Below are 212,658 nucleotides of genomic sequence, written 5' to 3'. Positions count from 1 at the left end.
ATGTTGGCCTATATTCTCTGAGGGAGAAATTCTTGTACTTGTTTAAACTTCTAAAATTATTTGATTCGATAAATTCGTTTGGTTTAAAATTGTATTAAAAAAATCGTAAACGATTTTAAAGAAAATATAAACAAAATTTTGAATAAAATCAAACAACAACTTTACACTTAAACTTAGCTGCTTTCAACAAAAACAATTACAGGTACTTACAGATATACATGCATATATATATATATATATACATAGAAATATATAATAAAATCAAGAAAAAACAAAACATAAATAAAAACACAAGGAAAAGAAAAACAAATATAAATAGGGCTACTGAAAGAATGGAAAACATAACAAACATTTTGCTATGAAAGTATTACTATTAAAATATATACAAATAGATATACAGAACAGCAGAAAACTGAAAGTTTTGGCCACTTATTTTCACAACCAGCTCCGAGAAAGATACCGATACAGATAATGAATCAGATTCCGATCAAGTTGACCATAGCGCGCCCTAGCCAGACTAAGCAAAACTATTTAACGCTAAGCATATATTAATTATTATTGATTGTTATTATAAACAAAAAATTACCATTAGAATTTTTATCACAGTCAAAAAAGAAAGCAAGTATTTTTTAGCAAAACTAGAGAATTTATCACGGCCTATTAAATTAATTCAATATCCTTTGTTTTGTTTAACACTCTGACATAGGACGACAAAACACCCCCGCACACCCACACTGAAATCTAACTAAATATTATTGTCAATAAAGAACCATTAACGATGAGATCTTTATCCGACATTTACTCAACTGTCTGTTGAATCGAATCTTTAACAATTTAGCAGCAAAATCTGTACAAATGCAAGAATACGAAGAGGAGAAGGACCGAAGAGTCAAATCTACAGCTAAATATGCCAAAAAATAAGATTATGAATAGTGAAAGGATAAAGGATAAAGGAAAGAGGGTGGAGAAAATTAACAATTATTTAGAGTTTGTATAGTGAAAATGATAAGTTTAGAGTCGCCTAGTCTGTGGGTTCTGCAGAGGAATCTTCATCTGCGGAACGTATTTGATACTAAAGATATAAAATTTAAATATTAACAAATATAAATATAAAAAATATAAGAAATATTTAAATATGAAAAGAAAAAATTGTTATCAGAGTTAAAGTTAATTTTGTTACCAGTGCAATAAATACTTTGGTGCAGATACTTATGGGTTCCCTCTCAACCAATATCAATTTCAAACATTTAGTTACAGTTTACATTTCCGTTGTGAGTATTGCCAGTCGGATCACTGAGACAGTATTAGAAATCTGGGCAAAAAGGGATGGGCCAGAGTAAGGGGAAATATTATATTCAAGGTCAAATCAATCTGTTCAATTTTTTCCTCTTTTTAATCACAAAATGTTAAGCCTCGAAAGGAGTAATATTGTAAATATAGAAAATGAAACCTAAAGGCGGATGAAAGTCCCACACTGAGAATAAAGGAATGAACATGAGAACGACACATGCATACAAGTATAATTATATACCTACAAACATACAAGTACATAACATATATGAAAATTATCAAACTGATTTTAGCGCCTATTCAAAAGTAGTTCAGCCAGACACACCCGACAATTTTGACAGCTTTGAATTAAAATGCTAAACTAGAATTTTACTTCGAAAAAACTCATCCAAATACACGAACACTCTACATGTATTTACGATCTTGTATGAATCGATCTAGTCAAATTCAAGTTAATTATTGCATAAAGAAAATTAAACCTTAATGAAGAATAAGAAGTATAAAAACCAAGTCAAACTATTGAGATAATAATAATTTACTATTATTATGTACTATGATTATGATTAACGAATTATGATTTATCTATGTATTGAAAATACGAACACAAGTATTTAAATTAATATATAAAAAAAGAATTATTATAATTATTATTATTATATGCTATTATACAAACATTTTTAGATCATATACACTATACTATGAAACATACGGAATCAAGCAAAATAATACATTTTGTGCTAAACTGATTTTGGCAAAATTATGCAAATTATATACCAAGAGGAAGGATACTAAAACCCTAAATTATCGTAACTATTATTTCTAAAGCATAACACACAATAAACTAAACTAAACCAAGAGAAGCAGAACAAATAAAAGAGAAAACAAATTGAAAAACAAAAATACAAAGCAACCAAACTTGTTTTATTTTCTCATTATTTTCCGCGTCTGTAACATCCGGCTTTTGATTAATTTCAATTGGCAGATACCAGGACAGACTAGGTCACATACCCCCAAAAAACACACCATCCCAACCCGAAACAGAGGACTGAGAATTTGGCATAATCCACTTCCCTCCGATTTAAATATCGCTTACCCATGTTCTCCCTTAAGAATCTTTTGATATAACTAAAAACACAAAAACCAAAACACGAAAAGGGCTGTGACACGAACGTTTAACAAAAAGTGTGAACAAAATCAAATTTATTTATCATTTGCGCTTAGTTTGTTTTTAATGATAATTTTAAAGAGCGGTGATAACAAGCAACCACTAAAGCCAAATCAAAATTAAATCGATAAACGAATAAAAATACAATATTAACGAACAATTAAGTCGCTTAATTCAAATTCGAAATGAAATGTGATGAAAGCAAAAGAAAAAAACAAGAAAACTAAATAAATAATTAACGAAAAAACATGTCGAATTCATATTAAACATTAACGAATAGAAAAAGACAATTGTACCTTGAGCATAAAGTGTAAAAATTGGAACTCGTAAAAATTAAAGTATTCCTAGACATAAACCATAGATAACAACCACATTAACTGAAAATGGACAGGTTTCGCCCATCTCTCTTGAGGGGATATGAAAATTGGCACATTTCTTTGCACGTTTTGCCAAAATCCAGTTTAGTGCCAGAAAACTTCCTTTTAAGCTACAATCTGCATTTAGCGTCGTCATACTCCGCGTTTTCACAGTCTCTCAATTAAAACGCACACACACAACGAACTCACCACCATATACACATCCATCATATCAAATACGCGGATATGCGAACCGTAGTCTATAAATTGGCAGACTTCTCGGCGATTCTCAAAATGCTTAGCTGCCGGCGAAGAGATTTGAAATCGAAGGGACCCCCATTGGCATTGCATTTCCTCCTGATTTGTTCGGTTCTTATGAATTTCCCTTTTTATGTTTAGTAGCCAGCTAAGGATAGCGCTAAACTATGAATAAGCATTGTACATTACTAATGAAAATGAAGTCTCTTATCGATGATCGTTCCTTAAACTTAATCTATATGCGAATAGATTTTGTCCTACGCATAAAGTATTTTTATTATACAAAATGCGAAATGTGGCATTCTTATAGAATGTTTATTACTCTATACAAAGCATTACTAATAAAAACTAACTTCTTTATTTATTATATATACTATACACAAATATATTATATACTAGTTAATGACAAGGTTAGACAAAGTAGTGAATGAAGCTTACAACACTGACACGGAGACAAAATAACATGAACAAACAAGAAGAACAACCAAAAACACTGGAGTCCAAGTTTAGAACTTACTAATCAAAAATATATTTAGATACACTTTTCTGCAGGTATTTAAAAGAAAGTAAAACTAAACTAAAGCTAACGATAACGATAAATAATAAATAGAGACAAGCACTTAACCCCACCATAACCAAGGACTTACCAAAATTGCATACACTAGTTTTCTAACTACACCTACACACGGAACCCACACCCAATCAACACTCGAAAAAACAACACACTGACACCGTTACAAGGGCCCAAAAAGGCAGAAGGACGTAGGGTAGGATTGATAGGAACGGAGGAATGGATAGGGGTGCATATCTTTTTTGCCAAGCCTAAAACATTTTGCCTTTAATATAGCGCATTTTTGGTTTGGTTTTAATAGGAACACAAGAATGACATATTGGATACAGGGTAATACATGCAGTTAAATCTAAATAGTAAACTAATCTTATCAAATAACTATGATAATTTGTAATGATACAAAAACAATTCAATTCATTTTGTATATTATTATTTCCCCCAAAGCTTTCGCACTTTTTTCGATACGATACTTTTAAGCTCGAGTCACACTTTTTCGAAGCTTTGCTTACCAACTAGATTTCGCTTGGATAGGCATAGGGTTAGGATCTTTAGAGTATCATCAACCATGGGCATAGTTGGGACAAGGAAAGGCAGTAGTAGCCGTAGGAATATAACAAAACCAGCAACAATAATTGGCGGCGCTTGTAAGAAAGCTCAGAAAGTGCATTTAAAATACAACAAAAAAATATGAAAACAAAATGAGAAAAGGAGAAATTTAAACATTTTTAAAAGCAGAAACTAGTCGTACTTATATAGACGATATATTATAATACTATTATTATGACAATTATTACTATTACTATAAACAAAGAAAGATTTATTAGCGAGCTAAGGTCAACCAAGCATTATAAACCAATTTTGCAATTATACAAACCGAATCGGATGGAATGATATGAGAGGAATAAGTGTACGGCTGGAGATATTGGCGTTGAAAAGGCCCAAAGTTATTTTTTGTAGATAAAACTGTTATCTTTTAGTACTTAGCCAAATGTTAGATCGAGGTACGAGATACAGAGATATAACTTATGCAGTTGGCAGCAGGCTAATCGAATAAAACCAAATGGTCAAAGCGAATTTATATTGTATATAGAATAAAACCCCTCAAACAGAAACCCGAACCAGAGGGTTGAATTATTGCATATTATTGAAAAAGAAAACTAGTTGCTAGTCTAGATTTTAGCATAAACACACATCAGAGGACACACACACTTACACTTGCAATTTTTTTGAGTGTAGCTTGAGATGCGTTTCAGAAACTATTTCTCAAATGCGTCGAACGATAGCTACAGCTTCTTTGTACACTCTATATACTTTCCGTTTAGAAATCCGTCCGTATTTAGCATTATGCAAACACACACAAACACTCAACACACTCGTAAGCAACGGCTTGTGGTTTTATTTTGATAACTTAGCCTCACTTTTAATTGATTTGCTATTGTCCAAAAATTTGTGTAATTACATTCGTATTTTCCGCTCCCAAGAACAATTCCACACAAATAAAGTTACTTAGCAATGATTACATCAATCCATTATTTGAGATTTTTGAAGAGCACCTTTAACGAAAACAATAAGAAATTAGCAGCAAAATGTGAATGAGAAACACAAACGAAAACTAAAACAAAAACCTAACATTAAAATTCAGCAAATGACATATAAAAATAAGAGAACTTGCACTTAATATTAGTATCATAAATGTAAAGACAGAAAATGCAGATAGAGAATTCGTATCAATTTAATTTAAAGCAAAACCAATTCCAAGAAAGGCAAATACAAAGCATGCTTTTACACCCAACACGATTCGTGATCAGTTCCTTTAAAATCTGTCAAGAGGCATTTCGAAAGTGAAAACAAAAGCAAACGAGACGAAATCAAGAATAACAACACATGAATTAAATGTTAAATGTAAAATGGTTTCAGAATCAAAAAGAATAAAATATAAATAGAGCATAAACAGGATCACTGGCACTATGAGCCCGGAACAGTTCAAGAGTTTTTCTCTAGTCTTTCATTGACCTTGATTTGAATTCTAACATCGAATGCACTTTCTACACAAATCGAGCATTTCTCAATTTACACATTTTTTCAATACATCACAAATGAAACGGAAATATGGGCAGAAACATGCACACAGCTATAACATGCATACTTACGTATATTAAATATGACAAAATTTATATTTACACACATAAATTGCCGAACTAACGAGGAAGATGGTAAAGATGTAATAGTCAAAAGTAGTTGATCGATACTGAAGGAGAACAGACGTGAAGAACAATTAAGTAAATCATTTATAATAGCAACAAAAAGGTCTTTATATAACTATTTATAGAAATATACGCTATATACTATACATATGTGTACATTAAATACAATCTATGAATAATGAAACCAAAATGGCGAAGTGTGTAAAATTGTGCATTCGTTCATTAAAACAAAAGGATGAAAGTAAACACCGAAAAAACAATACAGATATATATCTATATATACTCAATCAGCCTTTTCCGCGATGTTTTGCCACGCGGAAATCGGCTGGAAGCCCACAACACAAGTAAATGCTATCGAACAAGAAAACTATTAATTAATTATGGACAAAACTATAAATATTTTAATACTTAAAGCATTATTAACAGAAGTATATTTTAAACATTATTTATGCGACTTACTGCAGGATACAACATAAATAAACCCAGCATAATAATAGATGAGTACATACTACAGTAACAATAACTACCGATCGATTGAAGAAGCCGCCATTATACTAAAAACCCCCGACACTTATTAATTGTTTTAATCCATTTGTTTCCTTCTTAAGAGCTGCTTTATTCCGGAACACACTGAACCACTAAACCACCATGATAACAACAGAAGCAGTAGGAGCAAAAGCAGATTAGTTAGATATCCAGATAGCGGCGAAGGGCTAACAATAAGGAGAGATGGAGGCATAAATCGTAATAACAGAAATATCAAACACCCTAGTATTAATTATGGCCAGTTTCAAAATATGGGCGAGCAGTGTACATTTTGTTTCGTTTGCCAAAAACTGGGCGTCGCTGGTGGGCGACATAAGCGCATTGATGATAAGCAGATGGGGTGCAGGAAATTGGATATAGAGAACTGGAGGAGATTATAAACCAAGTTATAATTACAACAATTAAATTATTATTAATAATAATTATTATACACAAAAACTTATGCAAATGTGTAATAGGTATATAAACAAAGAACAACTGGCAAGTTAAATAAAACAAAACAAAGCAAAAAAAAACCAAACCAAAAAATTATGAAAAATATAAAAAAAAAATAAACAAAAAAACACAAACCACAAAAAATGCAGAAATATATATATTATATATACTTTATAGACATTTAAACATGAAAACAAAACACAAAGGAGAAACTAAAAAATAAAGTTGCAAATAATAAACTTTTACCATAAAAATATCATTTAGCCGCGTCTTTTTGTATTCTTATTCTTATTCCATCGATATGGCAGGCCTGTCTTAAAAAAATATTGGCCAGCTGGCGAAACTGGCAGAACGAATCGGATTTGAATGGAAGTCGGATTAAACGGCAGTTCGCTTTTTGAAGTCAAGCATTTGCATATACGTTCGCATGCTCAGTTACGAGTTCTAGCCGGCTGATGATGGCTAAAATCGCGCTTTGACGGGAAAATGTTAAGACTTGTGATATACTGAGATAGTCCCAAGGGAATACTATAACCCATATCGGGGGGAGAAGAGTGAACTTGACGCAAGGCCAGACTTAAATCATAGAATTCGCAACTGAAATGCGGGCCAACAAATCGAGCGTGGGCGTTTGAAGTGGCAGTTATGGCCATAAATACAAATATGTACGTTCGCGTAAGCAGGTATTGACTGTGAGTGTCGCTCAATAAACATGCTGGCAGTAGATAGCAGCAGCAGTCGCACAATCGCAGCTGCCGAATAGATGTGCAATATTCAAGAGCTCCGGATCCGTAGGTTGGACGCCGCTGGCCGGTGATGTAAGCTCCGGTTCTGGCTTGCCAATTTACCAACTGCCGATTACCGCCGTCTAACCGCCGTCTGACCGACCGCCCGTAGAATGTAAAGCTTCTGCAGGTCGCGAAAAACTCGCCCACCCACTGCCAGCGGCAAAAGCGTCATCGCTGCACAGTGATCTCTGCGAAGTTCGATCTTGCACGCGATGCGAAACAGTCGAAAGGCGATCGATGGGGAATGCCGTTCCCTCCAGCTGAAAACGGGTAGGTATTGGGTGATCAATAAGGGGTCCCTATCGACTCTGGAAACCCAAATCAGTAGCTTGAAGAACGCCGCCCTAAAAGGCATGTTTTCGCTTTTGGATAGTGGCTAACGTCATTTGTGCTTTGCATTCTGATATTCCGAGTATTAGATTGCGCAGCGGAGAAAGTGATTACAAGTGACTTATTGTTATAACTCTTGAGTCCATGACCTACTGTAACAAGCAGCTAATTTAAAAAGACAATATCATTATCATATTATTTGCGTAAAATAACGATAACAGACTATGGAATACGATGCAACTCAAAAATTAACCAAATCCAATAGCAAATGTATCAGAATTCTTGGCAAATAAGTTGATTTATTTATTTCTTAAAATTAGAACCAAGAAATCTTAACACCAAAAACCGTTTAAGAAATGACCGATCTTCTATCCCGAAAAAAGATACAAATTACCGCACTTCTTTGTACTCTTATTTACCCAAATTAAAATAATTGAGATATTCTGTAGAGGATATCTAATATTTTTTTCTACCTTTGTTATGCCCCAAATAATAATTTCGTTTGGTCAAAATTCAGGAGAAGGTAAAATCCCGATTATTTATAATATTGCAAAAATATCTGAATGACGTACGCTTAAAGTATTAACGGTAAATAAATAAGCTGATATTACAAAAAAAAGGGTTAAGTTAAAATTTTTTTCGATATATTAGTTGATCTATTCTTTCTGTGTACCCACTCCAGGTAGAACCGGAGATGACCTATATTGCCACGTGAGCCGCCCGAAATAGAGGACCCGCCTCGATCCGTTTGTCTATTTCGGGAGGTGTATTTCTTTTCCTTTCCTTTCCCGAAAAATCATAATCCGAAAGAGGCACAGGCGATTCTTAGTTGCCCTAACCCGAAGTAGCAAGGTGCTATAAATAAAATGCCATCAAACTGAGCGATCGCATATACGCGAAGCCACTGAGAATGGGAGACGGAACGAAGGAGGGGGCGGTGATCGAACAGGGGATACCCTCTAGTTTTTGGGAGTGGGACTGTTCCCATTGCAGCCAAGAACTTAAACGAAACCAATTTGTTTTCACCCTGATCTGTTGATACAATAAACAAGCCGACGACGAAGGGCAGGGGAATCGCGAGGCGCACAAACAACAGCCCATGAATGAAAAACTGCTAAAGCAAAAAACATTTTCGAAATTTTTCTTTCATTTTTTTTTTGACTGCCGCGTTCTGCGTAATGTGTGGATTGGATGTTTGTCCGATCGGCCAGAAGGGGTCCGTCTATATGGCCGGCAACAAGTTGGATTTTTCTAAAAATGAACACACACGAAATAGCTTCGTCTTTGGCGTTAAATACAGACCACGACATCCATCGGTGTCGAGCAGCGACAACGCATCTCCGTCGAGGAAAGAGCGGCGGAATTTGATTTGATTTTCACTTGGCCCGCTGCTCACCGTCCGCGCTATTTTCCTCTATTGTGTGTGGGGCGTGCTCTCCGCGGCGGTCCATCTAAGGAGCATATTCCGAAGAAGCGATGCTTTCCGCGACTCGGCTTTCCCGCAACTAGTTGCGTTTTGGATGTCAACACGATGTACACGCGCACAGCGGCGATTCTGGTCAACTGTGGACTGCCAATGGCAGCGTGAAGTGAACTGTGGACTGCGGACTGTGACTTCCAAAAGCAGGTGATTCAGCCTGGGATTACCCGAACATCTTGAGCCAAGACTGAACCGAAGACGGACCCGAAACCGATCCATAGAATTCTACGGGGCACCTTAACCGTACAAAGTTTTAAAAAAAACCGAGGTAATAGCAATTCTCCAGGCCACTCATTGTAATTCTTTGACAGGGAAATTTAGATGCCCTTCGCATCCATTCAGGCCGGGCACTTAGACCTTTTATGGGCATGCTTTTCGGCCCAAGGAATCGAATTTCATGCACAAAAACAACATTTCGGTCTCGGAGCGTATATGTGTTGGCTGAGAGAGCGCCACTTGCCAGTTCCTCTTAGACATTTAAATAGAATTCCCGTGCTGGCCACCGATCGAGAGAGTGAGCAGGCCTCCTCCTCCTCATCCGTGTTTTTCTTCCCCTGCCGGCTATCATCAAAATAACAACACAAACCGAGGGAAAAACGTGTGTTTCTCACGTCGCGTATACGCAATGTATTGCCTTGATTCATATTCACCTAACTCCTCTCTGTTTTCAATACTTTTTATGCAGGATCATTGTTGGTACCACTATGCACTACCTTCTACTTCTCTTTTATCAGAAACTCCTTACCCTTCTTCTACTTTACACATCAGAACCAACATTGCGTATACGCAATATGATTTTTTGATTTCACCAACTAACTATTGAGTCCTTTATTATTTTTCCAGCCAGGATCAGAATGCAGGAGCTGACGAGGGTTTGCGACTTAAACGGCAATACTGGCAAAGGAGATCTAATGCCAGTAGCTCCAGCCACCAATAATTTGGACCAGCTCCTGCCCAACATTAAGCTGGAGCATGATCCTGATCTGGAGTGCTGGCTGCCCACGCCGGAGCATCCACAACTTCGCTTGGACCTTAACAGCACCCGTCTGCTGCTGCAGGGCTCGGACGACCCCCTGATCTCGCATGGCTCCACCAATGATGCCCATGACGAGGACCATCCCTTCAAGACGCTGCTGGCGCGCAAAAGTGCCGGCCATGAAACACCGCATAATGGAACCTGCAGTCCGCTGACCAAGCAGCAACTAAAAGCCAATTTGTTGATGGGAAGCCGGAAAGCAAATAGGCAACTGCAGGAGGAACCCTCAACTCCGTCCCCTCAAAAGACAGTCAAACCAGTTCAAAGCCAAGGGCAAAACCGATCCAGAAAGCGAGGCAACGATGCGGGGGCCATGAAGCTGCGATTCCACCACCAAGCATTGCCGGCGGAGTACGCCGCCCACTACGAGGCAACCCAGGGTCGTCAGCCACCAAGGCAGGTGCTCCCTCCCCCACCACCCCCTCCGAGTCAAGCCCACGAGAACGTGCGCAGCTGGCTGCGGAAGATTGCCGAGATCCAGCGAAGTGCCGAGCGCCAGCAGCAGAAGCCGTCATCCACTCCTCGGACTAATCCTTCAGTCTCGCGATCTTCACCCGTTGCAGCAACGTCGGTGGTGCCAGCTAAGAGCTCCGAGGTAGCCACCGCCTCAAAGAGAAGCTCCTTAAAGTATGCCGATCTTCCCTACATGGGAGAAATCACGCTGGATAACTACAAGCCACGACGTGGTCGGAAACCCAAGAAGGCGGACATCTGCCACCTGATCTACAAAAACTACGGAACCATTGTTCCCGCAGCGGTGGCGGCGATGCCGGTGAGTGCTGCTCCACCGGCGTCAACCTCCACGATCGCTGTGCCACTAGAGGAGCCACTGAATCTCTGCCTGAGAGACCAGAGCGGCGATCGCTTCTCGATCTCCAGCGGCGACAGTGAGAAGCCCACGACGAGGACTACTCCCACAACAACCACGGCAACGACGGATTGTGGCAGCTCCTCTCACCGCACCACACCACTCGGTGCGGTGAAACCCCTGACTTTGGAGCTGGCCGGAAGCGACGATCACCCCATGTCAGCCGCCAAGTTGCTACTGCAACCAGTGGGCCTGTACTACCAGCAGCTGGTGGAGTCCTGCCACCTTGGCGGGATGCCCGTTCCCTTGGAGACCATCGAGAAGGACAACCAGCTCTCCCTTAAGATACCCATACCAAGTGGATTCTTTGCCAACGAGACTGCGCCGCTGGCTATGCGCAAACGCAAGCGGTCGGCCATCTTCATCCCGCCCATGCCCGCGGAGCACTCATCGAGTCCCTCTAACGAGGTGAGCATCTGCAAGTTCAAGTTCACCGGCGGGGCCAAGCCCACGCTGCAGGAGAAGAAGATGCTCTCGGTGGACGCCGAGGGCAACTACCGGTATTACAACGGCACCGGGGACAAGACAATGCGGGGCTATGAGTTCATCTCGCGGGATCAGCAGCAACAACTGCACCAGCAGCAGCAGCAGCAACAGCAGGGTCAAGAGAAGCTCTATGTGGATATACCACCACCCTCGACTGATCTCAGTCCGGAGCTGCTGCACATATCGCCGGAGTCGCCCACGTCAACGCTGCTCCTGCCCAGCAGTAACCACTTGGTGGCCGCCGTGGCGCCACACAGTCCGGTCTCCCAGTGCTCCAGCTCCCAGAGTCCAATGCCAGGAGCAGTGTGTCCGGGCCAGACGCAGGGCAAGTCCTCTTCGGAGAGCGAGCGCAAACGGCGATCCTCGAGGCGATCAAAACAGCGCGAGAAGCTGGAGAAAACCTTCAAGGAAAAGGGCTTTCTCATCCAAACCCAACAGCTGCAGTCCGCCGAAGGTGCCACTTACTGCAAATTCAGACAGCTGAAGAAGTTCACGCGCTACCTTTTTCGCAACTGGAAGGATCACATTCCGGAGAGCGATCTGGCCAAGCACCAGAGCGGTGGACGGGAGGACAACCTGTCCAGTCAGGAGAGCCAGACCGCCAGCCAGGGCACTTAAGCCTTCCCGAAGGAGATCCAGATACCAGCAAACCACAAAGCACTGCCAAAGATTTAGTTTAAGACGAGATGATGGGCGGTCCACCACCGGTGGGCGTTGCCAGTTGAGGGTGAAGCACACCATCCCATGCCGATTCCGTCCATGCGGGCTGCCCAACAACGCGATCAATGATCCTCAGCCACGCTTCCTAGTCGTTCATCAGTTTTTCTAGTGCCTAATGAAATGTTATCGTTAACAAATAAACTCAATGTTTAACCATAAAATGAATTGGTCAATAGATATGTCAAAAATGGGTTAAATTTTAACTTAAAATAACTATCATGAGCTAATTCTTTGCTACCTTTGTATTTGTAAGATCGTAGTATACATAGATAAACAACACCACCATATTTGGTTGTAAAAGGCATCGTAGTTTGTATTTTACAAAATATCCGTCAATACAGTTACGTGTTAGTACAAAAGATAAACTCCAAAATGGGTGATAAGTCTATGGGGGTTATGCTCGCTCTCAAGGTCGTTTCAATGCCATTGCGAATACTTATCGTTATCATGCTTATTCAGAAGATGTCATTGCATCCCGGTTCCAAATTAGACTAAATGTTAGTTACAGTTAATATAAAGATTTACAAAATGTTTGCTGGTATGCTTGGGTTGACGAAAGAATTTTGACTCGAATTCCATCGAAAGATGTGTGGAAGATTGGGCGTGCCCGGATAAATTCTTTCTAATATTGTCGCTTGACTTGTTGATTTGGTTGCTTAATTGGTTCAGGTGGCAGTTCATTCATATGGGGATCCTGGGTTAGACTTGGGCTTACAACTAGAAAACATTATGTTGCATGCAATCGATTTGTGCGTCTTCTGAATTTGTCATTAATTGGAGCTCATTGAGCTCTCATGGTCCTTGGACGTCTCCATCCGAGAGCACTCCGGCACCCTCGCATTCATGGGGCACACGTACTCCGTCCAATCAACTTCGCTTTGGCCCTTTGCGCTCTTGCGACGCTTCAGCGAGAACTGGGTGCGTTTCACTGGCTTTAGCTTAGCAGTTATGCTCAGTGGTTGATAGCCGGGTACCGATTCGGCAGCCCGATTTCTCAAGATCACCGGTCGACCCACCAGCTCCTTAAAGTGCATGGCCAGATGGCGGCGCAGCAGGGACTTGCTTGGCGGTATCGACAGCAAGTCGGCCAGCAGATCCGCATTGAAGCGCGGCTCGTACAGCATTAGAGCTCCGTGGATGCCGGCACCACGCAGATTGGGCGTATACTCGGACAGGTCGATGGTCTGCAACCAGCCCATTATGCGGTGCGCTGTCCACAGCTCCACGTTGTCCCTGTCCGGACTGCCAGAGGGCTCATCCTCGCTGGCCACCTTAATGGAGCGCCGAATTAAACCCTCTGCGTTCCAGGACAAACGGCGCATGCACAAGATTCCCGCTCGTAAAGAGGCTATATGCAGACAGGAGCTAACGTGCAGCTGGGACAGATCCTCCAGCGTAATGCGGTGCAGCATTCGACCATCGACCTTCGCCTGCATAAAATAATCCTTGTACTGTGGCAAGCCAATGTCATCCAGCCAGCGTAAAACCCAGGCCACGTCCAGGTTAGACGCCTTCAATGTTAGGTCGTCGAATTCTTTGCCGGTGATTTCGTCGATAGCCAACTGAATCTTCTTTCGGTGAAGAGGCAGCTTAAGATTGAGTTCTCGTTCAATGTCCACTGGCGATGCGTTGAAGATTGACACAGATGGATTGGCCCTCAGCCATTTTCTGGTGGCGGAAAGCTGATATTGTAATTTTTTTATTGTCATATTTGATGACTCACTCACCGGCAATTGTCCTCGTAGCAACCGAGGCCCATGAAGCCCAGCCAATTGCACACTTCCTGTACATCCCAAGTGGTCCAGTGCTTTTCGTTTTCGCCGAACAACGGCGTCTGGGCACTCCACTCGATACGTCCACCAGCAGTGGCTCTGGAACCGCCTCGCCGAAACTCGGGCTCCGCCTGTTCCAAGGCAGTCAGCTCGCAGTTGCTGCTATTGCTGCGCCTCAGCTTGCCCAGAATGTTTCGCAAGCCACGGGCAGATCGTTCTCGCAGCTTTGGTGAGGGCGTAAACTGCGACATGAAGCTAGAAGTCATGGCATCATCCGCTTGATGAGGACTGTCTTCAATCAGAATTTGTTCATTTGAGGCGAAGGCCACGTTCCGCTGTTTGCCACTGCTGTTCGCATTCACGTCCAAGGCACGGTTGTTATTATTGTTCGCCAGCTTGCCATGGGATCTTGGCAGGCTGTGGAACTGCGGCTTAATCTGATGGCGCAGCGCAGAGGGCGGCGTCTTGGGCGAACCCAAGAAGGCCTTCTGGTTTATGTTGCTCAAGCTGCCGTAGGGAAAGCTCGCGGAAATCACGCATCCATCATTGGCCTCCAAGGCCGTGCGATGCAGCTTCAGTTCACTTAAGGCACTCATCAGCTCTAGCTTCTGTGTCTCGAGAGCGGATCGCGAAATCATTTGGCGCTGCAGTTGCTCCTCCTTGGTGCACAATTGCTGGCTCTTTTCCGTGATAAGGCCCTCCAGCTCGATGATCTTGTCCGCTTGTTCGGACACCCGCTCCGCCAGCATTTGGTACTGCAATGCCAGGCCCTCCTTGTCCCGCTGCAAGCGACGCATACGCTCGTCGGAGTCCTGGCGCGGTATGTGCGTCTCCAGCCAGTCGCTTATGATGGCCGCGGTGACGGGATCGGGGGCTGGAGCAGCCAGGCCGACCTATAATAATAAGCATGTAAGCCCTGGGTTTCTTGGTCTTATCTTATATTGAGAGTGACTCACCTGTTGCAGGGCGAGAGCCAAAGTCTTGGCCGTTGATAGAACATTTGTGGCCGAAATCAAGTTGCGCTCGTTGAGGGTCAGGGAGGCTCCTGCTCCCGACACGGATCCCGCCTGAGTGGCCGTGCTCGATATGAGGCCGTCCATTTGCTGGAGCGCTGCCTCGAGCATTTTGCTGCCCTCCGCCACAGTCGCCATGTAGTCCAAATGTAAGCCTCGCTAATCCCGGGTGATCGATGTTGTGTGACCCTATTGCGCGACTAGTGCATGGTTATGTAAGCAGCTCAGGCAAGGCACGTCATTTCGCATATATTTGTGGCAAAATGGCATCTATGGTTATTAATTTTAGCACTAATTGGGAAAAACTATCACGAAAATAGAAGAGCTGCTGCACCGTTGTGCTTCTTCTTGCATCTACTCTAGCCCATCGATATATCGATAGTCCGCGCCCACACGATACTTCATTGCAGCAACAGTTTCCTAGGGAAGAACATGCCTTGCGATTAATATCGGGAAAAATCGAACAAATCTTTATCAAACAAATACAGAGAATTGTTATTAATCTAAAAGTACTTTAAATACTGTTTTAAGCATACACAATTTTTTAATTTTTAGGAGGTTTCAATATTCTTAATCGGCATTTAATAAATTTAAAGAATTTTATATATAAATTGTTTGCTTTAGGAATTTGTGTAATATGTTTTACTGCTTCTCTCTTTTAAATAATAATATTGGTGCCACACAAATAAAATATTTTAAATATCACTTCACCTTTATGAGATTTTCCAACTTTTGGAAAATTTAAAAATTATCTTCAATATGTGCATAGCTATAAATTTGGACTACCTAGCTGGTATGTACTGTACAAATTTTATACCATCTCTGAGGAACCTATGAGCTGGTGGAGGAGTCACGCAAGATAGGTCATCCCCAACGAATGTCACAACAAAACTAAAATAACGATAAAATAACAAACACACGAAATGAATCGCTTCGCCTATGTGGAGGCACGTCTGAGTTCCCAACGAATCCTTCGTGAGCCGCGACAACAAGGTGAAGATATACGATGGGGACCAAAAGGTAAAGTAGTGAATCCCCCAAACGAAAATCCTGCTTTAACTATAAGTTACAATGATTTCTAGACGGAGTTCGAAGAAGGTGAAATTGTACTTACCACCCACCGACTATTTTGGGGTCGTCCTGGGGAAATAGCCCGGGCCGCCATAACACTTTGCCTGCCACTCAGCTATGTGATATCACTCAGCGAAGAGACGACTGCCTCCAACTTCTTTGGTCGTAAAACACGCATAATTATGCACCTTCGTCCGCCGGCACCGGACAAAGGACCCGGTCCGCTGGACACCAGTCGTGCGACGCACATCAAGTTGTCTGGAAAGAATGGACTTAGCTTAGAGTTTCATAGTGCCCTGCGGGAAACTCTGAATGCCCGCGTTTGGGAGATCCTTCTGACCAGCGAGACCATCATCAACAACGGGGCCAGCAGCCCGACCTCGGAACCCGCCAACGATAGACTGGCTCGCATTCAGAAGAGAACAGGAATCGGTGGCATTGAGCGTCACCTGGAGGCGAAGGCCAAGGCCACGGATGAGAACATAGCCATGGCCTTTCAGGATCTCAGTGTCCTGATGGCCATGGCCAAGGACATGGTGGGAGTGTCCAAGACCATTAGCAATAAGATACGCGAACAAAAAGGCGAGATATCTGACGATGAGACTGTGCGTTTCAAATCCTACCTCATGAGCTTGGGAATCGACGATCCCGTGACACGGGACAACTTTACCAGCAATTCGGCTTACTTTAGCAGCTTGGCCAGACAGATTTGCGAGATGCTCCTAGACCCTATCGAGGTAAGAGTTTAGTTAGTAGGTTATCTGTTATACTCATCCATTTTTTCACCACTTAGGACCAAGGAGGCATGATGTCCTTGGCCGACGTCTACTGCCGTGTGAATCGAGCACGTGGACTGGAGCTGTTGTCACCTGAGGATTTGTTGCACGCCTGCGAGCAGCTTAGTGGTCCCATCCGCCTGCGCAGCTTTCCTAGCGGCGCTAGAGTTCTGCAGCTGGAGTCCCACGATGATGCTCTGATTGCCGTTGACACTTTAGAGAAGGTGGAGGTAGCCGAATCTCTGGCTGTGGAGGAACTGGCCAAGAAGCTCGGAATATCCCTTCTGCTGGCCAAGGAGCGTTTACTGGTTGCCGAGCGTCTGGGTAAGGTGTGCCGAGACGAGTCCGTGGAGGGACTCCGTTTCTATCCTAATCTGCTGCTAAACCGGGACTAATTTAACTGTGAATGTGCTTGTTACTAGATATGCTTAATAAAAAATTATTATATTTTACAATGGTGGCTAAATACTTCACATTGGAATCAACCGAATCTTTATTGTCGCGTTTTGGAAAACTCACAATGAACTCAAATCCTTATTTTTCTCTTAAAAAAATAAAAATAAGGAAACTATAAACTCTAGAAATTCAACTTTGGGTCACCTTTTTACAAGACTAACATGAAAATGGGTCAAACTTTTAATCAACGTTAAAAAGAAAAAATTTGAATGCAGATTTTTAAAGAATCAAACCACAAGTCTAACTCCAAAGACCTCCTTTAAAATCGGCTTAAATATGAAAAAGAAATAGACTATAGGAGTCCAATTGTGGGACACCTTTTTACAAATTAGAAATAACTAACACGAAAATGGTTCAAAATTTTTATCAACGTTAAAAAGAACAAAGAAAGCAACTTTTGATATACCCTTGCAGAATGGTATGTACATTATATTCTCCAAAATTATTCATATGATGCATTCTTAATACCATAAAAACCCAACTTCCTAACTAAAAAACACCAAAGTTATGGCATTTGCAATCGGCAGCTATAGGATATAGTCGGCCGATCCTTATAAATGGATAGGTCGGATTGATTGTCCAAAAATAAAACCCATAGAAAATCCCAACTTCCTAACTTAACAAACACCAAAGTTAGGCATTACCGACAAATCAGTTATATGGCAGCTATAGGATATAGTCGGCCGATCCTAATTTGGTACGTCGGATTGATTAACCAAATATAAAACCCATAGAAAATCCCAGCTTCCTAACTTTAAGAACATCAAAGTTATGGCATTTCCGATCAATCAGTTATATGGCAGCTATAGGATATAGCCGATCCCGGCCGTTCCGACATATATACTGCGCAAAAAATAAGGGTGTGCAAAGTTTCAGTTCGATATCTTTAAAACTGAGAGACTAGTTTGCGTAGAAACAGACAGACGGACAGACAGACGGACAGACAGACGGACAGACAGACGGACAGACAGACGGACATGGCTATATCAACTCGGGAAGTGATCCTGATCAAGAATATATATACTTTATAGGGTCGGAGATGTCTCCTTTGCACACTTTTGACCAAAATTATAATACCCTCTGCAAGGGTATAAAAATTTGAATGCAGATTTTTAAAGAATCAACCCACAAGTCTTTAAAGGGTAAGCCACATTGAAATCTGTTTAAATTTGATAAAGTTATGGACTCTAGAAGTCCAATTGTGGGAAAGCTTTTTAGAAGACATCGGAAACTTACAGACATCGGATAACTAACATGAAAATGGGTCAACGTTAAAATGAACAAGAAAGAAAGCAACTGGCGGAGCCGAAGTTGATATACCCTTCAGAATATTATGTTCATTATATTCTCAAAAATTATTCATATGATGCATTCTTAATACCATAAAAACCCAACTTCCTAACTTTAAAAACACCAAGTTATGGCATTTCCAATCGTTCAGTTATATGGCAGCTATAGGATATAGTCGGCCGATCCTTATGAAATTTGGTAGGTCGGATTGATTGGCCAAATATAACACCCATATAAAATCCTAACTTCCTAACTTTACAAACACCAAAGTTATGGCATTTCCGATCAATCAGTTATATGGCAGCTATAGGATATAGTCGGCCGATCCCGGCCGTTCCGACTTATATACTACGTCAAAGGAAAGAAGGGTGTGCAAAGTTTCAATTCGATAGCTTTAAAACTGAGAGACTAGTTTGCGTAGAAACAGACAGACGGACAGACAGACGGACATGGCTATATCAACTCGGGAGGTGATCCTGATCAAGAATATATATACTTTATAGGGTCGGAGATGTCTCCTTCACTGCGTTGCACACTTTTGACCGAAATTATAATACCCTCTGCAAGGGTATAAAAATTTGAATGCAGATTTTCAGAGAATCGAACCACAAGTCTTCAGTGGTATGCCACTTTGAAATCGTCTTAAGTTTGGTATAGTTATAGACTCTGGAAGTCCAATTGTAGGTGACCTTTTTACAAGTTGTCATAATCATTGAAATAATTAGTATAAAAACGGGTCAAAATTTAGATCATCGTTAAAATGAAAAATTTTAATTCAGATTTTCAGAGAATCGAACCACAAGTCTTTAGATGTATGCCACTTTAAAATCGTCTTAAGTTTGGTAAAGTTATGGACTCTGGAAGTCCACTTGTGGGTGACCTTCTTACAAGTTGTCATAATCATTGAAATAATTAACATAAAAATGAGTCAACATTTTGATCAACGTTAAAAGGAAAATTTTGAATGCAGATTTTCAGAGATTCAAACCACAAGTCTTTAAAGGTATGCCACTTTGAAATCGTTTTAAGTTTGGTAAAGTTATGGACTCTGGAAGTTCAGTTGTGGGTGACACTTTTACAAGTCAACAGAATCTTGAAACTAACAAGAAAATGGGCCAAAAAATTTTTCAACGATAAAAAGACAAATTTGAATGCAGATTTTTAAAGAATTAAACCACGAGTCTTAAGAGGTATGCCACTTTGATATCGGATTAATTTTGGTAAAGTTATGGACTCTCGTAGTCCAATTCAGGGTCCCCTTTTTACAAGTCAACGGAAACTTGAAATAAGTAAAAAAATTGATCAACGATAAAAAGACAAATTTGAATGCAGATTTTTAGAGAATCGAATTTTTAGAGTCTTAATAGGTGTCTCTATCTGAAATCGGCTTAAATTTTTTAAGGCTTGCCCTCTCGAAGTTCGATTGGGTCAAAAACAGGAAATTTAACAAATTGGACGCGATCGTTCCGATGGCAGCTATGTAAACTACACTGCGTTACGAACTTCTGACAAATAACACCTTTTTTCAAGAGCTTATAAATTAAACTCTATTCGGCAAAGATTTTCAAGATCCTGCGAAGCTTTAACCGTTTCGGAATGACAAGAATGATTGGATTTTATAATTCATTTCACACTTTATTGATTAACGCATTTGCTTTGACTTTGTCGGCGCTTCATTATTTTATTTTGGTTTTGTCATAATTTTTACTTTTGCTTAGTATTTCTCAAGAGTTTTCTTCGTAATCAGTTTAATGAAAAGTTTCTACAGTCAGGTATTTTGATAAGCAGTTATTGAATTGAAATTACACATTTATATTAATAGTTGTTTTCGTGTTTACATATATAAATATCTTATGCCGCTGCTTAGATTGCTCCGCATTACATTAATAAATCTTTGAATTACGTTTCAATAACCATTTGATCAGACCACACGTATATCATTATCATGTATATAACTTTCGTACTCAGGTTTTTGGCCAGATCTTTGCGTCGCTTTGCTTGAGTAACATTTTCCCACTTCGTTATGCTTTCAATCATTCATTCGGTTTACGTAGTACCATGTTTTCTTTTTCGTTTATTCTTCTTAAATCACATTTATTATTTAATATTAACATTGAGTAATTTATGCTTGAGTGTGTTGGGTACGGTAGGAAATACGGGTAATGGTGAGGTTAATTTGTGTTTTATTTTCTTGTTCCTTCATGAAGAGGTTTAGTTTTTAGTGTTGTACAGCTGAATCAAACAATGCTAAACAATTACAGCAGAGTAGTAACATAAATAAAATCGTTACTTAAATAAATAAATTCCATCTACAAAAACTGGCTTAGTTGAGAAACAAATTTGTTTAGTCAAAGCGTTACTTTTTACACATTACTCGACTCGCATTCGCAACTTCCTTCGCCCACATTCCTTCAGCTGCTCCTGTCTCTAGTTTCATTGTACATTGCGCTATTACAAATAAATTGTTTAAATAAGTGTTGACTTTTTTGTGTATTTTGTTTTGCTTTTCGTTTTTAATGTTTCTGCAATTGGAAGTACTAAATTGGTTGAGGCTACGAATTGTACATTACAAACTAAAATGTGTTTTTCTCTTCTTTTGTGAACTTAAGCTAAGCAATCGATTAAATAATTAGCAATAATAATTTTAATAGTACAATATGAATATTTGTAATTGCTAAAATGAACCCTTATACTCCGGTCCATATGCTCTCGTAGCTAAACGTAATCGTAATAATTAGAATTTCTTTACAATTAATTTACTTTTTTTCTTGATTTTTCCTCCTCATATTATTGCTTTCCTTTTGTTTTCGGCGACTCCCCTGATTTACAGCTTAAAATTAGCACGCTTATAGAGCTAGTCTTAGGACTTAACGAATTGGAGTTGGGAGCCAAATTGATAGGTGTTCTCGTGTGTAGTTTAAATGGCGATTGGGCGCAGGACATATTGAAACAATTTCCATATATATATATGTAATATATATGCGTATATACAACTAGATAAATATTATTAAGATCTCTACACCTAATTCGTTTTTGCAAAGGGGACACGATTAACACAAGCACAGTCGGTAGAGCCGTGTCCAGGCCCATTCTGGTTCCTGATCCATCTCCTAACTAGGTTGCACAACTATGAGCTGCCATGCTATTGCCCATGCAATTTACACTTACGATTACACATCAAAACATATATAGTTATATGGGTATACAATGTACGATAGTAATGATAGTTAGGAGGTAACCATAAACTATAATATCAAGCAATACACAACGCGTAGCCTTTTACTTGTTCGCTCTAATGCTTCATATCTCAGTTCTCTCGATCATCCACATGCTCTACTTGGTGGCATCGGTGGTGGAGCGCCGTCGATTGACCGCAGCCTGCTGCTGTTGTTGTTGCTGCTGCTGCTGCTGTTTGGCCGCCGCCAGAGCCGTCAGTGTCCTTTGACTGATGGCCCCCGAGGCGGTGGTGGCCCTTCCAGCGATCTGAATGTGCTGCAGCTGTTGCTGTTGCTGCGGCACTTGAACCTGCACTTGGCTTGGACTGGGCAGTGTCTGCGACGAGACCGTGGCGGTGCTCTGCTGGTTGAGTATTCGGTGTTGTTGCTGCAGCTGTTGTTGCTGCTGCTGCTGCACGGGAGCCTTCACCGTCTTTAGTTGTAGCTTCTGCGCAGACATCACAATGGGAGTGGTGTTTAGGCTAGCACTGCTGGTCACCACATTAGCGGCTAGATGTGGAGCAAACAAGTGGGTTTATAAATGGTCGATAAAAACGAATCCAATTCCAACTCACCGTTCACAGGAGTGGTGGCTATCTTGAGCGTGGAGCCCCCGATCTGGCGCTGGGTGGTGATGAGCTGTCGGCTGGCCAATTGCTTGGTGCCCACCACCTGGACGTTGCGGGACCGCGGCTGAATGGTGCCCAACAGCTGGATGGCCGCCGTGCTGCTCCCGCCCGACTGCGCCTGGATCGTCTGCTGCTGCTGCTGGACCGTCTGCTGGGCGATACCTATACCACCACCAACACTTGAGGTACGTATTGTTTGAGGATTTAGTTTCTGTACACCGGCACCGACTATTTGAGCTGTAAGCAGAGAGAGAGCAGAACGTGGGTGTGCGGGGAGATTTTTTTGGTTGTTGTTTTAGGTTGCAATGAGAAATGTCGAAGGTCAGAGGTCGGGGAGCCGCCAACTTGGCGTTAAACCAGTACGAGCAGTATGGTTACACGGCTATGGTTATACATAATGGACTCTCTAATCTCAAACTGATGGCATTTCGGGTTAGGACACACAAGACACATAAATCGGATTGGATTAGTTTAGTTGTATGAGGGATCGAAACGAGTTGTTACAGGGTTTGTGTTGTATGATATGTATGTTGTAAACGAGAAACGAAACAGAAAACAGAAGAGAACAAAATTAAGCATGTTCAATCAAAAGAAAAGAGTTACGTAAAATTAAATATGGTCCGAGTATAAATAAATATTGCATAAAAAAGCCAGATCCAGAGTCACATATATCTCTTCGGCCTGGCCGAAAAGGATGGGCAGCATCCTAAGGAGCGGCCACTGCACTAGATTCGCGTTTTTCTTCTACTCACCAATGGGAAGGGTCAGCATGGCCGTTGTGGCGCCTGTTCCTCCACCGCCGCCGGCATTGCCACTATTGGTGCTTCCCGCCGAGACTCCTCCGCCGGCGTTGTTCGTAATGACCACTGTCTGAGTGCCAGGTCCTGTCGAGGGCAGGCTAACAATGGTGCCCGTTGGTGGGGCGTGTTGCTGCTGGGCCTGCTGATGTTGCTGTTGATGATGAGGCGCCGACTGAGTTTGCAGTGTTATGGTGTGTGGCAGTTGTTGTTGCTGGCTGGAGACGGGCACCGAAACCAGGACACTCCGCTGCTGGCCCTGCGCCGTGCCCGCGCCTGTGGCCGCATTCCCCGCCTGCTGCTGCTGCAAACTGTTCCCGGAGAATTGCAATGAAATGGGCTGCGTAAATCCGGGAATCTGCACCTGGACATTCTGCAGACCGGCAAAGTTAGCCATGGCGCCCTGCAGCTGCGACAGATTGATGCCCTGCAGATTTAGGGTGGCGGTGGTCTGTTGCTGCTGTTGTTGTTGCTGCTGAGGCGAGGCAGACGGCTGCGGATGCGGACTAGACATAGGCGAGTGTATCGAGGAGGTGGCGGGAGAGTGAACGATGGTTTTGGTAATGAACTGCTGCGTTTGCGGTTGCTGCGGCGACATGTGTGGCATGGACACGGCGGACACGTTGGAGGTGACATTGCTAAGGCGCTCCAGCAGCGCTTGGTTTTGGTGCGTCTGCGACGACTGCGAATGATCCGAGCCCGATGGCGAGGGCGTAGCCGCGTTGGTCAGCAAGGCGGACAGTGCTCCGCCACCACCGCCTCCACTCGAGGTGGACGCCAGATTATTGGGCACCGCAAAGCCACTGGCATTCGAGGCGTTCGAATCACTGCCCGGCGATGGGGCCGCCATGCCCACCACAATCGCGTTGGGCGGCGCCGTGGTGCTGTCCCTCCTCAGCGAGCTCAGGATGCGCTGCTGGACTGGACCCGTTGGGCTCTGGATCCAGGCTGCAGCAGCCGCAGCACTGTTCCCCGACGAGATCACTGTGTAACTGGTGGTGGGGTTCGTCATCACCGCCGGCGGCGAGGCCAACTGTGAGGCGAGCGCCGACATGGACACTCTCACTGTTTGACTTCCGTCGCCCGCCTGTTGGTGGTGCGATTGTCCCGCTTGGTTGAGGTTGACCGCTATCAAATTGCCTGCGGAGTTTGTTCGAAACGTTGTCGTGGTGGTACCTCCACCGCCGATCTTTCGATTGGCGTTCAACAAGTTTTGCAGCACCTCGCTGGACTGCTGTTTCCGCTGGGTACTGACCAGCGTGGGCGTGCCACGGGTGGTCTGCACGTAGGTAGCTGTGGCCGCATCCGCGGTGGTCGGAGTCGACGGTTGCTGGTGCTGCACAAGCGTAAGCGTCTGCGGTTGCTGTTGGCCGGTGGAGGTGGTGAACGTTCCACTTGCCACTGGGGTGCTAGTCATGGCAGCTGGAGCACTGTTGAGCAGGTTAAGAATTGATGCGTTGCTTGAGTTTTTGAGTGTTGCAGCATTGTTTCCGTTGTTGTTGTTGCTGCCGCCGGGCACTGCAGCATTGTTGTTATTTGGCGTGTTCCCAGCTGTAAAACACAATTTAAAAACATTTTGTAGACGATCCCCAAGTCAAGAATATGAGCAGAACTTACGTTGATGTTGTTGATGCTGCTGTTGTTGTTGTTGCTGCTGTTGGTATTGGTTGGCAGAGTTCATAATGCTGTTGACTATGGCGTTTATTGCAGGATTCGGATGTATGGCCGTATTGTTGTTCATATTGTTATTGTTGTTGTTGTTGTTACTAGTGGCAGTTGTCTGTTGTTGCTGTTGATGTTGCTTCTGCATAATCTGTTGCTGCTGAAGTTTCAGTTGCGTTTGCTGAGGAAGAAAATACTTTTTAATACAAAACCTTGAAAGCTAAATTAATTATGTTTATATCCTTGTCCTTATTATCTTCCTAGTAGTGGGCATAATTTAATGAATTTACATTTATAATTATTAATTCTCTACTTTTATTTTGAAGGGTGTATCTAACAAGTCCAAGAATACGATATCAAATAATAACACCTCTTAACGAGTGACGATTACACTTGTGTGACAAAAAAATGATTCGACTAATGTAGTCAAGGAGTGTTAAACAAGTTTGTTCACTGTCATCTTTTTTTTTTATATCCTACTTCTGCTTTAGATTTGCAGTCGTAAAGCTGTTCACACGGATTGTTTGGTATCTAATAAACCGCTTATCTCAAATGTTAATTTGGCATTCCCAATCTTTAGTATTTGGATAATTGTTTAACCATTCCAGTTATCTGGGAATGATATGTGGTTATGGGTGTGTATTTATTATATGAGTAATATGTTTTAATATTTTTTGAAGGACTGTCACAAATGTTGGGTTTAGATTGTTCATGCCGAATTGCATTAGACTTTATATCACAGATTGATTTGAGGACATCACTGGTTACCATAAACTTACCAGAATTGGCACATTAGAGTTGAGCTGGGCACGCAACGCGGAATTGGCCCCCACCACCGAAGTGCCCTTCACCTGCTGCTGCTGAATAGTGGCGGGCTGAATGGTTATCCCCGAGTGTTGCAGGGCCTGGGCTAGTTGTTGCGACTGTTGCTGCGGCTGCTGCTGTTGCACCAGGACCAGGGAGCCATTGCTCAGACTAACTTGGTGAGTTGTTGTGGAGGAATTGCTACCGCCGGTGGCCAATTGCTGAAGATGAATGTGTTGCTGCGGCTGCTGTTGTTGCTGCTGTTGCGTTACAATCTGTGTTGGGGCTTGCTGCTGCGGTGCCTCGATTGTGTAGGTTTGCTGCTGCTGCTGCTGTTGCGCCGGTTGCTGCCGAAAGTTTTGCTGTATATTAATAACATTACTTCCGGCCAAATTGAGAGTCTTTTGAGTTATTTGTTGTCGCGGCAATGCCACATGATGCACAGTGGCGGATAACTGCTGTTGCGCTTGTTGTTGTGGCTGCTGTTGCTGTTGTTGCTGCTGCGGTTGTTGTTGTTGTTGTGGCTGCTGCTGTTGCTGTTGCTGCGGATTGGCGACAACCACAACATGCTGCGGCTGCTGCTGTTGTTGTTGCTGCAATTGAGTTTGCCGCTGCTGCTGTTGTTGTTGCTGCTGCTGTTGCTGCAAAAGGATCCGCTGCTCGTTCGTCAATCCCGTGTGGGTTACGATCGGAACATGCCCAGGTATCAAATGCGTGATTTTGACCGCCTTACGCCCCTCCTCGGTGAAGATCTCGCGGAACTGTTGAATGTATCGATTGGCATGCACCCGAGTGCCCAGCGCAAAGCGGCACGACTCGCCGTTCCGCTCGCCCTCGCGATAGTCGCGGTCCACGTACAGCTCGCCGAGATACTCGGCATCGGAGGGGCGCTGGAAGATGGACAGTTTGATGTGGTACAGCGCCCGCCGACCTTCGCTGGCCTCCCGCTCCGTCTCCAGCACGTACTCCTCAATGAGCTGCGGCTGGAAGTTGTGCCGACAGTTGGGCTGGCAGCCTTCCTTGCAGGCCTCGCTGAACTCGTTGAGGGGCTCGAAGGCCTTGGCATACTTCTCCACGCTGATCACGTGTTCGGGCACCTTCAGATTGGCGGGATACTCCAAAGTGGGCGGACGAATGGGCCGGATGACCTCGTGGGGTCGCCGGGGAACCTTGGAGGTGAACGAGGAGAGCATGGCCCCCACCAGCGGATTATTGGTGGGCGCCGTGGCCGGTGTCGCATTACCACCGCCACTGTTGCTCCCCGTTCGAGGTCGCTGGCGCAGACGAGCCAGGTAATCGCACAATTCCAGGCCATGATGGTGGGTAAACTGGTCCAGCTTGCGCTTCCGATTGATGGCCGTCTGTGTGAACTTCTTCATCTGGCGCCGCAGCTCGTGGGAGTTGAAGAGCTGGCGCTGGTGCTGGGCGTTGATGGCCTGCCTCCCTATGCTGGGATCCGGCTCCAGGCACAGCGGCTCCGCCGTGGCCAACACCAGCTGGCTCTCCAGGGCGAGCTTGTCCTCCGCCGGCATCTGGCTGCCCATTTGCTGCACTTCCGCGAAGAGGGTGGCGTTCGTCGGCCTGAGCAGGATGTGCTTCATATCACAGATATTCGTTGAGGTGGCAAACGTCTGGCGGAAGTCGCGGATCTGGGCGATCACGCAGCCCGCGTAGAAGACGCTTGGCTTGGCGTACACCCGTGTCCCCTCACCGTCCGACAAACTGACCGTCTCGGCTCCGAGCAGATCCATTAGAAACTCCGGTAGCATCTCTCGATCGATGCACTGCAGCAGGAGATCGTTTTCGTAGGGCCACCGCAGCACCTCCACTAAGCCAAAGTCGTGCTTGGCCTGTCCCGTCTCCGCCTTGGAGTGGCTCTCATCCAATGTGGGTTTAGAGCGGTTCCGATGATTTCCGGGGCCTGCTCCCAATCCCGCAGCCTCGCTTGTGGCATCGTCTTTGTCGGTGGCGGACCATTCGTTAGTTTGCGGGTTAAGCACCAAATGCTCGTCATAGTGCAGGGCCAGCGAGTATCCCTTGTTGCCGGGATACAGGTTGACCACAATCGTGTTGAGCTTCTCTCGCTCCACCAGCCGCTCCAGGGTGAAGGAACGGGTGCGTTGCTTTAGCTGAAATGTTGAGTAGTTGTAGGTATGATATCTTCTCTTTCATAAATTTTCACTTACCCCTGTCTCGGCAAAATAGTTCAGGTCGTTGCTTAACAATTGTAGATAAAGGTCCTTTATTTTCTCGTGCAGATTGAAGAACTTACTGCTGCCTGACTGGCAGACGGAGGAGGATGAGGAGGGTGGCTTGCTGTTGTTGGAGGAGGCAGCGCCGGCGCCAGCGCGCGCTGATTGCGACGACGATGTGGCCGTGGAGACTGAGGCGGCGGGTAAAGCTGAGCTGCGACTAGAGGAGCTGCACTCCTTGCTACTGCTATTGTTGTTGGACTTTTGGCGCTTGTTTGGCGACGACGTGGGCGAGGCCAGGACATGGTGATTGTGCGTCTGGTGGAGGTGATGATGGTGCAGGTGGTGGCCGCCGCCGCCGCCACTCGCTGTTGAGTTGGCGGAAGGTGGCCGCTTCTCGGACTTCTTGCCGGACGACACACTGACCGCTCCCGTCGAGCTGTTGCTCAGGCTGGAGTTGACGCCCGGCGGCGTGGACAGCAGCAGATCGGGCACCACCGGCGAGGGCGACGTGATGGAGTTAAAGTTCGACAGCGTGGTGGTGGAGGATGAGCACGAGGAGGGCGACGGAGCAATGGCCGTGGGCAGGCCGCTGGGCGTGGCCGAGGTGGGCTCTGTGAGCAGGCCGCCCAGCGAGCCGCCAGTGCCCTCGGTGGGGGACTCGTCGTCATCGAAGATGCAGATTGGCGGCTGGGCAGGAATCTGTGGTATGGCCTGCAGCAGGCTGGTCTCCAAATACGACTTGCTGCTCGAGGAGGCGAACTGCTGCTGCTGCTGGAGGGCAGAATGCAGCTGGTACGTCTGCTGGGGCTGCAGTTGCGGCGAGGACCCGGCCTGGTACTGGACGAACTGCGTCTGGTGGACGCCCGATCCGTGGGCGTGGACCGCTAGTCCCTGGACATGGTCCGAGTTGCTGGAGCCCTTTAACTTCTTGAGCGTGTCATTTATAATAAACTATTGGGGGCGATTAAAATATATTAAAGGGTTAATCAGTTAAATTCCAAAGAGAACAGAGATCTTACGTCGGCTTCTTGGCATGAGGAGTCCAGGCTTTGCATGGTGCCAGCGGATTGCTAGGGGAGTCCCGACGGAGGATGGCGCACCCAATTACCGACGACATCCAAGCGTCAGTTTGTTAGCAATCCTGGTCAGGATCGGCGGCATTCGCATTGCGCTGTGGCAGGTGTGTTTGTTATTGTGTGCCTGTGAGTGTTTTCAGGACTGCAGACGCAGGGCTCCGTAGTTGTTGTCTCCTACTTTCGCTGGCTGCTGCTGCTGCCCATCGGTTACTTTCGCAACACTCACTCGGCCGTGCCGCATCGGGATACGGGTATCCTTGCCCCGGATGGATGCACTGCTTCCAAGGACCGCGAGCACCGAATGGAAACTCTTCTCGTTTCTTCACTCTTTTTCCACTTCCACTGCTGCTGCTGCTTTGCGTGACATTTTCTCTCTCTGCGCCCCTCTGCCGTCGACCCTCTTTTTTGGCGCTGCTATTCCGTAAAAACGCAAGGCTGCTTCTTCTGCTGCGATTACGGGGCGAACGCTGGGCTGCTTCTTTAATAATACGCCGAGGATTGCTCGCTTTTAATTGTTTTAAAACTTTGTTTTATGCTTTTTTGCAATGTAAATGTACTGTACGATTCGTGCCGTGCGAATGCCAACAATCGTTATCGTTCGCTGTGAATGGGACAATCGCCGTTCCGATACTAGTTCATTGGGTTGTTGGCGGTGTGGTCACACTGTCTTCGATACAAAGCGTGCTGTTAGGCGCGCTGTTATCGAACTGTTAACGGTCCAAGCGCCAACTGAAAATTCAAAATTATATAGAACGTAACTTTTTATTTTCCTGTTAATAAAAATAAAACACATTTCGTAGGATTGTTCACTTATGTTTAATAGGTATATTATTAAGGATTAGTCTCTACCAACTAAGCATTAAGAATACAAAATTTTGTCACTTGTACGTATACACTTTGCCATACACATATATCCATATATATATCATAGATCATATATCATATATATCCGCGCTAACCGTTATCAATATTCAATAAAATCATTATATCAGAAACTTGTAATACACTCGCAGTTGAAGAATTTCCGTTCACATCAGCATGAGATCTTTAAACGTTAATTGTGTAGTTTGAAATATTTATAATAAAAACAGCTCTTGAGTTGGATCGTTGAGGATCGGGTGTGTGGATTTGGGTTGGGGGGATCTGTGCGGGTGGGTCTCCTCGAGCGGCGCTCCATCCTACTCCTTGTGCCCGCCCTGCAGCTTCTTCCAGGTGTCGCCCAGCGCCTTGGCAAAGTGGTCGTCCACCGAGGCTTCAGTCTTGGTGAATATCGAGATATTCGTGGACGAGGTGGGCGAGGCGGGCGGCGTCTGCGCCGAGGAGGCGGCCGCAGCCGCCAATCCCGGTTCAGCCTTCACCCGAATGATGGCCGGCATGCTGGGCGTCGGCGTGGGAATCTGCGTGGGCATCGGATTCGAATTCGAATTCGGTGTTGGAGTCGTCGGTGTCGGAGTCGGTGTCAAAGTCGGCGTCGTCACAGCAGCAGTTCCTGGTGTCCCATAAGCCGGTGGCGGCGGCGGCGTATTGTATCGGGGCGGCGTGTGATGGGGCGTGTCCAGGATCCGCTTGGCGGCCACCGCTGCCTCCATCACTTGGCTGACGGCCGCGGGTAGCGCCGGTCCCGATCCTGTGGCCGAGGGCGGCGGCGATGGCGGCGTTTGGGTGCGATGCAGTGCCAGCGAGAGTGGCAGAGGTTCCTCCTGCGGCGGCGGCAGTTCCGGCTGTTCGGATTCCAGCTCCAGAATGACCAATCCCGGCTTGGCCAGCGGCGAACGGTGCTGCTGGTAGAGTTGTGCTGTGGCTGCTGCTGCTGTGCTGGTTGACGATGCAGGCGGTCCATAGGCCAGCGGCGAGACCTGCTGCTTGGGCGTGCCACATGGCGAGGGCGTGGGTGTGGGCGTGGGCGTCGGCGACTTCTTGACGAACAGGGCCGCATAGTCCTCGCCCAGCGAGCGCCGGAAGTGCTCGTCAATGTCGCACATAGCTACGTCTGAAAGGAGGCAATAAAAGCAGGTGGTTAGTGGGATAGTTAGCACGACTGCATGCATAGCTTCTCACCTGAGGAGTGGGCCTGCTCGGGAGGTTCCCGCTTTGGGGGCGCCTGGGTGATGACGCTGGGTCGGCTGTTGGCCGCGTAGTTGGTCCCAGGCAAGGGTTCGCGATAAGGCGGCGGCGGCGAGGCACGCAGCTTGAGCGCTCCCGATGTCACCGACATGTCAATGGGGCTGTCCATGTCGCGGTCCTCCCGCTCCCGCTCCCTATCGCTGCTCCCTGCCTCGTGCACCTGGTACTCGGCGGTCCGCTGGCGACGCTCGCGTCTCCACTTGGTGGTGGGCAGCTCTTTGGCCGTCACACGCATCTCTGCAAGGAAAAACGAAACGTTGGGGGTCAGAAACCGATTGCTGGGAAACGAGTTAACCTTTTGGCCATCTCCCTGAGTACACTAATAAAAAAGACTTGGTAAATCCAAGTATTTCATACTATAATTTATATTTTGCTTTGATTTTCATCATTAGCTGTTTTTAGTTGTTTAAAATATGAATATATATAAATATGTTTAATATTTCTTTTGATTATTTTCCAAATAGATTTAAAGATCTAAAATTTAAAATTTTAATTTAAACCAAATTATTGTAAGTAAAATTATAATATTAAATAAAATGCATTTTAAATTGCATTAAATCATGCATTTTAAATTACATTAAATCATGCAATTTAAAATGCATTTTCAACTGGTATTATAAGTAAGAATAAAACAAATTGATTAAAATCCTGAAATTTAATATGCATTTTGTTTAATATTGTGCATTTTATTTAATATTAAGATTTTATATAGTTTAAATATGAAATTCTGGATTCAATTAAATTTCTTGATCAGTGTAGCACTAGTCAATCTAATATTATACCAAAATCGCATTTCAATTAAAAGTCATAAATTTGATTTGGCTTTGTGGTTGATTTGGATTTTTGTCTGGCTAGCGATCCACTCCTCGGTGCGGTTTACGTGTCTGTCGTCGTGGTTTCGATTATGCGGTCGCTGAGTGGGCGTAATGAATCACATGGAGTTGTGGCGAGGCGACTTGAGGCGAGGCTGACTCTACAAAGGTTCTCCTCCGCCCCATCCCCTCGTGGATCCAAGTCTCCACCTCCCCCGTTGCCTGCGAGTTTGTTGCCTAAGTCTTTCGCTTTTTTGAATGAACTTCTGCCAAAAGCTTTAAAGAGTGGTGGTCATGAGGGGGACGGGGGAGGAAGGGTGGAGGAGCAGCTCAGGCAGCACAGAAATTATGCACAAGAAGACGTAGCCGTCACCAGCAAAAACAGAAAAAATAAAAATAAAAAACGGCACACACACAATCGAGCAAATAAATAATAACAACAGAAAGCACACAATCGAAACTCCAAGGCACAAACAAAATTGGTTACGAAAACTCGTTTGCTCTACGCTTTTTTCAGACAGTGTGTGTGCGTGTGTTAAAGTCTGGGCCTGGCCTACACTGAGCGAATTGCAGGACAGGAACGTGCCCGGCCTGCCAATGGGCGATTGCTGGCGTGGGAAGCGGCCAAAACGAGCGTGGGCATCCCGTCGGGATGAAAGATCTCCGATCCGCTCGAGGTGCTGCTCAGTGTAGCCAAGAGAGCTGGCCAGGAAACGGGGTTTATAAATAAAGCAAGAGGCAGCGGGAAGCCAGGTCCCAGAACCCAGTTTCGCGGCCGATATCGAAGGGGCAGCAGGCAAACCAGTCGGGCGACTTCTGCACATTTCGAGCAGCGCAGAGAGCCTGATCGGAGCAGGAGGAGGAGTACGTCCACCGATCCAGGCATGAATGAATGAATGAATGGCTGGGATGGTTGGAGGCGTTTGGCGTTGGCGGAGCAGGCGGAGGCGGGAGCGTTGTCCTGTTTTTGGCAACGTCACTGCGGGCCTGCCATTTATTACTTCTTCTGCGTCCGGACTCCTCGGGCAACCACAAACCGCGAGGCAGAGGAACTCGAGCCCCAGCCGAGTGAGTGGTACCCAGCCGAAGAAGCCGAAACTGGTCTGGTTGGAGTGGAGTGGAGTGGAGTGGAGCAAGAGGAGGAGTTGCAGCAGGCGGAGAGATACTAAACAAAAAAAACCAACAAACACGGAGGCTGGGAGCGAACTTCGGCTGGGGCTCAAGCGGATGATGATGGGGATGATGATAATAATAAAGAAACATTCAAATTTTATTGCACATTTCCGGTCGTCGGACGTCGCCGTTGCCGTCTGTTGGGGGATCGGCAAATCGACAGGGTAAAACAACAACAACAACGACGACGGTGAAGCTTTCTTTTTGAGGCTCAAGCTCCCCCTCTTTCGCGGATTGTGGTCTGTGTTTCTCCCTATCTCACCTTCGCCGCCGCCACCGCTTTTTTCAGCATCCTCTTCTGCATTGTTTATTTGTTCTGCTGCCTTTTTTCTTTTTGCTGCGAGCGTTTTAATCATTTCTGTATCGGCTAATTGGCGATAAAGGGGAGCCCGGCCTAATGGGAATCCGATTCCGAATTGGGGGAGTTCGTAACGGAGCTTGTGAAGGGAAAAATCCATGATTTAGGCAAGGGAACTTCAAGGGGCTCTCGAACGTTTTAAAAAAGTTGTGAAAATCAACAGCAATGATATCGTCTATATCTATCTATATATCAATTAAACCACTGCTCCATAAAGAGGGAGCCTAGCTAGGACTCTTAAAAATCAATTAAAGCAATCAGGAACGATTCAGTTCCGGTGGCAAACTAAATAAAATATTGGAGAATCCCTTCAAAATAGGCTTTGTGGTTGTTTAATCTGTTCGAAAAAAACAAAAGTGGTTAGGTTATAAATATAAAAACCAAAGGTTAAGTCATTAAGTATCTAATCTTTATAAATAATGCTACAGAATTTAGCGTTTGCGGTGTATTTTCTTGGGAATAAAAAAAGGTTCCATCTTGTTTATTTTACTTCAAAAATCCCCATACCTAAATTTATATAAGTACAAAACATTGCATTAGATAGCGAATCTTGTAAACTGTTTAATAAAACAAGTTTATTGAAATAATTTAACGCAAAAGAATCATGTTGCTATTAAAAAGGAATAATCTCTGATGAACCATTAAGAAATATAACAATATTGAAAATCGTATTAATTCTTTGATTACATTTCTCAAGAGGTTTCCTTACTTGACTTTTTTTAAGGAAAACTATTTATAAGAAAACTTTCCGATTGCCTAATAAAAAGAGGGCTTAAAATGCTTGTCTAGATAGTAGAACACGTTATTTCGATTAAAATGCTGTATAATAATTGTGAGCCACACATTTCACAATTTCCGGTCGCGGGAAGCAATCTTAAACGTCTTCTGAGGTGATATATCAGCTGAGGAGCGATTCGAAAGCCGGCCCAGTCAGATCCCAAAAAATCTGGTTCGGGTTCAAAACAACATAGGGAACTTCAGAAAGAGAGGGGCGGAGGCGGAAGGAAAGAGACGGGGCGAGAGTGACAAAACTGAAGCCGCCGACTTGCATGCTTATATGGCTTGGATTGTACTACAAATAGCAATGGGAACAGCAACAACACATCGCATTTGTGGCTTATGCAAACAAGTTGTTGCTGCTCTGGTTGTTGTTGCTGTTGTTGTTGTTGCTGCTGTTGCCTTTGTAGCTTTGTATACATATTTATTTATCCATCATAGTCGTCGTCGCCGCCGTCGCAGGCGTTTTTCATTATTTATATTTTTTCTCGCGCCGGCTCGTGAGTCATGCCCGTAACCACGGATCCCCAAACCCCAATCCCCAAATCCCCCATCTCCGATCGCCGATCTCCGACTGGCCGAGTTTCCGCTATACCCGCATTACCCGCTGGCCGAGTTGATTGCAAATCTGGTTTTAATATGTCAACAAATTAACAAAAGCAAAATAAAACCGAGTCGAGCCAAGCACAGCAGCTACAAACCCCCAGTCAGACCCCCACCTCATCATCATCCATTTATTTTTTTTTTTTATGGAGGTTTAATGTTTAAACAGGCGCTCATTTTTTGCTCTTTTCTCGGACTGTTTTTCCTCTGCTTTTTTCTTTTTTCTTTTTAATTTTTTGTGTTTGCCTGGCGTCGCCATGTAATTGAAAGCATTTGTGTGATTTGTGCAATGTCGCCAATTAACGCCGGCAAACTGGTGTGAGTTTTTGTTTGCCAATCCGAAGCCAATCGAATGCGACGCCGGCGGTGCGGAGCGCAGTAAAAGTGTTGCCAATTTCATTACCAATTTTCCAGTTGGCACAAGCACACAACCAGCCGAATGGAGACGCCATCGATATGGTCTCGCAGCCGGCGTGACCGATTGTCGCCGTGTTGCCAATCTCAATTCCAACACCGATCCCAATAGCAATCCCCCCAATCCAACCCAATGCCGTCGTCATCACGTCCACGTCCTGGCCACACGCTGCCCGCCAAGATAAAGCGAGGCGAATCGGACTGGAGCGAGCCGCTTCCGATACCCGATCCCATTCATCGGGGGAGTGAGTGAGTGGGTGAGTGCTTATCATGGCCAGAGGAAAGGGCACGTTCGCCGATCCATTGAACTTCAGCACGGATCGGGGCACTGAGTGTGGACTTCACGTGGGCAGCAGGTGCATAAACGTGGTCTCAGCTATCCCCACAAATCACTTTCAACTGAACTTTGCCTGCACCCCCATAGATAATACATAATTTATTATGTTGTGACCTAGAACTTCGGTCAACCATTTCAGCTTTTAGTTTGCTTCATAAGCTAAACATCACACGAAAGTGAGAGGAATTATTCCTTCATAACTACTTAAACATCCGAATTGTTTGTAATATTTTAAGGTTTTTGAAAAGCATCACATGTGCCTGAAGTTTACTTAATAAGTAATAATAATCTATTAACATACAGCCTCAATATTTGCCTTTTGTAAGCACATAGATTAATGTTTGAAAACCGGATGCAATAAACGACTATATCCTGTACTTGTTATAGGAATATTCGTGCAAATTAACATATCCGTGGTTTTTAATATTTTGAAGCTTAAAATGAGTTTTATAGGATCTCTTGCTAGCATAAGAAATAATTAACGGCATTTTAGTTTTTAGAGGCAATTGCATCATAGCATTTGTATTAACGTCTATAGCTGATATATGAGTATTTTTATGCCCCAATCAAAATATGTAGACTATATCCTATATGTGGATTATGTAAAGACGATAGGACGCAATGACTTGTTATTATTTCAAGAATCTGAGTATTGGCACTTGAGAAGGTAGTGACTAAAGTTTGTGTTTTATATACATAAATCAAAGATTTCATTTCCGATCATTGGCCAGTTTAAGACATGTACCCTATTTAACTGGTTCTTAAAGTAAACAAAGGAATGGGTATACGTAATTTAATAAGAAGCGGTATTATAATACTCCTAGATTTATCTGCCCCAAACAAAGTTAGTACTATATAGATCATACGAACATAACAGTTGGGCTGGTTATACCCGTTACTCGTAGAGTAAAAGGGTATATTGTATTCGTGCAAAAGTATGTAACAGCTAGAAGGAAGCGTTTCCGACCCTATAAAGTATATATATTCTTGATCAGGATCACTAGCCGAGTCGATCTAGCCATGTCCGTCTGTCCGTCTGTCCGTCTGTCCGTCTGTCCGTCTGTCTGTCCGTCTGTCTGTAGCTGTCTGTCTGTCCGTATGAACGCGAGATCTCGGAAACTATAAAAGCTAGAAGATTGGCATTTGCATGTAGATTTTAGAAGTTCCTACGCAGCGCAAGTTTGTTTCAAAATGGTGCCACGCCCCCTTTAACGCCCACAATCGCTTATATACGATTTTAAAAATTTAAATATTTCGGAAAAGTAAAAATGCAGTTTTATTGTGTTTATCAATACCTATCGAAATGTAGAAGAAATTTTTCAAATCGGACCATTAGTTAAAAAGTTATTCGTGATCAAAGTTTCTATCTCCATCTCCCTCGCACTCCCTTTACCTGAGTAACGGGTATCTGATAGTCGGGGCACCCGACTATAGCGTTCTCTCTTGTTTTTGATTGAAGTTCCTACCAATGAATCTGTTTTATTTATTTATTTTACTTTACTTTTAAGCGTTGCATTTCCCAAAGGTGTCACTATTTATAATAGTGAAACAAATAAAGTTATGTAATATAACTATGAACTTTAAAACAGACGTCAACGCGATCAAAGCGGAACTGATATATTGACACGATGACGTTATGCTAAATTAGATCGACAAATATTAAACTAGGGCTATTCCTATGCCACTGTGGCCTTCTTATATTCAATCAACCTAATGAATTGTTTGCAAATGTCGCAGGTAAGATCACCAGTATGTGAGACTTTCGCCCTTTTTTCAGAGGTCAGTCTGTCAGGGGGGGTCTTTGCTCTTTCGCAAGTCATTTCTTTTGAAGTTTCCCTCACAAAACGAACCTTTGTGCAACTGCTGCTGCTGCTGCCTGTACAGCTGATGATGCATGGCTGCCGCCTGCTGGAGATCCCGCCAGGGCTGCCATAGCAAACTATTGGCCATCGAGGAGGCGTTGGGATCGGCGGCTGTCGGCGGATGCTGCTGCTGATGGCCGGACTCCGCCTGCAACGATTGCTGCAATTGCAGCTGCTCCAGCTGCTGGCGGTGGAGGTGGTGATGATGATGATGCTGCTGCTGTTGCTGCTGCTGGTGATGGTAGAACATGGCCCCCTGGCCCTGGGATCCTACCCCTGGTCCATGGCCCCCCTGATAAGCGGCCAACCGTTGAGTGGCCGCCAGGGCAGCGGCTGCCTGGGCCACTTCCCTGGCCGACGAACTGGGCGGCGAACTGGCCGTGGACGAGGCGGACGAGGATGTGGACGGCCCACTCAAGCAGGATGCCGAGGATGTGGAGGCCGTGGAGCAGGCTGATGATGCAGATGAGGCGGGGGATGCAGCTGCTGCGGCGGCGGCGGCCAAACGCTCTATTTCCTTAATCCGGTTGTAGTAATTCTGCTCGAAGGCATTCAGTATGCAAAGATATTCCATGGTTCTGCTAGATTCTCAATTTGATTCTCGGCGATCGGTGGTCGGTTATTGGTGATTGGTGATCGGTGCTCGGGTGCTTCCTGCTCAATCCAGATCTGCGGGATCTCTGATCCTCTCACATCGCTGCCGCCCAAAAGCCGACTCAGCTGATTCGCGGCGAATCACAAATCACTACCTATTTTTTTGTTTTCGGGGGGAGGGCGCGTATCTGTCTATCAGTAGTTGTGCTCCACGGAGGCTGGGGAGCGGCAGTCTTTTTATTTATTTGTCTTTCTTTCCCTTCCAGTTTATGATTACTTTTTTTTGCGCTCGGCCGCAGATACAGATACACGAATGTGCGCACACAAAACGAGCCGCAAGTCGCGACTATAGATACAGATACAATCTGTTTCTGTTTGTCTGTTTTTTCTGGGCTTTTTTCTTTTCTTTTTATTTTATTTTGTTTTTTTTTTTTTTGCAGCAGCAGCTCGCAAAACGGCGGGCGACTCGGGTTACAGTCTCTCGCAAGTTGAAACGGAGACTTTGGCTGTGCTCCGGCGACGTGAGCCGCAAGTCGACATTTAGCGAAATAAAAATAGCACGCTCTTTTTTCTGGCTGTGTCTTTTGTTGTTACGGCGGCTCTGTCTCCAACTCTGACTCTGACTCTGTGTTTCTTTTCCGAGTAATGATTTGCATAGAAATCGACAAATCGCCGACTGAACTTGAGCGCCAGTTTTCGCTTTCAGACTGGGGGGCAATCACACACACACGAACCGATCTGGACGCACGTACCACAACAGCGGTGGCAAACTATAGCTTCTCGAGCAAAAAAATATATCAGTAGCAAAAGCTGCTATAGCAATAGCAATAGCAAAAGGAACTGAAACTGAAACTAAAACCAAAACCGAAACTGAAACAGCAACGCGACACCGAACTGGCGGCTTCCACGGACAAACTCGAACTGATCGCGTCGGCGAACGGCGACTTGAAGATTGCGACTGGGGCTTGTTATTATATGGGGGCTTTCGAAGCTCCGACTTCGACCGACTTCGACCGAGTCTTCCAGTCTTCGGTTTCTGCGCGGGCCCTCGTCTTTTGCTCGCTCAAAGTCTCCACATGGGTCGTTCGGTTTTGGGGGTACTCAAGTCTGTAGACTTGGGGCCTTTCCGAGCCATTTGCACTTGCGCCAGTTGACGTCCCTTGTTGTTTTTCTTTCATTTCTCCTCTTACCAATTTCCGTTTCGACTCTTGTTTGGCGGCCCTCTTTCTCTCCAGCGGTTCGGTTCGCTTCGTTCTCGACGGATTTCGGATCTGCGCTTGCTTTTGGTGATTTGGTAATTGAAAAAGTACAACTGCAAGCTAACTGGGGACAGGGAAAGAGGGGACTGTTTGTCTGTCTATCTGCCCCGTCCGTAGGATGTGGCTGCCACGCCCCGTTGCCCCATTGATGCTTGGCAAATTGGGCAAAAGGGTAACGAAATGGCAGCAATTGGGAATTGGCCACAGTCCGGAGGAAACCCGCAGTTTGGTAGGAAACTGGGACTTGGGTAGGGCACATGGTGTGGGCGTTCTTTCATGTTTTCCTCAACGCTCTTTTGTTTTGGGGGCCGGTCACTGCATTGGGCTCATTATAATGTTTACTCAGAGTTTTGTTCGTTTGTAGCTGCGTGCAAAAACTACCTACGTTTGGGTGATTGCCGTGTGTGTTTGTGTGTGTGGACTGCAAGCGGGCTTGCGAAAATGACAACCAACCAGGAAAACGAGGGTTAGGCTGGCACACACCGACAATAGAATACCTAGAAGTCCTTAGTGTCAACCAAAAACTGCAGTGACATTCAAAACAATTCATTAGACCTCCAAGAGCTCACAGGTAATTTTTACTCCTATAATCTCTTTTCGGAAAATATCGGGGGTAGTAAAAACTAAGGGTTTATTTAGCATATGAAAAATATGCGCCTTTTTGTTTAACAACTGGCTTTCAATGCCTCTATCATAGAAATTAAAAGTGCTCCAACCAATTCCCTTTGATCAATAGAATATCTTTAATATTCTAAATATTTAAGATGCAATTATTGCAATTATTATTTAAGATGTTTTATTGCCCTTATAGGATCTTTTGGATAGTCCAAAAAATATAATTCTACAACATTACAAAACTAAACTTCGTTAAATTCTCAATTTTTTGCTCGGAATATTTTGCCAAATGTAATCTCGAATAAAAAGATTATCATTTCCGTCAAATCTTGAAAACATAATTAGCATAGAATGGGAAACAAATAAGTAAGAGGTTAAAAATGTACTATCGCTTATTTTTTCCAAAAATAAAAACAAACCCAGTCCTGATTATACATATTTATAAAGATTTGCTAAGAACTACATACATAAATTCAGTAATTCAACGAAAACGATTTACATTTTTGTGCGCCCGATTGCGGAAACTCTGAGCACGTATTCTAAAAAGTTTTTCTAGAGCTAAAAATTATTTCTTTAGGTAAGGTCAGCACACAATAAAGTTTGAAATAATATTCATATAATAATATCGCTTAATGATTTCTTTTAAAATTAAATGAAATTACTTTTGTGTGGATCTTTCTTGATAATTCCTCTGAGTTTTCTCAAGATTTTTGGAATATATAAGAGACTCTTGATCAATGGGATCCTGATGCGAATATCCCTAAATTCAATGGCTGTATCCTATTTGTTTTGACAAAAAAAAATATATATGTTTCCCTTAAGTATAGTTAATAGAACCGATTTATTAGCAATATCCAGCAATCAATCCGCTCCAATTAGGCCAAATTCGATAAACTCAAAAACAGTTGATTCCACAAATCAATGCAAATAGCTGTGGGACAAAGCTCATCACATAGCCAAAATGTTCGCTGCCGCGTTTGCGTTTGTTATTGGAAGCAAACAACAATAGGTCGACGGTGCTACACGTTTGCGGCTGCTTTGGGGCTTGGCTCTGTTTGGCTTAGTTCAGGCTATGGCAATCGGTCGGACCGTCCGTCTTTCAGTCCGTCGGAACAGCAGCAACAGCAACAGCAACAGCAGTTACCATTGCTGCAACTGCAACTTGGCGGCAAGAAAAACGGCACAGAAGCAGCGGCAGAAAGCAGAAAAGCAATAGCAACACGGTGGAAACTCGTTTCTAATTCAATAGCAGGCCCATGAAATTTTACGCCCGATTTGTAGTACAACCACTACTGTTGTCGGTTGCCCCATGAATATTGCTACTGCAACTGCAGGAGGCGAGTGGCGAGTGGACTGGAGTCGATGGCTCCACATCGCCGTTGTGCTGATCATATGGCCCGACTTGGCCTGCCCCGAACCGACTTGCACAAGCTCAGCTGTTGATCTCGCGCCATCCGATCGATCGATCGATCGATGTTTCTCCGCCTATGGTTTTCCTTTCCACCATCTTTCACCATCATCGCTATCGCTCGTTTGCTAATCCCAGTCACAAAATGGGTAATTTCAACCCAACAAAATCGAAAAATGTAACAAAATCCAGCTGAAACTATTGACTGACTGGGTAATGGATTGATTGAGTGCTCCTAGGCTTTGGCGCTTACTCATCATCCGGCGAACGAGCGCGGCTCCGAGCTGTTTGTTGTGCGCGAAAATTTGTATTGTAGCGTGAAACATGCGCACGCATGCGCAACGAGGTCAATCGAATGGCAATCATGGCAAAAAACACAGCAATACGAGTAAAAAAACAATGACAACAACGGAATCAACAGACTTTGGGGCAGAAGACTCCACTGGCTGGGCCAAAACAATGGCAACAAATTACCGAAATCCAAACACAGTAGACCAAAGTAATGTAAGAAGGCGCAAAAACGAAACAAGCCGAGTGGGTAAACTTGACTTGGGGATAAAAGGTAGAGCCCAAATGATGCGGGCATGCTTACAGAAGTCAAATAGAAATCCCCTCACTAATGAAGGGTACAGCTGCTGCTAATGAAGTTCTACATTTAATGATAAGTCCCTTAGCAAAAATATGTTTTTCCAGGAAAACCAAGTAATCATACTTCATTACGTATTTTTTTCCACATTATCTTCCGTAAATAATGAAAGTCCCCTGACTGTTTTTAAATACTTGCATTTAGGGCTAGTGAACTTTTACGGACAATAACAACTTCCTTAACCACAACATTGCGATTGTAATACGAATTATTTATAAAATATATGTTTAATCGAAGTTACACATTCAATGATGAATCCCGCAATTACAGAATTATTGTGGTAATATATATTATGTTTTAATGACAAATTTTTATTTTGTCTTCTTTACAAAAATGACTTCTTTATCTCATTCTTTAGGGACAGGTTACTCAAACACAGATTTACCAAAAATCTTTTCCATTCTGTGACACTGGCTGAATGACAAGCTAAGCAGCAATTTAATATTGCTCCATTGATTCGACGATTTGAAGAAAACAGAACACAAACAGAAACAAAACTCCGGAAAATGCTTTGCTAATTGAAATTTGTTGAGTTGTTTGGAAATCGGCACAGAAACATGAGATCCCTTGCCGGGCAATTTGGGTCAGTATAGTGGCAGTGCGGAAGTCACCGAAATCTAACTTCTTTATGGGAGATCTGCTGCTTTATAGATCGCACAGATGATGATGACACATACACTGATGAGGCGAGGTGGCCGGCAATTTCCAGAACTTGTCGATACCAACAAGACAAATTATGTTATATCTTAACCGCAGTCCCAGTTTGTGAAATCTAACAATCTAATATATGTATATATCTAGTGGGTACATAATATATACGCAGCGGAGACAACACAAATCAGCGGCAAACCAGTTCAAAATTTAAATAAAACTCGAGCGTGCGCGCGATTTGAAGAGAAACTGGTTTTCGATTGCCCAGAACAGCAACAAAAACAATACGAGACAACGGCAGCAGCGATGGCAAATAGCAAAACTAACAATAACATAAATATAGTTGTCATTATAAAATATCATCCGGTGCTAAATCAAGCGTGAGAAAAATCCCAATACATTTTTGCCGAATTTCGTATCGTATCGTATCGGAATCTATGGTTCGCTCTAGCGAATCCCAGTAGATTTCGTAAATATAGATGGCCAGAACTTGCCGTGTTTGTGAGACAACTTTCATTTCGATATTGTCCGCAACAAGTTGATTCTGCCGCTGCATCTCTGGCACCTCTTCCTGTCCAGAGTTTACTGGCAAAAGTCGCGCAGAGTGAAAATTTATGGCAAATAGGCAAATGTTATGTTTAAATAAATAAATAGCAGTCGCTCGGCGGCAGCAGCAAGCAGCATCAGCATCAGCACTAGTAAAAAGAAAGGTAATGCTCTAGTCCCAATCTGTGTCCCATCCACATCCACATCCACATCCCCATTCCCATCCGAGCCGATCCAACCCAATACCAACCCATCCCATCCCATCCAATCCCAGTGCCAGGCCATCGCAATAACAAACCCAAACTGGTTTTCCTGCTGGATTTAACTCCTCTGGTCGAGATTTGCGGCAATTATGCGCACCGTTTGGCCATTGCCAGTAAAAGGAAGAGAGTGTTGGCCCACAGAGTTGGCACTGGCACTGGCACTTGGCTAAAACGGAGAATTGAAAGGCCATGTAAATTACCTGATGAGCCGTCCCGTTCCGTCCTCCGCCCCCCTCCCCCCACCAAACTATGACCAACCAAACGGTTGGTGTCCGTCTCCAGCTGCGCTTGGCCAAGCTCGAAATTGCCACAATTTTTCTTTTGTGCCCAGCTAGGCAGGCCTCAATTTGTGTAACTATTTGTTTATTAATTATGGCCTGGCCATACAGTTTGCTCCTCGGCAAACAATGGAAGGGCCGCTTAATTAACGGCCGCTCCGATCGATCGACCCGCTTTTCTACGTGTGATTTATGAAGATCCAGAATCCGAGTGCCTCGTTCGATTATGACAAATTCATTAATCATGCGCAGGTTAACGACATTTTGCATTTTGCCTGCTGCCGATCAATCATCAAATCGCTCATCTTCGCTAACTCGCAAAAGCGAAACAAGAGTCTACCTTTGAGGCCGCTGCATTGAGAACTCAATTGTTGGCCAATTGTCCATTTCCATGGCCAAAAAGAAAAAAAAAAGCGAACAAACCGCCAGCGAATCGCGTGCGCTGTTCAAATATTTATTCGAGCATCGGAACCATTTCTCTTTCTGTGTCGGCGTGGGCTATCTCATAAATTCTCCTCGGTGTGTTGACAGCTGGTACGCATATATATCGGCCGAGGAATTTGTCAAATATTCAGAATTATAGCTGATAATGCCGTTTCCCAATGGGTAAATAAACAGAAAGAGAAACAAGCGTAAACATAAATTGGGGCTATTATCGGAATTCCATGGCTGGCCACATGATTTGCATGTTATCAGAGCATTTCGGGGGGTTGCTTGGAGCGAAATCAAAATCAAAGCCCAAACAGGCCGCCGAGGGTCGTGTGCTTATCGCTTATCGTTTATAATAATGTGCAATTACCCGCTCGCTTGCCCACTCAGAACATGCCTAATCAAAAAGTGTGTTGTTTTTTTTTTGTTTAACAATTATACCCATATTTGCGACCCAGAGAATACGAATTCTATATGGTGAGAGCTCTACGCCGGCCATTTCTTTGGCATGTCACGCGGTCGAGTCGCTTGTTTGTCGCTCTGGGTGGCGGTGGGCAGAGAATGCAAATTGCAAATGGCAAATGTATAAAAGATATGTCGCCAGAACACAAATATGCAATGCCCGTACGAATGCAAACGCCCATCCACAGCAACAGCAACAGCAACAGCCACATTCACAACCACAATTCGTGCTCGTCAGTCGCAGTGGCACTACGACGACCATTATTGATAAGGGGTCGTCCCCAGAACTCAGTGCCCAGTGCCCCGTACCCACTCCCCACTTTCCACTTCCCAATCCCCAAGTCCGGTGCCCCGACAATACCTCACATATGCGAACCGCTCGCTCGCCACATTGCCATCGAAAATGCGGCATTTGACACATTTATGAAAATCGGAATCGGAATGCGCCGCAAACTCATTTTGTTGGAATGTTTTGTTGTCGTTTTTTTGTACGAAAATAAAACATTTCTCGGATTCGTCGAGTGTTTATGCGTTCTCGCACAGTGCTCGCAGTAAGGAATCCGCTGCGTCCATTGTCGAGTTCATCGATGGCCCCGAATGAATAGAATTTCGGGAGACACTGTCTGTCTGAGTGGGGGATCGCTCTTACAAAGAAGATGTCAGGCTGGAAAGGAGGCAAGGGGCACCGATGCAATCGTGAATCATGACTGGAGCATGCGAAGGGTCTGCGACTGGCTACACAAAAAGAAATAAGCACTATATCAACCGAAAGGTGCAGTTTAAATATATAATTACTCATTATTGGGTAATAAGTGAGTAATGTTTAATGAAGGTGAATTCTTAATTTAACTATTAACTACGAAAGGCAGAAAGGTAACATAAGCCTGGGTTTACAACGAAAACATTGTTAATTAGTTTTAACTATTGTTTATCTCAATAAATACCATTTTTATGCATCAATAAAAAAACGTTATTTCAAAGAAAAAATAATGCTTACATTTGTTTATTGTTCTTTCTCTTGTATCTGAATAATTTAAACTCCTTAGCTATTTAGGTAAAATTAATTAGTAACATTTTTAACGTTTTTTCTGAGTATAGAAATTAATTTTTATGTATTTTCAGAATAAAAATGATCAGAATTTTTTGTTTAGGTATACATATAGATGTGAAATTTTTTACCAATGCAATTAAAATGCTGCGATCTGTTCCAAAATGATATGAAAACCATTTCATTTAACTTTTAGTGTATGTATGTGAATAGAGTTAAAACGAGATTTCTGCAGTGTAGTTACTCGTGATTACAAAAGCGTGGGATTTGGTTCCACCACTGAATATAATAACAAAATGTTTGGAAAGAGCGATATGTCGTTTCATACAACTTTTATTATATCACATTCTGGCCAAACAAAAAATACAAATTTCGCATTTGCGTCGGAAATCTCATTTATTTTATCAAAACTTCGTAGATATCGTAGTTATTTAAATATGTACAAGTTTGTTTTCCAAATAAAATTCAGAAATTTTCTTTAGTTCATTAAAAACAAGAGAGAACGCTATAGTCGGGTGCCCCGACTATCAGATACCCGTTACTCAGGTAAAGGGAGTGCGAGGGAGATGGAGATAGAAACTTGATCACGCAAACTTTTTAACGAATGGTCCGATTTGAAAAATTTCTTCACATTCGATAGGTATTGATAAACACAATAAAACTGCATTTTACTTTTCCGAAATATTTAAATTTTTAAAATCGTATATATGCGATTGTGGGCGTTAAAGGGGCGTGGCACCATTTTGAAACAAACTGCGCTGCGTAGGAACTCCTAAAATCTACATGCCAAATGCCAATCTTCTAGCTTTATAGTTTCCGAGATCTCAGCGTCATACGGACAGACAGACGGACAGACGGACAGACGGACAGACGGACAGACAGACGGACAGACGGACATGGCTAGATCGACTCGGCTAGTGATCCTGATCAAGAATATATATACTTTATAGGGTCGGAAACGCTTCCTTCTAGCTGTTACATACTTTTGCACGAATACAATATACCCTTTTACTCTACGAGTAACGGGTATAAAAAGGGCTCCTAACGAGATTTCGTCTCTCTATTAAAATAAGTTTCGGAGCTAATCAAAGCCTAACTCCAAAAGTATTCTTGTTAAATGTTAAGCTTCTGCCATTTACATCCCCATTGCTCTTTATATCGCATACACTTTTCTCTCTGTGTATGACACATTGTTGAAATACTTTCCGAGTCTTCTCGGCTCAAAGGTGAAAGCCATAAAAGAGCCGTGTGTGTAACCCCCACCCCCACTGCCCCGTCGGGTTGAGTGTGAGTACATCAAGCCATGATGTTGCTGGTCAAGTTAAAATCATAAAAATTGTCCACTCTTTTTTAAGCGGAATTGGTTAATGGCTCATGTTGGGTCGCCCGTTCATTCACTTACCGCTGGGATTGTTTTGCACCATGGTCGCCGCTCTCGAGAGCACATCCAGCGCCGATTCCATGATGGTTTCTACGTGGGATTGGACGTGGACTTCGACTCGGATTCGGGCTTGGATCTGGACTTGGTTTCGCTGCTCCTGCACCGACTCGATCTGCACCGCATGAGTTTCACACTGAAAATGCAAAGAAATTGACCATGAACACAGGCGAACACACACTAGCGATCGTACATATATATATGTATGTTCATATACATATATCCACACAGATATCCGAGTGAAAAACTGGATATATCGGCCGAGCCTGGCATTGGCATATATGTAAATGGAACAAAACCAAACCAAAGCGAACAAAGACTGACTGGCTGACTTGAAACAAGTAAGACGAAGGCGAAATCCTGCTGCCAAACAGTTGTTGCCATCTGATCGGGAATTTGGTGGATGGGGATGAGGGGGATAAGCAGGAGGACGGGGAGGAGTTTGCGGGGGCACGATGCACTTGGGACTGGTTTTCGGAACAGACCAGACCTCGCTGCTGGATTTTTCGGCTATGACCAAACCGAGTACAGCAGCCAAAGCAGCGAAATCACCGACAAATGCCATACGTATTGTTGCTAGCCAAGCAGCGTCAAACAGCCAACACCATTCCAATATACAAGTAATATGCCCAAATAGCAGCCAACAACAACGGCGAGTTTACCTTTCGCCTGGGGACACGCCTCCGAATCCTCGCTGCAGTCCTGCGTCTCAGCTGTTTGCGACTCCTCGCGTTTAATCCTTACGAGTTCAAAGCGTTTCCTTACGATTTTCGCTGGGAAAAGCGAGATTTCGACGGTTTTTGGTATAATTGCAATCACAATAGTTCAGTTTGCGTTTAGTTCAGTGTGACCGCGACGCGACCAACGGAAAATGCTCCACTGCTATAAAATATACCCTAAATATACCACACGAAATAAACACAAATCAGTCAGTGGCGACTCCAACCCGATAATTGACTCTACCGCGGACTTAATCCAATATGCTGTTTCCACTATTTTTGCATTCACATGAATCCCATTGCTATCTACATTAAAACATTCTTCTAAACAAACGACTTTCTGACTACTTTTTATTTACCCATTTGTAATGTTAATGTTGGAAGGCAAAAATATTGTAAGCTTTAAAACTTTTAAGTTGTTAGTCCCTTTTCGATTATTCTTCCAACTAAAAACCTTTATATCCTTTAGCATAAGGATATAGATACCTTAACCATAAACTATTTTTTGTCTTACATATTTATAATAAGAAAATTTAACTAAGTTCAATATAGGCTGCATGTTATTGACGGTAAGCTTAAAAGTATTTTATAAGCTGGAAAAACATATGAAATTTTTCATTTAAGACCTACATTTATCTTACAACTTTAAAATTTAAGGGGGAATTCCAAAGTACTCACTTTCCTCAGTTTTCTACATGGGTAGAGTCCGTGCTTAAATATAGTATTAAAATATGTTTTCAAGACCACCTTACTCTGGTCTCACTGGCCACCCAGCCTGCGGTTTGTTGTTGCAAAAAAGTGTGTAGGTCGCCGCCAGCGATCGAATAATTTAAAATTCCAATCAAATTGGATAATTGGGGAGTTGCAAAAACCTTAAGCTTTTCTTCGGGCACCTGGTGAACACTTCCCGCTGAGAATACAGGCCACAAACTGGGTTTACAAGAGCCACTAGAAATTCGCACAGACTGGAAAATCAATCACCCGCTACATCTGTGTGTGTGTGTGTCTTTGTGAGGCGGCTGCACTTAATTAAAATTTAAGTCAAGACTAGACAACCCATTCAAATTCGGAGTCTTCGCGGGGCGTTGGCTTTCACTCGACGACGAGGGCACCTCGATAAGGCGACCCAGTGAAAGCTGGCTAAGATCTCTTTGTTCAAGGTCGTTGGCAGCAGGAGGAGCGGTGCATCATCATAATGGCCATCAGCTTTGAGAAGAATCGGTCGCAAATAGTGGCCGCCTGGAAGGATGTGTTGAACGACAAGAGCGACACGAATTGGTCACTTTTTGGATACGAGGGTCAGACCAACGAACTCAAGGTAGTGGGCACCGGCGATGGCGGCGTTGAGGAGTTGAATGAGGACCTAAACAGCGGCAAGATTATGTATGCCTTCCTCCGCATCGAAGACCCCAAAACTGGCCTCAACAAGTACTTACTCATCAACTGGCAGGTGAGTCAGTCAGATTGGTTTATCTTATCGCAGTACGCACAATCTAACTATTGCCCCCCTTTTTTTTAGGGCGAGGGAGCACCTGTGCTTCGCAAGGGCACCTGTGCCAACCATATCCGCGACGTGTCTAATCTGCTGTCCGGCGCCCACCTTACCATCAATGCACGCAACGAGGATGACATTGATCTGGAGCGGCTGCTTAAAAAACTGAGCACCGTCAGCTCTGCCTACAGCTTTAAGGAGCCGCGCGGCGCCATGGAGGAACAGAAGGCGCCGGTGGGAACCAACTACACACGGGTCATCCCCACGAAGGAGCTCAACGCCAGTGTTATGCAGGACTTCTGGAAAAAGGAGGAGGCCGAGGAGAAACTGCGCCAGGAAGCAGAAAAGGAGTCCAAGCGGTTGGAGGTACAGAAGTTGGAGCAAGAGCAACGCAGTCGGGAGGAAAAGGAGCATAAGGAACGGGAGAAGCTGGTCATAAGCACCACTAAGCTCCAGCCGGCGCATGTTCCAATTAAAACGTAATCACAAACTTCAGAAAGTCACTTAAAATGGATAGTAAATACTTTGTTATTTCAAACAGTTCCCCACAACCACTTAGTCCTGAGAAAACAGCACCGGGATTTGCCAACAATCTAACCGATGCGGAGCGCATGCGTCAGGCGAGGAATCAGGAGGCCCGCGAATTGATTGGCTCGCGTGTGGGAGCTGCCAAGGCCATGTTCACCAAGCACACCAGCGAGGGCCAACTTCAGTCCAAGTGAGTGTTTACCTTTCTCCTAATCGAATTAAAATAAAACTACCACTTTTGCTCCACAGACTCAACACGCAACCGCCGGCAAAACCGGCTCGCAATTCTATTGCCCAGCGCATTAATGTCTTTAACCAGAATCAGCCTCAAGATGCATCTGTGCCTTCACCACCACGCGCTGTGTCCCCTGCCAAACCGCTGCCCGTTGAGGCTTCTGTAGCAGTAGCCCCTGCTCCTATTCCTGCTCCTGCTGCTGCAGTTTTAGTAGCTGCTCCAGTGGCTGCCGAAGTTGTCTCCACAATAGCCGAAGTGGAAGAGACTCAGCCAATAGACGACCTACCACTGGCCCACGAAAGCGAGCAGTTCTCGACCATCAAGAGGTCGCCTCACAGTAAAACCAACTCACTGCAGTCGCAGTCTCCTGACGAGACCACTTCCTCCAATGAGACAGACACCGCTGTGTACCAGGATCAGGAGGAAGAAGTCCGCACCAAGGTGTCGGTCACCGTGCAGCAATCACAGTCGGCCAAGACGGGGGGCCTCAGCACTTTGGAAAGGAATGCCTGTAATTAACGCATAATATGACACTAATCCGACAATTTTTTAACGCTTTTATTTTTCAGTGACGGATTTGGTAAACGAGGATGATTTTATTTGCCAGGAGACCCTTGGCGACCTGGGACTGCGAGCCCGAGCCCTGTATGATTACCAAGCAGCCGACGAGTCGGAGATCACCTTTGATCCGGGCGATGTCATTACGCATATCGATCAAATCGATGAGGGATGGTGGCAGGGCCTGGGCCCTGATGGAACCTATGGACTGTTTCCGGCAAACTATGTCGAGATCATCAACTAGGGATCGCCCCAAGTGCCAAGCAGCTGGGACACCCTTTTGCTAGATATCTTCACCAACGCAGCTAGCCTCTATACTTTGGATCCGGACTATTGCTACTTAAACACTTTAACCCTACTCTTGAACAATAATGCGATACACCTAAAGGAGACTCAACGATGACTAAATGCGACTATAAGATTTTTATCGTACATCACGCGTCTGTTTTTTATCTACATACATATTATATAACGTATATTCCATGCCACATATGCGACCCATTCATACGTTGTTCCCATCTGTAAACATATATTATATCATTGTTTGGCCTCGATAGCCGAGGCCGTGTTGCGTCCTTTTAAAATGTTTCGTAAGATACATACAGAGTAACCACTTAGTCAGTATTTAAGGCCCGCTCCACTCCCTATCCAGGGTTCTTTTGTATATGTATTATTGATTGAGATTTGTAACCTTTTCGATAATAAACTTTGATATTTGTGCAACAGAAAGAAAAATATGTGTTTTATGGTCAACAATATCTACATTTATTTTCGCATTAATTAGTAGCATAAATAGTTATCATAGTTCTTCTAGACCTTTGTTTAACAATTCACCTGCAGCAAAGCCGTGTGTTTGGATGCGGTGGCTGTGGCAAGCAAGCGCGATTGCTGTAGATTTGTATGAGATCATACGGCGGCTTGCTGCCCATTGCTGCTGCCCCTCGGTACAATTTACGTATAAAAACTGGACTCAGGTTCAAAAATATCCTCATGGTGATCTCTATTCGCTTAAACATAATCAGCTCTTTTAAGTTAGGGACAACTATCGTTGCCAAATCGTTTTCGTTCTGTTAACTTCCGAATTCTATGCAGGCACTTTTTTTCAAAATTAATTTCCTTACTAGCCTATAATCTATGCTGTGTGTGTGTGGTTTGATGAGTGGGTGATGAGATTTGCGTGTTTTTTAAGTGGGTGTGCTTCTACGAAATACTAGAAAAGATTCGTCGCCAGCTCCTCTTATTCACATTCACATCCACATCCAATTCACTTTCACTTTGAATTCAGTAAAACAAAGTCTCTCGCTGTCCTTTGATGAGTCGCGGGATATCGGCACTCGCCTCTTTTTCCGCCTGTTGTCACTTAAATTTGGTTAATTTGCGTAGCTGCTTCGAAACGGTCGCCTTGTAAAGGCGCTGTGTTCATCATTCCGACGTCGTGGTGGTTGTCTCGGTCTGCGCGGTGATCTGAGCTGATTCTCCCGGGGCAGCGGGCTCCTCTGCGATGGCTTCGGGAGCAGCTCCTCCTTCCACTACAGCACTTGGTGGCGGCGGCAGAGGGATGGGCTCCTGGATTTTCGTAGCATCCTGTGGCTGTGGAGTCACTGGCTCCGCAGAGGCTTCTGGGGCAGGAAGTGCACCCGTATCCACGGCTTCGACTGGGGTGGCAGTGGTAGCTGCTGCTCCTGACGCCGCCCTAGCGTTCTCCTCGGCCTTGGCCTCCAGCACATTTATGGAAGCCTGAATGCATCTGCAAGAGGAAATCATTGGATTAGGCATATATAATGGAAAATTTGAACAGGCTGGACATACTTGATAGCTTCCTTTCGGGCCAGGCGAATGCTGTCCTTGCCGTTTGTATCGATGGTGTCCAGCTTGAGCAGGTTGCGGGTCAGCATCTCATCCAGGTAGGCGTACTCCTTCTCCTGGCGCGTTCCCTTGAATTGCTCCACCTTGCCCATCAGCTCGAGCACGTCGCGTTGAATGTCCTGGATTTTGTTGATCGAGTTAAGGGTGTGAGGTGTCTGTGGCGGTAATCCAGCGGCTCCCTCAACTGGCGCCCCTTGGTCAGGATGTGCTTGCTGGGTATTCAGTGGCGTGGGCCTCTGCTGTTGTGGTGCAAAATGAGCCTGTGCCTGCGCCTGAGCCTGAGCGGCCTGGGCTTGGGCTTGGGCACTGGGCGGAGCGTTCTGGTTGGGTATCTCCTTGTGGGCATTGATGATCGGCTCGGTGCGACCCTCCACGAAGATGGGTATGGTGCGGACATAGGTGCCACCCGGTGTCTGTGGGGCTGGCGGCGGGGTCGGCTGCTTCTGTTGGGGATGCGTCTGCTGCTGGGGCGCATAGTAGCTCTTGAACTGCTGGCCTTGCACGGGCGGACTGGTCTGGGTGCCGAACTGTTGGTGATGTGCTCCTGGTTGCTGCGGCTGCTGCTGTTGCTGCTGGTAGAGTAGATTCTGCTGCTGCTGCTCTGGCGGAGGGGCGGAGTGGGAGCGCAATCCCTGATCCTGCTCGGCGGCACTCTTGACGCCCATGTCCACGGTGTTGCGTAGTCCGTGCTGGTTCAAATTGGCCGATGGGGCGCAGTCCACCTCCGATCGGCCGGCCGGATCCTCCGTCTGGATGGCAGCATCACAAAGACGCTTCGAAGGCGACTGCGGCACCTGTGGCTGAGGGGATCCCACGTAGACTGGCTGCTGCTGGGGCGGCACAGCGTACTGGTAGTGCTGCTGAGGATGCTGCTGGGTAAACTGCGCCTGCGGTTGCTGTGGGGTATACTGCTGCTGCGGCTGCTGCTGCTGCTGGGGAACTTGTCCCGGACCAGAAGCAACTCCCGGGCCACGTCTTACTCCAAAACCATCAGGGATATATTGGCGGAACTCCGAGGGAAGCCGATTGAAGAAGTCATCATCGTGATCCATGTGATTGTTGGCTCCACTGGCCATTCGTCCTCGCCGGCCCATCGTCGAGAACCGGGGGAATCCAAAGTCTGCGTCGTCAAAATAGGATGAAAAGTCATCGTCAGCATTGGATTGGGCACTGGGACCGTGCAAACTGCTCCGCTTACGTGACTCGCCGAAGCCGGCGAAGGGATCATGCATCCTGCTCAGGTGCGAGCGCGGGAACATGTTGTCCATGTCCATGTTCGGTTCGAATCCAAAGGTCGGCTGCAATCGGAAGAGGAAAAACCAATTAGAATTAATGGTATATGCACAATAAAAAATATCAAGTCGATATCATATCAACAATTTTATTCTATAGAGATAAATTAAAAAGGCATAATAGAGCATCCGATTACGTGACCAAAAAACATACTTGGAAGCCCAGCACTGCACTATGAATTTGAATATTTTAAATAAATATCATATAATAAGAAAATAATAAGAACTTTTTTTCCGTGCAGGAGTAGTGCAAATTGTTCGGCTCGGTGGGCGAATTGTTTATAAATAACAGGGTGAGTCAGAACCCCATAGACTGGGTGTGAGTGTGGGCAAACAAGTGATGTCAATTGGCAGTGAATGAACAGCTGTTGGGGAGCGGAACAGTCCGATCTCCGAACCTTACCTTTTGCCTGCTCAATTTGTTTACTTTTTCAATGAGCACTGGTCGGCAATTATTTTCGCTACAAGTGTAATTCTACGAGAATTCCGAGTCTGTCCGTCTGTCTTTTCGTTTTTCAGCGATTGTTTGCTTTTCCGCTCGGTGACGTGATGCACTGCGTCCGATTGTTTGAATGCGAATGAGGCGAGTCGTCGGCGAAGAAGGCCTTTTAAAGCGAATGTCGCCCACTCTCGAACCCGCTGGCTCATTCTGGCCACTTCTCGCAGTTTCTACGACTCTCGAGAAGTCTCTGCCTTTGAGTCTCTCCTAAAAGGACGCTCTCTTTGGTCTCAATTGACTGAGTGGACTTGTGGAAGTACTGTGAATTAAGCCTATCGAGAACTTTAAATATGATAACTTAGTACAGAGCACACTCATAATAGTGAACTAACCAAATCCTCTGCATTGAATTCGATATACAAATAGGGATAACAAATGATGTTCACTTTAAAAATAACTAACGATTGTGTTAATTGTTTTACAATAGCCTTCAATTAGTAATATCAATTTATTTGTTTGGTTACATATATGCACACTAAAAAAAAAAGGTATTCTCGTACATTTTCATGATCCAAGTTTTGGTGAGACTGTTACAGTGTGTTTAAGAACTATATTTCTTGAAATAACATTTTTTGAGGCTGAGTTATATTTAATTTACATAAAAAGGTTTGAATAATATTTAATAATATTTTATAATATTTTTATTTTATTTTTAAGGTAAATAAACGAGTAATAGTTTTTTTAATTAAATTAGAAAACTTTTAAATATTTCATTCCACCCTTAAAACCATTGTCCATTTAAAGAATTTCGCTAAAATGTATTACACTTAATATCTTAAGTCAAACTTAACCTGTATCTACTGTACACTAACTCTGTGATGACGTTTTTATATAGTCAACGTCACCAACGCATAGAAATGTGGCCCCCGCGTTGGTTAAGAGGTTGAGCAACCAAAAGACACCCACGCTTCCCATTAGACAACTGGCTTGCTTCCACCGATATGCGCACATATGGAGTGTCATTATGTATTACTGTGCGGTGCTCACCTACAGCGGAAAACACGTATACGCACAGACTTCGGTCGAGAGTCAAGAGCGGCAATAGAGCGATATTTCTACTGGGAATCGGCGCCAAAATAGAAAAAACGAGAGCACTGGCAGAGCTACGCGTCCATTAGCTTGTGTGTTTTCTTCTAGAAATTTTCAAATATTTTCTGCTGTTCGTTCGTGATAGATTTGAATTGCTGGTCATTAGATTAGGCCACAACAAAACAGCTGTACTTTACTTGTCTCTGGTAAAATTCCGCACGCGTTGCGGCATTAATCATACGTAGCGTTGGCCAGCTGAAGAGAGCTTGACACGACATCAGCCCCAGAAACTTAGCCATCCTCCCAGGCAGATTTTAGTAGTTTATGCCCAGTAGGTCAACAGAGTGTGCACACACACTTGACACACTGCACCCACCCCTTTCGCACAAAACCCCCTTTTTTGAGATAGAGGCATTTATGCAACCACACTGACTTTGTTCCATTGTTTTGTACTCATACTGCGATTTAGAGAGTTTACAAAATGCCCAAAGCCAATGCGAAATTTAATTTGAGAAAAGTAAAACAAAAATGGGAAATATGCTGTGTCATAGCACAGTGAATAAATAAAACTTAATCACGTTTTCAAGGAATAAAAATTTTTGTACATTAATGTTAATGTTCTGAAAATGTAAGCTTTTAAAGCCTCATCCAACTAAAATCTAGCCTAATAAAACACTTGGTATGGTCGGTTTCTTATTGTGAAATATTAAGTTGATTGTTCTCGAAGTGCTAATCCAACTAGTGCTTTACTAGATGATAGGAATTAATTGACATGGAGGAAGTTAGCCTAAGATTTGTCGTTTACTTAAATAGTAGATTGTAGGCGCTTAACCCTCAAAAACAACTAGCAGAAGGGTTGCTCTTTGCAGTTATTTCATTAGTTTATTTTCAATGTGTTTGTTTATTATTTATTTGACGTTCCGGCAATATTCATTGATCAATACAAACTTTAGTAATAATATGTTTTGAATATTCAGTCCAAAATAAATCAATACAATTATTGCACACAAAATACAAGGGTATAGAAACTACTGTTGGACCAGTTAATTAAAAACAAGAAAGGCAAGCTAACTTCGGGCGGAGCCGAAGTTGATATACCCTTGCAGAATACTCTGTAAATTATATTCTCCAAAATTATTCATATGATGCATTCTTAATACTCATAAAAAATCCCAACATCCTAACTTTAAAAACACCAAAGTTATGGCATTTTCAATCCTTCAGTTATATGGAATCTATAAGATATAGTCGGCCGATCTTTATGAAATTTGGTAGGTCGGATTGATTGGCGAAAAATTAAACCCATAGATAATCCCAACTTTCTAACTTTACAAACACCAAAGTTATGGCATTTCCGATCGTTCAGTTATATGACAGCTATATGATATAGTAGCCTGATATGGCTCGTTCCGACTTATATACTACCTGCAATGGAAAGACAACTTTTTAAAAGTTTCAAGCAGATAGCTTCAAAACTGAGGGACTAGTTTGCGTAGAAACGGACGGACGGACAGACGGACATGGCTAGATCGACTCTCCTGGTGATGCTGATCAAGAATATATATACTTTATAGGGTCGGAAATGTCTCCTTCACTGCGTTGCAAACTTTTGACTGAAATTATAATACCCTCTGCAAGGGTATAAAAATAAATGTTAAACAACACTTTATAATGCTTAACCTTTTTTATTAAATTTAGAGGTTATAGGTCTTTTTTTTTAATTCCATCTCCGAATAGACATTTTCTTTTTAAGAAATTTAATTTCTGTCATGTTCCAATTGACACCCTGTTTCGATTTCCATTCAACTGCTTCCCGTATGAGAATCTCCCCTGTACTTGAATTGCCACACAGCTAGCGAACAACAAAAACCATGACACTCATACAAATATGTCCCAGCTATGCGATCGAGGTTGGATCGAGGGGACCTGGAGGGGGCGACCTTGCCAGGCGCCAACCTTGGGATCTCTCGTCGCTCGTCTGCCACCCCCTCCCGCTGCACCTACTGCGCCGTACAACCGCTGGCGGCCACTCACCTGAAAGTGTTGCTGCTGCGGCTGCTGATTCGGGGGAACCTGCTGGTGCTGCTGGAAGTGCTGCTGCTGCTGCCTGGGCGATCCGTAAGCGTTCTGGTGGGGGCTGCTGTGGAACTGTGGATTCTGTGCCGCCTGCTGCGGTGATCCATAGCCACCTCCGACGACGTACTCCCGGTTAACGGGTATATTGACTCCGGGTCCTGCGGGCGAACCATTGCCACCGCCGGCGGGATTGCTTTGCGCCTGATTGGCTGCCATCACAGTGGGCTTCATTGCTGATTCCCTGGGCAAAAAACCGTATCCGTAACCGTACCGCTGGCCACTATAACCGCTATAACCGCTATCGAATCGAATCCGCCGTCGTCGTCTCGCTGCGTAGCGACAATTTTTAATTTATTTCCTTTTGTTGATACTTGGCTGTGACTTTTCGTCGGCGACTACTTGTCGTGCCAGTTGTTGAGATTAATTTTTGGACGCGGTGGGGGTAGGGGGTTTCCGTGGGGTTTTTGGGGGCTTGGGGGGGTGGCGCGGGCTCACCTTGAGCGACGACGACGCGTGCGAATAATACCGCTTTCTCGTATGTTCCTGGCAATTTAGCTCCTGCTGCGGTCCGGAGTGTGATGTCACTTTTGGCCACACTTTCTAGCTGCCACTTTTTTACTTCCACTTTGCTTTTTAGCTTTTTAGTATTTCCGCTTGCTCGCTCGCGCTCTCTTTTGGCCCTGCGCGTGTGTCAGTGTGTGTGTGAGTGAGTGTGGGTTTTCGGATTTCTATATTCAATTTAAAATATATATAGATTTTTTATTTTTGCACATTGCCACTCGGATTTGTTGTTGTGTTTTTGGGCCACGCATATGCACACGGGCGTCCTCACGCTGCCAAAGTTTCTCGTCGACTGAGCGGCATCGCCAGTTTCTGCTGGCCATTAGCTCTCTCTATTCGCCCCACTGTGGCGCTCTCAGACAGCGCTCTCTATTCACTCTCCCCGCCGCACTCTCTCCCCCACTCTCTTGCTGTAGGCTTTGCTTGGCTTCTACCTGCATTTCAGCCGTTCTCCTCTCTCTCTCCGTCAATTTGAAGCCTTAATTGGTAAATATTTAATACTGTCTTACGGATACGGATACAGCTCTCCCGGTCACTCTCTTACCAACGCTCTCTCTTTGTGCACTGATCACGGCCCAAGATACACACACATCAGACTTATAAATAGACGTCCGCTAGAAAGTTGGCCGAAAGAGAGAGAGCGGCTCTCTCTGAGACGAATTCCTCGGCAGTCGCATGGCTTCTAGAATCTGAATCTGTAAGCCACACTGCAAAAAAAAAAATGAGATAATGAGGAATGTAAAGGCATTACATATTACTTTTAGGCAGTTTGAAATGTGAAAAGATCAAAATCTTAGTTAATAAGCTAAACTATTAAATTAAATAAGAGCTAATATGATTCATTTTTATAGAAACTTTGCGCAACGCCTAAAACGAAAATAAAATGTGTTCTTTCTCGAATAATTTTAATGACACCTATTACATAAAGTGTCGAGAGTAAGGAATAGAATTTAACATATGTATATATTATATGATAATCAATTTAATAACACCAGCCTTTAAGCTTTAAATGTTTCATATGTTATATCGTAATTTGTTAATCTAAACTTATTTATGAACAAATGTTAAAACTAATTTAAAAATTTAATAGTCATAGGATAACAGGCTTTTGTTAATGTATAACACATTGTTTATATTAAAATATCCAAATGCGTACGGATTTGAACCCAGACTTTTGTCTCTCTCATTATTTGACCATTTTGATGTAATATCGACTCGATATTATCGCTCTTCTTTTTTCCTGTGCACTGGGACCGCCTACATACAACCACTGCGTCACTAACGTCCAATAGCAACAACAACCAAAAAAAGAATCAAAAACAAAGGCAACGGCAAAATCAGCAGCGTAAACAGTTGTCATCGCCCACTGACGAGTCTTGTTGAGCGGCAATCAATCGATCAATGACTAACGATCTGTTGCCACAGCTCCCCCGCACTGAATACCTTTTCGTGTTTTTCGCAATATATAAAAGTACAATGTGCAGTAGCGACAGAAAGTCTTCTGCAGTCAACTGTTATCGCTTAATGATCAGCTGATTGCCGCCAGTTGTTTGGGCCAACTGTTTACTCCACATTATAATGGACTATTAGTCACTCACGCCACAAGCATTTTCATCAGAATGCCAAAATTACCCATACGCACTGTTGCGGCCAAACAAATAAGAGCAAGATCGAATTCGTTTTTCTAATTTGTGAAATTTTATAGATAGCTCTGGTTATTTTATCATCTTTTAAAGGGCTTTCGGTCTGAACAATTTTATTTCATTGATTAACACATATTAATGGAGAATTGAATTCTTGTACATTGTAAAAACTTAACTTTTAAAGTAAAGTATGATTTTCACCATTATAAGTGCCTTAAATTTTAAAATCGAATTATTTTGATATTACTATTTTTACCTCAGCTGTGACTATAGATCCGAGTTCATATGCATGCTCTTGTGTATAATCGGACTGCCGGCGGCGACACGCCCACCCATCTTTATCCGATAGATGTATTTTCCAAATATTTTCTCGGTGTTTGGTCGAACAACTGCGTCGCTAGAGCATATAAAGCCGAAATAATTCATAATTAAATATTGCACATCTCTTAATACATACAAGGTATACATATTTCATTATATACAAACGCTTTTTATTGTTATAAATGCCTAAAAGATACAAAAGCGAAAAGCAATGCGGGGAAATTAAACTCATGTTGCAGTTCTGCGTTTTTCTCAGAAATTGCATTTCAAAAACATTCAGCACATTAACCACCACTGCTAAAGAAATTTTATTACAATTTAAAGATAATTTAATCAAATCACCCCTTTGTTGCAATTTACTTTGCGATGTAGGATAATGTAGGGTATCCCACACAGTCTTCACTAGTATTTCAATCCGATCCATTTATGGCTCTACAAATGAAATGTAAGCCGTCAAAACAAATCGCATTGAATGAGTCAGTCAAAAGCAAGTGTTTATTCTGGCTAAATATGCTGACATCCCCGATTCCCATATCAAAGTGAAACAAATATGAGTTTCACGTTTGGAATTTGAATTTAATACTTCCCAAGAAATGTCTAATCTAAAAGTAAAGCGTCCTCTTAAGCGTTTTATATGATTTTTTTTAGGAAATTAATTATTCTTGGTAACATAGATATGTGGGATAAATTTTAATATCTGATCTACTTTAGAATTTAATGTTATTATAGGTTTTTAATGCCTCTAAAAATTCTGATATTTTGAAGTTGTCTTTTTCTATTTATTTTCTAAGTTGTTAATGACTTTTCATCCCATTGTGCTACTACCATATAGTACTCCATTACCGTTAATATCGAACCTTGGCTCAATTAACCGTTTGAAGAGGGTAGCTTTGAATTTGCGGGCAGTTTGACGATTATTGCTGGCTAGGCCGTTAATTGCCCGCAGCCGACAGGTGAGGACTCACAAAAAATATAAAAAAAATCAACCCACCGAAAAACCTGGCCCCCTCAATTATATAACTGAATCAAAGGTTTTTACGCACTCCTTGGCAAGGAGCACCTTCACTCTCTCACTCTCTCTTGCCGAGCTCCAAATTGAGTGAGTTTTTATTTTGGCGCGCTATGTAATGGCGCAGACTCGGCTTGTTCCCATTCATGCCCGCGGGTATCGGGTGCCTCAGTGCCTCGGCTCAGCCACTACCACTCCGTTTGAGCCAAGTTCCAGTGGCTGACTGGTCTGCTCAGCTGCTCAGTCTGTGACCAGCGCTCGAGCCGATTCGTTTGGCGCAATCCTTCTTCTGCAAAGCGAAACTCACGCGGCGGCTGCAGCTCGTTTTTTTTTTGTTTTCACTATCCACACATTTCACGGCTGCGTTTCTTGCGGTCTGGCTTTCATTGTTTCGGCCCTCAAACGCTTTTTCACGTTTACCTTTACTCGGCTCCCTTCTACAAAACGCTACTTGGCGAAACGACACGGAAAAATGGTCAGGACACCGTTGACCAAGCATTAACTGTCACACAGTTTAGTTTTGTGTTCACACTGAGAGAAAAGCAGTAAAAAGTTAGAGAAGCGAATCAAAATTTCGGCATTTGCAACCGCCGTCAAGAGGGGCTCTGAGGCACCGTGATATAACAGGAGTTGCCGCTCGACTTTCTCCGCCTTTCTCTCTCTCTCTTTGCGAGGCGAAGTCGAAGTCGAGGTCCCCATGTGGCAGTTCCATTGACCAGGAGGCAAGCAACCGGAGCGCTGAAGTTAACGTAAGTCCTGCGATTCCCTTAACGGCCACATTAATGCCACATTCCGTTGGGTGACTGACCCGCGTCCGATTCTCCTTAAACGCAAATGTCCCGAAAATTATACTCCAATTCTCTTATACGAAACAATTTACGGCTCTTACGAATAATTATTTTTCTGTTTTTGGGCACGCAACTGGGGAATTAGCGGCAGTCCTCCGCCTTTGTCCCTCCCGTGTCAAGCGCGCATAAGTGTTTTCCATGTAAATCTCGTCCCACGGGTCGTATGGGTAATGGTAATGTGTGGCCCGGGCGGGTCGTGATCTGGTCTGGACTGTCAGCCGGCCGTCAATGCCGAATTGGTGTGAAAATGCCCCGAAACGTGACTGTGAAAACCTCTGGCCAACCCAGACTTGCAGGCCTCCGTGTCTGCTCATAGATGTCTCGAATTGAAAAGGGTATGCAGTCATATTTGGTTAGTTTTTAGTCAGATCTTGTACTTTGAAACACAAAGTCTTACATTTTTTAATGCTTGCAAAATAATCTTTTTTATTTAAAAGGGAAATCAAAAATTTATATTTCCGTCTTAGCCACTATTTTTTCTTTACGGGAATTACACATAATGACTTGTTTTGTTTGCTCGTAAATCAAGCTGCAAAGTTTATGCTTAGCACTACTATAGATTTTTTTTCTGAAATAGAGCGGATTATCTAGGCTTAAGTAAAGACCATACGGATTAAGAAAAGCTTTTAAGAATGTTAGGTGGTACACAGTTGTCTTTTCATGATATACCGTCCAGGATTCTTAAGACATGCCTGACCCGTATTTTATGTTGTATCAAAAGTCATCAAAACTTAAAAAAATTACGTCAGTGAATATCATAAAAAAACGGTATGTAAACAAAATCGCGTATACGCCTAGTTAACTACTAATTAGTTGGGAAAAGTCACTTAAGATGTACAGTACATAAAATTGTTTGGGGCCCACATTCCATAAACTTCTTATTATCCTCCTATTTATTCCCCTTTTTTTAATCCCCCAACCACAAGCCCTCAATTTGAATGCTTCATTTCGCTTAATTTCCCTTGTTGCACACTAAAAAGCATGGCCAAACTTTTTACGCCACTCTCATTGCATATGTAAAACGAAATTAATATTTTCAGTCATGCAATTCGACCGCTCCGCTTCGCCCACCTGCCTAATTATTTATTTAAATTGCGTTCTGTCAGCAGCGGAAACTTTCGGAGTCGAGTGTATGGTTCATTAGGTTCGGATTGTCACATTTCGAGGCTTTCATTCCGCAGGACTCTCTCCTGAATGCAGTTAATTAGCTGTGACCCCTACAGAAATTGCAAATGTAGATGTAGCGGGAGGGAGTGGCAGGGAAACGGATGCAATCCAAAATCAAGGTTGATGTCCCCAGATTGGCTCAGATTATGTGTGCCAACATGGGGTAGGTGATGCCAGGCGATCAGTTTTCAGTTTTATTACCACGGCGATGGCAACACTTTGTCTCTGTCAAATCGTGGGGTGCAAAAGGGGAATTATTTGGGGGACCATATAGCCGGTGCCCAGTGAAAATAGTTTCTGCTGGCACTAGAATTTGTTCAGGACCCGGTACAATGTTTGCTTCGAGCAATGAAATCCTCGAAGCTCATGAAATCAACAACCATCGGCAATCCCATCCCCACTGAGCTGTTGTATGTTAATAAAGCATTTTATGGCAGCACGTGCCCTCTGGAGAGAAAGTTTTGCTTAGTCGGCTCCTAGCTCCTGACTACTGACCCTTCTCCTCGGAGGATTGCTGCCGGTCCATTGACATATCCGTAGACAAAGCGGCGCTATTTGGCTGCCGGCTTGGCTGCCCCTATCCTGTGAAGAGGGGCAAACTTGACTGCCCCTAACCCTCTACCCTTTTCCGAGTCCCTTCCCCATGTGTGTGAGGGTGTAGCCTTCGAATTTATTTAAAACTGCCTGCCTGGCAGCAACGAAAGCAAAACATAATCGCCTATTTCGATATATTTATAGTACAGTAGCTATTGGGCTTGGGGAACTATGTAATAAAATCTAAAGTTTACAAGACCACCCATGCTATTTACAAAACTAAAATGTTTATACAAAAAATACAATTTGAAATTGCTGTTAAATCTAATTTTTGTTGAGATTTTAGTTTGTGTGATTTAGGCGAGTTTAAAAACTTAAAACTAAAAACAAATTTTTGCTGCTAGTACTGAGTTCTGCAACTAACTCTTTTAGCAGAAGTTCACTTTAGATGGGTTCAACTGTTCCCTTTATAGGCATCAGCGTGTTTGTCTCCTTTCATGCCTGAAACATTTATTACAAACAAAGCACGACGGAAAAAAACTCATATTTTTCACAGTCAGTGAGCAATTGGGACCCATGGTGTCCCAGTCCCAGTCCCTGTCCCTTCCACGGGGTTCCCCCAACCGCCATATCACTCCGCCATTGACTCACCAAGTAAGCCCAGCGATGGAGTCATAAAGCGTCACCCGGCCCTGTCGGTCCCAATCCCAATCCCATCCTGTCCTGTTAGGTGCGGCTACTGGTGCCGCTGGCATGTATTTTATTGCTCATGTAGAATGTCTAAACGATATAATTGACTGCCAACCGTAGGGGGCGGTGCACGAGATGGGCGATGGGACAAGGCCGACTCCGGCTAATTTATATGCATACGATATACATACAAAACTATCACCCCACCCCCTCCTCTTTTAAATGACATTGGGTACAAAAAAACAACCGAATTATAAGTCGATTGAAGGCAAACGATAATGAAAACACATTCGTGGAAAAACTCGCGCCATTTCGGGGAAAACCCAAAGTGAAAAAGTTGGCAGCAACTCCTGGTCAGGAGGAGCAGAAGTGGGGAACGATTTAATTTGATTAAAGCTTTCCATAAATTTCGCTTTACTGTCTGCGCCTCGGGACATGCAACACTTTTTTCCTGTCAGACCTGGGAAAAAATCGCCTTGGCAAACGGCCCGGAAATGCACGGTCGTAGGGGCGGAAGAACAGGCCACCACAATGCGATTTCATTAGAAGTTTGTTGATGAATTCAATGCAAAACTGTTTTTCAATCATGGCCCCTAAAATATTTGGCCACCGGCTAAACCAACACATTCGTACACGGACACACAGACACGAGGACACAAGGACGTCACAGGCGCACAAGCGAGGCTGTTCCAGCTTCCACTTTCCCCTTACACAAATAATATCAATTTGAACTGCTTCTCCCCTTTTTAAATTCCCATTTATTATATATATTATTTTACTCTGTCGTTTCGAATGCTAACAGTTTTGCATATAACAAAATCCCGTTAAAATTTTTGTATATATCAATATATCAAGATAGTTTTTGATCCTGTGGGGAGTGCATATTTCTTTATTCCTATAACCAATTGAATAAAAAGGATCTTTGAGAAATATATGCAAGCTTTAATCAAGACGATTTTTTTAACAAAGGTTTTTAAATTGATTCATATCAAATTTGTTTAAATGGTTATCTATAGCGGTCTCATTTTACAAGATAGGGACTTCATTTATCCTTCTGAAAGTTTCGTTGAATTAAATTTTTACATTCTTGCCTAAATATTAGCACAGCAAAGTGGAAATAGAGTCGCAGTCGGGAAAAATCATACAATATTCAAGGTTCAAAATTGGAATAAAACAAAATAAGAGCCCCAATAGGTTTCTTAAATATCAGTATCCCAAGTCAGTTATCTGGTTATAACTTTTGATCTCGCTTACACATAAATTAATCCCGAATCCATCATAAGGTAATACATAATTGTTTTGAGTGCACCAGTGCTCCTTTAATCCCGATCCCAGTTCATCTCCCCTGAGCTCCATCTCCATCTGTGCGGAATCGTAGGGCGGAACACGGATGTTGGGGCGAACGAAGTGTCACATCAATTGAATTGAATGGCTGGGGCCGACTCTTCCTACTCGACCTCGCAGTGGGCGAAGACTATTTATAGGCACTGTGATGCTGATTGGATGCACTTGAAGTCCATGTCGCCGCTGTCCAAATGCTGCTAAGCAGCAATTTTGGCTGATCAATTGCCTCCGATACCTTCGAGAGGATGAAGAGGCTAGATTGACTGCTCTAATTTCGTAATTTCCCCGGTACGGAAGTGGGTGACCACCCTGGTCTAGCTGACTGGTAAATGACAGCACACGTGCCTTATCTGCTCCTGCTCCTGCTGCTTCTCGTGCAGGTCCTCCTCCGAGAGTATGTCAGTCAATTTAATGCCCGTGGCTGCGACGACAACGTGCCGGGAATGAAATTACAACAAAGCGACACTTTGCCGAGACAACTTATGCAAATGTGGCGGATTCAAAGTGCACCCAAAGGATGGGGTTGGTGTTTCAGCTCCAAGTGTGTTATACAACACACAAGGTGGTCTGCCCACGTCTTGACTTTGTGATGAGGCAAAGGCCTTTGCTTTGCCATTATCCTGAAAAGGAAGGATGGGCAGGAAAGGCGGGCAACCAACTGTTGCAAGGACCCGTCTGCTAACCTTGACCACTTTTGGGGGCCAGGCCAGGTATGCCAGGTGCTGGTGGTTAGCCCCTGGCATTTCGGCCTCAATACGAATCCGAAATCCTAGTCCCAATACCAAAACAATCCTATCTGTCTGTCTGTCTGTCCCACTAATGAGATGCAGGCGAGCCAACGTCAAGGCCTGTTTACTTCCGCGACGAAGGCGGCGACAAAGACATCCATTATGTCCCGGCCATGGCAGTGGTGGCAACAGCTTGCCACATTCGCCACTTGCACTTTCATCCACAACAACAAACAGCATTTAGCTGCCCCACCCACCACCACCACTCACATTGCCATTTCCTCTTGGCCTTCGCCGGGAATTTTGCGCCCTGAACTTGTCAAATAAAGGATTCTCTTCCTCTGCTTCTTATCCTTTCAGCACTGTGCTTTTGGGCCAATTCATTTCACAATTGAGGAAGTGAGCCGCAACTTTTAAATGAAGAAACATGGGGAATGGCATGAACAAGGTAAGAGAATGAGGACGAGATTTATGGCTGACAAAAAAACACCGGAAACCGATGACAACAGTTCCAAGGTCTGCACAAAACTTAAACAGCCATAATTGCAGTATTTTCAGAACTGTAATAGCGAGGCCTAGCTAATAACAATACATTTCACTTAAACTGACTAATGCTAGAATTAGGATCAAAGCATTAATTTAATTGAAATTTTAAATCAATCACTAAATACGATTCGATCACAATAATGAAATTCACCAAAAATGCTCTAATTTTTTTGCACAGTATCCTTCTGTGTGTTATATTATTTTTGAGATATCAATTTTGTTCTACCAACGAATTATACTTTTAGCTCTGGTTATAAGTTCAAGGGTATATAAATATTCGGCTTAGCAAAGCCTGATTTCTTATGCGATTACCATTTTTGACTGCACTGGCAGTATGGCAGTATAGATCGGTGGTTAAATATCGATAAACAAACTAGTTCCGCAAGCACGGGTAATTGGTATTATGGTACCAACTTCGCAGTGAGAATCTATGATTGTTGTCACGGAAACATGTCAATGGCAACAAGAACTAAACAACATGCAAGGAAACCAATACATTACATGTACATTTTCACATCTCCATGAACAGCACTCAGATTCGTAAGCACACCACACACAACCGGAATTTATTGGTATCTGATCGGCACACAATGAACTGGCACATGGGAAAGGTAAACTCTGAGCGGGCATGGTTTAATCCTTCAACAATTTCCCATCTTCCTAATTATTCAGGTCTTGCCGGGACTTTATGTGGGCAACTACCGCGACTCCAAGGATCATGCACAGCTGGAGAGGTTCAAGATCTCGCACATCATCGCAATACATGACAGTCCGCGGCGCCTGCTGCCCGTAAGTTGATTCTTGGAAGAGACTCTGGGATACTCTCTGATGTTCCCTTTAACCCTCCACAGGACAAGCACTACCTGTGCGTGATGGCCTCGGACACGCCGGACCAGAATCTCTCCCAGTACTTCTCCGTCTGCAACGACTTCATCCACGCCGCCCGTCTGCGCGAAGGCAACGTGCTCATCCACTGCCTGGCGGGGATGTCCCGTTCGGTGACCGTGGCCGTGGCCTACATCATGACGGCCACCCACCTGAACTGGAAGGAGGCCCTCAAGGTGGTTCGTGCCGGTCGCGCCGTGGCCAATCCCAATACGGGTTTCCAGAACCAACTGCAGGAGTTCGAGCAGTTTAAGCTGCCCGAGGAGCGTCGCCGGCTAAGGGAACGCTTCCCATCCTCGGCTCTGGAGCAACTGGATCGCACAAAGGTGGCCACGGCGCTGGACAACTACCAGGAGCTCCTCCAGAATCGCGACATCTGCGAGGGTAACTGCTCCCGCGGCGAGAAATGTCCTACAGGTGCGAGCCAGGACTTAGATGGGGATGGGCAGGTTAAAGAGGAGGAGGAGGAGGGTGAAGGTCTTCGTGGGGTCAGGAAAAGCTTGGCCTACACACTGAACTTTGCGGTGGACAAGTGGAAGAGCAACACCTTTGATAAGCCCAGAGAGGAACTCCAGGATGAAGTCCCATTGGACTTCATTTGCGGCGAGGATCTGATGCCCAATGTGCGTTACTACGATGCGGATGACAACAAAGGTCGGTTCGTTAAGAACTGTGATTCGGACGATGATGAGGCCCGGTACAGTGCTTCCAGGGCTTCCACGAAGCAAGAAGATCACATCAAGCCCACAAAAAAACTCAGAAATCGCCGTCAGCCAAAGTCCGGCTCAAAGTCCCAAAGCACTCTTAACAAATCTTAATTACCACCAATAAAATCATCATTCGGTGCCAGTGTCTCATACTTTCTCTTTGATTTGTCTTTCGGCTCGGTATTAAAATATTAACATTTTTTAAAGATTCATATTTCATTCATATTTTGGTATTTATATGGGTAGAGTTAAAAAATATCCATTAAAAAGTTAGGGCATGTTATAATGTTCATGTACGCATTTTTCTTTCTGTGTAGGCGTCTGCAACATGGACCCCACCAAGGGCTTGTTCCGACGTCGTCCCTCCAACGCCTCCACCCACTCGCGCCTGCGTGCCCAGTCCTCCAATGCCAACGCCTCGTCCAGTTCTCTCAGTGTGACCAGTGCCGCCGCCCAGTCCTGCCCCACGTCGCCCAAGAGCTCTCCGCTGCCCATTGCCCGTCGCTCGGTGGGCAACGAGCGCATCCCCGAGGACGAGATCGTCCTGGAGCAGCCGCCCACCACGTCTCGGGAGGCAGCCGAATATGCCGCAGCCTTCGAGGACGCACGCCGGGAGACAGAGCAGCGCCAGCAGCAGCTGGGCAAGAGTCAGCGCTCCCCCGGCCGGGCAACTCCTCCAGAGAAACACCCCGGGTAAGCAGCGCCGGCAGTCGGAGGGAGTCCGCCGCCAGGGAGGGGAACGGCTCCGCCCAGCTGCAGCGGAGTGCCAGCACGGTCAGCGGCTTCGGAGTGCGTCCGCGGAGTAGTCCGGCTGGACTGCACGCCTACACGGGTGAGTAAGATCCTTAAGCTGGTTGTAAGCAACACTACAAACATTATAAGGGAGATTACCTGGTCTCGTTAATTGCAATTTCTGTAATACTTGTTCTTTAATATTTGTGGAACAAAATGGCCTTAGCAAATATTATTAAAAGTCCAAGTATCTCAAGAAATGCACAACTAAAATAAAAACTTCTAAGTCTGTTTTTTTATTAATCTAATTTAATAAAAAAAACTTAAGTACCTTCCAATCTTTTAGAAAATCGTCTCCCGATCTATATTTATTTGTAGCTTTTCTAGAACATTTAACCATTAACTATAAATTGTGCTTATACAAAAAAAAATAGATATTGAACCAAACACTAGTTTACAATTATAATATATATATTATATAATATATTAAGATTATAATTAATGTATTTAGATTGTTAATATCACATGATCTACTAAACTAAAATATTGTTTACCGTTACTGTTTGCGCTTATAACAAAATTATGCAATATTTTTCGATTAAATGATGATGACTTATTCACCGAATAAAAAAGTTTAGTAGTTTACTTGAAAGTAAATTCAAGTTTTTTTTAGATATGTCTAACGTACAGAAATAGGATATTTATTTATTTTCCTTTGACAGGCTCGGTTCCTTCCTCCGTCCACGGGTCTCGAGTGGATTTGCGGGATGCCGACAAGGGATCGGCTATCTACTTAGGCTGCTCGGCGCCCAGGGCCTCCACCCTGTCTATATCCTCGTCGAGGGGCTCGTCGGGTGGCTCTGCCCCGCCCTCGCCCTGCCACACGCCCCCCGCCAGTCCACGTCATGGCGTGAAAAGGTTAGTCCCTGCATCACTTAATCTATTTGGTAACTCATAAACCCTCGTCCGCAGGTCCACCAGCCTGGTGAAGAAGCCGAGATGAAGGCCTGAGCCAGTCCTCACACGGCGAGGAGTTTGTTTTTAAAAGGCGAGTTGCATTGGCAACCAACCACTGCATCTTAATCTGTAATCCTTAAGCAACTGGCACACACTTTGGCAAAATGCGCGCGTGACCTGCAGACTTGTTTGGAAGAGGACTACGGATCTCTGGAATTGGGATTCATAGGATCCTCGAGTAGCTTACTGTTGTTAGACGCTAGAGCTGAGACATCCTTCGTTTCCGGCTTTGGCTACCAAAAGTTGTTGATCAATTTTTAGAAACGGCATTCGAGGCACTCGCCTTCGAGTGCAGCCTGAATCAAAAAAAAATCAAATGTTGAGAGATTATTTTTCAGAGACGCATTTAAGAAATACCGACATATACATATACACACATATTTACTGTATATTATATAGCGTATTTATTTATACGAGCAGATTTGTTGTCGGTCCACTTGGAAGGACTGATCCCCACTGATCCCCAAGGCAAATGGCCATTTGTTAGTTTTGTACCGAAAGTTGGCCGGCGAGCGATTGCGGAGACAGTCGAACAATAATAATTGAGAATTGTACAATTGCGTATTTTTGATTATATCCATTGTTGTTGCAAATATTTTGATAGCGAAAAAAAAAAAAAAAAAAAAAAAAAATGGGGACAACCCAAGAGAATCGTTATATACATTCATACCTAGTTGATATAGTATTGACATATGAGATTTGAGATTGTTATTTAGAATTGTTGCATTGTGTAGCATTGAATATATAAACAAAGTTTATTAGCTCACCCCACCCTCTTTCTTCCACACACACAAGCTAAAGAAAAAACTAAAAAAACCTCGGACCCCCAAACGAGATGAAAAGCAATATTGAGCGGACTTTTTCACATTAAACCACAAACAAAATTTAATCTAATCTCAACAAATCGCATTAAAGTGTGCTTTAAAGCTTGTGGCTTATCATAATGAAACCAAAAACACAATTAAAATTATAATCGAATAAGAATGTAAAATTATTTACAACCTTTCCTAGAATATCGAAAACAATCTAATGGACATTTGAGACGTTTTTGCAAGCTGGCTTTGACAAAATAAAAATGGTTCAGAGATACACAAAAATACATACATATGGCGATGAACGGCAAATCAAATACTGTATTTATAATGCCTAGAGAAAAATGCACAAATCGGTTTTAAACTAAAGTTATAAAGAAATCGTTAAGTTTGTCAAATGCATACAATTATTATACAATAATAAAAGCAACTGTCTCCAAGACATAACAATTAAAATGAAATCTAATTGCAACAAATAACATAATAAAAATGCCCTTGGATACTCCTAGACAATACCATGCGATAAGCATTTGATTTATTACTCTTTATTCATATCGTTTAGTTTAGATTATTGACTATTTTAATTTGATTTAGATTAGCGCATGAATGTGTTTAAACAACGACTAGATTTATAATCACTCTCACAATATGCTGATGCTACAGTTACCACAATTACATTACAGACCTCATGGATAGTGGATCTGCGTCCGACACTAAAAGCGATACAAATACTTGGCTAAACATACTGAACACAAATTCCACTAAGATCCCTGTAGTCGGGTTGAAATAAGTACTGGGCCTGCGCCTTTAAACCTCCACATGGTTCATTAGCAGCGGCGTATTGGCAGTGGGATATGAGGAGGGTCGCCTTTTGCCATGTTGGCCACCCAGAACTTCAATACTTTGGCAGGAGAGGGTCAGCGAAAGGGTCGTCTCCTCGTAACGCGATTGAGTGGAGCCCCCTGATGAACGACGTAATCCCGTGTAGGAGTCCACCTCGAGCAGAGCTTCATCACTGAAAGAAAGGTGGATTAGGTACTACATCTAGCTATTCAGTATCAGAATTCCAACCTGTGATACCGATGATGCTCCAGGAGACTACCAGCGGCAAATCGCAGTTTCTTGGGCGATTCTAGACTGGAGGAGCGGGTGAGCGAGTTGCGTGGCAGATTTTTTTGCTTGAGCGAGGAGCGTATCCCATACTCATTGGCCTGCTCCTGGGCCTGCTTGATGGTGCCCTGGATGAACTTGTTGAGCGCCCTCGATCCCCTTCTCTGGGATCTCTCATAGGTGCGTCGGGTGCGTGCCTCCTCATCTTCTCCCAGCAGCCAGTAGGTGCGCTGGTCGCCCTTGCCCTTCATGGAGATGACTCCTCGCTCCTGGAAGTGATAGCCACCCAGTCGCTCCAGCAGCTGTCGGCACTGCCAGCTGCAGTGGATCTTCAGGGGCACGCCACTAGACTCCATGCGGGAAGCCGTATTAACGGTGTCCCCGAAGAGACAATACCGGGGCATCTTTAGTCCCACGACTCCGGCACAAACGGGTCCCGAATGGATTCCTATTCGCAGGAGCAGGCGGTTGGTGGGGCGATGGCGAATCTTGAACTCGGAAACGGCGCTGAGGAGATGCAGCGACATGGTGGCTATTTCCGCCGCATGAAGATCGCCATTGCGCAATGGAAGTCCCGATACCACCATATACGCATCTCCAATTGTCTCCACTTTGTAAACATCGTAGTGTCCGATAATTGAGTCAAAGCAGGTGTACAATTCATTAAGGAAATCCACCACCTGCAACGGAGTGCACTCGGCGGACATGGCCGTGAATCCCACGATGTCACTGAAGTAGATGCTGACCTGTTCATAGTGCTCGGGATCTACTTTATGACCCTTTTTCAACTGATCCGCCACACAACGTGGCAACATCTCGTGCAGCAGGGCATCCGTCTTTTTCTTCTCCTCCTGCAACTGATCCGTGCGATCGTCTACAAGGGCCTCCAGGTTGTTGGCATACTTCTCCATCATGGCCATCATGTTGTCGAAAATGTTAGGCCGCATTCCCTTGCGCAGTGGTCTCAGTTTGGTCCGAATGGTTTTGAAGTCCGGTCGATCCTCAGGTCGCTCCGCCCAGCATTCCCTTAAGCACTCGCTGACACAGTCGAAGGCGGTTTCCAGGGGTTGCAGAGAGGGTCTGTACGGGTTCAGTTGGTCCTGGGGCTGGAGAACCTTCTGCAGGCACTGCATGGGTGTCAGACCTGTCTCCCCAAAGGGTCCTCGACGCACATGCATTTCGTAGAGCAGGATGCCGAAGGAGTAGGCATCTCCACGCTGGGTGCCCATGACCAGAGAGGATGGACCCTGCCTCAGCAACTCCGGAGCTCGGTAAAGCAGTTCTGGAATAGATTGCGTATCGCAGGAGTCTTAAACGTCAATTTTGGAAGAAGCACTTACTCAGGCACTTGGCCGACATGTGCTGCATATCCGTGGTGCTGTCTTCGATGCCCTGTTTGAAGGCGAACAGGCCAAAGTCCGTCAGCTTGACCACCCATCGCGAGTCCACCAGGCAGTTGGAAGTGCACAGAGCGCCGTGGAAGCGAATGGGCGAGTCGTGCAAATAGATGACGCCCTAAACGGCGGCGGCGACGGGGGTGGAAATGGAAATGGAGGTCAGTGGGTGGGCCAACCATTAGTATAATGTTACAGCACTCACGCGTATAATGTCCGCCACCATGGAGGCAATGAACATGTTGTCCAGCTTGACGTCCTCGTTTTCCAGAATGTCCTGCAATGGGAAGGAAGTGGGAATGGGCGTGGAAGGGTCGCTTTGGGTCTTTCAGGCTGACCGACTGACCTTAAGGCTGCCCCGGGTGCAGTACTCGCTTATGATGCAGATGTTGGGCGGATCCGTGCAGGCGCCGATAAAGGCGCATATGTTGTCGTGTCGGGCATCTCGCAGCTTGGGAAGATTCAGGGATGTTAAAGGGATGTTACCAAAGCCTATCGCCTACTCACCAGCTTGAGTTCCTTCTTCATCTCCCGCGTAATGTCGACACTCTTCTTGCGCACCTTCTTGATGGCATAAAGCTGACCCTTGTAAAGTCCAATCGGCGTGAAAATGGTCGTGTAGCGAAAGTCTGCATCGGGATTGGAGCTCAGGCTCACCTGGCTGGTGCGGATCAGCGGATGGGTGGACTGCGGAGGAAGACGACGCGGCAAGTAATTTAGCAAGTGCTGTTGTCAGACATGCAATGGCGGAAGAAAATGCTTAAACGGAAGGACTTTTGACAGTTTCCGTAATATAATAAACTCATGCTGTTGACATGGGCTCTATTATCCTGCATCGCACATGATGTTTGCTTTTCTACACAATTTAAAAAATAGTAGACTTGACTATGGACCTCTAAATTTGTAATGTATTATTGGTCAATCGATCCTTTCTATATTTCGTTTTGCCGTGAATGACTGTTACTATTTATTGACTTTGTAAAAAACTAAAGGTAACAAAAATTACAAATATAAAGATTTTGTTTTAAACAAAACAATTTTGTTACCTAAATCATGTGTATATGACAATTTCTTTCAACCTATTACTATAAACTGCTGAAATTTATCTTAAAACTTATGACCGTTATCGTAATGGCCAATTGGGCTTGATGTTTACTTTAAGTGCAGAAAAAGGATGCTATTTGCTATCTGGCCCATTGGGAAACTGTTCTTTTAAGGCCATAAGACTGACTGTGTGCTTGGAGCCACCATTAGGCCAGATGTCACTGCCATCGTTGTAAGATGACAGGGACCGGGACTTACGCGCGTCTGCTTCTGACTTTGCTGCTCCCGCTCGTTCTCGTGAATTTGCACCTCGCGAAAGTCAATCTTCCAGAGGAGGCTATCCAGTTCCTGTTCATACCGCCAGTTCCGATAGAGGACCAGGGAAACCAAGCTCAGCAGGAGCAGAACACCTCCAGCAATGGCAGCGGAAATTTCGCCAGTGTAATCTGTGGTTTTAGAGCTTGGGTTGTTAGTCCATACGGTTGGTCGGTCAAATTCCATACTTACTGACGCACTTCTCGCCACCAAAGCCGCAACGAGGAGCAGCTGCTGGTCGCGAACCACCCACCCAGTCAATGGGGCTGAATAGTTTGAGATCCTGCGGGAAAGCAAAGCAGAAACGGGATTAAAAGAAAATACCGGGGGCAAACGGAGCAAGGTGTGTGATTAGTTGGACCGGGCAAAAGCGCTTACCTGGTGCTGGACGGGCCAAGCGATTTTGGAGGATTGGCAGAGAGCTAGTTACAAGAGCAGTATGTGAAAAGCGGGGATTTACTTACGGGCAGTGCCTTGCTGATGCTACTGAAGCTGCTGTTCCGGTGAATGAAGGTTCCCACGGGTCGCAGTCCCAATACGGTCTGATTGCGACCATTCCGCACAGTTCCCCTGGCTAATACTGTATAATTTCCAGCGGCATCGCCATTCTCATCGATATAGACGTGATAGCTGAAAAAAAGACAAGTGCTAGAGCAATAACCGGATTAGCTGTCAAATGGGCCAACACACTCACCCCATGGCGCTGCGATATCGCGAGCCCTTGATGGCCGCCACAATGGCGCTGCCGTTCCTGGGCCTCCCACCCGAATCCTGGACTTCCATCAGGGCTTTGGCATACAGATGCACGGCATCATAGAGATAGGCAGCCTCGGCGCTTATCTAGTGCGAGATGGGAAGAGGTTCGAGGTCAGTCAATGGTTATGGTTTCGGTTTCGGTTTCATGCAAGTGTTTTTTGTCCAAACCTGCTTGGCCCCACCGAAACGACCCACTGGATTGGGGAAATTGAATGGCGGTCGCTCCATATATTTGTTGACCTGAAAGCAAACCGAAATGAGGGTCAGAATGTGTGGTCAATGTGGCGAAAGGACCGACAATTATGAGACGGGCTGATGGCGGATGCAGCGCATCAATCACATCACTGTCAGGACTGTCAGGACCGTCAGCGAACAAACCTCATTGGCGAACGTGGCAAAGGAGACGGAGGCAGTGGGCACAATGGCCAGATAGGACTGAAAGGCCTGCACGGCCAGCGGTTCCACATCCTCCAGAAGCAGTCCACGTAGATACTTTTCCGGTTTCGCCGGATCATACTGCTCGATATCGATGCCTACTACGAAATAGTCGCCTTTGGATAATAGCCCCCTTTTTTGGAGGCTAACCAGCAGACCAACGTGCTCATAGTAGTGACCCAGGATGAGGTAGACTATTGGAAGCATAAAATATAATTAGCATATTAGAATGGAGTTTTTGATTCCACACTCACTCCTCGTGTTGGCATAGGTCTGCTCCACCAGCGCCTCGAAGGGATTGTCCATGAATCCGTGATGGTAGATGGTGTTCCAGGTGCGAATGTCCCGAATGCTCACTCCGGCCTCACTCAGCGTGCTCAGGATGGTCTCCGCCACGGGCTGGTACTGCCCACTCAAATCGTCCAAGTACAAAAAGCTAACTTGCGTCCAGTTGAATGCCAGAAGAAGGGCCACCACGGACTTGGAGATCTGTGTATCCGGCGGTCGCGTCCTGGCAAAGGTGGGGAAATCAGCCTTGTTCGAGGGATCCCGATGGGTGCAGTACTGATGGGGGTTTAGTTATATAACGGAGGTATAAACACAAAGTGGATGAGTAACTTACATAGGATATCATGGGCAGGTTGAAGGCGGCCGCCATGCGACCTTCGTGAACGCAAGTTTCCTGGGGGCCAATGTAGGCGGCCACCTGCTGCGTCCACAGTGCCGCCGTTTGCCGAATGCTGACCACCTCCTCGCCATACGTTTCGGCCACGACGAACTCCAGCGAGTGGCCGCGATCCCGGAGTCGTCCCGCATTCACCTCCTCCACCGCCAGCGAAATGGCGCCGGAGATGGTGAGACCGGGTCGGTTGTAGTCCAGATTTCCCGGGCTCCGTTGCGAGGCCGTGAGGTAGCCCAGCGTGAAGACCTCTCCATGAGTCGGCCGGAAATGGCTAAAAGCGAGCAGGATGTGGAGCAGGAGGAGGAGCAGTGGGTGATGCAGCAGTCCTGAGTGGTTGATTCCAGCTGGAGCAGGACAGGGATGCGCAAACATTACGCGGGGAGAGGAAGGGAGTCGTCTAAGATTGCGCTGCTCCTTTTGGTGGCGCTTAATTCAAACGGAATTGGTTCGCGAAACTGATGAGGAGGGTGCCCCTTTGTGTGACAGTGTCCTTGGCAGCAGATGTTGATCCTTCGAGGAGATGCAACATTTTTGTTGAGTTTGCATTGCCCCCTCTACAGTATCCTCTGCCTTGTTGTGTTGTGTTCTGTTCGTGCCCTCTCCAGTCTGGTTAATTACGTTCTCTTACGTCCTGGGTTACGTCCTCGTATCCTGACGGTGTTGTTCTGCAAGTAAGAGGTCTTTAATCACAAAGTCGTTTTGCCGGAGCCTTGTAACAACACTGGGACGAGATACGGTCATGCAGGACTGCCTCTGATTTATGCGGGGCCACACACATATATCCTGCCTTCCCCCAAAAGCCAAAACACCCATATGGGTGGCAAATAACACATAAACTAATGCAGGATACTTTAACGGAGGCTTCATAAAAGATGGCTGCCGTAATGACGCAAAAGATTTCATTTATGTACACTTACACACATGCGCCATAATGCGACTTACTTAAGACAATTAATTCAGTCAATCTCACACGTGTCTTCATTTTTTCCAAGATTATTTGGGAGTTCTGGGAATTTTAGATGAACATCATCATCGAAATTCCCCGCAAATTTGGTGTGAACTCAAAATGGAAATCTAAATTTAAGGGAATCTAATTTTGGATTTTAGAATTACATTTATTATTACATTACATACTTTAATATTATTGTCAGCAAATATACCGCCGTCATCAAGTTCGTATTAAATTTTTTGTCATTCTCTTTCCTAACCTTAATAAAGATCTTCAGAGTTCAGTCAAAATATCACGAATAAATAATACGTTTACATGCAATACAAAAGAAATGTTTAAATTGCTAAACCTTTTAGCTGTTATAAAAAGGTTGTTTAAAACCTTAAAATTTCGCAGACTAATCTGCCCAAATTGACTAGACAATGTTGGTAATAACAAGGATATAAAAAGTTTAGCTTGCCGAAGCTGGTTTCTTTTATTTTGGGTAATAAAGAGATTTGGCTTGCGGCCCCCATTCTCGTTGAAAAGAAATGTGTGGCAATAAAGAAGTTCACCTTGCTGAATAGACGAACAGCTTAAGTGGAAGCTGGACCCGTTTATCACAGTTCTAATTGTTTTCGGGGCGTGCCATGTTGATAAAGTACGTTAAGCTTGAGTCGCTCTTTATGTGTCCAACCTTAAAAATGTGTGGAAATTCCCAGATATTAAACTGGCCACACATTTCGGTGAATGTAATGAAATTTTTATGAGAAATGGCGACGCATCATGTGTGATTTTCACTCGGATGCTGCATGGGAAGTTGCTGATAGACTCGGCACCCCACATCCCCACCTCTATTTGGAATGTCTTTGTTTGCCTTTTGTCTGGCACATCTCCCACTGCCCCCACAGAAAAAACCCCACTCTGCTCGCCTGATTGCTTCTTTCACACGACCTTTGGAGGGGTATTGAATATTGGCAGAACCTTTGCAACTTCTTGAAGCTATCACAGTAATTTATTATATTGACTCGAGCAGCAGCCACCCCCTCTTTTCCTCATCCACTGCACTCCCGAAACCACTTGAAAGTTAGCCTGGCATATTGACTTTCCCTTTTAACCCCAAAGCCGAGTTTCTCGGGAGCTGTATTGGATGCGCTCCCTTATAGAGTTTGTAAAGCGTTGCGTGCGTTCTATTTATGCTAATACAAGTTGCTAGCCCCAGTTACCATCCCCCCAATTTATTGCCCCGGTTACAATGTTACAACAATGTTATAAATGGCCGTCATCGGCGCTGGCATCGTTTAATAACGCTTCTTTGGTTATAAATCTAGCGAAAGCCCGTGACGTGCCCATTGAGCCGGCAAGAAGAGTTCCCAGATCTCCGGTTAATTGTTGTGGCCCCAGAATCCTGGGGGAAAGGGAGAAGCACGGAAATTGGACACACCGCCTGCACTTGACACAACAATTTCGCAAGCGATTTATCCGCAAAATGTTTTTGGGGAACCCCAAGCCGAAGCCCACAAAAGTACGTAAAGTTCTTGTTTCCGCTCCAGTTTGTCTGAATACCTAAGCTGCTCAAGGATACTGTGTCAGTTTGCCGTGAATGCAAGGTCTACTGCTGCATCCTTCAGATTATGACTTCCTTTACATACACAGGCCTAATCAAACACGTGAGTAGGTCCTGCTTTATTTACAACACTGAAGGAAAACTAAAAGGTTTTCTGACTTCAAGACAAGATTGAAAAGATTGATGTTGAAAAGATGTCTTAATCCATGAAAAGTTTTCAACTTTAAGACTTAATTAAAAGTGAAAATATACATTCAGTATGAGTCATAATTAAAATACAAGTTTTGGAAATTCTGCATATTTTTAAGGAGCATTTAAAACCATGAGATAAAGCACTTTTTGTATGCCTCTTGTAAAAAAAAAAACTGTTCATATGATTCAAAGATGTTGGACCACCACTCCCATTTGGGGTGTCACTGAAAATGGCTTGTGTTTTCTGAAAAGTTTTGTTATATGATTCCAAAACGATTTGACATTAAAGTTTTCACAGAAATAACTTTTGTTAAAAGAATTTGGTTATAATTTATATTATTACTCAAAAACTTGAAACTTCGATCCAAGCCTGAGGAATTCTGCGATTTTTCTTCTCAGTGAAGCAATAACATTGCACTTCCAGTTTAATTTGCCACTTTCATTGTTTGCCTTCTGACATTGATGGGGGAGGGATGACAATTTCGGGGGAGCGGGAGAATTGGGGGATTGGCGTGAAGTTTGCTACACATTTTCCGAGCCGAACCCACTCCAAGTGCCGGCGGCCCTCGACTCTTGAGGCTGCCAGGCAATTAAATGCAATTTGTCTGCCATGCAAATGCAGCTGCAAGTCGAGCCGGATGAAGTGGAGGGCAGGGGAGTGCCGACACTTGCTATGCAGCAGTGCTGCTGCTGCTGCTGCCGATTAATTTGACAATCTACAAGACCCATAAACAACAATTTTTGGCGTGAGAGAAATACAAACGAAATCCGAGGAACGTGTGAAAATCAGTGGCCAAGTGGTTTGTATTTCACTGCTTCTTCAGCCGTCCAATCCATCAACGATCGTGGATGACCAACGATAAGGGATCTCTTATCGAATCCAATAAAACGCGAACATTAATCGCAATCTAATCGAGCTTTTTAGGAATGCCTGCGGCGAAGTCATTCCCACCCAGCTCAGTTACATTAAGAATGCAGACGGGAGAACTTATTGCTTTAATTTTGACCCTCACAATAGCTGTGGGTGAGTAAGTCAGACTAATAAATGCCCAACTCTTAAGTAACCTTTAATACAACTTTAGTGACTGGGGAACCTGGATTCCTGCTGCACACACGTCGCATCCAGGACAATCCGCAGCAGATCGAGCCGGAGGTGGAGGCTCTGGTGCGCAGCTCTTTCTACGCAGCAGATCCAGTAGTGTGAGTCATTAGTGAATCATATACTGTCTGCCTAGACCCTCAAATATGTGTACTTTGCCCCATTAGCTTATCCATTCCCCGCTGGCAAGGAAACAGTTCCTCTCCGGAGATTCCAGCCGTGGCTTCCGCGAGACTTCAGCAACAGGATAGCAATGTGATCAGCGTGGATCTTTCCGAAGCCAACAATGAAACTGAGATTGTTGATAGCGTGGCCAACCTGGTGATCCTTTTGAACAAGAACTTCGATGTGCCACTCGACCGGATAGTGATCGTTGGTTTCGCGGAGGGTGCTCACCTGGCAGGTGGAGTTGCTGCCCAGGTGCAGCGGGAATTGGGTCAACAAATCCCGCATCTTACAGTTCTTGATCCTTCTTCCGGAGAAGAACTCGAGCACAAGCTGTCCAAATCCGATGCTGAGTTCGTAGAGGTTGTGCACACAAATGCTGAAGGAGCGGGCACCTGGAAGCAACTGGGTCATGTGGACTACTACCCTAATGGCGGGCAAACTCAGCCGGGATGCTCCACGGACTCCTGTTCGCATGAGAGATCCTTCCAGCTGCTTGCGGAGATGTGGTCGCCGGAGAATGACTTTGTGAGCGCTCTTTGTGGCTCCGTGGAAACTCTAGGTGCCTCAAGCTGTCGCTGGTCCTCCCACAAAATGGGCCAGAAGGAGGAGGAACAGCCTGCATCCGGTATATATTTCCTGGAGACAACCCAATCCTCACCCTTTGCCAGGGGAGCCTACTACATCAGCTTCTTGTGAAGAGCAGATCCAATAAATGCCAAGCGAATAAGGAAAACAAAGGAGCAACTTTGTCATTAGTCATTGCAACGATGATGGGTGAAAAGGGGGCCAAAAGGAGATGAGCAAGTGCCAAAATTGATGTGCGTCAGGCGTTGGGCTCATTCATTATTTTAAAATCAATTTAAGAGGCCTCGCCCCCCAAAGTTTTGACGCACGTTCTCCAGCTGGCAAGGATGGGAAGCTATCCTTGTCCTCGCCCTTATCTCATTTCCCTTGACGGATGGAGCAGCAAGGATAGGCGAAGTTCCCAAGTTTCCCTTTTTCCATATGCCAGCTGTTGTCTGAAGTGACGATCCAGCGAACCAATGAAAAAAGAAAAGTTTATCGAGAATCGGCTCCTTTGAGTGTGCTTCAAGGATTTGCGTATATTTCTGGATTGAGGCAGATTTATGTCATAAGAGCATTCGATGCTGAGTGCGTGAGCTTCGTGATAGCTTCGGAAAATTTAATATTAAAGTACATACTGGTATGAAAATAACCATAGAGAAGCTGTGAGATTTTTCTTTTAAATATTTATCTGGCTACAAACTTGTATTGTAAGCAACTAGTTCATTCGTGGAATTTGTTATTAGCATGAGATTCTGGTCAAATATAAATATTCGATGCAAGTTAAAATTGCTATAAAGTAAAGAATTACTTGATACATTTACAATATACTTTATGGTTTTTTAAACTAGTAATTAACAAAAGCTCGGTATCTAAGCATAAAGAACCATTAATATTTTATTTTCAGGGTACTATTTTTTTTAATAAAAGGAAAGTTAATCAATTTGGCTGCTTAGCATTTTTGAACAAAGTTAGTGACCACCATTATAGCGTGTCGTGACCCGTGGCTCATCTCCAGGACTGTAGTTGTTGCGCATATTTCAGTGCAATATTATAGGAAAATTCCTTTGTGCCAGACATGCCTTAACTTTTTTCCCCCTGCTGCCACTGCCAACTGCACTGGCTACCCCTAACCCTACACCATACACCCTACACCCACCATTCACAATCCAGTAAAGTCGACCCTGCTGTGTGCGTGTCACTTGAAAGTCGCGCAAAAGGAAAACTGTCACAAATTGCATTTAAATGCGCCATACTTAAGTTTATCTTTCGGGGAATGTGTAAACGAATGTCAAGCTACCCCCGACCCGGATCCGGAACTCCTCCCTTGAACCGGAACCGAAGTTTGTGGCGAAACCAATTTGGAGCGTGCCCGGGACAAGTTACTCGGCCAATCCTCTCACGTATCCTCCGAACGGATTTCATTCCACTGAAACTCCGAAGAAAGATCCAACACGTGGTCACTTCATTACGAAACACTGCGCCCATCTTACCACCTCTTTTTTTATAGCCCATCACTTGTGGATATCAGACAATTAGCCAATTACGTTTGATGATGATCAATTGGCGGCTGATAAGGGGGCTTTATACTTTGCGATAGCGAGCGCCTAAAACCATGCAACCTCGTTCCCGGAAAAAGTTTTCGCAGCGCTAATTGAGGCTTCATTAGCGTCAGATTCTCGGACGGGGATGAGCAGTTGACTCCTCTGGCCCGTGATTTATACTCAAGCGTTTTGAGCAGAAGATTTAAAGTTGCACATTTGTCAGGCGAAGTGGGTTAAGCGGGCATTAAGCCCACGACACGACTTTGGCTCAGCTTCTTCATTTGCCTGCACTTGGCCTCAACGGCTGGCTTGAATCTCAGTTTCGGTTTCGGATTCGGTGGCTGAACATTAAATGTCAGGCCATAAAATAGAAGCACCCACCCTGCTCCACAGGACCCAATAATGGGCCTGGAGGTGGGCCATTCGAACAACCTCAGCACACCACAAACCGAGCAAATGTCCATTGTTTTTCACTTGGTGTTTATCGACAGCAGGGGTATATGGAATGTTCTAAATCGGTTTCAAATAATAGCCACTATTACCAATATCTACCACCAAATTGCCTAATCAAAATATGATTGTACAACAAAAAAAATATGGATTTTTCATGAATATAATAAACAATATTTTTGAGCTTTGCGACTTTAATAAACTAGACGTCTTTATAAAAATATATTATTTTGGCTCCACTCTCTGAAACTAATTTGAAACTATATATTCCAAACTTTGTTATTTGAAACTTGGTAAAATAATGAATTTACTTTAGTTTATTTTCTTACTAATATTCACACTGTTCACAGGGTATGCTTTAGTCGTCGCCCATCTATATCGCTTCATTTTCTGTTTTTGTGTTTTTACCACATCTCCCCCCTTAGAACATTGCAAGCATAAAATATAGCTATTACAGAACGTGTAAGAGAAATTAAGTCGCAACAATTTCATTTTCATTTCACTTTGTTTCGCTTTCAGTTGCCATGAAATTCTGTTTTTTCCTTGTTCGCTTTCCTTTCTAATGTTAATGTTAATGAGGCCAGGAATGCGTTTGAATTCGGAAGTTGGAATTGATAAGGAATCTTTCGTCTCCCCAGCTGCCCTCACTTTATCAATTAAAGTTCTTTTTTTTTGGGACCCACAGGCTTGGTTTTCACCTTCTTCCACCCCCACTGGTGAATTTGCTTTTATGGCTATGTTAATTTCTGTACAACGTTTTTATGGGATGCCATTTGAACGGCTCACCAACTGGGACCCAGTGAAACCCTCCACCTCTTATTTCGCCCCCTTACTTTTCCCACATGAGTTGGTAGCCCCCCGAAAAAGTGTGCCAACTTTGGGTGAGGCTCTTTGTCGCCAGCTCAACCATTGTTGTTGATAAGCGACAAGCTGAGTGTAACATATGTCGAGCGCCCACCTGCTGCCACGCCCCCAGGTGTTTTACATTTGGAGCTAGCTTGCCTTTAAATGATAAGCGGGCGTTTGTCCAACATTTTCCCCCGGGGGAAGTACACGGTGAAGTTGGTTCAACCGATTGAAAAGCCATCTGCATAAAGGTTTAATTAAATTTCCATGACACCGTCAAAGGTGCGAATGACATGCAGGTGAGGAGTGGCGGTACCACATAGTCCAAATATAAATGGAAGAGTATTTTGCGGGTAATTTGCGTTTTACCGAGGGACATCCTCAACGCGACGCATAATCTCTTGGCCCCGTTTCGCGGCTAATCAGCAGTATTAGTTTTATATATTGTGGGTACTTAACTATTTAAATTTAGGTGCGTGAGCGTCGGTGACGTGGCTGATAACGATGACCGGAGTGCGGGCCAAAAATTTAAAAATCCACCAACTCTGGGCGCCGCCTAAAGGCCGGCTAATGCCCGACTAATGCGTATTCTGGCCACGAGCATCAATCATTTATCATTTTGCGTTTGCCGAATGCAATTCCAAACAGCCACACGCAAAGAACTCAAGCCAGCATAGAGACAAGAAAACCATAGGGGGTGAAATAATAGAACCACTTAAATACTCGATTGATATTTAAAGACTTTGGTAGACTTTAACTTTAAGGTACATTTTTAATCACCTATCCTTTTATGTTTTATATGTGTAAAAATAGGTAAGCTTTTAATTACAAGATAACAAAGCTAAAATCACCTACAATCAAATAGGAAACTACCGTTCCTAAATTTACAGGTAATTAATTTTAACTTTTTTAAGCGCTTTTCCTATAAAAAGTGTCGGTTTTTAATTTTATTCGCATTATAATTGTATTTACAATTTGACAAATACATCTTTAATATAGTATTTTTAGCACACTGTGTAAATGATTGAATCATACTGTGTAAGATGTTTAGAATCATTTGAATCATCCTGTGAAATTGTTTGAACAATGTTCATTCAAGCAGGGATTTATTGGCTTTTTAAATTTAACATACTCGAAATGTTATTGTATTTACATTATTATCGTATTAAGTAAGAATCATATTGTGTAAGATGTTTCCAATCATTTGAAATGTTTCAAGATCGGATATGATTTGAGCACTAAGGTTTTTTAGGGGTCTGTATTTGCTATTGAATAGATAAGGTTTCATAGAATTCGACCAATTGAATGATGGGTCTCGAGTGCTATATTTGCGACCTCAGCTGTGGCCAGTTGCGGCTGTCGATATGGCGTTGAGTGTGGTCAGTGATGGAGGGGCAGCGACATGCAAGAAAAAAGCGCGCCTAGCAGCAGTGGGCCAATGACGGCCTCCACACCCCCTCCAACATCACCCCTCGTCCCACCCACTCGGGGCGATCGCAATTTGACAGTGTTTATGACAGCGCAGCCTCTGTCGCCACAGAAGTACGCGCTGGCATGCAGCGACTGCAACGGCGACTGCGACAGCGACTGCAACAGCGACTGCAGCTGACTCATTTTGGGGCTTGCACTGCGGCAGCAACAACTACGCGAAATTTAAATAAATTGTGGAAAAATTGCATTGCTCTGTGAGCATTGCATTGTTTGCAACTGACTTATTGCCTTTCGGTTTTTTTCGGTTCACACAGCAACTGTTGCTGCTGCTGTTTTTTTTGTTTTTTTTGACGCTTATCAAGTTTGCAGGCCGAATTTATGTAAATCTTACAGCGTGCGATGGTATTGTAATTGCGTAAGAACTGTCATACGCACTGTTGGCGTTTGTTGATTTGTATACTCTTGCAGAGAGTATTCTGATTTTAATTATAGTTTTGAAAAGGAATTCATGGGATATTTGCAATAGAGACGACTGACAAAAATGTATATATTTCGAACTTTCGTTCTTTCATTACGTTTTTAACTGATATACTTCGCCAAATTAGAAGCTGTTTGTCGTTTCTTTTATTACATTTTAGAAATTCAAAAATAAAATTAAAATAATAAAATTTTTCATCACAAACATAACAACGCCATAATTGTTTTTTTTTTAAAGACGTTTTATTTGTATTAAGACCAATTAGGGTTAGAGGTAATTACCTATAAATCGAGTTATGGACTTTTTAGAACGGGTTTCCGATCTGTAATTAAACAAAACTAATAAATTTGATAGTTTATGAAACCAGAATTCTAAATACCGGACCATTAAAAATATTTGAGTATAGATCGGCATATGGTCGTTTTTTGAAATTTAGGAACAGAAATGTAGGTCAAATAAAAAATGATAAAACTATTTTCGGAAGTTGTCATTTGAATGATATAGCAGATAAGAATGTGTTACTTCTTTATAGGGTATATAAACTTCGGCGGTTCAAAATTGTGAGAAAAAAGCGTCGTACTTACTCTTTCACTGGCGCTTTATTGGCGCTCCACTGCTAATTGGACTGCAATTGGATTTAGTTGTTTGGAAGACGGATATTTATAGGCCACGGAGTTGGCGTTCTTTTTGTTTGTGTGCTGCGCCGTGAAGCGTGGCTCCCTGTTGTTTACCGCGATATATAACTTACTATTCCGGCTGATCCACGCGGCACTTGGAAATTTGGTCACGTTCCTGGCAAAATTAAACAAACGCAGCCGCTGCAAAACTAGATATTCTCCTTCATTTGCGATTTCTGAATTAATGAAGCACTCGCGAGTGCTGCCCGCGAATGTGCGATAATTTATTAGTGCCACATTTGCGACACAGATTTCGATTTCGAATTTGATTTTGGATTCGGACCGGCGGTGGCCAAATTCAATTCAATTTCCTCACGCGCACAATTGTCTGACCCCTTTTTGGCCAAATAACAATAATGGGCCTATGTCAGTCTATCAACACAATTTCGCCAAATCCCGCCCATCGACACGATCCATTTGCCCCCGTCGCCACCTGTTGCCCAAATCGCACCAGTTCTTTTTCGCATCCGTGGTGCAGATGTCGGGCATGCAAAAGAGGTGACCCCGATCGTCCCTCTGGTCCACTGATGAAATCAAATGTAATTTGAAAAAACCACCGTTTGTTTTCGAAAACAACGTTTGTGTTATTAACACTCAACACGCGCCGCCTTATTTGCTTTTCCGTTCGCTCCACTTCCGATCCGACAGTCCGCAGCTTCGCGCGCGTCTTGAAACTCCCGCACTCGCATTCACACTCGCGTCGCACCAACCGTCAACTAGCGGCGGCCAAGTGCCGATACGCCCATCGATACCTTCTTGTCAACGTCAACGCATTCGCCTATCGTTATCGTTAATTCATTAAACAGTACTAGAAAAGGTACTACATTTTAAACCAAACAAAGATGAACTTTCCAACATAAAAAAATTGTCTCCCAAGAAAAATGTAACATTTAAATTTAACGATTTTGTTATTAAGTTAATAGCAAAGAAGAATGTTTAAAATAAACATTTTAATCAGGATGCTGCTACCTCAAACTTAATGTACATGTAGATAAAATAATATTTTGAATAAATTATCTTTAACATTAAAATATATCTAACATATATTAGTATAAGCAGTTGAGCATTGATTACCCAAATCATTATCTGACATCAGAGAATATTGATTGCATTTATAGAAATATATTGTAAACATAATCAGTTGGACTATATCTACAAAGAAGAAACATTTTTGATATTTTCAATTCTTTTACAATTTATATTTTTCTGTACACTTACTAGCTCTATTGAATTTATAAACTAGGAAAGAAATAATAATCTTATATGGTTAAATTAAATAATTTTATTTAAACAAATGTAATAAATAAAAAATATAACATTTTAGACGGCCACCTACAACTTCTTTAAATCAAACAATTCGTATAATTTTACTCAAAACCGGAACACCCATTTTCATACCTATGACAAGGTTCACCCTAATGAAAAACGCGTTAGGAACGCGCTGTAGTTGCCGGCATGACCCGAGTCGAGAAGGCGTTAAATGTACTGCTCCAGGAGGCGGAGGAGCTGTGTATCGGGAGCAGCGTGGTAGAGCTCGACAGGATTCCAACGGCCCTGGAGTTCTGCCGCGATTACTACTCCAAAAACCAGCCGGTGGTCATTCGCCAGGCGCTCTCGTGGCCTGCAATCGGGAAATGGACGCCGGAGTACCTGATCCAGGCTCTCGGGGACAAGATTGTGGACGTGGCCATCACGCCGAATGGCTATGCCGATGGCCTGGCCACGCAGAAGGGACAGGAGTACTTCGTCCTGCCGCTGGAGACGACAATGAAGCTGTCCGAACTGGTCCGCCGTCTGGATGATCCCACAGGAGCCGTCCATTACATCCAGAAGCAGAACTCCAATCTTAGCGTGGATCTGCCGGAACTGGCCACCGATCTGCGGATTGGTGATCTGAATTTTGCAGAGCAATCTTTCAATAAACCTCCCGATGCCGTCAACTTTTGGCTAGGCGACGAGCGCGCCGTGACCTCCATGCACAAGGATCCCTACGAGAACCTGTACTGCGTGATATCTGGTCACAAGGACTTCATCCTCATCCCGCCGCACCAGCTGAGTTGTGTGCCCCGGGGGCTTTATCCCACGGGCGTTTACAGGACCTCGGATAGTGGTCAGTTCCACATAGAACCCATACGGGATGAGGAGGGCACCGAGCAGCTGACAGAATGGGTAAGCATCGATCCCCTGGCCCCCGACCTAGCCGCATATCCGGAGTACGCCCGCGCCAAGCCGCTCAAGGTGCGCGTTCATCCCGGAGACATCCTGTACCTGCCCAACTACTGGTTCCATCACGTGTCCCAGAGCCACAAGTGCATCGCAGTGAACTTCTGGTACGACCTGGACTACGACAGTCGCTACTGCTACTACCGCATGCTGGAGCAGATGACAACTGGCAGGGGCAACTAGACCAGTAGCATCCTAGTTGCATGTTTCCTCAGGAATAGTTATCAAAATGAAAGTCTTGTTGTCTTCAGTGTATATATATATAATTGTTACATAATTTAATGTTAAATAAAAAACTATATGCCAAATGAAATGGGAACTAAGAAGGACGCGGACAAAACAGAATTAACGCTTGCAAAAGCTGTAAATGAGTTGTGAAATATCCGTACTGATGGTGTATTGTGAGATTAGGAATGTGTGCTTGTTTGGGTTCTATCCTATATAGCCTATTCGAGACTTATATCCTGCTTTTCTCCACCGGAAGACTCTGCTGCAGCCTGGCCGTCCGCCTCCTCGCCGGGATTCTCGTTGTTCTCGCATTCCAGGTCTCCATTTCCCGAAGAGGAGACATTCTTCTGGTCCGCCTCAGCCAAATCGGCGTCGTTATTGGAGTCCTGCGACTGTGATTGGGACTGCTCGCGCACCCGCTTGTTTGTCTGCTTGGCCGGACTTCCCGCATTGGGTGGCGTCTTCAACTTGGCCTTGCAGGTCTCCTGCGGCTGCTCCACCACAAACAGCTGCTCCAGGTAGGAGCGGTACCAAAGCAAAAACTCATCACGTTGCCGTGGCATATCCATTTTCTTGATCTTGGCGTAAATGCGTTTGGGCGAGATGAGCGGCGAACTGGCGGCCGAATTCTGGGCAGCGGTGGCCGTAAGCTTGGAAACCTCTGCCAATAAGGAATCATTGATTACCGTGTTGTTGTGCGTTTGGTTGCGAATGCGTTTGATAATGTATTCGATTAGTTCGTGGTCCGGGGTCAGTTCCACGCTGATCCCTGCTCCTGCTCCAGATCCTGCGACATGTTCTACTTTTCCCTCGAGCATTTGCTGGGTAAGAAGACGGAAAGGATGAGCAAATCATACCCCTGTGCTAGGATGCAAAGCCCTTTCTTACCTCCTCGTTTTCCGATCTTACAGCCGAGGGAATAGCTGAAGCGCTAGCCTCCATCTCTTCCAGGACATGGCCATTCTGGGGAATGACCACAGTCAGTTTCTTCACTGGCGATCCTATTTCATCCTCAGGCCGATCGTTGTCCAGCTGCAGTCGCATCACTTCCAGTGGCGTCTCACTGCGACTCTCGGTGGCCTCTGCGTCGACCGAAGAAGGCTCATTCTCCTCCTGGTTGAGAGCTTTTCGCAGACCATGCGGCTCCTGCGACTGCTGTAGTTGCTGGTTTTGTTGCTTGTTGCTGCTGCTGCTGCTGCTCAAAGAGCGTCTCCAGCCGGCGGTAGACATCCTCCTTGATGGATTCGTAGAACTTTGTGGTGAACTTGTCGTTCTTCAACGCATTGACCAGCAGATTGCGATTCAGCTCCTCGGAGGCCGTTTCCTCGGACTGCTCCATGGCATTGGATTCGTCCGCGGGGGAGGCCTCCTGACCAAGAAGGGGAGTGGTGTCCACTGGTGTTATCTGGGGCAGCTCGATGTAGTCCATATAGTGAGCTGGAAGCTCGAAGTCGAAGCGAAGGTGTCGCTGCTGAAGTGGAGTCAGCGAAACCGTGGAAGTGGTAGGCTTCGCTGGTACCTTGTTCCGCTGATACAGCGGACTATTGCCATAATTTACGTTCATATTGAGATTGGAGGAACTCGCCTGCTCCGGCTCCTCATCGCGCAGTGTGGAAAGTTGGGGACGGCGGCGATTGCGACGTCGCCCAGAGCCGAATATGATGTTATCATGGTTCTCCTCCACCTCGTCCACGTCCTCATCGTCGTGGTCGCGATTGTGCGCGGGATCGTCGCGCCAGTCGCGTTTTCTGCCCGCACTGCCGCTGTTGTTGAGGTTATTACTGCCATTGCTGCTGCCATGCAAAGCGGTTAGTGGCGACTCGAAGAAGTGGCGACGCTGCTGCTGCGGCTGCGTGGCTCAAACCGCCGCGGGTCGTGGGCGGTGCCAGCAGCTGTGGCGGCTGAAAGTAGCTGGGACGCGCCCGCTGACGACGATACTGCTGGAGGTCCACGTTCAGCTCCTCATTGCTTTTGTTCGACAGGAGATTCTGGCGCGAGTGGCTGGAAAAGCGCACGGATATTAATGGGTTAATGCAAGCGGGAAGCAAATATTTAATATTTATGTTAGTCAATGTTGCCAATTAGTTAAATTAGGCTTTGAAATCTAAACAACATACAATTTGGAGTCTCCATGGCTCTTTGGAATTTTTTAGTTCTATGCTATTTCAAAAATAGAATTAGAGAAGAATATACAAAGACAAAAGTTTGTTATTTGCCAATTAATTTAGTTCTGCCAGGGCTTTAGTCAGACTTTCTAATATGACAACACTGTTGTTAATACTTGTTATTGATCTGGGGTTAGTCACTTTCAACTCTGTTAATATAATTTTCTTGCAACGCGTGGTTGCACTTACCGAAGCACAGAATTGAAAATGAACTCTACACAAAGGTTTTATTTAATTTTTATTGCTTTTGACCCACTTCCAACAAAGACCCATTTCGAAAACCATCACCAAAGTTAAAGTTTTACCTGCGGAAGTTGTCCCAGTAGTTGTTGGCCCTATTTCCGGGTGGCACCTGGTTGTTCAGGGTGATACCGCCACTGGGTGCTCCGCCACCAGCTGCGCCTTCGGGCAACGAGTGCAAGTTGTTGGCGTGCTGGTTCTGTGTTCGCAGATTCGAGTTGTTCTGATGGATCGTGTTGTTATGGTGGTTCATAAAAATTGGACCCGGACTTGAGCGGTACGTGGGCGGCGACAGAGGCGTCTCATTGTTAAAATGGGTCGGTGGTGGCGGCGGAGCGGCGTTATTGAGGAACGGCTGCGGCTGATGTTGCTGCTGCTGATGATGATGCGAGTCGCTTCCAGTACGGTGGCAGCTACGCTGGTAGTTACTGAAGGCGCTCTGGTGGGCGCCGAAGTTGAATAGCTGCTCCGACTGAGCTCGGCTGTTGCCCAGACACAGATTGTTGGGCATTTGGGCCATGCCCGGGAGATTCGGAGGCGGCACTGATTCCGAGCGCAGACCGAAGCTATGATCCTGACAAGCAACCACATTAAAGCGATCCTGGAGCTATGTGATCAAAAGACTAGATTAGCCACAAGTGAATAAACTTTTAATCTCGAGGAATGACTTACCGTATGCAGTTGGTTGTTGAGGTTGTCGATCTCCCGCTGCTGGTGCCACAGTGTCTGGTTGCACTGGCACACCGAGTTGATGAGCATTTGTTGCGTCTGCATGAATTGCTGCAGCAGCACGGCGTCGGTCGAGGCATTCGATCCGGAGGCGTTCGAGGAGCCCACCTGCGGGGCTGCTGGCGGGGGCTTGAACTCGGTTCCGGTGCTGGAGCTGGCTTGGCCGTAGATCGGCTGCTGGCCGTGCCATGAATTACCAGCGTTGTGCGATGCTAATGGATTTGAAGAATATTCGTTTTATTAAAGACATTGGTATTTACCTTTAATACCCATTTTTAAGTAGGAACTTTATTTGCAATGGTAAAAATGGTTTAATCTACACTTGGTGTACGCCTAACTAATATAATTTTAGATGACAAAATAGGGGACATAAGTTAAAAATCAGCAATTCTAAAGGAACCTTAAAAAGGATAAATAAGAAGCTGTGAACTTTATTAATGATGAACATGATATAAAATCAAAAATTTATGTATACCATACTGTCAAAAAATTACAAGTTAAGTTTTATGACCAGTGGTGAAATAATATTTTAATAGCTAACATTTTTTAGTTGACACGAAACAATTCAAAACTTACCCCAAATTCCCGGCACTGGCGGCATGGGAGGCGGCATGTACTGCGACCTGTTGCTACTCGAGGGCAGACTGTCGTTGCCCAGGGACAGGGTGTCAAGGGTCACGTTCAGATCGTCTTCGTTGAGGGTGGACGGTGGAGCCGGCGGCAGAGGCGCTGTTTGTGGAGGCAGGTTGGGCTGCTGACTGCGCCGCTGCTCCACCACAGTGCTGGCCGACGCAGCCCGTTTGAGCGTTGCCGAGGAGGCGGTTCGCACGTTGGCGAAGTACTTGTCGCTGTCGGTGTCGTCGTTTCCCTCGTCATCCGCCTCCGATGTGGTGTTATTGCTGGCCACGTAGCGCTGCTCCAGTTCCCGCTGCTTCTGCTCGTATTCCTTGCGCAAGCGCTCACATTGAAGGCGCAACTCATCGCGCAGTTGTTCCTTAGTGGGCGTGGCCTGAAGCGAAGTATCCACCTCTGATGGATCCTCCTCCTCCGCCACCTGACGCTGTCTTATGGGCGTGGGTGTCGGAGTCAGGCTGTTTCTTTTAAGAGCTTCCTCGCCCATCTGAACGGCGGCGGCCGCCTGCTGCTTGCGGCGCTCGATCTCCGCCTTGAGGGCAAGGATACGATCGCGCTCCTTCTGCAGGCTGGCTGCCTCGGCACGCAGTTCCGAGGTGACGTCGTTGAGGGCGAACACCCGTTGAACAATTTCCGCAGGCAACTCTCGTTCTACACTGCTCATCTCCTCCAAAGAGGCACCCATGCTGGGCGTGCTCTCCTCGATCTGACTAACCGTGTTCAGCATGCCCTTCAGTCTGGCCATCTGAGCCTTGAGGGCCTCTATATCCGCCGTCTTCTGGTTTATCTTTGCCTGGGCATGGAGTGCTCGCTGAGCAGCATCGGCCGCCTCCTGGCGCATGATGGGCACATTTCTCTGGTATTCCACCGGCACCACACGCTCCGCCACTGGGGCAGGAGCTGGCTTCGGCGGCGGTGTGGGAGTCTCCTCCTTGATGGCTCTGGCTGACTCTCTGGCCGTGCGGTTAATGCTGTTTAGCTCATCCACCAGGCTGCGCATGTCCTCACGCTGGGTGCGCAGAGCTTCCAGTTTCTCCTGCAGTGCCTGCTGCTCGGCCAGGATCTCGGGACCATCATCACCGAGAACGGAGCTTAGTTCGTTCTGGTTGTGGATGAAGGCGGTGAGATTCTTCATGCGGCCCACCAAAGAGGCCATATCGTCCTGCACCTGCTGCACAGACTCGTATTGGGGAGCCTCTCCTCCATTGCTGTTGTGAGGCAAGCGATCAGCATGCTGGCGCAGCTGCTCCATCTCGGTAAGGTGGGACTTGGCCAGGTTCTGGATGTGTAACAGCTTGGCCTGCTCATCCTGCAGATGCTGCATGTTCCTATTGGAGGCCTCCAGTCGCTGTTGCAGCTCATCGAAGCTGGGTGCAGTATCGGGCGTGGGAGTCTCCAGGACGCTGTGCAGGGATTGAATGGACTGGGCGCGGTTGTCGCTCATCTGGATGGAAATATGAATTCGTTATTTGAAGTGACATTAGTTGGATTTTTATTTGCTTACCTCGCTTAATGCAACATCCTCCAAGCTGGTCGAATTGACGATGCCCTCGTCCTGCTCCGCATTTGGATTGATTTCGTGCACCATGTTGCTGATCTGCTGAATCGAAAAGTAAAGCAAAGTATTGATTCAGCAGGAGCAAAATAGTTGTTAGTATTAACAACTAAAATCTTCTAGAACATAGGTCGTCTTTGGACCATTTCCTTAATTTTATAATATCTATTTGTGTATAATATCTATAATTTGGACCTTTCAATGTAGTATGCGATTCATCATAAGCTATTTTTATAGTAACAAAACAAATATTATGAAAGCATAAGGAAGAGAATTTATCTAGAATAAAGGGGTTTATATAATTTTTTAATTTTATAATTTTTATAAGGTACTAAGAGACACATGATTTGCTATTTCAATGGTATCTAAAAAAATTTTAAAGAAAGCATAAAAAGTAACTGATATAAGGGTCATAAAATAACAAGAAACAATGGCTCAAGTACATTTCGGTACTCTTAGTAAATCCTATCCAATGACGAACTTACTTCCACTAGGTTTGCACTCGTCTGTTGTCCTCTGCTGTTCAGGTTCTCGTCCAATTCCAGCAGGGAGCGCAACACCTCGACCTGGGAGCGGCCTGCTTCGATTCTGGCGCCCAAAGGGTGTACACCAAAGAGCCTGTGGACAAGAGTCTGAAGTCCGGCGGCGGTCAGTGGGGTGGACTGCTCCTCGGTGCCACTTAAGTGGCCGTTTCCGTTGCTGGTAGTCGCGTTTGGAATAACAACGCCTACCGTGGCATTCGGGGGCGTCGATTGACGCAGACGCAGCAAAGCCGATGAAGATGAGGGGGCGGCTATGCCACCAGATGACGACGATGGCTGGTGCTGAACCCTCTGGACGGGACGCACGGGGAATCGGTAGCGCTGCTGCTGCTCCTGCAGTTGCTCTGTAATGGAAAATAATAGATCAGTTTAGGTCTAGTAGAGTGTGGGTTGCGGGCCACATCAACTCAGTGGGCGTTTATTTTCGTGCGCATCTTATTTATAGAACATGAACTGGCGCACCGATCGTTGTGCGGTGGCCAGCCGTTCACTTAACCAGGTGCGGATATTGGAAATATTGCTCAATGAGATGTGTATCCCTTAGACTTTCTGCATATTCACCTGCTGAATCGTAACTGCTGTGCTCGGCGGCCAATTGACGCAGTGTCTCCTGCTGCTTTTGCTGCTGGGCAGGTGACCTGGTTTCCTTGATGGACAGCTGCTGCTCCGCCGGTGATCGATTCTTTCCGTTGATGATGCGGGCGCGCTGTAGCAGATCCTTAAAACAACAGCAAGCAAAGGTTATCAGGAGAATGAGCAAGAGTAAAGCGGTAATTTTGCTAGTTTTCAATCTATATATATATATATCTGTCTGCTCAGATATATAGTATATATAAAAGGGCGATCGAAATTCGTTGTCCGCTTTGGCCGCGTTCGCTTTCGCTACTGAACCAGTGGAAAATGAATTTCGGCAGGCCGTGATGAGTGCAAAGTGTATTTATAAACATCGAAGAGAATGGTCTTGCGGAGTCTTCTCTTCTAGGGGATTTGCCATGGCAACCAGGCGGTAACTCACGTTCAGAGTTTTCAGCGTCTCCCGCTGCAGTGGCTCCACAAAGTCCAGGCCCGGTTCGCCCAGGTGCTCCTGCTGGCGGCGGGATCGGGCCGATCTACTAGCCACCGAGGTTGCAGTTGCAGTTCCAGATGCAGCTACTCCGGCGGCGGCTGCTCCGTTTAAAGGCGTTTGTTGTTTGGGCACGGCGCCGGTTGCCCCGCCCACCGCGTTGTTGTTGTTGTTGTTGGCGCTGCTGGTGCTGCGGGCACTGACGCTGCCCTGGTCCACAACTGCTTTGGGCGGCGGCGCCATTAGAAAATATATATTTGCGTACGCTAGAAAATTGTACAAATTTCCTCTTTTCTCCCACTTTGTTTTTTTTAGCTTTGCACACTCTGACAGCTGTTTTCAAACCAGGGCTGTAGAGGTAGAGTGGTATTGATGCTAACATCGATATCATCGATGACTTCAAATCGATATTTTCCCATCACTAAAAAACCAATCAAATGGTGGCTGTACTCGCTGACGGTTGAGCAAGTCCCCACTGCCTGAGGAGTATGTTTCGACTTTTGCGGAGCAAGTCCCCACTAACTATCGATAACGTTGGTATCTCCGCCTACCATGGTAATATCGATGTTTTTTCATCTCTAACGAGTAAATAACGCACTGCTTACTTAAAAGGTATTAACATTATTACTGCTTACTGCGAAGTCTCGAGCGGAACACTGCTTATAAGATTTGACCGTTCTATCAATATCGATATTACTGATTAATTTTTAAATTGGTTTCCGTGTTTTTTTTGACTGTCGCATGGAAAATATTTATGAATTGGAAAAATTTAAATATAACATTATTTCTAAAATCAATTATGTTATTATTATTCTAGCAATTCAGAAATTAAATAATAATAGCGTTGCAAAAAATGTTCCCTTCTAAATCTTTATTATACGTTTTAGAAATTATACATTATAAGGATTAATAAAATATATTTTTAGGGCCGCTGACTTGAATTTAAAATACCATAATAGGAGTTCCGATATTTTACGACTAGAACCAATGCGTTTTGTGAATTCCCAACTAAAACTATAGTTTCCATTACTTTCCCTGCTTGCGCTGGATTATGTCCTCTTTGAGGGTCCTGATCCGATCCCGCTCCGCCCGCAGGTTCTCCGCCTGTCCCCGCAGGTCACTGGTGAAGTCGGTGAACATGTTGAGCATGGAATTCAGGAGCTCAGCGTTGTCGGGATCAGAGGTCGTTGGGGGACTGGGATTCGGAGCAGTCTGCTCCCCAGCCCCACTCGCCACTCGAACTTCCGAGCTGGTGGTCTGGCGGCTGCTCTGAACGGAGGAACTGCTCTGCACCGTCTGCCTGGAGGACATGTGCTGCTCAATCAGGCTGGTGGTGTCCACCATGTGCTGCACCCGCTTAAATTGAGCCTTCAGGTTGGCGATCTCGTTCAGCTTTTGCTGCAGGTAACTGGCCGTCTCCTCCTTGTCCTCGTCGTCGTCCTCATTGGATCCCTCCTCCACGGCAGTTGGAGTAGCTTCCTCGGTGGCAGGACTAGCGGGAGGAGATGAGGTCACTGGTTCCGGCTCCGCTGGAGCTTCCACCTGGCTGGTCGCCGCCTCCTGGGACTGCTCCTCCTCGCCGGCGGACTGCCTCACCTGCTGACGCTGGGCATTCAGACGTGTTAGCTCGGCGGCCCGCAGGCGCAGGGTCTCCATCTCCTGGAGCAACTGGCGGTGCTCCTCCTGCATCTCCTGCAGCTGCCTATTGGATGCTGCCAGGCGCTTGGGAGATCGAAAGCCATTATTAGTCTTTGTTGTGGGTAATAAAGTGATGGGAAATGAATACAAAAACATCCAAGCAACCTCAGAATAAATACTCTAAATCTTCCACAAACATTTCGACCTAAAAAAAAAAAAAAAAACACTTCATTCCTTATATCATGGCCCTTACAACCAGCATTTTATGTATATAAAAAGTGTATTTATTACTGCTTAAATATTTCAAAAATAAAAACAGATTAAGGAGTTGACTGGTTTAGAAACTAAAATAATTTGTAATAGTTTTTGAGATGGTTACATACAATTATCCTACATATTTCTAAAAACAAACCCAGATATTTACACGAATTTGCTAGATTATTACATATTTGATTCTGACTAAATCGGATTTACTTAGAACCCTATCCCATAATGAGTGTAATATAATAATTTTCTGCAAATAGCTTGCTATACTAGGTTAATGTTCACAACAACAGACCAAAATACATTTTTTAAAAACAAGTGACTTAAACCTTTATCCATGAGTTCAACTTACCTCACTTAAGGCGGCATTGTCCCCATTTTGGGGTCTGTTCAACTCGTTGACCATTTTCCAAATGCTTTAAAAGAAGAGGGAATATTGGGTGTTATGTATATCGCGCACATTGATGATTTTCGAACACAAACACAAAGGCCCACCGCAAGGCACTGTCTATAAATAAATGCCTCTTTGTTGAATTATATTTTCAGTATGAATGGTGTCAATCATTTTGGCACTTCTCAAGACAACACTACTAAATGCAGTAATTATGCGAACTTACACAACGAATAGAGAATATGCTTTTAGGAATTGCTTTCAAAAAATATGTATAATTATATTTGATCCTCTTAGCAATGAGCTGTGCCCAGAGAGATGTTAAAGATTCAACTGAATCGGTGTGCCGAAAACGAAAATCTATTCAAACGATTTCGTGTGTTCGTAAAATTTCGTGGATCAGGCGGCAAGCGTTTCCAAATTGATGTGGGAGATCTTCTCAAAATACTGAGAGAAATAGTTTGTATGTATTTGAGTTGCATTCTGTTTGAATGGGGTATTACATTTATTTAAATTTGAAAATCTCCGGCTGATTTCCGTTCAGAGATCTGAATATACACTTGAGCTTAATTTATGAATTGAATATTTTACCCCCTCATAGTCGTTATTTTTAATAAACTCATAATTAAATACCTATTTATCATACAAAAATTATGGTTTACCTAACTATAACAAATAAATTAAATTTTGTTTGATGGGACAGAGATTAAGTTGAGACTGCTCTGAGAATTGTGATCTAATATTAGACCCCCAAGAGTCATCACTTTTCTTGGCAATTAATTTGTCAGTTGTTTGAATAGAAAACATCGATTTTGTGATAAGATAATCTGTTGTTTTTTGGTTCCCCATAAAGGACAAATTTCATTTTCGCCGAAAATCAGTTGGGCGAAAAGGCTGATCATGACTGGAGGTGTGCAACTCAGAAGCTAAATTGCAATAAAATTATAATTAATAGTTTTTTGCAGAAATTTGGTTTCTAATCAATCTGCTATGTGGCATATTGGAAGCAAGAGCTGAAGATTTCGGTGTCTCTACTACTGATGGCTATCCAGAAACGATCTACACTACATCCGATGAGGAATATGGCAGTGCCTTAATATTAGGCAACCTCAGTCTTTGTGGCAATGTGGCGGATAACGTATTTCTCCCCTTTGTGGGGGACTGCAATAAGTACTACCTTTGTCGCTGTAAGCTTAGATATTAAGATCGTTATAATTGATTTTATACATTTGATATTTTTATCCATTAGCTGGCCAAGCTATTGAGCTGCAGTGCGAGCTGCCGTACCAATTCAATGCCAATACCCAGAGCTGTGTAAAACCCGGCGAGGCTGATTGCCTGCCCACCTGCGAGGCCGTCAGTTTCAGCACCTTCAGTTACCAGCGCACCTGCACGAAGTACGTGCTCTGCTACTACGGACATCCGGTTTTGAGGCAATGTCAAGATGGCCTTCAGTACAACCCTCAAACGGACCGATGCGATTTCGCCCAGAATGTGGACTGTGTGGAGTCCGAGTGCTCCATCTACTATAACGCCTATCACCTGCGCTATGTGCCCAGCAAGGTGTCCTGCGAGAAGTACTTCCTCTGCGGCAACGGAGTCCCCAGGGAGCAGTCCTGTACGCCAGGCCTTCACTTCAGCACCAAGTGCGATTGCTGCGATATTCCATCGAAATCGGACTGTCAGGTGGGGTCAAAACCTTGGCATAACTCTATAGGAATCGATGGCTAATCCAAAAGTCTTACAGATCCCCGCTGTAGAAAGGAAACTTCCGCAATACTCACGTCTCTCGCCCAGAACTACTGTTGGCATCTGCCCTCCTTCGGGGGTCCACTTCTACGCCCACGATTCTCGCCAGGATGCCTATTACTATTGCGTGGAGGGACATGGACTGGTTCTGGAATGTTCGGCGGGTCTGTGGTACGATCCTAAAGTTCAGGAGTGCCGCGAACCCCAGAATGTGGGCCTATAGTCCGGTTGAAATCAATAAAATTGAATAGAGTGCACATTTCTAGTTCCTTATGAGAATAACCTTAGTCCGACTACTAATATATTTATAAAATTGCCACCTTTTTAGGCGGAAATTGGACTATTTAAAGACCAGAAAATTTCTTCATTGAGTTGACTTATCTAATCTTACCATATTATAGCTATTTATTAGAATTTTTGTACTACATGTATTAATACGGTTGAAATTTGTAACGATTCCAACCAAATATTATTGTACGTGATTTCTAGATAAAAATTTCAACTCCTACTACTACTATTGGCAAAACCTCCTGAGGTCTTGAAAAATATTTAAAATAAATTTTTAACTACATTGGATAACAGCAGTTGAAAGAGGAATTGTGTTTTTTTGACACGTGATTTGAGCTTATGTATAATAGGCTCAATATAAGAAACAAACCTTTAATGCCATTTCAATACCCCAAAATTAAGATACTTTTTCAGTTGCAAAAACACTAATTCATGTGTGGACAGCAGTGGATCTTTATTTCAACGGACTATGCGCCTACGAACTGGGGCTCCCGGCACTCCCCGCGCTTGGCATCGAAGACCAGACCGGGAGTGCAGTCCAGGATGACGCCGCGTCCATTCAGACAGTAGTAGTACGCATCGTGGCGCTTCTGGTGGGCCACAAAGTGAGCGCCCTCCGAGGGACACTCAATGTCGGCACTGCGCGGAGGGGATCGGGCGAAGGGTAGGATGTTCCTCTGAAGGCTCTCCACCTGAAAGAAAATAGTCCATATAGAATAATCCATATTTAGATCATAATTAGATCCACTCACCGTGCAGTTGACCCTGGAGGGGAAGTCGCAACTCTGGGTGGTTGGGTTGAACTGCAGACCTCTGGTGCAGTTTTGGACCGTGGGCAGACCATTCAGACACACGTAGTACTTGTCACACTTCGCCTTGCTGGCTATGTAGACGATGTTGTCCGGGTTATTCTCCCGGATGCACAGGTTGTCCACACAGTCCACGAACTGCGGATAGTCGCAGCGATCGGTCTGGGCATTGTACTGCAGTCCATCGGAGCACTGTTGGATCACGGGAGTGCCGTCGAAGCAGAGGACGTACTTGGTGCAGGTGCGATCGTAGCAGAAGGACTCGAGACCCCGGGCCTTACAAGAGGGCACACATCTGGCCTCCATTACGGGCACGCACTGCTGATCCCGGGCATCGAAGTAGTAGTTGGCAGGACACTCCCGGGGCACAGCCACTTCACCTAAACGATGAATACAGGACGGGATTAGTCACAGAACTCAACTAAACATTTCCAAATGACACTCACTCATACACAGATAGTACTTGCTGCAGTTGCTCACGTGCGGCAGGAAGAGATTGCTGACCACATTGGAGCAGATATTAACCTCCCCATTCGCAGCTCCAAAACATCCGATCAGGGCAGCCAGGGCCAAAAGGGTGAGGCGGTGCATCACTGTAGGACAATTGTTTACTTAGTTTTCTCCAGAGTTTTTACTCCGACTCCTACTCACTTTTTGGCTTCAGTTTCCTCCGCTTACTATCGCCCCACCTCAATGAGGCCCTCCATATATAGGTAAACTATTTCGGCATTCAATCTCCAGTATGTTTTGATTCCCGTCGAATTTTAAGTCTTATCAGATGGGGATGCATGTTCCTATGTGGTAATTAAAAGGCGCTTCATTAAAAGTCGCCAGGCAGAGATAATTTCGACGAACAAAAGTCAATCGAAAGGAGGCATTAATCAGGAACTTTTGTAAAAATACACGTGTAACGATGATAATTTGTGTCTACTGATGATTTTCTGATTTGGTAATTTTTACAAGTACTAAAATTAGATATATCACTTATTTATGGGTATATATCTATAGTTATATGGTAACTTAAAGCCCCCAAAATTACTATTTTTGGCTAAAAACTCAACATCATAGTTAATTTAGTTCTAACAAACCACACGTAACTGGTGAATTATTCAGATGTCAAACTTTGAGTAAACATTCACTCAAATGATATGAGAAAAAGCGTGATAGTAATGTTAGACTTGAAATTGCAAATAAGTTTTTATCACACCTTTTATAGATTACTGGATGAGATCCACGGGTTCTGAGAATCAGTCTATTCAAAGCATTTAATTATCGCGATGTTTGGTGGCGTCAAATTAAAAGTTGAAATGTTTGCAGAAATCAGAGTGTAGTTTTCCTATAGGAGTGTGCCAAAATTAGCAAATAGTGATAAGCGAGAGCTGGCAAGAACTCATTGGGCGACAACGAAGATTCGATATAAAGTGGATATTTTCCAGGCTAAGAGTAAACAGTTGCGTTGCACTTACCGAACTATCCAGGAGTAAGTAGCTCAGAGATTGCCTTCCTTCGATTCCATATCACTGGCATTGACTCCGCAGTGAAGTGGCTGACGAACAGTGGTATACTCGTGGTCCTTCTAACCATTCATCGGATTGAGGCCGTCGAAGATCTGGTGGTGGCCCCAGGTCCAGATGATGAACGCGAGGGCGGTGACCTTGAACAAGAGGCTGAGTACGATATATACAACAACACCCAGATCAACGTTTGCAACAACGTGGTGGATGGAGTATATCTGCCCTATGTGGGTGATTGCGATAAGTATATCGAGTGTAAAAGTAAGTCAAATTTTGAGGAAAGTAGATTTGACTGGGGGTAAAGGGTTTTAAGTTTAGTTTAAACCCCAAAATCTGATAAAAGCTGATAGAAACGGTGGTGTTAAAAATGTATGCCACAAAATATGTTTGGATTGAGATCCAGATCCCCCCACAAAACCTACATATGGTACACAGGTTTTTAGTTATATATTGTAGCTTCTAAACCTTCATATTTCAGTTTTCCAAGTACACGATTTTTAAGGCACAAATAGTTATTAAACAATAAGAATTGCAATCGGTTTCTTAATAATGAGGCACATATGGTGTTTAATGGTTTTCAGTGGTATGAAAGTAGGCCGTAGAGTTTTAAGTTGGCGAATATATTCATGATTACCGACTGTAAGCGAGTTAATAATTCCGTGATATGTATTGTAGATAACGCAATACTGGAAATAGGCAGCTGTTCCGAATTAGACAAGGCCTCTGACCCTCCGCAACTGTGCCCCAATGCGAGTGAGACGTGTAATGTGGGCTACGATCCGGTGCTCCAGATATGCACCTACCTAGATAAAGTGAAGTGCCTGCCCACCTGCGATTCGGAGCGATTGAGTAGCTTCTGCTACGACAACACCTGCACCAAGTACGTGCTCTGCTATTACGGAAAACCCGTGTTGCGGGAATGCCACGATGGGCTGCAGTACAACAATGTGACGGATCGCTGTGACTTTCCCGAGTACGTGGACTGTGTGGCCAACGACTGCTCGGCCACCTTCCAGCCGAAGGACATCATCTACCTGGCCAGCAAGGCGTCCTGCAGCAAGTACTTCGTCTGCTCCGATGGCCATCCGTGGGAACAGGAGTGCGCCCCCGGATTGGCCTACAATCCGGAGTGCAAGTGCTGCGATTTCGCCAAGAATGTCAACTGCACGGTGAGTTACGCAAGATGGCCTTGGATATTATAGAGTTAAATTAATACCCTTTACACGTAAAGTATTTTACATATATTATATATGTATGATGTATATTGTATTCGTTCAAAAGTATGTAACAGTAACCGATAGAACATAGATATTGATCAAGATCCGTCTATCAGTATGAATGTCGAGATCCCGAAAACTGACTAATTCTGCGTGACATGGTAGACAAATGTTTTTGGGCGCCATTTATTTAATTACTCAAAAAACATTTATCAATTTACAACAAATATTTTAAATCAAACAATTTTTTTAAAAGTTGTTTATAAAATTGAGTTCGAGTTAGTCAATGACGTCAGCTCTAGCTGATAAATAGATGGCGCCACATATTGTTGTGTGTGGTCCAATCTAATTGCAAGAAGCGCCATCTGTTGGGGTTTTGTTTACTCTTACAGAGTAAAGTGTATTTGATAGTCATGGTACTAGACTACTTGTTTCGATTCCGTACTTTACAATTTGAATTCCAGATTGATGCTGCGGCCAGGAATATTGTGCCCTATTCCCGTTCCCCACTGCGACGTGCTGACATCGAGTGCCCCCATGTGGGAATTCACTTCTATCCGCACAAATCCCGCAGGGATGCGTACTACTACTGCGTCGAGGGTCGTGGAGTCACTCTGGACTGCACTCCGGGTCTTCAGTACGATCAGAAGGTGGAGGAGTGCCGCAAGCCGCAATTCGTTGGAGTCTAACTGAGTTTTTCCAAATAAATGATTACACTGAGAAAAACAATCGAAAACAAAAAGCCAACTGACTCTTTCCTTCGATATATTAATCTTCATTTTTGACCTTGAAAAGATAAAGTATTTAATAATGAATTTAATTAAATACTTCTCATTTGAATTTCTCAATTTCTCACACATTGGCCTCAAATTATATAATATAGCACTAAATTGCAGAAAACACAATGACCACAATCAAAATTTGTATCCTTTGCATAAGTAAAAGACTTAAACACTAACAATTTTTCTATGTCTTTTTATACCCTTGCAGAGGGTATTATAACTTCAGTCAAAAGTTTGCAACGCAGTGAAGGAGGCATTTCCGATATATAACATATAATATATATATTTTTAATCAGCATCACCAGGAGAGTCGAACTAGCCATGTCCGTTTCTACGCAAACTAGTCCCTCAGTTCAAAAGCTATCTGATTGAAACTTTCCCAAAAGTTGTCTTTCTATTGCAGGTAGTATATAAGTCAGAACGAGCCGGATCGGGAGACTATATAAAATAGCTTCCATAGGAACAATAATTTAATTCTGCATTTTTTTCATTGGTTGAATTTTTATTTGGATTCTTGAAAAAAATGTGAGTTTTTGCTGATACAATTTTCGGCTTGATATGCTTATCTCATGAAATACCAAGGCCACAACAAATGCAAAATATTTCATCAACTGTGAATTCCGATTAGTTAATCCGGGAAACAGAGAATTCCTTATATTTTGTGGCAAAATAAAAGCACGGAAGTACAAGGCACAAAAGATATGAACAAGCTAAACCCCATTACTTACTGTTCCGAATAAAATAAAAAAATTAATGCCTTCCTTTTGCACCTATTTTAGCTTTATATTAAGATATTAAAATTGGCAATATCAAGTTACAGATTTGGTGATATATGGAACAAATTAGTGCCAACTATAAGGTTTTAAAGTTCATTTTTTAAATTGTTCTCTACTTATTTTCTTTTCAATGTCCAGATGGTTAGTTGAACACATACGTCCGTAAAATATACCCTTTTTTAACGAGAACAGGGTACAAAATATGTTTCAGAATATTTGGTAATTTCTTATCGTGAAGACCATAGGGCTCTTTTTCGATCGGCAAAGCTAGTGCAGAATTAGTACAATATAAGCTCTCAACTTGAAAGGTTGGAAATATTTTGACAATGCCAAAGCTTGCTGAGTTATTTTTGTTCTCCGCAGCAGTGGTTTGCAATGGTTTGGTCCTGGTGGGATCCCAAGGACATCCGTCTTCAGTTTGCGTCCTTACAGACGCTCCGACTCAGTGCGGGGCCTTTTGCCAAGCCGCGCTTAATCCTCTGATTGATGATCTAGCTGATCTGCGGAACCAGTTTACAACTATTCAGGAAGTATGTGACAGAAAGCAACAAGAAACCAAATCAGTGATGGACGAAATGCTGGAACAAACAAGAGCCATGTTAAACAGCATCAAAGAGAACACAAAAGCAATGTTTGACAGACAGCATGAAATGAACTCTAAGTTAACCAATATTGAAACAAAACTACTGCAAACACTTGGGGGCCATAGCCAACAACCATCTATGCAGGATGTTCAAATCGTGCCCCAAACAAATCCTACGGAAGATGTAAAGTCGGTCGGATCGAGTAGATGGAAATTAATTTTGGAATGGAAAACATGGTATGACGCTGAAACTCATTGTCAGCGTTTGGGCGGCCACTTGGCGGTCTTCCAAAACAATGAAGAAGTGGAACTAGTAACAAGGCTATTAGATTATGAAACATGGTATAATTACGCCTTCTGGCTGGGCATTCACAATTTGAATCAGGAGAACGAGTTTGTATCAGTGAACTCCGGCAGGAAAGCACAATTTTTGGATTGGGCTTATGGAGAACCTAACAATAGAAACGGAGATTGCGTTCAAATGTTTAGGGGGAATATGAAAAAAAGCAACTGCGCCATAAATGGCAAGTTTATTTGTCAGCTAATTGTCAATAACTAGTGTATTTTAATTGTGTAATAGCCCTATAATTAAAATATACTGAATTCAATATTTGTATTGCTTTATTCTTTTATTCGAAAAGTCAAAATAATTTTATTTAAGCGTATCCACATGCTGATATGGACTTTAGTATTCACAAATTTAATTTACACATGCGGCTTTTTAATTTTACAACTATATTAGGTTTTACTAGGGAGAAAGAACCTTTTAGGACAACATCGAAATACTTCATGATATATTATAGAAAACAAAAGTAAAGTAAAAACCAGGAAAATAAGATCAAAATGTTCAAAAATATTGTTAAATTAAGTTAACCTTCAAAAAATACGTATGCGAAGGCCCAGCAACTAGCACTACACCACCTATGTAAGTCTTAGTTTTGTAAACTTACTATCAAAATAAATAAAAACGATCAAAATTAATTCCATTACAATTAATTTCCTTATTTCCGTTATTGGCTGATTTATTATATAATATAAAATTAAGAAAAACATCATCTGTTAAAATTAACAACAAGGTCTTAAAAGGTAATGTATATTAGGTATCTCAAAGTCGGTTCTCTCCTCACTATTTTGTATTTTAACTACATGGATTCCGCCTTCAGTTTGTTCGAACTAGTAACTGAACTTAAGTCTTCACGACCAGCAAGTGCTAGATTCCATCTTCAATCCCCTCGAGCTCAGCAGTATCCACTCGCAAGACTCCGTGCCCGCTGAAGATTCTCTAAAGGATATGGAGCCGGATAGCGAAGGCACCAGAGCTTCCAGGGAGTTGGAGCTCAAAGCCATTGACTTATCTGAAAATGGGGGGATGACTTGAACAGAGCCGTGGAGTTGGCCAGTGATCAGCACACCAGGACCAAGTGCCAAGCCCACTGTCAGCGGGGAGTGCCATACCGCAAAGTGGATAATTTGGAGGCGGCGCGTGGGGACTTCGGGGCAGAAGCACAGTTGGGCAGCAAATTCGCCAGGGAACAGGTAGTTCAATTAATTATTAGCGAAAAGCCCAGTCTAATACAAACCCCTTTTCAGCTGGTAGAAATGAATCCCTTTGCGGCACTCTACAATCAAATGCTTCGCCAGGCTTTCGATCAGCTCATAAAGTTGGGTTTTAAATGTATACCAACAGCTTTTTAAAATAGGTAACAAATTATTCAGACTAAGTCCCTTTCGTGTGGTAAATAAAGTAAATAATTTTACTAACAAGAAAATCACTCTTTAATCTAATAGCAAAAGAGCGATTTTCTTGAATGTTTTTCCGTTTAGACCCAGTAGTTTGATAATTCTTGTTGTTTCTTAAAGTAAATGGCTTTCTATCTATTTACATGTTTGGAATATGTTTAAAAACAATGATGTTGATGTTAATACATTTTTAAATAAAAGCTTTATTACATAGTCTTCCTATTTTTTAGCCGTTATTTTGAATTTATAAAAAATCCCGTTGACTATAATAATACCTTCTGCAGAGGTAAAAAACTAAAAAATATCCTAACACTGTAATCTTAATCAAATACACGTAAATTATTATATTAATGCGATACATATTTTGAACTGATAAATAAAACGTTAAGGTTAGTTGCAAAAAAGAAAATTACTAAAATTAAAATAAAAATAAAAATATCCAAAATAATTAAAAAGGAAACATATTAGTTCCAAGATAAACTTAATTGATTTACATTTAGTAATCTTAGTTAGGTAATGTTTTTTTAAAATTGTAATTTTCATGAAAAAAACACATTGGCAACAGTCGCAATAATCACTTATAAACCGGTCACCTAAGCTTTCTTATCTGCCCACAAAAAGCTCAGGCTTGAAGCGCTCAAATTTATAGTGTTTAAAAAAACAATATACGTTACATTTGAGATTTAAGGCGGTATATTTAAAATTGTTATAGCCCATTCACAATGGCTTTTTTCAGAGGGCGCATGTGCGGTGCAGCCGCCGTGTTTCCAAAAAGAGGCAGAGAGCGCCTCAGAGAGCGCCCCATTCATGCTCCTCTGATTGCAGCACTCGCCACTGCCACACGCCACCCACCACCCACCGTCTGCCCACCCAATCGCACGGCCGCATATACAGAAAGCAAAAACAGAACGCTGTCTGCTGGCAAAAAAAAAATCAACAAAACAGCCAAGGGGGCGGGTGAAAGGGGGTGGTGAAAGAGTGGTCTGCGAAACTCATGAAAGTGAAAACGAGCACGGCGCTGAGGCCAGCTGCATTCACACATTCAGTTGGCTGCGAGTCCTTGCGCCGTTCGAATCGCAGCCGAATCGCAGCACCACCCACACGGCCATCGTCCATTCTCCACCACTCACCACTTACCACCCACCATCAACCGCCCACCTGCCTTTCGGGCCGCAAGGTTGGCAAAATACAGTTATTCGAGCGCGAATCCGCGGTGGCTGATTTCTTGAATTGAATATAAAGTTGCAAGTCGCGTGAGTCCTTCGTGTGACGAGGAGCTCTGTGCACAAAAAGGATATTTATTTGCCAGGCCAGTGTGTGTGCCTATTTGTCTTGGGTCGTGTCGTGTCGGGTCAGTTGAGCGTTCAAGGACTCTGCTGCAGCAACTACAAAATAGCAAGAAAAAAGACCAGTGCCAGAAACAACAATATGTGTGCAATAAAGGCGTGAAACGTGACAGCAACGTGCCAATAGGCGGAGGCATTGAAAAGCTGAAAGGAACACACATTTGAGAGCCAGAGAAACCGAACCGAGAAAATATTGCAGGTAAAAAAAAAGCGTGGTGCACTTGAGAAAACAACCCACACATACATGTGTGCATACAGCGCATTGCTCATACGCAGCGTACGCCATCAAGTGGGCAGAGATTTTTTTTCCGTTTTTGCGGCCTTTTGTTGGGACAGACAGACAGACATTCAGTCGGTCCTCACACTATTCACCCAGAGCAAAACCAAACCGCCCCGTCCTGTAAAGTCACTCGAATGAGACAAATTCACTTCCCGCCAACGAAAAGAGCGAACGGCAAAGGTTAATGGCAAAAACAAACCATCCGAGTGAGCGTAGAATGGCCAAAAAGGGGTGCCTAACCAGCGGGCGGGAATTGTTCCTGCTTTAAAGTTTACAAATTTCTGTTTTGGCATCTTTCCCCAATGACGCATAGATTTCATCCGCCGGAGGTGAGGAAAAATGGCTGGGAAAATAGCAGCAAATTTTGAATGTCTGGTATTTCATTTATGCAATGGTCATGCGGTTGGGATAGCACTGTTTCCGAAGAATTTCCCGACTGGCCCAGGAATTCCGCTTAATAAACATTTCTTTGGCCTTACCAGCATGTCATTTGCCCCAAATTCAATCAAATCTCTCAGTCAATAAACTGAAAGCGAATGGCCTGTACATTTTTTATTTTCCACAAATTAAATGTCGAATTATGGCCAAAAACAAGATTTATTGTGAAAAAATATTAAAAACATAACGTACTTACGGTCAAAACATAACGATATTTACTCAACCTAAAAATAATCTTTTGTATGATAATAGTTTTAATAAATTAATCAACATCAACCTATTTAAATGTCTTCTTCATTCCTAAAATTAGTTAAGATTAGTTAAGATTTTTCCTTTGATTTGCCCGTAAATAATCTATCCCTGTGTCACCAGGGCCTCTTTGGACGAGCTAAGTTCAACTGTTTCCGTGGTGTAGCGGTTATCACATCTGCCTAACACGCAGAAGGCCCCCGGTTCGATCCCGGGCGGAAACAGATAAAGATTATTTTTTTATTTTTTTACCTTAAATTTAAAATAATTTGTTGTACCATTAAAACATCAAACGGTTTTCCACTAAAAAACAATTTAACTTCCATATCTTGAATTACATTCACCACCAAGAGTGAGTTAAAGAATTAATTTTAGAATTAAAATTTATATATTTTTTTTTTTGCCTATACATATGTAATTATTGTTCACATTAGTAATAAATCTGAAGGCGAAGTAACAGTTAAGAAAGTTTCCATCTTGTTATTAAAATTAAATTAAGAATCTTTATAACTTATGTTAAACAAAAATTTGAAGTAGCTCATTATTTGCATTAAACCAAATTAATTAATTAATTAACTTAAAAATTTCTTAAGATATTATTCCGTATATTAAAAATATAGAAATTTACAAAGTCAGAACAAAGTTTTTAATTAATGTATGCAAACAAATAACTATTTTTGCTTAAAATATCAAATAACACTTTAAAAATAAGTTAAAAGATTTCTAATCTCACTGTGATTTATTAAAGAAAGATACGATAAAAAAAAACCAAAAAAATTGGTTCACATGTTTCCGCCCGGGATCGAACCGGGGGCCTTCTGCGTGTTAGGCAGATGTGATAACCGCTACACCACGGAAACAGTTGAAACTCGTGCGGCCCAGAGGTCAACTTCAGCGACACTCTTTTGGCGGCAGTCCAAAATTAAAACGGGTTTCGTAAATTAAATCTAAAAGTGTTATTGTATCTATTTAAGTTATTTTATGAGGAATGTTTCAAGGAGACGCAATGATCGGGCAGTTTGTATTAGGCTCAGCGTGGGGCTGATAATATAATTATTATAAGGTGGGTGCGTGAAAGTGATTTATAATGGTGATTGGAACCAATTGAGTGGGAATTCTTTGTTGAGAGACACTTTCTTTATTTTTGCGGGCGGTGCAGGAGCTCCATTTATGATTATCTATCAAGAGAAAACACTTTAGTGCCTTCAGCTTAGACAATGTCAATGCCCGACTTTCATCAAGTTCCGCACAAATCTTGACCAGCATCGAGGCAAATCAAGCTGAACTCTGCCCCGAATGGCAAAGAAACTAAATGGTTGTAATCTGAGTGGCAGAAGCACAAAGCATTGAACCCTCAAATGAAAAGGACAAGGGGGTGCCCAAATACAAGCCGAAATCCGAGTGGCGCCAGTCGAGAAATGGAAACGAAATGAACCTATCAAAAGGTTGTCAAAATGTCTCTTTTAAATATGTTTATTTTATTGCTCTTGCCCGTGCTTGAGTATTTATTTATACGCATTTAGCTTGGGCATTGTGTTGTGTAATTTTTGCTCCAAGATGTTGACAGGCATTGAACTTTGAACCTTACTGCCGAATAGAACAGGAAAGTTCCCGAAAACAAAAGTTATTTTATTTTGCGTTTGATTTTTGTTGCTTTTCTTAAGGCGCACGGTGCGTATGTGTACTCTACTGTTCATGCGACACGCGAAAATTGTCTGTGGAATAATTTAAAAAATTCATTATTCTTTCCGCTGTCATCGTTGATTGGCTAACACCGCCGAGACCACACACCAAAAGCCAGGAACAGTTCAACGAACAGCTAAGCGAGTTTAGAACCATAAATGCAAATATCAGGGGATCGGGGCTCCTACTGGTAAAGAAAAGAAACTTCTAAGAACAGTGGGAAGAAGCGTCATAATCCATCTTTGAATAGTTTGTGAACTCTCAAAGTTTCACCTCCTAAGTCTGAAAACAAAGGCATACCAAGGTAATTTTTTCAAAATAAGTGGGGGAATTTTAGAAAAATGTTCCTTAAGTTGGTTAAAATTTAATAATTAAAGTTGCTTAGAGCATTCAAAATTACAAAATAAATGTATTTTTAATGAAAATCTTGAATATTTGTAAGCCCCCTTAAGTAAGCCTCTGCATGGCCATGTCCTTTTTTAACACCATCTCATACCAAAATCTGTCTGTGCTTTGGCGCGCTGGGGTCCTTGTGGTCGTATTGGTGTTTTAGGATGTTTTGGATGTAGCTAGATGGCAATGACACGGGAAGTGAAAGCGTTCAATGAATGTTTTATTTTTCGGTTGGGTTCCTTGACCAGGCAACTACAGCCAACGAAACCTTTGTTCCTTGTTGCACCTTGGAACAGGGAAGCACAAAGAGGAAATTCCAAACCAGGATGCGGCTTGGGGGTGGAGGTTTTTCGCAGACAGAGAGACAGCCTCATGAAATGTGATGCGCACGTTTCCTGTTTTAGCTTTTTTGGAAGAGGAATAGGGGAAAAAGGAACCGGGGAGGACTCCCTTCCGTCTGGCAAACACAAAGCCAAATGAGTCAGATGCGCTTTGTCTAGTCAAGGATTTAGCCGCCCCACAACCTCTAAACGCAAAACTTGAACTTCAAATAAGTTTGCAGCACTTAATGCCGACTGTCTGTCTGCCTGCACTCACAAAATGTGTATTGTACATTTGATACAACAGTGACTTAACATTTTTTAAACCTAAATTGCTTTGAAATAATTAATTTAAATATATTTTAAAGATCATTAGTGATTTTATTGACGTGTATTCTTTGATGGTTTTTCTCAGCTTCAGCGAAACAGCGAATATCAAAAGTAAACATAACAACACTTTAGCTGTAGCTGATGCTAAAACTTAATTTTTTTTTCCTTTGGTGGAAATAAACGAACTATATCTTGGGAATTTGAAAGTTAAAACAAGGGGGAACGCAATAGACAAGTGTCTCTACTATAAGATTACCGTGCTTTGTGATTGAAAACATTTAAATAAATAACATTGCAAGGGACAATGCAAACAATGGATTAATGGATTGGACAATGCTTAAATAAAATGTTCACATTAGTTTGGATAACCCACAGTCTTATGACAGAAACTCTTGCAAAATGGATATATGTGGAAGAGTATCCTAAAATAATAACATGTATTTATATGCTCCTTTCCTTTCAGTTGACTCCGCTTGTACTTTTCGAGTCCGTGATGCATTTCTGGATTGACAAGCGATCGCAGCAGTGCGGATTTGGACGCTCCCGGGTGGCGGCTTCCCTATCGCATGCTGGGAGCGGACTCAGCTATGGCCATCCGCCACGAAGGACCAAGTCCACCAGCTGCAGCAGCAACAGTACTGGAAGCAGCGGCCAGACAATGCCCTCCGTGCACCGAACCCTGCCGCAGACGCCCTACGATCTCCACCAGCCGGGCACAAGTCGCCAATCGCAGTCGTCGTATGGCAACAACAATTCCCTGCACGGCCAGCAGCAGCAACATTCCAGCGGTGGTGGCACAAACAATAACAATAACCTGGCTGCCACCGGTACAACAACAACTGCCAGCAACAATAACAATGCCAGCTCCTCGGCAGCTGTCCTTACCGGAAGTGGAACCATCGTTCCCCTGGTGGCACGTGGCTCGCACTACAATCACCACGGCAGCACGCGCTATCAGCCGAGAGCACAGCAGCAGCAACTTTTGCACCACCAGCAGCAGCAACATCAGCAGCAGCAGCAACACTACAGCTATCACCATCCGCAATTCGGCAACATGGCTGTGCCCGTGAGACACTACGATGCACATCAGCAACAGCAGCAGCAATATTCGGGCAATGTCTATGCGTAAGTAGCTGAGGTTAAAATGTAACATCACAGCAGACCTATAGAAATTTCCGATCACTATTTCTTAACCAAATCATTAACTATTTTGCTTACCAAAAACAATAAGTTTAAGCCTTAAAGAGCTGTGTTGAAAATATATAATAAGATAGCCTTCCTGTTAAAATGTTGAAGATTATCGTTTACAATGTTCAAAAAAATAATACTTCGATTTACCCAGTATTTTGAATATTCAATAGTTTTTATACCCTTGCAGAGGGTATTATAATTTTGGTCAGAAGTTTGTAACGCAGTGAAGGAGACGTTTCCGACCCTACAAAGTATATATATTCTTGATCAGGATCAATAGGGGAGTCGATACAGCTATGTCCGTCTGTCCGTCTGTCCGTCCGTCCGTCTGTCCGTCTGTCCGTCTGTTTCAATACCTTTTGCGAGCTCAGTTTAAAAGCTAGCGATCTGAAACTTTCACAGTCGTCCTAAAACAAGTGTACGCAGATCAAGTTTGAAAACCGCCCCGATCGGATGTCTATATCCTATAGCTCCCATAGAAACAATCGGATATAACTTGCAAGAATGGAAGATATTTCGCGCAGTGTAAAAGCTATTGACATAAATCTTTCCAAATCTTATTTTTTTGCGTACCTTGATCAGAGTAAAAGTGCGTGACGATCGGACGTCTATATCCTATAGCTCCCATAGGAACAAAAGGGTATAATCGGTTAAAATTTAATGATTTTTAGGATATTTCACGCAGTATACAAGCTATTGACATGAATCTTCCAAATCCTATTTTTTATGCATACATTGATCAAGGTGAAAGCGCGTGCCGATCGGACCTCTATATCCTATAGCTCCCATAGGAACAATAGGGTGAAATCGGTCCAAATTTGATGATTATCAGAATATTTCGCGCAGTGTGTAAGCTACTAACATAAAATTTTCCAATTCTTATTTATTTACGCATAAATTGATTAGGTAAAAGCGCTTGCCGCTCGGAAGTCTATATCTTAAAGGAGATAGAAAAATTGTTAAAGGCGCAAAGTACCTTTTTATACCCGTTACTCGTAGAGTAAAAGGGTATATTGTATTCGCAAAAGTATGTAACAGCTAGAAGGAAGCGTTTCCGACCCTATAAAGTATATATATTCTTGATCAGGTCACAACGAGTCGATATAGCCATGTCCGTCTGTCCGTCTGTCTGTCCGTCCGTCTGTCCGTCTGTCCGTCTGTCTGTCCGTCCGTATGAACGCTGAGATCTCGGAAACTATAAAAGCTAGAGGATTGGCATTTTGCATGCAGATTCTAGGAGTTCCTACGCAGCGCAAGTTTGTTTCAAAAAGGTGCCACGCCCCCTTTAACGCCCACAATCGCTTATATACGATTTTAAAAATTTAACTATTTCGGAAAAGTAAAAATGCAGTTTTATTGTGTTTATCAATACCTATCGAAATGTAGAAGACATTTTTCAAATCGGACCATTCGTTAAAAAGTTATGCGTGATCAAAGTTTCTATCTCCATCTCCCTCGCACTCCCTTTACCTGAGTAACGGGTATCTGATAGTCGGGGCACCCGACTATAGAGTTCTCTCTTGTTTTCTATTTGTATATGACATTTTTGCAGTATAAAAGCAATTGACTTGAAACGATGCAAATCTAGTTTACTTATGTATACCTTATTCCTTTCGCTACTTTTTCACTTTGAGCAATTTCGTCAAAGTCTGCAAGGGTATTAAAACTTCTGCTTGCCGAAGTTAGCTTCCGTCCTCGTTTATTATAATATTTAATTGAGAAAATAATGATAATTGTTTCACTTTGTATAGAAATTTGTAAATAACTGTTATTTTTCATTGTTCAATAAACAAAAATGATGAAAAATAGCAGTTATTTTATCTTATGAAACCCACAACATGGATTATGGCTCCATATTTTTGTGATAGAAATTGTATTTATTCATAAGACAATGGTTATGTCTACTTTGGTGTTAACTTCTAATTCATTCGCCTGACTAACATTTGGAATTGTTTTCCAGCGATGATGCCTACAGCGCCTATCACCACACCGCCCATCACCAGCACAGCAGCAATCACTCGACCAGCGGCAGCAACAACCAGCGACAATCGACCGCCTACGCCACGCCCCGTCGCCACAACTCCAGCAGCAACATGCGGCACTCCACAGCAGCAGCAACATCAGGGGCAGCAGCTGCAACAGAAGCAGCAACTTTGGCCAGTCCAGCGGCAACAGTTGCTGCTGTACCAGCGACAACGCACAGCAACCAGTTGCAGCAGCAACACCACGCATTGCTGCAGCACGCGGACTCGCAACTGTTGCCCAGTCACCTGAAATGCGGCATGTGCGCCTCGCTGGTGCTGGCCTCCGTTTTTGTGGCCGGAACTAAGTTCTACTTCGACCATCAGGGCACTGGATTGGAGGTGCTGATCTTCTGCGCCTTCTCGGCAACCTTCTTCCTGGCCGCCTGCCTGGTCAGTCTGTGCAGGATTCCCAAGGGCCTGCTCTCGAATTCCAATCGCTCGGATGGTCGTGCAGCCGTTTGCCACACTCGTGGTGTGAACTCGTCCTTGGCGGGATCGGGATCGGGAACGGCCCAGTCCGCCGGCTGTCTGCTGGAGATGAGCGAGGTGCGGTACCTGGAGGAGCGACAGGTGACCCCCGTGGGCGGTACGGCGGCCACAGCCGGCCCGCCGCCCTACCACATTGCCATATTGCTGCCGGAACAGACGCCGGCGACAATGGGCAAACAACTCCCGATGGATGAGTCGCCGCCGCCGTCATATGACAAGATTCTCGTATAGGCTGTCGGGGTATTGAGCCTCGGTTAGAGTTCGCGAACCCCAGATCCTTGATACCCGTTCGATGTACTTTTGCTCAGTATTTTTCTAAAAAAAAAAAAAACAAAAGATATCACAGTTTATATATGAACATTTACACGGCAATGATATATATATATCAAGTAAACATATTTACATACACGAATATTTACTTTTAAGCTCCGAATAATATTTTTACACTTTCTATGCCCCGTACTAGAAAACCAAACTCTTCCACTCTAGACCCGAACATGTCATATTCTACTGTCATTTTTGTTCTGTGATATGCTCAAGAGATCAAGAAATCATAAGTTATAGTGACCGCGAGATCAAAGTATATTAAACCATTAGCTTCAAAACACGACAAGCCAATGCAACGAGGAAAAAATGTAGAAATAGCTGATACAGAAACTAATGAATTCAAGCAGCAGTATTAGTAGGCAGTTAAGAAACAAATAAATTACCAATCAAATGCCCCGTTCTCTTACAAAATATTAAAACAGAGCGCAATATATTAAGTAAATACGACATATACCAAATAAAATGATCTTAAATGTACTCAAGTATTTTATTATTCCACCGACTCATTCACATTGACAAAGTTAAAAATAATGGTTTTTAATAACATCAAATGCAAACCAACACATTTATCCTTACATATGGGTCTCAATTTGTACAGATTAAACTGCAATGATATATATTTCTTATATCATTTTTATACTGACTATTTACTATTTATCTAGCGCTTTTTAAGTTTTTTTTCTGCACTTTTTAATTGGTTAAACTTTTGTTTAAAAAAATATATATAAGTTTAGCTGATATAATTTTCGGCTTGTAATCCTTGAAATGCTTTTTTCCCTAGAAAAAAACATCATTTTATTAACTGTGAATTCCGATGAGTAAATCCGGGAAACAGATAATTTGTTATATTTTGTGGCAAAGTAAAAGAACGGAAGTACAAGTCACAAAAGGTTTGAGGGAGCTGAGCCCCATTCACAAAAGGTTTGAGGGAGCTGAGCCCCATTACTTACTGTCCCGACTAAAATGTATCTTGGCAATTAAAAAAATAATACCTTTCTTTTTGTTTAAGCTTATGTTTTGGTGGCATATGGAAAAAATTAGTGCCAAGTGTAAGGTTTTTAAGTAAGATCTTAGCCTTAAAAATTCTCTTCGGTCTACGGATCCGCTCTTAATATCAGAACCGAGGCACGAAGCAAAAATATTTTTTAATTCATCTCAATAGAATATGCAATCCCACTTTTTAAATTGTTTTGCTCCAATCTTAGTCAAGACGCCACTCGACCTAAGCCGCGCATACTGAGATATAGATGTCGCTATTTCCCCTTCTCATTTCGCCCTCTTGCGGAAAAACACGTAAAATAAAGGCGGGTGGGGGAGCGGGGCGCTAAAAAGCCTTTTGAAAAGGGTCTCGAACAGTTTTGGACCGAGTTCTGAACAAACTGAGAAATTGGGGAAAAACCGGTAAAGTTCAGTTTGACGGTCTGGCAGCACTGTATTTTGCACATGGGTAACACACGCGACGGGAAAACTGGTGTATTCGATCACTTTCCACGGAAAACTGATCGCGGCGACCTGCCCCCCACCCCCGGCTCCCGTCGATGTCACTTTTTTCTCGCGGAAAATGCAGCGGAACGGAGAATTTCGCGACACACAGATTTCAGGTCCAGGCAGTGTGACCACCTTTGGGTTCAACGCAAATATAGGCGCTTTCTGGCCACTTTCGCATGGCGTTACGGGACATTCTCCGTTTTCTCCAAGGTGGTCATACATTCATTTAATTCATCATTTTAGCGCCGTTGTTCAAACTTTTTAAGTGACAACACTTGCGTTTTTTATATAATGGACCTTTTCAGGCTTAAATTCCCCCCCCCCCCCCCCCCGGGGAAAAAAACCCCCCCCCGGTGGGTTTTTCCCCCCCCCCAGGGGGTTTCTTTAAAATTTTGAGGGGTTAAATTTTTTAAAAGATTTGTTTTTTTTTTTTTTTTTTTTTTTAAACTTTTTACCCTTGCTTGGGGGGGGTTCCAATTTTTTTTTTTTTTTTTAAACAATTTAATTAAAGAATTTACGCACCCAGCCGACGACGGGACATGCGCTAATAATGATGGGAACCTCAGATGACGGGTCCGTGAAACAGGTTGTTTACACCGAAGTGGTAAGTAGCCCCAAATATCTAAAACTCATGCATATGTACTTAAATATATTTATTTACCTATATAGAAGAAAAGTACATTTACGGCCATGCAGATCATGGTGGCGTTTGAGCAGGTGCGGGAGGCCATCGCATTATACTATACTATAGATGGATTAGCGAATTTTCATGACAAACTTTAATGTCAAGGACCATCTTCAAATAAACTTATTTATACGCTCCTTTACCTTCGTTGAAATGAAATCGCTTGCTGCTAGCATTTAATTGTTATAATAAAATTACAATGCAAGTATAATTTGTATCTATAAATATACCATATTTTTCCTATCTACTGTCTCTGGGGGGCGTTCGCCCCAAGCCAGGATGCCAGAAGCAATTTGAGCAATTGCAGCGCGGGCAGTGCCAGCAGTTTCCGCACTTCATGCACACATTCCCGGCTCCATGTTGGGCGGCCGAGGGATAGGGGGCGTGGCTGGTGGAGGGGCCACTACTGGCCCACAGGTCCTTGTTCCGGAGACAGGATCGGCTGCGCTTTGGGCTGACTGAACGGGCTCTGGGCGATCTGACGGGGGAGGAGGATGTTGCTTGTGGTGGTGGTGGTGGTGGCGGCGGTGGTGATGGAGGGGGCGGGGCACAAGGAGCTGCCAGTGGATCAGGACCCGCTGTCTTTGCAGGACCCGCCACTGGCGGGTCACAGAAGGTGACCGTGGGCGCATAGAGCTGGAAGGCCAGAGGCGGCGGGATCTGGAGTTCGCAGCAGGACCTCTCCCGCTCCCTTCGCAGTTCGGCCAGCAGGCGGGGGAAGGGCAGGTCATATCGCATCAGCTGCTGCGTCGGCAGCTGTGTGTCCTGGGCAGGACTCGTCATCAGTTGCTGCTGCGGCAGCTGCTGCGATTGGGCCATCGGGACCACCAGGTTCCAGGACTGGGGCACTGGAATCAGGCTGCAGAAGTAAACGGGCTGCTGATCCGGCTGATAGAAGACGCCATCTGAAGTCGGTGCTGTGAGGCAGAAGATCTGCGGCATTGCAGCAGGTCCTTGAGTCGGTCGAGTCATTGCCATTTCTTGGTCCTGACGATTGCTCCTTGCTGGCTTGGGCAATGGACACACTGGAGCCTTGGAAGCCGACTGCGAATCGTATCCAGGACAAGCTCCTCCCATGGGACAGCACTGGCACTGAAAACTGCAAGCAGGCGGTGCCTGGATGGGATTTGGATTGGGAATGGGGATGGAAATGGGAATGGGGCAGGCTGTCCCCGGCTGTGGCGGGCATCCGCCATTGAACTGTGAACAGCAGGAGCAGATCATCTGCTTGTTGTACTCATCCAAATTAAAGGAGTTGGGCAGGGGCACATTGCAGTCAATGCTACAAAGGATGCAGGACAAAATAAAGATACACATTTTTAATAATATTTAAATTCTTATGATTTATCTATGAATCAGAAAAAAAAAGAAATAGTAGTAACACAGAAAACAAAAAGACCTGCTTTGTAATAGGTTCAATTATTAAACTTAACAATCGTTCTAAATAGCATTATACAAAAAACTAACCGTAATTTCACTTTAAAATAAAAATGGGTTAAATAAAATTTTAAGCTCAAAATATATTGTTTTAAAATAATGTTAACCTATCTAGGAACAAACTTAATTCGCTTTGACTTTTAACCTACCTCAAACCCTCCGGGCATTCGGTGACCAGGCACATTCCCACCCGCGGTGGCTCCACCTCGGACTTGCAGCCCAATTCGTTGTGCGACTGCATCGACAGTGGGGCATAGCACATGTTGAACTGCTGCTGTGACTGTGATCCATTGCCAGTGGCGATCAGCTTGCCCGAGGAGGTGGCATTGCATCCATGCTCACAGCTCCCTGTGCAGAACATCCTCAAGCCACTCTGATTTTTCCACAATTTTCACCAACAAAAGCAATTTTTTACATGTTAAGCCACAAATAGTGTTTGAAATTTTGACAATAATGAATTGGGACATACCGCTTGCTGGGTTCTTAAGGCCTCTATTCAACACAGTTATTTATTCCCCTTCCATATTTCCTGTTATTTGGTCAACTTTAATTAGAAAAAACTTTTTGATCTATTAACTGTTTGATCTATTAACTTTTTGATCTATTAACTTTTTATTCTATTAATAATGTGAGATTGAAAACATTGTGTAAGAAAATAAATTGATCACAAACAACATCAGCAGTTTGGTAGGAATTCTGTCAAAATTAACAATATATTTTAATACCCAAAAAACATAGAATAATGCTGTAAACGCGTTTGCCTTAACAATTGCCCAGACCAGATATAACATCAAAATTTGTGGTGAATACCGGATAGCAAGTCAAAAATGGAGTCCCAGATCGACTGTGAATCTTCGGGGCAAGTGTGCAAGCCAACTGAAGAAAACTTGGCCAAGTGCTGTTTCGTTATCACCGTGGGCTCTGATGGTCTAATCGAAATTAGTTCTCATAACTCAGAAAACGTCAGCAAAGCGCCACAAGATGGAATAGACAGTAAAGTTTCCACACTGTCGGGCGAGATTATGAATCAGCGATTTCGCATAGCTGTGGTGAAAGAGGATTCATATGAACTACAATCAAAGTTAGTTGATGACCAAAAGCCTAAAGGTCTGAAGGCGAACCGAGTTCTGCCTCGGTTCGTTAAACTTTGCAACAAAGACCTGGCAAACAGGCCTTCCTTCGTGGTTCTCGAGGATGCACTGGCTCGAAATCGTATTAAACATGATATGGAGCATCCAAGACCAGATGAATCCGTATCTTCCCACACAAGACGAAAGATTTCGCAGTCACAGATTTGCTTTCAAACAAAAGAGTTATGTGCCAGCAAGAACATGGGATCTATCGATAATAACACTCAGAAAGGTAATCTCGACAGTCTATGTATTAACTATTTTTATCAGTACTATTACTTACTAATTGAATACATTGATTACATATCATCTTTAATATAATCATTCATTTATATTCATTAGACGTTAAACTATGTTCTTAAAATTTAGCTCGCATTTTTGTTGCTTGGGGTCGAATTTTCTCAATATAATCTCATAATTCGACGTCCAATAATTGTTTGATTTTAATGTATAATGTATAATGTGTGACACAATTTTAATCCAAAGGAGATTTTGATATTTTTGTTGGGATTTTTAATTCTAATTTGTTTTCTAGGCAATGCAATACCACCTGTACGAAAACTATCCTTGAGAACTATCCATCACAAAATGCCTACATTAAGTAATGAGCTAACGCAATTGGTTCCCGAAATAAAAAAAAAGCCTAGCAATAGGTTATTTTCTCGGGAACAGCAGCAACATCAAAAACATCCAGAGCAGACACCGCAGCAACATGAACAACTGCGGGAGCAGACGGAGCTGAAGCATCACCAACAGCTCAAGAAGATACAACAGCAACTGCTTAAGGAGAAACATCTGTCACAACAGCAACATCAGACACAGCAGCAACATGAGGCACAACAGCAACATCAGACACAGCAGCAACATGAGGCACAGCAGCAAAATCAGTCACAGCAGAAACATCAGGCACAGCAGCAACATGAGGCACAGCAGCAAAATCATTCACAGCAGCAACATGAGGCACAGCAGCAACAACAGCCACTACAGCAGCATCAGCAACAAATGCCTCAGCAGCAACTTCAACAACCTTTTGGCACCACCTTTCCGTATATGCCCTTCGGTTTCTTACCAATGTCCCAGACAGGAGCACCATCTGGCAGTCCCATGATGTATCCTTGCCAGCAATTCCTCAGTTCAGCACCGAGCAACATTTCAAGTTGTTCCTGCTGCAGCTGCAGCAATTGCTGCTCGCCAAGGACACCTCAGGTCTGCCAAATGCCCCTGAGCATTGGTTGCAGTCAGGTTCAAGATCTGGGACACGCGAGCAACTGCTGCATGTTGAAAACGGAAAACGGGGCAAATTGCCCCTGCAATGGATATGGTTCGTGTTGTCCTTTACCGAATCTGCGACCTCATCCTTCCATGGGATTTGGTAGTCATCCTAATTCCATCCATCAGTTCAGTCAGCACATGATCCCATCCGTCATGGCAACTTCTACTTCAACGCTGCATAACCAGCAAACAAATATTCCAATTGCCGGTGGGTTTTACCCCGGCTGCCTGTGCCAGCCATTGTGTAGTTGCAACCAGTGCACCCATTACAGGATGCAAGCCCATCATCATTCTTGCTGCCATTGCCCATGGTTATTTAACAACCAACAGATGTATCAATTGCAACAGCAACAGCAACTGTTGCAGCAGCAACAGCATCAACGTGCCTGTTGCCCCATAAATCTACACCAGCGACATCATAACTCATCCAAAGGAGTAAAGGCATTAAAAGACAGTAAAAAACCAACCAATCGTGAAGGAGTAAAGCAACTATTTACCAAGAAGCCAGCTGAGATTCCCAAACTGGAAACTAAGGAGCAATCTGAGGAAAAAGATAATCAACTAATCAGCAAGAAGTCACTAAAGGAAACAACTCGATCGATTGGAGGTGCTGCCAACGGAAAGAGCAATTTCAACTCAACCTATTTGTACTTAGCTCGATTTGGAAGAACTTGCTTAATTCTGAGACCCACCACTACCGCTCTAATGCCACGCCTCTTGACCAAGCGAATCACTCGCTATTCCTCGGTCATAGCCTGGCCAACAAGAGATGTTAAATCAAATATAGACACAAACTGAGTTAGTTCATAGTTAACATCATATTAATATCTGGAAGCATTGTACAAAATTTAAAACAAATAAAAAAATACGAATTCAACTGAAAAAGCAAGCGTATTTTAATTTAATTTATACAAGGGATTCACTCTTTAGATCAATATTAAATAGGAGAAGTGTAATTCGTTAGAAAAATAAGAATATTGTTTTTAATGTTTATAAATCCGTTTTCGTTTCACTACTGAAAATATATTTGGCTAATGTAAGATCATGATTTGAGTCAATTTCTAAGCCGTCTTTGACATCAATTTCCACAATGGAGCACCTAAAAATGCATAAGATTGTAAGTTTTAAATCGGATTTCAAAACAACAGTTCTTAACTAGTTATTACCTGTTATTCTGTAAAAGTCCACTGTTTATTAGCTGCCTTCTTGAAAAATAAAACATTCCTGTTTCCACAATATCACCTTTCCAGTCCTGTCGCCTTGGCCTAGCATTTAAATCGAATTCCGCTGGAACTAATATGTCATCAACCATTTTCCACCGTAAATAGTGTGATCTAAATAAAGAATAGCAATCCATAACATTCATTTTCTAGTTACTTGATGTCTTGAATAAAATTGCACACCTCTTAGCAGCAAAAACACAGTCATGTGTCTCAAATTTTCGAACAGCTTCTTGAATGTATTTCGTTTTTAGAAACACTGATGTGCATTGAAACAAGGCAAAGTCTTGAATACCCTTATGTACTCCCAGGAATTCCGTAATTGCATGGATTGAAGGGGTGTCGTCTCTGGCAAACTTCTCAGGGCGATGATGTACAATGGCACCATCTGCATATTTTAATTAAATAATTTAAAATCGAAATGGTCAGACTAAAACTCACACTTTTGCGCCTCGATGGCAATTCTCTTGTCATCTGTGGAAACCCAAATGTGTTTGAAGCAAGACGAATCTTTAATTGTTATAATTGTGCGGGCCAACAGTGACAAACCGCCAACTTCAGCTAAGTTTTTCAGCTTAATACCCTTGCTTCCTCCTCTGGCTAAAATTAATGCATGTATATCATTTTTCGAACTGAAAAAATATCACTGATTTACTGTTGATGACTGAAATAATTATTAATTTATTTATTTCTTACCAAAGCTCTGCACACCCAGTTTCAAAAACAAACACTAGTAAAATAAGGAAGGGGACGGGCTTAAGTTGTATCATTGCGTTTTGCTTTATATCTCGGTCTGAATAAAAAAAGGAAAATCTTGTAGCCCCCATGGAGAACTTTTGTTAGGGTGAACCAGAGAACTGAAAATGTAATGTAATGCGATGTAATATTCTATTAAAAACGCCATCCATATTAAAATAACTTACTATTTATTGGCTCCATTATTAATTTTGTATTTACATTTTTGCATTTGAAATTAAAAACCTTAGCAAAAAGTTACTGACTTGTCCACTCTAAATTCTATATAATTTAAACGCACACAATAGCTTAATTTACTCTACTGTGAATTATTAGGGTGAGTATGAACATAAGCTCTGGATTTGTACTTTATATATCCGGACTTTGGACCATTGTGATTTTTTATTACTCAATCATATAGAGTAGTTCTGAACAGACAGTCCACCGAAGTGGGTGTCTTTTCGTGTTTCTTTGCAGAGGCTCAATTTTGTAATCTCAATTTGTAAATGTAGTTCTAGTTTCCATTCCTTCTTTTGTACAGACAAATAAAACTACGATTTTTGTTTATTTTTATTTATTGCACAGTTTTTTATTTTAAGCTTTAAAATATAATTTATCTTTTTTAATTTATTTACTTTGCTAAAAATGAAGTAAATAATCTTAAAAATACCATGTATTGAGAGGTAAGTTGTGTTAATATATATAAATATATATAAAAATATATTAACAGAAATTACGCTCGTTAGAAAATATACAAAATATATTTTTTGGTTCTTGAAAAGTGTTACCGAGCGTTATTAACCTCATTATATAAGGCCAATACAGAGTGTGGAGATGCGCAGATATACAAACGCTTACTGACTGACTATAATGTATAGATCATGTTAAACTGTTTATCTTTTTTATAACTACGAGTATTCATCTTTTATAACGGTTCTATTACTCTATTTAAGTGCACTCACTAAAGGACACTAGCATACCTTTGGTTAATGTATGCCTTGGTATGGTAATTATAAGTTCTTATTGAGGCAGCCAGTGTTTGAATTAATTGTTTGTCCCTCTTTGCTGGTGCATAAGAATCAATGTCACTGCCACTAAAATGAATCAATATTAATATTTTATTTTTATTTGATTCCCCTTTCTTGTCATAAATAAATTACCTGATATTCCGTGTGCGCAGGACACGTTCCGCCCACGTCTGAGGTCTTGGTATTTCCCGTGCCACTCCAGTTTGTTTTTTGTCAATATAGTCAATTACATCATCGTAATAATTGGTTCTGTAGTTGTACATATATTTGTATTGGAGAAATTTCGGCCTGCAAAATGTGAGATTGCATAAGACTTGACCCCCATTTCGAAATCTTCGGATGCCACCAACCTGACCCAGTGCCGGTACAATTGTACGGGTTTCCTGTACCCATCATCTTCTGGCGGAGGTGGAGGCGCTTTGATTTCCTCGATTTCTTCAGCAGGAACCTCCTCGTTGGCCGGAGTCCCAGCCACCACGCTATCAGCCTTGTGATCGGACGCCACACTAGGTGCCTTGGAGGGCACGGCCGGAGTGCCCTGATTGGATGCCTGGGTGGATGAAGCCGCCTGCTCCGCCTCGCCGCCGTCGTCGAAACCCCATGGATCTTCTTCGTCTGCCATATTACTGGGATCGAAAGTGGGTAAATCAATAATATAACACCGATATGGGCCAAGTAACCTCTATTCTCTGAACCCAAAGTTCTTCAAATGAATGATTGTTTTTCGGAAATAAGAGCAGACTCTTTCTATTATAAGAGATTAGAACTGCAGTAATTTAAGAACCTATCAGCTACTGTGACCTTTCCAATAATTGCATAACATTAAAACTAACAGTTCACATTTGCTAAATTTTTAAAATTCAGGACGCCGAAATAAACTATTTCTTAAAATGTTTTGAATTCAGGACGATTTAAATAGTTCAATGCATATAAATCTATATATATATGGTTACATCACTTGACAATCTTAAAGCTATTTTTATTTCCCTGAATTCATTTGTTTTATCTTTTAAGAAAAGTAACATTAAACCACTTAAGTCACAGGTGTTTTTGCGAAGGACTTTTCGTCATACAAGTCCTTGTTATTGACTAATTAGCAAATATATATTTGTATGTTATGGGCAAGCTTATCACATTGGTTTTCTATTACCAAGTCCAGCCAACTAGGATACTGGGTTCACTAGAAAATCAAGCGATAATACCTTTACTATAGTGTTTATACTGATATAAAAGAAAAAAGACTAAATGATCGAACTGCTGCTCGAAGCAAATGCACTTAGAAAACCTAATCTAAATATATCGAGAAGCAGAAACTATATACATCGATTGACATACCTACACACATACTACATTTAATTGGTCAAATCACTATTAACACCTATGTACGCCAACGATTAGCTAAATAGACCCATTAGTTTAATCAATTTGAAAAAGATCATCATTATTTTTTAGATAGAAAAAGCTTACGACAATTTTCTTTTATTATATTTTATACATTCTATAAACATGTATTTAAACTTTATATGAAACCAAAAACGTGTTAATAATAGTTATATAAATTCGGAGACTATTTTTAAAATTCAGTTAATACTTATAAATTTTATATATATTTTTGTACATTTTCAATCCGTTGGGAAAAATTCCATACAATTTTTGGTAAGGAGTTTATACATCAGAAAACTCTTTTAACTTAAGTTAAATAACTAGTAATTTTATTTATCTTAACTACCTAACGGTAAATAGCTTAATGTAATAAGAATTTGGTACTTATCGAGTTATAATCTTAATTTTTAATAAACAACGTTCGGTTTAACAATAAATCCATTCAGTTTCCGATCGTTTCCATGTCAGCTACATTATATAGTCTTCTGGTTTTTGTAAAATTTAAAACGTATGTCTAAAGCATTAGTCCCATTTGTATACAAAAAACTGTATTATTGAAACATCTATCTATATTTAATCTTTAAAGTGACTACTACATTTTTAAAAAAATACAGAAAGACAACAAGGGAAACAATAATATGTAAAGAAATATCATATTTACCTGTTATCAACCACTGAATCATTTGACTGTTATTTATTTATATTTCAACTTATTCGATTGGGAAAGTTACTTACGGCTTTTAAATTAACTAATGTTAATAGGAAAATAAAGTTGTGCCCTTACCAAATATGAGAAGATTATGATTTTAATTATGAAATCAGTGTCTTTCCATATTATTTTTTTAAAATTGTATTTAAATGTGGAACACTTCTGTTCCACTAATTGGGGTGTGTTATCATCCTCCATACGGTCTCTCTAAGTTTGGACTTGTCTTCCGTGATTGATATCGATATATGAAGAACAACAACAATGTAAGCAACAACAATCTATCGATAAAATTCTAATTCAATATATATCGTTTTAATTTAAGCCACCCCTAAATTTGTTGTATTGATTGTTTATTGCATTTGCAAAAAGTGGTACTGTTTTAATTTAGCAGGTAGCAGAAATGTGCCTACAATCAATGTGTAATAGTTTTTCTTCAGGTAATAAACGCTCACGCCCAGGAAGCCATCAAAAATCCGAGTGATCTGAACTATATACACACTTTGTTAATCTTGCGTGGATATGTATATTTTGTGTACATATGTATATATGCATGCAAGTACATATATAAATATCAAAAATAACAATTTAGGACGAATTTATATTGGATATAAAAATGCGTATATAAATTGTGTTTTATGTGGATATGGGCATGTGGCCCATGTGACAAACAAATTCAATACATACGCACATACATATAGACAAACAACAAACTACTTTATTTAAATTGGAAGCCCCCCACCATCCGAGCCGGTTATATTAATGCATTTAAATTCTCGAGCGAAAATAGTGTCAATTTATGTAAGACGGTGAATCGAGTATCCCCATTGGGAGTTGAAACGTGTAGTTAATTGAACCACCCAGCCATCCAAAATAAACCCAGTTTAAGCTATACTCTACGGAAAATTTGGATCGGATGTGCTAGTTTCTTATCTAGAGCCTAACCCGATTTGGTGTGAAAATTTTGCACATATGTAAAAAAGCCATAACACCAAACTCTCGGATAGAAAAAATTATAGGCGCGGGCCGTGTTTTCCCCACGTGACACGCAGGCGTATGCGTGTGCCAAAAATTCGATTTCGTTCAGCGTATAAATCATGAAAGGGGATTTAAAATTGCATTGCCTTCGCATATTCCGGAATAAAGAGTGGTACCTAACTAAACTAAATCCTTAAGAAGTGACCTTAAAAGCCTTGTTCTGAATCTCACTTTCAAAATACGTGTTCAAAAGCGGATCGGATTCGTGACATAGGAAACAAAAGAAAATATCTAAAATCAACTCATTATTTTACGATTGACCATGACCTTAAAGATTTTAACATATTTCCGATTCTTAATCAATAAACCTTTTAAGTAATAATTTGGAAATGAGCACAAGTTTTTGGACCGATTTCGGATATACAAATATTAGAAATGTCATTCATTGGCTTAAAATCGATATTTAAACGCTTGTTTTGCATTCTATTTTGTCCTAACAAAATAATAATCACTCATTTTTTAAAAACTACACAATCAAAAAAAAATCTTAAGGAACTACATCAGATATTTGATTATAAAATTAGTTAAATTATTTTTTTGACTTTTGAAGAATTAAAATCTAGAAGTTTTCTTTTCTAGTTAAATATTTTCCTAAAAAACTCATAAATTCATGGAAAAAAACTTGTAAAAAGCGAGTGAGAATTATTGATGTTGTGTGTTATAAATTCTAAACATATTAGTTTTTTATTGTGCATAATGTATGGTATTTGATTAATAAGATTTTTTATTTTTATTTTCAGCTTACTAGCCTCATGAGGAAAATAATGCTGCTTGACTTGGTCGACGGAAAATAATATCACGTAAGTTTAAGATCTTACATGAAACAAATATTAAATCCCATCAATATTATTCGTGCCTAGCCTAATTATAGCCCAATATGCATGACTAACCTAATACTTAAGCAGCCAATTAAACAAATATTATTTGTATTAAATATTTTCCAAATGTGTGTGTAAACCTTTAAAATAATCAATCATGTTAACAAATCATGTTTAATGCCCACTCGGATTCAGTAAAACCATCAATAAAATTATAATTAAAAACACATAAAAATACCCTTGCAGATAATTTCAATATTGATAAAATCGCAGAATGCTTTTTGATAAAGCCATTCTTTACAAGAAAGGAGTTATATTAATGGAGAATATCCGTTTTTATATTTTAATCTGGTGTAAAATATGCAGCAAAATTTATAAAAAAAAATGAAACAAAGTCTCTAAATTAAAAGTAATTGTTTCGTGGTTGTTCATAGCTTGCACTATTAGATCATTGATCTTTGCTTTCTCCAGAATGGCATTTTGCTTTTTCTGACGGGATCGCAATTTGTGTGACGTTTTATTTTGAAAGTAAGGTAACCGTTCTACGTGGGAATTGACTGATACAACTTTTTAATTTGCAGCTCTGCATCGCTTTTTGTAAATTTTTTATAAATAATACTTAATACCAATAAAAAGTGATTTATAAATTTAAATATGCCTTAAATATATTGGTTTATTATCCTTAATAACCTAAAGAGCGGACAGCAATAAGCATATTATGCTATTATAATAAAAAGCTTCCATGCTGGGAATAACCTTACTAGAGGGGACTCTTTTTAAAACTATTAATTTATTTTTCTTATTCAAACTATTTTACTTTTTAGCATTTAACATTTTTTTAATTCAAAATAACGTCTTTGTAATAAACCAAGTGGAATATTTGATAAATGTTGTAGGTGAACGTGGCAACCCTGTTTCCTTTTTTAAAAAAGTCCTACCGTGTACAGAAAATATGGTTAACCAATAATCGTCATGTATAGAGACAATTTCCGCGCATGCGCCTCAACCATTTGATTAGTCCTTCGGTACACATCAGGTTTGAAATATACAAGTTAATAGTCAAGTACATTTTTGCTTATTATTATCAAGAAAAATTTATAAATGAGTCGCTCGTTCAATAATCATTTGTTCGTGCCACAATTCATACATATCGTTAACGTAATGCTATACAAGCACAATTATTGATTTGGAGTTTTTCTGTCCACAAATAAACATTAAGTCAAATGTACAGACCAGGCAAAGCAATTTAAACAAAGAAAAAAACTAAATAGAAACAAGCTAGCTCCTAAAAAGTTATAAACAGTGAAAACATGGGGTGCTTAAGTAGTAAAGACCGTTTAACCAAAGAAGACATGGAGTTTTTAAAAACGCATACGAGATATGACGAAGCCACAATTAAAGAGTGGTATAAAGGATTTAAGGTGAGTACAAATATTACCACACCAAAGAAAAGTCTCAAATTTTGTTCGTTCGTCTCTTTTTGTACAGCAAGATTGTCCAAACGGCCGATTGACGCCAGCAAAATTTGTCGATATGTATAAAATGTTTTTTCCATCCGGAAATGCGGAAGAGTTTTGCGACCATGTCTTTCGTACATTCGATATGGACAAAAATGGATATATTGACTTTAAGGTAATTTTTCCTCAATTACAATCTCGTTTCTGCCGATACAATATTCACATTAAAAGTTTTCTTTTGATATTATGTTAGTTTTAAAACAGAAGAAATGCGGTTAAAGATGAGTAAAAAAAGTAGAAAAAATTAAAATTAAATTTTAGTTTTTTGGTCATTTGAAAATTTGTATAACCATCTGAGGGCACTGTTTAAAGAATGTCTGGACAAGCTACGAATATGTTTTAGAGCCAATAGACCACTTGACTGTTGACTTTAAGAGTTTTTGATTTTTTAAAAGAAGATTGTACATATTTGGTTGCCCCTTTCCTGTGCATCGCGTTGATCGTATGTATATTGTATATGTGATGAGAATGCATATTGTGTTATTATTTATTGTATAGTTACATCAGCTTGTGGGCCCCTTTCGCGCATGATACTTTAAGTATTAAATCACCTAAATTCATAGATGTATCTTTAGTTTGACAACGATTTCTTTTGCAGCTTTAAATTCTTAAGAATTTGCTTAAGAATTTCCTAACTGTTAGCGTCTCAGACAGTAAATCCATTCAAAATTCTTTTTTCAGGAATTTTTACTCGCAATAGATGTAACTTCAAGCGGAACACCGGAAGAAAAGTTGAAGTGGGCCTTTCGAATGTACGATGTCGATGGCAACGGTGTCATAGACATACAAGAAATGACCAAAATTGTTCAGGTAGGAACTAAAATGTGTTACCACACGAGTTGTTCAATAAAGGATTAACAATATGCTGCGTATCACTATTGAAATGTTGTAATCTTATGTTTTTATTATTGTATTTTTTTAATTGGTGTATTTTTTGTCTTCTCAGGCAATTTATGACATGCTAGGAGCGTGCTCATCTAATCGTCCAGCTGATTCAGCAGAAGAAAGAGCAAAAAATATATTTGCAAAAATGGACGAAAATAATGATGGTCAATTAACCCAAGATGAGTTCTTGAAAGGATGTTTGCAAGATGAGGAGTTGTCAAAAATGTTGGCACCATAAACAATTATATCCTACAATATGTGTGTATTTGATGAAATCAGTAATGAAATGTATAAATATTTAATTTATATTTCTTATACTAAAATTAAACTACTATAAAACTATGAAATCATTAAACTATTTCAGTGTGTCATTAAAATTAATACATTAAAAATTTCATCAGATTTAAAAACATTAAGTCTGCGTCATTGTGTCGTTTGTAATTTTAATTTTTTAATTTCCCATTAATATTTTAGCTTGGTCAAAAATAATATTTTTTAACGAATAGCTGCATATTGATGAATGGACGCTCTTCTAACTACTCAAAATGGCAAAAATATGGATTTCTTTTTCTATATTACGAAAAGGATTGTAACTTATTTAAAGTTACTGTGTGGTTTTATATATTACTAGTATATTTATATAGTATTTATTCCAATACAAACAAAACATTTTTTTGGTCTTTTACTGTCGAGATATTACATTTCTTTCTAGACCTATGCCTAGATTTTCTTGTATTTATTTTATCTTCTTATTTCTCCAACTCAAGTAATACTTATTTAATTAGTTTTTCATTAGAAATATAACATTCAATTTTTTCTTGCTACTCTGAGCTGGATATGAATTGTCAATTTACATCTAAAATAAAATAAATATACATATAAATATTAAGTGGTATATAACGTCTTATTATACATGGGATTAGGCATTAATAACAACTTTGTTAAAAAGGTTTACACCACAGTGAAGTAAATTCAATTTGCTTAATTTGGCTATCCCATAATTAATCGGTCTGCAATGGTATTCAAACTTCGGTTCCCGATGAAAACTTTTCTATGTTTGTCCAATATACAGTTGTTAATTATAAATAATTATATTGCATTTTAAGATAACTGTATAATGAAATTGTTCTGCAACAATGGGAAAGCAAAATAGTAAACTAAAACCTGAAGTTTTGGAGGATCTTAAACAAAACACAGAGTTCACAGGTAAGTTGATAAACTATACTTACTTTATGTTAAATCAACTAAAAATAACTAAATGTTTTTAAAGATGCTGAAATCCAAGAATGGTATAAAGGCTTTCTTAAGGATTGCCCTAGTGGGCATTTGTCAGTAGAAGAGTTTAAGAAGATATATGGGAACTTCTTCCCATACGGTGATGCCAGCAAGGTAAAATTGAACTTTATCTTTCTGTTTTTTAATTTCTCAGAATGAACTCGTTTATCTTACTAACACCTCTTCCAGTTTGCAGAACATGTTTTTCGGACATTTGACGCAAACGGCGATGGCACTATAGACTTTAGAGAGTTTTTGTGTGCACTAAGTGTCACATCTCGCGGTAAACTCGAGCAAAAACTTAAATGGGCATTCTCAATGTATGATCTAGATGGAAACGGATACATATCGCGGCAGGAAATGCTTGAAATTGTTACAGTAAGTTTGGTTTATTTGTCTTACAGGGCGTTGAAGTAATTTATTTTGGAAAACCCCAATTTTCATTTCCTTAGGCAATATACAAAATGGTCGGGTCGGTGATGAAAATGCCAGAGGACGAAAGTACTCCTGAGAAACGAACCGATAAGATTTTTCGGCAAATGGATCGAAACAAAGATGGAAAATTAAGCTTGGAAGAGTTCATTGAAGGAGCCAAAAGTGATCCATCAATAGTACGATTATTACAGTGTGATCCACAGTCTCATTAACTTAATTACTATTGAAAAGCAAGCAATAATCATTTAAACGTGTATAGAGTAATTGCGAATTAAATTGTTTTGTTTCAGTATGGCCATTATGTATATTTCTTTCTTATAATAAACAATTCTTATAATATTAAATTATAATATTAAATAATATCTATTATGACCGTTCCAAAACACCCATGTTGAGGTTTTAAATTTTTCATAATAAAATGATCATAAAGGAAACGATTTTGTACAAAATATATATGGAAATGGTAAAAAAAAGTAAGTACGGAATTAATTTTATTACATCTTACAAAGGTTATAATTTCGGGTATAAGATTCTAATAGTTAAATATTATTCTGTAGGTGACTTTTTTGATAAATTTAAACCGAAATAGGATAAATTTAATTGTACTTTAATTTAAAATCTCAGAAAACTAATTTTGTTATATATAATATATAAAGCTAATCTTAGCTGACAATATTATCAACAAAATTAAATAAAACCATAAATTCCCATTGCTCTATATTTTCGGTTTGTATAAAGGGAAAACTCATAAAGATTAGATTACTTTATCTATTTTGGTGGTTTTGTCATCAGGAAGCTTCGGCTTTCACTAAATGAAACGAAAGCTTTATCTATAATCCAGGCAATAAAGAACAACCTTTAATAAATAAGGATAAAATAAAGTCATTTTATTATTCATTTTTGTAACATATATATACTGCATGCAGTGGCAATTTTCAGAGCACAATCATATTTTGTTTTTTTCATTTTTTTCTTAAATACTTTGAAGAACTTTGCGGAAGCGGTCAAGGACGATGTTTGCGTGATATTCCTGGAATATCAAAGCTGGGCGGAATCTAATGGAAATATCCCCACATCCTCCCGTCTGAATGCCGTGCAACTTCAGGGCGCCGATTATTTGATCTCGCACTTTGGTGTTGGTGCAATTAATGGCCAAGAATGTTCCACGACCGCGTGTTGAGTTCAAGATATGCGGGAATTCCTTCTCCAGGCTCAACAAACCATTCTTCAGAACCTTTCCGGCCACAGCGACATTGGCCAACAGCTTTTCCTCCTGAATTACCTTCACAATTTCCTCCAAGAGAAGCACTTTTCCCGGATCGCCCATCCAAGTGTTGAAGATTCTGTACGGCTCATTCGGTAAAAAGTCATCGTTATGGAAGTAGCCACCCAACTGCAACTTCTTACTGAACGTTACGACATCGGGGGGACCGTCCAGCTCGAAGTGCTCATGGGCCCAGAACTTGCCGGTGCTACCACCTCCGGTTTGCACTTCGTCAATCAAGAGGGCAATGCCGTTCTTCTTGCAGATCGCCTGCAGGCTCCTGAAGAATTCGGGCGATGCTTCGTTGTCGCCTCCTTCACTTTGAATGGGCTCCACCACAATTCCGGCCACAGGATTCTTGCTGGCATACTGCTGAATAAGATCCTGCACTTCGCTAAGGCACTTTTCATCCTCCTTCTTATTGTGCTGCACATTTTCCTCCAAGGGATATTTGTATTCAGGGAACGAGGCGATTGGCCAATCGAAGGAAGGAACATCCAGCTTATGAATATACTTTGAATGAGTTGTGGATAGAGCGCCTAAGGTGCGCCCATGAAAAGCTCCCTTGAATGAGAGAATACTTAGTTTTGGAGCTCCTGGAGGAATGTTTATCATGCAGGAGGTTTTCTCTTGCTCGGTAAGGGGCGTATTGCCGCGAAGTTTGTTTTGATACCTAAAGCGAAAAAAACAAATTGATTTAGAAATCTTAAATATTATATTTATTTTTACGTTTTCGGAATTCTCAAGGCTCTAAGTAAAATTTACGATGGGTTTCGAAACTTACCAGATAAAGATGCTCTTATATGCATTTTCATTTGAACACGAACCACACATCATCGTCGTGATTTTGTTGAGTCCTTTCGGTGCAATACTCGACAGAACGGAATGTAGTTTATCTGGCCATTCTTTGCCAGGGAAGACACCAAGTGCAGGTCTGTTAATCAAAGCTAAAAAAATTCAATGAATTCGTTTTGAAGCCTTAGTATTATAAGTATTATAATTTATTAATTAAAATTTGTATTCTTTTAATTTTAATACTGATCGGAATTTGTAATGCAGCAGATCTTATTTCCCATCCTACTTACTTTTCAGGTTTTGCTCATTGTTGAAGACCTTGAAAAGTCTCGGATGATTATAACCCAAGGGAACTGAGGAGATTTGAGTGTAGACATCTAGTAAAACATTTCCATCCACGTCGTAGATGTAATTTCCAATGGACTTTTCGTAATCAGCAAAAAATTGGATGGTTCCGGTGGCCTATAAAATAACAATTCGCTTTAATAAATAAATTCCCAATGGAAGAATGGGACACTTTAGGGGTCTATAAAGTTATCATCAAGTGAACATGGCCTGATGTCCAGATAAAAATAAAAATATACTTTTGCGGTTGTGAAGCATTTAATGCTTGTGCCCTTGATAACGAAAAATAAAACTCACCTGAACAGAATCCAGTTGTTTCTTAAGCTCAATCGATTTCGGGCCAGGTATTGATTTAGTTTTTACCACAGGTTCCTTGGGCTCATTGTTGGTGGAGTACCTTTTGGTGCTCAACCGATATAAGCCTAAAACGAACCCTTATCAGTTTTTATTCAAATTTAAAGTGTTCTTATTGCTTACTTTGCTTGGTCAACGTATTTAGCCACAAGCTCCGCATGGTTACTATCGAGTGAGTGCTCCGGGGTTAAGTGAAGGAATTGTTCAATAGGAAGGCTAACAACGAGCCACTAATACTTATTTATTAAAGAGAAATGTATATTTACAGAATACAAACATATAGGCTCTTATGTATGCGGGTATATACACGTATCCATATTCTGAGGCACAACCACACACTCGCAGTTTGGAACTTATCAATTTAGCTTTTGGAATTCATCATGGTTCTGCGTCAATTACATATTCTTGGGAGAAAGTAACGAACAACTTTTTCAAATTTGTAAAGGAATAAGGAGTTTAGATTTCTTCACATTCTTATCTTAACTTAAAGACTAATTAATCGTATTGTTTATTCATTGATAGTTTTTAACAGCTAATTCGAAATCTGCTTTTAAATTAAAGAAAATCATGGTGGGTGAATTAAAAACAAATAAGACAACATTTTAAAAACCAATTTTGATAATAGTTAAATTAATTATTTTCATAACAAAATAATCAGGTAGTTTTTACACTTTCGTTTTTAATTGACAATAAGGAAATTGGTTTTACCTTTAAAATAAAAATTAAAGTAAATTTTAATGGCAAATAAGATCATTTTAATAATGGATATGTTAATATAGTCCTCACAGAAATAAATAAATATTTTTAAAATTTATTAATTTGGTTCCCAGCTTCATTTTGTATATAATGTAAGGGAGTACTTGTATGCATAAAAGTAAAAAAAATAAAATAAATTATGAAAAAATGTAGTTGGGATAGAACAATTTTCTATTAAGAAGCATATTTGACTAGCTATTTAGATTTATAAATTAACTTATTACGAATTTAAAATTTGTTTTTAAAGAAAACAATAATTTAGACTCAGACTTGAGATATGGTTGACAAGTGTTTTGTCAGGTGTCATGTTCAAATGTTTGTAATTTCAAATTACAGGCATATTTGAAAAATTGTTTCAGATCAGATCGTTTTTACAACTAATTTGCATTTAAATTTTGAAAGTTTCTAAATATAATTTGTTATATTTTCTGCTGGTTTTTATCATTATTATTATATACATTTTTTATCTTATACGACAATTTTTTGGAAACCATTTAACTTTTTATTGTTGCTAAGATTTTTAACTTTTTACGACTGAAACTTACACAATATGCTATGAGGTAAAAATTATCAAAGTAAAAAGAAAAAATAAGCTTATATTAACATCTTATGCTTCAAATATTGTTAATCTATTTTATTTATGTTATAGCACCAAGGATAGATATTTCTCTTAAACTTACTTTTTCAAACTTAACTATTTTAAATTATTATATATTTTATCTAAACGGCGTTGCTAAGAATTAATTTTAATTAATTCTTAATTAATTATTTAATCGTGTTCCAATTCCACCGTCTCAATTTCGTCGAAATCAACTGCAGAACATGGAAAATATAGAATTTGATGATATCGATTTTTGTTTTATGTAAATCGATGGCACATGCGGAATGTAAAATAAGATACACTTGAAGTAAAGAGAGTTTTCGTAATATGATTGAAATGAACAAAACTGCAATTGGAATTGCAGCGGGAGTGGCCGGAACTCTGTTCATAGGATACTGCATTTACTTCGATAAGAAGCGCCGCAATGACCCCGAATACAAGAAGAAAGTCCGTGAGCGTAAGAATCTATTTGGGAGCAAAGTTAATTATGAAAGAAACTGAGCGATTCATCACATTTCAGGTCGTCGTCGCAACCGGAAAAGCGGCACTGCCAAGCCTGGAATTCCAAACCTGAACGACCATGAAGCCATCGAAAGGTAAGATTTTCATTCTCCAACGCGAAATCTATTATATAATGCGGCACGTGTAGTTGTACCGATTCATTACAACTCCATTCATACACGCAAGTCCATGTTTTTTCAGCCAAATCATTGTATGTACATATGTATGTATACATATACATATCTCCAGATTATCTAAGCCAATGGTTGTAAAAAACAGTAAACAAATTACAATCTATTAAGATTTCCGCATAGACTTGCAGATTTAAATTCCAGTCTGATTGTTAAATAAATCAGTTTTGACATTAACAATTCAGTGTAACTATTAAAAACGAGAACTTAATTCTATCATGCTACAAATAAAACATTTGCAGCACCTTGTATAACAAACGCTGTGTAATACATCCTTGTGTGTATTGTAATATGTATATTAAAACATCTCCAAAAACAAAATTTGATATGAGCTTAAGTAAACCATAATCTTCTTAGTCCACTGTGTCCCCTCTGCAAACAAACAGATGTATATCAAACTGCTTTGAACGCACGAGTTTTTCTTTCATGAGTCATATTTCATATTAACACCGCTGTGCGATAAAAAATTGATTTTTTTAATAAAAAATCTAAGTATCACAGATAATTACATTTTATTAGTTAAAATTCTGTGATCTGTTTCCAATAAAGCTGTACCTATTTGTTTTCATAAAAATATTAATAGATTGAGGGCCTTAACAATTATTAATTATCAACAAAAATTAAAGAATTAATGGCCTTACAGCTTTATTGAATACCTCCTGGTATTTTGTTCGATTTGCAGATATAAAAAAAATGTTTGATCCTAATGTACAACTTGTAAAAAACCATTTTATAGATCTGAATGGTTTTAGTGAAGAAATCCTTTTCTCTGATTGTAGTAACTTATTTCATTATTAACAATTCGCATGTAAGTTTTGTTGAGAAAACCACACGCCAAATAGATACTTACTTTTTATGCAATTTTAATATGAAAAAGCCTTTCGCTATTTGTTAAGTTAATGTGTTTTTTATAATTTAATATTAGATTGAAAAGTTTCGAACATGTCCAAAAATTGTTTATCTCATCACAAATTCATGTTTCTATTTATGCAGTTCCAGTCGTTCCTAACTAATTGTTCTCTCGGAATCTTTTCAGATATTTCCTACAAGAAATCCAGCTGGGTGAGACCCTGATCGCTCGCGGAGACTTTGAAAGTGGCGTTGAGCACTTGGCGAATGCCATCGTAGTGTGTGGCCAGCCGGCTCGTCTGCTCCAGGTGCTGCAATCCTCCCTTCCAGCTCAAGTATTCGCGATGCTGATCGTCAAAATGCAAGAGTTTGGGAATCGGGCCGCCGAGGGAAACGACGGGCCAATCACATTGGGTCAGAGTTCGGGGCAACAGCTTGACGGCGCCAAAATTATAGAGTGTTCATCTGGAAACGCAAGTATCGATGACCTGGAATAATACTTGGAGATGGCTACAGAAATTGAAATATAAATTTCAACAGTAGAAATTAAGGGCTTCATATATAAACATCATATTTTTTTTATATATTGATTTCTCTGGATGTTCCCAATACATTAAAATAAATATGCGTAAACTGTTAACACTTAAAGATTGTGCTCTGTTTTTTTTGTTTCTTGCGATAGTGACGTTAAAGGAATATTAAAGATAAAATCTAAAAAATATATTTTGTCAATCATTTTCATAAGATGGGTATATGAAAGTATATCAACAATAAAAAATTATGGAAATGTTGTAAATCTTGAAATTATTCTTGGGATACATGGTTTTTATAAGTTATAGAAAATAAGTGCAATAATATAAGAAAAATCTGAATTGGATGTAACGGCTAAGGAAAAGTTGGGTATACGAATTAAACCTTTAAACATAAAGCTGCCAGTAATGATTAATTTTTACCGTCAATATGTTGAATCGATTTGTATAAAATTAAATCGGTATATCTGTAATCGTGAGAATAATAGTTATTATTTTGCGAGTGTTTCGGTATATGGGTAAGACAACGATGCTGTAATTTGTTTCATTAATTTGTTTTTAAACTGCGAGACGTGTTGGCGTAGAAACTGACAGAAGGTTAAATCAAATAAACTAAACAAACTCCTGGTGATGCTTATCAAGGATATATATACATTTATATAATGTCTCGTTTACTTCGTTGTAAACTTTTGTCTAAAATTATAATATTGCAAAGGCCATAACAATCAGTTAATGCTGTCAATCCAAAGTTTTCGAATCATTTCGGACAAAATTCTTTTAAAACAACGGCAGGACTTCTCTTATTGAATTCTATGTCATTACAGCCAAGGGAGGAAAATTGGAGCTTTGATTTAATGGTTACAGATTTAGTTAATTTTTTTTTACATTTTAAGTTAAAGTGAAATTTGGAAATGTTTTGCTCTTATTTTTTCTTTGATTTTTATAGTTTTAATAAATTTTTTCAAATAAGTTTTAAAACTTAAATAATGTTTTTACTTTTTATATACTTAATTTTAGTTAAGTCTTACAAAAAAGGTTTTAATCGTTCGTAGCGTGCACAACTAAACATTTCTCGGGGCCATTTTTTTTGCAGCTGTAAGCGTATTTTTGATTTTGCTTGGCATATGAGTTTCTGTTTAATGTTGAGTGACTAAATAAAGAGGTAATTTTTTATTTGTTTTCAAAAGATATATTTTTAAAAAATAGTTGGCAACAGCTCAAAAAAATGCATTTTTTCAATTTTAGGAATACCCATATTTTAAAATATTCCATAGTGAAGAGCTGGTCACATCGAAAGATAAAGATTGCAATTGAACTCTGTATTTCCCAAAAATTAGTTGTTTTGAGTTCGTGCTTGTCTATTTATTATCAAAGCCTTCCGAATAAATACCAGACGTGAGCATTAACAATATTACTTGGTCTATTTCCAATACGAGTTGTGCATTGACAATTGAAAGCCATGAAACCCGATCATCTGAACAACTTATCGCAAGAGTCTCGGTCTTGTCAAGACTCTAACTCTGAGAACAATTCAGTAAGCAAACATAATCATAATTTAATATTATTATTTAACGCGGATTGATATTTCAGCACAACAGTGATTCAGAAAAGGAGTCTGGTGCTGTTCAGGAACTACGGAAGACTAGAAAAGGCAATGAAAAGAAAGTCATTGATCTGGAGCGCAAGTTGGCGGAGGTTGAAATCAATTTAAAAGCCCAAAAGGAAAAGAACAGTTTGCTTGAAATGAATATAAAGGATAAGGACGATTTTATTAAGACCCTGCAAATGTCAATCGATTTACTTAACCAAACAAAAGAGTTAAGCATACAAAAAATGCAAACTCAAATTGTAAATTTGCAAAATGCACTCGGTTTAAGCAAGAGTAAGAGCTTAATTAACGACACCGACTCAAACGATCAACATGGAAAAGAAGTTGACGATTTAAATGCAGAATTTAAAAAATTACATGAGGAGAACGATAAACTGGTCAAATTGGATGAGAAGGCCCAGAAATATGATAATAATCTTAGAGAGAAAGAAGATCAAATCGCCCGGCTAGAATTCCAAATAGACGAATCAAAACTCAAAATTGTGAAATTGGAATGTAAACTTAAGGAAAAGGACGATAAACTTGTTGAAATGGAAAAAAATTTGACTAAGTACACCCAAGATGCAGGAAACACAAGCGAATCACACGTATTTCTCAACTTTACCAAGGATCCTTCATTTAAATTGGTAACGCTTCCTGATTACGAACCCTTTGCAGCAGTTTTTGAGGATGTTCCTTCTGCCGGTCCCGATTGGTTAGTCATCCAACGTCGAATCGATGGAAGTTTTGACACGAGCATAAAAAATAATTTTAACAAAGGCTGTGGAGAGTTATCTGGCGAATTCTGGATCGGAGGTGAAAAATTGCACAAGTTAACAACAAGTCGAAGGCACGAACTGTATATTATCCTGGTCGATTTTGACGATGTTACTGCTTTTGCCAGATATGATCACTTTGTTGTTGGAAGCGAGAAAGAAGATTACAAGCTGTTGTCCCTTGGTGAATACTCGGGAAATGCTGGAGATGCTTTGCGGAGTCATATAAATCAAGCTCCTTTTAACGAAAAAGTATTTGGATTTGGAAATGGATTTTATGGATGGTGGGGTATAAATAATTGGTATGAACAATATTTTAAAAGGAGTCTCAAAAATAACTTCAGCGCGGAATATGTATTTGGATAACTTGTTTTTAAATCAAGCGTTACAGGCACTTATTTTAGATATCTCATGTTTTTGTTGACCTTTATACTTTCCTTTCTTTACCATGTAAACAAATTTTCGAAGATTTTTTTGAGACCCTTGCTTTAATTTATGTTATATAGTTTAATAATTCATACATTTTCAGTAATTTGAACGGAAAATACCTTGGATCTAAAATTGTGTTGGAAGACTGGAATGGAATTTGGTGGGGCCGTTGGAATATGGGAAAGAGATATTCTCTTAAATCGTGTAAAATGCTGATCAGGCCAAAACCGTAATCGGATCTACATAGGAAATTTTGATTAATTTCCAATATTTAAATTAAGATAAACAGTTTAATAAGTGACAAGAAAATAAATGTATATTAAATATTCTAGTCTTTATTAATTGATTTATTTCGGTAGGTAACTAGTTTTAAATAAAAATAACTAAGCAATTATTTTTTCTATTTCGATCATAATTAGATCTCCAACTTTATGTTTTGAAAAGTATTTGACTGTAATTGTTACAAAAATACAGACGAGCGTGCAAAACTTGAAGTCTTTACTCTCTGCAAGGGTATACAAATAGTTTAAGTGGGGAGGCTTTGCTAAAAGTAATTAAAAAATCAAAGTTAGAGATTCCTTTACATTTTTAGCAAAAGTAATAAGCAGCGTAAGGATTATTTCAGAAAAAAAGGAGTATAGATTTGGCGTAGACTTCAAATATTTGTTGTATTTTTACGGGAAATTAATAAGTGTCAGGAATGTCCCTATTCTTTAATAAGCCTAAACGGTTTAAAGAACGTACCCATTTAATCAAAATCTGGTCACACTGCAGCCTAAAGATTGGAACAGCGATTGTGTTCTTTTATTTTGTTTTTCTTAATTAATGACTTAAAGTTGTAGAAGCTATATTTATATAAAGATTCCATTATTTATGACGAATCTGACTTCTGTCAATATTATACTGGTTTTTAAACCAATAATTTTCACATTGTCAAATTGATCGCCATGAAACCTGAGAACTTAAACAATCTCTCGCAGAAACCTCGGGGATCATTCGATGACTCAACCACTGAAAACAATTCGGTGAGGTTTAATATATGTATCCTTACCCTTCAATAAATCCTAAAATATGCACAATTTTATTACAGCCTTCTAGCGATTCGGATATTGAAGGTATAAGTTGTGAAACAAGCGATCAAAAAAAGATCGTGCAAGGACTAAAAAAAAATGTTAGAAGAAATAAAACCAAAATAAATGATCTCGTTGCCAAGTTGTCAATCGCCGAAATGCATTTAGCAAGTGAGAAGGAAAAGTCTAATTATAAGGACGATGTTATCAAATCCTTGCACTTGTCGATCGATTTAGTTAATCAAACCAAAGAATTAAGCATACAGAAAATGGAAAGTCAAATCGCAGATTTGCAAAATGTTCTCGATTTGAGCAAGAGTAACATCCTAATTAAAGATATGGAAACATCCGGTCTACTGGAATCGCTCGATCACTATAAGAAAGAAATTGACGATTCAAACGCCGAAATTGTAAAATTGAAATGTGAAGTCCAAGAAAAGGACAATAAATGTGTCGAGTTAGATGAAAAGAACCATAAATACAAAAACTTACTGAAAGAGAAAGAGGATATAATCACAAAGCTGCAATTAGAACTTGTGAATTTGGAATGTAAATTTCAGGAGAAGGACGATAAACTTGAAGAAATGGAAAAGAAATGGGCTGAGTTACCTGTAGATGATGAAAACACAAGTGAATCTATTTTACTACTTAACTGCACTGAAATCCCTTCAATTAAATATGTAACTCCTCCTGGTTCCAAACCCTTTGCAGCAATCTTTGAAGATATCCCTTCTGCTGGTCCAGGTTGGATGGTCATACAACGTAGATTTGACGGAAGTGTCAACATTAACACAAACAGTAGTTTTTATTACGGCCATGGAGATTTATCTGGCGAATTCTGGATTGGGTGTGAAAAATTGCATTATTTGACAGCAAGTCGTAGACATGAGTTGTATATTGAACTTGTCGATTTTGACAATGTTACTGCCTTCGCTAGATATGATGACTTTGTTGTTGGAGGCGAATATGCGGAATTTAGGTTGACGTCCTTAGGTAAATACACAGGAAATGCTGGCGATGCCTTGCGGAGTCATATTTATGAAGGTTCCTATTGCTATGATCCTAAAAAATTCCATTCTGGATGGTGGGGTACAAATGATTGGTATGAATAATATTTTAAGGGATGTCTTAAAAATCACTTCAGCCAGTAAAAATCATTCTTAATTGGAAAAGGTATTTCTACTATACTGCTTTTGAGAAACTTTTCAGAAAAGGAAATATTTTGCACTTCGGATTCTCTTTTATCAGTATACATACGATTTTTAAGGGATTTGAACTGCCTGGACATTTTTTTGACACCCTGTTACTGTTGTGATATAGTCTAAATTATATATTTTTTCAGTAATTTAAACGGAAAATACCACGGATCTAAAATTGAATTGGACACCAGCAATGGCATTTGGTGGGGTAGTTGGAATATGGGGAAAAGATATTCTCTTAAATCGTGTAAAATGCTTATCAGGCCAAAACCAATAATAAAATACAGACCAGGTTGTCTTCAATCATAAAACTTTATTTTCTCACAGATGACAGCTTCGCACTTGTTAAGGCGAAAGAGCTGTGTTTAGATGTCATTATATGTAAACATTAACATAGTGGAACTATTTGTAATCACCACTACGACACAGTAACTAATTTACTAATCAACACACATTAAGATTTTTTATTGTTTTATGTTGGTTAGTATTTAAACTCTTTTAAGAAAAGCTGTACAGTTATTAATATAGTTGTAAGCATATATAATATTAATTTTAAATTTTCACAAAAAAGGTGAAAAAACAAACCAAATATAAGTACCTTTAACGTATTCGTTAAACAAAAAATTATATTTTCGGTAAATTTTAAAAATTTGATCTAAAAATTAACTTTGTTGACTGCAAAATGACAGCAGTTTTTCCACGTCCACAAATCTCAAAACTCATTAGAGACCTGGTTTATTTCAAAATCAGCACACCAAAAATTTTCCAAGTCGCACTAATCCTTTACAAGTTATAGGACATATTAAGTGTTAAATAAGACGTCACTGCATATTTAAAAAACGAACTTAGGACAAGTCAAGAATTAAAGAAGACTATTAAAAGGAATAAAATAAAAATAAACGACCTCGTTGCCAAGTTGATACTCGATGAAATTAGCAAGTGAGTACGAAAAGTCCATTAAGTCAAAATGTCCATTAATCATAAAGCAAATGCGGAGTAAAATTGTTGAGTTTGAAAATGTGCTCGATTTAAGCAAGAGTCAGTTTTTATTTGAAGATGAATTCAAAGAAATATCCGGTCTAATAAAATTCATTAATCAGTATAAGAAAAAAAGTCGAAAAAATAAATGCAGAAATTGTAAAATTGTAAAAAAAGAAGGACGACAAATGTGTCCAATTGGATGAGAAGGCCCAGAATTATAGAAACAATCAGAGAGCGAACAATCGCCCAGCTAGAAGACGAAGCTATAACATATGGATTTAAATTAAAAGAAAAGGACAACAAACTGGCGGAGCTCAATAAAAGTGTTGAGAGTTGACACAAAAAAATGTAATTACTCATAATTTCAGAATGGATTAAGGTAACGCTTCCTGATTGCGAACCGTTCTTAGCAGTTTTTGAAGATATCCCTTCATCTGGTCCTGGTTGGATGGTCATACAACGTAGAATTGATGTAAATTCCCACTTGGGCAAGGATAAGAAATTTTTCAAGGATTTTATGACTTAAGTGGAGAATACTGGATTGCCATATAAAGTATTATTTCCGTATAGACATTTCGCCTATTTTTAAATTAATTAGGTAAAAAAAACTTACACTCTGTAAGGCATGTTAGAATATGTTTCCTTTTGTTGCAGATGGTACAACTGCCTATAATCTCACCGTAATATACTTATAATAAACAAAGGGATGGTTCCAAGTCGGAGTTCGAAGTGGAATCCTTTAAAGATAATAATGGATGATATAAGCTAGCAGGTCATGTCAATTTAGAACGACTCATCCCAGGAGGAATATATTAAACAGAAAAGCGAGTGCCGGAAAACCACAGAAATGGATCCTTTTATCGATATATTAGATAGTTCTTTCGCTTTGGCCGCCGAAATAAGAACTCTTCGAGACGAGAGTCTCCAGATTGAGTAAAAACATTGAGAAGTCCGGCCACTCGAAAACGGAGTTCACCAATTCATCAATCGATGATCTAAACAACCTAAATCTTGAAAGCATTGCTAGTTCCAGGTCGAATCGCATTGAATCTAAGGCGAATAATTGCCGAGAACCTACCTTTCAATATGAACTATTGTGGCAAACGCAATAAAACCGGCATTTATAAGTAAACTAACCATGGACTGATTTGGCTAAAACGAAAAACAAAATATTTAAGGATAACTATAAATCCAGGAAAAAAAGCTGATTTAAAAGAATCTAGAAAAACATGTAAAAGTGTATACATTTATTTAATAACTTTAGTAACTTAAATATTTATAGTCTATCTACACATTTTGACTGTATGTACAAAAAGCTCTTAAGAAAAGTTAATAAGCTACGTTGCATAAAATAGAAAAATTAAAGTTTGAAATATATGTTTTCAATTTCAATCTTCTTCGCAATATCCTTTTTTCAATTTCTGATATTTTATGGCATTTTATAAACATGGGTTTTTTTCATATAACATCAATAAAAAATGTCCATAAAATTTGTTCCCCGAGGAAAATTAGCAGAAAATTCTCACCGGGTGGTGTTGTTGTATAATGACGGATTGCTGGGCTCTACGACACCTAATATTATAACTAGCCAAGGATTTGTTTTATAAAAAAATTTGTAGTTTTGGTTTTTTTTACAAGAAAAACTGCTGCTCCTTTATTTTAGAAGAGAAACCGTTATTTATTTACTTTCAATTCTTTAAAAATATTAGAGGACACACGCAAAAACAAGACTTACAATTTTGTATACGATATTTAACCATAATAAATATTTATAACGTTATTGCTTCAACATACGATAATATTTTTATGGTTAAAATGTAAGGACAATACTTCTCTGTTGAGTAAAATATTTTACAAATGACGGGTAAAATAAAAACTTCTACAAGCCTGGGGAAATTGGGAAATGTTAGCTTAACATTTATTTTGGAAAAATTTTCTGTATAAAAGTTGGGAAATTTTCCAAAATAACATAAGGGTGTGACTGCAAGAGGAAATAGGGGGTGTGCGATTCAACCCCCAGGTGGGGATGGATATTTTGTGTGGGCTCGAAGTTCCAGCTCGAGGTTGCAACCGGATATCGCCCAACATGAAAGGTCCTGCGACGGCCAGAATAGTTGCGATTGCGAGAACTCGAATCAGTTGAATTTCTGTTCTCATTGACTGCGGTTTATGTTGGTTTGAATCGCGGAGTTCTGCGTCGGTAGCTGGCAATTGAATGAAGAAAAAGTATGTTTCAATCAAAAGTGGCGTTGTTATTTTAACATGACTACGAGTATAATCGACGATATGCGATTCAATAAATATATCCAGGCCAATCCGCATCTTCAGTGCTAGTGATGTTTATCTGTATAATGAAAAAATATGTACGTACGTATTGTGTGCCATCAATACGTTTAAGTAAAAGGCTTACCATAATAATAATGCTTAATAAATACGTGTAACAGTGATTAAGAGTTGCATAACCCCATGTGGTGAAGTCGATTTCAAGAAAAGGAATTTACCAACAAATATCAGTGGAATAAGCTAAAAAATACACTCTAGAAAAGGCAACTTCCCCAATCGAACGGGTTTCATTTCTGAAATTGCGAAGCCTTTGCAATACGGATTATGGGGAATGGAGGGCTTAGCTTTGTGCTGGTTTTTGGGACCTTCCTTAAGGTTTTACGTATTGAACGAAATATGGGAATATTATTATCAAAAGAGAAAAGTATCCCCTTTTCTTAAGCTTTTTTTCTGAAATACCTTTTTCTTATTCATAAAAAAATGGCCATTGCCTTCTTTTATTTTTTGGACATACTAAAATAAGTATTAAGTTAAAAAGTGACGGCCTATTACTAAAAAAGATTTTATTCTCTTTCAATACTATTTACTATTTCTCCAACCCATTTTCAAAAAAATGGTTCTTTTTAATTTGTTAAGAGAGGCAGACCTTAAATTTATAAAAACTCCTTTCAGGGAAAGAAGATTTAGTTAGGGTGTTGTGTAAATTGTAATAGGAATAATGAGATCTAAAATTAAAAAAAAAATAATAATAATAAAATTAGAAAATAAAACAACATAAAATAGTACCTCTATTGGCTGCGTCATTATAAAAGTAAGAGTAATAAGCAATATTAATTTTCGTGTAATAGTTTAATGGATTTGTGTAGCATTTGCCGGAAACAATTTGAAGGAGGAAAATTGTAGGGAGAAAATTTGAGTCTACCGTTTCTAAAAAAATTAAATTATACAATTTTGAATTATTAATCATTAAATCCTTTTCTTTTGCCACCGACAGCAAAGCGTTTGTTACCACATTCACAATATTTAATTTTTATGTTAGTGTCACTTTAAGGAATATAAAATAAGCAATAACTTTGAAAATAATCAGGGTGAAACTATAATTAAATAAATTAAAAACACAAAATAATATAGGCGAAGTTTTAAATAGTCGAAGTGCGATCGTTTGTTAACTTACAAGAATGTTAAGTTTATGCTTTTGAACGTAAATACGTAAACGTGATACCGGTGAGAACTGAAAATCTTACGAAATTCTGTTTTTCGAATAGATTATAATTCCCGCCCAACCACTGTTCCGTATATCGATCCAATCGCGAGATCAGACTTAGGCTATCGATGTTTGGCGTCCAGGTGTGACCGTAATCGGGACCTGACCAGTGTTGCGAAGCAGCGAAAGGTTAATTTGTTTGATTCCATTGTGGAGAGAGGGCGGGGAGATCGTAGTTAGTTAATCGTGCATACATGCAGCTGCCAATTAATGTGTAATCCGAGTTAGTGCTGCAGAAATGGGTGATGAATGAAAATACAATCCTATGAAAGTGTGCTCCGCTAAATCAACGAACAACCAACGAAAACATCGGGTATTAGTCATTTCCAGCGAAGTTGTTTGCGCAGTGGGATCAACTTTAAATTATAAAGGTATACACACATACCTACGTTCATTTGTATGCTGGCCAAACATTTTCAAAAAGATTTGTGCATTTCTATTTATTTGATACCACTAAAGTGCTGCCTACACGGATTTTATCGCGGTGGTTGAGTGTGTGTTTATTTACCTTATCGGAAAATTAGGCCCACGAAAAAAGACAACACACATGTTATCTGGGTTCACCGATGTATAACATATATATGTATGCATTACATACCTATGTAAATGCTGCACTTCTATATAAAAAGTGGAGTTTGTGGTGGTAATTGTGACTTTGTGGATTCATTTTCGAAGTGAGAAAAGAGTTTAAAAGGGTTTGGATTATTGCGACATCTATGAAAAATCGGACTTAGTTGTAAGTAAACATTAAACTTTAGATCAGTTCACCGACTAAGTCACAATTTCTTTGCTGGATAACTTGTTTCGAGTTCTTTTTTATATATGTATGTATATTACGGGCTTTATTACTCATAATTACCTACATACATGCCGCACCAATTTCGCAACCTTCACGTTTTCATGAATCGTTTCGAAATGTCTTCTGCCAACAAGTGGTTCTCATTCAAGAGATAATGGTGACTTAAATTATGTTGATTGAATCTTCCGAATCGCGATCAATTTTAATTTGTTTCTTTCATAGTTCGTTAAATTTGTTACCAACAACAAAACATCTACACAATGATATATGTCTTAGACTTAAGGAAAATATTCTTAGATTTTCTTCCATAGAAATTATAGCAATAGAAAAGTGAAGCCCTAAATTTCACACTTTTGGTTTATTAGTTTTTCTTAATTGTTGAAAAAGTGTCAACGAAATGCATTGTTATTGGCTTCAACGTTTGAAATTCGTGTTATAGAAATATTTTGCTTTTGGGGGACGAATTTGGTATGTTAACTTAAAAAATATTTAAACAAAAATAATTATAATTATAATTATTATATAATATATAATATATAAACCATTGTTAGTACTGATGTAACGAACAAAAGTTGTATTTTAGAGGAGCCGTATTTGTTGTTGTCTGCCAAAACAATCAAATGTATATGAGCAAACTAAGAATTGAAACCTATTACTAAATGGAACGAAGCATTAGGTGATTAGGTGGTCATGACCCTTTAATGTAAAATTTAGGTCAAATCGATTTCGGAAAGATGTCTTCACAAATTTACAACAAGCAAACTGTTTCTGGAAGTTTTAAAACGTAATTGAATATTTTGTTTAAGGAATAATTTCCTTTTTTAACTTTCGGTTTAACGTTAATACTTAAAAAATTCGTATAAGGTCTTTGTCACAATAAATTTTACAAAAAAAAATTGTTTAGCTGTGATCCAAAAAAAAGTGTACTGTTTTTGATTCCAAGTTCATATTACAGATTATTATTGGTTGTTTTTATTTAATCACTTACATGCTATTAGTATAATATTAACTTTTGAGTTTTTTATTTAATACAAAAAACGAATTCTTAAAGTAACAATAGGTTGAATATGCAAACCATTAAACCTATTTGTATTTTGTACTATTCGTAATCGGTAGAAACCTATAAAAAGGTTAACAATTTTTTAATAAAAATTTGGGCTTACACAATTATACCAAATTATATATTATTATAAAAAAAACGACAAAGTAGTTTCAGAATGCTAGTAAAGACTCGTTTTAAGAAAAACATGATGGTCTATACAGTTTAATAAGTTAAAAATCGGTTTTAATATGTTTAGACTTTTTGTTCTATGTTTAATCTAATTTAAATAATATCATGTTGCTTACCCTAAAATACGGTGTTATAATTAAAATACTAAAAAAATATTTTCAGCTAAGTAGAATGACGACTACTAGGCCTTTTAAATCATCTGAAACCAAAACGGGATTAGAAAGAGTACATGTTTGGCTCTGCCATGAACTAGAATTATTAATTTCGCACAAAAATTAACAAAATGGCGGACCTTTGACCTTTTTTTCAGCCACAAATCAAGTTGAAAAGTAAAGAAGATTTTCACCGATTTGATCTATCCTAGTTCATGACATAGCTAGATATGTATAGAATAACGTATTAAAATTTGGAACCCATTGGATTAATAGTTTTAGAGTAACTTCATTCGCCAGTTGTAAAAATACTGTTTCGAGAAAAACGTGTTTAAAGTTTTGAGAAGCTCTCACCATATAGCTATATCTTTAACAGTTTTTTTAATTTTTACTTGAAATTTGAATAGTTATTGGTTCGAATTAAATATATAAAAAAATCGATTTTTGAAAACGAGAATGGGTTGTCCCAACTAAATAAATAAACTTTTTCATTTTAAACAAGAAAGGAAGCTAACTTCGAATTTTCGATTGTTCAGTCATTTTAAATTTGGTAGGTCAGATTGATTGGCCAAAAATAAAACCCATAAAAAATCCCAACTTCCTAACTTTACAAACACCAAAGTTATGGCATTTCCGATCAATCAGTTATATGGCGGCTATAGGATATAGTCGGCCGATCCCGACCGTTCCAGGAACGAAGGGTGTGTGTAAAGTTTCAATTCGATATCTTTAAAACTGAGAGACTAGTTCGCGTAGAAACAGACAGACGGACAGACAGACGGACAGACAGACGAACAGACAGACAGACATACGACGGACAGACGGACATGCTTTTATCAACTCGGGACGCGATCCTGATCAAGAATATGTATACTTTATAGGGTCGGAGCTGTTTTTTCACTGCGTTGCACACTTTTGACCAAAATTATAATACCCTCTGCAAGGGTATAAAAATACCAAAATACCTGTTTTAATACCCTTATAATTTCAGTCAAAAGTTTGCAACGCAGTGAAGGTAACATTTCCCACCCTATAAGTATATATATTCTTGATCAGCATCACCAGGAGAGTCGAGCTAGCCATGTCCGTCCGTCCGTCCGTTTCTACCAAGCTAGTCCCTCAGTTTTAAAGCTACCTGCTTGAAACTTCCAAAACTTGTATTTCTATGTAAGTCGGAACGAACCGGATCGGACGACTATATCATATAGCTATAATAAACAATTTTAAAAAATTCGCTTTTAATCCCTAGAAATATCGAAAAATTAAACAAAAAAATGAAAAATATTTATTTTGCTGTTTTTCTATTTATCAAAATATTTGAATTATAATAATTATTAACTATATCAGAATTACGCCTTTAGTTTTGTCAAAATCGAAGAACAATATCATATAGCTGCCATAGGAACGATGGCAAAATGCAGCTCAAAATCGACATAGCTTCATTGCTTTTAGTAATTATAGGCATAGAAATCGAAAAGCAGTCGTTTTGTAATAAATGCAAAGGTATATAAATTTCGGCTTGCCAAAGTTTGCTTCCTTAGTTAGGTGTCATACGACGCGTATTTTCAACAAGAATGCAACCAGTCTAAAACTGGAACAGCAGATGCAATTTTTTTAAATTGGTATTTGTAAATTTTGACTGCTATTTCTCCTAAACTCATTGATTTTCTTTAAGTTTTAATAGCAATCCCCTTAGTTAAAGCTATCGCCTTTCGATCACTTGATATTTTCAATTCTAAAGCTATATATATTTTAGCAGTCTTCTCAAACTCTGCAAATCTTTAAATCGTCACTACGTGTAGTACTGCCGTACACATTGATAATAAATAATTTATTTCTGTTTACTGTTTTGAAAGGTGGTGTGCGAAAATCGATTAAAATTGAACCATTGACTTTTGGGTTTTAAAATATACTTTTAATCAAAATAAAAAAAAATAAACAAATAAACAAAAAAACAAGAGAGAACGCTATAGTCGGGTGCCCCAACTATCAGATACCCTTTACTCAGGTAAAGGGAGTGCGAGGGAGATGGGGATAGAAACTTTGATCACGCATAACTTTTTAACGAATGGTCCGATTTGAAAAATTTTTTCTACATTTCGAAAGGTATTGATAAACACAATAAAACTGCATTTTTACTTTTCCGAAATATTTAAATTTTTTAAATCGTATATAAGCGATTGTGGGCGTTAAAGGGGGCGTGGCACCTTTTTGAAACAAACTTGCGCTACGTAGGAACTCCTAGAATCTGCATGCAAAATGCCAATCTTCTAGCACTTATAGTTTCCGAGATCTCAGCGTTCATACGGACAGACAGACAGACAGACGGACAGACGGACATGGCTAGATCGACTCGGCTAGTGATCCTGAACAAGAATATATATACTTTATAGGGTCGGAAACGCTTCCTTCTACCTGTTACATACTTTTGCACGAATACAATATACCTTTTTACTCTACGAGTAACGGGTATAATAAATGTTTGCATAGAAGGATTTCACATTAAAATGCAGTGGACTAACCATTTTTCTTGTGACTTTTTATACCCTTGCAAAGGGTATTATAATTTTGGTCAGAAGTTTGTAACGCAGTGAAGGAGATGTTTCCGACCCCACAAAGTATATATATTCTTGATCAGGATCAAAAGGGGAGCTGATATAGCCATGTCCGTCTCTCCGTCTGTTTCAATACCGTTTGTTAGCTCAGCTTAAAAGCTAGCGATCTGAAACTTTCACAGTCGTCCTAAAACATGTGTACGCAGATCAAGTTTGAAAATCGCCCCGATCGAACGTCTATATCCTATAGCTCCCATAGGAACAATCGGATATACCTTGCAAGAATTGATGATATTTCGCGCAGTGTAAAAGCTATTGACATGAATCTTTCCAAATCTTATTTTTTTTATGCATACCTTGATCAGGGTAAAAGCGCGTGCCGATCGGACGTGTGTATCCTATAACTCCCATAAGAACAATAGGGTGAAATCGGTTAAAATTTTATGATTTTCAGGATATTTCGAACAGTATATAAACTATTGACATTAATCTTTCCAAATCGTATTTTTTATGCATTCCTTGATCAAGGTAAAAGCGCGTGTCGATCGGACGTCTATATCCTATAGCTCCCATAGGAACAATCGGATATACCTTGCAAGAATTGATGATATTTCGCGCAGTGTAAAAGCTATTGACATGAATCTTTCCAAATCTTATTTTTTTATGCATACCTTGATCAGGGTAAAAGCGCGTGCCGATCGGACGTGTGTATCCTATAACTCCCATAAGAACAATAGGGTGAAATCGGTTAAAATTTTATGATTTTCAGGATATTTCGAACAGTATATAAACTATTGACATTAATCTTTCCAAATCGTATTTTTTATGCATTCCTTGATCAAGGTAAAAGCGCGTGTCGATCGGACGTCTATATCCTATAGCTCCCATAGGAACAATCGGATATACCTTGCAAGAATTAATGATATTTCGCGCAGTGTAAAAGCTATTGACATGAATTTTTCCAAGTCTTATTTATTTACGCATACCTTGATCAGGGTAAAAGCGCTTGCCGATCGGACGTCTATATCTTATAGCTTCCGTAGTAAAAATTGTTAAAGGCGCCGAAAATATCCCTTTTTTTCTATTTTTATATGACGTTTTTGCAGTACAAAAGCTATTGACATGAAACTATGCAAATCTAATTTATTTATGTATACCTTATTCTTTTCGCTACTTTTTCAATTTTAGCAATTTCGGCCAAGTCTGCAAGGGTATTAAAACTTCGGCTTGCCGAAGTTAGCTTCCGTCCTCGTTATAGTTAATTACTTCAGTTTTACTAATGATTACTTCTTAAAATCCAACATTTTATTAGCTTAGGTTAAGGGGTCCATGTCTCTCCTGAGCTTCAATATTAAAATCAGTTAATTTCAATGACCTACATTTTAAAAATATTTTGTGAACAAGTTTTAGTGATTCCTGTCTAATAATATGATTATTATTTTTTGCAGGATATTATGTGAAATAAGAGCAGTATATGTTTACTATGAAGAATAAAAAATATGTAACTCCTGTAAAAAGAAAAGCTTTCAACATATTCCAATGGATTTCACTACTGTGTAGTCTATGGTTAATCCCAACTGTACAAAGTAAACCCGATGAAAAACACACAGAGACCCTCGAATATAGACTAGAAAATAAATTGGAAAATCTATATCGATTTAGCCATAATGTATATAATGTTACCATACCAGAAAATAGTCTGGGAAAGACTTACGCTAAGGGAGTATTGCATGAAAGACTGGCCGGCATGAAAGTTGGCTTGAACTCAGAAGTTAAGTATAGGATAATAAGTGGCGATAAGGAGAAGCTGTTTAAAGCTGAGGAAAAACTGGTTGGAGATTTTGCCTTCTTAGCTATTCGAACTCGAACAAATAACGTTGTGCTAAACAGAGAAAAAACTGAGGAATACGTAATAAGAGTAAAGGCACACGTACACTTGCACGACAGAAATATATCAAGCTATGAGACAGAGGCGAATATTCACATTAAAGTATTGGATCGCAACGACTTGAGTCCACTATTTTACCCAACCCAGTACACTGTAGTTATTCCAGAGGACACTCCAAAATATCAAAGTATTCTAAAAGTCACAGCAGACGATGCTGATCTCGGCATCAATGGGGAAATCTACTACAGTCTTCTGATGGATAGTGAATACTTTGCTATCCACCCCACCACTGGTGAAATTACCCTACTGCAGCAGCTTCATTATGCGGAGAATTCACACTTTGATCTCACGGTCTTGGCCTACGATCGGGGATCTTGGGTAAATCATCAGAACCACCAGGCCAGCAAGGCCAAGGTCAGCATTTCGGTGAAACAGGTTAACTTTTACGCTCCAGAAGTTTTCACAAAAACCTTCTCGAGCGTGACGCCAACTTCGAATCCTTTAATTTACGGAATTGTTCGAGTAAACGACAAAGACACTGGAATAAATGGTAATATTGGTCGGTTGGAAATAGTCGACGGCAATCCAGATGGCACTTTTCTTTTGAAAGCGGCAGAGACCAAAGACGAGTACTATATCGAATTAAATAAGTTTGCGCATTTGAACCAGCAACTTTTTATTTACAACTTAACCCTGCGTGCAGAGGACCTCGGAACTCCCCGTAGATTTGCCTACAAATCCGTTCCGATACAGATAAAGCCAGAGAGCAAAAATATACCCATATTTACGCAGGAAATTTATGAAGTTTCAATTCCAGAAACGGCCCCCATTAACATGCCTGTGATAAGGCTGAAAGTGAGCGATCCAGATTTGGGTAAGAATGCATTGGTCTATTTGGAAATAGTAGGTGGCAATGAGGGGGATGAGTTCCGCATTAATCCCGATTCCGGCATGTTATACACAGCCAAGCAGCTTGACGCTGAAAAGAAATCGAGTTATACCCTAACCGTTTCCGCCATTGATCAAGCGAATGTTGGTTCGCGTAAACAATCCTCTGCCAAAGTCAAAATAAGCGTGCAGGATATGAATGACAATGATCCCATTTTTGAGAACGTAAATAAAATGATTAGTATCAACGAAAACAATTTGGCTGGCTCGTTTGTAGTAAAACTCACAGCCAAAGACAGGGATTCTGGTGAAAATTCGTACATATCGTATAGCATTGCCAATCTAAATACGGTGCCATTCGAAATCGATCACTTCAGCGGTATAGTTAAAACCACATCTCAAATTGACTTTGAAACAATGAAGCGGAACTATGAACTCATAATACGTGCGTCAGATTGGGGCTTACCGTACAGAAGGCAGACGGAAATCAAACTGTCCATCGTAGTTAATGATATTAACGATAACAGACCCCAGTTTGAACGGGTCAACTGCTATGGAAAAGTCACCAAGTCGGCCCCGATGGGTACTGAAGTTTTCGTTACCTCTGCCATTGACTTCGATGCTGGCGACATCATTTCTTATCGGTTGAGCGATGGCAACGAAGACGGTTGTTTCAACTTGGACCCCACGTCCGGTTCCCTGTCCATTTCCTGTGATCTGATGAAAACCTCCCTGACAAATCGTGTTCTCAAAGTTTCTGCCACGGATGGGACCCATTTTTCCGATGACCTGATCATTAATGTACATTTAATGCCTGAGGATTTGGGTGGAGATGCTAGCATTCTGCACGGTTACGGATCTTTTGAGTGTCGCGAAACTGGTGTCGCCAGAAGACTAGCGGAAACATTGGCCATGGCCGAAAAAAATAACGTGAGGAGTGTGTCGCCATCGGTCTTCAGCGACCTATCCCTAACACCCAGTCGATACGGTCAAAATGTACATAAACCTGAGTTCGTGAACTTTCCACAGGAGCTTTCTATTAACGAAAGTGTTCAGTTGGGCGAAACAGTGGCTTGGATAGATGCTAAGGACCGGGACTTGGGCTACAATGGAAAGCTGGTATTTGCCATTTCCGACGGGGACTACGATTCCGTTTTTCGAATCGATCCCGACCGTGGTGAACTGCAGATAATTGGATACTTGGATAGAGAGCGTCAAAATGAATATGTCCTCAATATAACCGTCTATGATCTGGGTAACCCCACCAAATCGACATCGAAAATGTTGCCAATAACAATCCTCGATGTGAACGATAATCGACCTGTTATTCAGAAGACATTGGCCACTTTCCGATTGACCGAAAGTGCCAGGATAGGAACTGTGGTGCACTGCATTCAGGCCACTGATGCGGACTCGGGAATAAATGCTGAAGTCACTTACGCATTGGCGGTAGAGTGCAATGATTTTGCAGTCAATGCCACTACGGGCTGCATTCGTCTAATCAAACCACTGGATCGCGAGAAACAGGATAACTATGCTCTTCACATAACGGCCAAGGACGGGGGAAATCCTGTGCTCTCCTCGGAAGCCCTGGTTTACGTTCTGGTCGACGATGTCAACGATAACGCTCCGGTTTTCGGAGTACAAGAATACATATTCAAGGTGCGTGAAGATCTACCCCGCGGCACAGTATTGGCCGTAATCGAAGCAGTGGACGAGGACATTGGCCCAAATGCCGAGATCCTCTTTTCACTTAAAGAGGAGACCCAGGATGAGGAACTGTTCCGGATCGACAAGCACACTGGTGCAATACGGACGCAGGGATATCTGGACTATGAGAACAAACAAGTGCATAACCTTGTTGTCAGTGCCATCGATGGCGGAGATCCGTCATTGACATCGGATATGTCCATAGTTATAATGATCATTGATGTCAACGAGAACCGATTCGCACCCGAATTCGATGACTTTGTGTATGAGGGTAGAATAAAGGAGAACAAGCCCAAGGGGACATTTGTAATGAATGTCACTGCCCGGGATATGGATACGGTCGATCTGAACTCGAAAATCACGTACTCCATCACTGGTGGCGATGGTCTGGGCATTTTTGCGGTCAATGAGCAAGGTGCGCTTTTGCTGTTTATTACCTTTTCGATTGGATTAATGTCAATAAATGTATTGCAGGTTCAATAACTTCCTTATCACAACTCGATGCGGAGACGAAGAACTTTTACTGGCTCACGCTGTGTGCGCAGGATTGCGCAATAGTTCCTCTCAGCATTTGTGTCGAGGTAGGTACTTTCAAATTTCCTCAAACTTATTTTTAATAAAATCCTTTTAAATAGGTTTACATTAAAGTCGAAAACGAAAATGATAACATTCCTTTGACGAGCAAACCGGTGTACTACGTAAATGTGACGGAAGCAAGTGCGGAAAACGTAGAGGTCATTACCCTCAATGCAGTAGATCCAGATATTGACCCCACCCAGTCTATTACGTATAATATCGTTTCCGGAAATCTCGTCGGCTACTTTGAAATTGAATCAAAAACAGGTAAATTTATTTAAATAGATAAATTTTAGCTTAAATTACAATCAATTGTTTATATTTTTAGGAGTGATCAAAACCACTGAACGCAAACTGGACAGAGAAAACCAAGCGGAACATATTTTAGAGGTAATATATTGCATAGTTTTCGAATTGGTTTTAAATTTATTACCATACATAAACCTCATCCATTTTTTTTACAGGTGGCTATATCTGACAATGGATCGCCAGCCCTATCCTCTACCTCGAGAATTGTTGTGTCAGTCCTAGATATTAACGATAACAGCCCAGAGTTTGACCAACGGGTTTACAAAGTGCACGTTCCGTCTTCAGCCACTGTCAATCAATCTATTTTTCAGGTAAGCTTAACTTTGATTAAAAGTTTGATATATGAATAATTGTTTTAAGTTCCATAAATCGATAAATGTAGTTCAAAAGTAATATTTGTTAATTTTGATTTGCAAAATGATGTCTTTGAATAAAGTACTACTTTTCTGTACATTTTACAGGTACATGGTATCGACAGTGATAGTGGTGAAAATGGCCGAATTACCTATTCAATTAAGTCTGGAAAGGGTAAAAACAAATTTCGCATTGATAGTCACAGGGGCCACATACATATAGCGAAACCATTGGAATCCGATAATGAGTTTGAAATTCACATCAAGGCTGAAGACAACGGGATTCCTAAAAAAAGTCAAACTGCTAGAGTTAATATAGTTGTAGTTCCTGTGAATCCTAGTTCTCAAAATGCACCGTTAATAGTGAAAAAGTCGTCGGATAATGTGGTCGATCTGACGGAGAATGACAAGCCAGGATTTTTGGTAACACAAATTTTGGCTGTCGATGATGACAACGATCAGCTCTGGTACAACATCTCTAGTAAGTTTAGTTAAGACCCACAAATTTAAAATTTTGTTAAATTTTCACATTATTTTTATAGATGGCAATGATGAAAACACCTTTTACATTGGTCAGGATAACGGAAACATTTTGCTTTCAAAATACTTGGACTATGAAACTAAAAAGAATTATAATCTGACCATAAGTGTAACTGATGGCACATTTACGTGTTTTACTTACCTTTTGGTTAACGTGATCGATATTAATGACAACCCTCCGCAATTCGCTAAAGATGTCTATCATGTCAATATATCAGAAAATATTGAAGAGGAATCAGTTATAATGCAACTTCATGCAACTGACAGAGATGAAGACAAGAAACTTTTCTATCATCTCCACGCTACTCAGGATCCGTCGTCCCTGGCCTTGTTTCGAATCGACTCCATTAGTGGAAATGTTATTGTCACTCAGAGATTGGATTTTGAAAAGACCGCGCAACACATTCTAATCGTGTTTGTTAAAGATCAAGGAGCGCCTGGAAAAAGAAACTATGCCAAGATTATTATAAATGTGCATGACCACAACGATCATCAACCGGAATTTACAGCGAAAATAATTCAAAGTAAGGTTCCCGAGAGTGCAGCGATAGGCTCTAAGTTGGCCGAAGTACGGGCTATAGACCGAGATAGTGGTCACAATGCCGAGATTCAGTACTCGATAATCTCGGGGAACGTGGGAAGTGTTTTTGAGATCGACCCCACGTTTGGCGTAATCACGTTGACCGGCAGCTTGAACATCAATAAAATCCAAGAGTACATGCTTCAAGTAAGGGCTGTAGATCTGGGCAGCCCTCCGCTGTCATCGCAGATACCTGTGCACATCATTGTTACAATGTCTGAAAACGATCCGCCAAAGTTCTCAACCAAAAACATTGCCATAGAAATATTCGAGAACCTGGGCATCGGAACTTTTGTAACTCAAGTCACAGCTCGCTCTTCTTCATCCATATTCTTTAATATTATTTCCGGCAACATAAACGAAAGCTTCCGCATTAACCCCTCCACTGGAGTTATTGTTATCAATGGAAATATCGATTACGAAATAATCAAGTAAGAAATAACTTGTGTATATATCTATTAAAATGTATTTGCTAAAACTATTTTGATCCGTTTTCTAGGGTATTCAACCTCACTGTTAAGGGAACCAATATGGCAGCCGAGTCGTCCTGCCAGAATATAATAATACATATCCTAGATGCTAACGATAATATTCCGTATTTCGTTCAAAATGAATATGTCGGAGCATTATCTGAATCGGCGGCAATTGGATCTTACGTACTCAAAGTACATGATTCATCCAAAGAGTATGTATTATCAATTTCAAATTAATTATATTAACAATAATAAAACCTTTTGTACTTCAGTCATTTAACATTACAAGTGAAGGATGCCGATGTAGGAGTAAACGGAATGGTTGAGTACCACATAAATGACGATCTGGCAAAGAATGTTTTCAAAATAGATTCGACCACTGGAGCTATTGAACTGTTACGACACTTGGATTACGAAACGAACGCTGGCTATACTTTCGATGTTACGGTGAATAGAATCAAAACAAATTGAAACCTTTTTTTTTTACAAATAAAATATTTTTTAGGTTAGTGATATGGGAAAACCCAAACTACATTCCACTACAACAGCACATGTGACAATTCGAGTGATTAATGTTAACGATTGTCCTCCAGTATTTAATGAAAGAGAACTCAATGTAACATTGTTCCTTCCAACTTTTGAAAACGTGTTTGTTGCGCAAATTAATGCAAAGGATGCTGATAACGATACCCTACGATTTGACATTGTGGATGGAAACGCCAATGAATGTTTTCAAATCGACAAATACTCCGGCATAATAACAACAAGGTAAGATTAGTAGCGATAATTTTCTATTAAATAAGTTTTAATTAAATCTGGTATGATTTTCAGAAATTTCGACATATTAAATAATGAAAATGATCAGGACTATACCGTGCATGTCCGTGCTTCTGACGGAATATTCTCTGCGATATTAATAGTTAAGATTAAAGTTGTGTCAGCAAAAGATTCAAATTTTGCATTCCAACGGGAATCGTACCGATTTTCCGCATTTGAGAACAATACAAAGGTGGTTACGATTGGATTGGTAAACGTAGTAGGAAACTCGCTGAACGAAAATGTGGAGTATCGAATCTTAAATCCAACGCAACTGTTCGATATTGGAATCAGCTCGGGAGCCTTGAAAACCACTGGAATTATTTTCGATCGTGAGGTACAAGATTTGTACAGACTCTTCGTGGAAGCAAAGTCTGTTTTGTTCGACGGTATGAATGCGAATGTACATAGGGCCGTTACCTCTGTCTATATATCCGTATTGGATGTTAATGATAATTGCCCCTTATTTGTCAATATGCCGTATTATGCCACTGTTTCAATAGACGATCCAAAAGGAACTATTATAATGCAGGTTAAGGCCGTTGACTTGGATAGTGGAGAAAATGGTGAGGTGCGGTATGAATTGAAAAAGGGAAACGGAGAATTGTTCAAACTAGACCGCAAAACGGGAGAGTTATCCATAAAGCAGCATGTGGAAGGCCATAACCGAAACTATGAACTAACTGTTGCTGCTTATGACGGCGCCATTACTCCCTGCTCTTCAGAAGCTCCTCTTCAAGTTAAAGTAGGTTTATATAAAAACCAAATCAAAAGCTATTTAATAATATGTGTCTGTAACTTTTTAGGTAATTGACCGTTCGATGCCCGTTTTTGAAAAACAGTTTTATACTGTTAGCGTCAAGGAAGACGTGGAAATGTACTCGGCTCTTTCCGTATCCATTGAGGCCGAAAGTCCCTTGGGAAGGAGTTTAATTTATACCATAAATTCTGACAGCCAATCGTTTGAAATTGACTACAATACAGGTACATTCTTTTTTATTAGGTAATCTCAATGGAAATGATTGTATTTCATTTTTACCATTCAGGATCAATTTTTGTTGTAAATGAATTGGACTACGAGCAAAATAATAGCCATGACGTTTCTATCCGAGCAACCGATAGTCTTTCTGGAGTTTATGCGGAAGTCATTTTATCCGTTTCCATTATTGATGTCAATGACTGCTATCCAGACATTGAAAGTGATTTCTACAACATAACCATTCCAGAAAATTCATCGTTTGGAACACAAATTTTAAAGATCAATGCAACTGATAAAGACTCCGGAGCGAATGCAAAACTTTCCTATTATATTGAATCCATAAATGGTCAAAACAATTCCGACCTGTTCTATATAGATGTCACAGATGGCAATCTATATTTAAAGACTCCCTTGGACTATGAGCAAGTAAAATACCATCATATTGTCGTTAATGTAAAAGACCACGGTTCGCCATCATTAAGTTCCCGATCAAACATTTTTATAACTGGTAATATTTTCAATTATTTTGTTTATATTATATTTTAATACTGTTAATTTACATCTATTTTTTCAGTTAAAGACCTGAACGATAACCCTCCATGCTTTGTTGAGCCTTCTTACTTCACCAAACTATCAGTCGCAGCTGTTCGAGGACAATTTGTTGCTCTACCTAAAGCATACGATAAAGATACTTCTGATACGGACTTACTGGAGTATAAAATTGTTTACGGAAATGAACTGCAAACCTATAACATTGATAAGCTAACAGGAGTGATATCCCTTCAAAACATGTTAAATTTTACCGATAAAACTAGCACAGTCTTGAATATTTCTGTTTCGGATGGAGTACACACGGCATATGCACGTTTGAAAATATCTTTACTACCAGAAAATTTGTACAGCCCAACGTTTGATAGAAGTTCTTATGATGCGCAAATTTCCGAAAATTTGTTGCATGGCCATAATATAATTACGGTATGTTATTTTATGTAGTTTATGGATTTGGTTAACAAGAATTTGTAATTCTAGGTTAAAGCAACGGATAGAGATTTTGGAACATATTCAAGCCTTTATTACGAAATAGTTTCCGAAGAAATGAAAAAATTCTTTCTCATAGATCAAACAACAGGTGTAATAACGTCTAAAGTAACGTTTGATCGTGAAAAAAGGGATGAGTATGTGGTGCTATTGAAAGTCTCCGATGGTGGCGGCAAATTCGGATTTGCATCCCTCAAGGTTATAATAGTAGACGTAAACGATAACGTTCCTTACTTCCTGTTAAAGGAATACAAAATAGTTGTGAGCACAACAATGGAAGCGAACAGGACTATTTTAACGGTAAGCATTCTTCCTAATTGTTTCCACTTCTATTGTCAATTGAAGAAGTTTTTTAAATGGTTTGAATACATTTATGTATTTCCAAAAACTCTTTAAATGATCAACATATATATATTTTTAGGTCAAAGCCAAGGATGACGATATTAACGACAATGGGTCGGTGTACTACAAAATTGTGCAAAAATCAAACGATGAGTCATCAAAGGATGTGTTTGAAATTTACGAGAATACTGGAGATATTGTCCTCAAGCGAGATGCTGGAACCTACGGAGTGGGATCGTATCAGTTTTTCGTACGCGCTTCTGACCGAGGCGAACCTAAATTTCACTCGGAAGTGCCAGTGTCGATCGAAATAATTGAGACAGAATCAAGCATTCCCATTTTTGAAAAGTCGTCAATTCAACTTAAGATTATAGAGTCAACATCACCAGGCACAGTACTCACAAAGCTACACATAATTGGAAACTATACGTTTAAATTTTCAATTGCCGCAGATCAGGACCATTTCATTGTATCCGATAGTGGCGAATTGATCCTTCAGCAAACATTAGACCGAGAACAGCAGGAGTCGCACAATTTGATTGTAGTGGCAGAAACCGCCACGGTGCCGGTTCTTTTTGCTTATGCTGATGTGCTTATTGATGTCAGGGACGAAAATGATAACTACCCCAAGTTTGACAACACATTCTATAGTGCCAGTGTTGCGGAAAATAGTGAAAAGGTTATTTCTTTGGTAAAAGTATCAGCCACTGATGTCGACACGGGACCAAATGGCGATATTCGATACTACCTAGAAAGTGAAACCGAAAACATCCAAAACATTTTCGATATCGACATTTACACTGGCTGGATCACCTTGCTGACCTCCTTGGATAGAGAGGTTCAATCTGAATATAATTTCAAAGTAATTGCTGCCGATAATGGTCACCCAAAACATGATGCAAAAGTACCTGTAACTATTAAAATTGTAGACTATAATGACAATGCACCTGCATTTAAATTACCTATCGAAAGACTTTCTGTTTTCGAGAACGCACTGCCTGGTACAGTTTTAATTAACTTACTTTTGATTGATCCGGATATCGAAAAACAGGAAATGGACTTTTTCATCGTTTCTGGAGACAAACAAGCACAGTTCCAGATCGGTAAGAGCGGAGAGTTATTTATTGCCAAACCATTAGATCGCGAGCAAATCATGTTCTACAACTTAAGCATAATTGCAACTGATGGGAAATTTACTGCCAAAGCCAATGTTGAAATAGATGTAAAAGACATAAACGACAATACGCCTTACTGCCTAAAACCCCGCTATCATATCACCACTAATGAATCAATCTCGATTGGAACTACACTAGTTGAAATCAAGGCTGTTGATTTTGATTTACAAAGCAAACTTCGCTTCTATCTGTCTGGCAAAGGTGCAGATGACTTTACAATTGGAAAGGAGAGTGGCATATTGAAGGTGGCAAATGCACTGGACCGGGAAACCACTCCAAAGTACAAATTGGTAGCACACGTCCAGGATGGCAAGGACTTCACCCAGGAATGCTTTTCCGAAATAATCATCACTGTCAATGACATTAATGACAATATACCTGTTTTCTCAATGGCTAAATATAGAGTGAGCGTTCCCGAAGATGCTCAATTAAATACTCTGGTCACGAAAGTGCATGCAATGGATAAAGATTTTGGGGTTAATAGACAAATCAAGTACTCCTTAATGGGCGAAAACCATGATTACTTTAAAATATCGAAGTCAACTGGTATTATTAGACTGGACAAAAATCTTGATCGTGAAACTATATCCCTGTTTAACCTAACTATTAAAGCGGAGGACTGCGGAATTCCCAAATTACATTCCATTGCAACGGTGGCTGTGAACATATTGGACATTAACGACAATCCACCTGAGTTCAGTATGCGACAGTATTCCTGCAAAATTCTTGAAAACGCCACCCAGGGCACAGAAGTCTGTAAAGTCTATGCCGCCTCGATAGACATTGGAGTAAACGCAGACATTCATTACTTTATAATGAGTGGCAATGAACAAGGAAAATTCAAAATGGATTCCATGACCGGCGAGTTGTCGCTGAATGCAACTCTGGATTATGAAATGTCAAAGTTTTACTTCTTGACTATTCAAGCTATCGATGGGGGCACTCCGCCTCTAAGCAATAACGCCTATGTGAACGTATCTATTTTAGACATAAATGATAACAGCCCCAAGTTTCTGCAAAACTTTTACCGCACAAATGTTAACGAAGACATATTAGTGGGATCCAAGATTCTGGATGTCAAAGCCACAGATGAGGACTCTGATATAAATGGGCTTGTTACTTACAATATCGAAAAAGGTGACAACATAGGTCAGTTCTCGATAGATCACAACAACGGAACAATAAGCGTTTCAAGGCCCTTGGATCGGGAGACTATTTCGCACTATAACCTAGAAATCCAAGCCTGCGACCAGGGAAGTCCCAAAAGCTGCAACAGTGTGCCAATAAATGTGAATATTTTGGACACAAACGACAATGCGCCCATCTTTTCCAGCGCCAACTATAGTATTGTGCTTCAAGAAAACCGTCCTCTGGGCTACATATTCCTGACTTTCAAAATATCAGACGCCGACGAATCGCCCAACACCACTCCATACACATTCGATATTCGGTCTGGTAACGAGGGCGGACTTTTTCGACTGGAGCAAGATGGATCGCTCAGCACTGCCTCACGATTCAATCACAATCTTCAGGATGAATTCGTGATTCAAGTTCGAGTATTTGACAACGGCACACCCCCACTATATTCCGATGCCTGGGTGGTTGTGAAAATAATTGAGGAAAGTCAGTACCCTCCAATAGTCACTCCCCTGGAAGTAACAATCAATTCATTTGAAGACGATTTCTCTGGCGCTTTTATTGGAAAAGTTCATGCCTCCGATCAAGACAAGTACGACGAATTAAACTTCAGTTTGGTGTCCGGTCCCGACGATATGTACCAGAGCTCTAAGCTGTTTAACGTTTCCAAAAAAACGGGAGAGATCTATGCCATATCCAACCTCGACATTGGTCTGTATAAGCTTAATGTATCAGTTTCGGATGGCAAATTCCATGTCTTCTCGATTGTAAAGATCAATGTGGAACTGGTAACTAACGACATGCTCAAAGAATCGGTTGTGATTCGCTTCAGCAGGATTTCACCATCTGAGTTCCTCCTCAGTCACAGGAAAACATTCATGCGCTCTATTCGCAACATCATGCGATGTCGCCAAAAGGATGTAATTCTGATAACCTTGCAGACGGAAGCACCGAATCACTCTGTGGCAAAGCGACATGTTAGATCAATTGACTCTAATTTGAATGTGGTATTTGCAGTGCGGAAGCAGCAAATTATTCCCGATTCCGATGAGTTCTTTACCAGCGACGAAATTCGGCAAACACTGATTGACAAAAAAAACGAGATTGAAAACGAAACGAACTTGGTTGTGGAGGAGATACTACCATCCACCTGCCAGAGCAAGCAAAACTCATGTGTTCACGGCGAGTGCAAGCAGGTCTTACGGATCCAGAAGAACAACGTCACGACCACCTTTACGGATGTTATTAGTTTTGCTGCTCCGTCGTATAACCAGGTGAATAGGTGTGTCTGCCGACCAGGATTCGATGGAAAGCACTGCAATGAGACGGTAAATGCATGCTCCACGGATCCGTGTTCCCCGCAGAGGATCTGCATGCCATCGGGATCCGTTCTGGGGTACCAATGTGTGTGTCCCAAGGGATTTTCAGGGACCTACTGCGAACGAAAGTCTTCGAAGTGCACCAACGAATCCTGTGATATTGGTCTGTTCACTGCGGTTTCCTTTGGCGGAAAGAGCTATGCCCACTACAAGATCAATAAAATCAAGGCCAAATTTACGCTGGAAAATGAATTTTCGTATTCCCTGCAGATAAGAACTGTGCAGCAAACTGGCACTCTGTTATATGCCAGCGGCAAGGTGGATTACAACATCCTGGAAATCATAAACGGTGCTGTTCAGTATCGATTCGATTTGGGTTCTGGTGAGGGGGTCATAAGTGTGTCGAGCATTAACATCTCCGATGGGGAATGGCATCTGATCAGTCTGGAGCGATCCCTAAACAGTGCCAAACTAATGGTGGACAACAAGCATGTCTCCCATGGCAGTGCTCCGGGTGTGAATGGGATCCTGAACATCCAGTCGAACGATATCTTTGTGGGCGCCGAAGTTCGACCCCATCCGTCGATAGTCGGCTACGAGGACATCCAGCGCGGCTTTATCGGCTGCATGGCCAACATCAAAATAGCCAAGGAGTCGCTGCCCTTGTACATTTCCGGCGGAAGTACCATCGCTGCCCTGAAGAGATTCACGAATGTCGAGTTCAAGTGTGATCCGTCGAATGTGCTGGTCCGTCTGGGCATTTGCGGATCCCAGCCGTGCGCGAATAGTGGGATCTGCAAGGAACTCGGCACTGACGTGTTCGAATGTGCCTGCCAACCCCGATATTCGGGAAAGCACTGCGAAATCGACCTCGATCCCTGCTCTTCGGGACCCTGTTTGTTCGGCGGACGGTGTGACTACCACGGACCCAACAACTACAGCTGCACGTGTCCGATCCACTTGTCCGGGCGGAGGTGTGAGTACGGAAAATTCTGCACCCCGAATCCCTGCAAAAACGGTGGAATTTGCGAGGAGGGCGATGGAATATCGCATTGTATGTGCCGGGGCTACACAGGACCCACTTGTGAGATCGATGTGGATGAGTGCGAGAACCAGCCCTGCGGAAATGGAGCGACCTGCATCAACGAGCCCGGAAGCTTCCGGTGCATTTGTCCCTCGTACCTTACCGGCGCCAGCTGCGGAGATCCCCTGTATTCGAACTCGATTTCCACAAAGTTAAAGAACTTTTCCCTGGAGCACATTAGCGGGATCATATCGGGAGTAGCCGTAGTTCTTGTGATCATAAGTTGCGTTCTATGCTGTGTGGTCATTCGGAGGAATTCCTCCTCAAAGCGAAGGAACCGACTCGAAAAGGACAAGAACAAGCCGTCGTACAAGGAGGCGAATCTGAACTCTCTGGTTGACAAGGACAATTACTGCAAACCAAACGTTAAGTTGAGTAATTTAGAAGTTAACCAACGGCCGATTAGTTACACCGCAGCACCAAATGATAACCTGTTCCTGAGCAACAGAAATTTCGTTAATAATTTGGATATATTGCGAAGCTACGGTTCGGCTGGCGATGAACTGGAAAATGTGCCATTTGAGTACCAGAAGGTGAATCGAAATAAACAGCACGTAAACATAAACTCCTGCCATTCCGCCGATGCAGACAATGCCTACAAACAAGAATGGTGTGAGCAAATGCATTTAAGAACCTTTAGTGAAAACAAACTGAACAATGGTGAGAATAAAACTCCTAATTTATAGTTAAAAAAAAAACTAATTTGTAAATTTACAGAACTTAAGAGAGACTTCGGACCATCAGTTAGTCGCTTTTCAACTGGGAAACTAATCCAAGTTGAAATGCCGAATGTGTGCCACTCTTCCAGTGCGAATTTCGTTGATTATTCAGCTCTTGCCAATGGTCAGTATCATTGGGACTGTTCCGACTGGGTTCGCAAAAGCCATAATCCCTTGCCAGATATAACCGAAGTTCCTGGAGCAGAAATAGCTGACTCATCGAGCTTACATAGCAATGATAGCAACGAGTCCAAGTCGAAGAAAGCCTTTTTCGTTCACAGTAAGTATAACTTTGTTGACATATGCTCGTATTTCAGTATAATTAATTTTGTTCTTAATAGGGGAAGACGGAGATGTTGATCCGACCAGGGATATAGCCGCACTAAACGAGGATATCGGATCGGAATATTTGGATTCGGAGGCGGAGAGCTGTATGGAGCCGTTTATGTTGCCGCGATCAAGTAATCAGCCACTTTCAAGACTGAGTTCTTTTAATAATATCGAGAATGAAGACTATAAATCAAATACAGGTAATTTAATTTAATTCTATTAAAATCGACCATCCCTATATTTAATAAGAAAACTTCAATCCTTGGTTAAAGAGACTAGAAACCAGCCATTGTTTTCAGTTTATATTTTTACTATAATGTCAAAGTAAGATACAGATTTTACTAGGATGAGGTTACATCATATTTTGTTTTATTTTGATGCTTTTAAAGTTTTAAATAAAAAACTGTTTTCTAGTTTCTACATAAAGTGTATATCACTTTTAAGAACTTTTATTTCTTAGGTGAACTATTTATTATTTTATTTTCCACATTTTGTAACCCTACCACTTGTTAATTTTTTAGCTCTTTAACACTTACATGACATCTATATATACTAATCTATTTAACTACTTCATTTCATGCAATCAGTGCCTTTACCGTCGAAAGTTAGTCATTTGTGTAAGTTTTTGATTAATCATAAGATATAATCAAATTTTTCTTATCAACGCCCAATCATTTTTCTTTGCCAAAAACACTTTATATACCGTTACCGGGAAGTTAACTATTTTATTAAATTTATGAAATAGTAATCTGAAATTTTGTATACTTCAAATGACATTAAATAAAAGTCTCGAAACTAAAATGGTCTAATATTAAATAGAATTTTTTTTCATGCTTATCTTTTATTAACAGTATTCTGCTAAAATATAGTTATTCTGCTAAAATATAGTTATTCTGCTAAAATGTAGTAGTATATAGTTCACATTAAAAATGTTTCTGAGTCTATATGTGACAATACAAAATATTTACAACTGAAATATAAAAATCATGTGTAAAAGTAAGAACATGCTTAACAAATGATCTTTTGATTTAATCAACAGGCAAAGTATATTTAAGACATCCTGATTCGTATTTACCCACGATGCATTTTCCAAGTGAAACGGATGGGGAAAGCTCTATGACCGAGGGGCCGATTTCAAGGAAGGAAATTAAGACCAGAAGGACGATAAGTGGTAGGCAAAGAAAATATTTTTCAATTGCATACAAATTTCACAATCATGTATTTTTTGCAGAAAATTCAGAGGAGGCATATCTATTTCCATGCGCTGTCGGAGAAATTGGTTCCAACAGTAACATTTCGGTTCGACTGTGTGAAATTGAAGATTCTGAGTTGGAAGAGTTTTTACCACAACAACAAACAAACAATTAAATGACATGCTAAATATATAAGAACTACATTTTACACAAATTATTTGATTTCGTTAGATACTATTTTCCATAGGAAAAACTTGGTTATATATTTTCAATAAAAAATACATAAATATATTAGTGTCTTTAAATACGTTATCAATATTTTACAAGATCATTTGCTAAGTTCCAAGGTAAGTTAAAATCTACTTATTATATTATTATATTATCACAGAGCTCAGTCACCGACTATCTCTCTTCGAGTGCGGACGTCTGTGCCTATCCAATTGTCAGTGCCTTGCTTATCGCGAAATCTCATCGCCCTTCTTTTCGCCAATACCGTGTTATTCCTAACGCGCACGTGTGAATAAAATACCCAATTCTTGTAACAAATTTACTCTCTAACCATGGCCTCCGGGCCACCTAATTTTGGGGATAACCGCTTTGCCAGTCTTAGCCTAGCCCCAAATCCAAAAAAAAGACAATTTCAAAAACTTCCAATCGAATTTCCCGAACTCCCTGAACCGCAGCTTAAAAACCCAAGGTTCATAGTTGTATCATCCAAGAACTCAGAAAAAACATATCAGATTTTCCTGCTTTGCAGTCCACAGAGCTCTTAAAAACATCAGCAAAGACATCCTATCGATCTCAACTCCCGTGATGGAAATCTTCTAATGCTGGTCAATTCCAAAGAAGTTGGTAATAAATTCACCAAAACTACTTCCTTACCCGGGCTATGCGACATCGAGTGCAAACTCCACAACTCCCTTAACTTTGTTAAAGGCACCATTTACGCACCCTGCTTAATTAACATCCCAGAAGACGAAATTGTTGAAGAGCTAAAGTCTCAGAATGTGCACAGCGTTTATAAATTCACAAAAATGATCGACGGCACTCCCAAACCATTTGGCAAAATTCTTGTGACTTTTGACCTCTACACCCTTCCAAGAAAATTAGACATCTCGGCATACTGTTAGAGTTACAGAATATATTCCAAACCCTATGAGGTGTAAGTCATGTCAGCTATTAGGACACACATTAAAGAAATGCGGTAACCCAGCCGCCTGTGTATCATGCAATCTCGCTCCCCACCTTCCCGTCCCATGCACTCGCATTTTCTGCGCAAACTGCAGCGGCGATCACCCCGCTTCCTCACCCTCCTGCCCGCAATACCAAGCACAAAAAAATCTTCTACAGATCAAAACGACAAAAAATGCAGCTTCCGAGAAGCTCGCATTATCTTTAAACAACAACAAAGCACGACAACCAACTCCACGCTGACCTACTCGGTCGTCGCAAACCCGAACACAACAGCCGCTTGCGACAAAATTCCCGAATCCCACCAGACCACCAATACCGACTTACCAAGCTGTTCAAAAGCTCAAACATCTCTCTTATCATCTACGCATGCAAACTCTTTGTTTCCCAAAGAGAAATTACAAACCACACTCAACAACTCTTCCAAAACTGAATTCTCTAACTCAAACAACGAAAGTACACTACAAAAACACTTAGCAAAATCTCGCGCTCTCAGATCACAAGTACAAAAATTCATACAACAAACCGAACAAGACGACAATAATTTCTCACTGGCCTCAAGATCAAAATCAAACGAAAATATCTCTTCACACACCCCAAACAGCCATACACACTCTGATGTAACAATGGACGATTCCGACTGTTAGTCCCGATCCCCTCCTTTTTTTACATCCCTACACTTAAATACATAATACATAATCTAGCAAGAATAAAATCCTTAAAACCTTATCATGTCAATTGCTATAATACAATGGAATATCCATGGTATTTTTAACAACTACAACGAACTTACACTCCTCATAAAAGACCATTCACCCGATATATTATTTTTGCAAGAAACCCATCTGCCATACAATTTCAATAATTTCATTTCTCCTAAAGGATATACTAGTTATTTCCACAACTTCCCGCAAAACACCGTAGCCAAGCAAGGGATTGGCGTCCTTATTAAAAGAAACATTCCTCACACGTACCATAGTATAAACTCCAACATTCTATGCTCAGTACTGCAGCTTAGTATTGACCAAACCATAAACTTTATTAATGCCTATATCCCCCCAACCAAAGCTTTACATCCTCTGACGTATCAAATACCCTTGATAACCTTAATGGGTCATCTATACTTCTCGGTGACCTTAACTCGTGGAGTTCTTTATGGGGCTCCCCGCACACAAACACAAGAGGTAAAAAAATCGAACGAGCTATTCAAGAAAACAATCTAATAGTCCTTAACGACGGCTCTCCCACACACCTTTCAACCCACAACACCTTCACTCACATAGATGTCTCCTTGATATCTCCTGAGATAGCTCATAGATGTAGCTGGTCTATATCAGATAACCTCCATGGCAGTGATCACTTTCCGATAACCATCCACATTTCTGCACCAACCCACACCGATAATACTCTCCCGCTACCCAAATTCAAGACTGACCTAGCTAACTGGAAACGCTTCAATGAAAACTGCGAAAAATCAGCTCTTAACTGGACAGCCGGTTGCCTAAATCAGCAAGTCGCTCAAATGACCAAAGCCATTCGAGCAGCTGCAAATGCAGCATTCCCCAAACAAAACGAGTGATCCATAAAGCTAAAGTGCCATGGTGGAACTCTGAGCTCCAACAGCTCAGGGACCGGAAGCAACTTTATTCTCCTATTATAAAGCAAATATGTCTGACACAAACCTTTTCAGTTACAAAAAAGCAAACGCTCTCTTTAAAAAAACAGTTCTCTCAGCCAAGCGCAACTGCCTTGAAAAATTCACTTCCCAGATTTCCCCGTTATCCACCCCAAAAAAGTCTGGTCAGATGTAAAACGCTTAGCTGGCATTCCACCCACACCTTTCAAATACATAAAATCGGACTCAGGTACTCTATCTGGATCCTTTAACATCGCCGAAGAGTTTGGCCACGCCTGGTCTAAATACTCTTCTGACAAAAACTTTTCAGCAGAATACATACTTGAAAAAATCAGTATCTATCAGAACCTTATCTCCCAGATGCACTATCAACATCCGCAACATGCTTAGATTCCAATTTCACCCTTCTGGAAATAGAGACCTCAATAGCAAGCGCAAAAGGAAAAGTCCTGGGTCCGATAGGGTGTCATACCCTATGCTCAAAAACTTACCATATCTTCTGAAAGCCAAACTCTTGGATATCTTTAATGTAACGCTACAATCCGGAACATACCCACATACATGGAGCTCAGCCACCATTATCCCCATTCCTAAACCTAACAAACCCCCTTCTGATATTAACAGCTACCGTCCTATTTCCCTTTTGTCCTGTCTAAGTAAAACTCTTGAAAAATAATTGCCCAGAGACTTCTCTGGTTTATTAACCACCATAATCTCATCTCACATAGCCAAGTTGCATTTAAAAGAAAACATAGCACTATGGACGCTTTGCTGCGTCTTCAACACTTCGCGTCGAACGCTCTTTCGACCAAAAATCACGTCTCTATCCTGGCGACTGATTTTGAAAGAGCCTTCGATCGCGTGGGGATTCATGCCGTACTTTGTAGATTCGGGCGCTGGGGCATTGGTCCAAGGCTTTACAACCTTGTCAAGGCCTTCATGACCAATCGCTCTTTCAGGGTTCGAATAAACAACGTCACCTCGAACTCCCACATTTTGCACAACGGAATTCCTCAGGGCTCTCCGCTTTCTGTAGTTTTATTTATGATAGCATTTGAAGAAATCAACAGCATTTTATCTCGACATAAAGAGATCCATATATCAGTATATGCAGACGACGCTATCATTTTCACAAATATAAAAAATATCAATACTGTTAAAACAAAATTTTTGGAAATACTGTACGAAATTAACTTATGGGGAGCTACCTCTGGTGCCTCTCTTGCTATTGATAAATGCCAGCTACTACATATTTGCCGTAAACACCGATGTAACCCTCCCGACTTAGACTTTAACAACCACAAAATAAAATATGTCAACTTCTTAAAAATTTTGGGTATAACCTTCGACTCGAAACTTCTTTTCCATCAACACTGTAAAATTCTCAGACAACAGCTTGAAACTAGATTCAATATTATTAAATTCCTATCATCTAAATACACCTGCATACACACTAAGACTCTTTTAGACATTACGCGCGCTCTAATGCTCTCAAAAATAGACTATGGCCTGCCTATCTTCGGTTGGTGTGCCAAATCGCACCTACAAAAAATTCAAGCGCCCTACCACTGGGCAGTGCGCCGCGCCATTCATGCATTCCCCACATCTCCAATACTATGCACATTGGCAGAGTCCGGTCTACCGGGTATTCAATCCCGCATAGAAGAAACTACGATGATGCTCATCCCAAAGCTATACACCTCATCAAACCGCCTACTCACCAAGGACTTCGCAACCATTTTCAAGCAAAAACGGAATTACAAATGTATATCCACACTTAGACGTTGCGCCAGCTACATCAAACAGCTGGACCTACCCATACCTAAACCCAGGAAGTCTTTTAAATCGCCAGCATTTTGGAGCTCCAAAAGCCTAACATAAACACTCAAATCTACAACGGTGCTAAACAAGATACATGTCCTCAAGAATTCCAAAAACGGTTTTTAAGTGTACAATCAGATCTGGGGAACAAAACCTGGATTTTTACCGATGGTTCTAGACTCTCCGACTCGACCACCTTTGCTGTGGTTGACTGCAACCAAAAAATTATTGCAGGAGGAATGCTTCCGTCCTACAACTCCATTTTCACCGCCGAAGCTTTTGCCGTATTAAAAGCATGCCATTTCGCCTCTAAAAACGCTGGACAATTTGTTATCTGCACAGATAGCCTCTCATCTATATCCGCCCTACGCAACGTGGAACACAACGATCCCACAATACAGGAAATAAGGCACATTCTAAGTTCACATCCAAAAAAAATCACTACACTTTGGGTTCCCAGTCACCAAGGAATCAGTGGAAACGAACTAGCCGACAAGGCCGCCCAAGAAATAAGACATGCACCCTGCTTTCTCTTTACCCCGTTTAATGCCAAGGACATACAAAACCAAATTAGGCTACACCTTGAAGAAAAGAAAATCTCCGAATGGGCACTTTTTGTGCACAGATATCAAACAATAAACCCAACTTGTAGCAAGTTCAACCCTCCGCCCAATACCGGAAGAAGGTCTTGCGGGACATTCATCCGCCTACGCATAGGACACACTCAATCCACTCACCAACACATACTGATGGGAACATCGCGGACAACATGCCAACTGTGCGGTAATGATCTTACCGTGGATCACCTCCTGGACACCTGCAGCCGATTACAGAGCATCAGATTTTCCATATTTGGCACACAACGAGTATCAGAGCTTTTAAAAACCCCCTCTCAAGAGAATATATTAAACATTAACAAATTTGTCAAACAAGCTAAATTAATTATATAAGGTAAAAATACACACGTTTCGAGTCGAAGGCCCCGTTAGCTAGTACTCATATAAATTCATTAGATTTAGTATTGTATACTTAATTTAATTTTGTTAAAATAAAATAAAAAAAAAATATCACAGAGCTCATTAATTTTGAAAAAGTAGAGATGCCTATTTCTTTTTTTTTGATTTTGCCAACTTTTGGGCCATATAACTATTTCTCAATTTTTGCAGTTTGTTTGATTTGCCGAACCATTTGTTGAACTTTACCATGAGCTGGAAAGAAAATACATTACATTTATATTATTGTTGATAAGCATGTATAAAATATTTGTATACCTTCTCCTCTGGAGGGAAAATTGGAGGCTCATTCTTGCTGAGGAAATACTCTAAGAACTCGTTGGGATCCAATGCCTCATTCTTAAGACGCATTTTTCGGTCGATATTTAAGGTCTGATTTATGTTGTCATTAATGTCGCCGGAGTTGTAAGCCTGCAAGACTCTTGCCAGCGCAGAATATGCGTACTCCGCCATATCATCTGGGGCGTTTTCGGTCATAAGCTCTAGCCAAAGTAGGAAACTAGTGCCATAATCACACTTCGGAATTAGCAGGACCTTTTGGAACGCCCTTTTGATGCCTCCTTTGGCCGCCCAGGGCATAGAACTTGTGCCGACAAGGACAACTTTATCATTTTTCTTTAAGGGCTTTAAAATTTTACTGGCTATGGAAGATCCAAGAAGTCTTGGTTTTATGTCTACGGCCTCAGGCGGTATCTTTTTCCAAAACAATCGATGTGCTTCATCGAAAAACATTATGGTAGGCTGGAACGCCTTTGCCACTTTTACAATAACATGTAAGAAATACTTTAAGTCATCAGCAAACTTGTAGGTCTTCTCGGGGCTCAGATTCATAAAAACTGCGTCTGGAAAAAAATTAAGCCATATACAGTCATAAATCAAATTTTTATATTACCTAGTTCTGAGGCAATAATTTGACACATCAATTTCTTTCCGCAATTTACAGGTCCAATGAGTAAAAGGGACTTCGGTTTTGGAATATCGAATTCGCCCATTCCTAGCATTGACTCTTGAATGACCATTTTAATATCACCTTTTGCTGGACCCAATGTTCTAAAATTAATCATAATACAAAAAATGTGTTTAAATTTAAAAATCGGATTGCTTTTAAAAAGTTTCAAGTTAATAAAAAAATATCATTAAAATGTGTTATAAATGCTCTTTCTAATAATTTGAAGGAACAATATTTTATTCAGCCAAATCAATATTTAAGAGATTTGAATTAATTTAAAGAACCAAAATGCTTAACCCTCTAAATAAAATACATACGTCAAGTCCTCCTCATCTCGAGTGTCGTCTGCCACAAAGTTAAAGTCCGCAATGAATTCATCAAAATCTTTATGAGAAACTTCCTCTATTATTCCTCCATCTTTTAGTTCGTGGTATAAGGAGTCAAGAGTTCTATCGCCTGTCATATCCTTTGGCTTTTTCTTCCTCTTGTTCTTTTTCTTTTTCGGGTACTTTACTTTCAGAGCCTTGTATTTTTCATTGTTATCCTTTGCTAAAGCCTCCCGAAGCAATTCGTACTCTACCCTAAAAAATCAAACATTTTAACTGTTTTCACATTACCAAAAAATGTTGTCTATATTTTAAAAGATTATTATTTATAGATTAATTCTACCTCATGTATTCGTCGACTAAGCCTCTTACTTCCTGATGTATCTTAGCCAGCTCTTCCTCTGTAACCCAATCTTTAATAGGATCATGATTTTTGTTAAGATATTCATCGACGTTTCTCCAGTCCTTAGCATATTTCTTCATTGTTTCCTCAATGTTTTCTAGAAAGTGATAACAAATATATTAAATCGAATTCCTCTAATAACTTACCTATAGGCTTGCTTGCAGTTAACTCATAGCCAATATCAATGATTCCAGCGTCTCTCAATTTTTTCCTTCGCTTGGCTTCTTTCATTTTGATTAATTTAAGCTTTTCCTTCTTTTTTCTTTTCTCTTTTTTCTCTTTATCTCGAAGTTTCTTTTTCTCTTCTTTTGTCATTGGCTTTTTACCCAGCGTCTGTTGAAATTCCATGGGGGTCATTGTTTCATCAATGACAACTAGTACGGTTCCCTTCTTGACAGGATCAGGATAGGGATGAAAGTTTCCGGTTTTTTCGTAACTGTAAAGTATGGGTTACTCTTATAAAGACATATAAAAATAATAATTTCACCTTACAATTCTTTGAACCATGCCCGAATATGGTCGGATATATCTTCCATCATCCATGGACTTCTGACTTGCAAAAGCCTTGTGCGTTCATCATTAATTAAGTTAATAAAATCTTCATCTAGTTTTTTTTTTAGCATCTCCTTTTTGTACATTTCCATAATTGAATTTGCATTTTGGTTCGGTCGCTTCAGTTTTCTTATTTTCTTCATACCATACAATTCTTCTTTAAATCTCTTTCTTATTTTAACTATTTTTCTTGTCCTGTAACCTCGCCACCAGCACTGGATTCGAATCGCAGCATTATTGCGTATTCTATTAATGGCTTCTACATCTAAAATGATTTCCATTAGAAGTTGGCCTTGGAAAGCTACTGTAATTTTATTTAACAAAATTTGGATTTGGTGAGAACTAAGTTTCAATAGATTTTTAATTGATCCACAAATGTACATAGACAAGAATACAGTAAAGAATTTTATTTTGGCCGAAACTCCAGGTAGTAAGGAATCGCACCTAAAATTTGCTAAATGAGACTACCCAACATTCTAGCAGAAATATTAATTATTCCGATGAAAGCAAATAATATAATGATCAAAAGTGCGGTAAAAGTAAACAAAATGTAAGGAGAATAGTGGAGTAAAAAATTATATTCTTACTCTTTTCACAAATACCGTTCTAAAACGCGTATAGTCAATTCAAAAGTTTTTTGATTTTCAAGAATATAAGTTCATTTTCAAATTTAGACTCGAATGTGTTTGTTTCTCATTTGTTTTATTAAAATCTGGCTTAACATTTTTTTCAATAAAAAACAAGAAAGGAAAGCTAACTTCGGGCGGAGCCGAAGTTGATATACCCTTGCAGAATACTCTGTATATTATATTCTCCAAAATTATTCATATGATGCATTCTTAATACTCATAAAAAATCCCAACTTCCTAACTTTAAAAACACCAAAGTTATGGCATTTCCAATCGTTCAGTTATATGGCAGCTATAAGATATAGTCGGCCGATCCTTATGAAATTTGGTATGTCGGATTGATTGGCCAAAAATAAAACCCATAGAAAATCCCAACTTCAACTTTACAAACACCAAAGTTATGGCACTTCCGATCAATCAGTTATATGGCAGCTATAAGATATAGTCGGCCGATCCTTATGAAATTCGGTATGTCGGATTGATTGGCCAAAAATAAAACCCATAGAAAGTCCCAACTTCTTATCTTTAAAAACACCAAAGTTATGGCTTTTCCGATCGTTCAGTTATATGGCAGCTATATGATATAGTCGCCCGATCCGGCTCGTTCCGACTTATATACTACCTGCAATAGAAAGACAACTTTGGGAAAGTTTCGAGCAAATAGCTTAAAACTGAGGGATTTAGAAACGGACGGACAGACGGACAGACTGACAGATGGACAGACGGACAGACGGACGGAAGAACGGAACGGACAGACGGACAGACGGACATGGCTAGATCGACTCTCCTGGTGATGCTGATCAAGAATATATATACTTTATAGGGTCGGAAATGTCTCCTTCACTGCGTTGCAAACTTTTGACTGAAATTATAATACCCTCTGCAAGGGTATAATAACGAACAAATAATAGTTACGACTCGTTGGAGGATTTTTTGTTCGGTTTATTTTAAAAGTATAAACTTAACAATGTCCTTGTATTTTAACAAGTAAGTTTTTAATAATTACCATCTACTGCTGCTTCCCCTACATCATCCATTCTTCGTAAGTTTTCACAAGATTCATCAGATTTCAAGAAATCAGCAGAAAATATGGTTCTCTTGACGGGAATACTCATTGCCTGATCAGGTTTAAACGTAAATTTATAATTGATTTTTTTTCTTTGGTGGACCTTGAGGAACTTTTTCTTGTCATACTTAATATTCGATTTATACACTCGAGCTCGGCGAGCCCTCTCATGAGCTTGGATGAGCTTCACGGCCTCACTGACAGGAACCCAATCCTGTGCCGCTTTCTCCTCTTTTTCCTCCTCGTTCATGTACAATCGGTTGTCGGTTATGATATTTTGAATATCCAATGGACGGCGGTACAGAAACTGTGGCGATCTCCATATGACCAAGTCCCGTGGGGTTAGCTTCCGAGCGATCAATGCCTTATCCAAATATATATATTCGCTCATTTCCAAATCCTTTAACTCTTCTTTGAGTTGCATTAGCTGCTGAGTCGCACTCTCTACCAAAACGCGAACTAATGCCCGCTTTTGCACTTGAAAAGTATTGTGGTAAATGAAACCTAACTTTTCAACCAACTCAACATATAATACGTAGAGTTCTGCGAAAATTTTAAATGATATTGCTTTTTCCTGGGGTGGGTCTATCTTCTTTAAGCGGTTCTGTTTTTTGATAAGTTGCCCAATTTCCTTTCGTGTGGACACCCAAAACTTATGATTTAAGTCGAAAGACATTTTGGATTCTCTCTTTATGTGTGGCTTGAAGAATAAAAAAATCTGGACGTGTTAAGAATATAGACTGTATTTATTCGTTTCTGTACACTAAATAAAAATAGGTCGATTACCTGATTATTCAAAGGTTACTTAGTACCAATATAGATTTTGATTTTATATAAATTTATCACTTTATTTCACTTATGGCAAGATAATCAGGGAATTCTGAAGGGTACAACCACGGCTTCTTTGTGGTCGATTTGTATGTGCGAAACACTGATGTGTGCTTTCTCAGTGAACAGTTTCATCTGAAAAATAAATAAATAATGTTTTAATCGAACAAAATAAAAAAATGTTTGTGATATGAAATACTTACTTGAGCAGTGTCTTCGAGTGAAACTGGCTTAGACAAATAGAATTGATGACTTGGAACATCTTTTAAGAGCCCTGTAGTTAAAACAAATAATAGTTATCAATCAATTCTTAAGATAGTTTCAATTCAGACCTTTTAGTGAGATACTGGGATGCTGAACGTTGTTCCACTGCTGATGCAACCTCTGCGAATACAATCTTATTCTGTCGGCGTACTCCTGGTGCTCCAAACTATGACAATCCATGGCCCCAACGTTTATCATGTTTCTGTAAAATAAATGTGTGAAAACATGGGATTAAAATACAATTGGAGTTATTTTAAAGTAACATTTCTACACAGAAATGCCCTAAATTTGACATGTGCGATAGCATTACGTTCTAAGTTTAGAAATTTAAGATTCTAAAAACTGCGGGAAATACAAGCAGACTATCGAAAATTGAAGGATCTAAATGGTCCAAGAGATTTTAAATGGAATGCCATAACTCATAGCTTGACGAACTTTGTTTACGTATAACACATTTATATATACTACGGAAACAGTTCCTATGCTATTAGTTATTAACTTTGAAGGAGTATTATTGTAATGCAAGCTACTCTAGAACAATGGCACCATAGCAAAATTAATAGCACCTGCCATCGCCTCCATATGCTATCGTTACTCTATGTGTAATCTGTTGTAAATTTGATAATAAACATATGCTATTGTTACTCTATGTGTAATCTGTTGTAGGATGATTGTAAACCCTATCAAAACACGCCCATGGAGCTAACATACATCGCAGTATTCTGCACCAATCTGGAGAGTGCATTTTGGTCGTCCTTCTTGGGCAAAGAGTGGGCGTAGTCGTTGCTAAGGCCATCGGAATTGCTCCTCCGAAGGGCAGGACTGTGGTTCACGGGGTCCACCAGAAGGTGTGTCCTCTCGTTCGGCTCGTTGGGCTGCAGATAAGACGCAATACATTAGTCACTTGTCCGGCGAAGTAAGATTTATGGGTTACCTGGGTACCCGTGTCCTCGGTGCATTGCCAGCAGTTGCATATCGAGGCAAAATAGCTCCAAACCGAGTGAACGTAATCCATCCTAAATGCAATTGTTCTTTATGCAAGTTGATGTGTTAGAGATGTGAGAAACTTCGAGGTAATGTCGATACATCGATATTTTTACTGGATGTTAAACGTTTTTATTTAATTTTTTTTATAAATATCTAAATGCAAATTTGAATTAAAAAATGTAGGCTAATTTTTAATATAGTTTCATGCTTAAATAATTTTAAAAATATATCGATATATCGAGGTGTTTTCCCGAGAAACATCGATCAGCAATTTTGTTCTTCCATCTCTAATGCAAGTTCTTGAGACCCAAAAATATGTGTGCCCGTCTCTGGGGGAGGCGAAATAACAAATAATATTAAACGCAATAATACCGAATACCGTTTTATTAAGGATATTCTCAATTTCTTTAAACTTAATATTATTCAATTACATTATTAATTAATATCAACATACGGAACCCTAATAAGTCGCGCTTATCTTACAATATTATTTTATTAAAAGTTTCAAAACGTAACTATTCACTATTTAAAGCGATTATGTTTCTAGAAATACCAGACACAAAATTTAATTCTATTAATGGGACATTAAAAAATCAATAAAAACACAAAATTAGTAAAACACGTAAAAAAGTCTTGCCGCAATCTTTTAAATTAGTATTACAAAGTTGGTCTATTTCATTATATTTACTATTACTTATATACTCTAAGACAATAAGAAAAAAGTGTTTTGGAGTAAAAAAAAGTCATTTTTGTTGTAGCTTAAATTGTTAGTACAGTAGAATCCGGTTATGGTTGGTTACGGTTTGTATGGTTGGTCCCCATACAAACTTATATGATACAAACTTGTATGGTTAGTGCGTCTTCCGGGTATAACGACGTAAAATCGTCGGTCCCTTGAAAGTTGCTATAACCGGATTCTACTCTACTAGATTCACTTCACCGGATTCTACTGTACTATATTAATAAATATATTCCAATAAGTTCCGATGTTATGGGCTCCAAGTGCACACATGTCTATTAAAAATTAACAATTTTTGTTCCTCAAAATATACATAAATAACAGATTTATAATATTATGGTGTTTTGATGCTAACTAACATAACTAAAAGTTTTTAATTTGGAGAGGGAATTACATAGTGTTAGATTAACAAGATTAGATTAGAATCAAGAAGATAAGTTTTTATAGGCTTAGTTTTGAAGGCCTTGTTTGTTTTAAAGCCCGTTTTGACAATTCTATAACTGAAAGAGAAAAAACATACTTTTTTATTTTTTACTTTATTTAATAATAAATCCATTCTTTTTTTTAAAGTTGAATGATGTGATTTGTTAATTCTTTTTCTTTATGATTTTTTATTTTTATTAAAATGTTGTGTAATATAATAGAAAGCATTTTTAAAATTATTTAATTGGGAAAGCTACATACTCAATTTGGAACTTGTAATATTTTGTAGTTTATTTATTGTACATATCCACAGAAAGACAGCAGATTAAATAATATACATTGTAGATTGATGAAGATGTCTCTGTTGCAGGCAAGGGATGATGCTTATCTCGATTCGTCCTTCCTCCCAATCAAATGAATTGGGCTGCACATTTTTAATTGTGTCGCTCGCGTCAAAAGGACGAAGGAGCGGAATTCAGCAGCCCACGCACAGCACGCCCTTAAATCAACGACGCGGTTAACCATGATGGCGAAAGCAGCCAGGCGGAAACGCGAATTCATTGCCGAGGTTGCAAGACGGGGGAGCATGTGTGCCAGTGCTGTCAGCTTGTCCTTTCTCAAACACAAGTTCTGGTTTCTATTAGTCATTTAGTTTATTTCAGTAACATGCTAGGAGATTTGGGTAGTGTTAAATTCATGTAAGGAAAGCATAGTTATTCTTCTATCGAACCACGTTTCGAAGTTTCGTCTTCTTGATTTGTGTACTTACCATTTACCCTTATTATTTGAACCAAAATTCGTTTAGTTCATAAAAATATTACTGTTAATGACTAGTAAGAATGTGCTTAAAAACTATGTTTTTTGTAGGAGCTTGCCTGGTTTTTTACTTTTACTTATTGTCAAAATATATTAAAAATATTAATATATCCATTTAAATCACGTTTTTATTATATCTTTTTAATGTTTTGAAAATTTAGTGAAGGGCGTTATTTTACAACTTAATATGTTAATAAAAAACATAGTTTAAATGACTTATTGTTTTGGTCTAAATTTTAGAATAGAAAAAAGTAATTTTTAGCTGGAATACAGCTCTTGGCACCTCTGAGGTGTGCCCCGGTGATTCCCCCATCGCATCCTGATTCCTTGCTCCACCTTCCGACTGACACCGCATTTCCATCCATTCGGCAGACGCACTCTCACACCCGCTTGTAACTTGTAACTTCATTTTGCCTCGCTTTTGTTTCCGTTCCTTGGCTGCGGAAGCCGGGCCAGAAAATTTCATAACTGCCACAAGGAGCAGCTTCACTTCAAATTCAATTATCCTCCGCATGCACACGGTCCCCAAAGGATATCGATCAGTACATCTAAAGACGTACACATGTCTGTGGTTTGTTATCTGTGAATCGCTGCCTTCTATTGTAAATTTCAGATACGCTTTTATTTTACAGTTGAGTATATTGGGATAAATATAGCATTCAAAACTAAGGATTATAAGTCAATGTCTCTTAGACTTGGTAAGCAATTTCGTTAAGTAAAAAAAATAAAAGGGATATAAAATAATTTAGAGGATAGAAACATTTATTTAAATTCTAAACTAATGCTATTGCTTAAGCAACATTTTTATGACCCTATATTCTATTTTTATGTGTTTTAATTTTATGGCCAGTTTTTAACTCAAATCAACTTAAAAGAGCATTTGAAAATTCACTTCTGCCTAATACTTATGTGTTTAGTTCATTTCATGGCTCGGCACAGTTCAATTTCTCCCAGCTAAACTGGTCTGGATGGGCTTCCTCTAAGGGAACTCTAGGCGAAAAACCTCAACCACATTAACGATTTAATGAACCCCCACGAAGCAGTTTGCCACTTGATTGCCTGCGGCCTGGCTCAAGTTCTGCCGATTGGATTCAGCTGGTGTTTTATCTACGTCCCAGACTTGCAGTGCTAACCCTCGCCCATCGGCCACGCCCTCGGTTCGGGTTCAGGATCCTCCGGCTCATTGTTGCATCGACAAAGAAAACCCAATTTACATAGAATAACTGGGGATTATCGGAGGACCTCCCCCGCACCCCGTACCCTGCAGTCCAGCCGCAAAAGTGCGCCAGCAGCGTTTTTAATATGCAAAGCATATCCGGATGCCACATCGTCCTCCGACCACCTTCACTTCTCCGGATAAACAGGGCGGCGCAAACTTACAGCAGGAAAACAACATTTTTATGCACAACACTTTGCCTTTTCACTTGATGGCCTGCGCCTGCATCATGCACTGCAACATATTTTATTTTGATTAAACATATTCTTCACATATTATATAAATAATATATGTGCTTATTTTCTTTTTTAACTTTTTATTTGTAATATATATATTCTCTAATCTCAATAAATTAAAGCTTTTTAAAACTTATATAAATTGTTTTTAAACAAGAAGTAAAAGTAGTTTCACAAACCCTTTAGTTTACAAAACAAAAATAATTGTTTCCAATTTTTGGCTGAACACAATAATAGGAGTACGAAGATAAATTTTTAAATTAAATCGATATTTATTTGGTTTAGTTTCATATTCAATTTCGAATAAGCATTGGTAGCCCATTAAAACTCCGAAAAATTGAAAATTATTTAGTGTCATCTTAGATCAGGTTTTACTTTTCCTGTGTAGTTTGTACATCCTCCAACTTAACTGACTTTTTTGCCTAGATTGTTTGTGCGGACTTGGTTAGCTTTTGGCCCGTTGGCGAGCCGTTGCATCTGGCCATAAACGTCGACCGAGGCGATAAAGTTGGACCTGATTATGCAGCTATATTTAAGGTAAACGATCAACTTGGAATGGCGAGAAAAATAGTGTAAACGAGGGCTTGGAGGCAATGAATATAATAATACACATATTTTAAGTACCAATAAAATGAGTAAATCTGCATAAAACTATATTCTGCAGACAAATGAAGAAATGTTTGTAGAGTCCAAAGGGATTTTGTGACTTTGGTTTGAACTATTGAATTCTAAAATGTATTTTTCAAACTTTACCTTGAATTTATGTGGGGAAATAGAAAACATATCGATCCCAAGCCACTGGTACATATACATCCGCGTATATTTCTCCCGTTTCCCTTTAAGCTGTCATAAATCCCTGGAAAATCCATAAACTCCGTGTTACATCGGTGCTAAGCTGCAGGTGAACTGCGACATCTGCAACTGCGACAAATGCATTTGGAATGCAATTCAATTTCCTCTTTGGCCCACTCGCGTCCTTGGTGGTAGCTTCGAATGCTCTCGATTTTGTTATCGCCGGATTGTTGGCCTTAATTTACCAAAAACGTTTCGCCGCGCAATTTGCTATATTTCAGTGTGACATTCCACTTAGCTTGGCTTAATTTTCAATTGACACTGGTGGACTATTTTGGCTGGTGCAGTTGTTCCCTATTTGCCTCTTAAATCGATTATTTTCGGAGGGGTTGAAAATAAGTCTGGGACTGCAGCTCTTCCACGTGTCCGAACATTAGCAAATAAGGTAAGTTCTATTCATTCAGAGCTTGCGAATAAATTACATAGTCGGATTTTCCGTTGAGCAGTTGATGCGAGGAAAAGTAAGATGAGAAAAGCTTAATTAATTAAAATGGGATAAGATGCAAATGAGGCGATGGAAACTCAACCGAATGCAGTAAAAATTAAAACATCCTAGGAAAAACTGGTGGCTTATAAATATGGTCCAGTTTTAAATATGCATATTCTTCCATTTAAACAAAATTCTACAGTTGTGTTATAAATAAATATAGAAGATACACAAATTTCCAATACATTTTTATACCCTTGCAAAGGGTATTATAATTTTGGTCAAAAGTGTGCAACGCAGTGAAGGAGACGTCTCCGACCCTATAAAGTATATATATTCTTGATCAGGATCACCTCCTGAGTTGATATAGCCATGTCCGTCTGTCCGTCTGTCTGTTTCTACGCAAACTAGTCTCTCAGTTTTAAAGCTATCGAATTGAAACTTTGCACACACCCTTCTTTCCTTTGCACGCAGTATATAAGTCGGAACGGCCGGAATCGGCCGACTATATCCTATAGCTACCATATAACTGATTGATCGGAAATGCCATAACTTTCGTGTTTGTAAAGTTAGGAAGTTGGGATTTTCTATGGGTTTTATATTTGGCCAATCCATTCGACCTACCAAATTTCATAAGGATCGGCCGACTATATCCTATAGCTGCCATATAACTGATTGATCGGAAATGCCATAACTTTGGTGTTTGTAAAGTTAGAAAGTTGGGCTTTTCTATGGGTTTTATATTTGGCTAATCAGTCCGACCTACCAAATTTCATAAGGATCGGCCGACTATATCCTATAGCTGCCATATAACTGAACGGATGGAAATGGCATAACTTTGGTATTTTTAAAGTTAGGAATTTGGGATTTTTTATGAGTATTAAGAATGCATCATATGAATAATTTTGGAGAATATAATTTACAGAGTATTCTGCAAGGGTATATCAACTTCGGCTCCGTCCGAAGTTAGCTTTCCTTTCTTGTTTTCATTGCCTTAAAAGGAAATCTTTGGACCTTATAACGAAAGTCTAGCATTTTCCAGGTTAAGCTCATTGATTTTAAACTTCCCCAAATCAATGGACACAGACCGCATGCTAAATCTAGAGAAACAACTTAATAGCCGACCTGTTGTACAAGACCAGATCAAATCGCTTAAAAACTGTATAAGTTACAAAGAACTTTCCCCACAACTGCTGAAGGATTCAGCCAAGGAAAGGAAACCACGTGTCGGGTTTTAGCCAAATTGCGAACTGTTTGTTTTTTTGGGGCAGGTGAAAAGTAATTGAACTTGTTACCAAACTTTGGCCATCAAACAAGCCGACAGCTGTTGGCTGTTGGCCATCGTCCTGTCTTCCTGTCTTCCCATCCGATCCCTCGGTGTCATCACACGCTTCGTTTGCGCTTTGATGTATGCTATGATTTGTTTTATTTCCCCCCTCCACTCCCCTGACCCTGACTATTTGGGGAATTTTTGAGCAAAACTTTCTCGGAGAAAGTTTCTTTGCTCCCGCCCACTTGCATTATCTTAGCCAGCGGTTTGTCTGGTCTGTTTGTTCAGTTTGCCGCAAATTATTTGAATTTACCTCCCCCGTTCCACTTGAATTCCCGCCGATTAATCTTTGGGTATCTGAGTTTGGGACATGTCCTTGCTGAGCGCCTTGTTTGTTTTCAGTTCGGAAATAGATATTCCCTGGCACTTACAAGCTTTTATAGTTTGGTTTGATAATGTGTCCGGATTTTATCTTTTTCTCGCCCGAGTTTGCTTTACTTTCCGATTTGAGTTTTGGCCCCTGGTCAAATCAAGTTTGGGTGTGTGTTTTTCAGGGGTTGAGTAAATATTGAAGTCCAGAACTTCCAACAGAAATCGGATCAACGAGTTACTTTGCACATTACAATATGCATGCAAAAACAATATGATATCTATGTCTCATAATATCTTTTCTCTAAGCTTAATATGGTATTTAAATGTGGCCTTAGCTTGTGAGGTTTGGAGATTTAATGAAACTTTAATTTCCTCACTCTGGCTTTATCGCAATAAAATCAGTGCGATAGTCTTGCAATCATATCCTTTCTGTGGCTTGGCTTTCACATCACGTCCTTCCGAGCAGGTGATTAGGACTATCAGCGCCTGGGGCAGGATGACTGAGTTCAGTTGGAGGTCGGAGCACAACCCAGCTCTTTGTTTGCTCAGTGCTGGTGTATATTTTAAGTTTGTGAGCAGGCCATGGGCGGTGCAATGTAATCGAAGTTCGCCCCGAAATCAATGGCAGCCCGTGTACCGACCAGAAACACGGGCACGGCGTTGGTAGGCAACCGTGTAAATGCAATTTCCGTTTGGTGCAACCGGAATTTCGTGCGGACCGGGTGCCGCCCACCTGGCTTGGATTGCCCACTGACGGATGGATGGACTGACTGGTCCGCCGACAGGCGCAATGTTCATAACGGGAGCTCACCTGAAGCCCCGCTGATATGGTTGATGTGCTGTTTACTGACCCAGCAGGTCTCAATTTCACACAGCAAACAATGGCAAAGCGATGTTTTGGAAACGCAGCTATTTATTTTGAAGTATATCATAATAATCAGGGACCTGATGGTTCAGAATTTTATTTAAAAAAAAAACAATTTTTCATTTGTAAACGTCAGAATTGATACTCATATTACTTTTGTCCACTTAAAATTAGCAAACTTGGTGCTTACAATTTAGCCATGTTGTAAAACAATAGTCTTTTCAAAATAGTAATCTCAAATACAATTTAGATATTTATAAATCCTTATGATATTAAAGTAAATTTATTTTTTTTTATTTCGAAAAGTAAATCAATAAATTAACCATTTATATTTTAAAAATGTAATAATTTTAATCCGCAACTATTCTTAATAAACGCATCCATAATCGCTTAATAAAACTTGTAAGTGATTTCAGTGATGTCTCCTCGTTTTTATACGGAACTCTTTGATGGTGCCCTTAACTTCTGGCAAGTGCAGCATTATTGCAGCACTCAGCCACGCCCACTCCGGCATCCGCCCCCACAAGTCGCCCCTGCCCCACTTCACCCCCCACTGGCCATTTCACTTTATTGCTTTCTGTATATTGATGCTTCATATGGCTGCATGCCCTTGCGATCTCATTTTATGCGAATTTATTTTTATGGACCGTTGGCTTCTGAATCTTTTTCTGTTGTGTGCTGAATATGTTTTATAATAATTTTATGAGCGTTTATGTGACGCCATCGTTTTATTTGCTTTAACAAGAAATTGTAATTCAGTTCGGAATGCAGTTTAAAAGGCTTAAACTGTTGAACATGTTTGGGTTGTCTGAGTGTGGAAACACGAATGGAAACATTCTAAAATTGTCATTCATTATATTACAAACTATTTAACTTGAAAACGTCTTGATAGCATAACTAATAAATTGTAATTTACTTACTAATTTGTGTGCCATAAACACATGTACCTTTTGCCTTGCGATAATTCAAACTCTATGACCATTGTGAATCTCTTGAATTCCAATCATGCTGCCTTAATAAAGTGCAATGCATTTCGGGTTCAATAAATATGTATCTAGGATGAGTAAACAAGGGTAGGCCCGCATACAGAATGCAAATTTCTCTTTTGCTGAAATCCTTTGCTTTCTCAATTCTGGGAAACCGAACTTGCTGCATTACTTTGAGTGCTACCTGTAAATCAACTTGCATTTGTTGAGGATTAAATCTTTTGAGCCTTAGGGCAAACTTTAACCTTAACCGAAGTACAACGAAAATGCCTTTAAAATTTCGCTTTAGAGAAATAATTCTAAAAATTCCTTTTGCCGCCTCACATGGCAATAAGCAATTATAAAAATATGAAAGCTTCATCCACTTGTACAGAAGTAATTTGTCTTGCAATTAACTGCCGGGGGAAGGAAGCATTTTGGGGTGGCCTGTAAGTATCCTCCTTTACTCTGAATTAGAGAGATGAGGTTACACACCTGGAAAATGTGTGTAACACACCTGGAAAAAGAGGGTCTAGAGAAGGAAAAGTGTAAACTCACGCACGACAAATAGTAAGATTAATACTTTAGTACCTATTTTACTTTATATGTTAGCTTTATGAAATCAAATCCTTAAAACTATTGACATCATTTTAAGGTATGGATTTAAAAGACTATATAAAAAAAGCTTAAAAAAAATAATATATTCCAATTAGGCAATGTGTTATTTTTCTTTAAGTGAGTAGACATTTAACCCCACTTTATATTAAAAAATAATGAAAATAAATAAAAGTGTACATTTTATAGGACTAACAAGAATAATTAAAACAATAGTACTATTTTTTGTGCCCCAAACTTTAGGCATTTAATATTGCAGGCTGCAGAAAAAGAAAATAACAAAAAACATATTTATTTAGTGGAATTGCTTCACAAAATGAAATATTAAAGTGTTGTATGTTGAAAGTGTGATCGTCAAGCCTTTTTCCCCTGTTAAGAGGTGTTATATTTGATTTATTTGAGTTAGGACATTTTACGTTTAATCTCGTACGTAAATTAAATAAAAGCTGTTGCTACCGTTGACTGAATCGACAAATTCGAACTTATATTAATGACTTGGCAGTGCATCTTATGTCTGGGCTCACCTTTTATTGTTCGCCTTGCGGGTGCTTGAGCTTGAAATGTCGTCGCGACATCGCTTGACACTCGAGCGGTACTGTACAGAGGGCAGGGGGTGAGGGGGCGGAGTGGGCGGTGTGGGCGTGCTGAAAGCAAACATTACCAAACAATGCACAATTCCGGTGGCAGCAACAACAATGAAACCCGACTTAGAAAAAGCAGCAGAGTCGAACAAATACACTGCAAAAAAACTCAATTTAAAACTAAGAAAAATCAAATCTTAATACTAGTTTATTTATTAAAATAAATTATTTCACTTTTTTAAAGACTTTATTGCAAATTAAAAATGTGGTTCTTAATTCAAATACCATTTAAAAATTTAATTTTTAAATACGTGGCTTACTTTTAATATTTATGGTAAGTGAAATCAAGTACAATATTTGACAAAAAGATATTAATAGTTAGAAAACAATCCTGAAATTTCCAAAATTAAATATATTTAGATTATTAAATATTTAGAGTTGTTGATTTCAAATTACGAAGCAAAGGACAATTTTCCCCTCTTACCGTTCCCCACAAAAACCTAATTGATTATTCTAAACGAAGACTACTATACTTTGATTGACTTTCAAACCATTATTGATTTAATATTTGATTACTGTGCACAATCAAAGCTTTCAGATTGAAAGGGAAGTTAAGGAAAGCACTTTCAATAAAAAGCGCGAACCAATCGAACAAGTAGTCATCGTCACTAAGTCATATCACCTAAATGGCGCAACTATCATTTCGCAACACTCCTGGTTGTCTTGACAATGCCAGATGTATGGGGACTTAAGGAGGAGGGGTCGTCGCGGACCGGGGGAGGGGGTCCTGGGCTAATGCTTCCGCTTCCTGGATGCCACCGGCATCAAGACCGGAGAGAAGGAGCCATCCAATGGTGTCCTTTTATAGCCCACTTCCTGCAGTTTGCCAGTCGCATCCGATTGTTCGGCTCTATTGCAATCATATTACAAGCCACATTTAATTTAATTTCTTGCGGAAATATAAAAGAAGTAAAAATCAAACGAAACATGGCAAGTGACCAAGCCGATGGCAAGGGAATGACATCTTTTGGTCAACTTTTTGGCTCCGTTTTGGTTATTTAATGGGGCGGAAACCAATATCTGTGGCAATATTGCAGCAAAATGTGGAGCTCACTCATCGATGGAGTTCGAGTCCAGACTTTGAGTGAGTTCAATGGGCGCATGCGTTCCTTTTGACTCCGTTTTTGGGGACCCACAGCCTTGTAAATTGTTGAGACATTTCTTTATCGTGTGAACCTGTTGCATGTTATTTTTCCCATTCAAATAACACAGATGTGATTGTGGTTTTTTAAATATTTAACATCTTGTGACTAACCAACTTTTTATTTATTTTCTTTGCTTGGGTCGAAAATATTTTCTATAATTGTTCTATCTGGGCTTTGGCTGGACAATCGCAAAGGATTTTGTTTGATCAGCTCTCGTGCCAGGGGCCAAAAACCGGACCAAGGAGGACTTTCATCTTTATCTTCCTTTCTCTTGGCTTTTCCAGGGAAATCGCTCTGCTCAAGTGGCAAGACCACCCGGGGCCATGCAACTTGTTGCTTTGATCAGCTTTCGGCTTAAAGTGGAGATTTCCACGTTTCAATTTATTTTGCACTTCTCTGGCACGGACTTTTCTCTGCCATCACTGCCTTTGTGGCTAATATGGCTTTAATTCAATGAATCAGTGTTGCAGCTGTAAACATAATTATTTTAAAAAGGCCAATTTAGAGCAAATGGGTCTCGGAATTCTCGGAAATTTTAGTCAAAATAAGCAGGAAAAACTAATTTAAATGTATACGACATTCAAAAAAAAATTATTAACTACAAAGGTGAATTAAAACTTATTTAATGTAGTAATGTAAAGGGAATTATAAGTAATAATAAAATAGAAAGTTAACCACGCTGATACTTTACTTGGCAGTTTTTAAATGAATTGCCATTTAAATTATTTAAACAATTTTATACTTATTTTTAAGTTAATTGTTTGTCTGGAAGATATGCTTAATGACTGATAGACCATCATTAGCTTGTTAAGAGAAATTCCCATACAACGCAATAATTTCTACAAGTGTTGGGTTAGTGCTCGAGGAACTGCAACAATTGTAATTGTTAATAAGTTGTAAAAGAGCAAAATATAACAACCACTCGCATTGGAAACTCTACTTCCATTTGATTAAAAAATCTCAGATTGCAGTTTTATATTCGATGCAAATGGCAGAAAAGTGTTTATTATTTACAAGATAAAAATATTTAACCAAATTGGGACTCGTTTTTGCAACCTTTGGCATTCTTTCGGGCCATTTTTATTCAAATTTGTTTGCCTTAATTGTTTTTCCGGATCTGCACGCGCATCAGCTTAAAATCGACCCACGGCAAACACAATAGTCCGCTCGACTATTATTTCCCCATACATAATGATTGTTGCCATCGAATGCTTTTTGTAATGAAGTGGAAAACGGTCGGGGCATTGTGAAGCAAAGCGAGCCGTTTAATTTGCATTGCATTACCATGTTGAGGACACTCCAAACATGTCCTGGGAAGGTCCTTGCCATCCATAGGTGCAATTATATTTGTGAGCTGCCGGCACGTGCTCGCTGGCGGCAATTATTGCGGGCTTTGGCTGATTAAAACGGGATTGCCGTGGATGAGCCCGCGAACCGAACCCGGAGACCGGACTCCCAATCTTATATCAGCCCCATAATTGCATAATAATGGGAAAAAGAGATAATTAATTTCCCGCAGTCCCAAACATGATTAATTCTTGATCACTTCATGCTGCAAACAGTGCCTGCACCATGAGTTGTTTTTATAGTATTTTGAAATTGTATGTGCAATCCATATAAATAAATAATGGTTGGAAAATTGGTGGGGATATGAACTTTAATATACAGTTTGAAATTTTCATAGTAATCTTTATAGTGCTCTACTTTATATATAAACATAGTTATCAATAAATTTTAAAGTAAAGTATAATAATAATAGAATCTAGTAACTAATCGAAAAAATATAAATAAACAGATTTGTACAATTATAGATAGATTTCATTAGTAAACCAAAAAAGAAACATCCTTTTAAATTTTACGAAAAAGTAGGTTACTAAACCAACAACAATCGGTTTAACAAGCGAACACTATTAATTTAAATGATGTTTAAAACATACTTTTTTTTCAATGCTAGGAAAAGCGCAATGGTGCCTTAAGGAAAAATAATTAATAATATTTTCCAAAATTAAATCCCTTAAAGGGCATTAAACTTTTGTCCTTTCTTTTGAAAACAGCCTGGCAGCTTAATTAAGCAGACTTGGCAGCCGAGGTGCATGGCGACCTGCAGTCCTGGTGTTTTCTTTCTCGTATTCCATTTTCCTTCGGCCTCTCCTTTTTTCCTGTTTGGGGGGCGCTGCTCAACTTTTGTCGGACACCTGTCAAAGTCAGGGGGAATTGAAACAAGGACCCAGATGGCCGTCAGAAGGATAAAGGAAAGGGTCCGGAGCACAAGTTCCTTCAGTTTCCTCTCCTGCAGAACCGCTCGCAGGCTTGTCTTTGTTTTCATTGCCAGACTGAGGGCACTCAGCGACTCCTGTGCTGCTAGATAGTGGTGTCAACCAAGGGTGATTACCTTTACAATCCTTTTTACAATTTTTTAAATATTATATTTTGTTAGTTTTCGGCAAATTATTACTACACATCAAATGATATGTAATATTTATTTTAATTGCAGGCATTTAGGTAAATATATTAACTATATGATTTAAATGAAGGACAATTTCCATTTGGAGATAAGTGTGTAGTACATTTTGAATAATTAAATTTTTTTTTTTTTTAGGAAATATAGCTATAAGTTATTAGAAAAGGTCTATACTCTCATCACTGTTGTAAATGGCAGTTGTTCCTGTTGATGTTGTTTGTCACGTGCGAGTTGCTTACACACACAAACTCTAGCCCAAGCCCGAGTCCACACACACCTCAGATAATGGTGCTGTCAGAAGCGCATTGAACAACATCAATCATACGCACCGTTGTATGCTTCGTACATCGCGTCCCATCTTGCGACTTGACGTGACTCGAGACGGGCCTTTCACTCCAATCTCTTTGCTGTGGGCACCTCTGACATTTCCCGGCGGAATGGGGCTGGATCTGGATCTGGATCTGCACTTGGACCCTGGTTGGGTTCTCTTTGGGGTGTGGATTCTGGCCATTTGCCTGTTGCCACTTTGTTGTCCTTGATTAATGACATCCGAAGTGACCTTGATTTCGGAGGAAGCCACGCCCAACACACGCACCATATAGTAGTGCAATTAATTACTTATTCTCTGGATGAACACATGACAAAGTTATGGGAGTTATTTCTGCTCCAAGAGGCACTGGGTTCATGCGAATACAATTTGGTGAACTCACCTCACGAAAAGCTGTCTTGGGTATAATTTATTAATTTTAACCTGCTCCAAAATTCTTTTTTAAAATGTTTCATAATGTCCTTTGACACACCACAATAAGTGATTTAAAATCTCTGGATATTTCTCCTTTATATAGTGACAAGTGATATCAGTTTGTTCTTGCACAAATATTGAACTCATGAATTGCAAACCATAAACTAAGCCAAAGCTAGCTTTAATTAATGCTATACTTGAGCCTGAATAATTGATGCATGCGATGGGCCCTTTTAGGATCTAATTCCCGGACACCTCGACGTGTTTATCCAGCAGGCATTGCTCACTTTCATCAAGTTAATAAGTCCTCGTAAGCTGATAGCCATCATCAGGTGTGTGGGCGGGGCCGTTGGACACTGCCCCGGGCAAATTGCGTCGACGTTTCTAATAATAACTGTGCGCACTTTCTAATTGCTTGCTGAAACGACAGACGGCTAAGGACAATGCCAACAAAGCAAATAGCCACATTATCGCAATTCGGACACGTCAACACGGCCAGTGGGGTTTGACAAAGGCCACAAGCAAACAAATTATGTTGGTAATTATCAACAAGAGCACGAACACAAAAGTGAAAGTCAAGAAGTGACAGAGCAAAAGTAGGAATGATTCTCCCGGATCTTCAAGCGTCAGGCGAGATTTTTACGAATATTAAAAAGTGAGCAGGCAATAGCAATATATTAAACATTTCAAGTATAAATGTACAAATATTTATTTTATGGGCTTGAAGAATACAAATATAGTCTATAAAAATCATATTATTAGAAAATCAAATAAAATCAAAATTCCGTACAAAAATCATTAGTAATTGATGCAAATAAAAGCTGCTAAAAGGCATAATAACACCGCAAAAATGGTTACAGAAACTGGAAATTACTGAAAATTTATATTCCCCAACAGTTAATAACATTAAATCGACTAATATAAATACATTTTACACTAAAAACAAATAAGAGAAATTTAATTTATAATTATTTTTTCTAAAATCGTTAGATTTTTACCAAAAGACCACTAATATAATTGTTATTTAACCAGAAGGAAAGCGTTTTCAGGCTTGTGTGTTCCTTAGATTACAAGCAGATCCTTTACAGTCAATTAAAAATTCAAGTATTTCCCAATGAAACTTTTTTCAAACAATTATTTCTTGTACCTATTCATCAATTTAATACCTAAATCGGCATGACTTTCTTGAGTTACCATCCCCCACACTTATCCCACTGGTATCTCCACGAGATTCGAATCTGCGCTAGTCCGGCTTTTGTAATTAGAAATCCGTGGAATTCACGGCCGGGGAACCCCAAGCTCTGATTTATGGGTTCATGTGCCAAGACGAGGAACGCGTGCCTAATATCCCGTCATTTGATTGCTCAATACGGATCGGGGGAGGTGCAGTCAAGTGGGGCGTACGGCTCACCACTTCCGGCTGTCTTGTTAGGCCGCCTCGCTCCGCTTCGCATCCCGCCTACTAATTGAGTAATTTATGCGTGTTTGTCGTTACGCATCCGCCACCGTAGCCAAGTGAAGACCCTTTGCATTTCTGTCTTGGAGGCCCGAGCACTGCGACCCCCCGCGAAAGCCATTTAAGCCCGCCAACGCGTTATCTATGCCGAATGCCGGGGACATTTTCACCAGTCAGCTGGATATTGTGTACACACAGCGTAAATGGCCACAATATCCCTTAAATCGGTAAAGAAAATAGGTGTCTTTAAGCCGGATATAGCAGCTAAGCAGTATCGGCCGATTTCATAAACTTAACAAAATTGGTTTTTAGTGCTCGAACACCATATTACCCTTACTTTTTAATCATTTTTTAATTTTATATATTAGAAAGGTGTTTATGAAACTATCTTAAATAAATATTTTTGAAATATTTGGAAAATTCAGCATTAAAAATTTTCATAAAATTAAAAAACCTACATTTTAAGAAACAAAAATATGGCATGTTAATATATAACAACAAAACAAAAATATTTTTTTTTCAATAATAATATTTTTATTTCAATAAAAATAATGATGTTCAGGCAACTATTAAAAACTATAGTAAACTAATAATTGTAGTGTTATATTATATAATCAACACATGACCTTAAGTTTGACAGCAACTTCTTATAATATAAGAAATATATTATTCTTCGAACTTAAAATATATAATTCTCTGAGTGTAAGAGGCTTGTTTGCTCGGTCTCAGCCACTTTCTCTGAGGATGGCACGGCGTTTGTGTGTCGCAGCAAATTCATAAAACGTGACAAGAAATGCAAAATGATTCCAGAGCGTCTACCTTGATTGAAAAAGGAAAAAGCGACGGGCTCGAGTGGTAGAGGTAAAGTTAGAGGCCTGCTAAATTAATTTGGCATTTCTTGTGGCGGGTATCCGGTGACGGTATCCCCTTCGGCGCAGATTCAAGGATTCCCAGATTCCCAGATTCCCGACCGTGATTTATGCGAAAAGAGTTCAGCCCGAAGAGGCCAAGATGATTCCCTGACATGACTCTTTCACACTCTTCGAGCTGAATAGCCCGAGGACTTTAAGCCAGTTGGGGATTTCGTGATGTGTCGTTTACCTAAAATTTAAAGTTAACTTAAAGCAGAACGCAGATGGCTGCTATTTAATTCACATTGTAAATAGAGTTATTAAAAACTTCCTGACATATTTTTTATTTACTGTTGTCAATTGGAACTCACAGTTTAATGCACATTAATAACTGCCCACTTGATTGTTTGCCCATTAAATTAATTAAATGTATCCCTTTTTGCAGATAGGTTTTATCTTTCCCTATTACATTTTTTCAGGAGCTTACATTAATTTATTGTATTGGTTTGAGTGCTCAGTTGACAAAGGCAACACACCGAATCTTCAATTAATATTATAAATTATAGAACAACGAATAAATTATCGAAAAGTAAATAGTCCCCTCTTTTAACCTTTGGATTATTTTATACTGCTTATTATGACTTAATTATAAAATATTGAAACCATAACATTTATGTCTGTATACTGATTTAAACATTTTAAATTCTAAAATAAGCACGCAAAACAATTGCAGAAGTACCTCATAATTTATTCCTGTAAAACAAAGAACAAAATTAAAAGAGGGGGTTGTCATGGTCCTGTTGTTTTTGCCATTTGGTCCTTGAATAAGCCATTGAGCAGTTTTTTGAAGAAATGTTTTGTTCAATTGCTGATTCTGGGACCCAATGCGTTGGCTATAAAACTCAAATTGTGTGCTTAAAGTGAGTAGAAAAAATCATCTTCTTCTCAATAAATTTGCCATGTATTTGTGATGTTCTATGCAAAACTTTCAGCATCCTGTCGGTAATGTCCTGTCCGGCATTTGCCTTATTATTCTGCTGCATCAGCTTTTTGTTTTTTCCTTTTCGTGTAAGTCTGTTTCGGTGTCCTTTTTGCTTTATTATTGTGCTCCACTTTCGGAAAATACTTTATAAAGTTCTTAATGCGTTTTATTGCTTTTTTTAACTGCACAAGTAAAAAGTTGTCTACAGTGACGAAGCTGAATTTTTAATTTACATTATCAATTTCTTTTTGTATAATCAAAACTATTCAATTAGTTACTTTTTCATTCTTCCTTTATTTTGTTTTTGGTTTTTTGTCAAATTTTCCTTGTGCAAATGAATAGCATGCTAATGACTTTTTTATGCGTGTTTTATTGGCAACGAAGGACATAATTTATTTTATGCAATTTTTGTATTAAATGAGCATGGTAAATTCGGAATTCAAGGCATTTGTCAGAAAACAAAGTTGTTGGTCAGAAAAATCCTTGGGCTCAAAACAAATGGCCAACACAAAAAGGTTAGGGATAAAAAGGGTTATTTCTTTTATATTATACTCACCCACTCCGTTGTTGTGTTATTCATTAGAAAGTAACTCTCTTGATTCTTTCGGCCTTTCGCTGACAAATTGCTTTAGTCAGGTGATGGTTTTGTCTTTTTTCTTCTTTCATATTAATTTCCGGTTTCTAACTATAGGCTGTGGCCTAATGGCTCATATTTATTATGATGCCATTCACTGTTGTGATACTTGATGATGGAGATTAGATTTCAATTCTATTATTAAACATTAAGTTTATTAACCTAAACACAAATCTTTATAATCATATCAAAGCTATTTTCGGATGAGATTTTATGGAATTCCCCTACTTTTATATGTTTTCTATTATTTTTAACAAAGCTGTACACTTATGTATTTAGTCAAAAATGGAAAATATGCCTCAATCACCATCAGCAAATCATATTTAAAACCTATTCCGCTGACTCTGATTTTGAAATTAGTTTGAATAGGGATTGGATTGCCGTCCTGTTTTGCTCCGTATTTCTCCCTTTTCCACGCCTGAAAAGCAATTTGCAGTATCTAGAATCAAATTGCAATCAATCATTTGAAATGCAAAACACACACAGAGGTGCTTAATCAACAGATGGCGTTGGTGTACTGGGTGGAAAAATTATTTGGTCATTTCCTCGTGAGGTGGAAAGATAGGGGAAAAGCGGGAAAATGTGTTTTCACGATGAATGCCCGACAGGTAGAGGCTCCAATAATGGCTGTGTGATGAACAAACACACATTCGTACACCGTGACATAGTAGACTAGTACAAAAAGTTTTAAAACGGAAACCATCGAATACGAGTTAATAAATAATAATTGAGAACTCGCAATAATACAAATTCAAGAAGGGTGTCCGTCTACAAATTACTACAATGTACTAAAACAGCTCTAAGAAACAATTTAAATTCTTACAAAAAAATGTAAAGCGTTTTTCGGCTATTAACTGAAAATAGTATGCTCTTTTTGAACAGATGACTGTCAAATAGAAGTCCTAGGCACATATTTCCCCCTTATTTTTTTCTGAGGACATTGAAAATCCTTACACAGTGCCATAAATAATTGAAAACACCTTGGCGATGGCAGGTCGGAAATGAAATTCGATTTGTTGGCGATGGCTCAGTTTTGTTTTGGGGTGGGCACTCGAGACCCTGAACTTTGTCCGCGTTGAACAAAGTCGTTTTCAATTTTAAGTTTTTTTGGCTGGCAAAAATTTTATTTCATACTTACAAAACATTTTGAGCTTGTTAAAATGTTATCAGCACTTTGACGGCCAGACCAAAGCCACTTCCACCTCGAAGGCCCCGACCAAAAACAGCACTTAGAGGGCAAATATTTGTTTGCAATTTAAATACGCCTTAAGCGACTTGTCAAGTCCGGGTCCAGATCCCAGCTCCTGGCCCTAGACTCATTTGCATAGCTTACAAAACTCACGAGTACACACCCCATTTCAACGTTAAGCCATAAATCCACAACACATGTCAGGAACTGAGAATCGAGAATTGGAAAACCAAACAGCTAAAGGCGGCATAATATAAATATAACACACCAAAGTTACTTATTTGAAGTGGGTATATAGCTACAGATATAGTTATCAAAGCTCTGAAATAAAATCCCATAAGGGAGAACTGACCACTGTAATTATTGTTTGTGCTATTGTACAAATCGATTGAAAAAATAATAATAAAGGGTTATATTAAATGTGCGACTCTCAATAACAGCATCCTTAAGTTGCAGCCCCGTTCGATTTATCCTGCTCAGGTATAGCAACTCTTCCAGCCAATCTATTCCATGATTCAGAAGCAACTGGTTGTGCTTTGCAGCCACCTGACGTGCCTCGAGGCAATCAAATTGAAATTTATCGGTTGACCTTATTTGGCTTCTTATTTATGCCGCAGGACGAAGGACAGGATGTGTGTGAGCGCAGGGATACGAGTATTTAATGCTGGCCGACAGCTTTACACGACTCCAATGAGCCAGGGCCACGACACCGACATTTATAACCGGGACAAAGACAAAGGCAAAGGCAAAGGCAATGGCCACTTGGCGGATGGCACATCCCCGGGCCACGGCGCTCCACAGCAATTTTTTCAATCTCCACTAATTTATGTCAATTTGGATATTTATGTGCCGCACTGCGGTCGCAGCCCCAGCCTCCATACCCTATCCTCCAAACTCCATTAGCCCCACTCTCTACGGATCCGGGTCGAGAATGGGGCGGCAAGTGCTTTCCGCGCTGCGCCACATGCTGCGTAATTACAATTTGTTATCGCTTTAATTTAATATTGACGCATGTCGCATGCTGTATAACATACCGAGCAGCTATGCATGTATAGGATCCGAATCTGGGAAATAACAAAAATAACATTAATTTAGAACGCTGTTTATAAACAATAAAGTAAACTCAACATGTTTATACTTTTCTTGCGGATGCTGATTAAGACATTTTAATTAAATTTATATTTTTTTATTTACTTTTTGTCAAGTGAGGAAAACTAGTTCATCAATTAAAAATTTTTAAGAATTTGTTCTTCATGTTGTTTCAATGGCAGTAAACAATTGTGCATTGTTATTTTATAATGCGCACCAATTTAAATTAATTGGTAATTCGCATTTGATGTGTTCTACCAATATTTATTAAATGCTATCTTTTGATTTCCAATCATGCGGTCTTATTAGCATTTTGCAGGACTTCAACGAATATACTCCGTTAATGTACCAGTCACCCCAAAAAATTCCCAAGAAATCATCCAGCTTAGTTTTTAATTTGTAATACGGTCCATTTAAATCGCTGAAAATATAAAAATTCAAAATTTAAAAAAAAAATGTAAATTATTCTTACTTTACTTAAGGTCGCTGAATAAGACATATGTATTTACATATGTTTATCTTAAGCCAAGCTGTTAGTCAAATTATTTTTGTCAGCTTTAAATCAAAATGAATTTTTGCTTACCACATTGAATTGGCACTGCCCCACCAATAGTATTTCTTGCTAACTCCGTCCTCTATTTTTTTTCATTCCCATAAGTGCAATTTAAATGTAATCGCAAAGCGTCGCCGGCGTTTCCAGAATAAGCACCCGGAGATTTTAAGTTGTAATAGTCCTCCTGTGGTCCAATTTCAAAGTGATCATATTTAGCGAATGCTTTCACATTATCGAAGTCCACCAGTTCAATATATAGTTCGTGTCGGCAACTACTAGTAACTTGAAATAAAATTTCACGTTCAAAAAAAACTCTCCATTGAAGTCTCCAAAAGCACAAGTTTTAGTTGTTGCACCAAAATCGACACTTCCGTCGAAACGGCGGTGAATTAGCATCCAGTCGGGACCCTCGGAGGGAATATTCTCGAAAATAGCCGAAAACGGCATGTTTCCGACTGGGAAGTATCGCATGTCAGGGATCTTCGAGTGGTTCAGGAACACTAGAGGACCCTCATGCGGGAGAATGGGTTCACCTGGTCCGGTAATCAGCTCCTCGACATTCGTTTTTAATTCGTCTTGCTTAAGTCTGTTTTTCAACTCTACAATTTCACGGACCTTTTCATTGAGTTGCTCCTGTAGAGCCATCAATTTAATGTTTAAATCATCAATCTCAATATTTTTCTTTTCTAGTTCGTCTTGCAAATCGATCCCATCGTTCAGATCTACACGTTGCACTTGACTCACAAAAACATTTTCATCATCAATGATTTCGCTGGATTTCGTTTGAAGCTGAAATACACAAACACGTGAGAAATTTTGAAAATGATGGTACTTTCGAACTTCGTTAAGACTTACCGAATTATGACCTTTCAATGAATCCTGCAAGGATTCCTTGGCTACGTTTTCTTTTTTACTATCCATTGGTCGAAATCGAAAACAAGTTATTTTAAATTTTTTTCCAAATGTCCAAATGTATTTATGAAGACATCAAATAAGAATATGTACAGAGATTTTATTTGCTCTGCCCGAACCTCTATCAAGCCTCTGCTGAAAGCCATGCTCGAAGCTAATTTTCATTACTCAGCAAATCAAACTTGTGCGAACCAACAGCATCAGTAGGGAGAGTTCTCGCATTAGCCCTTAGAATAAGTATTCACAGTGGGACTCGATCGCATGTTGTACCAAACATGTTAGATCGAACATGTTGGCTCGAACATTCTCTCAGCAAAGCTCTGCAAAGGATTGTCAAATTTTTATATGGATTCTTAATGTATGACGTGGCAAAGTTCTTATACTCTATAACATAGAAATGGACCTGATCTGCTGTTTTTAATGTCATGCAAAAGAATAATCGATGGCGCACTAAGCTATCGATAGTTCAATCGGTATCTTACACCAATAAATACATACAGCTGCGGGCAAAATAATAGTAGTGCCTTTCCATAGATATATTTTCATTTGTTGATTTGAAATCGCTGCTGAGCTTATTTACATATATTGAATTAGTTAATTATTATCTGATGCTGAGTCCTCCAAAGATCCCAGTTTCTTCTTATTTATCGCGTTATAGGTAAAAGATTAAAGTAAGATCAATTTTGGGCTAATGAAGTAACTATAAAGCGTTTTTAGAGCGGCAGAGAGTCAAGATTTAAGATTATAGGAAAAAGTCAATTTTAGTCAGAACATAATACTCTGAAATAATACTTTGAATTTAGTATCTCTTTTTAAGAATAGTACTGGATCAAAAAACAAGTTAGCTAGCGGATAAATTTCAATCTTTCCAGTGTGACAGCTTTTTTGAGTGTTCATCATGAGTCGACAAACAGTACCTCAAGTACCTTGCCAGGACGAGTCTGCCGTGGTGCAAAGAAATTAAAAACCAATACAATTCAAATTTAAAATTTGTTTTTTAATTATTTTTAATTAATTGACCACTTTTTGGTAATTTAAAGTTCATAGCTGCACTAAATTCTGACATGCGATTTTTCTGAGTTTTATTGGTTTGTTTCTAAAATAGCTGGTTCATCCTAAGTCATTTTTTGGGAAAGCATATCAAATTTTGATGGCATCTGACTGCTTCAAAATTTATGCAATTTGCATTTGCAATTTAGTGCCTCTGACGGATTAGCCGGCAATTAAGAGGTACGTGTTTCAAATGCCAAATGCCTGCTGCATCGGCATCAGCATGTCTCACTAATTGTGGGAGGTGAGAGGTCGCAGTGCTCCAATGTAATATGCGTTGGCTTGATAACATTTCGATGTCTGCGGAGATATTGAAATGTAGTGCTCTTGTTCGCCCGGCAATTAAGTGCAAGCTGCCATCCGGCCAAGGCCCCTTGACATTTTCAGCCGTACAAAAGCATCCAACCGCCCAGCCCACCCACAACGCCCATATTGAATGTTGAGCCACAGCCAACGGCTCGGCAATATTAGCGGTATATGGCAAACAGCGAGGACTAAGCCAACAAAGTACCACGTTCATGTGGTGTTTGGCACAACACAGCACAGCACAGCACACACGGCAGCAGTTGAAGTCGCTCTCCGTATAAGAATGTTGAGGATGCACTGAGAAAAATAACTTAAAACAAGGATTTAGTAAAAAGCCCCTATAGCGAGATATCTTTCATAATTTTTCAAAATATGGGGACTGAAAAACTTGTGATTTGAAAATTTTGATATCTATTAAGATATTTTCAATACAGGCGAGCGGTATAACTCAAAATCAAAAATAAAGGCTTACAGTTTGCGATTTGCGGATTTGTTTCTGACCTCCCAGTGAAAAGTTTGGATTCCGCGTTACACATCTCTAAAGAATCAAAAATGAACTTTAAGTTCAACGACCTTGAGTAGGATTAACAATATATAACCTACATGGGTATATACGAAAAAATGTGATCAGTGTAGTATTAAGGAAAACTGATTATTTTTTCAAATGATTTATTAACGTGACACAACAACAAAAATTGTTTGATAAACTTTTTTTTAACATTCCTGATAAACTTTAATGAGTACTGAAAGTGTGTAGCTCATAAAATATAATATATCATTATACCCTTGCAGAGGGTATTATAATTTTGGTCAAAAGTGTGCAACGCAGTGAAGGAGACATCTCCGACCCTATAAAGTATATATATTCTTGATCAGGATCACCTCCTGAGTTGATATAGCCATGTCCGTCTGTCCGTCTGTCCGTCTGTCTGTTTCTACGCAAACTAGTCTCTCAGTTTTAAAGATATCGAACTGAAACTTTGCACACACCGTTCATTCCTTTGCACGCATTATATATGTCGGAACGGCCGGGATCGGCCGACTATATCCTATAGCTGCCATATAACTGATTGATCGGAAATGCCATAACTTTGGTGTTTGTAAAGTTAGAAAGTTGGGATTTCCTATGGGTTTTATATTTAGCCAATAAATCCGACCTAAATTTCATAAAGGATCGGCCGACTATATCCTATAGCTGCCATATGTTAAAGTTAGGAAGTTGGGATTTTTTATGAGTATTAAGAATGCATCATATGAATAATTTTGGAGAATATAATATACAGAATATTCTGCAAGGGTATATCAACTTTGGCTCTGCTCGAAGTTAGCTTTCCTTTCTTGTTTTATTTTAATAAACAATTGTTCAGCTATTTCCAGTCACATTAAAGTACCATTTTTAAGATAGATTAACGAAGCACAAAGGCAAAATCAAAACAGAAAAAATGTTTTTTTTAAGAATATTATTTAAAAACTGTTGATAAATAGCTAATAAAACGACAAACGGAACCCATATTTTTCTGTCGGTGTAATTATCTTTTCCCCAAAGCATTATGTGGTTTTGTTGGCATTTAATTTTAATTACTCTACGTGTACCGTGTGTATGAAGACAGGGAAGTGTTAGACGTCGCGGGAATGCTTTTGAAGGTGAAGCAATTGAGTTCTCGGTTCGGTTTTGTGGTTGCGACAGCAAGCGATTATGATTGTACAAACGTAACCAAGCTTTCTAAGCCATTGGGAGGGAAAATTAGGGCCTAACAACCTTTGACTTGAATCATCGCCAAAGAGAATGGTGAAGGAAAGGATTTCTGTGGAGATGTGAAAACCCTCTCTATACGAAATAAATATTCATTTTAGATTTGAAATTTAAAGAAGTAATTTTAAATATTTCCTGCAAAAAGCATATCTTTTCCATCTTATATTAGCAAACAACAATATTCGCATAACTCCCTTAATGGCTTTCCAATTTGAGACAAGTTTCTTCAAACTGAGGGTCTTTAACCTCAAGATGTTTTCATTCACATCCCATTACTCAAGTTGTTATCTTCAGAAGAAGATAAAACAAATTTATAATATCCTTTAATTGAAGCTAAGGACATTGCGAGTTGTGGATTGCAGACGGGCCACTGACTTCCTGCTCAGAGAGTTGGAATTCCCCTTGAAGTTGCTTGCTAAAATGCATTTATGACATTTTTCTTAGCGACTGTGGCATTGATTGCACTTATGCAATTAATGTCACCGCTCGACGCAAAAGCGGCGAACGTCGAGCGATGTGGATGTCACACAGGAAATCCATTTAGATATATAGTCATGTCTTTCATTCCATCCGCAGACCGACAAAGCTGCACTTAAGGATGCTGGTTGGGTGTTGGCTGGTGTTTTTATGGCCAAATCGAGGGAGCTACCAATGCCGCTGGCTTGAACGTGTTTGTTGGCAGGCGGCGGAGCTTTGCCCCAAAATGGCGCCGGGGCTTCAGCTTTCGGCTTCCGTTTCCCGTTGCTCGGCAATCGGAATGCAGGCGGCACTGTGGCCATTAATGGCCAGGTGCATATCGTGTTGCACTCCCCCGCCCTCCCCTGTCACACTCTATCATCGTGCGGGCACATAAATATCGCAAATGACTTTTCTGTTCATTTGGGCACTCGCATGCAACAAAACACTCAAATATTTCGAATAGGACAGCGCAATAAAACAATTGTTACTCACCTGTCAGGCTTTCATGCTGAAGTGGCAATAATTGAAATATTTGGTGGCAAGTCTAAGTTTAAAAATTATGTTTTGACTAGTCAATTGCCAATGCTGTACAATATCGAATTAACACGAATTTTCCCTTTTTCATATTATAAATTTAGATATAATTTCCTTATTTAGAAACTAAAATTAGTGGACTTTTCTGTTTATTCGGCATTTAACAGCTTTAATTTAATAAAAATAAGCAGAAATTACTCACTTGTCAGTAATTTGAACATTTGCTGATAAATTGAGATATAAGAATTTGACCCTTTTCATAAATATATATTTGATTCTTTAAAAAGAATTTGAAAATACTCAAAATGTGTCAGGGGATAAATAAGTAAATAAATAAATGTTCACTTTTATTGCTGATTTTGGTTTAAATCGCTAGTTATTTATTTAGTTGCTTGGCTGTAAATTGAAATATACTAACTATTTAATTTATTCCTTTAATTCATTTATGATTGCTATTTAACCTTTTCGTTGGACGATATCAGTTCCCCATGGCGACTGTTACTATTTTCTCATTTTTTGCAACAGTCAGATTGTCTTGATGAATTGCGGTTGTCTCTGTCAACTGTCGCCAACAAAACTATTAAACATTTTTAATTAAAAATTGTGTCAAAACTTTTTAATGAAACATTTCTGCTTTATTTCGTTGTTTTTAGCCCTTTCATGGGTGTCTCTTTTCTGTCTGCTTCAATTGCTTTACTTTGGCTTTAACCTTGACGTTTTTTATACCCTTGCAGAGGGTATTATAATTTTGGTCAAAAGTGTGCAACGCAGTGAAGGAGACATCTCCGACCATATAAAGTATATATATTCTTGATCAGGATCACCTCCTGAGTTGATATAGCCATGTCCGTCTGTCCGTCTGTCCGTCTGTCCGTCTGTCCGTCTGTCTGTCCGTCTGTCTGTCCGTCTGTCTGTCCGTCTGTCTGTTTCTACGCAAACTAGTCGCTCAGTTTTAAAGCTATCGAATTGAAACTTTGCACACACCCTTCTTTCCTTTGCACGCAGTATATAAGTCGGAACGGCCGGGATCGGCCGACTATATCCTATAGCTGCCATATAACTGATTGATCGGAAATGCCATAACTTTCGTGTTTGTAAAGTTAGGAAGTTGGGACTTTCTATGGGTTTTAAATTTGGCCAATCAATCCGACCTACCAAATTTCATAAGGATCGGCCGACTATATCCTATAGCTGCCATATAACTGATTAATCCGAAATGCCATAACTTTGGTGTTTGTAAAGTTAGGAAGTTGGGATTTTCTATGGGTTGTATTTTTGGCCAATCAATCCGACGTTCCCAATTTCATATGGATCGGTCGACTATATCCTATAGCTGCGATATAACTGAACGATCAGAAATGCCATAACTTTGGTGTTTTTAAAGTTAGGAAGTTGGGATTTTTTATGGGTTCTATATTTGGCCAATCAATCTGACCTACCAAATTTTAAAAGGATCGGTCGACTATATTCTATAGCTGCCATATAACTGAACGATCGGAAATGCCATAACATTGGTGTTTTTTTTATTTTTAAAGTTAGGATATTGGGATTTTTTATGGGTTTTATATTTGGCCAATCAATCTGACCTACCAAATTTCATAAGGATCGGACGACTATATTCTATAGCTGCCATTTAACTGAACGATCGGAAATGCCATAACATTGGTGTTTTTAAAGTTAGGAAATTGGGATTTTGTATTGGTTTTTTATTTGGTCAATGTATCAGACATACCAAATTTCATAAGGATCTTTGGTGTGTTTTTCAGATTTAATTTTAAACCTAATTTAGAATTGTTATTGAGCACTGGTACATATAAGAAAATTTGTACTTAGTCATAGAATATGTCATAGAATATGTCATAGAATATAAAATCAATCAATAAAATTCAACCCCCTCGAACTTTTCCTTAATGGTAATGCCAACTTTTGAGAAATAGATTTATTAAATATTATTTTGAATCTATCGCCGATACATTTTTATACCCTTGCAGAGGGTATTATAATTTTGGTCAAAAGTGTGCAACGCAGTGAAGGAGACATCTCCGACCCTATAAAGTATATATATTCTTGATCAGGATCACCTCCTGAGTTGATATAGCCATGTCCGTCTGTCCGTCTGTCCGTCTGTCTGTCCGTCTGTCTGTCTGTCCGTCTGTCTGTTTCAACGCGAACTAGTCTCTCAGTTTTAAAGATATCGAATTGAAACTTTGCACACACCCTTCTTTCCTTTGCACGCAGTATATAAGTCGGAACGGCCGGGATCGGCCGACTATATCCTATAGCTGCCATATAACTGATTGATCGGAAATGCCATAACTCTGCTGTTTGTTAAGTTAGGAAGTTGGGATTTTCTATGGGTTTTATATTTGGCCAATCAATCCGACCTACCAAATTTCATAAGGATCGGTCGACTATATCTTATAGCTGCCATATAACTGATTGATCGGAAATGCCATAACTTAAGTGTTTGTTAAGTTAGGAAGTTGGAATTTTCTATGGGTTTTATTTTTTGCCCAATCAATCCGACATATCAAATTTCATAAGGATCGGCCGACTATATTCTATAGCTGCCATATACATAACTGAACGATTGGAAATGCCATAACTTTGGTGTTTTTAAAGTTAGGAAGTTGGGATTTTTTATGAGTATAAAGAATGCATCATATGAATAATTATACCCGTTACTCGTAGAGTAAAAGGGTATATTGTATTCGTGCAAAAGTATGTAACAGGTAGAAGGAAGCGTTTCCGACCCTATAAAGTATATATATTCTTGTTCAGGATCACTAGCCGAGTCGATCTAGCCATGTCCGTCTGTCCGTCTGTCTGTCCGTCTGTCCGTCTGTCCGTCTGTCCGTCTGTCTGTCCGTCTGTCTGTCCGTATGAACGCTGAGATCTCGGAAACTATAAAAGCTAGAAGATTGGCATTTTGCATGCAGATTCTAGGAGTTCCTACGCAGCGCAAGTTTGTTTCAAAAAGGTGCCACGCCCCCTTTAACGCCCACAATCGCTTATATACGATTTTAAAAATTTAAATATTTCGGAAAAGTAAAAATGCAGTTTTATTGTGTTTATCAATACCTTTCGAAATGTAGAAGAAATTTTTCAAATCGGACCATTCGTTAAAAAGTTATGCGTGATCAAAGTTTCTATCTCCATCTCCCTCGCACTCCCTTTACCTGAGTAACGGGTATCTGATAGTCGGGGCACCCGACTATAGCGTTCTCTCTTGTTTTGGAGAATATAATTTGCAGAATATTCTGCAAGGGTATTTCAACTTCGGCTCCGCCCGAAGTTAGCTTTCCTTTCTTGTTTTTAATTAT

General features: G+C 40.6%; 31 protein-coding genes, 2 non-coding genes and 1 pseudogene across 48 annotated transcripts; 18 read left to right on the top strand and 16 right to left on the bottom strand.

Moving 5' to 3' along the window:
- Positions 1-7,132: 7,132 nt before the first annotated feature.
- Positions 7,133-12,675, top strand: LOC108047054. Of its 3 annotated transcripts, none has more exons than XM_017127100.2 (2): positions 7,133-7,883; positions 10,267-12,675. In XM_017127100.2, exons 1-2 carry the CDS (start codon positions 7,826-7,828, stop codon positions 12,429-12,431), a joined length of 2,223 nt encoding a protein of 740 aa, XP_016982589.2. In that variant the 5' UTR covers positions 7,133-7,825; the 3' UTR covers positions 12,432-12,675. The 3 variants fall into 3 exon arrangements, with proteins under 3 accessions (XP_016982589.2, XP_016982590.2, XP_016982591.2); XM_017127101.2 differs by lacking the exon at positions 7,133-7,883 and adding an exon at positions 9,186-9,691 and having other exon boundaries at positions 10,267-12,674; XM_017127102.2 differs by lacking the exon at positions 7,133-7,883 and adding an exon at positions 9,867-10,021.
- Positions 12,676-12,820: 145 nt separating this feature from the next.
- On the bottom strand, positions 12,821-15,685 carry LOC108047055 (liprin-beta-2). Its single transcript, XM_017127103.2, has 3 exons — positions 15,262-15,685; positions 14,261-15,198; positions 12,821-14,201 (listed from the first exon to the last, which is right to left on the bottom strand). Exons 1-3 carry the CDS (start codon positions 15,454-15,456, stop codon positions 13,304-13,306), a joined length of 2,031 nt encoding a protein of 676 aa, XP_016982592.1. The 5' UTR covers positions 15,457-15,685; the 3' UTR covers positions 12,821-13,303.
- A 445-nt stretch (positions 15,686-16,130) lies between these two features.
- Positions 16,131-17,632, top strand: LOC108047039 (vacuolar protein-sorting-associated protein 36). Its single transcript, XM_017127075.2, is given in 4 exon segments — positions 16,131-16,277; positions 16,279-16,338; positions 16,401-17,126; positions 17,183-17,632. Coding segments are annotated over 4 exon segments (1,200 nt in total). The 5' UTR covers positions 16,131-16,241; the 3' UTR covers positions 17,561-17,632.
- Positions 17,633-20,525: 2,893 nt separating this feature from the next.
- LOC108047045 lies at positions 20,526-29,869 on the bottom strand. Of its 2 annotated transcripts, XM_017127084.2 has the most exons (7): positions 29,233-29,869; positions 28,205-29,164; positions 25,994-28,147; positions 25,170-25,395; positions 23,508-25,103; positions 22,702-22,992; positions 20,526-22,636 (listed from the first exon to the last, which is right to left on the bottom strand). In XM_017127084.2, exons 1-7 carry the CDS (start codon positions 29,266-29,268, stop codon positions 22,245-22,247), a joined length of 5,655 nt encoding a protein of 1,884 aa, XP_016982573.1. In that variant the 5' UTR covers positions 29,269-29,869; the 3' UTR covers positions 20,526-22,244. The 2 variants fall into 2 exon arrangements, with proteins under 2 accessions (XP_016982573.1, XP_016982575.1); XM_017127086.2 differs by lacking the exon at positions 20,526-22,636 and having other exon boundaries at positions 22,952-23,172.
- Positions 29,870-30,086: 217 nt separating this feature from the next.
- LOC108047049 (extensin) lies at positions 30,087-48,250 on the bottom strand. Of its 2 annotated transcripts, XM_017127092.2 has the most exons (4): positions 48,049-48,250; positions 47,351-47,522; positions 31,348-31,650; positions 30,087-31,279 (listed from the first exon to the last, which is right to left on the bottom strand). In XM_017127092.2, the coding sequence occupies exons 2-4, from the start codon at positions 47,409-47,411 to the stop codon at positions 30,468-30,470; spliced, it is 1,176 nt and encodes a 391-aa protein (XP_016982581.1). In that variant the 5' UTR covers positions 47,412-47,522; positions 48,049-48,250; the 3' UTR covers positions 30,087-30,467. The 2 variants fall into 2 exon arrangements, with proteins under 2 accessions (XP_016982581.1, XP_016982580.1); XM_017127091.2 differs by lacking the exons at positions 47,351-47,522; positions 48,049-48,250 and adding an exon at positions 37,738-40,117.
- Positions 48,251-48,872: 622 nt separating this feature from the next.
- Positions 48,873-51,647, top strand: LOC108047044 (drebrin-like protein). Its single transcript, XM_017127083.2, has 5 exons — positions 48,873-49,555; positions 49,625-50,076; positions 50,139-50,315; positions 50,375-50,871; positions 50,930-51,647. The coding sequence occupies exons 1-5, from the start codon at positions 49,301-49,303 to the stop codon at positions 51,160-51,162; spliced, it is 1,614 nt and encodes a 537-aa protein (XP_016982572.1). The 5' UTR covers positions 48,873-49,300; the 3' UTR covers positions 51,163-51,647.
- A 12-nt stretch (positions 51,648-51,659) lies between these two features.
- Positions 51,660-58,540, bottom strand: LOC108047043 (BAG domain-containing protein Samui). 4 transcript variants are annotated; one of them, XM_017127080.2, is made up of 4 exons: positions 57,639-58,540; positions 53,983-54,082; positions 52,728-53,904; positions 51,660-52,665 (listed from the first exon to the last, which is right to left on the bottom strand). In XM_017127080.2, the coding sequence occupies exons 1-4, from the start codon at positions 57,909-57,911 to the stop codon at positions 52,341-52,343; spliced, it is 1,875 nt and encodes a 624-aa protein (XP_016982569.2). In that variant the 5' UTR covers positions 57,912-58,540; the 3' UTR covers positions 51,660-52,340. The 4 variants fall into 4 exon arrangements, with proteins under 4 accessions (XP_016982569.2, XP_016982571.2, XP_016982568.2 ...); XM_017127082.2 differs by lacking the exon at positions 57,639-58,540 and adding an exon at positions 54,480-55,043; XM_017127079.2 differs by having other exon boundaries at positions 52,728-54,082.
- A 2,937-nt stretch (positions 58,541-61,477) lies between these two features.
- Positions 61,478-71,723, top strand: LOC108047052 (tyrosine-protein phosphatase YVH1). Its single transcript, XM_017127096.2, is given in 8 exon segments — positions 61,478-61,963; positions 66,886-66,973; positions 67,744-67,860; positions 67,923-68,373; positions 68,981-69,316; positions 69,319-69,495; positions 70,118-70,313; positions 70,368-71,723. Coding segments are annotated over 7 exon segments (1,329 nt in total). The 5' UTR covers positions 61,478-61,963; positions 66,886-66,952; the 3' UTR covers positions 70,399-71,723.
- A 24-nt stretch (positions 71,724-71,747) lies between these two features.
- On the bottom strand, positions 71,748-87,603 carry LOC108047050 (speract receptor). Of its 2 annotated transcripts, XM_017127093.1 has the most exons (16): positions 86,812-87,603; positions 76,901-77,625; positions 76,533-76,842; positions 76,222-76,472; positions 76,012-76,083; positions 75,782-75,927; positions 75,552-75,717; positions 75,466-75,471; positions 75,280-75,370; positions 75,031-75,218; positions 74,236-74,415; positions 74,075-74,179; positions 73,934-74,005; positions 73,675-73,849; positions 72,296-73,616; positions 71,748-72,239 (listed from the first exon to the last, which is right to left on the bottom strand). In XM_017127093.1, exons 2-16 carry the CDS (start codon positions 77,330-77,332, stop codon positions 72,032-72,034), a joined length of 3,723 nt encoding a protein of 1,240 aa, XP_016982582.1. In that variant the 5' UTR covers positions 77,333-77,625; positions 86,812-87,603; the 3' UTR covers positions 71,748-72,031. The 2 variants fall into 2 exon arrangements, with proteins under 2 accessions (XP_016982582.1, XP_016982583.1); XM_017127094.1 differs by lacking the exon at positions 75,466-75,471.
- Positions 80,612-81,651, top strand: LOC108047053 (pancreatic lipase-related protein 3). The gene is made up of 3 exons (XM_017127099.2): positions 80,612-80,671; positions 80,730-80,847; positions 80,914-81,651. The coding sequence occupies exons 1-3, from the start codon at positions 80,620-80,622 to the stop codon at positions 81,608-81,610; spliced, it is 867 nt and encodes a 288-aa protein (XP_016982588.1). The 5' UTR covers positions 80,612-80,619; the 3' UTR covers positions 81,611-81,651.
- Positions 87,604-88,333: 730 nt separating the features above from the next.
- Positions 88,334-89,440, top strand: LOC108047047 (bifunctional peptidase and (3S)-lysyl hydroxylase Jmjd7). Its single transcript, XM_017127090.1, has one exon. It carries the CDS (start codon positions 88,360-88,362, stop codon positions 89,308-89,310), a length of 951 nt encoding a protein of 316 aa, XP_016982579.1. The 5' UTR covers positions 88,334-88,359; the 3' UTR covers positions 89,311-89,440.
- On the bottom strand, positions 89,369-96,621 carry LOC108047046. Its single transcript, XM_017127088.2, is given in 11 exon segments — positions 89,369-90,176; positions 90,244-90,532; positions 90,534-91,207; positions 91,209-91,356; positions 91,826-92,367; positions 92,433-92,701; positions 93,066-94,566; positions 94,627-94,719; positions 95,163-95,563; positions 95,781-95,937; positions 96,235-96,621. Coding segments are annotated over 11 exon segments (4,968 nt in total). The 5' UTR covers positions 96,526-96,621; the 3' UTR covers positions 89,369-89,573.
- A 517-nt stretch (positions 96,622-97,138) lies between these two features.
- LOC108047058 lies at positions 97,139-98,926 on the bottom strand. Its single transcript, XM_017127106.2, has 3 exons — positions 98,802-98,926; positions 98,537-98,600; positions 97,139-98,004 (listed from the first exon to the last, which is right to left on the bottom strand). Exons 2-3 carry the CDS (start codon positions 98,588-98,590, stop codon positions 97,309-97,311), a joined length of 750 nt encoding a protein of 249 aa, XP_016982595.2. The 5' UTR covers positions 98,591-98,600; positions 98,802-98,926; the 3' UTR covers positions 97,139-97,308.
- A 476-nt stretch (positions 98,927-99,402) lies between these two features.
- On the top strand, positions 99,403-100,768 carry LOC108047056. The gene is made up of 4 exons (XM_017127104.1): positions 99,403-99,485; positions 99,541-99,762; positions 99,825-100,261; positions 100,323-100,768. Exons 1-4 carry the CDS (start codon positions 99,476-99,478, stop codon positions 100,545-100,547), a joined length of 894 nt encoding a protein of 297 aa, XP_016982593.1. The 5' UTR covers positions 99,403-99,475; the 3' UTR covers positions 100,548-100,768.
- Positions 100,769-101,041: 273 nt separating this feature from the next.
- On the bottom strand, positions 101,042-102,151 carry LOC108047057 (probable chitinase 10). The gene is made up of 4 exons (XM_017127105.2): positions 102,073-102,151; positions 101,868-102,014; positions 101,365-101,801; positions 101,042-101,304 (listed from the first exon to the last, which is right to left on the bottom strand). Coding segments are annotated over exons 1-4 (810 nt in total). The 5' UTR covers positions 102,074-102,151; the 3' UTR covers positions 101,042-101,079.
- A 58-nt stretch (positions 102,152-102,209) lies between these two features.
- Positions 102,210-104,850, top strand: LOC108047037. Its single transcript, XM_044461653.1, has 4 exons — positions 102,210-102,222; positions 102,873-103,196; positions 103,611-104,104; positions 104,617-104,850. The coding sequence occupies exons 1-4, from the start codon at positions 102,210-102,212 to the stop codon at positions 104,839-104,841; spliced, it is 1,056 nt and encodes a 351-aa protein (XP_044317588.1). The 3' UTR covers positions 104,842-104,850.
- A 1,186-nt stretch (positions 104,851-106,036) lies between these two features.
- On the top strand, positions 106,037-107,988 carry LOC123038083 (annotated as a pseudogene).
- Positions 107,989-109,091: 1,103 nt separating this feature from the next.
- Positions 109,092-117,552, top strand: LOC108047038 (CCAAT/enhancer-binding protein). The gene is made up of 3 exons (XM_017127074.2): positions 109,092-109,578; positions 113,536-114,197; positions 116,224-117,552. Exons 2-3 carry the CDS (start codon positions 113,566-113,568, stop codon positions 117,005-117,007), a joined length of 1,416 nt encoding a protein of 471 aa, XP_016982563.2. The 5' UTR covers positions 109,092-109,578; positions 113,536-113,565; the 3' UTR covers positions 117,008-117,552.
- Trnav-aac lies at positions 110,498-110,570 on the top strand. Its single transcript has one exon. It is a non-coding gene; the product is annotated as a tRNA-Val (tRNA).
- Positions 111,134-111,206, bottom strand: Trnav-aac. Its single transcript has one exon. It is a non-coding gene; the product is annotated as a tRNA-Val (tRNA).
- A 1,868-nt stretch (positions 117,553-119,420) lies between the features above and the next one.
- LOC108047036 (leucine-rich repeat extensin-like protein 5) lies at positions 119,421-121,128 on the bottom strand. The gene is made up of 2 exons (XM_017127072.2): positions 120,863-121,128; positions 119,421-120,558 (listed from the first exon to the last, which is right to left on the bottom strand). The coding sequence occupies exons 1-2, from the start codon at positions 121,072-121,074 to the stop codon at positions 119,517-119,519; spliced, it is 1,254 nt and encodes a 417-aa protein (XP_016982561.2). The 5' UTR covers positions 121,075-121,128; the 3' UTR covers positions 119,421-119,516.
- Positions 121,129-121,412: 284 nt separating this feature from the next.
- On the top strand, positions 121,413-123,994 carry LOC123038076. The gene is made up of 2 exons (XM_044461584.1): positions 121,413-122,075; positions 122,379-123,994. Exons 1-2 carry the CDS (start codon positions 121,541-121,543, stop codon positions 123,911-123,913), a joined length of 2,070 nt encoding a protein of 689 aa, XP_044317519.1. The 5' UTR covers positions 121,413-121,540; the 3' UTR covers positions 123,914-123,994.
- A 45-nt stretch (positions 123,995-124,039) lies between these two features.
- LOC123038077 (N-acylneuraminate cytidylyltransferase A) lies at positions 124,040-125,110 on the bottom strand. The gene is made up of 5 exons (XM_044461585.1): positions 125,032-125,110; positions 124,777-124,967; positions 124,519-124,723; positions 124,282-124,449; positions 124,040-124,214 (listed from the first exon to the last, which is right to left on the bottom strand). Exons 1-5 carry the CDS (start codon positions 125,103-125,105, stop codon positions 124,106-124,108), a joined length of 747 nt encoding a protein of 248 aa, XP_044317520.1. The 5' UTR covers positions 125,106-125,110; the 3' UTR covers positions 124,040-124,105.
- Positions 125,111-125,644: 534 nt separating this feature from the next.
- Positions 125,645-127,317, bottom strand: LOC108052496 (flightin). Its single transcript, XM_044461611.1, has 4 exons — positions 127,301-127,317; positions 126,449-126,724; positions 126,231-126,386; positions 125,645-126,164 (listed from the first exon to the last, which is right to left on the bottom strand). Exons 2-4 carry the CDS (start codon positions 126,718-126,720, stop codon positions 126,032-126,034), a joined length of 561 nt encoding a protein of 186 aa, XP_044317546.1. The 5' UTR covers positions 126,721-126,724; positions 127,301-127,317; the 3' UTR covers positions 125,645-126,031.
- Positions 127,318-128,570: 1,253 nt separating this feature from the next.
- Positions 128,571-134,447, top strand: LOC108041671 (neurocalcin homolog). The gene is made up of 6 exons (XM_017119652.1): positions 128,571-128,627; positions 129,966-130,025; positions 133,552-133,651; positions 133,716-133,834; positions 133,910-134,098; positions 134,173-134,447. Exons 3-6 carry the CDS (start codon positions 133,582-133,584, stop codon positions 134,365-134,367), a joined length of 573 nt encoding a protein of 190 aa, XP_016975141.1. The 5' UTR covers positions 128,571-128,627; positions 129,966-130,025; positions 133,552-133,581; the 3' UTR covers positions 134,368-134,447.
- Positions 128,575-132,822, top strand: LOC108041672 (neuronal calcium sensor 2). 2 transcript variants are annotated; one of them, XM_017119653.2, is made up of 6 exons: positions 128,575-128,627; positions 129,966-130,025; positions 130,868-131,464; positions 131,532-131,675; positions 132,242-132,370; positions 132,507-132,822. In XM_017119653.2, the coding sequence occupies exons 3-6, from the start codon at positions 131,354-131,356 to the stop codon at positions 132,681-132,683; spliced, it is 561 nt and encodes a 186-aa protein (XP_016975142.1). In that variant the 5' UTR covers positions 128,575-128,627; positions 129,966-130,025; positions 130,868-131,353; the 3' UTR covers positions 132,684-132,822. The 2 variants fall into 2 exon arrangements, with proteins under 2 accessions (XP_016975142.1, XP_016975143.1); XM_017119654.2 differs by lacking the exons at positions 130,868-131,464; positions 131,532-131,675.
- Positions 134,448-135,021: 574 nt separating the features above from the next.
- LOC108041675 (4-aminobutyrate aminotransferase, mitochondrial) lies at positions 135,022-137,170 on the bottom strand. Its single transcript, XM_017119657.2, has 5 exons — positions 137,037-137,170; positions 136,857-136,981; positions 136,505-136,676; positions 136,204-136,366; positions 135,022-136,092 (listed from the first exon to the last, which is right to left on the bottom strand). Exons 1-5 carry the CDS (start codon positions 137,071-137,073, stop codon positions 135,129-135,131), a joined length of 1,461 nt encoding a protein of 486 aa, XP_016975146.1. The 5' UTR covers positions 137,074-137,170; the 3' UTR covers positions 135,022-135,128.
- A 1,358-nt stretch (positions 137,171-138,528) lies between these two features.
- On the top strand, positions 138,529-140,459 carry LOC108041674 (mitochondrial import receptor subunit TOM20 homolog). The gene is made up of 3 exons (XM_044461579.1): positions 138,529-138,727; positions 138,791-138,866; positions 139,999-140,459. The coding sequence occupies exons 1-3, from the start codon at positions 138,598-138,600 to the stop codon at positions 140,306-140,308; spliced, it is 516 nt and encodes a 171-aa protein (XP_044317514.1). The 5' UTR covers positions 138,529-138,597; the 3' UTR covers positions 140,309-140,459.
- A 1,170-nt stretch (positions 140,460-141,629) lies between these two features.
- Positions 141,630-143,458, top strand: LOC108041669 (fibrinogen-like protein 1). The gene is made up of 3 exons (XM_017119648.1): positions 141,630-141,875; positions 141,932-143,007; positions 143,235-143,458. Exons 1-3 carry the CDS (start codon positions 141,801-141,803, stop codon positions 143,365-143,367), a joined length of 1,284 nt encoding a protein of 427 aa, XP_016975137.1. The 5' UTR covers positions 141,630-141,800; the 3' UTR covers positions 143,368-143,458.
- A 454-nt stretch (positions 143,459-143,912) lies between these two features.
- Positions 143,913-146,226, top strand: LOC108041673 (fibrinogen-like protein 1). The gene is made up of 3 exons (XM_017119655.1): positions 143,913-144,159; positions 144,225-145,306; positions 145,547-146,226. Exons 1-3 carry the CDS (start codon positions 144,082-144,084, stop codon positions 145,710-145,712), a joined length of 1,326 nt encoding a protein of 441 aa, XP_016975144.1. The 5' UTR covers positions 143,913-144,081; the 3' UTR covers positions 145,713-146,226.
- Positions 146,227-148,593: 2,367 nt separating this feature from the next.
- LOC108041670 (fat-like cadherin-related tumor suppressor homolog) lies at positions 148,594-172,408 on the top strand. Of its 4 annotated transcripts, none has more exons than XM_044461679.1 (22): positions 148,594-148,610; positions 156,117-159,569; positions 159,629-159,735; positions 159,790-159,997; positions 160,059-160,120; positions 160,195-160,350; positions 160,501-160,873; positions 160,935-161,943; positions 162,012-162,197; positions 162,258-162,432; positions 162,491-162,753; positions 162,817-163,546; positions 163,608-163,785; positions 163,848-164,288; positions 164,355-164,755; positions 164,810-165,118; positions 165,240-170,535; positions 170,593-170,874; positions 170,936-171,124; positions 171,512-171,541; positions 171,964-172,095; positions 172,156-172,408. In XM_044461679.1, the coding sequence occupies exons 2-22, from the start codon at positions 156,143-156,145 to the stop codon at positions 172,290-172,292; spliced, it is 14,091 nt and encodes a 4,696-aa protein (XP_044317614.1). In that variant the 5' UTR covers positions 148,594-148,610; positions 156,117-156,142; the 3' UTR covers positions 172,293-172,408. The 4 variants fall into 4 exon arrangements, with proteins under 4 accessions (XP_044317614.1, XP_044317613.1, XP_044317612.1 ...); XM_044461678.1 differs by lacking the exon at positions 148,594-148,610 and adding an exon at positions 150,064-150,302; XM_044461677.1 differs by lacking the exon at positions 148,594-148,610 and adding an exon at positions 150,064-150,667.
- A 5,362-nt stretch (positions 172,409-177,770) lies between these two features.
- LOC108043902 (IQ and AAA domain-containing protein 1-like) lies at positions 177,771-182,584 on the bottom strand. 4 transcript variants are annotated; one of them, XM_044461559.1, is made up of 9 exons: positions 182,490-182,584; positions 181,644-182,421; positions 179,949-180,273; positions 179,603-179,892; positions 179,397-179,553; positions 179,045-179,308; positions 178,671-178,828; positions 178,037-178,620; positions 177,771-177,973 (listed from the first exon to the last, which is right to left on the bottom strand). In XM_044461559.1, the coding sequence occupies exons 2-9, from the start codon at positions 182,377-182,379 to the stop codon at positions 177,869-177,871; spliced, it is 2,619 nt and encodes an 872-aa protein (XP_044317494.1). In that variant the 5' UTR covers positions 182,380-182,421; positions 182,490-182,584; the 3' UTR covers positions 177,771-177,868. The 4 variants fall into 4 exon arrangements, with proteins under 4 accessions (XP_044317494.1, XP_044317495.1, XP_016978205.1 ...); XM_044461560.1 differs by lacking the exon at positions 182,490-182,584 and having other exon boundaries at positions 181,644-181,755; positions 181,832-181,945; XM_017122716.2 differs by lacking the exon at positions 182,490-182,584 and having other exon boundaries at positions 181,644-182,422.
- Positions 182,431-183,850, bottom strand: LOC108043900. The gene is made up of 5 exons (XM_017122715.1): positions 183,730-183,850; positions 183,507-183,670; positions 182,864-182,997; positions 182,735-182,805; positions 182,431-182,666 (listed from the first exon to the last, which is right to left on the bottom strand). The coding sequence occupies exons 1-5, from the start codon at positions 183,808-183,810 to the stop codon at positions 182,574-182,576; spliced, it is 543 nt and encodes a 180-aa protein (XP_016978204.1). The 5' UTR covers positions 183,811-183,850; the 3' UTR covers positions 182,431-182,573.
- A 20,047-nt stretch (positions 183,851-203,897) lies between these two features.
- Positions 203,898-205,284, bottom strand: LOC108039479. Its single transcript, XM_017116505.2, has 3 exons — positions 205,177-205,284; positions 204,352-205,110; positions 203,898-204,189 (listed from the first exon to the last, which is right to left on the bottom strand). The coding sequence occupies exons 1-2, from the start codon at positions 205,240-205,242 to the stop codon at positions 204,547-204,549; spliced, it is 630 nt and encodes a 209-aa protein (XP_016971994.1). The 5' UTR covers positions 205,243-205,284; the 3' UTR covers positions 203,898-204,189; positions 204,352-204,546.
- Between the last annotated feature and the right edge of the window lie 7,374 nt (positions 205,285-212,658).

Source organism: Drosophila rhopaloa, unplaced genomic scaffold (assembly GCF_018152115.1).
Source record: "Drosophila rhopaloa isolate 14029-0021.01 unplaced genomic scaffold, ASM1815211v1 contig_47, whole genome shotgun sequence".
Lineage (NCBI taxonomy): Eukaryota > Metazoa > Arthropoda > Insecta > Diptera > Drosophilidae > Drosophila > Drosophila rhopaloa.
This window is presented reverse-complemented; position numbering and strand designations above follow the sequence as displayed.

Bases quoted from the DNA above. Each gene is read 5' to 3' on its own strand.
- LOC123038076 (XM_044461584.1), top strand. From the start codon at position 121,541: ATGGAGTCCCAGATCGACTGTGAATCTTCGGGGCAAGTGTGCAAGCCA. The intron at 122,076-122,378 runs GTAATCTCGACA...TTTGTTTTCTAG, and splicing joins CGATAATAACACTCAGAAAG to GCAATGCAATACCACCTGTA.
- LOC108041675 (XM_017119657.2), bottom strand. From the start codon at position 137,073: ATGCGGAGCTTGTGGCTAAATACGTTGACCAAGCAAA. The intron at 136,677-136,856 runs GTGAGTTTTATT...GTTATTTTATAG, and splicing joins AACAACTGGATTCTGTTCAG to GCCACCGGAACCATCCAATT. The intron at 136,093-136,203 runs GTAAGTTTCGAA...TTTTCGCTTTAG, and splicing joins TATAAGAGCATCTTTATCTG to GTATCAAAACAAACTTCGCG.
- LOC108041674 (XM_044461579.1), top strand. From the start codon at position 138,598: ATGATTGAAATGAACAAAACTGCAATTGGAATTGCAGCGGGAGTGGCC. The intron at 138,728-138,790 runs GTAAGAATCTAT...ATCACATTTCAG, and splicing joins CAAGAAGAAAGTCCGTGAGC to GTCGTCGTCGCAACCGGAAA. The intron at 138,867-139,998 runs GTAAGATTTTCA...GAATCTTTTCAG, and splicing joins GACCATGAAGCCATCGAAAG to ATATTTCCTACAAGAAATCC.
- LOC108047036 (XM_017127072.2), bottom strand. From the start codon at position 121,074: ATGTTCTGCACAGGGAGCTGTGAGCATGGATGCAATGCCACCTCCTCG. The intron at 120,559-120,862 runs GTAGGTTAAAAG...CATCCTTTGTAG, and splicing joins GAATGCCCGGAGGGTTTGAG to CATTGACTGCAATGTGCCCC.
- LOC108039479 (XM_017116505.2), bottom strand. From the start codon at position 205,242: ATGGATAGTAAAAAAGAAAACGTAGCCAAGGAATCCTTGCAGGATTCA. The intron at 205,111-205,176 runs GTAAGTCTTAAC...TGTGTATTTCAG, and splicing joins CATTGAAAGGTCATAATTCG to CTTCAAACGAAATCCAGCGA.
- LOC108041670 (XM_044461679.1), top strand. From the start codon at position 156,143: ATGTTTACTATGAAGAATAAAAAATATGTAACTCCTGTAAAAAGAAAA. The intron at 160,351-160,500 runs GTAAGCTTAACT...TACATTTTACAG, and splicing joins TCAATCAATCTATTTTTCAG to GTACATGGTATCGACAGTGA. The intron at 162,754-162,816 runs GTAAGATTAGTA...TATGATTTTCAG, and splicing joins TCCGGCATAATAACAACAAG to AAATTTCGACATATTAAATA.
- LOC108041669 (XM_017119648.1), top strand. From the start codon at position 141,801: ATGAAACCCGATCATCTGAACAACTTATCGCAAGAGTCTCGGTCTTGT. The intron at 141,876-141,931 runs GTAAGCAAACAT...TTGATATTTCAG, and splicing joins CTAACTCTGAGAACAATTCA to CACAACAGTGATTCAGAAAA. The intron at 143,008-143,234 runs GTATGAACAATA...ATACATTTTCAG, and splicing joins TGGTGGGGTATAAATAATTG to TAATTTGAACGGAAAATACC.
- LOC108047050 (XM_017127093.1), bottom strand. From the start codon at position 77,332: ATGTTTGCGCATCCCTGTCCTGCTCCAGCTGGAATCAACCACTCAGGA. The intron at 75,928-76,011 runs GTTTGGACAAAA...ATCTCGCACTAG, and splicing joins GTTTCGGTGGGGCCAAGCAG to ATAAGCGCCGAGGCTGCCTA. The intron at 74,180-74,235 runs GTGAGTAGGCGA...AATCTTCCCAAG, and splicing joins TGAAGAAGGAACTCAAGCTG to CTGCGAGATGCCCGACACGA.
- LOC108043900 (XM_017122715.1), bottom strand. From the start codon at position 183,810: ATGGATTACGTTCACTCGGTTTGGAGCTATTTTGCCTCGATATGCAAC. The intron at 182,998-183,506 runs GTATGTTAGCTC...TTTATTTTACAG, and splicing joins TTGGTGCAGAATACTGCGAT to AAACATGATAAACGTTGGGG. The intron at 182,806-182,863 runs GTCTGAATTGAA...TTTTAACTACAG, and splicing joins TCCCAGTATCTCACTAAAAG to GGCTCTTAAAAGATGTTCCA.
- LOC108047054 (XM_017127100.2), top strand. From the start codon at position 7,826: ATGCGAAACAGTCGAAAGGCGATCGATGGGGAATGCCGTTCCCTCCAG. The intron at 7,884-10,266 runs GTAGGTATTGGG...TTATTTTTCCAG, and splicing joins TTCCCTCCAGCTGAAAACGG to CCAGGATCAGAATGCAGGAG.
- LOC108047053 (XM_017127099.2), top strand. From the start codon at position 80,620: ATGCAGACGGGAGAACTTATTGCTTTAATTTTGACCCTCACAATAGCT. The intron at 80,672-80,729 runs GTGAGTAAGTCA...ATACAACTTTAG, and splicing joins GACCCTCACAATAGCTGTGG to TGACTGGGGAACCTGGATTC. The intron at 80,848-80,913 runs GTGAGTCATTAG...TTGCCCCATTAG, and splicing joins TACGCAGCAGATCCAGTAGT to CTTATCCATTCCCCGCTGGC.
- LOC108047043 (XM_017127079.2), bottom strand. From the start codon at position 57,911: ATGAAGCCCACTGTGATGGCAGCCAATCAGGCGCAAAGCAATCCCGCC. The intron at 54,083-57,638 runs GTGAGTGGCCGC...TTCCGATTGCAG, and splicing joins CGCAGCAGCAACACTTTCAG to CCGACCTTTGGATTCGAACC. The intron at 52,666-52,727 runs GTATGTCCAGCC...TTCCTCTTGCAG, and splicing joins GCCCGAAAGGAAGCTATCAA to ATGCATTCAGGCTTCCATAA.
- LOC108047055 (XM_017127103.2), bottom strand. From the start codon at position 15,456: ATGGCGACTGTGGCGGAGGGCAGCAAAATGCTCGAGGCAGCGCTCCAG. The intron at 15,199-15,261 runs GTGAGTCACTCT...TTATTATTATAG, and splicing joins TGGCTCTCGCCCTGCAACAG to GTCGGCCTGGCTGCTCCAGC. The intron at 14,202-14,260 runs GTGAGTGAGTCA...TTCCGCCACCAG, and splicing joins TGCTACGAGGACAATTGCCG to AAAATGGCTGAGGGCCAATC.
- LOC108047037 (XM_044461653.1), top strand. The intron at 103,197-103,610 runs GTAAGTCAAATT...TATGTATTGTAG, and splicing joins TAAGTATATCGAGTGTAAAA to ATAACGCAATACTGGAAATA. The intron at 104,105-104,616 runs GTGAGTTACGCA...TTTGAATTCCAG, and splicing joins CCAAGAATGTCAACTGCACG to ATTGATGCTGCGGCCAGGAA.
- LOC108041671 (XM_017119652.1), top strand. From the start codon at position 133,582: ATGGGAAAGCAAAATAGTAAACTAAAACCTGAAGTTTTGGAGGATCTT. The intron at 133,835-133,909 runs GTAAAATTGAAC...CACCTCTTCCAG, and splicing joins CATACGGTGATGCCAGCAAG to TTTGCAGAACATGTTTTTCG. The intron at 134,099-134,172 runs GTAAGTTTGGTT...TCATTTCCTTAG, and splicing joins AAATGCTTGAAATTGTTACA to GCAATATACAAAATGGTCGG.
- LOC108047056 (XM_017127104.1), top strand. The intron at 99,763-99,824 runs GTAAGCTTAGAT...TTTATCCATTAG, and splicing joins TAAGTACTACCTTTGTCGCT to CTGGCCAAGCTATTGAGCTG. The intron at 100,262-100,322 runs GTGGGGTCAAAA...AAAGTCTTACAG, and splicing joins CATCGAAATCGGACTGTCAG to ATCCCCGCTGTAGAAAGGAA.
- LOC108041673 (XM_017119655.1), top strand. From the start codon at position 144,082: ATGAAACCTGAGAACTTAAACAATCTCTCGCAGAAACCTCGGGGATCA. The intron at 144,160-144,224 runs GTGAGGTTTAAT...ATTTTATTACAG, and splicing joins CAACCACTGAAAACAATTCG to CCTTCTAGCGATTCGGATAT. The intron at 145,307-145,546 runs GTATGAATAATA...ATATTTTTTCAG, and splicing joins TGGTGGGGTACAAATGATTG to TAATTTAAACGGAAAATACC.
- LOC108047038 (XM_017127074.2), top strand. From the start codon at position 113,566: ATGCATTTCTGGATTGACAAGCGATCGCAGCAGTGCGGATTTGGACGC. The intron at 114,198-116,223 runs GTAAGTAGCTGA...ATTGTTTTCCAG, and splicing joins TATTCGGGCAATGTCTATGC to CGATGATGCCTACAGCGCCT.
- LOC108047044 (XM_017127083.2), top strand. From the start codon at position 49,301: ATGGCCATCAGCTTTGAGAAGAATCGGTCGCAAATAGTGGCCGCCTGG. The intron at 50,316-50,374 runs GTGAGTGTTTAC...TTTGCTCCACAG, and splicing joins GAGGGCCAACTTCAGTCCAA to ACTCAACACGCAACCGCCGG. The intron at 50,872-50,929 runs GTAATTAACGCA...TTTATTTTTCAG, and splicing joins CACTTTGGAAAGGAATGCCT to TGACGGATTTGGTAAACGAG.
- LOC108047057 (XM_017127105.2), bottom strand. The intron at 101,802-101,867 runs GTGAGTGTCATT...TTCATCGTTTAG, and splicing joins CAAGTACTATCTGTGTATGA to GTGAAGTGGCTGTGCCCCGG. The intron at 101,305-101,364 runs GTGAGTGGATCT...ATTTTCTTTCAG, and splicing joins CCTCCAGGGTCAACTGCACG to GTGGAGAGCCTTCAGAGGAA.
- LOC108047049 (XM_017127091.2), bottom strand. From the start codon at position 38,323: ATGGAATATCTTTGCATACTGAATGCCTTCGAGCAGAATTACTACAAC. The intron at 31,651-37,737 runs GTTCGTTTTGTG...TTTTCCTTGCAG, and splicing joins GCAGCAGCAGTTGCACAAAG to AGATGCGTGTGACGGCCAAA. The intron at 31,280-31,347 runs GTGAGAAGCTAT...GCCTCCTTTCAG, and splicing joins CGAGCAGGCCCACTCCTCAG to ACGTAGCTATGTGCGACATT.
- LOC123038077 (XM_044461585.1), bottom strand. From the start codon at position 125,105: ATGATACAACTTAAGCCCGTCCCCTTCCTTATTTTACTAGTGTTTGTT. The intron at 124,450-124,518 runs GTGTGCAATTTT...TTCTTTATTTAG, and splicing joins TGTGTTTTTGCTGCTAAGAG to ATCACACTATTTACGGTGGA. The intron at 124,215-124,281 runs GTAATAACTAGT...ATGCATTTTTAG, and splicing joins GGACTTTTACAGAATAACAG to GTGCTCCATTGTGGAAATTG.
- LOC108047058 (XM_017127106.2), bottom strand. From the start codon at position 98,590: ATGGTCAACGAGTTGAACAGACCCCAAAATGGGGACAATGCCGCCTTA. The intron at 98,005-98,536 runs GTAAGTTGAACT...CGATCTCCCAAG, and splicing joins ACAATGCCGCCTTAAGTGAG to CGCCTGGCAGCATCCAATAG.
- LOC108047045 (XM_017127084.2), bottom strand. From the start codon at position 29,268: ATGCAAAGCCTGGACTCCTCATGCCAAGAAGCCGAC. The intron at 29,165-29,232 runs GTAAGATCTCTG...CGCCCCCAATAG, and splicing joins CCTCATGCCAAGAAGCCGAC to TTTATTATAAATGACACGCT. The intron at 28,148-28,204 runs GTAAGTGAAAAT...TCAACATTTCAG, and splicing joins ACTATTTTGCCGAGACAGGG to CTAAAGCAACGCACCCGTTC.
- LOC108047047 (XM_017127090.1), top strand. From the start codon at position 88,360: ATGACCCGAGTCGAGAAGGCGTTAAATGTACTGCTCCAGGAGGCGGAG.
- LOC108043902 (XM_044461559.1), bottom strand. From the start codon at position 182,379: ATGTCTTTCGACTTAAATCATAAGTTTTGGGTGTCCACACGAAAGGAA. The intron at 178,621-178,670 runs GTAATATAAAAA...ATTTTTTTCCAG, and splicing joins AATTATTGCCTCAGAACTAG to ACGCAGTTTTTATGAATCTG. The intron at 177,974-178,036 runs GTATACAAATAT...TTTTCTTTCCAG, and splicing joins TTTTCCCTCCAGAGGAGAAG to CTCATGGTAAAGTTCAACAA.
- LOC108041672 (XM_017119653.2), top strand. From the start codon at position 131,354: ATGGGGTGCTTAAGTAGTAAAGACCGTTTAACCAAAGAAGACATGGAG. The intron at 131,465-131,531 runs GTGAGTACAAAT...CTTTTTGTACAG, and splicing joins AGTGGTATAAAGGATTTAAG to CAAGATTGTCCAAACGGCCG. The intron at 132,371-132,506 runs GTAGGAACTAAA...TTGTCTTCTCAG, and splicing joins AAATGACCAAAATTGTTCAG to GCAATTTATGACATGCTAGG.
- LOC108052496 (XM_044461611.1), bottom strand. From the start codon at position 126,720: ATGGCAGACGAAGAAGATCCATGGGGTTTCGACGACGGCGGCGAGGCG. The intron at 126,387-126,448 runs GTTGGTGGCATC...CACATTTTGCAG, and splicing joins TTGTACCGGCACTGGGTCAG to GCCGAAATTTCTCCAATACA. The intron at 126,165-126,230 runs GTAATTTATTTA...GATTCATTTTAG, and splicing joins CTGCGCACACGGAATATCAG to TGGCAGTGACATTGATTCTT.